This window comes from Acomys russatus, chromosome 9, assembly GCF_903995435.1.
Source record: "Acomys russatus chromosome 9, mAcoRus1.1, whole genome shotgun sequence".
Classification (NCBI taxonomy): Eukaryota; Metazoa; Chordata; class Mammalia; order Rodentia; family Muridae; genus Acomys; species Acomys russatus.
The window spans coordinates 44,640,441-44,928,798 of record NC_067145.1 but is presented as its reverse complement, the minus strand read 5'-3'; the positions used below and the strand labels follow the sequence as shown (position 1 = coordinate 44,928,798).

General features: G+C 44.8%; 1 protein-coding gene across 2 annotated transcripts; it reads right to left on the bottom strand.

Moving 5' to 3' along the window:
- Window positions 1-58,910: 58,910 nt before the first annotated feature.
- On the bottom strand, window positions 58,911-220,136 carry Pip4k2a (phosphatidylinositol-5-phosphate 4-kinase type 2 alpha). 2 transcript variants are annotated; one of them, XM_051151265.1, is made up of 10 exons: window positions 219,855-220,136; window positions 124,796-124,893; window positions 122,163-122,259; window positions 103,359-103,511; window positions 86,996-87,142; window positions 81,237-81,275; window positions 67,641-67,754; window positions 62,482-62,725; window positions 60,997-61,100; window positions 58,911-59,454 (listed from the first exon to the last, which is right to left on the bottom strand). In XM_051151265.1, exons 1-10 carry the CDS (start codon window positions 219,996-219,998, stop codon window positions 59,374-59,376), a joined length of 1,221 nt encoding a protein of 406 aa, XP_051007222.1. In that variant the 5' UTR covers window positions 219,999-220,136; the 3' UTR covers window positions 58,911-59,373. The 2 variants fall into 2 exon arrangements, with proteins under 2 accessions (XP_051007222.1, XP_051007223.1); XM_051151266.1 differs by lacking the exon at window positions 219,855-220,136 and adding an exon at window positions 202,120-202,140.
- Between the last annotated feature and the right edge of the window lie 68,222 nt (window positions 220,137-288,358).

Sequence of the window (288,358 nt, the reverse complement as noted above, 5' to 3'; positions counted from 1 at the left end):
ACAATTGGGAATCGCCTCTTTGCCTCCATCCGCCTTGCCATGTCTGGATTGTGTAGGACCTGCCAGCTCATTTATCCTGGTTCCAGCTTATGCACCCAGCCTGGCTGCCGGAGTGACTTCGCTGGAACACTGAGGTTCCTGTAAACTCTCAGGGGAAGGGCCTGGGCTCCTGATGGGATTCCAGTATGGGCTCTGCTAAGTACAAACTCATTGGTGGGTTCACGAGGAGTCACCATCTCTCATTGCGAGAACGTGATGATGCAATATCTATAGTCCTAGCACTCAGGAGGCTGACAAGGACACTGGGAGGTCCAGGGCAGCCTGGGCTACATTGCCCCTGTCTATTTAAAGAGAAAAGGCTTTAAAAATTACAAATCAGCTTGAAATTATTTTGTTACTAATAGAACTGAACTAAATTCTGGAATCTTAAAGCATGTGTAATTTACAAACCTATGCCTTATGTGTTCTTACCAATGAACATTTTTTTTTCTATAGGTTTTCTTTGAAAGATGTCTGCCTATTGGCATTTTGTAAGAAGCCCTTGTTAAGAAATCCTTGGAGTTTGAATTTACCTTTTTGATTGCATGCCTGTGTCCCTAAACCAAAACTGTTCTCCACTTTGTTAAGAAGAGTAAAGGTGCTTTCCAACAGCCAATGACTGTTCACTTATTTATCCATTTGTTAATAAAAAAAAAAAACATAGGTGCCTTGATTTGGCCTGCTATTACAGAATTGCATGTTAGATGCTTGTAAGTAATTGAAATTTATCTCTCGTAGTACTGGAGCCTGCAATTCCAAGGTCAGGATGCTGGCCCACTGAGTTCTGTCCAGGGTCCAGACTTGTAGAAGCAGAGAGCACCATCTCTCACCTGTCACGGGGCACTAATCCCACTCCCGAGGGCTCCACCTTTGTCATCTAATTACTTTCTCTTAAAATCATTACCTTGGAGGGGGAGGGAGGAGATGAGTCTTTCAATAAATTTCTGGGTACAATCTATCACAGCCACAGTGAGAAGCCAAAATATTCCTGACATCACAGAACTATTATTATTCAAAATGTCTTAAAACCACTAGAAAACAAAGCTCAGGGGTTTCCTGCCACAAGGGATTTAGGAAATAGAATGTCTACTCGGAGATGCATCCTGGATGAGGAGTGTCAAAGCTGCCTAAAGAGAGCTCTGGCCGGAATGTGACACCCATGCCTTTTGTCCATCCATCTGTCCGTGTCTGCGCAGTCAGTGGCTGTCTCATCACGTGAAGTGTTGCCTTAAGAACAGCTAGATGCTAATGGTAACTTAAAACACTGCAGACACCACCCAAGCTCAGCTTACTGAAATGTTCTCTTTCTCCTTTATCACCTTAGTAGTGAGCCTGTGCTTCATAGCTGATATGTGTGTGAAGTCAACTTAGACCTCACTCTCAAGCCAGCATTTCGGAAGGGCTCCCTGTTTAACACAGTGTCTTGAGACTCGCCCTTCACGTGTCCCTTCCTCCTAGTGCCCTCATGTGACAAGATTAGCAGGCATGGCAGTCATAGCAACAGATAACACTTATATAATAACTTTTAGGCATTAAGAACCGGTTTAGGTATTATCTATGTGTTAAACCATTTAATCCTTCCAACAACTCACCGAGTCAAGTGTTAAGCTGTCATTCTCATCATCTCATTACTGAGGAAATTGAGAGACAGGGCACTGTGAGGCTTTGCCTGAGACTATGTACCCAGTAGATGCTGAGTCCTGATTCTCAACTCTGTCCTCTTTGAATTAAATTCACCTTACACTCTGGTACCCAGGTCTCACCTATAGTGCTGGGACTGGGACCATCATGGGGAGTTTGATGTCTCAGCTTTTATGCCACAGACCTGTAAGCGGCTCTTAACGCCACACCTGGCTTTCTCTGACTTCTCCTCATGGGAACAATCTCATTAAAGGTACAAACAACAGAAGGAGAATTCTTGGGATGAAATGACAACAGCTGGGTAGACATTGAGCTGTCCACAGGCTCTTGGCAACTGACTCAGTTGCCATTTCTCCATCTGAAAAAAAAAAAAAAAAAAAAAAAAGGAAAGGGGGTAGGAAGGAGCTAAAGTAAAGATCTTTTGCACCTTTCTAGGCCAGTGAGTCTATGAAATTACTTATATCAAACTCTTGGTAACCTACAAGTGGACAACTCATCAAAAATGTTTAACTGTGGAAACCAGTTTCCTTTGGCCAACCTTATCAGCTTGTGTGTGCCCAAGGAACATAGATCAGTTTATTTTTGCTTTAGGTGGAACATAAAGAGAGAGGAAGAAACTGTGTACACACACACACACACACACACACACACACACACACACACACAGGTTCACCAATTTGGAGGGATTATCAGTGATTCCCCACATCACTGCCCCCTCCAGTAGCTGCCTGTAGTAATTGAAAGCTGCCAGCGTTCTGATTGCTGACAGCCCAAGGGTTCATGTTGCCAGGGAACCTCGGGCCAAGTGCCAAGTAACGACCTGATTAATTATCCCTCCCTTTGTGCTGCTCCTGCTCCATCGTCTCCCTCCTCCGAGCAGTGTCCAGCTTCAGAACAGAACCATAAGTCCCTCTAAATGAACAATCTCTGAGTCCTGAGGCAGAAAACATGTCATAAAGACCTTCTTGGCCCCTTCAGCCATTCTGCTCTGTGACATACTTGTTAAAACAAAAACAAAAAAAAAAAAATTTAAATTCAAAGTAGGTCTGTCTGTCTGATCCCATTGTGTTTCCATATAGTGGAGTCCAGTAAAATGTTAATTTTTTTCCCCCTTCAATCTGATGCATTTAGGGGTTGTCCAAAATATTATTCCAGAGATTCCAAGATAAAAACCCAACATGGTGCCATAGCTCAGAGGCTTCTGGTAACTCAGGGCCAACTGACTTGAACTACTAACTCTACTTGGGATTATAGTTTGGAGTGTCCCCTAAAACTGTGACAGCTTTCTGAAATCCAATTACCAAATGACCAGATTTTACAGTGGTATTAGACAGTCATTGAACTGGAGGCACCAGACTCTTAAGACTGCAAGAGGAGAGACACAGATAGACTCCTCAGAATGAATAGTCCCTAACAGCAGGGAACACACCACGTGGGCCCAGGAATCTTTCTGGCCATGGTAAATTGTGGCTTTCCCTGTGTGCAGCTCAGTCGGCAGTTTCCACAGAGTCTCTGAGTCTGGGAAAGTCTATATTCTAGCTTTAATGCATGTGCCCAACAGAATCGCCTCTGCAGTTGTTCACGGGGCCTTCCAACCACTCCACGGGACCCTCTGGAAAAGGTCCTATGAAGAAAGCAGGATTGCTCCACGACTGAACCACCCATGCAGCCATGTCAGTCATACCACAGGCGACCGCTCCACCTTAGGCTCGGCTTTCACTCAGTGATGGCGTTATTTCCCTGGGAAGCAGATGAATTTTACGTAAATTTCAAACAAATCTTTTAAGAGTAGGGTCCTATCCTGGAGGCAGCTGGAGGGAGTAAAATCCCCTCTTTAGAACCCAGCCTTTGAAGTGGAGCCTGACAGCCATCTTGCTCAGAGCTTTTCATGAATACAGTTGTAAATTGATTTGGGGGGGGGGGGGTGTCCATTCTAATGGGCTGGAAGACATGGCTTTTCCTGCGGGAAGCTGATCAGAGAAGTCGCTGTTTTAAAACCAGCGGAGCTCTGCCCCGAGCCACCCTCCAGGGGCATGCCACACTTTCCTGTGGTCAATACAACATGTGTGCTTGTGTTATTAGTATGGGAGTGGAATTAGAATGAAATACAAGGACAGTGACTTAGGCATAGATTTGTGCCTGACTCATATAAACAGGTAATGGTGGCGTCTAAATCACATAGGTACTTGGCCACTATCAGTACATGTCTGTAAAGTTTATTGGCTTCTCTTAATGCCTTCCTTCCAAAGAACAATTTACTTAGCCCTAGAAAACACATTGATTTTTAAATAATAAGATAGCTTTATAGAAGAACCCCTGCTGAGTCTATCATGGTTCTGTTAGTCTCCATAGGCCACAGATTTACTGCAGTATAAAATACCAATTGATATTCTTTTTTTTTTTTTTTGATCTATTCACTAAATTACTTTATGACTTTATCTGTTGTCCTAAGAATACTGGTTGGGTATTATGACAACATATTAAACTTTATAAGTCACTAGAAGGATATAAACTGGAAATAGGAGATAATGGGTTTTCATTCATCAGATGGTCAAGGGAACCAATATTGTCCCATAAAACTGATGTGACAGTTAAACATATGTTCTGACAAAGGTTTACTTTTATATAGACAAGGGGGGAAACCATGTATATACAAAATGGCCCCAATCTAATTTATTATAATAAAAAAGAACCCAAATATCTGATTATCAGGAAGTGATTGAGTGACACCATCCTGTAGGGATGCATTGCTAACAGTTAAGTGGGCTGTGACGTGGGTGTCAATCACCTAACACATAAGTCTGGGATGTCACTCAATAAGAGCACTTGCTCAGCACAAGCAAAGCCCTGGGTTTGAGCCCTAGCACTAACAAAAGAGAGACACAGGTAGGGGGATGGGCGGGGGGGAGAGTGAGGAGGAGGGAGAAGAAAGAGAGGGAGGGATTAACACTGTCTGGAAACAACCTGGGCTCCTCCTCCTCCGGTAGCTGTTCAGTGTCTTAAGACAGAGCCCTCAAACCTGAAGCAGTTTCAGGTAGGTCTGAGCTCCCCGTCTGGTCTTGCACTGCTGTGGTCTGAGCAGCCCAGTCACTAGTGCATCCTGCCCCTTGGCTTTTGACACGCTACTTCTTGCCAGGATAACTCTTCTGTCCATTTCTTCTGTGTGCACCTCCCAGGCCTCCCTGGCAATTTGTTGTTGTTGTTGTTTGTTTGTTTGTTTTGTTTTGTTTTCTGTGCCACACTGTTGTTATTTGAGGTCTTGCATCCTCCTTATCTGTGTCACATAGTTGTCATTTAAGGCCACACATCCTCTTTTAATTTTTCGTAACTCTTTATATCCCACTCACCTGCTGTAGACCCCTCATACTCAACAAGATGGAAATTCCTAGGAGATGTGATTGTTTGGTCAGATTTCTGACATGTATTATGTGAACAGCAGTGACCAGGATTCTTTGTTAGAGCAGCCAGGAAATCTCAAAATCAGCCTTCCCACCAAAAGAGACTCGCCCTTGTGTTTGTCCAGTGTTAGCCCACGCTGCATGTCAAACTAGTGAATTTGCAGGCCCTGGCAGCAGCAAAGCCAACAACCCACAAGAGAAAAACCTTGGAAGGGCTGAAGCTGCCTCCTGAGCCTACATTGGGATCACTGCCCAGTCTCCGCAGGCTCGGCCCAACCTTGGCACTCAGTGTCTATGCCCAGACTGGGCACCAGCTCATACTAAACACACGTCCAAGACAGCAGAGTGAGGCTCGGGGCTAGTGCCTCTCAGGCCATCAAGAGAGGACACAGTGAAAGCAAAAAAACTGCTGTACGCCACATCTGGGACTAAGGACACAGAAGATGGACAATGCTCATGGCAGAAAGAACAGAATGTCTCTCGGTATTATTTCTGACAATAGAAAATCAATTTTGAACATTTAAAAAATGGCTAAGCCATCCATATTATTTGGTATTACTAAGGAGAGTTAAGATAGAATCTTAATGTGGTTTATGGGCACATCCGAATAGTAGGGGACTATTATTTTTCCGTGTGCTTGAAGTTGCCAGGTTTTGTGATACAAATATATTAGGTTTGTAATTAAAACACTATTGTTCACTAATGCTGTTGCAGCTTTTTCCAAAGGTGGATGCTTAAAGACATCTTCACATTTCCAAGGATAAGTGAGCTCCAATCAAGGGTGATTGCTCCCTCACATGCTTTTTTTATAAGTATGGCCAGTCCAGGGAGGGTAAGGAGGTATGAGGACGAAGGACCCCAAGACCCTGAATTTTGCCCAGTGTGGAGGTGACTCTTGGCTCTCTAGATGACCACTCTTTCTGTGAGCTCAAGGCGCTATCGATTCCGACAGCTCATCAGAGGGTGCCAGAGGAATCATGAAACATGTAACAGATCAGGTCAGGGCGTGACTAAGGAGTAAACGGTTTCTCTTGCATACTCAACACCCTGGGTTTGAGTCGCAGAACCGGAAAAAATATAGGTGCATAATGAAGTTTTTCTTTAGCCTTCGCCCCTGGTACTATGGTGGTGTGAACAGGAATGGCTGCCACAGGTTTAGAGAGTTGAGTGCTTGCTTATGAGGGAATGGTTTGACCTTGCTAGAGGATGTGTGTCACTGGGCACGGGGTGGGGTGGGGGCAGTGGGGGTGGGGGTGTTGGGGTGGAGGGGGTGGGGGGGTTGGGGAGTGAGCTTTGGGCTTTTCACCGCTCAAGCCCAGGCTCGGTGCCTTTCTCTCTTCCTGCTGCCTGCTGTTGCAGATGTAGAACTTTCTGCTCCGTCTCCAGCACCATGTCTGCCTGAGTGCCGCCATAGTGATAACGAACTAAACCTCTGAAACCCTAGGCCAGCTCCTATTAAATGTTTTCCCTCATAAGAGTTGCCGTGGTCATGGTGTCTCTTCACAGCAACAGAGCACTGACTTAAAAAAAAGTGCACTTAGGGCTCTGGTTCCACCTCTAGCCTAACACAGGCCTCTAGCGTAAGACAGCATGGCTCCATGCTCGGCCCTGCTCTGGGGAAGAGAGAGGCCTGGGTCGGATTTCTATTCATGTGCTGTTAACTCACAAGGCACAGATAAGATGCACTTATTGGCAGCAATCAGGCTGGTGGAGGCAGGCTAGAGGAGTAACGGAGAAGAACCTGTGACCGTTCTCCCCAGTGAGCCTGTTCTATACCAAGCAGGGAGTGACACACCTGGGAGCCGGGATCCAGGAGGGCATGAGCGAGCCGGAGTCACTAACTTTGGGAAACAGACCCCAGAGAGCAGCGTTGAGTGCAGATCTGCTTTTACTGAGCAGCAGCAACCATTTTTATACAGCCTTTGGACCAATGCAGGGTTGATACGAGCTCTGGGGTTGCCAATCATCCCACTGTGACTATGGGGAGGTGCCAGGCCTGCCAGCACCCGAGGGAACTTCTATGCAGACGGAGAAAACCCCCAGGCCCGGTGCTGAGGTTGGGATCCTCTGTATCACGTGGTTTGCCAGTGGACATGCGCAGAACGGTCCACCTGCCCCACCCTTATAAAGAACATTTCAACAGGAACTGCGCCCTCCGCCCGCCACTCCCCACTCCCCCTCCCCCGTGTGCCAGACGTTGGGGCTTCAGACAAACCAGGCACTGGACTTGAAAGTGCACGTTAATTTCACAATTTGGTATGATAACTGTGAAATCCACATCAGGAAACGGACGAGATAATAGCAGCGGCGGCTACCAAGACCTCTTCATTATCTTTGATCCCCGTCATGGAAGAAGGTGCCATAGTTAATTGGCTTTCCACCCAGAACATCTGACCAGCAGGAAGGACTGTCCAGCTCCACGCGTTGACACGTTTCTAGGCCACTTCAGAAGTTCATAGCATTTCAGAGCTCACAACCCTTAGGGCAGACCCACCTACAGACGTTAGAGTCCCACCTACGGGTGGTGTTAAAGATTCACCTGCTGACGTTGTTAGACTTTTTTTTTTTTTAATTTACATTTATTTAATTGATTCTGTACATATGGGTGTGGGTGTGCACATGCCAGGGCACATGGGTGGAGGTCAGAGGACAATTTTCTATAGTCAGTTTTCTTTTTCTGCCATGTGGGTTCAGAGGAAAACCTCGGGTCATCAGGTTTAGCCACAAGCCACTTTGTCCTCTGAGACATCTTACCAGCCTTTGTTAGCCTTTTTGGAACATTTAGAATAGTCTGAGGGTGGCCTTCTTTGTCTCTCAGGTAGTCTCTTGATAAGCTTGAGGTTCTTCCATTGGGCAGAACAGAACGGGGAGAAGGGCGGCTGAAACAAACCAGCACAGCGCTATGACTCAAGTCCCCATGCTTCCCATGAGAGGTGGTGGGGCCGGAAGGTAAGAATCTCACACCTCATCTGGGTCCATGGGTAGAGGAATTTTTTTAGGTGGTGGCATGGGCATGAATTAGTCAAGCTAGGAGTTCCTGAGGACACTAAAGTCAAAACAGAACAAAATACAAAACAAAAATGAAACCAAGAACAATACATACTTAAAACAATTTCCAGAATGCTTTAAACACACACACACACACACACACACACACACACACACACATAAGAAATATACAGTCAAGTGTATCCTTCAAGTCACAGGGGGGCAGCTATTTAAAGAAGGGGAATGCCACGTCCAAGGGGGGAAATCAGAGTTACTAAGCAGGGCCTATTTATTGCCAGACATTGGGTACTTTCTGAGGTTGAGCTCCTCCCCTTGTCCTTTAGTTTTGTCCCCACGGCTTATCACTGACTCCCAGCATAAGATGGCCATCATAGAAACAACACCAGCGGGAGCAGCCCTATGAATCCCACAGGACCAGTGAAAGTTTGCTGAGGGTCAAGAGCAGGCTCTGTGAGAAAGTTTAGTCCTGTCACAGAGGTTAGCTTATGATGAACCCATTTTATAGCTGGAAAAACTGAGACCCAGAAGCTAGAGGAAGAGAAAAGAACGTCTGGGACTCAAATAGCAAGTTGGCCTGACTTCACAGCCTTTGGCTACAGTGTTTGAAGCAGACTGCTTTTCGTTCAATATGAAGGGCTAAAAACCAAGAGCCATTCCAATGGCGTGCCCAGCATGTGGGGTTTGAAGCAAGCATTATCAATGGCCATGGAGGAGACAACCTTAAAGCCATGCCTTGGTGAAGCTGTGTGGACTGAGGCAGCCCCTGCGGCACCCAGCTTCAATTTGCTATGGGTTGAGATAGGAGAGAAGAAAATTCCACAGTAGGGTGGCAGCCAAAGAAAACGGCTCCCATTCCCTGTACCAGTCCCCCACCACCAAGTCCCTGAAGCTTTCCAAAGAATCTGATATGCCAGGGGTTGGGAGTCCCAGCTTATCCTGAAAGGGCAAGATGAAAGTGTGACCACTGATAGACAGCCCTCATAGCCCTATTTGTGGGCCTGGGGAACAGTCTCTGTTTTTGCAGAGCACCAGGAGTCTGGCTACAGGGCTGGGCTAGTTTCTTTCCCAGGTAGATACAGGTATTCTCAAACTGGGTCTTCAAACATCTTTATGCAAATCTCTCATCTGCAGCCTCCTATGGAATTCTACAAAGTGATGCTGTAATTTTGGGTTTTGTTTTTTTTTTGGGGGGGTGGGGCTGGAATTTTGACTCTTAACCGTTTATCAAGTGATGACAAATATTACCAAGAGATAGTTTATATCACATTTCTTGAACTTCTAGTCAGCTCACCATAGCTAGTATTTGCTGTGTTTTTGGGAAAGGAGGAAGATGTTCCACTGAGTGAGTGTGTGTATGTGTCTGTAAATATGTACGTATGTGGGTGAGTGTGGGTGAGTATGTGGATATGAGTGAGTGTATGTGTGAGTGAGTGAGTGTGGGTGGATATGAATGTATACGTGTGTGCAAGTGAGAGTGTGTATATGTGTGAGTATGTGAATGCATTTGAGTGTGTGAGTGAGCATATGTGGGTGTGAGTGTGTGTGTGTAAGTGTGTGTGTGTGTGTGTGTGTGTGTGTGTGTGTGTGTGTGTGTGTTTGGGAGTGAACCCAAGGCCTTACATTTGCTAAGCAAGCATCCCACCTCTGAGCCACACCCCTGAGTTTTAATTTTAGTTTTTCCTGGTACTGGGATTTGAATCTAGAACCTCATAAATTTTGAGCAAGTGGTTTACTACTGAGAAACCTCCTTGACTTTTCACTTTCTATTTTTCGACAAGGTCCAAAACAGGAATGAGCCACTAGCCATCCCTAGCTGTAACTTTCAGTGTTTATTGGAGAGCTCACACTTACAGCCTGTTGGTTCCTTTGTTTAAAGCTAGCACAGTTTTAGTAGGCTTCAGCCTACGCAGGTCACTTGGGCGCACAATCTTCGAAGACATTGCTTCACATTCTGATGTGACTTTTTAAAATCACCTTTAAGCTTTTATTATCATCCTCATTATCATGGCAGCGGGTGGCACGGTGACCTGTGTGGGAATCAGAGGACAACTTGGTAGAATTGGTCCTTTCCAAACCCTGAAGGAAATCAAACTCAGTTCCAAGGATCAAACTCAGGCCATCAGCTGGAGCTCTGGTTCGGGCTGTGCGGAAAACGCGTTACCCAAAGAGCAACCTCACTGGGTCTGATGTTACTTTATAGGCCCACAGAATAATTAGAAATGAACCCTGAGCTAGAAAGGCCTGAAGTGCCCTCATTTCTCCGGAACTGACCATAGCTCCCTATTGCCCTTTGGACTCGAGGGCGATTCCACCCACTCACACCTGTGTTCTTCACACTGTGTGCTCATGCCTCAGCCCCAGGGTGCGCTAGTGGCTTCTGCTCTGAGAAGTTTAGGAGGAGAGCTGCATGACCTTCCAGAGCCAGCACACTACTGCGGGTGCCAGGGAAGCCATCCTCCATCACTAATATCTCATTCAACCTGACAAGCGTCGAACATCCTGAAAAACAAAGGCAAGATTTTGTTTGCATCACTATTTTCAAGTTTAATGCATATATGTATGTATACATATATATGCATTAAATAGGAGCTGTTTACACTTCTCAGCATTTCTACCTGAAGCCAAGAGCATAGAACAGAAGTGGTCTCATTTAAAAAAAAAAAAAAGTATTTCAAACCTTGGAGAGATATTAAAACACATGTCAGCTGACTTTCTGCCATGTTACAAATGTTTGGAGCCCCTGATGCTAAGCAGGATCCTGGAGGCTTCTTATAGCCAGCACTAAATGTCAGGAAAAACAAAAACAAAAACAAAAAAAGAAAGAAAGAAAGAAGGAAAAAATCAAACCGTACATTTGGATACAATCAAAATAAACATTTCATTCTTCCCATAGAGCCCCGGGAAGCAGCTCTCTACTTGGTGCTGTGTCCCTTGATATCTTTGGATTGTTTAATGATACTTTGCATCAAAAAGAATTGAATCTAATTGGGTGGGGAGAGGCTGAAAGGGAGAGACAGCTCAGAGAGTGGTGTAGGAGATGCTTTCAGGCTGTTGAAGAAGGCTTAAGCTGCAGTCAGTCTAGGGCACATGTGTCAGATGCTTGCTTAATGTCCAGAAACTGAAAAGAGTTAATCACTGGAAATTTGAGGAGACAGCTTCGTGGGACTCTCCAAAACCAAACCCTATAGGAGGGGTTAATGAAGGGAGAAAGAAACGGGTGGCAGTGAGAAAGACCTGAGGTAGCTCCGTAATGTCCCCTTATTCACAAGCAGTACAGTTATCCAGGCATACTCCTCAGGTCTTATCCTGCCTTCCATTTGTTAAGGAAACAGGTTTTTTTTTGTTTGTTTGTTTTTGTTTTTGTTTTTTAAGGAGAATAAACACACACAGGCAAATGACTTGCCTAGGATAACTCAGCAAGCAGATCAAGGAATGGGGTCCGCAGCCAAGCCCGCTGGAGAACAGGAATGGCCTGGTCAGCTGTGGGGCTAGCCCATAGGCCTTTTGCAGAGGGGCCTTCATTCGTCACGTTAGTCATCATATGGAATGCTTCATTCAAATCTCTCTGAAGGCAGGGAACAGACTTAATGATGCCCAGAGATTCCCCAGCCACACGACAGCTTTTTTTGTGTCTGTAAAATTGCTAGTGGCCTCTGGGGGAATAGAGTCCATGGGTAGAAAATGAGGCTTGGGCCGGGTTTCCTACCACACACATGTTGGGAAGTGACCTGAGAGGAGAGAGGCAGATATTTACCAAGGGTCTGTCTTCCTCACAAGAAGGTCTTATTGCCCATCTACCAACCACTAGCTACCCCGGCCATGAGGTCCAGCAAACAGCAAGGACTCTGAGCCAAGGTGATTCCTTCCAGCTGTCTACCCCTAAGGATCCTTAACATTATCTTGAAATTCTGGGCTTGCCTACACCTCTGTACCTCCTGGCAGGCAAGGGATGGAGGCTCTCCCAGAGGGCAGGAGTGCCTAGAAGGCTTCTTTGGGTTAATTCTCTCTCTCATGTACAGATCACCTCCTCGATAAGAAGCTGCCACCATTTAGACTCGACAACCATTTAGCGTAGCGGAGAGTTGCCGTAGCAACACGATTCTGTCTCAGGTTGACAGATACCCGAGCTTGCCAGCTCTGAAAAGAAAATTGGACATTCACACTCCGCCAGAGTGTGATATAGCTACGAAGTACAAGTTTATTATTGTTGTCTTTTAATTTTAACTTCTTAATACAAGTTCAAGCACGTATATAAAAACAGATATCACAGTATAACGAGACTTCATCTATCTGTAGCTTAGCTTCAATCTTGATTCTCATGAAGGCATTTATACACCTTCTTCTTCTCCAGTCCCCTCCCACATCGTCATTGTCGTCTTCGTCTTCGTCGTCTTCGTCGTCATCATCATCATCATCATCACTGCCTACTGTTACTGTGCTGCTAGACACTGAACTTCTGGCTTTGTGCATGCTAAGCACACACCCTACCGCTGATCTGCAGCAATGCACTGTTTTATTTATTTCTGTTTGGTTTTGTGGTGATGGGAACTGAGCCCAAGGCCTCGCCCGCGCTAGGCAAGCACTCTGCCACTGAACTACATCCCAGCCGCACTACATTATTTAAAACAGATTCTGGATATATCATATTATTTCACTAGCATACACTTCAATATGAATTTCTAAAAGGTCGGGCTTCTACTAAATGATTTACATGGAAAAAAAAATCTATAAAAGATTAAAAGAAAAAAAAAATCCAGAATACCAATTCTACCTTTCCACATTAAATTAAACCGCATCTACTCACTTTATTATTCCGTGACTTCAGACACTTTGCATTTTGGCCTAAGACCTACTAATACTATATGGCAGTTTCATTTACAAAAGTTATCTCATTTAACTTTCACAACAACCCTAATATCAGGTTTTCTAAATAAGGACAAAGAGGCTCAGCTGTGTCAATGGCATCAAATGTTTAAAGCCACATAAGTGGGGGCTGAAACTGGGAGTGGCAGTGTTTGCCCAGTATGTGTTCATGTTTGGCACCACACACACACACACACACACACACACACACACACATTTAGAGGCGAGTGGGGAAAATTAAAAAAGTAAAATAAGGAAAAGCCTGTACTGCTTGACATGACGCATACTGCAAGCTAAACATGCAGTGGTCAGGTAGGACTGATCTAAAAATAAATGTTTGCCTGTTCTCTCTCTCTCTCTCTCTCTCTCTCTCTCTCTCTCTCTCTCTCTCTCTCTCTTTCTCTCTCTCTCTCCTTTCCCCTTCCCTCCCCCCCTCCCTCCTTTCCTCTCCCCTCCCCCAGATCAAGCTGGCCTAAAACTTGTGATCTTTCTTAGCCACCCAAGTGTTAGAATTGTAGGAGCATCCACCATGCCTGGCTTAGGGCTTTGCACATGCTAGGCATGTGGCGCCACCACCATGCCAGAGCCACAGCCACTTTCTCCATCTATTCTGTTTGACCCTGAGCCATATTCTTTGATGGAAACATCTGCAAAGCTTGGCCCCTGTGAGTCAGTCAGTACTGTGACAACGAGAAGGGGCCCCGCTGGACGGTTGTCACTTACCATGCCTTTCTAGCCAACAAGGGTCAGCAGCTAGGTGTCCCCATGCAAGTTTTGCTGCACGGTGTCACCATTGTCTGCTTGAGTCTCTATTCCCTTAGCCAGCTCCCTGAGGCCAGAAGCCAGTCCCCTGCTTGCTGGTTTGCCCTTTGGCCCTTTCACTCGCTGAGCACTGAACCCAGCCCAGAAAAAGTACCAGGTAAATAGCTCTCTCCGATGTCAGTGCCTGGCTTCTTTTTATTTTTCTAATCATACAAATCGTGGTGGATCTGCCAGTGACCAACATGCAAAATAGATCAGAGCAGCCACTTAACTCAGAAAAACCACAGAATTTCCAGCTGAAAGATGAAATATGCTCTTGTTTTACTTTCCACTCTTTGGCCAGCTATGATTTTCTGTGAGTTTACAGACATCCTCTTTGAAGTTTATCTTCCAAAAAACCTGAAGTTTAGTATTTAATATTTTAGTCCTTAGGAGCCTCTACATTTTTTAAAGATTGATTTATTTTATTATTATATATGTGTGTGTTCAGCCTACATGTATGTAATGTGTACCACATATATGCCTGGTGAGCAATATGGTCAGAAGTGGACCTTTCTCTTTGAGTTTTCTCATTGACTGAAACCATGGATCTATTTCCAGAGGAAATTATCCTAGCCTAAAAGAATTCAAGTGGGGGAAAAAAAAAAAAAGGATAGAGTAGGCAATCCTAGACAAAGACTGCAGCAGGCTTTAATTGCGTTTCTCCTTTTGCTAAACTTTCATGTCTCCAGTCTCCTTAGCCTGTAGGGATTTCCCCCAGGGCATTGTTTGGCTCATAGAAAATTCTTGGTGTTCTCTATTGGATCACTTATCCTAGATCATGGAGCCTGTTGCCTGTGACCTCAGTGGACACCTGTGAGGACACATCTGCTGACCTCTGTCTTCGCATTTGTTGTCCCTCTTTCATATGGCCACAGAGAACATCCTCATCTGCTCCCGGCCCTTCTGTCTGTGCTCCAACCAGCCAGCCAGCATCCCAAATCAGAGGCCTGGGCCTTCAGCCCCTCTCCTCTCCCTTATTCTCCATTTACAGCGTCTTCTGGGATCAGATTCTCTTCAGCACTGTGGTTCCTCCACCACATCACACTAGGCATCTCCCCGGCAGGTTTTTCTGGTCACCTGTGTCCCTCCTGCACTCTAAATGCTATATGTGGTCAGACCCCAGCTTACCCAGCTTACCCTGCACACACTTACTGTACATTGGCTTTTGTATCTCCCCCTGACCCACTGTAACCTCTCAAGGGTCAGCTATGAAAAGCCAGCTTTGAAGAGGGCCCGACATGCGATGGATACACGGTGGAGCCCATCGAAATGATTTACAGTCTTGTGTTCTGTGCTCCTGGGGGAACCTTGCTCGCAGCCTGAGTGTAATGACAGCTTGGTCACGGGAGACTTTGGATAGGTATACCCAGCATGACATTCCCACGTAACACAGTCCTGTGAATGCTGCAAGCCAGAAATAAGAGCTGGTTAAAATGCACAGCTGAGTCAGCTCCAACCGAGGGCTCTCGTTCGTTCTCTCTCCAGTAACATGTATTACGGTACACTGCCGGGGTACAGGCAGGACTTAAAACAACCAAAGAGTGGTCATAGTTATCACTCGCTGACTGCTTCTTACCCGCCAGCTGCTTCCTTGTGTTCCAATGTCTATGTGACTGTTTTCTTTAATCATAAGGACTATATGAGATGTATTATTAACCCTGTTTCGAAGTTGGGGGTGCTGGCATCCAGAGCAGTTAAGAGATATGCTTAGGGGGCTGGAGAGACAGCTCGGTGGTCCAGGGCAATTGTTGCTCTTGCAGATGGGTTCAACTCCCATCGCAACCATCTGTGACTCCAGCGCCAAGGCCTCTGGCACCCTCTTCTAACCTCTGTGTGTCCTGGTAACAAATGCACATGCTGGCTAAACACTCATACACACAAAATAAATCCATTTTTGATTAAATGAAAAAGTCGTGCTTATAGTCTCCAGAATCATTTGAGGCTCCACACGTGGATCGGCTGCTTTTCTGCAGTTCCCACCCTTGCTCATCATGTCGTGGACCGGTGTGTGTGGGACCGAATCCATGTGTCAGCTGAACTCTCAGACCACAAGTAACAGCTGCTGAGATATATGATTTTTGGGTATGCAGGGCAGAACCATAATTTTGTTTCTGGTGTGTGTGTGTGTGTGTGTGTGTGTGTGTGTGTGTGTGTGTGTGTGTGTGTGTTTATACATATATACTTTATTTTTTTTCTGATAGTTACCCAATTCAGACAACCATCAGAGTGACACATGCTAGAGTGTTTAGCATTCTGCCTTTTCTCAGCCGTAATTCAATGGAAACTTCATTAGTAAAGCATTACTCCTCAAGATTTTATTTTCTCTTTTCCTTCCAAACTATCATTCTGGATGGTACTTACTCATGTTGTTGACTTGAGTAAGAACTGAAATTTGTGGTTTAGCTAGAATATGTCTACTCTAATGCTTAATTACAAAATTTTTTTTTTAAAAAGCTTCTATCATGGGAAAATACTAATATATTTTTTTTCTTCTTATAACCAATACAGTATAAACTTTGTAACTGATTCATTTTGCTTCTATTTGTGGGATAGGCCAGAAATGTGTTGTTATAAATATCACCTGACTTTAAAAGGCAGGAAAGGGCTGGAGAGATGGCTCAGAGGTTTAAGAGCACCGGCTGCTCTTCCAAAGGTCCCAAGTTCAATTCCCAGAAACAACATGGTAGCTTACGAGCACCTGTAATGAGATCTGGTGCCTTCTTGTGGTGGACAGCACACATGTGGGCAGAATACTGTATAAATAATAAATAAACCTTAAAAATAAAATAAAATAAAAGGCAGAGAAAAAACCCTCCACAAGGTAGTTTTTTAAGTCAACTGAGGAATGCCTCACTTGACCAGCTTCAACTAAATTTGGTCAGAGAGTCTGCATCTCCCTGGGCAAATTTGTGGGGTTTTCTTTTCTTTCCTTTTTCTTTTCTGTTGTTGCTGTTTTTCCAAACATCAAACTAAGATCAGCTGTTAGTAAATAGTTATATATAGTATTGTTGTCTTCTCTTTTCTGATAGACACTACCTTGTACTATTAACAAGAAAAGTGGAACCCACTGGGGACGCTTAGTGTGACTCCACAACCCTGAGGAGGAGTTAGAGTCTACTAAGGTAGGGTTGATTAATACCCATCTAAAGTGCCTCAAGCTCTGGACTCGAGCATGGATGTTCACAGTGGCTTTAAGACTATCGTTACCGCTCTCTCTTCCTTGTTAAATGGCAGTTCTGTTGGTTTGCATCACACAAAAAACACATCTTTGATGTTTATACCATGTGTCAAAGTGTCAAGATTTAAGGAAATGTGATTTTTTTTTCCCTTTAACAATTAGGAGAGCCAACAAGCTATGACAAAATTACAGGTGTGGTGCTTAAAAACACTTCTCCTAAGAGATGTATGTGAGTAAATATTAATTGTTGCTTCAATATTAAAAACTAAAAGCCAAGGAAGCTGTGGTTAAAAATGCCCAGCTATCCTGTGAGCGGCTCACACTGGCTGGCTGGCTTCTGGATTTTCCTGGTTTCAAGCTGCCTGCCTAGGCTCCCTATGAGGTGGAGGGTGGGGTGGGGTGGGGTGGGGGGAATGGAATAGAAGTCAGTAGCCTAAATTGTGTCCAAAGAAGATTATTCAAAGTAAATGATCAATTACTTACTAAGCTACCATTAGGTTAATGGCTTTTTAGCACCCTTGGAAATTGAGCAGTTTTTACATAATAGGCTGAACTTGAAAGATCCTGAAAAAATGAGTTATTAGATTGTGGTTGTGAATGGGGAAACTTTACAAATACAATTGGAAGTTTGTGAGACAGTATTTTAAACATTAGATTTTATGTTCTCTGTACAAGATTCAATTAGATGGATGCAATGGTTAAAAGTCATGCAACTGTGTTTTGATCTATTTGCATGTCACTATGTAAATTATATTTCAAACAAAATAAAAAATAATCCTGACTCTCAAGGTCATAAACAGCAAAGTTCTCTCAGCCTCTGGAAGGAGACAGGACTAACCATAGTGTGATGGAGCCTGGACGGGATCCAAGAACAGAAAAGGGAAGTTAATGAAATCCAAATGAAACACGAAGCTTAGTGAATAATGATGTGTTAACATCAGTTCGTTAGTTGTGACAAATGTCCCTCACTGACGTAGTTAATCATGACTAATGTCAATGATGGGGGAAAATTCGAGGGCACGGAGGGGAGAACTCTTAGCAACTTTTCTACAAGTCAACAACTATTCTATAATTTTTTTAAAAATTTGCTTTAAAAAAAATAGAAACACGAGTGATAAGAAAAATGACGGCGTGTCAGATACCAGAGATGAGGAAGAAAAAATTTTTAAAAATGAATATTAAAATACCAGAGTACATTATTTCTGGCAGCGTTAAGTAGCCACAGAAGGTATTTTTGTTTTTGTTTTTGTTTTTAAGCTGGCCTTGTCGCAGAATAGAAAGCTCCTCCATCAGGTTCACACTTCCTTTGTAACAAAGCTTAGATGATCGCTAGAGCTACCTTATTTTTGTATCCAAGCTAGTGTTAAAAGAGGTGTACATATGCAAACCACGATTACTAAAGAGATGGTATGGCTTTTTAAATTTTAGCACAGAATAATCATTATTGTCAATTAACACCACCATCTCCTGTTTAAATCTGTCATCCTTGAAATGCACACATTTTTTTTATATACAGAAAATTCAACCGCACCTACCAAAACGCTTTCTTTTTAGGTAAGTGTACACAGATGTGTAAAAATAACTCGCTTATCATGCCACGGACATCTCTTTGTTAAGCAAGCGTTTATGCTATAACCCACAATCATCATAATTAAATCCCGTTGATCTTCCCTTTGACACACAGGGATCCTTCCTCAGCGTTCACTGGTGTCAGTGCTAATCAGCCCTTTGCAGCTGCTTGGATGAGCTGAGCACAACTCTTGAAGTGTGTGTGCCTGGTGTGGTCACATCTGGCCTGGGTAGAGGCTGGGTCTTCCTTGGCAGGATCTTTTGTGGTGCGTGGCTCCATCGGGACCACGCCTCGAGACAACGACAAATCGCCACCCCTTTCTTTTCCTCTTCATTTAACAGTTCTGGGACAGAGGTTGTGGGCGAGGACCAGAGCTAACGTAGACCGAGATGAAGACCAGGAAAAGCAGGAGTAGGAAGAGGCTGGCTCCCACCGCGGTCACCGCGAACAGCTCCATCCTCATTCAGCTCAGCGCGTGACCAGGACTCCTGGACTGCAGTGAAGCACAGGGTTGCTATGGGAACCGCAGCGGCGCCCCCCGCGGAACCCCGCGTTTATTACGGAGAATCGATCTGCACCAGGCGTGGAGGTTGCTACCGCCAAGGTCGCTGGAGGCTAGCAGGGGGATGCTCCTGCCCCTCCCCCACCCGCCTCCCTACCCTCCCCCATCAGGGTTCAGGAACAGCAGAAATCCGAGAATGACGTGAGGTACAAATTGCTGACTCTCCCTACTCGGTTCTCAGTGTCGGGTGGCGGGAGCGGAGGCAGGCAAGGTCGGAGCACCTGCACCACGCAGCCCTTCGGTCCCCTCCGCAACCTGCCACCGAAGTGGTGCGGGAATCAAAGGCCTGTCGCGCTGTCTGCCCTTGAGACCATGAGGGCGCGTTGGGGGCGGAATATGCAGCCCTACTCCCGGTACACCGGGAGGAAGTTCCAGGCTAGACGGAGGGTTTGCAGGGCCACCCTTCTGCCAGGATTATGCTTAGTCACTTTGTCCCCTGCGGTGTGTGCTAAGGCTGGGGCGGAAAAGAAAATTCTACCGGAATCCCAGTTGCAAGATAATTTCCTTTGCCAATCCCGGGACTAGGGACATAGGAAGGCGCAGCTGGGGTCCTGAAGGAAGAGACTGGGTCCGGACTAGGATACCTATCTGGGCTCGCAGCCACTGAGACACACCGACAGTCACCCACCCACCCCACCCCCGACCCATCTCCGCTTCCGACAGACTTTCCTACTCCTGTAATTAAGACAAGCGCAGAGGCGGATTCACCCAATTTTGGTCATCAACCTTTCTCCTCCCCACTCATTGCGAAGCTCGTGGCCTGAGAGACTCGGGTCCCTCTCCTGGGCGGCGAAGGCCCTGTCTCCCCGGGCTATAAATATTAATAAGCTACACGGCTCCGGGCTTAATTATCTCCCCTTAATTGTAGCTCAACCAAAAATCCAGCCTCCTGCCACTCATGCCTCCCTAAATCGGGATTATTTGGTTTCCGTGTCTGGAGGCCCCCTCGGCTCAAAGCCGTCTTTTGTGTTGCGCCGCCCAACCTGGAAACCATATGCTGAGCCTCTGCGCGGGTTAAAACCATTCTTAGAGCAGTGATGCCTCCCCCACGCATTCGGTTGCCAGCGTTGCATTCCGGGCAGCCTAACCCTCCCTTCCCCTGAACCCGGTACTCCCCGCTACCTAAGGGTCGGGGTATTCCCTTCTGTCAAAGGATCTTTCTAAAGTCCCCAGGGTCCTAAAGCAGCAGCAGCAGCCTATGGGGGTTTGTCAGATAAGGGTGGCCCCTGTAGGGCACGGAATACACTCAGCAAATGACTCGATGGCACCTGACTCACAGGAAAGGGGACTCTTTATCCTTGCACCGCAGCAGCCCTAGATGCTCCGCTCCCATGTGGCACGGAAGCTCCCTCTTAGGTTGGCTTGATTTCGCTGGGGCATCATCCAGGCCCTGGCACCCTGGCATTTCGCTCCTTGCCCGAAGGCTCTTCCCAGTGCTTCTAGGGGCACTCGGCTGGAAAAAAAGAGGGGACCGGGCTATGAAGGGCTCTGTGCTGCTCTCTCCTCTGGGTCGCAGCTTGGAGAGGAGAGGGAGAGGTCCTCACGGCAGCCTGACGTTCACTGTCCTCTGAGCGCTCTGGATCCACTGGATGCCAGAGCTTAAGCCCAAGGTGTTTGCACTGCCCAGGGCCTTCTCTTGTTCAATCCCTGGGCTCTGGAGCGTGCCCCGCTTCTGCAGTGAAGACCACGCTCCTCCCAACACCTCCAGCTCTGTGGTTTTGAGTCCAGAAACTAAGGGAGAGCCCAGGCTCGCCATCACAGGGCCAGGCAGCCTTCCTAAGCTTGGCATACCGTAGGTGCAGAAGCCAGCCTTGCTAATTCAGGGGAGGTCAGCAAGCGGTGGAATGTGTTTCAGTATTTGAGAAGGTCTGCTTTCTCCTGGTGCTGATTGACGCTTAGATTTTTTTTTTTTCCCTTCCAGGCACTGCCAAAGTCTTTAAGAAGCATCTAAATTGAGCTTATTTTAGTTGGTGGTCCTGGGTACCCACAGCTGCCTAAGGCAGATAGATTCTGTCTGCGCTCAACATTACTATGATCCTTTACAAATGTAATGGTCAGGGGGGCATATTCATGTCATTGTAGCACTAGGGAGGCTGAGTGAGGCAGGAGGTGGAAACTACGAGGACACTCTGGGCTGTGTAGACCCTGTTTCAAAACATGAAGCAAAATATTATCTAGAATTGTTTATTTGTGTGGTACCCATTTAAGTTGCATCAAAAGGAAAGTTCAAAATACTAAGAATTTAGGTAACATTTCCACGGTAGATAAATTAGCAATGGATATATTTCAGTGTAAAATGCAGACCTGTCACAGAGGTCCAACTGAAAGAAACTTTCACAGTCTGAAAGATCAGTGGTCACAGTGGTGGTCACTGAAGTCCCCTAAAACTAACAATGTACTGAAATTACCAGAAACAAATCTACTTCAGATACCTCAAAACTAGCGGCAGTATGTAGGTAGTTTCTGGTGGGGGGTTTTAGAGGCAAGATCAGCTTTATTCTCCTGGCCAAACCGACGTTTCCTGTGTAACTCACATAGACCAGCGGTTGTCAATCTTCCTAATGCTGTGATCCTTTGATACAGTTCCTCCTGTTGTGGTGACCCCCAGCCATAAAATTATTCTCATTGCTACATCATAACTGTAATTTCGCTACTGGTATGAATCATAAGGTAAGCATTTGTGGGGCTAGAGGTTTGCCAAAGGGGTCAAAGCCCACAGGCTGAGAACCTCTGACACAAACTCTAGACCAGACCCAGACCCAGATCTGGGAGACCTGTCTCGGTGGTCAGACAGGAGGCCGGAAGAACTGCCACAGAACAGCCTTGCCTTTGCCACTCCCTAGCTGTGCCACCATCCAACCAGAGGCCACCAGAGTGGGAAGGAGGATGCAGGATGATCACAGGAGTGAAGGCTGAGAGCACGGGGCAAGACAAATGTGGCTGGCAGCAATGGGCGGTTGGCAGGCAGGCAGGCTTTAACCAAATTCCTATTCCTGCACCTTGCAGGGGCTCAGTCACGATGTCCTGTGACCCAGAGCAGCGATATGACAAAGTGAGGTTAGCCTTACTCTGAAGGGACGTGAAGCTGTGTTGCCTCTTTCAGAATTAGGACAGAGCCTGTGTGGGTAACTCTTGCTCCATCCCATGTCATCTGCTGCAGTAAGTGGCGGGTGCTGTAATGAGAGTGGGCAGTCAAAAAGGCCTCTTCTTCTTTAAAAACCACAGAGTCGCAGCTGGAAACCTAATGGGAGCTTTCTAGGCTTGATCATTGTCTTATTTCAATCAAGAATAGTTGCACAGAGCTAAGGGAAGTGTTAAAAATACAGTCTAGATCTCCCCCCCCCCTTCTCTTCTTTGTCTCTGTGTCTGTGTCTGTCCGTCTGTCTTTCTCTGTCTCTGTCTCTGTCTCTCTGTCTCTCTGTCTCTCTGTCTCTCTGTGTGTGTGTGTGTGTGTCTCTGTCTCTCTGTCTCTCCCTCTCTCCTTTTTTCTCTCTTATACTCGCCTACATAACACACTCACAAATCTGCCTGCCCTCTTTGTATTTTGTTTTACACTTCTTAGCTTGATAAAAACCAAAGTCAGGTACCAACTTGTACTCGTCTTTCAGAAACCCTACGCACAACCCAGCTATCTCCCCTGGCAGTAAAAGTCTCTGAAAGATGTTTTTGAATTCTGTTAGCCCAGCCTCACCCGAGGCCCTCCCAGGATTAGGCAATACGAGAACAGGGCCCAGAAAGCTGCTGTGCCTGTCACAGCCTGGCTGGCGCCTGCCATTGTGGTACTGTGACGAACTGGACCAAGCAAGAAGTCTTGCTGCCTCCTCCAGCCTCTGTGGCAGGAAATCACAACCCAACACCTCCATTGTTGTGGGACTTCACCTGGAGCCAACTTCTGCTAGATCTTGCAAATGCTGCTTGTTACCTGCACAGACAGTGGACGCAGGGGGGTTGGCTTCAGACATAAGTGGAGCACAGGCTGTGGCCCCACAGCTGTCATGGTCACCATAAAGCAAAGGACAGACACTGGAAACCTCTGTCGGTTTCGGGACTGATGCTTTTACTCTGGGATCTACACTTCCTCTCACTAGGGTAGCTGGCTGAATATAGCCCCACCCCCACCCCTGGCCCCGCCCCCTGAGGCAATTAGCCTTGCTTCACTGAGAAGCCTCAGGGTGTGTCACGTATTTACCTACACACTCAACTGTCTTGGACTTGTCTCATTCCTGCATTTTATGTAGTACAGATGACCAGGCACACCTTCCATTCACACTCTGTAAGCCAACACTCACCTACGCCCTGTCCCTGGTGTGGGCTTAAGATGACAAGACTTGGGAACTGAAAGGATTAAATACAGTCTCTCTTTTGATTAGACTTTCCTATATGCTTCCCTATAGTGTCTTGGGTCCTTAGCCTGCTGTCATGGAAAATACTGGAAAGAGATAGGAGACTTTATCAAAAGGAAGGTGGTATCCTTTGATAGATAGAGCTGGACCTTATAAAAAATTTGAACAATTTTGCAAACGACTTATATACACATGAAAACTAGTCATGGACCTCTGTTCATCAAAGTGAGCCTACTTGGTGACGGCAGTAGATGGGAGAACTTACTGTATACAAGGCACTACGCTAGCCACTCAGTTTAACCCTATGGAGTAACTATTATGGACAATCCTTTAAGTAGAGGGCTACCTAGGGATGACACCACCCACAGTGCGACAGGCCTCTCACACATCAATTGTTAATCAAGAAAATGACCATAGACTTGTCTACAGGCCGATCTGGTGGAGGCATTTTGTTTGCTTGTTTGGTTGTTGTTTTTTGAGGCAGGGTTTCTCTGTGTAGCCTTGGCTTTCCTGGACATGCTTTGTGGACAAGGCTGGTCTCGAACTCCCTGAGTGCTCTGCCTCCCTGAGTGCTGGACTAAAGGCATACGCTACCATGCTGGAGTAGGAGGCAGTTTCTTTTCTTTTCTTTTAATTTTTTATAATTTATATACATTATATCTCGACTGTAATCCCCCCTCTCTTATCTTCTTGTTCCCACTCTCCCTCCCTCTCCCACCCTATCCCCCTCCCCTCGACCTTTGATTGGTGGGGTCATCCTCCCCCAAGCGTGGTTTCCTATTGCCAGATGACCCAAGCTTGTTGATACTGACGAACAACAGCAAGAACAAAGCAACAACAACAACAAATAACAACATTGCTCCATTAATTCTTCTCATACCTAACAAGTTAGTATCTTTTCTCAGGAAGTGGATCCAGGAAAAAAAAACAAAAAATAAATACCAACAACACTTTTCCTGTACGCAGTTTATTTTATATAGGTGTAATAATATAAATGTATATCTGAAAAAATAATTAACAAAAAGAAAAGTTGTCTTTTGCATGCAGTGCACCAAGTACAGGATTTTAGGCACATTTCCCTATTTATTCCCCAAATAACCCTGAGTTATGGATGCGATCGGCTCATTTTGACACCTTAAACAGTAATCCAGGAGGGAAAGTGATTGATTATTTGAAACTTTTTTTGTTTGTTTTTTGTTTTCGAGACAGGGTTTCTCTGTGTAGCCTTGGCTATCCTGGACTCACTTTGTAGACCAGGCCGGCCTCGAACGAAACATTTCTCCTGTAATCTTTTCTAAAAGGTATGTCTATTTCCTTATTTCCTGCTTTCAATTGTTAAGAAGACTAGAAAAAGACCAATTTCACTAAGGCTGTTCATGAGGACCCCGTGTTTTACATCTCCACAGCTCTCGAGGCAGGACCAAGTTTCCTCTTTGCTTCTGTCCCGAGCATTGAGCCACTGGTCCAGAAAGAGTTGGTTTCTAAAATGCTACTGTGATAAGAGCGGAGGACTTTCTAAGAGAGAAACACCCTTAATTAAGTAGATGGAGATGAATAAGGAAGTGATTGAGTTGTTTTTTTTCCCCCTGCTTTATAAATGCATTCGGCTTACTTAATATGCTGAAGATGTGCCTGAGTGCGCCATCGTTTCTGCCTGGCCCGATTTTAGTGTACTACTTCATTAAATGGAAATATGACATTATTAAAATAATGTTCAATCAGCCACAATCCGTCTACTCTCATATAATTGCTTTTGTTTTCAAACAATGTACTTAACGTGAATCATTTTTATAAGAATAAGCACATTGTTTGCTATTTTATTTTATACCCTATTATATAAACATCTCATTATTTCTATAGATTATTAAGAAAATGACTGTGCAGACCCTTTTGATGATTTACCATAATATATTAAATAAACTATGCCTCTGAAAATGAAAAATTAAGTAGCTTCAAAAGCTAGTTTTTGCTCTTTAATGGGTAGTGATCATGTAGGCTGCCAGGCATTCAGTAATAACTCTGCAAAGGCATTTCACAAAGGCATTTAAAGAGCATATTTGATTTCACCCAAGGACAACAAAAGTGGCAGGAGACAGCTTTATTAATCTCACTTTAGAAATTCTGAAACTGAGGCATAGCGTGGTGGTGGCAGACCCAGGAAGATGGCACCTGCTCTCAGGCACTGCACCCTTTGGCCACTGAACCCGTTAAACCCACAGCTCTCACTGATAAACGCCCAGGCTAGAAACAAATTTCTCTGATTCTCCCTGTGCCAGCCACATTGCTCCGTGCTGGCATAGACACGGAGAATAGTTTCACCTTCTAGCAACACTGGATTGTCTTATTACTTTTAAAAGATGACATGTGGCTCTCTTCCTGCTGCCGCAGATCTGAAGTAGACTCTCTGCTATGTCTCTCTTGCATCTAGATATACAACCCTCAGGTAGCTTGTCTGCCCGCCATGCTCCTCGCCATGAGGATATAAGGAAGTAAACCTCTGAACTGTAAGCAGGTCCCAATTAAATGTTTTCTTTTATAAAAAAGAAAAAAGAAAAAAGATGACATGTGGTAAGCACAAAATTGCACTTTGGGCTTGTTCTACCTGAATTTATTTATTTGTCAAATGAAGACCAATATAATTTTTTCCAGATGTTTATGAATTTGCCTTACATGTGAATGTAGGGAATAGATTTTGACCATTTCTTCTGTTGATGCCAATGTTTTCTGAATGAATTTGAATGACCTCATTATATTTTATGTATAAGATTAAAAACAGTGGGGCTGGAGAGGTGGCTCAGAGGTTAAGAGTACTGGCTGCTCTTCCAGAGGTCCTGAGTTCAATTCCCAGCAACCACATGGTGGCTTGTAACCATCTATAATGAGATCTGGTGCCCTCTTCTAGTGTGCAGGCATAACACTGTATATGTAATAAATAAATACACAAATAGATCTTTAAAAAGGTTTAAAAAAAGATTAAAAACAGTTTCTTACACTGCAGTTGGCTGTGTGACATTTTGTAGGCTCCATTTTTTAAAGATTTATTTTTTATTACTTGTTAATACGTATAGATATGTGTGTCTGCATGAAGGATTGTGCACATGAATGGAGGACAGAGGCATCGGGCCCCCTGGAGCTGCAGTTTAAGATGCTTGTGAACTGCCTGGTGTGGGTGCTGGTAACTAGACTGAGGTCCTCTGGAAGAGCAGCAAGTGCTCTTAACCACTGAGCCATCTCTCTAGCCCCGTAGGCTCCACTTAAAAAAAAAAAATTCATGATTTAAAGGATCAATTTCATAGCACTGGTTGCCTACTTCACAGGAATTTGATTATGTGGTATTATTTTTCAAAGCTAATTAGAACTGATAATTATGAAATTAATTATAAAAGAATCTATCTCAATTTTAACAAGTGAGACTTGAACTTGCTTGAAACCAGGCATATGATTTTGTCATTTTTCTACCACTGGAGTTATGAATAAATAGGATCATGAAGCTAAAGTGAACCTGTGGTTTTTTTCCCTGTAGAAACAACAGTTTACATTTCATTTAATAGGAGACAGCATAGGCATGTCTACCTTTTTTCCCCATGTCTTTGGTTGTAAAAGCATTTTAAAGCAAAGCACAGAAATGAGGACATCAGATGAGTCCTGGATAAAAGGATACATTTTGTTGTCAACCCTGATGTATTTTTTCATGCCTATACTAACCCAAAATGGAAAGGAAAAAAAAAAAAAATATGTGAGGTAGTTTCCCTGACAGCCTCTTGGGGACTTTATGTGATATTTTCTGACCTACTTATTAAGGTTTCCTATGGTGAAAAAAATTTTTATGTCAGTCATTTCTTTTACAATTTTTAAAGTGCAACTTTCTGACTTGCACTTGTATATTTTATAGTACACACACACGTGTGCACACACACACACTGATTTTTTTGTGGAGACAGTCTTGCTATGTGATCCTCTTGCGGTGTGTGTGTGTGTGTGTGTGTGTGTGTGTGTGCGCGCGCGTGCGCGTGCGCGCGCGTGTTTATTCATGTGTTGTCCAGAGTTCAACCTGAGTGCCCTTCCTCAGAAGCCACACATCTTGGTTTTTGGGGACTTGGTGTATGCTTCAGTGATCCTCCTGCCTCTGTGCTCCAGGTGCAGAGGTTACAAGTACAAAACACTCCACTGGCTTTACATGGGTGTTAAGCTCAAACTCAGGTCCTCGTGCTTACAGGGCAAGCAGTGACCGACTGACTGACTCGTCAGTTCCCTCATCCAGTCCTAAAAACACTTTCCCAGAGGGGTTTGAGATGCTTTATCATAATCTGTCAGTCTTGTTTCAGTTACTATTGCTGTGATGAACTGCATGGCCGAAGTGACCCAGGGAGGAAAGGGTTTATTTGGCTTACACATCCACATCCATAATATATCCCTGAAGGAAATTAGCATGGGAACTCAAACAGGGCAGAGACTTGGAGGCAAGAGCTGATGAAGAGACTATGGAGGAGAGCTTCTTTCTAGCTTGCCCAATCAGCTTTCTCATAGTACCCAGTATCACCAAGCTAGTGGTGGCCTCACATCAATAAATAATTAAAATGCTCCTCAAACTTGCCTATAGCCAAATCTTAGGGAAGCCATTTCCTCAATTGGGGTCCCCTTCTCTGAGGTGATTCTAGCTTCTGTCAAGGAGACATAAAATTAGCCAGCACAGCATCCCTGGGTCGTTCCCAAGAAGTTAGAGAAGTGGCCTGGTGCGAAAGGTTTCTCACCTGGAAGTCCTGTCCCCTTCTTACTATGAATGCACTCACATCCCTAACAAGGATCCTTCCAGCTTTCCAGAGCTGGGAGTGACACCAGTTACTAGACATGCCATGATCTGGCAGTACTTTTCAGCATTCTGCACAAATAGTAGTTTCTTACCTTTCTTTTCCAGTGCTGGAGAAATGTATCTTTGGCCATATTGAAAGTTCCTACATATAAAGACACGTAGAGGAAAAGCAGATGTTTGCAGAGCAGTGCCTACTTGTGAGGCCCAGGAACCATGTCTGTGTCTTTATCTGTGTTCATTCTCCTCCCGCCTAGCAAAGAGATGGCCAGCAAAGCCTTCCCTACTACCAGAGACTGCCATTCTTTTCCAAAGCCTGAACCCCAGATTGGTTGTGTACTCACTGGGAACCACTGCCCTTACAGAAGCCCCAGGTTTTGTTCCCAGCGCACACATGGTGGATCACAACCATCTGAAACTCCAGTTCCAGGGGATCTGATGCCCTCTTCCAGCTGTCATGGGCATGTGCATATAGCGTGCCTACCAAAACACTCAAACACATAAAAGAAAAATAAACCTTAAAAAAATTACAAGTGAGTTAGAACAGGTTATATTTTATTCTTAGTTGGTTGGTGCCATCAGGGTGTTCAAAGCTGGTAGCTTCAGAAAACAGCAAACCCTCGAACCATAAAGTGAACAAAACCCTCATGGTGGCCAGAATCCTAAGAAATCAGTCTAGGAGTAGATTTACTGCCCATACCCCAAGTGTGTGTGTATGTGTGTGTGTGTGTGTGTGTGTGTGTGTGTGTGTGTGTGTGTGTGTGTGTGTGTGTTTGTGTTCTATAGTCTACCCTTGGCCTTTCAATATTGCTGTCTTCCCCAGACATTCCCTAAAATGTGCAAACAAGTTGCCATTACACCTGGGCCTCAAAATGTCTTTTAAACATCTCAACATTCACATATTAAACCAGCTTCCAAATTCCTTTTTTGGGAAAAGAGGAGGAGCTGGGAAGTGGTTTGCTTCTGGGTGGGAACCTTCCTTTCTAAGAAAGCAGATTCATCTTAAACAAACCTGTGGTTTCCATTTTTAAAGCTCTACCTGGCCACCTGCCAGCAGAAGCATTGGATGGGGTGTGGCGGGAGGCCGTTGCATGTGGCAAAGGCTAAGAAAAGCCCTGATTGGAGGAAAACCATCAAAATCTTAATTTTTCAAGCTGGAGCCCAGAGCAGCAATTGATTGTCTTCAAATAGCACTCGTAATCGCTTGATTATGGTTGAGTCTCTCACATACTGGAACCCACCAGCCGGTCTTTGCTATAAAACACCAGAACTATTTGCTCCTCCTTTGGAGGACAAGTAAACAAGAACACCCTGCACTATGGATTCTCCAGGCCCCATAAAGAACCCCCAGTGTCTCTAGGCTGTAAAAAACTACGCCGTATTGATTTCATAGACGGTAGCTTTTAAATGGAGTGAAAAGACCTTGTTTAATTAATCCAAGCATTCACTCTGTGAACATTTATCACACGCCTGTCGCTTGCTTCCACCGTAGGAAGCATCTGCCTGTCACTCGTGCTTGCTAAATCAGAGGAATCAGCCAGCCAAGCAGGAATGGCTGTCATTTAGTAGAGCAAACCCTACCCGTCAGACCTGTGCCAAGGGCTCGTCTCCTGAATAATCTGTTGTAGTGGGGGGTGTTATCTTGTTCTTTGTGTGTGCTTGAGCGTGTGTGTGTGTGTGTGTCTGTGTGTGTGTGTGTGTATTTGTCCATGGTCATGGAGATAGTAGAGGACAATACAGGACATCAGTGTCTGTCTTATTCCATTGAGACAAGGTCTCTCCTAAAACCTGAAGTTTATTGCTTCCACTAGGCTGACCAGAGGGGCCCCACAAACCATCAGTCTCTGCCCTACAGTGCTGGGGTGCAGGCACTTAGCCCCATGCTTTAAGTGGATGCCATCGTTCCAAACTCAGAACCCCGTGCTGGCACAGGAAATGCTGCATAAGCCTCCTTAGCTCCATTCTGTCAGGAAGCCAAGCCTTGCAGGTTCTGTCTCTTTTCTGTCGGGTGAGGGTGGAACCAAGACAAGTACGTAGCTGGCCCAGATCCAAGCTTGTTCCTGTTAGATGCCTGAAAAGTTCTATGTGGAAGTAACACTAAGATCGGAGTAAAGGGGAGAGAATTGGGGGAAAAAAGAAATCCAACGTAAAATGAAATAGGACGGGTGTGAACTAAAATATGGCATTTACTGTCACCTGGATTGTGGCTGCTGACCTATTACATAGATTTTATTATTGATATCTTCCCTCTCACCCCCCACCGCCCCCACCCTGTGCTGGGGATTAAACTCTGGCCCTTGCACATTCTAGAAAAGCACTCTACCATTGAGCTGCATCTCCAGACCCAAATTTACTATTGCTCTCTTGTTCTTATGTGTTTATCTATGAAGCCAGCACTCCTTAAAATGATAGTGAGTTGGCTGGCGCAGGCTCTAATCACCAACCTTTATGGGCCTTATCACATTCTATGTGGTGAGATAGTTACCATGGCTCAGCCTTATCTCACCCCCTCCTCCAGGCAGCACCTTTGGTTGCTCGGCTCGCTCCGTTCTCTGTGGACAAAGCACAGCCACCATCGCTTCTCCTGGCGTGCATCTTCTCCTCCTCCTCCTCCTGGAAACAGAAAGAACAAACATTTCTTGGGCACCAGCTGTTTGCCAGTGCCATGGTAGAAGCAGGGCATCCCTCTTGTACCTCTGCATCCTGCCTCCATACTTTTCTCATGGTATATCTCTGGTCAATTTTTGCAACTGCTTTGGAACAACCACGGAGATGAAAAGGGGCCCCTGTGGATTCTGGTCCTGTTCAGTCCTAGTGAGGCAGGTGGAAAAAGCTCTGCCAGAGATCGCTGTCAGTGTGGTAATCCCTGAAGAGTCCAGCCTGAGAGAACAGAGGCTCACAGTTCAGAAAACACCAGGCAAATGTTTCGAGAGGGAAGTACCAGAGCAAATTCACTGTCAAGTTCCAAATGTCCAAAGGAAGCATGGAAAGTCACAGTGTACCTCCCCCCACAGTCCCATCACCCACAGCCGAATGACAGAGCCTGTCAGATAAATCATGAGCCACCTCAGAAACAGCAGTTGAACACAGAATTCAGACCAGCACCAGTCCTCTGACACAAGAGAGGCAGCACTGTGAAATCTCCAAAAGCCATGTGTCGTTCCCTTGCTTAGGAGGCTGCTTTGAGTGTGAAAAGGGGCAGAGGTTGTGGGGGATCTTTCATGGAGTCCACCCTGCTACGTCATTCACGATATGAAGGGTTTTCCTCAAGGCGGATGCTTGTGAGTCAGAGAGGGAAGACTCAGCTGGCTCCTGCTGTCTAATCGCCCCAGTGCAGAAGTAGAAATGACCACGCTAGGAGAGGAGTGAGGAGGTGGAAAAAACAAAAAAACGAAACATGTTTGTGAAAAGGAAAGCTGAAGGGGATGAGTGCTGTAACTCACGGCCTATCCGTACAAGAACAAACATTTACTAGGTACGAGCTGCTTGCCAGGTACTGTGCGTGGGGCATGGAGAAGCAATACACATGGCTGTTGTCCCAAGGAGACTAGCAGATCTGTGTACAGGCTGTGTACAGAGGGTTGAGAACTCAGTTGAACCAACCGCCAACTCAAGACACATCATACAACTCAAACATGAGAAGGCTATCCTGTAGTGAGCATTTTGGAGTTTTGCTTACATTTAAAAAAAAACACAGAAATATTATAAGAATATGTTTTCATTTAATCCTAGATATGAGGATATGGGGCTGCTTTGAAGCAGCTGGCTGTGATTTGTCTCGTGCTCTGGCAGAGGCATGGTTTTGCCCGCTGCAGATAGTTTCTGCAATTGTATGACGTTTGGAATTTGGGGAACTTTTCAGAGGTTCTATAAATATTAGGGCCCGATAGGTGGGTTGCTTGAGGTTTGTTATGTAGTTGTGGGCAAAGTAGAAACAAGAAAGAGGAGAAATTAACAATCCTGACAGTGAAGATCAAACTTGTCCCAAGAAACTCGACACCCCTGACCAGCAGGAAGTGGTCTAACAATGAGGCTGCTCCCTTTCTGACCCCTGACTTTATTCAGGGATCTCTTTCCTTTCCTCTCTATCCCTTCTTCTCTCTTACCAAGGGTTGAAAGGGTGGAGAAGAATAGAAGAAAGAAGAATGAACTCACAAAGTAATGAAGACCTGTATACTATCCGTACTTCTGTTATTGATGTAATGACACTTAGTATCTCTGAATGGCCCTGGTTACTAAATGTGGCCCCAAACTATTACAAAAGATCCAACATAAAAATGAAACATTGCTGATACAAAACATAACGTGAGTCAGGTGCCAGAGATAGAAGACAAAGTTAACATAATTCAAAAGTACATTGAAGGCAGGTTTTGCATCTGTGGTCCCTGGCATGGTACCCGTCACGTGATGGGTGCTCATGAAGTATCAGTTGAATGATTAAATCTAGAATCTAAGCAATTGGCCAGGTCTCTAAACCATAGCAAACCCATCTCTGGCCAGAGAGCCATCATAGAAGCTTTCATGGCTTGGAGTTGGCACCTAGGCTTATCTGTCTCTGGGGTCCACTGTTGCCTTAGCTTCTTCCTTGGCTTTGACTCTCAGTTCAGAAGTTTGCTGAGCGGAGGAGAGACTAGTTGTCAATCATTGGCTTGGCCACATCAGTCATCACCTCTGACTTTGCATGTCATCAGACCCACCTTGTTTCTTGGGTTTGCCTGACAGTTTGCAGAGATTTTCTGTTTGTTGGCTCATTTTTCTGCTCACAGATTTCCTGATTCTCATGCACACTGAGTATAGCTACCAAATGGTGTCCAGCCTGGAGTTCTTAAAAAAATGTTTATTGAGTTTGGTGCTAGGTAATCAACTTATTTTAATCCACTATTCATAAAGTAACAGTTCATACCTTAAAAGTGTCTTAGTCTATTTTCAGTTGCTATCACAAAATACCTTACACATGGTAATTTATTTTAAAAATGGAGGTTTTTATTTTGCTTTGGTTTTTTTTTTTTTTTTTTTTTTAGTTTTTGAGACAGGGTTTCTCTGTGTAGCCTTGGCTATCCTGGATTCGCTTTGTAGACCAGGCTGGCCTTGAACTCACAGCGATCCGCCTGCCTCTGCCTCCCGAGTGCTGGGATTAAAGGCGTGTGCCACCACGCCTGGCTTATTTTGCTTTGTTATAATTTTTTTTCTCCTGGTTCTGACTGATGAAAAGTTTAAACTTTGGCATCTGGTGAGGAATTTCCTGCTACATTACAACATAACAGAAGGCACTGCAGGATGAGAAAGCAAGCATGCCAGCCCACTTTCTCTTCCTCTTTTGATAATGACGTCAACTAATGCTTCCTGGAGGACCCTGTCTTTGTGCCTCAGCCACTACTGATTACTACCCAAGGCACCCTACCTCTGGGAATTAAGTTTCCTGCACAGGAACTTCTGGGAGACAATTCAGACCATAGAAAATGAATCTTATGCAAATTGATTCTTTAAACCTTATTTTTATTATTTTATATGTATGAGTGCTTTACCTCCATGTATGTCTATGTATTACATGCATACCTGGTGCCTACCTACAGGCCAGAAGTATGTAGACAGGTGTCTACTTACCACATGGGCACTGGGAAACCTAACTCAGGTCCTCTGAAAGAGCAGCCAGTGCTCGGAACCACTGGGCTATCTTTCCAGGCCTGCAAATTTGTTCTTAAAGAAAGAACCATGTAAATCATGAAAAGCACCACTAGGAATGCCAGGTGTGACTGTTGCTGAATGTCAGAGGGCTTAGAGGACTTGCCTAGCACGTGAGGATCACCCCCCACAACAACAGCAGCAGCAGCAGCAGCAGCAGCAGCACCACCACCACCACCACCACTAGGGTCATTCAGACACAAAACGTCATCGGCAAAGTTAGAGAACCTCCGGAAACCACTCAGACAAGTAGAACACCCAAGGACTGTAGGCTGCCCAGTCTTCTCAAATAAGGAACATTGCAGAAATTAGCATATTAAGTACTTCCCCTTGTACAATACCCCTTGAGCAAAGTCCCTCTAACTGAGCTGTAGGCGTATATTCTGCAAAGTTTAGGGAGTTTGGGTAAACCTTTCTGAAAAGTGTGCTGGTCTTGGTTGTAAACTCCGGCAAGTCAACTTACTCTGTAAAAACTGTGGCAACAAATTAGTGTAGAAACCTTAGTGCGAGGTGACATTCCAGGGCACAATTAGCAAGGTTTTCAGGTGCCTGCCTTAGAGGAAGCAGTGGTCCAAAGGGTTATGCAAATGAATTCAGGAAGACTCACCCGAACAGTGGCTCCTCCTGCAGCACTGCACCCTGCTGGCATCCATTCAGAGGTGCCAAGATTTTCATCCCATCCTTGAGTCAGTACCGCTGAAAAACAAATCCAGCAAACATTTTCAATGCATGGATGCTGTGTTGCAAATAGAACCTAGGTCCTCACACCTTCACACTCAGCTACTGTTTTTGCCTCTCACAGACACTTATGCTGGGTACTTAGACAGAAACACAAGCAGGGACATGCTTCTGTCTCCCACCCTCACCCACTTAAGGATATATAAGTTTCAACTGTATCCAGTCTGGCTTGGATTGGTCTGTGAGATGTAGCATCTAGTTCTACTGCTAAAGAGGAAGGTGACGACGTAACTGGACCCGCTCAGGCCTTCTTGTTGACTGTAAGCCAATGAAGAAGGGACACTAGCCACAAGGTGTGGAGGGCAAGGGGAGGCCTTGAGTTATGGAAGTCCTGAGTGAACGTGTGTTGTTGACATGGGCACAGCCACATTAAAGACTTTAGTCTTCGACCCATGGGGAACTGTAAAGCCTTCTCTCACTCATCAGGGTGAGGCTCAGAGCCTTTCTCTGGTCCGTGTGTGGATGTTGGCAGTGTCTTCAGAAAATAGATGTCCACTGTAGTTTTCTTCCCCTGCGGCCATGCCATGCTGTCTTTCTCGGCACATAGTGAAGGACCTGAAAATGAAGGTGTCGCTGCAACCTGTCAGTCACTGGATGTTCAGAGGCAGGCAGCTGCTTTGGCTGTGTGCTCAGGATGCCTCATAAGCTGGGGAAAGAGTCAGTAGAGCGGTCTGGGTATGAACTGTCCTTTCACACTCTGAAAAAGTCAAGGCTGGGGTGGGGCTCTCAGAACTGCCTTCCCCTTTTTCCACTTCAGGAGATGAACTCAGGGCCTTGTGTATACTGTGATCCACGTGCCACTGAGCCATATATCCACGTGTGTGTGTGCATGCGCCTGTGCCTGCGTGTGCTTATTTTTTGATGGTCTCCTCATGTAGCCCAGATTGGCCTTGAACTCTCAGGCCCCATGCTACGCTGGGATTACAGGCCAGTGTTGTCACACTGGCTTGTCAGCTTAGTCTTCTAAAGCACAGACCTCTTGCCATATCCCCACTTGTGACCTTTTCCTCTGATTCCCTAAGTCTCCTGGATAAAGCGCATCCTCTTTGCAGACACACAAGACTTCCCTTAGTAATCTGATTGCTTGGAGTCTAAGTTCCATACAAAATCTGCTCTGATGTCCCATGTATGGGTTAGTGAGTCCTGACAGGCATTTTTCATCCATGGAACTTTCAGCCCATAATCAGGATGTAGGACATTTTGCTCATATTCCTTTGATTTCTCCTCTCTGCTCTTGATTCCAGCCCTGACTGACTACCGACCTGATTTGTGTCATTGCAATCATACCATTGTTTGGGCCAAGAATTTCATATAAATGGAACCATGGATGAAGCCAGGATTCTTTTGCCTTGCCCAAATCTTTTGATATTTATGCATGATGTGTCTAACGAGATGGTTTTGCTTGTTTGTTTTTCTTTGTTGACTGAGTAGTGCTCCATCATGTGGGCATAATGCCATTACCATTCTTCAGCTAGGCAGTGAGGTTATTTCCTGTGTCTTTGCTTTCCAACTAAGGCTGCAAAGAACACGTGTGTGCGTGTACATGCGTGCGCGCTCATGTGTCCCTTTGTGAGCATGTGCTTTACTACTAGGATCTGTATCATTGCAGGCAAACGTATAAGAATCCTGCAAAAGGTTTCCCAGGGTGACTGTGTTTCAACATTTCAGCCGTGCAATGTCGTCACCAACGTTTGCTATTTCCATAGGCCTGATTTTAGCTGCTCTGTGTATTGCACGAGACGTTTTGGAATTCCCTCAAAAAAACATGTAGGCTTTTGCTCCAGATGGCCCCTGTCCTGGCTGTGTGGATGCATGCTGCTCTCTCAAGGGGGCAGCCTTCCACTGAGAGGCCCTTGCTCTTCTCAAGGCCAAACTGGTACCCAGCATCCCTTTCTATCCCATCATTTTTGTGTAGTCTCCTCCATCCTCCTCCTCCTCCTCTCTCTTTTATTTCTCTGACTTCTTTCAACTCCAAGTGGGGGAGGGAGAGGAAAGACACAGTCACATGTCTGAATGCCAGTGCCCAGCACAGAGCATGGAACTGCTTGTTAGCATGATGAAGGCATGAATCTTAAGGCCTGGCTGTGGGTACCACTTGATGGGGCTCACTGTCTCCCATAACAGGCGTCAGTCTTTCTTCAAGGAATGGAGGATGGCATGGCTGGAAGAAAAATAAAGTGGCCCATGTTGCTATAGACTATAGAATGACAGAGCTATGGGGGCCGTAGGTGGGATGGAAGTTCTGACTTTATCTGTCTGTGTCTGCTAAGGCTGTTCATCCTTTCATTCACTCAAAAGTGCTTCAGAGCCTCACCATACGCAAGGGCTCTGGCTCAACTCTGAGATCACAGGCAGGGAAGGGTAATACTGGTGGAGCAGGCAACAGAGTCTTAGGAAGCAGGAGTAGCTTGAGGTGATGCTGGGACATGGCTTGAGTGGAGGAGAGAAGGGGGAAAGATGTCTTGGTGATAGAATTGACACCCACAAGACTGAGGAGGACATGAACGTGGCCTGTGGAGCTTGACCCTGGCTAGAGTTCTCATCTCTGGCAGAGCTCTCAGAGGGTCGTGACCAATGGGGGACCAGATGAGCTTAAGATGCCTTCATCTTGCTTCCAGTCCCCAAAGGCTGGCTGATTAAATAAACAGGCTTATCTCATACAGTTCTGAGGCGGGCAAGATGAGAGAGCCTACTTGCTGGGTCCTCGCCTGGCAGAGGGCATCAGGTGGTGACAGGGGCCAGAGAAAGGGGCTCAAAAGTCTATAACAAAGTCACTCTTGTGCTAATGAAATTACCCCCATGGGAGTGACATTAATCCTTTCCTGAGGGTGGAGCCCTCATTAGTCCAGGACTCCGTAATTATGTTTTCTTACATAGGAACTTTCTGAAGGACACATTCAAGCCAAAACAGCAAAGGGGACTCAATTCTGCCTCTTGGGACTCAGGGGTCGGGGCAGAGCCGTTTATTTATGTCTGTTTAATGAGGTAGTAAAAGTGATGAGGTCAGTATTTTAGGAAAAGATTCTGATAGACAAATGGGGGTGAGGACAGGTGAAGCAGGGCAGTGCTCGAGCTGCCGCCAGAGACATCTGCACTGCCATGGACACCTGCACACCTGCACTAGCTGAGTAGCAGTCTGTGCTCCCTCACCTCCAACAAGGCCCCCCTACCACCACCACCACCACCCCGTGGCGCCCTCACCCCTCCCCCACCCCTGCTCTAGCAGCTGATTGACTGCCGCTCACTAATAGCTTTTCCCCGGAGCGTCCACCCATACCTTGATTTTGATTCTGTTTCTGATGCTACGATGTCTTCTCAGGCTGTGGGATAGCCTTTCTGTCCTCGCTGGCGGTCATCAGTGGAGTGAGCAAGGCAGCTCTAGAACCAAGTCTAGCTTTGTGAAGAAGACTGGGAGGTGGCTCCGCGGCTACAGCCCTTGCCCGACAAGCGGGAGGAGCTGGGTTCAGATCCTCAGAACCATGAAAATATCGAGTGGGTTTGGTGGCCCATCTGTAACTTTATCCTCCTATAGATGAGGCAGGGGCTGCCCCCAGAGCAATCAGGCTAGCAAGACTAGCCATATCCAAGAGTCTACAGTTTGACTAAAGGACCCTGCTTCAATGACTAAAGTAGAAAAGCAAAAGCAATTGAGGGTGATTCTAGATTTTTTAACTTCAGGCCTCCACATCCAGGTGGACACATCTAAACATTCACCCACACAGGTGAGCCCACAAACATGCAAAGTATGCATATCTACAACACACACACACACACACACACACACACACGATAAGAAGTATCAATCAATACAATGATCCAGGTGACTCCTTGGGAGGGCTGAGTGGGCATCTTAGAAAACTACAGCTCTGCCCATTTAAGGCTACCTTTTGTGTGCAGAACTTCATGCGGAGGTTCACAGATTCCTGGAATGAAGTGATGGGAGCCCCTTGGGGTTCCAAAGTGGCATGAGATGAGGGGTGTCCTAACTGAGAAGGCAAATGCTGCCTTACGCATTGATGCCTTTTGGCACACCTCCACAAGACACATTCAGCCTTCCCCCTTAGCCTGCCATACCCACAGGGAATTACCACCTTCACACAGCACAGAAGGAAACCCCAATCTCAGGGTCCTTGGTCCAAAACCCATGGTGGACAAGGGCAAGCCTGCGCACACAGCACTTGCTGTGAGCAAGGAAGCGAAGGCCAGCCAGCCCCAAGTCTCTCTTACCTCAGTGCCATTTGCTTACAAATTGTTAGAACACACAGAAGCCGTGGACACAGACAACCTTGAAAGAAACCACAGTTCACACAGGAGTCCACAAGCCCTGGTCCCAGCCCTGCCCTGCCTCGCAGCCTGGGTCTGGTTCTTCTCAAGGGGCTGGTTATCCCCTGGTGAGGCTCCCCCTGTGGCCTCAGCCCCTCCCCCCACCCCCACCATGTTGTGGTAATTGGGAAGTTTTGCTTTTCCCTTGACTTCCTTACCTCAGTCTCTCTCTCTCTCTCTCTCTCTCTCCCTCCTCCTCTCTCCCCTCTCCTCTCTCCTCCTCCTCTCCGCTCTCTCTCTCTCTCTCTCTCTCTCTCTCTCTCTCTCTCTCTCTCTCTCCTGTCTTCACCTTGAATGGAAAACAGCTGGCTAGCCTCCTCATTCCTTGAAGGTGGTTATTGAGTTCTGCCCGTTTTCATTTTCCTTCCATATGCATCGTGCTTTGTCACTTGCTGGGCATCTGAGGTACCATGTCAGCACGAAAACTCATTACTGCCACTGTGTCTGCTGCCTCAGCGCCTTCCTGGAGGCAGGTGGCCTCTGGGCTGTAGGTGATGAATATGGTTTAAAAAAAAAAAAAGAGAGAGAGAAGAGAACGATGTGGAGCGCAGAGGAGGGAAGGGGGAGGACGATATGGAAATGATTTCTTTGTTCAGCAAATCTGATTGTTCTGACAGGAAGTGACTGAGAAAGTGGACAGCAGCAGGCTAATTAGCCACTTGGGGGAAATTTAAACAGCATTTTTTTGGTGCATGGCAAGTGGGCCTTCCTCTTTGGTGCTCAGGAGAAGTTCCAGACCTGGGGACTTGACTCCGGGGCAAGGCAGGCGCAGAGAGCAGCGTGGGCCTGGAAGGGAAGCTTGACCTGTGGAACAGGTGTCATGAGACATGAGAAGCGGCGAAGTCAGGCAGCTGGATGTCCAGGCAGGATCAGTGATGGTGTCAGGCCTGGCAGAAAGGTAGAAAGAAAACATGGAAGGAAGACATTTCCAAACACAGCCCATGAGTTAATTAAACAATTAATTTCGATGACTTTGGATTAACAAATATCACTGGGGGCTGGAGAGATGGCTCCGAGGTTAAGAGCACTGGCTGCTCTTCCAAAGGTCCTGAGTTCAAATTTTAGCAACCACATGGTGGCTCATAACCATCTGTACATGAGATCTGGTCCTCTTCTGACATTCAGGCAGAATACTGAATAAATAATAAATAAATATTTTAAAAAACCCACAAATATCCCTTCCCTAACATTCCTTGGGTGCAAGTTTAAGACAAATAGAATATAAGCTGTGGGTGAAAGGAGAAGTGGCGGGGGAGGAGATGGCATACTGCACTCAGACATCAGTAAAGTAAGACAAAAAATACAGGGAGAAATGACAACAGATCTGAAAGATCGTCAACTATTAGGACATGCCAGTTTGTACCGCTGTCGCTGGTCAGTAAAGAAGGAGTTGTTTGCATTTTGGCAGCTTGGTAGACTTTTTTTTTTTTTTTCTTCAAGCTCTTTTGCAAGGTTACTTTTGACATAAATCTCGAGCAAGCTTAACATGTAAAACACCACTCAGGGCCAGTGTAGTTAGGTTAGGGTTTTATTTTCCCTTGCAGGCAGGATTCCCCCCCCCCCCATTAGTATTGTATGTGCCTGCCAACACCATAAAAGAGCCATCACGGGGAACAGTTTCCAGCGCTGGGAGCCAATCCAGGCCTGCCCCAGAGACTGGTGGGAAGTAGATGTGAGGAGAGCAAGCTGAGTGAGGACAGCTTGAGGGGGAAGTGACTGCTCCCAGGCTTCTCAGGCCACCTGACAACACTTCCATTCACGGCAGCTACCACTGGAAAGAGAGAAGTTTGTGGTGTTTTGTGGTGACCGGTTAGCTCTGAAATCTGTTAGGAGTTGCTTTCTGCCAGCGGAGATAAGCTGTTACCAGTCCAAGGCCAAACTCAACCTTGCCCTTCGGAATGGGCAGGGGGGACATTTGCTCCTTTCTACACGCATTTATGACAGCACAAACCATCCTTTCACCCTCCCCCCTTTAAAAACAAAAATGGGGGTACAAGAAGGGGATCCAAAGCCATACTTTATAGTAAATAGTATCTTTGCTTCCTTACCTGTGCTGCCCCCTCCCCCCAGTACATACTCTTCCTGTAGCATTCGGAGTAACACCAACCTGTCCTGAGCTGACAGCTGCGGTTATGTCCTGTGATGTGGGCTGTATATTCAGGGTAGATAAGATAGGAAAGAGAGATAGGGATCCTGAAGTCCCTCAAGACCATTCCTCTCTGCTGCTCGGCAAATGCTTTTGTTTAGCTCCTGGCCCTGTTCAAAGGACAATAGAGGGAATCTATGCAAATGTGTCCTTTCCCCATTACAGAACGTGACCTTTAGGATTAGATTGGAATAGCTACATCAATTCCTGGGTTAATAAGACTCACTGGCCTAAAGGAAGGGCAGTTACTGCAACCTGTCCCTTGTAGGGGAAGGAAACCCTGGACTTTTGTCTGTTCCATTTGCTCTGCTTGTAAACCAGGGAGCTCACCTGTTCAAGAGAGCTATGCTGACCGTTTAGTATTAGTTTCACATGGAGCTGGGCATGTTGGTGCACGCCTTTAATGCCAGCACTTGGGAGATGGAGGCAGGTGGATCTCTGTGAGTTTGAGGCCAGCTTGGTCTACAAAGCAAGTTCCAGGACAGCCAGGACTACACAGAGAAACCATGTCTCAAACAAACAAACAAACAAACAAACAAACAAAACAGAAAACAAAAATAATGTCACATTAAAGTCATAGAGTTTGTTAAAGAAATTACAACAGAGGGCACAGATTAGTTTAAGCCGGAGGCTTGAGACATGCATATTGACAAAAATGAGCATTAAACACAGTTAATAGTTATTGCTCATTGGCAAGACCACCCTTGCTAGTGTTGCAGCCCACACAGAAAACAAGAAAATGAACGCCTTTCTTAGAGATGTGTTCTGGCCTTATCAATGAAATGCTTACCCCTGTGTGCATACTCCAAGCCACCACCATGAAGTCAAAGGCAATAGGTTTCATGTAGTGAGTGGAATTTTGTTGTCTTTAAAAAACATAGAAATATAAGAATGTGCTTTTCTTTTACTCCCAGGTGTGGGCATATGGGGCTGCTTTGCAGCAGCTGCCTATGATTTGCCTCGTGCTCTTGAAGAAGCATGGTTTTGCCAGCTGCAGATAATTTCCATAATTGTGTGATACTTGGAATTTTGGGAGCTTTTCAGAGAGTATATAAACTCTAAAGCCCCAAGAAGCGGGGTTGGTGGTCGTTGGTCATCAAGGGAGGTTGTTTGCGGATTGCTAGTAACCGTGGTCAAAGATGAAACAAAGGAAAGAAATTAGATTCAGAGATTTTCCTAACTCATCTCTCCCCTCTATCCTCGGTTTTCTCCTATCCAGCGTTAGGAGGTGAAAGGAGGGAATAAAAAGTGGGAAAAAGAAGACCCCTCAAAGTAGCAAAGACTGGTACAGTTTCTCTGTGATTAACTTATCCTCTCATATTCACCATGGTTATTTATTTGTCTGCTCATACCGCTTTGCATTTCCGAAGTGCCTTAAAGTACAACTTGAACAGTCAATATGAAAAGGAAGAGTCTGAGGGCTGAGGAAAGCTAGCACAGGAAGCTAGCACACACTGACATGCAACTTGAAATCACTGGCCAAGAGTGGAGAGGCATGTGGAGGGTTATATTTTTTTTTTAATGAAGATGGAATTTCCAATAGTAAGACAATTAAAAGTAGATAAAACTTTTAATGGAAGAAGGTTCCAGTTCCTGGAGCTAAGACAACATCCTAGAAGTTTCCAACCAAAGAGGGAAGGAGGAAGAAAGGGAGGAAGGGAAGAAAGGAGAAAAGAAGAGGAAAAAGCAAAGAAAAAGCACCAGGCATGATGGTTCGTGCACGTAATGTCAGCATTTCAAAGGCTGAGGCAGGAGAATTACCTCAATTTTGAGGCTAGCTTGAGCTACCCAATGAGACACTGCCATAAAAATCCTAAACAAGGCCCGGGAGATAGGTAGCTCAGTCAGTAAGTAAAAGTGCTAGCTGTGCAAGCCCAATAGCCTGAGTTTGATCCTAGTGTCTTGAATCCATAAGCCCAACGTTCCTGCAGGGAGACGGGAGGTGGAGACAGGAGCAGCTCCCAGAAGCTGGAGGGCCAGCCGGCCTGAAGCACACACAATGCAGCAACGAGAGAGAGACTCTGCCTTAACTGGGTGGAAGGAGAAAACCAACTTCTTAAAGGTGTGGTATTCTCAGACACCACACACACACACACACACACACACACACACACACACACACACACACCAAATAAATAAAAGTTAGAATGCCAAACCAAATTAATTATTTAATTGAAGATAAAACTAAATCAAGACAGACGGGAAGGAAGGGCCTGCAGCCACACATCTTTGAAGGCTGCTGTAATATTTGCAGATACAGAGCCATTTTGAACCTCCCCCAAACCAAACCTACCCAAAGAAGCCAAGACATCATTTTATTAATATATTGTTCTGTCTGAAAGCAGCATTTCCCTGGGATTCGTGTTTAATTGCTTAGGAAGTATTCCTATTGTTGCAGATTTCATGCATAATGAAGTCTTGCTCCTAACTTGAGGAATTACAAAAGGGAGGTGGCATTTTCTGGTAAGAACGGTTTGAAAGAGCGTGTGATAGGTGCTGGGAGATTGAAGAGACCTGTGCAGGAAGAGGTTTTCAGCTGAGGTATGCACACTAGGAAGTGTAAAACTCAGCTGGCAGTCAAGTGAGGCCACATCTGCCTTCAGTTCTGAGCATGAACCCTTGGTAAACACGTTCTACAGGGTGGGTATAAATGAACATGCTGCCGATATTTCTCCTAGAAAGCTGTGCACTGAGCAGCTGTGGCAGTGCGAAGCACCTAGTAATAAGTTTGTACACATGACAGACATGACTTAAGGTCTTTAGGAACTGGGAGGGAAGGTTGGGAGGGTGGCTCAGTCAGCAAAGTGCCTGCCACACACACACACACACACACGAGGATTGGACATCCAGCACCCACGAAAAAGACTGCTGTACATCTGGTGGAGTATGCGTGTAAGCCCGTGCTAGAGGGATGGAGACAGGTACCCCAGAAGCTCATGGCATGCAGCTTCCGCCTCAGGAAGGGACCCTGGCTCAAAAACTAAATGACTGAGAAGACATCAGATGTTGACTTCTAGCCTCCACCAGGCACTTGCACTTGCACACATACACACTAACAGGGGTGTACAACACACACACACACACACATGGTGGGGGGATGGCATGTGTGTCAAAGGAGGTGTTGGATGGAAGAGAAATTATAAGATTCTAGAAGGAGCTCCCCGTACGTAGGCAGGCATGGAGAATCGTGCTAGGTTTGGATGGCTGGATGGACAGAATGAGAAAAGGGCTTTGTGATCACACACATACACACACACACACACACACACACACACACACACACACCATTCACTGTTTTTTTCTTTTAGGAAGCCACCTCCCTAAGTGATTCCGAAGTGGAGACTTCTGGTTAAGTTGATGACAATATCCCCTAAAGGATCACTTCATTAAAAACAAAAATGAACAAACAAAAATAAAACCTTTCAAAGCCTTAATAACAGTCACACCCCACGGAGCAGGCAGGACACGGTTTATGGGATTCTTTGGTGAGCCACAAAGCCCATGAGGACACTGCAGAGCAGACTCACTTCTCACTGAGTCACAGTTCAGCCAAAGCCCCCCATAATCTCTTGTTTCCGGATAACCTCACATTCTCAGTGTCGGTCTTGCTTTTCTTTGCATCTTAACTCTTGTATTTAGGTTATAAAACATTGCTCTCACCTAATTTCCACTTGAAATTTTGACGAAGAGAATTTTGCTGTGGGGCCAGACAGCTGACCTTGGTTGATGGGTCTGGCCTTTGCTATTTGGGGTTCTTCACAGTGAGGAGGCTAGGCTCTGTGGAGGGGCACACCCTTGGAAGCTGAGGAGCACTGGCTGATTTATGCCACGAGCAAAAAAGAAAAGAAAAGAAAGAAAGAAAGAAATTTCTAAGACACTGAGTTTTCTCTTTTCAACGTTGACCCTACTCCCAATCCAACTAGACTGACATCTTTTTCCCTTCATATGCTATTTTTTCTTTTCCATTTAAAAACGTTTTCTTATTTAACTCTTACTAAGACTTCTAAGGATGACTTAGTCACAGCATCCAAGAAGCTGGGAATTCATCTAAGAACCCCCTCCCCATCATCCTGTATCTCCCTAAGACAGGGCTCAATAGTCATGGACTTTTCCTGGATTCCTATCAACTGCAGCTTATATTAATAATTTATGTTGTACAGCCACTGAGGAAAACTTTGGCAGAAGGTCTGTGTGCATTTTACCTTCATAGAAAAGTCACACTGGAGGCCATGAATGAGAAAGGGGCCATAGAAAGATGTCAGGTTGATGAGGCAACTTCAAGAGAAAGATTTTATGTATAGTGTGTGTGTGTGTGTGTGTGTGTGTGTGTGTGTGTGTGTGTGCCTGTGCGTGCATGCATGTGTGTGTGTGTGTGTGTCTTCAGGTAAAATTCTTATTCCATGAAAAAGTCCAGCAGGCTGATAAATAATTAAATATGTACCCAAGGCTTGCCTTCTGTCATGGTAGCTGGAAGTTTCTATGTCATCTACCTTCTAGAAACTTCCAATTCAAAGGCTGATGTGGGGCAAACATCTGTCTTTGCTTCCTCCCCCCACCCCTGCCCCCCAGCTCTGTTTGCTGACTTTGTTTCATTGGCTGCAAAATATCACTACACATGTCTGAAAAGACCTCTTTTCTAGAGCACAAACCAATTCTGCTTGGGACTCAGCTTGGTTCCTCTTGGGTCTCACCTGTAAACAAACTGGAGCACACAGCCCCCGCCCACCACGCGACACACAACACACACACCTGACAATGACACAGTGAATATTTCTCAGAGATACTCTGTGAATGTTATGGAAGTTTTGGTTTCTCTGTTATGCTATGTAAACATGTTTTTGTTTTAGTCCCAGGTGGGGGATATGGGATTGTCCACAGCATCAGACTATTTGCCTCCCGTGGCTCTGAGAAGTGCATGGTCTCTGCCAGCTGCAGTTAGCTTAATTCTGAGGACTCTGGAGAGGGATAAATATCAAAGCCCAGAGAGAGAAAGAGAGAGGGGGGAGGGGCTCCGAGAAAGAAGAACTCTGGTGTGCTCCCCTCTCCCAGGCCACCCAGCTGTTCCTGGCTGCTGTTGATACAGTGTGAAGAGAGGTCAGAGATATCCTGGAATGAAGATGGGACCTGCCCCCAAGGAAGTAGCAGGAAGTAGCTACAGAGACCTACGGCCCTTCTCCCCACTAACCTTCTTTTTCTCCTACCTGGTGTTGGGGTATTGGAAGGGACTGTGGTGGAGAAGGGAGAAAGAGGCACAAGAAACTAAATTAAACCAGATAATTAAAAAAAAAAAAAAAAAACCCTCACCTACATGTGAAGATAAAGAAAGATTCAACACAGTGCGCATGCCTGTAACCCCAGCCACTTGGAAACTGGCAGTGGGAGAGTTCAAGGTTATCCTGAGGCTCCAGGCTGGCCTAGCTATATAGTGAAACTTTGTCTTCACAAAGCAAAGAAAGAAAATATGAGGGAAGGACATTTTTTTTTTTCTGGTAATATAGTTTATAACAGGAAGGAATGGAAACTAAGAATGAAGACAGAACATTGACAGGTCTGGCAGAACCAGGTAGCATCTCTAGTCCCAGCCACCAGCAGTATCAGATGAGGGAGTGAAGGTGGAGACTGAGTCTTCCAGTCGCTAATAAAGAATTCTGGTGGAAACCCACATTCCTGGACAATTTTGGGGGCTGTGAGCACTTAACCATGTGCTAATGCTGAACACTCAGCAATCTTATTTCATCACCACCAGCATGGTTATGTGAGTTACATAATGGTCCCTTTCTAGAAGCTTGAAGCTCAGACCCTGAAGACCACCCACAGTCACAGAGCTGGCATTCAAGCTCAGATTTAAATGAACCTCAGTCTGTCCTCTTACGGTCGATAAATGCAGAAGAGGCTTGAGGCTTTCCACTTGGACAGCGGTCAGGAGGCTGAGCCCTATGATATGATGCTGGAGTTAGCTGGCACGCTGGCCTGGAAGCTCTTTCGGTTTGCTGACTTTCACATGGTCACTGATTCATACAAGGCTTCACACACAGTAGGGACTTAATGAAAGTTCGTTAAATGAAGTTATGATGTATATCCTGCACAATCAAGTACCGAGGTCTGCCTTTTCCATATATCTAGCGATATTCTGTCTTGGCAACATGTACCATGCTAGTTCTGGGTTTACAGGCATCTGGAACACCTGCCCGACAGCTTGGACACAGCCTCTGACACAGCCCCGTCCTTCTGTGACTTGTTACGGCAGCTGCCTACAGACTAGAAGCTGCTGTTGACATTTGATTCACACGTCTGGCTTGTCCCTGCCCCTGTGAGAATTATGGTTGGAGAATAACAAATAAACAGAAGATAAGTGAGAAATAAAAACAAAGAAGGAGAGCATGGTAGGGGAGGGGTAGGGGCTGTTTCACTATCCTATTCTCCCCCCCCCCCCCCCCCCGTTGTTAAGTGCTGAAGGGGACGCTCAGTTCAAGACTAATGAGGAGGTTAGGTAGGGTCCCGCCCCTGACTCCTATGATCCAGCCCAACTCTGAGACTGTCCAACCAGCGGCCAGCCAGTGTCTAGGTGTTGCCAGATTTATGACATCTGACTGGGGTGCTGAGAAGGTAGAGGGGAGACTTTCACTCTTGATGAACCTATAACATCCTCTATAAATATGAAGAGTTGGAAAGCTGACTCACTGCCCTCTGTGCTTCTCCACACACCTGCAGTGGTTTATATATAGAAAAAAAAATGCACTTGGACCTGGACCTTGGGTGGGCATCTTCGTGTCCTCTGTGTCCCTTGCATGCCCCTTGAATTGTCAGCACTGGGTGTCTCCCCTACTCCAGAGCAGGCTCGGAGAACTGGAACTCTCACTGTTTCTAAGGATACTTGGTTTTCTTTCTAAGACAGTGCACTGGCTGGTTTTATGTCAACTTGACACAATCTAGAGTCATCCGAGAGGAAGGAGTCTCCATTGAGGAAATGCCTCCATGAGACTCAGCTGTAAAGCCTTTTCTCAAATAGTGATCAATGGAGGAGGGCCCAGCCCATGGTAGGTGGTCCTGGGTTGAACAAGCCATGGAGAGCAAGGCAGTAAGCAGCGCCCCTCTATGGCCTCTGCATCAGCTTCTGCTTCCAGGATCAGGTCCTGCTTGTTCCTGTCTTGACTTCCTTTGGTGACAAACAGCAATGTGGAAGTGTAAGCCTACTAACCCTTTCCTCAACTTGCTTGTGGTCATGGTGTTTTGTTGCAGCAATAGGAACCCTAGCCAACACTGACAGGGTCTCACTTTGTCGCACAGGCTGGCCCAGAATTCACAATTCTCCTACCTCGGTTTCTGCAATGATAAGATTGTAAGTGGGCATGTGGTACCATTCTGGCTCATTCCCCAGTGTTATGTAGTTACAAATGAGCTGGGCAAACAAGTTCTGCTCCTGGATCTTGGAGCCTCATGCTGACTTTTTAACTTAATGGATGTAAGTTCCTAAAACAAGGGTGAGAGAGTGAATGCTCCAATGGCTGGCTTCATGGGCACACTAGAAATGTTCTTCAAGCATCTTCTACCATTTCTCCCTCCCAGTACCTCATTCAGCTCCTGAAATGGTCTCCAGAAAACAACTGTGAAACTAAGCACAACCATAACACTTTGAGCTTTGTTAAATGTTTTTAAATAGCATCTGGGGATTTGTTTAAACATCTGAAGCCATAAATAATAAGCTAAGAACAAACAAAAACAAAATTTAAGAACTATGCAAGGACTATTGGACTTGGGAAAACAATAGAAAATTCAAAATTGTATCAGCAATAGAGATGCAATTTTAGGATGTCCAAGGGATAACAGAGTCAAGCAAAAACATCTTTTTGGTTTTGAAACAGGCTTTCATTGTGTAGCCCTGCCTGGCCTTGTACTCAAGGGGGTTCACCTCTCTATGTCTCCCAAATACTATAGTTCAAGGTGTGGAAACTTTTTATGATTATTCTTTAGGATTTTGTACTCAATATCAAGCTATCTGCAATTCAGAAAATCATACCTTCCCCCTTCTAATCTGGATGTCCCATTTCCTTTCCTTGCCTGGTCCCCATGGCTGGGATCTCCAATCCAGTGCTGAGGTACGGTGGCTGTTCTAGACTTTATTTTTGTTTCTGTGATGGTGGGGCTGGAGCCCTGGGCACAGCATAGATGAGGGATCTGCCACTGAGCTATGCTCACAGATTAACTTTTCTACGCTCTGTCCTTGGTGTGTGCAGCTGCTGCTCTTACTCACCTAGCTTACCAGTCAGCTAAGGGCTGAACACATATGTCCGTACCTGCCTCGGATCTTTGCGGAAAGGCTTCGTGTTTTTTGACACATACCTTCAATGTTCCATCCACTTGTAACTTTATTTTATCCTCACTTCCTGCTTACGCAGATCCTCAAGGCCAGGGGTGAGGGATTAAAATCTCCAGACTTTGCTGAGTGTGAGAACAGACCTGCATGTGAGTACTGACAGTAAGTAGCCTTCTAGCTCTTCAGGATGATGGTGGAACTTTCCATAGCCTTCAATAAATGTCCCATCAATCCTGTCTATCTATCTATCTATCTATCTATCTATCTATCTATCTATCTATCTATCTATCTATCTACTTATGAGAGAGAGAGAGAGAGAGAGAGAGAGAGAGAGAGAGAGAGAGAGAGAGAGAGAGAGTGTGTGTGTGTGTGTGTAGGCCAGCAGTTGACCTGAGGTATCTTTCTCAATTTTTGGCTACTTTATTTGCTGAGGCAGGATCTCTTGCTGAGCCTAGAGTTCTCAGAGCTGACCAGCTTGCCTCAGGGATCACCTGTCCCGTCCTCTCAAGTGCAGGTATTGGTATGCAGAGCACCCTGGCTGGCAGCTTTAGTGTGGATTCTAGGATCCAAATTCAGTCCCTATCTCTCAAGAGGAGGGATTGCAGATGCATGCCACTTTATTTAGCTTTCTGTGTGGGCTCAAGGATCAAACTTATTAGGCTTCGACATGAGCACTTTCCGCTACCGAGCCATTTCCTGAGTCCTGATTGTATCTTCAATCCCCTTGTCCCAAGAATCAGGCAGAGACCACTGTTATGGATTGTCTGTGCCTGTGACTGCCCTCAGTGACTTCTTCCACCTCCTAGTGAGGTAAGATGTCCCCTGTACTCAACAAAGCAAAAGGGTATCACTGCTCTGTGTCCCTAGTGGCAAAGGCTATTCTACGTTGGTGCTTATACAAACAAAAGACAGAGGACTATCCCTGGTCACTAGAGACAGGACAGTGGTGGCAGCCATGGCAGTGGCATGTGGGGATGCTGGGAAGAGCTCATAGGTCTTTACTCTACCATCCAGCAGTGCTTCTTGCTTTAGACAGATGCACACAGCAGCTGGAGCAGTCTGGAAGAACACACACTTAGGGGATATCTTTCTGCTTGTTGCAAGGAAGCAGCATTCGTGGCTGTGGATGCTGAATACACTCATCCTGACTCCCAGGTTTAAAGCCAAGCGGGGAAATTGTTAAAAGAACAAACAAGTGGCTTCACCGACTATCCTGAGCTTGGCTGGACCTAGTGCCTGACAACAGGGATGCTGTCAACATTGCCAGCCCTCGACAGTGTCTGCACTCACTGTGGCAACATGCTCTGTCTGCCTGATGGCTACTTATTTTTAGAAACTTAGACACACTGATTCTCAGCAGATTATCTCCATAACTTAGAAAAAATGGGATGGAGCCCTCTGGGTGTGGTGGCACACACCTTTAATTTCAGCACTAGGGAGGCAGAGGTAGGTGGATTGCTGTGACCCATCATGTGGTTGCTGGGAACTGAACTCAGGATCTTTGGAAAAGCAGCCAGTGCTCTTAACCTCTGAGCCATTGCTCCAGCCCTGAAGTTCTTTTCAAACTCCGCTTTACGTCATGTCGTAGATAAGAAGTCAGTGAAGGAGGTAGTTGATGTCCCTGGCTTTAAAGAGATGACACTGGGATACCTCAAATGAGTTTTCCTCTTGGAGCTGAGCAAACGTCTCCTGTTTTAGGCACCGCACCTGTGAAGTCTCTGCCTCAGCTGTGAATTTTGCTGTTGCAGTCTGAGAGAAGCCACAGGAAATACTGCATGAATGGGCAGGGCTGTTTTGATAAAACTTTATTCAGGATTAAAAATAAATAAATAAATAAAAGGCAGTGGGTTGGTGTGGCCCTCTGCTAGGGGTTTTCTAGCTTCTGTTATAATTAATAAAAAGTTGCCTTGTTCTTAGATCAAGAGGAAGTAAGGGGGGAGGCTGTGGAAAGGGGAGAGAAAGATGCAGGTTAGAAAAAGTGTTTGAGATTTGTAATGAGTGGTCTGGGTAGATGGCTCAGTGGGAAAAGTTCTTGCCAGGAGTGGTGGTGGGTATGCTTGCAGCCCCAGACCTGGGTAAGCAGAGGCAGTTCTTGGGGTTTGCTGACCTAGGTAGTATAGCCTGAGGTCCCACGAACAGACCCTGCCTCAAAAAGTACAGCAATTAGCTCCAGCTCCCGTGGAACGATAACTAAGGTTGACCTCTGGCTCCACACACGCATGTGAACCCACATACACATGGACGTATGAATAGCACACATGCTATTAGTGATAAGTCAAGTAGCTTCCAAGGCCAACTACTTCCGGCACATCTAAGTTCTGCCTCCATAGATGGTCAACCAGTTGGCTTAGGATTATCTTCATATTCTTCAGAGAGATGGTTATTGTTGTTGGCTTTGGGGAGATGGCTAGTTATGTTGTCAGCTTGACAGGGTCCAGAATCACCTGGAGATGGGCCTCTGGGCACACCAGGGGGATAGCATCTTGGTTGAGTTCATCGAGGTAGGAAGACCTGCCTACTCTGTATCACCAACCCTTGGTTGGGATTTTGGATTGTATACGTGGAGAAAGGGCGCTGGTTAGCTGCGTGTGTTCATTCCTCATGGTCTGCATCCTGACTGTGGATATGATGTGACCAGCTGCTTCAAGCTCCTGCCACTATGATGAACTGTGATCCCGGGCAGACAGACCCTTTCTCCCCTAAGGTGCTTTGCCAGAGTGTTTTATCACAGCGACAGAAAAATAAGCTAGTAACAAAAGTCCCTGGTTAAAAAGAAAGAAACAAACAAACAACAACAAAAAAAAAAACCACCACCAACAACAAAAAAAACTAAGTCATTGACAACAAGACTCTTGGACTAAAGGCAAACATTAGGAAAATGCAATACTGTAAATAAACTCTCACGAGGGTGAAGGCAAGATCCCAGGCCATGAAAATCCCAAGTCTATCATATGTGCGATAGACATCCACTCTGCATGGAAACAGATGTTTTCACTTTGACCATGGCACTGTTGTGTGACCTTAAATAACTCACTTAGATTCTCCAGTCCAATGTTTTGTGAAAGAAGATAGAACAAAAACGGAGTAACTTCTGACAGACCCTAGCAAAACAGAGCAGGGTGACCACAAAGAAGGGGCTTTCACACACCACCCCTTTGTGAGAACTACTACAAGAAATCCCCCAAATAACCACAACACTGACAGTCCACTACAACTGTATACAAGCAACACGTTCACAGGGGCGCCTGCCTAGCAACCACCAAGGCACTCTCGGGCCAGGGATAGGTACCCAAGGATAATTACTTCAAAACAACATATACCATCTTTATCACTTTCAAAACCTCTTCTCATTTTTCACTTGGTCTCCCTGCAAAGCCCTGCTGTACGTCACTTGTAGCTAAATAAAATCATGTTAAATCTTAGCCAGTCCCTACTTTTATTCACCTTTCCCAGTGACAAGTGTGGGATTTTTATAAGACAGATTCACTGTAGCCCGTATTATGAAACCCTCTCATGACATTAAACTGAACAGTGTGTTTGTTTGTTTGTTTGTTTGTTTGAGACAGGGTTTCTCTGTGTAGCCTTGGCTGTCCTGGACTTACTTTGTAAACTAGGCTGGCTTTGAACTCACACCGATCTGCCTGCCTCTGCCTCCTGAACGCTGGGATTAAAGGCACGTGCCCCACCACACCCAGCCTGAACAGTGTTTAAGACAGAAAATTACAGATGGTAGCATTAACTGCTCCTTGGCAGGATTTCTGTGTGACTTTGAAACACATTTCTAGTGGACATTCAGTCCATCACAGAGGCTTTCTTTTAGAGAGGAATTTTGAGCATCACTCTAAGTTGAGTTACTGACTCCCTGGTTTCTCCCTGGTACACTTCCTCTCTGCCCACTTGACTGTAAATACTAACTCAGAAAAGCTCAAAGGGATCCGAAGGCAGGCTGGTGAGAGGCTGAGCAAAGTGCTGCTCGTGTGTTAGCCACTTTCCCATTTCTCTGACAGAACACCAGAGACTGTTGACTTAAGATGAGAAAACAGTTCAGCTCATGGTTTCATGGTCACTGGGCCTTGACACCTTGGGCCTTGGTGTCACTGACGCGTCATCATGGCGCAAAGGAAAGCCCGCTCAGCTCCTGATGGCTGGTAAACAGAGACCAGAAGGGCCTGAGGCACACACCCATTTCAAGGGCACCCCTTCTCAACCTGCCTTCTGTTTACTAGGCCTTGCCTTAAAACCTTTTTAAAATTATATTTGGGATGTGTGTGTGTGTGTGTACATCACAGTGTGTTTCATCAGATAAGAACGTGCAGGAGTCAGTTTTCTCATTCCACATGTGGGCTCCAGGCACTGAACTCAGCTCAACAGGCTTGGTGGCAAGTGCCTTGAGCCACTGAGCCATCTTGCCAACACTTACCTTCTTTTCTGTTAGCACATAGTCACTGACAAAATAATGGGAATCACTATGACATTTTCATGAAGATCGTGTATTTTGGTCATATTCACCCCCTCTCCAATCATCCTGTTAACCTCTCCCTTCCCATTAGCCTTCTTCCTCTTCCCAAATGGTACCTTTCCCATTTCAGTCTTAGAACAATATTGTGTTAAAAGCCCAAATTATGCATATGAGAAAATGTATTTGTCAGAGACTAACTTAATTCACTTAACATAGTCTACCCTTCCTCTCATTTTCTGTAAGTGACACAACTTCATTTTTATTATTATGGAATTAAAAAAAAATCCATTGTGTTCACACCACACATCTTTTTAACCATTAGCTAATTGCTGGACACTTAGGCTACTATGGGTATTTTGGCCATTATGAATAGTGTCACAATAAAAATGTGTGGGGTTTGGGGATAAGGTACTTGTGAAAGTGTGAAGGTTGGAAAGTGGACCCCCAGATCCAATATAAAAGATGGGCAGGTGTGGTGGTTGTCTGTAAACCCAGCATCCAAGAGGCAGAAACTAGGGGTTCCTAAGGCTGGCTGGCTGTCTAGGCTAGCCAGAATTGGTGAGCTCCAGGCTCACTGAGAAACCCTGAATCAATAAAGATTGATGGAAAAATTCAACTTTGAGTCTCCCACTCACATGGACACACATGTAAACACACATGCAGGCACACACACATCTATCTATCTACCTACCTACCTACCTACCTACCTATGGAGGTGGGTCTGTGGTAGTTATCCTTGGATCAATATCCAAGGATAATTATTTCAAAAGAACATATACCATTTTCATTACTTCACTTTCAAAAACTGTTCTCCTTCTTTCTTGGTCTCCTTGCAAAGCCCAGTTGTAAGTCTCCTGTAGCTAAATAAACTCATGTTAAATTTTAGCCTGGAGCATGAGAATGCACTCACTGTACATAAACACATAAAAAAAAAAAAAAAAAAAAAAGAGGAAATTCAGAGACCATGGCCAAGCACTCTTTAGAACACACCCTGGGGTGGCAAGCTGGGCTATTGGTAGTTCTGTTTTTAGGGTTTTTTGTTTTGTTTTGTTTTTGTTTTTTAACTTTTTTTAAAACTTTTTATACTGAGACCCATAGCTGTTGCACCAGCATCATGTAAGGGTCCATTTCGATCTTCACCAGTATTTGCGGCCATTTGTGTCCTTGATGATAACCATTCTAACTGGGGTGAGATGCAATTTAATGGCGCTTTTGTTGGTGTTTCTCAGATAAATTCCCACCTTCTACAGTTCTTACCACCTTCCAACAGTGCCATAGGCTGAGGAACAAGCGTTGAACACAGAGGCCTTAGTGGGAAATTCAAGGTCTAAAAGAATAGCACCAAGCAGACGACTCAAGCACAAGTGGTTGAAAAGGCACAGCAGTGTTTCTGCCCTGTGGAAAAAATCTTACGATTTAAATAAAACAGCCTTCGCATTATGCAACTAAGGCTGAAAAAATTGTTACTTTACATGCTGGTGAGGGTACTCACTGGATAAGAATGCCTGCTGAGCAAGCATGAGGACCTGAGTTCAAATCCTGAGTGCTCGTGTAGAAAGCCAGGCATGGCCATACCATCAAATCACTCATAAATAAAACTGAACCAAGCTCCTTGCTGACCAGCAGGAACTCAGCACTTATGTTCTTGGACAAATGCAGATCAAAGCTACTACTGGAAAAAAGTGGAAAACCATAGCGACCACTGAACTTCTGGGGAAACTGGAAGTGGGGGTTCGAAGCTCCAAACCTCACCAGTCTCTAACACACAAGGACGTCAGGGAAAGAAAAAGTGCTCCATAAAAACAGCTGTCCAGTTTCAAACATGCTAAATGGTTAAAAACAGGAATACCAAAGATCATAGCGAGTTATTTCTACAAAAGCTGAGTGCTACCTATGGCAGGGCCACTGGGAACCTCATAGCTCCTGGTCACTGCAAAGAAGCAGACAAAGATGGTGTGTGTGTGTGTGTGCGTGTGTGTGTGTGTGTGTGTGTTGACAGAGGTGTGAGAGGTAAGCTGTGTGGTTTTTGTTGTCCTATGTGGTTCAGGTCAGCAGGATGCAGTTTCTGTACTGGCCTAATGTTCCATGAGGTGGGGGGTGGGGGCAGCTCTGACACTAGTAAAAGGAAGTGTGCATTATGTTTAAATCACACCCTAACACTCAATCACATTAGAATATAGCTTCAGAACACCTGTTACGTTACTGCAGCGAACACCATGTTTGTGAGATACCAAATACCAGCTGGATACGCATGGCAGCAGAACACCATAAACAGCCCTCGCTCCTCAATAGTACCCAAGAAAGTTTCAAAAAATGCTGTGACTCCAAACTAACATTGGTTATTTGTAAATAATCATACAATCTTACACAGTATTCACTGAGGTTTTTGTTTATCTGAGTGTGGCATGCATGCATGTGTGCGCGCGCGCGCGCGCGTGTGTGTGTATGTGTGTGTGTGTGTGACCTGAGGTTTGATATCAGGGGCTTCAACAGCTCTCTACCTTATCCACTGAGTCAGAATTTACTTGCCAACAAGGCCAGTCTAGCTTGTCAGGCTGCCCCCGCTCCTCTGCCTTTGGAGTGCTGGAATTAGCGGTGGGCTGCTGTTGCTGGATATTTAATCACACTGAATCCTGAGATTGTGTTGTTTACTGGAAAAACAGGCTTTGAGTTTTGGGGTGGCACACACCTTTCATCTAAGAGCTTTCTGCCTGAATACTGGAAACAGGATTCAATGAAGTCAACCACAGGCCAAAAGGTGGAACAAGCAGCCAGTTGACAGAAAGTGAACACACAGGATAATTAAGAGAGGAAGAGGAGGAGAGGAGGACAGATAGAGAGGTTCACAGGATGCAGAAGGGAAGGACACTGAGTTTGAAGGAGATTGCTTGAGATGGCATAGAAGAAGCTGGATTCCTTCTGGGATGTGAGATGAGTAGGAAGGTCAGCTGGGCTGCTTTCTCTGCCTTTCTGAGCTAGCAGGCTTTCACCCCAGCATCTGGCTCCTGAGTCTTTATTGGTAAAAATCGAACAACTAAGGCGTTGTTAAAACAAAACAAAACACAGGCTGCTAAGCCCAGCTGGCATTTATGTTGATGCTAAAGCTCTTAACTCAGAGTCTGGTGTTGGGGCAGTAAGAGCTTTACCAGGTGAGCTATCCTCAACCCTGTGGCTGTTTTTTTACTTGTCTACTGGGCAAGAAGTCCATTAGTCATTTAAGTGTCTTATCAATCCTCGTAGGCTGAAGGTCAGGCCGTGGAGATTTAAAAGCTGCCACATCCCTTTACCTTGTCACAAGGTCGCTGAGGATAGCCCCAGTCGCATTCACAATTAGCCTCCAGCACAGAGAAGCGAAACTGTGAGAGTCATCAAAGTGCTTTATTCATAAAGCCAGGCTCACAGCCGGAGCGCAGTGAGCACACTCATCTTTGCTCTTGTCCAAACAGCTCATCTGGATGACAGAGATGGTTACAGACAAAAACAAAACAAAACAAAACAAAAACCGAAGCATTTTTGTAAACTTCTAAAAGCATACAGGTTGGCCACAGAGGATATGGTTACTAAGGTCATGTATGCGTACCTTCATTTTTTTTAGCTTAGGGTCTTGGGATGGTAAGTTTTGGGATCCATGGTTACAGTAGAGCTCAGAACGCTCGCACGTATTGGACACCACAATTAACAGTGCCCAGAAACCAAATCATACAGCAGTGATTATTTTAAATGCATCAAATACAGATTTGTACAACTATGTTACAGTGGAGTTAACATCATCAGCTAATGAATCTGTGGCAGGTCAGTACATAGGAGTCGAATGGTGCTGACGCAGGCGTCCAGGTGCTGTGAAGGCAGCCCACACATGTTGGGCACAGCTGTATCTGGAGAGGCCAAAAGTAAAGTAACTGGGAAGGCAGCATGGTAGGGGACTTGGTGACTTGTAATTACTGAAGGGTGGATTTTTTTTTTTTTCTTTCTAAAACTGCCTACAGAAACCATCTCACATATTAGACAGGGGCTTTTAAAGGCACAGCTGCAGCAAACATGTAGGGTGGTTACATATTCTAAGCAAATCTAGAATTCTATAACTTGAGGCCTTTTAGGAATGCCAGGAAGTTGGCAGATACATGATGGATGCTGGACAGTTTTTAAAACTCAGTTAAACACAATCAGCACAGTTTAGGGCAATGAACTTACATAACCAGATTTGGGGTTTAATCTTTTTATATATATAAAAAAATCCATTAGGTTGATAAATACACATCTTGAGGAACAAAATCCTTTTGCTTTTATGTGAAAGACTGTCTATTAAGTACTTTGAACAAAACACTCACTCAAAAGCACAACCGCAAGACACATCTCAGAACACAACCAACATTATGTTCCCTACACTGCAAAATGGCTTTACATGTAAACTTCAAAAATCACATGCTGTGTATTAAATTTTTAGATTCAAAAATATCCCTGTTTTTCTAACCATGTAAACAGTAAAACTGAGGGCTTCAGTTAAAGGGATAATTCATAACAAAATTCCACTCCTTAAGCAATGGTTGAACATAAACCTCAGAGGGGTAGGATTTGCCTTCGGTCACAGGAGGGTTTCAGCCCCTTGCTCATCTTCCTGCAGTGAGAGGTGTTGCTGCTATTGCCCCAAACTATGCACCTTTCAGGGAAGTTCTACGTCTGTCTTGCAGAGTAGATTTCTGCAGCTCAATGTACAGGTGTAACAATGGGAATCTCCAGGTGAGGAAAGAGAAGCGAGCGGTTTTTTCTGGAGGTGAAGCTGTAGACTGTGTCTTGGCATCAGAAGGTTGGAAGATGAAGGGCTTGGCCTGGAACAACTGGGGGGTGGTGTGAGAACTGGACCTTGAGCCAATAACCATGGGAACGCTAGCATTCTTTTGCTTGGGGGCTGGGGGCTTACGTGAACCACTATTTAGGAGTAGTCTTTCTGTGGGACGGGAGTGTAACATTTGAAGTAATATTTTCTTTCAATCACCACCACCACCACCATCATCATCATCATCATCATCACTTTCATCTTTCAACTCAGAAAACAAACTGACCTACAGTTCATCACGTGGTGCTGCCATGGTGCTGCGTGGACATGCAGTTTCGTCTCCTCTGCCCCGCGTGCTTGCCCCTCCATTTATCCCTTCAGTCACAGCTGGAATCAGAGGGGTTTGGTTGTTACACGGCTCTGATTCAAGCTGAGTGGCTTTAATTGATTAATAATTAATTATTTAAAAATGTGAGCAAGAGAGCATGTGTGCGTGCTCACACGCATACACAGAGTCAGAAATAGCTAGAACGATGCCGGGAAATATCAGGTAGCTGTTAAAGCAAGTAGGCCCCCACTGCAGTCATCTCGGCTTGAAGATGTAAACAAGGAAGCTTTGCTTCCTGCAAGGTGCGGGCGTCATCGAATTTGGTTTTCACTTTTCCTACACCGAAGCCACCACCAGCCTCCTGTGCTCATGTCCATCTGGGGCTTTGCAGGAGGTTACGTCAAGATGTGCCCAATAAAGTCTAAAAAGCGCTTTGAATACTGTTCTGGATTCACGGTTGAGATCTCAGCTCCAGCCTGGGTGGTTGGAAAGAAAAAGATACTGATAAAGTGCTCCTGATCACCCCCAGATCACCACTCAGAGTCTACAGCTATTTCCAAATGCAGCTGAATATTAAGCTAGTAATTTATTTTTTTGGGGCGGGGGAAGGGTACTGGGGATTGAACACACTTGGTGATCACCTCAGACTAGTCACATCCCGACTCTAAAGCTAAGCACATGGCTAAGTGGGCTCCATTCTTAACCTGCTCCTCACAAGCACCTCTGCTATTTGGCCAAGTAAATCTAAGGTCTTATCCGTGAGTGAAAATGAGGTGCTGGTGGGTGACACCCCGCAGACTTCTAACACAGACCCGCAGACTTCTAACACAGACCCGTGACTGCTGCAACGTTAAGGATGACAGCAACAATGACAAATGGGCTGGAGAGATGTCTCAGTAGTCAAGAGCACTGACGACTCTTCCAGAGGACCCAGGTTTTATTCCGAGCACCCATATGGCAGCTTACGCCTGTCTCTAACTATAGCTTCCTGGGATCCGACACTCTCTTCTGGTGTGTGTGGGTACCATGCATGCATGTGGTATGCACAGATACACCTGCAGGCAACACACCCACACACATCAAATAAAAAGGAATAGATCTTCAAACAGCACTGCCCCCTGCCCTCAACTAGCCACATTTGAGACATTACCTTGCCACTCAAAGACCCTACAATGTGCCCCATTTTTCTTAGCATTTCCCTGTGTGGCCTCGGGTACCCTTAAACCCTCAATCCTCCTGTGTCAGCCATCCAAGTGCTGGAATTACAGGCACGTATTACTATGTCAAGCTTCTGAAAGTTATTCCTGGGGCCAGCATCCTCAGTTTCTCCCAGGTTGGGGGGGCAATGGGGAGGGGGGAGTGGCGTACGCAGGAGGATATACTCCAATTGCACTATATGCTCACACACTAATGGCCTTATGCAGCCCTAGGTAGAAAAAAAGTTTTGGTATAAAAGCACACTGAGGTACTTTCTAAAGAAGAGCGAGGAGGGGGACACAATGGAATCTCCCTCAGGCTTTCCAGGGACTGGCATGAAATCCCTGGATCAGTGAGGATGTCGAGCAAGCACAGTAAGTGATGAGGGTAGATAGAGAACACTTAAATTACACTCACAAGATCTCTGAAACAGAGAAAGAAAAGATTATTGTGAGAAAGGAAATACAACCCTGCCTATTTTGGGGCACCCTGCTTCAGGTTGAGACATTTTATATGAAAACACAGAACTGCCTTCAGTATAGTCATCTTTGGGGTGTTTTCCAAGCATGGAAGAACCTACAGACACATGGGGCTATGAACCCCCACATGGAAGGCTGAGTCTAAGTGACTAGGAGAGGCGGTACTGGGGCTGGTGTTGCAGGCGTGTGCTGACACCTCACTCCCAAGAACAATCATCACTGGGGACCTGAGAAGAGCCAGGCAGAAGGGTGGCGAAGTGTCCACATGATGCGGCTGGACCCGGCGGGGGTGGGGGCGTGGGGGGGGGGTGAAACGGGTGGGGGAGGGGAGCTGGTACTTACGCCGTGTTTAACAGTTTTTGCAGCATGAGCAGCCTTCTTTTTCGCATCGTAATGAGTGAGGATGTCAATAATGGCCATGAAGTACACCTCTTTCCTAGGGGAGTCTGCAAAGGGAGGAGAGCAGAGGCTGAGGGACACGCGATGGCACGTGGGGAAACACAAGCTACTCGGGGAGAGAGGGAATGGAGGAACCACTTCCCCCGGTTGGCTCCCTGTACCAAAACAAAAGCACCAAGAAGCCAGAACACATGGAGGCTGTGATCTGACAGCCTCAATCCTGTTTCCTAATCTGCATTTCTTTAATGATAGTATACTGGTTTGTGTAAAGGGAAAAAAAAAATGCTATTTTTAGAATTCCTCTGTAAAACAAGTAGAATTAATTATGTCCATTAATTAGTCCCTTTCTTCCACCAGACACTGTGCATGCTCTCCTTGGAAAGAGTATCAAAACTGAATAGCGCATTTTTATGCTTCCATTGTCTTCTTTCTGCGTAATTTCAAAAGATACATTGTTTCAATTATCAATAGTAAGAAATGTACATTCAATTATAACTAATTTTCTTATGTTTAAGGAATGACTTTGGAGGGTGAAATTAAAAACATAGCAAGATACAATCCAAACCTGCTTGGCTGATAGGCCAAGTTTAAATAAAAATCAAGGGCTGAGGGGGCACAAATTACCTGTCACTGAAGTGGAAAGCAGACAAGCAAACACCTTATCCCGAGGGCTGAGAGTGACTCTGTGGGGATCCCAGATCCCATCACAGGGGACAACAGAGGGGGCAGTGACTCCCATTCCCTGCACTGGGGCCTGGCCTCTGCACCCTGAGAAGGCAGGCTATGTGAGGATATGTCAGCTGGACAAGAAAGCCACCTGAGGGCCACAGTGGGCTGCACACATTTGCTTCACTCGGGACAGATCTGTGACAGACTGGATTTATTTAAGAGAGCCAAGCTGGTATTTTCCGGCCTCTATACTGAGCCTTGAAACCGGGCCTCACTCATGTCAGACAAGGGTTCTACCACTGAGCGACAGCCACAGACCATCTTTCATTTGGAGACAGGCTCTTGTTAAATTGCTCAGGCAGGCTTTGAACTTGTGACCCTCCCCCCTCTGAGCCTTTTGACCTTGAGACATAACATTGTGATCTACAAATGCATTGGACTGCTGCACTGAAAGCTATCCTGGGGTGCAAGCTGGACACACCTGTCAGAACACACTGGACACATTTGTCATAATGCATTATCTATAAATATGCATGTGTTATATATAATAAACGGTTTGTAGTTTTCTTCCATCTTTTAACATGTGGAATTACCGTTCCCTTTAAACACACATCACTGTGTGATTATCAGTGCATTTGACTCAGTAGGAGGGGTCCTGCGCGGCAGCACTCTTGCAACTAAGGCCAGAATTACTGACAGAAAATGGTGCAAAAATCAAACCACTTTAAATGCAGAAAGAGTCAATAACACTAAGCTTACTTTCATGGCATTTAATTGCATAGACATCAATGTTTGGATCGAACTCGCCAGGAGCCAGAGGTGGGGAGCTGTTGAGGTTATTTCCAGGACTGTCAGGCGGAGTCCCGACTGGGTGGGCGCCATCACTTTCCCCCTCCTCTTCCCCGTAGTTTTCCTCACACTCCACCTCCTCTTGCTCTGCGCGCTCCACGTCGTGAATGCCCACCAGGAGGCTGTAGTCCATGAGTTTTAACTGTGCAAGGAACTGGAGGGGGAGGGGACAGGTCAGTTATACCTCAACAATGGCTAAGACTCAAAGAATTTAGGATCAGAAGAACACGCCCTGGGGAAGGCTCCAAGGGAGTGGGCAGCAAGGATGCTAGTGGGGACCCCTTAGCTTCCTTTATGGGGAGTCCCTTCCTTAGGTGGTTTCTCTGGTCCCTGGGTGGTTCGGAGCTAGGATTATTCCAACCCCCACCCGACAAATGCAGAGCTGGCATTTATTATGCAGACACTAAGGTACTCCCTAGAGCATAAGGGGCTGTCAGGGAAGAGCCCTGGGACTGAGGGTGCTCCCATCAATGAAGACAGGTTAATGAGGAAAACCTGGGAGTCCCCAAGTAGCCTCCTGGAAAGCGCTTGGAAATCCAGCATGCTCCTAGCACATAATTATCACACTGTCTGTCACCAATAAGGAAAAGGCCATAGACCCCTACCAACCAGTGAGTGAATGCTGTCAGTGTTCCCCTAAGTGACACATCCCCTTGGACTTCCTGCTGGTGATAGTGTTATGTTTCCCCTGAGGTCCCCACCCCACCCACTTTCCCTTCAGGCCAAGGCTACAGTGCTCAGCAAGTCAAGATCCAGCTGTGGGTGTGGCCTCTCCCATCTGTCAAGTTCTTTGACTTTTCACATTCTTTCTTTTCCCTTTTGTTTTCTTAATTAATTAGACATACACAGATACATGATATGCAGTGTTCTAATTGATCCCCTTAAGTGTGCACAGCTTAACTGAGCGCAGACTGAGGAGCCCGTTGACTGGCTGGTTGAGTCCAGTCTGCAAAAGGTGAATGGTCACAACTCCTTGAGGACTTGCCACCACTCCTGTGCTGTGCTGGAGAGCATCCACTAGCTTAGAGGAAAGGCAGTTGCACACACAACGGGCGCACCTGTGACATGGTAGGTCCCCATGAAGATGAAGCAGAACCAGGCTGCACAATTTAAGTGGGAGGACAGTATGAGTCACGAGGAGACATGGGGGCGGGGGAGGGGGGAGGCTCCTGACTCGCTTGCTAGCTCCTGTCTCTTACTAACTGTCCTGCAAATCACTTTGGTGGCAGAGTGAAACGAATAGACGTTCATTCAAGACGTTCAGGTAAACCAAAACTCCACAGAAAGAGGAGTCCCAACAAGAAATCACAGTACGAGTCCACAGGTAGAGAGAGGAGACGGGCTGGGGGCCAGGCCTCAGTAGTGGGGCTAGTGCCTGCGAACCCAGGAAACCAAAGACAGTATCTATTATTTTTTCCCCCTGTTCATCCCTTAAAGCTTCTTGTTTATTTATTTGATTGTCTGTTTATTTGAGGTAGGGTCTCACTATGTAGAGTTGGCTTGCCTAGAGCTCACTATGTAGACCAGGCTGGCCTCAAAACTATAGCCATCCACCTGCCCGTGCCTCTCGAATGTGGGGATTAAAGGGGTGTACCACCATGCCTGGCTTATTAACTCATGTATTTATTTTTTAAATCTGTAATATTTTAAAGTGCATAGTTTCAGAACTTCTTAGGACCCCTGCTTGCCCTTTTTACACTGGCAGCCACTAGTTTATCATAAGATCCAATCTAATCTGATTCCTTTATAATAAATTCTTCATTATGCCAAGTATGTACATTTTAATGTCCTTTTTTTGGTGCTAGGCACTGAAGTCAGGGCCTTGCACATGCTGAGTATATCATCACACCCTTAGCCTGTGTTAACTCCTGGAGCCAGCACCTTCCTCGTGATTTTTATGAGTGCTGGAACAAACTCTTCCATGTGGTCAAGGAGCAGGTTAAAGTCTTCTCTGCAGGTTTAAATGAAATTTCTTTACTTTCTTAAACCCTGCCTCCCAACTATAGAAGATGTAAATTAAAATTCTGATTGTATTATTCAACATTGGACCACATTGTTAAAAATTGCAATCCTCTGAAAGTTCTCAAAAAAATTAGATTAGAATTAAAAACTGTAATCATCTTTGGTCGGACTCTTTTCAGAACACGAAGTCTTGACTGTGAGTCCACATTTCATGTCGGTGTAGTCAGGGGTGGAGAGTCGAGTAGTTAAACTATGGTCTCAACTTTCTCATCAGCCAAAGAGAAATAGTGACAGCATCTGATCAGAAGAAGCTGTTTTAAGACCAAGAAAAAGACAATAACCTCACGGGTAGGACTACATACTCTGCAGGCACAGGCCACCCTGCCTCCCGAAGCCTTTACGCATGGCCACAGTTGTGAGGAGGCTCACTCTGGGATGCTCTGGTGAGAGAACAGATTTAAACAGTGTCTCTGTGACTCTCATCAGAGTCGACGAGAAGCAAGGAGAAAACAAAAGGGAATTTTATTCTAAGATTTTCTCTTTCTTTTTTTCTTTCTTTCTTTCTAAGATTTTCTTCCTTCCTTTCTTTCTTTTTTTCAGAAAAGGCTATATGTATATGTAAGGAATGTATACATGAAAGTTATCTGGGCTACAGGAGCCTGCCTGGCATATAAACCAAAAGAAGGTTTCTATTGCAGAGAGCTAAATATAAAACAAACAAAAACCAATTAGAACAGATTTTGAAATGACATTTATTTTTCCAAAGAAAAACATAGACCATTTGCTTAGTTACAGTAAACTCTAATAAGTTTCTTCTTTATTTTTTTCCTGTTGTGAGGCAAGATCTTACTGTGTTGACTTAGCTGACCTATAACTCACTATGTAGACCAGGCTGGCCTTGAACTTACGTCAACCCCACTGCCTCACCGTTCTGAGTGCTGAAGTGAAAGGAGTGCTGGTACCACCATGCCTTGCTTAAACTCTGAAAGAGTTTATGGAAAGAAGATTAAAAAATCAACACACACACACAAACACACACACACACACACAAGCACTCAAACACACACGCATGCATATATGCACACATAGTTGAAATTGTAGCAGTCAGGCTAGTCGTTGGAATCAGAAAGCATGGGACCCATGAAAAAATGAAACTAGGTTGAATGCTAGCCTCATTATCAGGGTCAGATGGCAAGTTGCTTCACCATAATCACCTGCTTAAAAATTTAATGATGCCTCGGCATGGGTTTCAAACATAAAGACACCGTTGCCAGCCGCCGAGGAACGCTTTAAACGAATGAACACTTTATGCTGTGCCTCCACTTCCACAAAACAGCTACGTGTGTGAGAGAACCATGTACGGGATTAACTACCGAATCTTTCAACCCACGGCACTATTAGATGCAATAAAATCGCTGACCGTCCTCACAGACTTCAATGCTAAGTCCTAACTGCCCGGGGCTACACTCTCCCTAGAGGTTTACTACCTCAGTGATAAGCAGCCAACAGAAAGGAAAAAGGAAACAAGATTTTGTGTAGGTCACAGATCACCCTTAGGGCTACTAACCATAATTGCTAAAATAATATTATCCTCAGCATCAAAGATTTCTTGATTAGTAAGTGAAAATCCAAAAGAGACTGTTTCCTCTATGCTACGGTTCTTACTTATCACGTAGGTCAAGTGGATTCTCAAGGGAAGAGGAAACATTTAACTACCAGGCGTGTTTATAATAAGCTCTGACAGCCAAGCAAGGTGAACTGTTTATTAGTAAAAGATGAGAAAAAGAAATGCTATGTGAAGAAAACAAGCAGGTCACTTAAACAAACAAACAAAGTAAAGCTACTCACATCCTTTGCAAGTAACTAATCTACATGTGAACACTATGGAGGTTAAAATGATGGGGGGGGGTGTAGGGGGGAAGCAAAGACCTGGAGATAACTCAGAACCAAGCAGGTCAGCCTGGGTGTCTTGTGAGGAAAAGAGCTGTTAGAAGATTAAGAAGCAGACTCAGCCACTGCTCTGCCTTCATGAGGGACCACGCGCATGAACCAAGCACATGGCATTCAGTCTTTGGCCCTAGTCCCTCGGGTTGTTTTCATTTAGTGACGTAAGAAAGAGAATCTGTCCACAAAGCCTTTCTCTAAGTATCAGATCTGGGGGACAGTATTTCAAAGGAAAAAGGGAAAGGGGACACAGAAAAGTAACAGCCAAGAGAAACAGAGCAAGTAAATTAAAATTCTTACTGTACTGTCCTGTAACTCAACAAATTACAGGAAAATAACTCCCTCCTGAATTTATTTCTAGAAGAATGAAATAAGAAAGTCCAACAGGAAAGCTAAGCAAACTGACAATAAGAGGTGTATTTTTCAATTCTTAAAGAAGACTATTGAAAACAAACTTCTTTCATTAATAGGCTCACTATTTTGTAAAAAGCTCACTAGACCACTGCGTCCTATTTCTGGCCACCCTCACTGAGGATCATGTACCCAAACTGCTCCATGCTGGTCCTTGAAATGGCACACACAGCTGGCTCTCTGGCCTCCTGGTGTCAGCGCAGCTGGTGGAAAACAGTGAACCAAGCTGAGGGTGTGTGTACCCACATGGGGATGGGCTACAGAGGGAAGAATGCCTCTGAGTCACTAGTGTTTTTGTTTACCATGTCTGGTATTGGAGCGAACCCAGCACTCCTGCCTTCCCACACAGGCTCCTGAGAGTGGGCCATCTTCACTACCAAAAGCAGGGCTTCTGAGAATGGGGACACACTCTAGGTGATAGCAGGGCTCTCTGGTTCTTTTTGGTTTGTTTGTTTTGGGTTTTCAAGACAGGGTTTCTCTGTGTAGCCTGGACTGTTCTGGAACTCACAGAGCTCCGCCTGCCCCTGCCTCTCTGCTCTCTGGTTCTTGTCATGTTAAATGGGCCCACTTCATCTTAAACCCACATCCTGTAACATGAGGCCTATCTGTTTATATGTGAGCCATGGCTAATATAGGGCATATGCATTTTTGCCTTCATTATAGATTTGAAAAGATGGGTTAAAATCCCCCTAACAGCCAACAGAGAGTTGATGGTGACACAGTAGCGTATCCTTCCTATTGGCTTTTCTTACCTCGACATCCTTTTTCAGTTTTTCCAGGAATATCTTTTTGTTGTTGTCATCAATATAAATCTTTTGGCCCTCATTAATGAAGTCATTATCCTTTAATGTTGGCAGCTCTTTGGCCTAGAACAAACGAGAAGAAGGAGACTGAATAAAGCCTAACAGCCATGTGTCCTCTCCAACCCAACAGGTGGGTGAAGTTTGGTTTGCTCACCTGGACAGGGGGCAATGAAGTGTAAGGTGGCTTGATACCAACAGGGGGAGGCAGTGAGCTGCCACCACAGGAAACACTCCAACTAGGCATGCTCCCCATCTGTGACATCATCAGGAAAGAACCTGATGGCTTTCTTTGGTTCACTTTCTTACAAGAAACTCTCCAGGCACAGAACATGTATTCTCAGAGTACTTTATCAGAAAACCCTCTATTGCACAGTCAAACACTACCTGTTGGGTACAAATATGTTCTTGTGTCTCACAAAGTTCCATCCGTCAGCTGTGTGCTGAGTCAGGGAGAATGTGCAACCAGAGGTTTCGCAGTTGTTCGCCAAAGCCTGGTTGCTCTCAGCTACACCAGGAGGGGAATTCCCCTTGGGTAACTCCAAAGAAACAACACTGTAACTGACGGTGGATTAAGATGAGAAATTTTACCCTTTACAAGCAACCATGAGAATGAGCGGGTGAGTAACTGCGCTTTGGTTCACCAATGCAAGAAGGCTGGAGAAACTCAAAGTGTGGGTTACAGCAGAGAAAAAAGCATCAGCCTGTGCTGTAGCATACAGAACACAGGCATCTGGGTTTAAGATCGTGTGGACTGTACTTTGTGTAATGTGCACTGGGGAAGGTCAAAGGCCAAACCACCTCCTCTACTCAAATTCCTTTCTGCTACAAGGCATCCAGTGTAACACTCTGCCCTTCTTGGCCCAAAACTGATCCTGGGACAGTCCTTTTTCTGCTAAAGGGGAAAAAAAAAAAAAAAAAAAAATACATGGAAACAATGTATCCTCCTTCTTGGTTCTCCACACTGTCTCCAACTAAAGACAATTCACTGGGAACATCTATTGAGTCTCCCTTCAAATGCCTAAATGGTTTGTATCTCCTCCCACTTTATAAAGAGTATATGTGTATACAGACATACGTGGGCCAATATACATCTATGTGTGTGTGTGTGTGTGTGTGTGTGTGTGTGTGTGTGACACAACTCTAACGGACTAGCTTTGCCGATATTTGCTTCATGTGGAGAACATTTCAGCCATTCTGTGACAGAAATTGTCACCAACATAATTATATTTATAAAAAAGGTTTGACAAGTCTCAGAAACTTAAGAGCTCTATTCAATAGGAAGTTCCCAAATTGCTGGTACAGACAGGGGTGCTACTATGAGCAAGTAAAACTGTCTACTGTGAAAGCATTTGTCATCTTTTATGGGAAGTAGGAAAGCAAGAACGTGGGAGATACCCAGGAGATAGCATCAGAGTGAGATGTGTTTTCAAATACTCCTATGATGAGTCAGTGTCCTCTTGGGTGTGAAAGTATTAATGAAGATATTTTAATACAGGCCAAAGCAGAAGTGTTATGAGAAAGAGGCACTCAGAGGTAAAACACACCCAAGAGCGTGGGTGTGGGTCTCTCAAAGCCGAATTTCAGAAAGTAAGATACATGTTAAGAATACTGTAATAAATGCTAAAGATTAAAAACCCTGGACATCTTCTTTCAGAAGACACAACACTGATATTAATGGTAGTGTCACTTGTATTGGACTTAGAACTGTAAACTCTGTGTGTGTGTGTGTGTGTGTGTGTGTGTGTCCTGACTCCCCCAGGTGCTCCCCCTCCCCAGTGCACAGGTGACAGAGGCACACCGCTGTGTCTGTCTTTTACACAGGTGCTAGGGATCTGAATCCAGGTTCTGACACTTGCTCAGCATTTTACCCACTGAGATACCATCCCAGCTCCCCAAATGGAATTTTTGAGGTGAATGAAAAACAAATGCTGAAGTTTTAGCAAGCTTTACTCTGAGAGCAGCAAGAGGAAGGCACCCTGCTCTGATGTTTAAAAAAATAAATAAATAAATAAATTAGGGCCCCTGAGAAGCAAGCAGACCTCCCCGCGAAGCTCAGGACCAGGATGAGAGTTTCCAGTCTCCATGTTCAGTTTGAGTGCTTTTGTGCAGTTATGCGTTGGGGTTGTGGGGTGTGGGGCTTGAGATAGTTAAGGATTAAAGAGCCCACTTTGATTCGATAGCTCCTTTAATCTATAGCTTCTATAATCTCCCAGTAAGAGATTACTTGGGTGGGGGTGGGGCGTGGGCATGGGGGTTGGGAGTCTTTGTTTTGTTGTTTTGCTTTTGTAGGAATTCAAGGGATTTGAGGAGCGAGATGACACTGCACACACTAGGCAGTAAATTATACGCTGCGGGCGTGTTTGTAAACACAAGTCACATTAGTGAAGATGAAGTCACGCTCACCCCAGCAGACTCCCCTCAGGTGACAAGGAGAAGTCTAATCCTACCTCATAAACCCTGCTCCCCTGGACTGTATTACTAGGCCCTGCTTGTGAATTTCACAGGCACGGGGGTGGGGGGGGGGGAGGATGTATTTAGATTGGATCAAGTTCAAAACAGGGCAACCAGATTGGTTAAACGACTTAAGGGCTTACTGCAAGGATCAAGAGGCAAAGGCAGGCCCTTACCAGGGCTGCTGTGGGCCAGGAGTCTTAACACTGGCGGGCAGATGTCCCTCTCCCAGACGCTCGCCCTAAAACACAGGTTAGGGACATACCCAAGTTCAGATCTACTCAGCGCAGGCAAGGGAAGGGCTGGACTCAAGGTGACAGGTCTCTTTCAGTGTGAAACACAAACACATAGGCACAGCTAAAGGCATACGCCAAAGGACCCCTCCTTCACCATCTAGCCCTCCTGTTGTCTCTATCTGACATCCAGACAACATGAGCGTGTGTGTGTGTGTTCAGTCCTTTCACTTGTGTGCCCTACCTAGTTTGATTCTGCACCTCCATCCAGGAGATACAGATTAAAACATGTGGCTCTGGCTAAAACCGGACCCAGACTGGTTGCTATGGTTTAATCTCAGCTCAGCTAATTATTATCTGTGTGTTTGGGCAAGCCACTCTTCCTGTGACTCGGTTTCTCGTCTGTGAGGAGGATTAGCAAGTAGAGGGTTACTGTGAGAATTCCCAGAGCCACTCATATCGAAGGGTGAGGGCAGTGTACACCACATGTCGTTGCTGTGACCTGCTTGTCATGTTTTCAGACACGGCCTCTTTAGATGAAGCTGTCACTGAGAAATCCTGAGCAAAGTTACCTTTTCTAAAATATGTCGCATTGAGAGTTACCTCACTGCCTGTGACTTGGGCCAGCTGCTTGGCTCAGCCCCAAACCACTTCTTCAGCTGAGTAATGGGGAAATAATTATAGCTACGCAATAGTGTGTGTGTGTGTGTGTGTGTGTGTGTGTGTGTGTGTGTGTGTGAGTGAACTGGAAGGTAACATACAGTGCTTACCCACAAGAGCTCTGAGTTTGTTTTCTCTCCACCCCCCTCTTTTTTCCTTCTTAATGTTTTAAAGGAATAGGCTTTTACCTTAGGCTATCAATAATATAAACCACGTTTAAGATTTCCTTTGTTTTCCGTTTTTATTCACTAGTCACATGCTGCGTGCTCACAGGTTTACGCTGCAGCTCTTTATGATAAAGGCCTGCTGGTAGGGCTGACAAACCCAGTGCGTGCAAGTGCTGCTGTCTCCAGCATACAGTGGCACAGGGAACACACTGTACAAATGCAGCAGTGGTGACACTGGCTGGTAACTCTCACTGTCCTGCCTCAGCAACTCCAGTTCCATACCTACTTGTCAACCTTAACTGCCTCCCCTGGCTAGAAAAGCTGCTGTCTGCAGCAGAGGTTATTGCAGTAGAAAAACTCTCACTGATAACTGGAGTTTTTTTTTTGCTTTTTTTTTTTTTAACCTGAAAACTCAAATAAAACTAGAATGTGGCTGCATAATAAAAATTAGCTAAGATAACTTCCTGGAGTAATTATTTAAAATTCTGTAATATGTGTTGAATTGATGGAATAAAATGTTATACAGCCAAAGGCAGGAATTTGCTGATTACTTTTCTGTGGTCCGGGTTTTCGTGGTCAGTGGATGGCTTGATAATTGCTATTTTGCTGATCTAAAACAAAAGTCCATGCTTAGTAGCCAGAAAATGTAACCAAAGTACAAGGGAGCTATAAATGGAGTTTTAGGAGGCAGCGGATTTACTGGGAACACTGAAGCTGCTATGAGCTCTGAAAGGACGCCCTTCATACAAACAGCAAAAGCATTGGGCTTTGGTTAAAGCTCGGTATTAAACTCTGTCAGTAGGTCGGTGTTCTCCTACAGCGCGGAACAGATATGAAGACGGGCTATGCAACAATATTGACCAAGGTCAGGATGGCACATGTAAGAGACAAATGAGGAGGAGCCGGACTCTGTATCACAGCCAGCACCGGGGTGGGGTGGGGGGTTGAGGGGCACGTTTCTAATTAGTCCTTATCCCCTATGGCTCAACAGGGAGGTAAAGGATCCTTTGGGACGGGGGGGGGGTGGGTGCTAGAATTAGCGAGGGGGTTGAGGCTTTAAAATGTTCAGAACAGCACTCTCCGTTTTAGAAGCGACCACAAGCCTCAGTGGATGGCTTTGGTAGATGAAGGTGAAAGTGAGTGGGGATGCTTCTGGAAAAGGTGGCAACCCCATGGAAAGAAGCTAGGAGGCCCCGTGGAGAGAAGCTAGGAGGCTCCCTGTGCGAGGCAAAAGGCGAGGCCTCAAAACACTTGGTTCATATTACTTACCTCCTTTATACTTAAAAATATCAAATTATTACGACTTCTTATTTTATAGTCTCTGAATATAAAACCAAAAATAACAAAAACTGTTTTTTTTTTCTCAATATGATTAATAGAATGTTTTCAAGTAAGGGCTAACTAATACATATGCACATGTGTATGCATGTGTGCATGCGCATAACTACTGTCATTTGTACAGGATTTAATAAACAGTCTATCTTAAGGCTTATAAGATTGGAAATTATTCAGACTTTTGTGAATTAAAAAAAAAATCAAGTGATCTTTCATATGACAATTTAAAAAAATACTACAAAAAATAGATTTGTGACCATAGTCACAAATATAACTCTAAACACACAGAATTCAAACTTAAACAAAATTGGGCTTTATTTTTGTTCTATATTTTAAACAAACAGTCAACTGTATTATAAGTGGCTATTAGCAATATAGAGTGAGAAATGCACATTTCTTAAAATTAAAATGCACAGAGCCCACAATTATGTAATGTGGAGCCATACTTTTGTTTCAGTCTGCATACAAATGTTACTGGGAAGATGGAGAGCCCCGTCACACTTGAGTGTTTAATGCAAACAGGATTTGGTACCAGAAGGCGTCAATGCAGAGGATTATATGTATCATTGTACCCCGCGATGAAAGTACTTGTATTTTAGAGTGAGATGAATTTTTGTTCAGTGTGCTCATTTAGTTACCTACTTAAATGTTTTGTTTTGTTTTGTTTCACTGTAGGCCTTAATGTCAAAGATTGCTACTTGGTGTGTCTCTGATGGCTGTTACTGTGACGCTTCAACTGGGACACAGAACTTAAAAGACTTGTAGCCACTGTTGTCTCCTGCCATGCACTGCTCGTGTTCCCAATTTGCTTGTTATTATAAGCTCACCTAAATGAAAATAAACTCATGAGACAGAAGGAAATTCTGTGCTTGTCATAGAAAATCAGTCCACAAAGTAGGAAATGCCCCAGAACTGTCCCTGTTAAGGGAAAGAACGTAGGTAATACCTGCAGTGGAGGCAGGATAAAAGCAGTTTGATGAAATAACATCACATGGATGGTATCAATTTTGGGTAACAAGAGATGCTAGGGATTTATAATAGAATCAGTTCCGCTTCCCCAAACAGCTAAGCCACAAATTTGATACATGAAAAGGCAAATTAGTGAGTGTGGGTAAAGTTCAGAGAAGCTGCAGCGGTAACAGGTGCTTTCCCACAGGGTGACATGTAATGGCCTCGCCCACCACAGGAGCGGAACACAGACGTAAGGCCCTCGCTTGGGAAGTGGCCTGGAAGACCCTGACTAGCTTCCAACTTCCACAACAAAAACAAGAGTGAAAACCAAAAAAACAAAAAAACCCAAGAGTGAACACATCTGTCACATCTGGATGTGACAGTGTCATAGTTTTAGGGATATCTGTTTATATGTAAAATGTGGGAAGATAATATGTCTCAACTGAGCTGTGAAATTGTGCTGTAACTAAAAGCACAAAACTGGGTAAGTTTAACTGTCTTTTTTTAAAAATTTTTTTAAAGAACTGTTGAGCTCTAGCTATGGATTACTTTCTTTACATATCTTAAGCTAGCATGTACAAAAGAATAATTTATTACTTAAAAATACTTTTACATTTTAATGAATATTAAGTAGCCATATAAAAGGTAATGGCTTGGTCCTCCTCCATAAGCAACAATGTAGCAGTTAAACACCCTCCAAGATCTGTAAAACAGGACTTTCAAAATGGCTCAGTGGTGAAGAGCATGCACTGCTCTTCAGAGGACCTGAGTTCAAATCCCAGCACCTACTCAAATGGATCATTTCGACCTGAACTCCAGTTCTAGGGGGATAGCACCTCTGCCGGCACCCACGTGCAAAGAAGCACACATATACAGGTGTACCTATATATACATATAATTAAAATGATAAAAATTAAAATGAAAAGAATAATATTTGTTTAAAAAAATAGGTTCGTTCCAATTTGGTCAAAAAATTCTATGACGTAAATAGTTATTGTTGGTGATAACACAAGAAATGTAAAATACTGAAAACTCAAGTGAAGTTTCTTAAGTCCTCTTGCTTCTGGTTTAACATGGACAAAGCATGAACTTAATGTTGTAAGAATTGCACATGTGCTGCAGGCTGGCTTAAATTCCGGCCACATACTACATATTAGACCTCTCCCTACCCTAATTTTAGCTAGAAACAACCACATAGGAGTTGCTGGCTTACAGGCCTCGCCACATCTAGTAGCCCAGCTTTGCATGTGCTTCTGATGCTCAGCTGCGTCCAGTGGAACACAAATGAACCTAAGGCCCCTTCACAGTCTGTGTCAACAAGGCTGAGTGACATCGATGCTGTCACATGTTCCAAGTCTGGAAGATGTTCATGAGACTCACTGCATGGGGTCCTCTGCTCTTCATATGCCTGGCTTACCAGTCAGGAAAAGTTACAAGTGAATTAGAAGTTGGAAATTCCTACTTGTTACGCAGGAGTCCAGTCTGGCGGTATAGCACCTGCCTAGCAGAGACCCCTGGGTTCCATCTCCGGCATCACAGGTAACACAAGCAAAACAGCTCCAGAATACCCTCAGGGTCGCCTCACAGCCTCCCAAGGGCATGCTTCCATGTGCTGATATAATGTCTCAGAACCTTTGTCTTCCAATAATATCACTCACTTTAAGAGTTTCATAGAACAAGTGTAATTTTCATGACTGTTAAGTGCAAGACTCTAAACGTGGTCTACTGTTGACCAGAATTACTGAGACGGCCCAGAAAGGTTTCATTTAAAACCAGAGGTTTTCACAAAACCCTGAAGCAAGTGAACTGATGTTCCAATCAAATTTTTTCATACACACACACACACACACACACACACACACACAATATATATATATGCACACACATACGTACATATGACCTATTGCTATATATATATATATATATATATATATATACACACACACACATATAATATATATATGCACACACACATACATATATATGACCTACACACACATACATATATATGACCTATCGCTAAGCCTCCCAATTTCCGTTCTTGGCATTCTCTGCCTGGGCTCAAATTCCCCAACTCTCTGATGCCTTTGGTCCCAAATTCCCTTTTAGAAAACATCTCTGGTCCATAGGGCTGAAGTCCCTACTGCTGTCTTTTAAGGTCTGGGGCAGGGGAAGGAACTCACTGAATGCTTGCTTTACATACATAGGCCTTGTGCTTGAATGTCAGTATTGCGGAACAATAATAAGAATAAGGTCTGTGAATCAATTCCTGCTTCCTCTCTGAAGGGGAAACATGCCCTGTCCTTTGGGCGTTCTTCATGCCACCTTCAGAAAACCAATTCCCTTCCATCTGGGGAGAAGAGGGAAGGTGCAGAATAAGTTGAAAGCATTAGCTGCTCAGAGAGCTGAAGTCCCAGCAATGTCCCTGAGTTGACCGTGTGCCCCGGGGGGGGGGGGACTGGCATGCTGGAGAAAGGTTTCCCCAAGGGTACAGTGTGTGCTTTTTTGTACCTTGCTCAGGGGCCTAGCACCCTGCTTATCTTGCCTATAACTGCAAGGACCGGATAGGAATTAATCATATTGGGGGATCTCAGAAGAAAGCTGAAAACTGGTTTGGGAGAGCAATTTTGGGTGGGAAGGTATTAATGATTAATTCTATGGAACCTTCATCCAGTAAGAGGCAAAACGTCAGAGCCAGTGGCAGCCTCAGAGTTGCCAGTGCATTTCAAGACGCATAAGAATCAACAAGGATGCTTTTTGTAGCCTGTTATCAAAGTGTCAACAACGATTTTTTTCCAATATAGCTCTGTAAATGACAATTGCAGGGCAGCTGCTTTCTTTCCAACAGGCCCAGGAAAAAGGTGGGGTGCTAAAAGCAATCTTATTCTGACCCTCTCACTCCCTCAAACAGGCTTCACTTTACCCAAGAAAACCAGACCTGAGTTTGGGGAACTGTGCAGAAAGATGAACAAAATGCATATTTGTGCAAATCCCCGGGACTCTCTCTCTCTCAAGAACACCAGCTTTTTAAAGAGTCAGGTCAAATCCCCCAGAGATCAAGTGAGTCCAGTTACGTTTTCTTTGACTCCCCCAGAGTCCCTGCTGTGGAGCTGGCTAGCTGGCGGCATGCTAAGACTGTCATTTGTAAAAAGCAGGTCCGCTCAGCTATAATTAGTAATTTGATGTCACACTGGGATTGGAGCGCAGCTGTGAAAAGATCGACCGCCAGGGAGATCCGCATTTCTCTGTCTCATTTAGAGGGGGCGAAACTGCTGGAGTCATGAATGGAAGACGCCCTTCCACTAAAAAGAAAAGAACTGGGGAATCAAACAAGTCGTAGCAGCTGTCAGTATTTGACAATGCATTTTTTTTTTTTAAGGACTGTTCCCATAAAAAAAAATTCTCGACATCTGTACATCCATGTTATGGTACTTGTTACCAAATAAGCCATTCCATTATTGTTAGAGCACAGGGACAAATCTCCTCCAGTTCCATCTCTATTATTATGCTAATGGAAATCACACTAATTATGTGTCAAGATGAAACACAAGGAATGGAATTTGTCTGCATCCTACATCACTAAACATTGAAAACGACAGTTTCAAAACTTGTCATCAACAAGTTGAAAGTCTGGGAGATTAAATGATGACTCCAGCGAACTGAAGACTGGGGAAGGGTGAGACCTGAGATCACTAATTAGGCCCTGCCAGCCTGAGGAGGGATGGTACTCTGCATAGCAGCCATAGCTCTGAGCAGGACAGCGACACACACACACACACACACACACACACACACACACACACCAATCACAGCCACAGTTACCAGCGTTCCTCTAAGAGGCTAAAACATAGGAAATAAGGCACTGCCAGCCGTCCCCGAGTTTTTCAAACCACAGGTACCAGCGATTATTCTGAAAGTGTTTAAGGTTTTATTCATGAACACACACACACACACACACACATGTGTGTGCGCGCGCACACACTTTTAAAGGAGAGTCAGAACCACTGATCATGGAAGGAAAACCAAGTGAAAGAACCAAAGAAAAAAGGAAAAGGTCAGAGTTCAACTATGGCAGTACATTCCACTAATTGTTTCTAACTGAGTACTTCTGGGTTATCAGAAAACTCCCAGAAAGCGGAGCCACCCTCCCTCTCCAGAAGCCATACTCTCCTGGGTAACTGCCAGGCTTTGATACCCTTGCATCCCATACTTGCAAGCGATAATAACATGAAATATTTATTGGCCCTTTAAGAAATGAGAGACAGAAGACAGGGTGAGACCCAGACATTGAGAAGGCAGTCATGCACAGTGGTTAGACACGTGAGCTTTGGAGCCCCTGGACCTCAACTTCTCACTGTCATGTCCTAACTGTCTGGCCTTGGACAAGGTATTGAACAAACTTGTGAAGTAACTCCATCGACTCAAAGGAAATAATTGCTGCATACCAACATAAAAAGGGTATGACCAAATGCATGTTTAACTTGAGATAGTCTCCCACATTGAGACATTGATATTAGCATAAAGGCAAGGTTCCTGCCTGAGCCAGCAACGAGAGCCTGGGTTTAAGGGCTGGAAGCTAAGAGGGTACAGACAGAGAGCTCCAGACTCTTCCGTCTAGGCCCTCCTCTAGGCCTCTTCAGGAAGTGGGGTTGGGAAGAGGGGCCTGAAGTGGGCTGGCCCTTGAAGGGGGTGGGGGATGGAGGAGGATGAGAGTGACATAGAATGTGCCAAGAGCTTGTGACTGTGCTCAGGGAGACAGCAGCTTGTCTCAGCTCTGTGCAGAGTTGCACTCTGACCTCCCATGCCCCCAAGTCTTGGCCGGTATCTAAAACCACAGCCAGGAGCAATGTTGAGCGGAGTGCTGGCCATCTACCCACCAGAGGTAAGAGAATGTCCTAGCACAGGGCTGAGAATCTCTATTCCAATGTCTACTTACAGAGAAGGGGCTGAGCCGCTCTAGGGAGGAGGGCAGGGCGATTGTGGCTGTTGTTGGCTCCGGGAAAGCATGTGGTCGGTCCTAGGGCACATCGGTGGAGACAGGGACAGATGTTCTACGTTGTCTAAGGAAATGTCACAGTTACAAAGCCTCAGAGGCTACTGGCTTTTCCAGCCACCATTAGCTGCAAATGTCTTTCTTAGGTTTGGTTATTGCTTTCTGGAGCAGCCCTTGTAGATCAAGCCTGAAGATGTTAAAAACCAATGCTGCCTGACGTAGTCTCCAGGGACTTGGCAGCAAAATGGGGTAGTGGTGTGGTGGTGGTGGTGTGGTGGAGAAACACAGCGACTGTCATGAAGTGCACATGTGACCTTGTCCAGGTGTTCTTACCTGGGCCACTCTGTGGCTAGGATGTAGGAATGTATGTGTGGCCCTTGAAATATTTACATATTTCCTCTCAATAACGTTAAAAGTCTTAATAGTATTCAGTCTCTGAAAGCTTCGAGTATACTACAAGTTAAATACTTTTTTAACGTGCTTGAAAGAAATGCTCACTCAGCAGGCTGGAACTTAACAGTCACTGTTGCTGGTTCTTAGCTTCTTCAAGGTAACTTGGAGGAGGTGTAAAAATACACACTCACTAGTGCTCAGTAAAACACACACACACACACACATACACTGAAAATGCAAAGGGATGGCCACCTTTTCCTGCCCTCTGTCACACTTCTTTACCACAGCAATGTGGCCTCTGCTGCTGCCCGTCCACCTTCTCCTCTGCAGGGTGGTAGTGTCTGCTGACCACAGATGCCCAGCAGAGATCTGAGGGCATGATCCAGACCCTTGACCATTTGGCCGTGGCCGGCGGTGGCAGGGCTTTCTTCCCTGGCAGCCAATGGATACGCTCCTTTCCTACCCAGCACACTTTCCTTGGGTGAGCCTACGCACCTGTCTGTGCTGCCCATCGTTTCTGCACAGGACCCCTGTGCAGCCTCACATGCCTGTGGGCATCTCTGTTCTGATGCTTGCACTTGCACTTTTCCAGCTGTCCCTGGGGGTTACTACCCGGGTCTCCCAGCTGGCCGGGATTCCCCCTGGAGCTTGTTTTCTCCCTCTAGCTGACCTACTAAGTGCCCCAGTGGCCTCTGCAGCACCTGCTTCTTCTCTTCCTCTGGATCCTTCTTATCTTTCAACGTCCCCCAAATCACCTCCTCCAGGAAACCTTTCCTTGTCTGCTCCCTGCTAGCCTGAGTAGCTTAGGTTCCTCAGCTACATATGCAAGGATGTGAGGGCGCCCTGTCAGCCTGTAACATTCCTCACGTGACAATACCATTTCCACCTGAACAGCATTAGTCCTGCTAGATGTGGCTGAGTGACCCATAATTCCACTACCTGAAGCTATGACAGTAATCATGAACACACACACACACACAAACACACACACTTCTGAATGAATATGGCAGAGTATATGTGCAAATTCATAAAATTAAAATGGAAACAAAATAATATTCTTTAAAAAATGTAGTAAGAACTTGAAAAAGTCTTGAGTCTAGCTTTCAATGGGTTAGTGGAAAAAAAAAAAAAAAGACCCTTTTGACATGTAGGACATATGCAAGAGAACAGGTGATTTTTCTACCATGTGTTAATCTGGGCTGATGTAGATCTACATGCAGGAAACTGTTTTTTTTTTTTTTTTAATTAATTAAAGTATTTTAATTTTGAAAAGGAATCACATATGAAACCATTTTTTAAAAAAATCTCGCCTAGAATGTCAGTTTTTTTTTTTTTTTTTTTTTTTTTTTTTAATTTAAAAGCCCAATTCTTAGTTCTAGTCTTTCACTGAATAAACACCCCACGTGTGACCATTCCCTGGTCCTTCACTGGTGCTCCGACCATTAGGTTTGTTCAGAATCTTTCCAGCACAGAGCTGCTTCCTCCTAATCTTCTACGTCTCTCTCAGTCCTTCGCCATCTACCAACTCAAGCTAACTATAGTCTCCAAACTGACTTAACACCTGCATCTCTCCAGAAGCCTTCTTCAGATAATCCCAACTATGAACTTAGTTGTTAATGACAAATTGTTTCCTGTCAGTATCCAGTGTATTTCCAGAGCATAAGCACGCATGCTCCGTTTACAGCTGATCCTTGGAGTGTTTTACTAACATAGAGCCTACTTTCTCTTTCTGCTTTATCAGTCCTACTTCAGCCCGGACCTTATTTATTTACCAATACTGAAGCATTGTATTTTCAACTTTTAACACTCTCAGGTCTCTTTATAATATTCTCTCCAGACTCACCTTTCAAATCTGTAATTTTGTAAAAGAAACCGAATGAGATTTAAGTATTATTTGATTTCAGTGAGGAGACACACTCCCTCACTTTAAAAAGCAAGACCAACTCCAATCTCATCTTAACCACTACTTAAAAAGGAATATGACATTCAACCAAGTCAGTATGTAGCAGCCATTAAAATGGACAAAGAGAAGCTAAGACCACAGTCAAGGTCACACGTATCTAACTGGGGTGAGGAAACCTTGGGAACCCTTTCCCCGACAGCTCCTCAACAGCCAGGGACCCACATTCTGAGCTGGAGCTCCCACTTCAGCTAAGTTGACAGTCCAGGCAGCACTGATCCATTTCTGTCAATCACACACAACTAGAAACTAGGAAACGGCAGCATCACGGAGCTGCAGGGGAGGAAGGCATGCATCATCAGGCTGTAGGGAAGAACCACAGCGGTGAGATACGGGAAGAACGAACTGAAACATTGTAGCAGCCATGCTCCTTGGACAGTGAGGCGGTGTCACTGTGCTTACCTTTTCTTTGTCGCTGGCTTCTCTAGCCACAGTAGAGCCCTGAAACACAAAGAAATGATAAGAATAGACGGGCATGAGATGTTGGCTTTCCCGTGTACATGGGACGTAAGTGGTCCTGGGCAGAGCAGAGAAGAAACAAACCTAGCTCTGAGCTAGGTGCACCCTCAGAATGTCGTTGTTGTCTCCACCCCCCTATCCCCCCACCCCCTCCTCCCACCCCCACCCGCGTGTCCCAACAGCCCTTGCCTAGTCTGTGGCTCCCTTGCAAGTGCTCTTCAGCCACCTCCCCGGCAGTTTTGTCCGACTTGTCATTCTCTGGATCTTACCCACCCACTTGGGAGTCAGAAAAGCTGGCATCGCTTGAGGACTAACTTGCTAAGCATGGATCAAAACATGCTGGAAATGGCTGGTTTCACTACCTTCAAAAGGGAGGTGGGCTATCAGCGGGCTGTGGCCACAGCAGCACTGTGTGCCCCTTTCCCCATATCTCGACCCCCGGATGTGGACCATCTTGCCTCTGACAGTCTTCTCTGTACCACGTGATGTTTTCTCCTCAGTGTTAGTTACTGCAGGCCAGTTCCAGGGAGCTCCCAGCTCATTCTCTGACTCCCTTTACTTTGGAGATCCCTTCAAAGCCACATGCTTCCTCGGGCCTTTTTTGTTCTAGGCCCTATGCTGAGCACAGGGGTACAAAGTGGAAGAAAACACAGCCCTTGATCTCTGCAGCACCTAGCCTACTGCACCAGTTTTCAAAAGCAGCCTCAGAGCCTCAGAGCCGAGCTGGCCAAATGCCTGCTGGGAGGTGGGAAGTCCCCTCTGAGATCCACAGGAGGCTTTGGAGGCTGCTTTCAAGCAACTTGCCCTTTTGTGGCAGGTTTCAATTCAAAAGAAAAGCTAAGGAACACATAGGTAAGTTGAATCTTACTTGGGATTCCTAAGTATGTGAATTCAGCAACTTACTTAATTCTTTGTGCCTCACTCATGACAGGAGTCTGTGTTTATGGATAAGTGGCCAGAGAAGGTCACAGAGTGTCTGATTTGTTTTGCCCCAGCCCCAGATGCCTGAACTGCTATAGTGCAGAGTCTTGTTAACGTGAGCACTACTCAAACCCACAACTATCAACGTGGGACATTAAAGTGGCCAAGCATGAAGGGAACCCATCCTTGATTTGAACAAGTATGATCTGAATACACCTGATTTGGTTAGATAAGGAGGGAAAACAAAATCTCCTCATAACCAACTCTCCAGAAGAGGAGTCACATACTGGGGAGGGAGGACCAAAGCAAGCCTGAACCCTCTGATGCCAGTTTTCCACTTCCTGGCATTTGGCATACCTAGGACTGGTGGGCATCAAGCCCCTGGTGAGAGGCCCAGGGAAAACAGTTTCTTGAGTGGAGAGGCAAGTCAGAGGAGCACCAGGTGGAGTTGCCAAATGAGGGTCCATTCCAGGAGGACAGCCGTGTTCAGACCTATGCTCAGGATTTGTCACTGGCAAGCCCCTCCCCCCACCTTTGTTTTTTTGAGACAGGGTTTCTCTGTCTGTAGCCCTGGTTGTCCTGGACTCACTTTGTAGACCAGGCTGGCCTTGAACTCACAGAGATCTGCCTGCCTCTGCCTCCTGAGGGCTGAGATTAAAGGTGTGGGACACCACTGCAGTCCAGATCCACTTTGACCAGAGATAGATATTCTTTTTCAAGACAGGGTTTCTCTGTGTAGCCCTGGCTGGCCTGGACTCACTTTGTAGACCAGGCTGGCCTTGAACTCACAGAGATCCACCAGCCTCTGCATCCCAAGTGCTGGGATTAAAGGCATGCACCTCCATGCCCGGCTTTATTTTATTTTACTTTTAATGGCATCTAGGGTTTACAGATCAAGCTAGGCTGACTGGCCAGGAAGCCCAGGGATCCTCCTGTCTCCGCCTCCCCAGCACAAGCTTAAGAGCAAGTGTCACCATGCAAGGCTTTTAAGGTATGTGATCTGGAAATCAAATTCAGGTCTCCCTAATCCCTACTTTTTGTATCCTTAGCTTTTTTTGTTGGTCTGTGTGTGTTTTCTCTCCTCCAATGAAATTCACTCTCCTCATTTTTTAAGATCCTTCAATTCTATGTAAAATTATGTTTGTTTGTTTGTTTTTTTTACCCAGGGGCAGGGGAGGGGGACTTCTCTAAAACTGAATTAATGCACAGTAAAAATTAAAAATGTAAGTAGTGAAAGCCTTGAATTGGAATCACGAAGTGATGCTAAGGGTATGGTTTCTGTGCACCTCAGGGCTCTGGCAAGAACAGTGTTTTTGTTCTATAAGGGAAAGAGAAAGATGATGCTGTGAGATGCTAGGCAAGTTACAAGCACAGTGAAGGCGGTGTTATCTTAGGCATTTCAAGGGGCTAAATCTTAATTAGGACGAAAGGCCTGCCCCTAAGGCACTCATAGACTAGCAGGACAGATGAGACGCCCAGATCCTCTATGCTGTGCCGTGCAGGACAGGGCTGTATATGCATCTTATTTAATGCACCCTCCAAAAGCAGATAAAACCAGCTCTGCTGCAGCAGACCAGGAAACTGAGGCTCAAAGGCCCAGCAAGTTGCACAGAGCTGCTAGCTTCAGGAGGCTTCCAAGGCCACAGTGGCTTTCTAAAGTGGGACTGTCATAGCACCACCCAGAGCCTTGAAGTTCCCAGTAGAGCTTGTGAGGTCTGCTCCACATTTCAGGAAAGGGCAGGTGCCAAATGAGAGAACTGGGTGTGGCCGGGACTCCCCAGAGGCAATTCCAAGGCAATAAAATGACTTGATTTGAGAGCTGGGTGTAGGACAGGCCAGGCATAGGTATGCAGGAAGTTCAACCTGTCTGGAATTTAGAGGGCAGAAACACAGACTGCATCACTTCCTTTCCTTGAACTAGCATTTCTCAGTGTGGCTCGGACTCCTGGGTACTCTCAGGGAACCTGCAAGGTCAAAATTGTGGCTTGCTTTTGTTTTTGAGACAGGACCCTCATCTGTATTTAAAGGTTGGCTTGAATCTTGTAGCTCAGGCTAGCCTTGAACTTGTGGTGCTGCTGCCTCAGCCCTTTGAGTGCTAAGGTTACAGGTGTGTAACACCACACCTGGCAAAGTTGTTTTTATACTACGAAGACAGTGGTTGCCTCTTCATTCTCCATATTCGTAAGAGTAGCGCTATAAACACAACAGTGGCCTTTGTCCTATCAAGTAGCTACCTGAATCTGTCATCGAGATAATCTCAAATCCCTAGCATCCTTTATCAAAGACCCTAATGAAGCAAGGAAGGGCCTTGTCCCTGCAGCACAGCCCTTCCGTATTCTGAACAGGAGGCATGCAAACAGCACGTCTGTTTAAGCAAAGGATGCTGCTCAGAGCCATTCTCCTGACGGTGTGGTTACAGCTGAACCGGACACCTTCTTTTCTATAAAACAACAGTTGTATTTGAAACAAACAAACAAACAAACAAACAAACGCCCCCAAAACACTACAAATGAGCTGTTTGTCCAGACCTGAGAAAGCTGACAAACACTGCAAGGCTCTGTGCCCTGGACCAGCTGTGTTCCGTCATTTCACAATGTGACTGATGTGATTTGATGATGCTATCAATTGAAAAGCAGACTTGAAAACCTGTATTCGCCCTCAGTTTCCCACACATGAAAGGCCTCAGTGTGACCAGCAGGGATGGCCGCACAGTTCAGTGTCAGCATAGGGAGAAACTATGCTAATTAAGGAGCCAATATGTCTCTATTAAGACACTATAACACAAAACCACGCTCTCGGACCAGTGCATGCAACCGTCAATAGATTTTAATGAACAGAGTACAATTTCCTCTGGGTAACTAAGACTGTAGATATTACTAACTGTTGGGTTTGGGGTGTTATTGAAGGACATCTTTAATTTCCTCCAAAACTCCACATCTCTCCTTTCCAACTACATATTTGTGGTTTTCCCCACCCTACTCAACCAAATCATTGTGCTGCCAGAAGGGTCGGATATGACATTCCAACTGTCCCAAATTAATTCAAACATTACAGAAATGTGAAATAAGGGGTGGGAGAGGAATGGGAAGGATGGTGAGTCAGGGTGGAGTGCACTATATACACACACGGAAGCCAAAGAATGAATTTAATGAAAGTTAAAGGCAGGCAGATCTCTGTGAGTTCGAGGCCAGCCTGGCCTACAAAGAGAGAGTCCAGGACAGCCAGAGCTGTTACACAGAAACCCAGTCTCGAAAAACAACAACAAAATGCAAAACCACGATGCTTGTCTCACTAATATTTTGCTTTTGAAAATACAGCTAATGTCATAAAAATCCATTAATACACAATGGTTTATCATTATTTATAATAATGATTAATAAATATTAATATCATGTCCAGTATTTCTCATAAATTTCTTTTAAGCAAAGATTCATTTTCATTTATGCGTAAGGGTATTCAGGGAGCCTGTAGGGACTGTAGGGGGTGTTAGATCCCCTGGAGGTGGAGCTACAGGTGGTCATGAGCTGCCTGATGTTGGGGATGTTTCTTCTGGAAGAGCAGCAACCACTCTTAGCCACAGAGCCATCTCTCCAGCCCCTGCATCCACTTCTAAAACTGTACAGATCCGCAGATAGAACCTACACAAGGCAAAACGTTTTAGGGTCCTCTTTTGTGCATGTGAATTAATTCTAAGATTACAAAGTCCACAGATCAGAGGAGGATACACTTTTTCAGGGGCCAGAGGGTACACATTTTAGCCCCATGGTCCATCAAGACTCTGAGGCCACTGTTCAACATGCCCATCACAGTGCAAAAGGACAGATAATACAGAACCTGTACACATGACGAGGTAGTAATAAAACTTTATTTATAAAAATGCAACCCCGCTTGGTTTCGGCATGCAAATACATCATAGTTGGCTGTCCAAAAGTCAGATCATGTCGCTGCACTCAGAATTTTTCAGTGGTCCCTGTCTCATTTCAAATCCATGAAATGTATGGTCTCTGGTATTTTACTGTCCCCTTTGTCATGAATTGTCCCTCATTTCTTTCGCTTTGGCTCCAATGCCACCTTTCCAGGTGTACCTTTTCTGACACTCAACTTAGAAATGTATTCCTTGCTAGCCTTGGTGGAACAGGCCTGTGATCCCAGCTACTTGGCAAGCAGAGGCGGGATATCATAATTCAAGGTCTGTTTGGGCAGCAGGATGAGTTTAATGCTAGCCTGGGCAACTTAGTAAAACCTTGTCTCAAAATAAGAAGAAAAAGGGCTGAGGCTGTGGCTCAGCAATAAAGTATCTGCTTACTGTCACTAAAAAATAGTGTGGCCCTCCCCCTCTTCAGTTCTACACAGCACCCATCATTTCCCCAAAATAATAAACAAACAGACAAACCCCTACTTAAAGATTTGTTCTTCAGTTATGTTATCACTGTATGTGTGTGTTCTCCACATGTGTGCGTGGAGGTCAGAGGCCAGCTTTTTGGAACCAGTTCTTCCTTCTGGTTCCCCGGGTCCAAGGGCTTATGGGGCAAGTGCTTTTACCTGCTGGGCCACCTTGCTGGTCTTGGTCTGCTTCACTCCCAAACCATTCCCGGCATGTGGCTGACAAGAAATGTCACGGACTGCTAACTTATGGTGCTGGCCGCCGCCTGCTAGATTCAAGCTCTTGAAGCAGCCCGGCCATTTCACTCACATGATTACTAACTGTAGCATACACAATATGGACGAGTAAGCTCCAGTGACGAAAATAAGCCAATGAAAATGACCAAAGTCAAGCTCACCTTCAAGTCGTATTTCCTATATACCGATAAACGGTGGCTGAACACGTTCCTTGTAACAATCACGTATATTTCCACTCCGTCGACATTAAGCCGGTACATTCCCAAGAACTGAGGAAGAAGGGTGACCCCGTGACATTCCACTATATACTATACAGGAGAGAGAGAGGGAGAGAGGGAGAGAGAGAAAGAAAAGGTGGTTATAAAGTAGAAAATTCCAATTCTGGAGGCTTTATTTTCAGACCTATATGCTGTTTGCCCATCAGATCTATGTCCTAGCTCTATATAAATTAAAACATTCAATCTTATCCTTAAAGATATTCTTTCTCCAGTAGCCCAAGCTACTGGTCAAAATCAGATGGTATCACAGGACAAGAAAAGAAATCCCTTTAAGGTGAAGGGACAGTCCACCTGTGCTCTCCCCCCGGCAATCCTGAGGATGACCTCCCCACTTGATCAGCATCCTGAGGGTGGGGAGGAGGGGGGTCAAGAAGTAGCTTCATGGAGTCTGGTGATGGAAGCCTGGGTGTCCTGTTTTTCCATCTAGACTTTAATGAGCATGGAGAGGAACATGGAGCTACAGAGACGTGGGTGTTCCTTGCCCAGGTCCTGGCTGCCACCAAGTCCCAGGGTTGCAAAACCCTAACATGACTTGGGTCATATGCCAACGAGCCGCAAGAGGGAGCTATTCCTCTTGGAAGTAGCTATTGGTAAATTATGGGTCCTACTAGAGGGGCCTTTAAAATGGGGGAGGAGTCTAAACAAGCCTTTTTATGTCTGTGACACTAGATTAAAACCCCAGGACAGCAGCAACACCACAATTCTAATGACATAAATGTCCTATCCATTGTGCTTACACCAGAAACCAGGAAGGATGATTACCCACAGTTATGGGTTGTGTATTGGATTGGTGTGTGTGTGTGTGTGTGTCTGTGCATGCGTCTGTTGCATACATGTATGCATGTGCTTGTGTGTGAGAATACAGAACAGGGTGTTGCGTCCCTTTGCCTTGAAACACAGTCTTTCACTGAATGTCTGGAAGCATAGCTTCATGGCTAAGCTGGCTAGCCAGTGAGCTCTCAAGATCTGCCTGCCTCCCCCCCCCCCCCCCCAGTGCTGGGGTTAAAGGTAGGCATCCATGCTCGGCTTTTGGCACAGGCATTGAGGATGCAAACTTAGGTCCTCATGTTCACAGACAAGTGCTCTTACCTGTGGAGTCATCTCCCTAATTCCTATTTTGAGTCTTTGTAAAAGGTTATACTGTTTGATTAAAAAAAAACAAACCAAAACAAAACATTAATAAAAATATTCTAATTGAACTTTTTACTGGTGTACATTAGTAATCAATTAATAATCAATCCTGGAATATTTAACTAACTAAAGAATAATAAGTTCTCAGTTCTTCTCCTTAGAGCCAAGCAGCATCTGTCACCGAAGCTACTTTTTACTATGCAGAGTTCTGACAAATTTGGAAGATGCTTTGGAGTTCCCTTCCCCTCCTAACAGATAGCAGCTGAGCTATATATTTGCAGTCAGTCTATTTTGTCTATTGAGTTTCATCTCAGCTTGCTACTTGAAACCAGATGAGTGGGGCATAATTTCAAACCAATAAACTGACTTGAGGTTTGCTAATGTACAACAGGTGGGTAATAGCTCTGGGTTGAAAAGGAAATTTCCCACCACGATTTAAGGGATTAAAAAGTGTGCTGTCTGCCAGTGGTAGGAGGTGGATGAGAGGGGCTTAGTGTAGTCCTGGGGCACCTGTACTGTGTGAGTGAGGTCAAGGCGAACAGGCCGATGAAGCACGCGTCCTTGGGTTGTCATTTACCAGCTGTGGGAGTTGAGGTGAGCTGTGTATTTTAGTTTTGTTTTCCAGAAGGTGAGTGCCCAAAATGCCCACCTACCACGCAGCTGTAAGAATGACAAGAGACAGAGTGTCAAAAGACCCCACACCACAGTCCGTCCTGAGCCCTGCTCTTTTTCAGCTGTCAACGATGCTGAGGCTTAGCTGTCACTCAGAACTCCGGTAAGAAACTGTAGCATCACACCAATCTGCCTCATGCTCCAGATCTCTCACAGCCATGTCCTTGAGTCTGCGCTGAGGGTCACTCTATGGCAAGGGTTATTTTGCATATCTGGACGGTTATTTGAGGACTGTAAGGTATGGACACTAACTGGCTGGTCAATTCCTTCACTCGCAATCTTTTTTTTTTTTTTTTTTTTTTTTTTCCGAGACAGGGTTTCTCTGTGTAGCCTTGACTGTCCTGGACTTATTTTGTAGACCAGGCTGGCCTCGAACTCACAGCGATCCAACTGCCTCTGCCTCCCAAGTGCTGGGATTAAAGGTGTGCGCCACCACCACCCAGCCTCCACTGGCCTTCTTATCCTGAAAAGATTGTAGCTCTGTGATAGAGTACTTACCTTACATGCATAAGGCCACAGGTTCAATCCCCAGTACTACAAAACAAAAAACAAAACAAAAAAACCAACAACAACAACAAAAAAACAAGGAATGCCAAGATGGAACTCCCTGCAGAGCCACAGAGAGCCTGGCTCACTACCCACAGTGACCAGCGCTGAAGTGTTACACAGCAAACGGACAGGCTTCTGTGTTTGGAAATACGCCCACACATGCCACACACTACACCTTCCTTGCCTCCAAGACGAGATATAGCTAGAAACAAGTGACTTTGATGCATTCTGTCAACAAGTGTCATGTGTACTTAGTTCCCCCGTGGGGCTCTTTGATGAACAATTTGAAAAACACAGATTAAATACACTTCAAATCCCTGAGTGTATAAGCATACAAAACCACAAATTACATCAAAACCTATCTTTTCCTTGTCAGTGCCACCAAACTGCATTTGATACTAACGGTTGAGAAAGAAGTTATGGATCAGGGAGCTTGATCTGCCCACTGGCAGGAGATCCGGGTGGGGACCTGGGAAGGAGCGACCAGCTGCTGAGCGCTCGTGTTGAAGCAAGGACAGTCCTTCTACTCCTCTCTGGATGACCCAGGCAACGCTGCACACACACTCAAAGTTTATGTGTACAGATTTATTTTATCTTATGCATATGAGTGTCCTGCCCATGTGTACCTCACGTATGCCTGGTGTCCCCAGAGCTCAGGAAAGGTTGTTGCATCCCCTGGCACCCGAGTTAATGATGGCTGTGAACCATAACGTGGGTGCTGGGAAAAGAACGTGGCTCCTCTGCAAGAACAAGCAATCTTAAGTGCTGAGCCATCTTTTCCAGTTCTTTCTGCTCACAAACTCCAAACCCCAGTGGGCAGGTTTACAAAGTTTCTTACAAGTACAGAAACTTCTAGAGGCAACCCCCAGGCCAGAGATTCTAACCTAATGCCCCACAGTTCTCACTGGAATACTACAGGACCTGATCACATTCTGCCAGGACCCTCTTGGTCTGGTTCCATTCATTAGCTGTGTGATGAACTGCTCAACTTATCTGAGTCCCTGCATCTGGAAAAGAGGTGAACAAAATGACTTAATGACAGGGTTTTATGAGAACACAGAGTATAGAAGTAGTGGGATTTGTAATCCGGATTTTTTTTTTTTAGTTCCCTCAAACCTTAATCCCCACCTTCCTTCACTCTAAATATTCATTCATAAAAATCTGTTACACGCCAAGCACTGTGTGTGACAGTGTGACACGGAATAGAGAGACCTCCTTCCACATACTCCAGGATCTACTCTGAGCTCTCGGGTCCCGCCATCTCCCTCGGTCCAGGGTTCCGTGACTACTGGCAGGACCCGGGCAATGCTTAACTGTACTGCACATTCCCTCATGAAACCGAACACTCCCTCCACCACAGATACCAACTGCAGCTAGCTGGGTACCTCTGCGTATGCCCTCACTAGATACTGGGCAGTCACGGGGGAGTGATTCATTGTTTATTATTTTTGTTAGAGTGAAAAGCCTGTTTCAGAGAAGCTAAATGGAGCATTTAGAGAGAAACACTATGCATGTGTCATTTACTTTCAAATAATTCAGCAAAGCCTCAGAAAGATGTAACCAGGGTAAGGTGGGTAATGTCACCAATTTACTTCACGTTTGAGACATTTGTCATAGAAAGTAAGCATAGGGATCTGAGGAGATGGGTTAGTGGGTCAAAGCGGGAGGAGCAGAATTTGAGCCTGGTCTACAAAGGGAGTCCAGGATAGCCAAGGCTACACAGAGAAACCGTGTCTCGTAAAACCAAAACCAACCAACCAACCAAACAACCAAACAAAAACTCAAAACCAAAAGAGAATTTACCTAAAAGAAAAAAGCTGTAGTGTACAAGTCTGTACCAACCTCAAAAGGAGAGACAGAGCCAGTAGAGTCCCTGGAGACCCTGCCTCAGACAAGGAGGAAGGCAGGACTGACAGCTGAGACTGTCCTCTGATCTCCACATACTCTCGGCAGTTCCTGTATATCCACAGCCACTGTGTGGGCATGCTTAAATGCATATACATATGCATGTGTGCACTTGTGTGTGCAAATGAATTAAGAAAATGACATGAACCCAACCCTTTTTGATCCACATCCTTTTTCACCTAAGATCTCTCGACCAACTTCCTGAAAGACCAGTCTACACTTGTGTTATGGCTTTGCCCTGTCTTCCACCCAATTCTGGAGCTTCTTTCCCCCTTAAATGTTGCGCTCCCCCTCTTCAGGACCCCCTCCCTCGCTAGGATCATCAGTGGCTTGTGGGTCGGTAGATATAACAGATGTTTCTCAGCCTTCCCATTGAGTATGTGACCTGCAAAGTCCTTGCTGCCAGATTTCAACTTGGCTTCTGAGGACCCTGTCCCACTTCTCTCGTTTGGTTCTCTCCTTAAGTTGTTGGACAGTTCTTCCTCCATCATGTGCCATTACATGTGCCCAGAGCCTTGTCAAAAATCACCCTTCTCATCTTCGCATCCCACACTGTCTGTAGGCACCTCATACGCGCCTCCCCCAGCCTTTGCTTTCATTCTTTCTGCATCCTAACAGCTTATTATTTGCAGCCAACAATCATCCTTCCGGTTTTATTCACAGAGGGGAAGGCCCAGGAGTTCTCATGATGTCATAATAAGCAAGGCACATCACACAGAAGGACGAAGTATCTCAGGTTCCCCTCGAGTTGCTGTGATAAATACCACGACAAGAGCAACTTAAGGGAGAAAGGGCTTACTTGGCTCACAGTTCCAGGTTCCAGGTCCATGGACTGCAGGGAAATGGGGGGGGGGGCAGCAGGAAGAGGAAGTGACTAGCCACATCACACCCAGTCTACAGCAGAGAGCACTGAATGAGTGCACGCATGCTGCCAGACCTTGGCTCACCTTCTCCACTTCACAATTCAGGACCCCCTGGCCAGAGGATGGCGCCACCCACACTGGGTGAGGCTTCCCACAGACATGCCCACAGGTCAACCTAACCCAGACAGTGTCTTATTGAGACTGGCTTCCCAGGGGATCCCAGTGTCAAGTTGACAACTGAAACGAACCATCACAGAAGTGTCACAAAATAATTATCGGGAAATATGAAAACTGCTACCACATGGTTAACCTGGGGGTGACTCTGGTAAGAGCCACAGTTTACACAGTGTAGAGCTGCTGTTGTTGAGGAAAACTGCCCAGTGTTCTCTCATTCTGCACATAGTAGGTACCGTGTGAAGGCCACAAGCATCACGGCCCGTTTGATGAGTTACATGGAATCCAGGCTGGAAATTCTCCCAACTTCCCCAAGTACATATGAACTTACAAAGAAGGTAAATGAGGACCGTCCAAGCCACAGAACGATGTTGGGGATCCATAGGTGCCTTCTCCCTCCATCCCTGCTATTTCACATGACTTGGAAGGAAACTGGTCCTCCATGGGGGCTAGGGAGGAACTTGGTGCTTTGGAGCCACCCTGTGCTAGCTAGGCGTGGTGGTACACACGTTTAATCTCTAGAGAGGAAGAGCAGCGAGTTCAAGGCCAGCTACATAGGGAGACCTTTCTTCACACATACACACACACACAGAAAAAAAACCCCACCAAAAACAAAAAACAAGCCCCCCCCCAAGAAAAACCAAAAAAACTATTGTGAAGACTGTGACTATAAGGAAGGAGGGCCTCAGATAACTAAGGAACAAAATGCACAGGGTGGGAAGACTCAGGAAGGAAGGAATAAGGGAGGAAAAGCAAGGAATAAAAATTTATTGCTGCGTTCTGCTACTTTTGGGTCACAACTCAGAGAAGTTCCCTTTTAAGATGATAAAGATCACAGGTGAATTGTGAAAATCCGTTTAAATACTTCAAGGACAACAAAAAAGCAAGTGTACTGGGGTACCACATATTCTGACTTTTCTTAATATTATTCATTGGTATTTTTTTAGAGAAAGAGTCAGGTCATCTTTAGCATCCAGTCATTTCTTCTGATAGGCACAGGGCAATATGAGGAAGCTTTGCTTTCATCCCTCTCCATGCTTAATTTCCAGATTATAAGAACAGAAAAGTAGGCATGGTGGTGCAAACCTGTAATCCCAACACTTGGGAGGTGGAACCATGGTGACTTTGAGTTTGAGGTTAGCTGGGGCTTTATCCTGATATCCTGCCTGACGGTAGGGCTGGCGGAGGGGGAGAACAGGAAGCGATTTAATCCTCAGAGCTAGTCTTTAAGACACAGGTACAAATGTTTATTTTACTTTCAAGCACTGTAGGCCCAACAAGCAACCTTCCCCAACTGGCCAAAGAGCACAATTAACTGGGGTGTTCCTGCATGCTTTACTGATGTATCAGTTTACCAAATCAATGTGTGCGGAGCCCTCACACAGCCTGGTAAATGTCCTTCTATAGGGCTTATGACTCCTGTCTGGGACCCTCTGAGTTCCTAATGGAAATTCAGTTGCAACCTGACCACCATTTACCATTGCTGGTTATCTCGCAGGACCCAGACGTTGAAAGCTCAGGGCACAGGAAACCACAGTTCACTCTCCCAGGCAGGACAAGTGTCCTCTATAGGAAGGTTGAGAGGTTGCTCCCAGTGGCTGCTCAAAGCTGGCATTTCTCTCTGGGGCCCAGTGCTAACCCTTATTTCTACCCTTCTGGGCTCCCAATGTCACCACGGTTTTCTGGAACACCAAAGACCACTGTGTGGGCCCTGTGGTGGTCAGTGCACACAATGCGCCATGACCGAAGCTTTCAACTGTACAGATGCTCAGTGGTGACTCCTAAATGTTAACACGTGAACCTGCGTTAAAATTATTTTTATTTATCACTGCTTCCTTGCTGTTGCCTGCCTGGATTATATATCATGTCATGGCTTCCGCTTTATTCCCGGAGCGTCCTCAGAAACTTTCTTATGTGCAGCCGGTATGTATATCTGGCTACAACTGGTGTTTCTAGCATAAGCAAGTGCTGCTTGCTGTGTCCTGCCTTCTGCTCAGAAGTCTATGGATACATGATGTCATAGCGTCATCAATAAAGGCAGCTCTCCACTCTTCCTTCATTTCCCAGAATTAGCTATGGGCTTACGAGAGCCTCGATGCTTTGAAGAAGTAACTTGCAAAATATACAGATGGAATAGCTCCACCATAACAGCCCCGCCTGCTCTTGGGCTCAATAACAAGGATTATGAATTTCTTATCTTCTGTTCCTCTCATGCAAAGTGGACATGATTCAAAGACCCTCAGCCTCTGGAAGGTTCTAGTGGGGAGGGCTGGAGGTGATGTGTGAACTGGGTTCTGCCTTTCTAAATTGTTATCATTATGTTTCACTTTTGTTTGTTTGTTCGTTTGTTTCGTTTTGCTTTTTGTTTTTCAGACAGGTGTTCTCTCTGTCTAATAGCCCTGGCAGTCGTGGACTCACTTTGTAAACCAGGCTAGCCTCGAACTCACGAAGACCCATTAACCTCTGCCTGTCTCCAAAGTGCTGGGATTTAAAGGTGTGAGCCACCAGGCCTGACTCACTTTTTTTTTTTTTTTAAAGAGGCGTGAAGTGAGAGTTTAACATAACATCAAATTAACACTGCACATGGTCTAGTCTCAGTTCACGTTTTTGAAGATGAAATGATCTGTAATCCTTACTGTACACCTCGGGGGTGATGGGAAGGAGAGGAGGAGGAGGAAGAGGAGGAGGAGGAGGGGAGGGAGAGAGAAGCCATGCATAGGTGCTCTCAGGAATGGCTCTGCCACTCTGCTGAGGTCAGGTGTTCTTGCCTCACAGCTCTCCCGGGTCTACCTCACCCAATAGGGCAACCAGCTCTGCTGGAACTTCAGGGGTCATCTCCATGGTGCCCCACCAGTTTGCTGAAACACAAGGCTGGATGGTGGTGTAATTTTTCTTTCTATCCAATCTGGTCTCTTTCCCCTGCCCCACACGGCACTGATCCCCAGTCAACACTTTGACCCCCAAATCTGGCCCTGCACCTGTTTTGTTAAGTCACTGCATTAAGTCAGCAGACGAGAGGGCCAGGGATTGCAAGGGTTGGTTGGCCTATGGAAAGTACCCTGTGAACATCTTAAGTATCGGATGTTTTAAAGAAACAAAGGGGTCTGGAGTGGTGGCACACTCCCAATCCCAGCACTCGGGAAGGTAAAGCAGCACTGGCACACACTCAAAGCCAGCCTGGGTTACATAGTGAGACTATGTTTCCAAGATCCAAGACATAAAGAATAAACCTGTAACAAAAAGCTGGTGAGTGGCCCTCCCCTGAGCTACAGGCCTAGCCTGATTCTTGCATGTTCTTCCAACACTGCTTTACAAAACAGCTGATAAATAACCATCGTTTGCAAGACCTCAGAGTGTTATAGCCAACAGAGAGTCGAAGAAAAGCATATTTACAAAGCATCATTTCCCCAAATATACAAAAGAGGAACTCAAATAGAAGATTCAGTTTGCTGTGTATAATATGACTTCCCCACTGGTCTGAGGCAGGAGGCTGTCCTTTCTTAGCACAGAGTGGACTCTAAGTAGGACAAGGACAGCACTGGAACTGAGAGGAGCACCACCCACTACTGGAACCACACATTTCGTCAATGACTAAATAGCACACAATTTCAAGGGAAGGTGTACGAAGTTAAGGATAAGAATGGTACTTAATTATCTTATTCAATCACTTATGTAGTACTTATTCACCAGACACAGTAATAAGCATGTCACAACTATGAATTCCTAACACAACTCTCAAAACTGCTCTATTACATTTATTTGTGTATGTGGGTGGGTGTATATGAGGATATCAGAAGACAACTTAGGGGAGCCAGTCCTGTCCTTTCATCATGTGGACCCCAGGAATCAAACTCAGGGTGTCAGGGTTGGTAGCATGGTAGCAAGTGCCTTTCCCTGCTGAGCCATGTCACTGGCCCTAGTGAGGCAAGTCTTGAACAAAAGGTACTACTATCCTAATTTAATAGACTAAGTAGGTGCCAAGGTAAGTAAGTTACCCAAGGTCTCATCATTGGTTAGAACAAAGCCAGCGTGTGGAGGCAGCTGGTTGATCCAAATTTTTGTTCTGCATGCTCTACTCCATCACAGGTTGTAAGAGGTGGCTGGTCAGGAGATAGCTAACACCAGGAAAAATTTAGTTGGGAAGCAATGTCTTCCAAGGCTGGCCTCTTAGCAGTTTCAGCCTCTAGAATATGGCTATGAGGACTGTGAATACACTTAATTAAAACAAGCATGCAAGCCAACCAACCAACCAACCAACCAACCAACCAACCAAGCAAGGAAAGAGCTAAGGAGTAACAGAGTAGCCAGAAGGTCCATCTAACGTGAGAGCCTGGCTCTTCTTCTGATATGAAATAATTTTTTTTTTTTAATCAAGAAGGAAGAACTGACAGTCTCCACTGAAGCAGGGACGGAAAACTCTGAATCCACACAAACTCTGAACAGATCACAGACCCACTTTAAGCAAGGACAGGATGAGTAAGAACAAAGTAAAATGGCACATGTTGGAAATGTGACAGCAAAACCCACCACTTTGCATGCTAGCTTAAAAATGTTCTTAAGTAGAGATAAACGTGTATGAGTTCTGAGCATCCCAGAACAGGATGACAATGACATCCTTTGTGTCCACCCTGGCTTTATGTCAACTTGACACAAGTTAGAGTCACCTGAAAGGAGGGAACCTCAATTGAGAAAAATATCTCCCTAAGACCTAGCTGTAAGGCATTTTCTTGGTAACTGATGGGAGTGGCCCCAGAGAATTGTGGTTGGTGCCATCTCTGGGCTGGTGATCTTGCGTTCTGTAAGAAAGCAGGCTAAGCAAGCAATGGGGAGCAAGCCAGTAACAGCACCCCTCCATGGCCTCTGCCTCAGCTCCTGCCTCCAGGTTCCTACCCTGAGTCAATTCTTGTTTTGACTTCCTTCAGTGATGAACAGAGCTCTGGAAGTGTAAGAAAAAAAAACTCTTCCCAAGTTTCTTTGGTCATGGTGTTTCGTCACAGCAACAGAAACCCTAACTAAGCCAAGTTGGGGCCAGGAGTGAGATACTGCTGTGACTGACTTGACCGTGTTTTGGAGAGGATTATGGAAAAACTTGGGTCTAGAAAATCTGTTGGATGTTGAGAGCTCAGCGAGCTGTTCTGTAGGAGCTGGGAAGATAAGAATGTTGAGAGCAGATATAAGTGAGTATATACCATTTGATTCTTTCTGCTTCTGGGTTACTCACTCATTATGATCATTTCTAGCTCAATCCATTTATCCACAAATTTCGGGAATTCCTTGTTTTTAATAGCTGAGTAGTATTCCATAGTGTATATGTACCACAGTTTCTTTATCCACTCTTCTACTGAGGGACACTTAGGCTGTTTCATACTAGCCCAAGGGGCATGTCCCACAAAAGCCTTCACTTACCAGGAAACTGGGACAGAGGGGAAGGCATCCTATTGGGACTCTAAATGAGAGACGCATGGGAGAACAGCAAAATAAAAGGATACAGAGGGCCCTAGAAATCTACAAGTAGAACAATATGATAGGCAGATTTGGGCCCAGGGGTCCCGCTCAAACTAAGACACCAGCCAAGGACAATACAGGAGGTAAACTTTAAACCCCTTCCCAGATCTAGCCAATGGTCAGAATATTCTCCACAGTTGAGTGGAGAGTGTGATACGACTTTCTCACGTACTCTGGTGCCTCACATTTGACCATGTCCCCTGGAGGGGAAGACCTGGTAGCACTCAGAGGAAGGACAGCAAGTAGCCAAGAAGAGACTTGATACCCTATGAGAATATATAGGGGGACGTAATCCCCCTCAGGAACAGTCATAGGGGAGGGGAATAATGGGAAAATTGGGGGGGGGGAGGAATGGGAGGATACAAGGGATGGAATAAACATTGAGATGTAACAAGAATAAATTAATAAAAAAAAATAATGTTAAAAAAAAAAAAAAGAATGTTGAGAGCAGTGCAGATGATGGAGGCCTGTCTTGAGACGTTCTTAGAGGGAAGTTTAAAGACTATCAGGGACAGTGGTTATTATGAATGGAGATGCTGTGGTTCTGGTGAGCTGTGGCGGAAGAATCAGCTGTGACTAACAAGATGCCAGCACCACTGAAATCTCCGCATTAGTGGGACAACTGATGCTGGTTAGCTGGAGCTAAAACTTTAGTGGTGAATAAGAAGAGACTAGCATCGCTGAGGTGAAATCTTCTGGGAAGTGTTTCCTGAGAGCACAGGAGAAGCTATGTTCCAGAGGCAGTCAAGGTTGTGCTTTGCAATGACAGCCGAACTTGACAGTGCGAGAGTCACCCAGGTGGTACTGGTTTTGAGGGTAAGTAGGGGTCATGGAGAGCAGCTGAGGCCTGGTACTATGAGAGGCCAAGAGAGGCCATTGGTGGAGGTGAAACCTCAGTGGCAACTGAAGGCCCAGGACTGAAGGGGTCACGCAAAGAATTTAAGGCTTGGAACTATGAAGAGAGCCTATGTTCCCTCTTGAAGTAAGAAAGTATTTATTTAATTTTTTATTTTACAGTCGCCCACAGTTGAGAGACCTAATTTTTTTAAAAGACATTCTTACATTTTAAGAGACTTTGGCATTTTGAAGTGTTTGAATTTGTGAAAACTATGAACCTTTTAAAGTTTGCAAAAATATTCTATGTTGTTGATGTTAACGTATGATCTTGGGGATGAGGAAGAAAGGAACGGTTATGGCTTAACAGTGATGTGTTTGTGTGTCAGGTTGACAAGGGGTCAATTTTCCTGGCTAGTTTAATGTCAGTTTGACACACGCTACAGTCATCTGAAAAGAGGAAACCTAAATTGAGAAAATGTCTCCATAAGATGCACCTGTAAGCTGTTTTTTTAAATTAGTGACTGATTGGGAAGGAGTCCAGTCCGTGGTGGATGGTACTATCCCTAGGCTGGTGGTCCTGGGCGTTGCACTACAGCAACAGAAACCCTAACTACACCTTTCAAGAACATCCCTAGGACTACAGATGGGAGGCTGGTCACATGGCATTGCACAAGGACATCAAGGTCTGGCTCCCATCACGTTATTGTCACCAAAGTCTTGTGATAGATATAAAAAGCAGCAAGACATTGATGGAAGGCAGCCTGGTAGAGCACAAGGCTGCTGACCAGCACACATAAGGCTGCTGACCAGCACACACAAGGCTGCTGACCAGCACACACAAGGCTGCTGACCAGCACACACAAGGCTGCTGACCAGCACACACAAGGCTGCTGACCAGCACACACAAGGCTGCTCACCAGCACACACAAGGCTGCTCACCAGCACACACAAGGCTGCTCACCAGCACACACAAGGATGCTCATCAGCACACACAAGGCTGCTCACCAGCACACACAAGGCTGCTCACTGAACGTAAAGCATATATTGTGCTTCCAATAGCTACATCAATTCTTTTATAGAAAGCTCTATGACATTCTGTGTGTAGCATGCACCCGTAAAGATGCTGTTGATAGGGTCAGGGGTCTTTACAAGACAACCCTGCCATATCCTACATCAAGGGAAGCTCTATGTCTTAGCAATAGACTTCAGTATGTTCACACATCTACACAGATGACTCTCTGGGGTGCCCTTTGGCTATCAGGTTGCTCAGCTCAAACTGGTGCCTTCTAGATAGCAAGTGTTCTCCTGAAATGCCTCAAAGACTGATCAAGAAGTTTTAGGCTTATGTAAAGTTGCAATTAGGTTTGTTCCTTTTTACCCACCCTTGCCTGTTTTTTTTTTTTTTTTTTTAAATGTCTAATCTTTATTTCTCTGAAGGAGAATTTCAATCTTTTCCGGAACGTGGCCATGGGTAAATGTCCAACTGAATGAGTTAATGAAATGGAATGTAGACGGGAGATCTGAGCTCACAGATCACATAAGCAGATAGTGCCTAACCAGCTGGAGTCTGTGCCATCTGACTCCAATTTAGTGTCCTTTAAGCTATATTAATAATGGCGGTTCTCAGTCATGAGACGCTTTAAATTATATCTAAGTTATTCCGTTTCTAAGATGAGAGAAAAAGCACGGATGTTGGCTAAATGTGACTTTTCTGAATAAAAGGCATACCAAAAATGACAGTTTTATGGTAGCAGAATAGCAGGGAATCTTAGTGCTGGGAGTATCCTGAAGTGTGTCAGCAACTGTCCTGATAGCCAACATGATTACGTAACATGGGGACCTGTCCAACTTATGTGTTAGGTCACAGCTAGTACCCACAAAAAAACACCTTGTGTTAGTTACTTCTATTGTCATTCAGCATGACCTACAGTCACCTGGGAAGAGAGAACTTCATAAGGAATGAGATTGATTGTGAGCTTCTCTGTGGGGGAGTGTCTGATTGTTAAGTAGCCTAGCCCACTGTGGGCAGGACCATTCCCTAGGCAGAAGGCCCTGAACTCCAGAAGAATGGAAGGAGCTGGCTGAGTGAGCCAGCAGCAAGGATGTACTTATTTCTCTCCAGTTTTGACTGTGGATGTTATGTGACTAACTTCTTTGACTCCCTGCCTTGACTTCTCCTTGAGGATGGACTGTGACCTGGAACTAGAAAACACACAAACCCTTTTCTTTCCTAAGTTGCTGCTGGTTAGGGTGTTTTATCACAGCAACAGATGTGAAACCAGAACACACCTCCAACTGTGCTGTCTGTGAAGTTACAGGATTCACTCTGAGCCCAGGCTCCTGAAGGAGTAAATATCTGAACTGTATGTCCCATTGTTATAGAGGGCATCTTCGCTACTTATCAGAAGAATATACTCTCAGCAGTCATGGATGCCACTTGGCTGTGAGTGGGTCTAAAACAAGCAAAGAATAAAGAGATTGCATGGGCATCACACTAGATTCCAGAAAGGAGAAACCTATGAAACCGTGAAGACCTCAAAGCCTGGGCTGGAATTCAGATGATTTAAAGCCAGTGTCTTCACCCTCACAGGGATTAGCTGGGCATTTCCAAAGTCCTTTTATAATAGGCAATAGTGTAAGCATGGGAGAACAAATTTTAAAAGCAATAGCTGTTATCAAAGATGTATTAGATGCTAAATGAATTTAAAGGCAGACTAATGCGTTCAGAAAGCACATTAGAGGCAGTCACAGGTTCCCAGAAACAGAGTGCAATGCGAAGGTTTTTACAGATCTCACATTTGCAAAGGCTAGAGGAACAGCAAATGCTAAGAAACAATCTGCCACATCAGGGTGCTTAACAAGTCACCTCAGAGCTCACAAACACAAGAGAGCTGCCTTCAAAGTGCACAGCAGGAGAGGCTGAGCCTTCACAAAGGTGACTAAACTCTTTGTGAAGCCTAGCAGCACTCAGGGAGCTTTACTTTGAACCCCCTCTCTGATGGCCAGTCTTTACTGCTGAGGGGAATTTAAAGCTACTTAGGTAAAAGCACAGGCACCCTCACGAACACATGCACGCACACAAACACACACACAAAGATAAACAAACCATATACACACAGACCACACACACATACACAAAGACCACTCATAGACACACACAGACATACAGACACAAACATACATACATACATACATACATACACACACACACACAGACACCCAGACAGACAGAGAGACAGATACACACACACACACACACACACACACACACACACACACACACACACGATTAACCCTAATCACCATTGTGTGGTAAATGGGTCTGTGGATGTGATGTGATCCTCCTGATGTGACTCATGCCCTGGGCAGGGGGCAGCAGAGGGTGTTCCTGCCCCCAGGTGACAGGACACTAACAACACTGGCAGAAGCACAGCCCTCTCTGGACTTCTACCATGTTGGTTCCCTGATCTCAAATTCCCAGACTCTAGAACTGCAAGAGAGAAACCTTTGCTAAGTCACTCAGTTTGTGTTTTGTAAATACAGGCAAGTACACTGAGAGAGACTCTTAACGTGACAAAATGTGTGTGTGTGTATGTGTGCATACGTGTGTTTTAAATACTACTATTGAGGACAATTACTGCAATGGTTGTGTAATTAGTGACATTTGTGCAACAAGACCACAATTTCTCAGGGTGACTAGTATTAGTTAGTATGACAAAACAAAGCACCGCTGCCACCACACTTCCATATGCTTGGAGCACGTGTCAGATACTCTGCCATGTACTTGATAGTGTTTTCTCGTTGAATTTTCGGGACTGGGGAGGTATTACTCTTTTTATCGAATAAGTGAAGAGATAGGCCTCCAAATCCAGAAGTGACATGGTCTGCAGGTGACTGGGCTGGGATGTAAGGATTGTCTTGCTTCTGCATTTGGCTTCCTATTTCATAGTCTTTTACTGACCCAGCTGGACTATGGATCTGTGTGCTCCTGAATGCAAAACTATGCTGACATTTATCTCAGGGAAGAGAGAAAGCAGCTCCCAAGGACATTTCTTTGTACGCCCAGGTGATTACAAAGTGACAATTTTGGGGGCAGAAAGTGACCAACACATCCCTAAAACCGGAGAATTTTCTACATGGTTCAACTGAGCAAAGAGTGAGTCGTGGACAGGCAGAGCCAGAGAGTGAGGACATCCAGGAGGCAGCAGTTTAAGCAGCTGCAGACTTGGGGGTTAACGTCTGCCCTTGGGCATGGGGTGGGGGGTGGGGTGGGGCAGGGGTGGGGTGGGGGGTGGGGCACGAGAATCTTCTGGAAGGCTGCCAGATCTTTAGCGAAGCGATTTTCACAACCAGAATGGCCATCACAGGAAGCACGATTAGATTAAATTTATTTGAAATAATTTAGATTACTACTGATGTAAATAGTGAGCATACTTACACATTCTCTTGGTAAGGGCCAGTAATCAGGCCACAGTCACTCCGGTATGGCTCACCTGGCTGGAGGACATTTTCATGCTAATGTGGTCTCCCTGCATTGCTCACGGAGTTTAGACCGTTAGCCCTGGCCACACGTCAGCATGCATGTGACAGTAAGGACAAGGGGGAGTTACCTGGTGGTACTTCTTCAGAATGTTGTGCATCTCTGCCACGTCCTCGCTGGTAATGGTCTTGATGACGTATCTTTTGTCATAGGATGTGTGAAACCGAGCCCCGCTGCGTGCCTGGGAGTCGTTGGGGAGGGGTGCACTTCTGGTCAAGGAATTCTTCCCGGTGGGATGAGGAAGGAGAAGGGAAGAGAACTGGTTAAAGTGTGGCTTTTGGGAGGTCTGGATCATTTGTCGTCCAAGCAAGAAAATCTGCATTTGGAATGAACTGGCAAGCGGCCAGCCAACAGTTCACAATTTTCTCGTAACTCAATCGCAAGCCTCCTAAATGAGATGACGACAGCTGCTTAAGTACTGTGAGTCTAGTTTCTTAAAGGAGAAATTAGCGGGCAGGGTGGTGTGGCAATCAGGACGGCAGCAAGTTCTAGGCTACCCTGGTTTGGTTTGTTTTTGATAAAGGTTCTCTCTGTGTAGTCCTAGCTGTCCTGGAACCCTATGGTAGACCAAGCTGGCCACAAAGATCCAGCTGCCTCAGCCTCAGCTGGGATTAAACCTAGAACAACCGTACCCTGCTTAAGGCTAGCCTAGAACTCTCTATATAGACCAGACCTACATAGGCTAACCTGGTCTACATAGCAAGTTTTAGGCTATCCATTGTTATGTGGTGAGATATTGTCTCCAAACAATCAAACAAGCAGATTCACATCTAGAATTGTAATACGTTATTTATTTGCTTTATTCTTCTTTTCAGAGTTGGACAAGAGCTCAAAAATGTCGTTAAGACCAGGTGTTAGTCACAAAAGGACACTGCAGTCACTGAGCATGCATTTACAGTGCAGGCCACCAGGATTCTCTGCATTCTGGTAAGATCCCATGTAATGTGCCCTCACTAGCACATCATTTTATAGACAGCAAAATGAGTTGAGAGAGGTTTAGTACCAGAATAAAGGCCATAGTCGGTAAATGAAGAACCAGAACTTCAGCTTGGATAGCTGGTCTAGAACCCAGGTTCTCACATACTAAACTAGCAAAGTACTTAAGGAGTCGGTCGTGGCCTGTGGAGGAAACAGGAGCTTGGACAAGTGTGTTACAACTCACTAGAAGACTCTGGCTTGTTCCATCTTCCACCAGTCTTCAGTAACCCTTGAACACTACTGCCAGGGGGCGAGGAGGGCGTCTCTGCAGACTCTTTGCAAAGCAATATACCGGGAGTGTGGTTCAGAGTATCAACACTACAGCTAGGGCCCTATGAGTCTTCTCTCACGTCAGACATCCATCAGTGTCTATCTTCTTCCTTACAGTGGCCAAGGAAGTTCCCTCTGCTTGCCTGGCTCTTTGTACCTGCTCAGGTGACTAATGGCATTAGTGAACCTGCTTCTGAGGAAATCTGGGCTTCATCATTGCTAATTGTACCCTTGAGAAATGACACCATCCCCTTCCAGGCCTTGCTTGCTGTACAACGTATATGGGGGTTCAAAGGGAAAGTCACTTTCCCCCTTCAAGTTCCTCTCTAAACAAGGCATCCATAGACCTGGTGGGCTGAACGCTGCTTCAGAGAACACAGGTGATTTTGGAGAGGCAAGCAATAGCAGAGTCCATGGATTTTCAGTTGAAGGGACTTTCCCCTTAGCATACGCAGGTCACTTTGTAATTTCCTCATTTCCAGGTGAAATACAGCAGAGCTGAGCCAAGGTAGAGTCAGACCACAGCAGGACAGAGGCTTGAGGAGGGAAACGGCCCACCAGCTTATCACGATTTCCCAGGATGCACCTGGCATCATGGCAGTAGACCATTACATCCTGAGATAGTGCACCCCAGCTCCAAAGTAAGCAAGCACACCCGCCAAGTGCAGAGGCAAGACTGCCAATTAAGCTAAGAAAAGCAGATGTAGCTAATAGAAAAGTCGAGATGAAATAGAAAATCAATGTAATTCCAGCAGGACATTAAGTGTCAAGATTTGGCAGTGTTAAAATTATTTTTTAAGACAACTGAAATCCATCAGGTAGGTAGAGCATATTAAAAGATTTTCAGGATAAAAATGGTGACATTAGCAAGAGTTTACTTCTCAATTATTTAATTATTTTATTAAAAAAAAAACTTCTTCTCTGATCTAGCCAATGGACAGGGCATTCTCCATAGTTATGTAGAGAGCAGGGACTGACTCTGACATGAACTCTGGTGCCCCATATTTGACCACCTCCCCTTGGTGGGGAGGCCTGGTGGCACTCAAAAAAAGAATAAGCAGGCTACCACGATGAGACTTGATAGCCTATGACCATATAGTGGGGGAGGAGGGCCCCCTCAGTCATAGACCTAGGAGAGGGGAATAGGGTGAGAGTGGGAGGGAGGGAGGAATGGGAGGATACAAGAAATGGGATAACAATTGAGTTGTAATCTGAATAAATTCATTAAATAATAAAAAAACACTTCTTTATACTTCTTCCTGCTTAGAATCAAAAGGAAGAAAATCAAAGTAAATGTCCTTTTTGTGGGTAAATGCCAGCAAAAAAAATTAATATATATTGCTAATAGTCTCCCAAACATTAACATGCAAAGGGTATTTACTGCAAATAAGTAAGTGCTGTAGATACTGCCAATACTGCAGCTTATCTTCAGACATAAAAATCAAAGCAAGAACCATCAAATTTGACAGACAGGAAGGAGGAAGAGGAAGTGACAACATAGTAGGATAACTGCAGGGGGCAGAAACAGTGAAGGACACTTGTACTCAGCCAGGAGGGGGTTACTCTGCAATACGCACAACTTGTAGATGGAAAGATTTATTATGGCTCATGGTTTCAGTAGGTTCAGCTCAGAGCTCTGTGGCTTGATGAACATTCCAAAACACCATGGCGGGAACACGTGGGTTACATGGCTGTTCATAGAACATCAGACCAGCGAGTGTGTGGGGGTATGTGGGCACACCACTGTTAAAATGTTTTTCCACCTGGGCTACTGGGCCATACAATGGGGCTGTTCATTCTCAAGATGGGTCTTTGCTCCCAAGCTACTGCCCCGTATATTAACCCTTTCAGGGAAATATCCCCTCATACTCACCCACAAGTGCTATCCACTAGCCCTGGGCATCTTTCAAGCCTATAAGCTGACAGAACCAGCCACCTCAAGTTTCATGGCTCAAGCAAAGTAATTCACCCTCCCTGGCCCCAGTGTGGGAGACAAAATCGAAAGCTGAGTAGTCAATGCTGCGTAAGCTCAACAAACAACTAATGTGGGAAAACCAAGTGGAAGTGCAGGTTCTGGCCTTACAGGTTGGTGCCAGGGCATTCTAGGAAGCCCTGGAGCTGGTATGGGACTGCCTGTGATATCTGGGAGTGTCCCCAGTGGTGGCTGTAATGTGTTTTGTTCGCAGTATGTGAAGGGCGTATTCGGTGTGCAGTCTTACACACTTGCACTAACACCCTGTTTATTCTACTCCCTCCAACTCTAAGCTCAGTTAAATAGGAGGCTGTATTCAAGCATTCACCACGGTAGCTAATTAATGGCACTGAGCATGGGTGTGTTAAAACTGCACTAATAAAACAGTGTAAGAACTCACCTCTGCTTCTGCCTCATGAGGAATCTCTCCCCTTCCCCCAAGTTTCAAAGCCTTAAGCATCCTTTCTTTCATACTTTGTGTTAGGGTATTGGCCATGTCTTACTCTTGGCATATTCAAAGGTGGTACATTCTAAGTCTCGGTTCTGCCTCAACTAACTTCATTAGCAGTGCCAGGAGCGTTCCCAGCTTGCAGGCTATAAAAAACACAGCTCCTTAACTCACTTTCGAAGCAATAGGTAGAGCTGGGGATACTTTGCCAAAATTTAGCCTGTGCCTGTCAAATTAACATAAAATGTATTCATCAAATTTACTGAAAGCCACATCTAATAGAGACAACTGGAAATTCAGAAGTTAATGCAACTGTACAGGGAATGCCTGCTCCTTCGGATGAGCGCAAGCCTCAGAGAAGGCCAGCTTATTACTCCCTATTTATTTACAGCATTCCCACGAGGTGCATTTTTCCCACTTGAAGGTAAAAAACAAAAAACAGATGGACAATAGAGTCAGGTAATCGGTTTTAGGCTCCTGCCTGTAACTTCCCCAGGGTAACCCAAACAGAGTAACTGACAGTTAAGAATAAGCTTTGGCCATTACAAGACATAGACATAACGATAGATTTTCCCCCACCCCCAGCCTTTGTAATGAGGTAAACATGGGCTGGAGAGATGGCTCAGCAATTAAGGTCACTGGCTGCTCTTCCAGAGGACCTGGTTCAATTCCCAGAACCTATATGGTGGCTCACGCCTATGTCTAACTCCAGTCCCAAGGGATCCCTCACCCTCTTCCGGCTCCACAGGCGTTGCGCACAACGGTGTTATGGAGATAAATTTAGACAAAACACCCATACAAATAAAAATTTATAAGAAATATAAATTTGTTTGAGTTTCTGGGCAATGCAGCATAAGACTGAAGGTGAGGGTCAGGTGTAAATGGTCTCTCATTCATACCTGACAGGAGGGCCGAGTTAGCTAAGACTTTTATAACTCGAAATATATTTCCTGGGCTCAGTGGATGAAACACTCCCTGCATAAACCTGTATATGGGAACTGGCCTGCCTGTAATCCCAGCCCGGAGGCAGGGAGGGGATTTCTGCAGGAAGCTGGCTAGACTAGCTGACTAACTGGCTTCAGCCAGAGACCTCGCCTCAGTGAGTAAAGTGGAAAGCGACTGAGGGAGACGGCACACCTCCCACTCAGCTTCCACTCATACGTGAACCCACCACACGTGTAGCCAAACACCTGTAAACATGCCTACACACAAGCACGCACACCACACATACAACAACAAAACAAAACAAAAACCCAACCCAACCCAAAATACATGTTCCTCCAAGATGCTTAAAGCAAAGACTGGGGGTCTTAGAACCGAGAGTAGGTTTTCCAAGGAGATTCTAGTCAGGAGACTGGAAGGCCACCGTAGGGCGTGATCATGGTTTACCACAGCAGGGCCAAGATTAAAGAGAAGATGACGATGATTCACAAGGGCACATCAATCTTACCCTTCATGGATTCCAGACGTGTTCAGGAGAGTATCAGCAGGACCCAAGCCCCGGCACTTAGGGACAAACTCTGGTCAAAGCCCTTGACCTAATGAGGTGGGATATGGGATATGAAGGATCTCAAGCCCTTGTTCTATCGCAAAGAAAAAATGAATCCCAGAACCCCAGGATTGTAGAGGATGCTCGCTCAGGAGGGAGGCCAGGCAGGCTTGTGGGAAACAGAGCCTAGGGCTGACCTATGGGTGCCCAAAGGGGCCCTTCTCACAATAAAAAGGCGTCAGGGTTGGAAGTAGCTTTAAAGATCATTCCAACAGCCCTGACTTAAAGATAAGAAAACAGACCTAGAGGATGCCAGTGAAGGCCTGCCTAAGTTCTTAGGAGCACACCCAGATGCCACAGCATCCGTAGGGCCTTAGGCTCTAGAGTGTGGCAGGCATTTCAATGGGATAGTTCGTATTGATTTTTCCATGGTGACAAACACCTTCTAATACCAATTTAGAGTGTGAGCCAGCTGGCACAAAATCAAACTTGTCCCTGTGTTTTCAATTTTGCCAAGTTAAGTGTGTGGAAAATATCAATAACAGCCATGGTGTTAAAGCAGTCAGTCTCTTTTATGTACATTTTTATTAACCTGTGTACAAAGCCTTGGTTCATTCCAAGGTAGCACCTGCAGGGGGCCGGAGCTGAGGCACTTGTGTGTCCAGGAAACAGACTATAGGAGGAGCAGGATATGAGGTGCTACACCTGGGAGTTAGTTTATGTAGCATGAAGAGGATGCTGGGGGATGCTCAGGTTTTAGTGTTTCCTGCGAGTCCCATGGGGTGCAGTGGCCATGCCAACCCTAGGACTTTTTCACATGTGGTCCACTTTATCATGTACCTTAATTGATTCACAGAGGCTGAGGAGCGTTGGAGAATTTTAATTCTCCTTCCAGCACTGACTTGTCCCACTTTCTTAGCTAAGAGGCACAAAGGCTTTGCTGGTAGAAAATGCCAAGAGAAGAATCTCTTTGCCTTGAGAATGCAACTTTTAGCTTATCCTCTGCAATACTAAGCTCAGAAACAGAGAGAAATGGAGGAAGATGGAGTGGGCAAGTCAGGAAGAGGTGGGCCAACAGAGAAGCTATTTTTAAAAATCGTATTTGAATTAACTGATAAAAAAGCAAGACCTGATCCAATCATGGCTGAAAAGTGCCACTTTTGGGATTGGTTTAATTTTCATGATCTCCATGTCTAAATTAAAACACGCATTTTTCAGGAATCTTATCCACTCATATGTCCTTAGGAAAAGTGTCAGAGGAGATTACCCAGAAGCCTGTTGTGGAAGTTTTGGTTTATATGTAAACATATTTTGTTTTAATCTCAGGTGTGGGATATGGGGGCGCTGCTCCAGTTTGTCCACAGCTAATAACTGCCTCCTGAAAGGGCACATGAGGTTTGTCAGCTGTGAACTACCTTTGTGCGGGAATGTGGTTTGTCAGTAGGGATAAAAGCCATACCCCAAAAGAAACTGGACGGGGAGGGGGTGTGGGGGGGTCATAGAAAAAAGAAGGCTGCTGGTGCCTCCCCACCCCCACCCCCACCCTGTTGCTTCTGGTTTCTAAGAAGTACCGAGGACTGGACTTGTCCCCAGGAACCAGACGACCATGAACAGCAGGAAGTAGCTAAGAAAAACTACATCTTTTCTCCCCACTAACCTTCTTTCTCCCCTACCTGGTGTTGGGGTGTTGGAAAGGATTGGGGTGGAGTAGGGAGAAAGAGATTTAAGGAACCCAAAATAGAAGTAGATTTTACAAGTATGCCTACAGAAACCCACCCCAGGTTTGAAGAGATCTGCTCCCCCAAAAACCCAAGCCCCTTTGCTTTGGACAAGCTTGGGCAGTTATTCAGTCTGAAATAAGGCTGACATTATTGAAATTCTAATCTAGCGCCATGCACATATCAGCTCACAAGTGGCAGGAGACGGTCTTCTCTAGCCCTTCCCACACGTTTTTATGGGAGAGTTCAAGCCGCTTTAAGGAGCAGTTTCAAGTTGAAAACCCCAGCTGCTGGGAGAGACACTTTGGGCACAGCATGCCAATTTCGGTCTACATCAGAGCAGCTGTGACTTCCAAACAAGACTTTGACAAGAAAGGCTTGTCGATGCTCCTGCACAGAAACAGAAATGGGGGTGACGGTCGTGGTGGGGGGCCCGTTAGACCCTCATCTGAGATTCTACCACTTGTTTCCTCCTGCACTCCTCTCCCAGCTGTCCCTAATCCTGCTTGGCTCTAAGGGGCCTTGGGAAGTCCCAGCCAGATCAGAGTGGAAGGCTGACAACAGGGGAGAGAGAAGAGGAACTCTGTCCATGTAGCTTTGGGCAATTGTCACCCAGCTGGGGAGGGACTTTGCAGTGGCAGCTGTGTCAGGATAATCTGCACTCCTCAAGTAGGTCTAATAAGCGCAGTGGTTTGCCACTGCTTCTCTGGTTGTTGGGAAATGATGTGTTCCCACCTCCCCAGGAAAGCTGACACAACACTCCATCACAAGGGTCTCCTCCTGTCTTTGGCCTCTGCCTACAGGTCAGCATCTTCTCCAACTGATGGACAAAGATGGGGCCCAGGGCAACATGGAGCAGGACAAAAGAGGTCTGCAGTGAAAATCCACGAGGTAAAAGTCACAGCCCAGCAGCAGTGGCCCCGACTCCCACGCCAGACCCACTCATCTCCAAGGAAGCACAGCTTCCTATTTCCTCTTGCAATTGTTAATCAGGATGAACTGGTGCTGTTACTTCCCAGAGATTTGGGAAATGGCCAACCACTTACTATTTATGAAAACAACAACAACAACAACAACAACAACTAATGATAAATGTACACAAACTACAGAACATGCTATATTCACTGGCTATAGCTTTCCTTCTGTGCATTTGATAATTTCATGTCATCCCTTCTTATCAGTCTTTAAAAGTTGTTTTTAAAGAGATACAGTGTTCTTCTAACTTGTCCCAAGGAAAAGCAGATGAAGTCAATATTGATAAACCGATTCATATTAAATATAAGCTCATTTCAAACACTGAATTTCTTTTCAAAAAAGAAAATTTGTAATACACATGCATACATGCATGTGTCTATGTGTATGTACATGTGTGCCCATGTATGTAGGCCTGAAGTTGACGCTGGGTGTCTTGATCTATGCCTCTTGTTTTTGGAAGACAGTCTTACACTGGACCTGGAGCTCACGAATTTGGCTAGGCTGTCCGGCTGCCTACCCCAGTGCCTGGTTGTGTCAGGATTCTCAAGTGTGTTGTTTTCATGTGGCTGTTTGGGATCTGGACTCAGGACTTTATGCTTTCATGGTACACACTACCCACATCTTCTGTGCCCCTAAACATGTTTAATTTTACAGTAAACGTATACTTATTTATTTGTGCGTGCATGTGTGTGCGTGCGTGCATGTGTGTGTGTGTGTTGCGTGCACGTGTGCAGCCCTGTGTAGGGATCAGAGGACCCCCTGCGGTTATCATTCTTTTCTATCACGTGGGTTTTAGAAACTGAACTTAGATCATCGGGCTTGGCACGGAGTGCCTATCCACTGAGCCATCCTGCCAGCTCCTAAACATTCCTTTTCAGTGGCTTTCCTTGGAAACAACTCACAGACCACACCAAGTCACCCGAAGTATACAACTCAGAAGACCTGGTGTGTTTACAAGGCCATGTAGCTGCTGACATATCCTTTTTGGAGCATTGTTAGCAGCTGAACCCCATTTCTGCTCCATTCCTTTCTCCATCCCCTCATCAGAGGACTTCTTGGTAGATCTGCCTGTTCTGGCATTTCACATAGTACAAAGGTGTTTTGATTGGCTTACAGGTTTGTTTGTTTGTTTGTTTCTTTCTTTTTTCCAAGACCTAGAAACACAGGTATCATTGTATGAGGTCACTGACTGACTACAAAGTTGTGCAAGCTGCAGACCCCAGGCTGACTCATGCTGAGCAATGGGACACTCCAAGTGAGCTCTGCTCACTTCAGTGGCCAGCCATGCGTGCAGGGGACATATCACAAGCAGCAGATGTTGCCCCTGAGATGCCCCTGAGCTTGCTGAGTAGCTGAGTGTAAAATGGGCGTTTGGACGGAAGTTGAAGCTCTAAGACAATTGCTGACAGGGATGGGTAGATGAAACTACTCAGCGACGTCGTCCCTTTTAAAACCAGCCCTACAGTTCGGTTTTTAAAGCTCATTCCTCCCCCCCCCCCCCCCCATAGCTCTGTCTTGTGAGATCTGATATCCTGTCTCAAACCTCAACCAACAGCTGTGTTTGAAGCTCTGGTGTTTGGTAGCCCTCGATAGGAGGAAATAAAGCAAGATGGTAAGAGGAGTCCCCCCTTCCATGGCTTTCTTGTATTTATAATTGGAAATTTACAATCCTCTTCCTCCAGAAAAGGATTAGCTGCCATGCTGCTCTTCCCACCCTCCTCCTCCAACAGTGGGCATTGAAGATGGTTACTTCCACAGTGGGGGGGGGGGTGTCCAGGATTAGTGGAGCCTCCAGAAGGGGGAGAAAATCATAAAGGTCGATTTAATTAGCTCATTGCAGGCACCAATCCTTTATAGTTCTCATAAAACATCCTGTTTTAGTAACTGTTACTTCCCTCAGTACCTTTTTTGGAAATACCAAGCATTTTTCACATTAAATTATCTTGACCTGATCTCATATTGACATTTATTTTTGTAGTTTTTCATGTTGTTTGTAGCTTGTATGTTCTGGCAAAAGTCACACATGGAGGGCCAGCAGTGGGTAAAGTGGCTCAGTGGGTTAAGGGGCCTGCCACCAAGCCTCACAGTGACCAGATGGCTCAGTGGGTTAAGGTGCTTGCCACCAAGCCTGACAGTGACCCAAGTTGGATCCCAGGGCCCATATGGTGGAAACAAGAATGGAGGTTGTCCTCTGACGCTTGCACATGTGTTGACAGTGACACCTCTGACACTTGCAGGCTTCTGTCTGTGTGCTGTGGCACTTCAGCCCACTCCTTATCATAACACACACACACAAAATAAATAAATATAGATTTTTCTTTAAAAATCATACATGAATATATGACTAATATTTTTAAAATATTAGTCAAAAAGGAAGAACACTTGAAAAATTACTTCCGGCAAGCTCAAATGTGGGGAAGTCACTAACTTCCTTTGGGACTCTATTAACATTTTATATAGAAGAACCTGTATTAGTTACTTTTTAGGTCACCATGACCAAAACACTTGACCAAAGCACAAAGAGTTTATCTGTGCTCATGACTTAGGAGTGCTTAGTCTGTGTTGCTTGGTCGCTTGGGCAGGACACCATGACTGCAGGAGAATGTGCTGGAAGGTAAGACAGACCGGAAGCAGAAGAGTGAAGATGGAACATACTGTACTTCAGTGATCTACTTCTGCCGGTGAGTCCCCACCTCATACATGTTCAGAAACATCCAGAACAGTACCGGCAGCTGGACAGAGCATTCAAAACCTGAGGCTGGGCGGGGGGCATTCCAGATTCAAATCCTACCAGAACTTAAGCTTAGCATGAGTTTAGCTGAGAGAATCTTGTCACAGATGAGGAAAACTGAGGCCCACCCCATGGGTGAACTTGGTCATAGCTTCAGCCACTAAGGACCCAAGGCTCATCCTGACCTACAAACTCCCAGGAATGTTCTCTCCCTAAGGCAGGCTACCTGGTTCATGGACCCAAAGCCTAGAAACCAATCTCAGGATTATGACTGCAAGCCTACCTCCAATCAGATAGCCCAGGAGAAACTCATGGCCAGGAAAGGCTGTATTCTGGATTTCCCTTGGACATATGGGAGCAAGAACAGGTGGTCTTTTGACATCACCAGGCCATTAAACACCAACATGGGAGCTTGAATGTCATCAGGAGTCATTAAATGCCTACTGTGTTCAAAGCCTCATGTTGAGCTCTTAGGGAATTTCAAAGGAAGTCGGAGCTGTGATCCTAAGCCCAGAATGGCTTTCGTTTTAAAGGGAAGCAAAGCACATTTAATGCTTTATCAATAATGAAACAACTATCTGAAAAGAGGAAGATGGTCAATGAAAGGAGCTAAGTGCAGGAGCCTCACAGAACAGTATGAGAACAGCATTTTAAACTCCCAGGGTGATGCTTGACCTCGGAGATAGGAACACCAGACACCAGTCTCCGAGGCTCATGAAAAGCAAACATTGTGTTTACCTCACACCCAGGGCTGAGGGCTGCTGACTAATAATTAGCCTTTGACTGCACACCGTTTAGGGCAGGAAACACAGGCCAGCAGGAAGCCTGGGCTAGAAGCCAGGGGTGGAGGCGGGGGTGGTGGGGGCCGTGGTGGGGAGAATCATCTCAGCTCTCAGAGAGGTGAGAAAAACACCCCAGAAATCAGATGCAAATTGGCTGTGGGGTGGCATCTCTCCCAGCGCCAACACCAGAGATGGAATCCTTGTGTGTTTTAGTCATAGTGCTTCCTCGACGCACAGGATGGAGTGACTGGCCAGGGCCCCTTGTGTGAGAACAAACTGCAGGAGCCAGCTGGGCACACCCAACCACCCAGTGAGGAAGAGACAAGAGCTGAAACAGTGCAAGGACCAAGCAAATGCAGGTGGGGACACTGTCAGTATGACTGTCAGGAGGGGTCCTGTGCCCACGTTTCCTGAAGCTGGGCCTCTCCTGGACTCCTACTGACTACCACCTAGGGCACCAACAGTCAACAGTCTCTTGTGGGCACTTCACAGTCTGCAAAGCCACGGGTCAGAAACTCAACTTTATTTTCCTTTCTCTTGCGTGAAGTGTGAAACTTCCCCGCAACCCATATGACCTGTTCTGTCAGCTGCTTAAGGAGCCATCTCCTCTTTGGTGCCCTTTCTTTGTGTTCACTGAGCACTGGCCTGGACTTTTCTGTTTGACTATGCAAGTTTTGTGAAACTTTCCTCTTGTCAGCTACAAATGACACGGTTCTCTTTTCCTCGACACAGGCTGGGCTGTTGTCTAGCCTCTGATTTTCTTATCTCTTGTAAACAGTCTCTATGTGAATATTCCTCTATCTTATAAAGGTGTTTATGGGATACGGGGAAGAAGCCTGGAGAGATGGCTCAGTGGTTCAAAGTGCTGCTGTTTCTCCTACTCACGTAGGGTGGATCACAAGTGCTTATCAAGCCCAGCATTAAGGCATCTGATGCCCCCCCTTCTGCCTTCTGTGGGTACCCACACTCATGTGGCATACATACATACATACATACATACATACATACATACATACACCTAAATAAAAATAGATCTTTTAAAAATTGTTTACCACCCCCACTCCCAGGTTTCAGGGTCTGGAAGACGGTTCAGCAGATAAAGTACTTGTCATCCACGTTAGGATCTACAGACATCCACACAAAGCCAGATGGGTACGATAGTCCACCTACGTTTCAGCATTCAAAAGACAGAGACAGGGGTTTTCGGGGCAACCAGTGGGCTCCAGATTCAGTGAGAGACCCTGTATAAATGCATAGCAATTAAGAAAGAAACCAAGCCTGGTGCTGTGGTGCACATCTTTAATCTCAGCACTCAGGAGGCAGAGGCAGACTGATCTCTAGGAGTTCAAGGCCAGCCTGGTCTACAAAGGGAGTCCATGATAGCCAGGGCTATTATACAGAGAAACCCTGTCTGGAAAAACAAAAAATAAATTAGATAGATAGATAGACAGATAATAAAGAAACCAGACATCAGTTTCTGGCTTATGCATGCATGCATACATACATGCACTCATATGAACACGCATGCACATGTAAACATGCATGCATATGTGAACACACATGTACACATGTGAACATACATGCACATATGCCGTTAAACCATATACACATGAAAAACAAAAGCAAACTTCATAACATCTCTCTTCCCCTGCACAAAATCCACAGAACTGCTTGTTGGCTACAGAATAAGGGTGAGGTGTTCTGACCTGCTGCCATACTCTCCCTGTGTGTCTGGTTATTTCCCTATCTGTGTCTCCCTCAGTTCTCTCTCTCTCTCTCTCTCTCTCTCTCTCTCTCTCCAGTTGTTTTGCACTGTATCAATGACCCTTCCTCCCCTTTTTTCTTCCAGAGCTCTCAGTGGTACCCTGGGAGAGTAGGCATTATATGCAAGACTATAGTTCCTTCTTTCATATAGCTTAAAGTTAGCTTGAGAAGCCTGCACTGAAAACATTTTCATCTGACAGAGGTGGCATCTGAGATGTACTGGCAGAATCCCCATATCCATAAAGTTTGGTGGGCTGGGAAGGTTTTCCACTTAGAACTTGAAACTTAAAACAAGAACATCAGAAGCTTAAAATGTTAGCCTTTAAAATAAATTATTTTTAAAATTAGAATTCGGTTGCAGATACAAAGAAGAAAGGGCATCAAACGTGAATAATGAGGGATTCTAATTTTGGAGGCGCAGTGGGGGAAAACAAAACCTGGTATTATCCGACACAATGAATAAGAGGGCTCAGTTTCAACTGTGCCTTGTATTTAGGCTGAACAGTGCAGGCTCCATCCTGTGCAACTTCCTAGTTTCGCTGGGCAATCCTCTCTGGATGATCACAAGCCAACGGAAGCCTCCACCTGACTTCCAGGGACCGTCTTCAGATGTCCTGACATTCTGCAAGGCCAGCAAGGGGCTGCAGATTTTCTCAGAGCTCATTAGCCATCCCCTTAGCATTGACTATAGAGTCTAGCATGTTTCAAAACAGCGACTGCTTTACTCTTCTTTAATTTATTTGTTCACTCTACATCCTGATTGTTGCTCCTTCCCTGCTTTACTCTTTTGTTTGTTTTTCCAAGAATGTCTAGACTTTGGCCATCAAATACAGGGCTGGGGCTCGGTTGGCCGAGTGCTTGCCTAACATGCACGAAGCTATGAGTTCTATCCTGAGCAGATAGAACCCGGCATGGCGGCACACAACTGCACTCCCAGCACTCAGAAGATACAGAAGCTATGTGGAGTATTTCCCATCGAATCAAATACGGTAGTGTGCGCGCGCGCGTACACACACATACACACACACACACACATACACACACACACGCACACACACACACACACACACACAGAGCAAATTATCTTGAGTGAAGTCAGAATGAAAAAGGCCAGGGCTTGAGCTACTAGAAATATAGAAATGGCTGTGGTGGAGCCTTCAATGGCAGCAGTCATCCTTAAAAGCGTCCAGAAAGAAAGCAGGGACAAGAGACCACATGGGCCAACAATAATCAGAAAAATCTAACTCAGTCTAGGCATGTCACATTTAAGAAGTATGAAGGCACTAAACACACACATACACACACACACACACACACACACACACACACACACGTCTGTATGTGTACATTAGGTGGGTGTGGGCTTTGGATGTGAAGTCTCCAGGAAGGCTCCCCCAGCCAGTGGAGCCCCTGGGAGGTGATGGGCCCCTGTGAACTCTAAACCAATGGGTAGATTAACCCACGGATGGATTCGTAATCTGATGGCATTATTGGGTGGCAACAGAAGCAAGGCGGTTGGAGCTGGCTAATGAAAAGGTCCTTAGGGCGTGCCCCTGAAGGAGCTCCTTCCCTCCCTCCCTTCTCTCTTCCTCCTCCAGCCTCCTCTCGGGCTCCCTGACCAGTCAGTAGCTTTCTCTCTCACATGCCTCTATAACCATGACACTCTGCTTTACCCCAGGCCCAAAGTATCATGGGTTTATAGCTTCTGAAACTGCGAGCCTAAAGAAATCCTTCTTCTTTGAAAATTATTTCTCTCAAGTATTCTATCACAGCAACAGAAAGTGGGTATCATGGGTGTTACTGATAATTAGTGATAAATACACCATAATGGAACTGTTGTTTTAATTTTTATTTAACAGCAAGCAAGCAAGCAAAAAAAAAAAAAAAAAAAAAAAAAAAAAAAAAAAAAAAAAAAAAGTTAAAGACACCTATGCACCCATGACATCAAAACCAGAGCAAAGACTCAAGTGTTTACTGGCTGTAAGGAGATTTTCAATCTCATTAGGGTGTTCAAGCTCACAGATAGAGCTCAGCGTGGCTGGCTAATTACCGCCTTCTACTTTATCAAAGTGGCCTCCAGTAAACAACAACGCTGAAGAAACAAGGTGAGACAGGTATCCATTTGAGTTAATGGAAAGGCACAAATGCAAGATTAATCAGATGATCCCCATCCTTATCACCACGTTGATTTAAGGTCACCTGTCTAAAATATAAGCACTTCAGAAAACAAACCTGGCCAGACAACAGCTGCTCCCCATTAGCAAGCCACTGCCTCTGAAAGGGTGACAGGAGGCTTGTTTGCTGGCCTGACTTCTCCTTTCACCCTGGAAAGGTACTCCAGGCTCACATGGATAGGCTCAGAGCAGAAAAAAGATCCATCCTATCTTTTTCTATTTTTCTCTTTGTTTTTGGTACAAGGGGCGGGGGGCAAGGCTTCACATGTGCTAAGTGTATACTCTAACCACAATTTAGATATCACACAGTGTTCATGAAGCTGCCTTCAGGAGGGGCAGGGTGCACAGCTATGTGGTGCCCATGTGCCAACTGGTGTCTTCCACTACCCAGGCAGGGTGGTGGCTGAGTTGAAGGGCTCCCCTGCTCCTAGACTACTTTGCACTTTCCATGGGAGCCCACCGGGTACAAGTAGGGAGCCAGGGGGTTACACTACTCTCCTTCATGACAGATGGTTTAGCCAACAAACCGGACTCAGCTTCCTTTTGAACATCTTGTCTTCGGTTCAGACTTGGGGTACTGTCTTGCTAAAAAAAAACCCTCTTTTCCAGTGTTGGGAACCTGTGCATGCTAGGCAAGACCTCTACCACTGAGCTACCCAGTCTGCTGACTAGGCTTTTGGACATAAGGGCTCTAAGAAAACAACGTAGGCGTGGAGAGAAGCGTCCACCTCTGAGGCACTCTGAACACCCACTGAAAAAGCATTTTAAATAGAAATACAGTTGTCAAAGAAAAAGCAACATTGTACACGCCAGAAGGAGCAGGTAGCTCAGGAGAAGAGGCACTCGGATGATTAATTACTCTCACACCAACTCTGGTCTCTCATGCCTGGTGTTCAACAGACTTGCCAATTAGTAACCCGCGAATCACCCCCCCTTACCTCGTTTCCTTTCAAAGTCTGTACGCAGTGATTTGCACATACTTAAATATCAACTTATATGGCGGTATTTTTAGGGGGACAGAGTGGTGCCATTAGTATTGCAGCAACAAAACTATCACTTTTAGGAAATGTTAAAAACCAACTTTTCTCTGCCACTACATAGAATTCGGAACATAATGGGACCATTTTCAATCTCTCCCGTAGAATGGACAGGGAGAAATAAAAAGACTTCAACTGTGTAGTGAGTCAGGGAACAGGTGAAGATTCTGTAGCGGAGCCCTCAAAATTCTGTGTCTGTAAGGCCGCTGCAACTATTTTCATAGCTATTATTGCTGCTCTTTGTGTGTTGTATGTGTGTGGTGTGTGCCTATGAGTGCATGTACAAATGTAGGTGCAGCGTGTTTGACGGTTACATAACTTCCTCTGCTGCCTTCCTCCTGTGTTTTGGGAGACAGTGTTTCTCGCTGACGTGACTACACTGGCTGGCCAGTGAGCTCCAGGGATCTGCCTGTCTCCTTCTACCTACCAGTGTCAGGCTTTTCCACGAGGATCTAGACTCAGATCCTCCTGCTTGCATAGCAGGTTCCTCGTTGACTGAGCCATCTCCCAGCCCTGAGCTATTTCCTAATTGAAACAGGGCTAGGTAGGAAACAGGAGGAACACACTCACGTATGGCTGTAGACTCAGGCAGAGATGGCTTTATTATGCCAAAGAATCCACGGCCTGCTTAAATGCAATGCCAGTTCTTGAGCCGTATGAAATTATCCCTTTTTATTCCACACAAACCTCCTTTGCTTCACTCCTGTAATTACTCTGTAGAAGTAACTCTTTCAGCCATGAACATCGTGCCCATAATTGTGACCTAACATTCTATCATGAAGTCCAAACCTAGCTGCTGATGTCAGAGTTATTTAAGGGAAGGAATACCCAGGTTCCACATGTGGCATCCTCTACCCCTCAGACGTGCTTTGGTACCCAGACCTTCAGCTCAGAACCTGAGAGTCTATGGAGCCTATGACCCTACTGGTCAGGTCTGCTTTTTCAAAGTGTAAGAAGGCCTCATGCCTGAAGCACAGTAGAAACTCTTGGAAACATTTAACAGAAGTGGGTGGGGAATGGGAGCCTTATCTTTAGGAAGGTAGACTAAGCAAGCACAGCTTGCCTGGGTGGGCCTATTCCTCAAGAGAGGAACCATAGAACAAGCTGTTCTTGTAAGGTCTCCTGGCGTGGCACTGTGGCACTTGATGCAGGCTTTACATTTAGGGCTAGTCAGAGACGGTGTTTATTCATTCTGAGAAGACTTAAAACAAGTTAATACTCAGGCCAGGCGTGGTGGCGCACGTCTTTGATCCCAGCACCTAGGAGACAGAGGCAGGCAGATCTTTGTGTTCAAAGCTAGCCTGGTCTATACAAGAGTGAGTTTGGAATAGCCAAGGCTACACAGAGAAACCCTGATTCGAAAAACAGAAACAAACAAAAAAAAAAAACCAAGCCAACCAAAAAACAAATAAAAGGTTACTATTCAGATTTCTGCTTTGAAACAAACAAAACACAAAACACAAAACACAAAACCTCTTAGTGCTTACTGATGTGCTGTCTATTTGACACCCAGGGGACCCATAACAGGTGTGGTGGCTTCAACAGAGAAGGCACAAACAAGCTCATATATTTGAATATTTGGTTGTCTGTTGGCGGAAGTGTTCGGGAAAGGTTGTGAGGTGTATCTTGAGGGGCAGGCTTCGAGGTCTCAGAAGCCCATAGCATTTCTAGTTAGCCCTCTCTATTTCACGCTTGTGTCTCAAGATGTGATCTCTCAGCTCCTACTCCAGCAACCGTGCCTGCAGGCCAGCACCCCTGCCCTGACGGCCACGGGTTCAACTTTCTGAAATTGTAAGTGCACATCAACATTTTCTTGTATATGCTACCTTGTGTCTTATCCCGGCCACATGGAAGTACTGAGAAAGCAGACCCGAAACTGACCAGGGAGCAGCGGACACTTGAAAAGTTCTATCATATTCCAAAGTCAAAAGCGAGACTGTACAAGTACAGGGAGGGAATCGAGAGCCCATTAGCACATGGTAAGTGAGAAGGAGGGCACACTCGGACTTGTGCAAGTCGGAAGGGTTCTGCTGGTGGAGAGAGTGCTGTGGCCACCCTACAATATAGCGCCATGAGACACAAAGCACCTCATGACGATCCTGAGGCAGGAGACAGATTTGGCTCACTTACAACCCAGGAAATTAGCAAGAACACAGTCCCTGAGGTTCTGAAAGAGAAAGGCACAGATTTAACACACACACACACACACACACACACACACACACACACACACACATGTTTGCATGGGTGCTGACACACCAATCCCCGAAGCCAGAAGGCAGTGTGACTGGCAGAAGCGTGCATGTAGAAGTAAGCATTCTCAGAGCACTCCTAAGTGTTCTGTCTCCTTCCATGGAAACCCACTTCGTTTCCTACAGACAGCACACTGAAGTCAGACCACACACAGAGAGCCCTTAACTCAGAGCGTGCCTGACTTCAGAATGAACAGTGCAACTGTGCGTGCAAAGCCCACGCATAAGGACAGAAATACAAGCCCTGCTGGATGGAGCACACCCATCTCCTAAGAGCAGCTCACCTGGAAATCCTGGTCGTCGATTCCGAACCTCTCCCGAAGATTCCGGAAGACCATTGGGCAGTACTCCTTAAATTTGAAATGGCTCGGCATGTTTTCCCTGCAAGAGTCACATTGTAAAATGAGGCCCAGACAGATACAACGTTAACCGGCTTCACTGTGCCCCCTCACATCTGTGTATAGCAGTGGACCGGTGAGCCTTCACTGCCCACAGAAAGCAGCACAGACGATTCCACAGAACCAGGTACGACCCGACCGTATCTGACAGACAGAAGGGACATATTAAAAATGCTGTATGTTCCACATGGGACTTTGTTACCCCTTAATCCTGGCTATACACACCAACCATTTTCTAAGAAAAGCGATGAGGCAGATGCTGGGACTTGTTATTGGGACTCCCAAGTGAGAGAGGTATAGGAGGATGGGGAAATAGAAGGACCCAAAGGGTCCAGGTACCCTATAAGAAGACCATCAAGGCTGGCGGATCTGGACTCAGGGGGACCTGCACAAACTGCTGTACCAACCAAGGACAATGCATGCAGTAAACCTAGACCCCCCTAATCAGATCTAACCATCAGATGGTGCATTCTCCACATTTGTGTGCAGAGCGGGGACTGCCTCTGACATGAACTCTGGTGCCCCCTATGTGACCACTTCCCCTCGGTGGGGAAGCCTGGTGACACTCAGAGGAAGAAGAAGCAGGCTACCCAGATGAGACCTGATAGGCTGTGATCATATAGTGGTGGGGGAGTAGGTCCCCTTCTGTCACAAGCCTAGGGGAGAGGAATAGAGTGAAAGAGGGAGGGAGGGGGGAATGGGAAGATACAAGTGAGGGGATAACAATCAGGATGTTGTCTGAAATAAAGAATAAAAAAATAAGAAAAGAAAAGGGGTGGGGAAGCACACAGTGAAGAGGGGAGAAGACGGCACTAAGAAGAAAGGGCGATCGCAACTGTGAGACCAACCTCAACTGAGGAAGCAGCTGTCAAACAAGGCTTGCCTCACACCCAAGGCTCCCAGCCCTGAATTCCCACGGAGAACATTTCCTCACTGGCAGGTCCAAAGGACACTCAGGCCAAATGGCTAACTGGGGTGCCTGTTAGCATGCCGAAGCCCATGCTGGCCTCCAGGCTCACGCAGTAAGGTGGCTCCTCTCAGCTCTTCTCTCCCCGACCCCTGCTCGAAATTTCTCCAGCTCATGGACTTCCACCCCCCACCCCCACCACACACACACACACACACACAGACACACACACACAGACACAGACACACACACAGACACACACACACGCGCACACGCACACACACACACACACAGACACACACAGACACACACACAGACACACACACACACACACAGACACACACACACACACACACACACACACACAGACACACACACACACACACACACGCACACACACACACACACACACACCAGAAGCTGGCCATTTTGGTCATTGTACTTACTTGGCCCCTTCACTCTTGCCTCTCTCTTGAACCTCTTCTGTCCAAACCCTTGGTGCTGTCCTTGCTTCTCTCTTTGCTCTTCCTCTCTCACTCTTTCCCCCGTCCCTCCCTCCCTCTCATGGCGCAGTTCAGTTTGCTGACCGTGTTCTGTGTACCATTTCTCTCCTTGCTCTGAACTCTCCCAATGCCTCTGGCTGTCCTCTTCTCTCATATCTACAATGAAAACCTTCCCCTTGGTCATACCTCGCTTTATACACTCACAAAGTCAACCTCGAAACAGTATTATGGGAACAGTATTATGGGCATCAGAACAAAAGCATGGTTAATACAGGGCATGGCAGGCTGGGGTGTGGCTCAGGGGTACAGCACTCGCCTAGCATACACAAGTCCCTAGGTTCCATCCCTAGTTCTAGAACAAAGAGAAAAGGAGGAAAGACATTCCATACTTATCTAGAAATGGGAGGTTACTCCAAGGCTCACTGCATTCACACTAAATTGCCCCTCCTTTGTGCTCTCGCAGAATGATGGATACAAGTTGTGCACACCTCCTATTACTATGTTTTGTACAGGAATGACAGTAATTTGTGTGTGTAGCAGTTTCTAGCTACCGCTCTGGCTGTGAACCCTTGGAAGGAAGAGCCATGCTCTATCTCTAGCTTTTGGATAAACTGACTACTACGTAATTGACTTTCTATCATAATAACATCAAAGATGCCCCATACATATGAAGAACATTACCGACACCCAAACATGACATCCAGTTATATTTTATGATAACACATCTTAATTATTTATAAAGTAGTTATTTCTATTTGTAAAGCCACTATTTGTAAAGCTTTGTGTACAAGAGCAGAAGTCCATAATCAACTGCTCAAACAATCCAAGTAGTTTACAGCTCTGAAAATTTGAATAGTAATGAGGATATCACTTTTAATGTATAAGATACTCATAGGAAACAGTATGCCACATGGCAAAGGGATAGTATCCCAGAGGACCCTACTGCTGCTTCTCTGAATATGACAGATGGCTGTGTTTATCACAGGATTAACTTCATCAGCAAAACTTTACTCCCACCCACCAAAAAAAAAAAAGTGATGACAGGAAGTCACAGAGCGTCCTATCTGCCCAGGCAAGGTAGTCTCCGGAGAGGCCGCAGCAGTACTCACTTGTTAAAAAGGTGGTTGTCCACCTTTATCTTTGAGTAGGCTTTGAAGTCATCAGGCATCAACATGACAGGGATTTGAACATGGCTCAGTTCATTGATCTGGAAAAACACAAAATAAACAGCCTCGGTTATTACCATCCTGGTGAGGATGACCCGACTTCGCCTGGTACCTGCAGAGAGGCCCGGTGAACACAGGAGCCCTGCCTACCCTCTGCCTCCCACTGTGAGCCCGCTCCTCCTGTCACCTTCACTCCTCCCAGCTCCCACCCAGGCTCTTCTCTCCCACACTGGGCCTGGGTGGCACCGGAGGAACGGAGGGAGCGGTCCTTAAGGCTATCTGTCCCTATAATGGCATAGCACGCCCATTCAGTCTCCATCTGTCTTCCAGACTCAACTCAGAATTCCATTGGTCTGCTTCTAGGACAACTTCCTCTGTGAATGAAGTATTTACCTAGAAAGAGGGATTTTACATCTGGGAGGTAAGTGTTCACTGAATTAACAGATGCAATTTCTATTTTGGGGCACCCAAAGGATGACAATGATACCCACGTGGTCCTTTCTTACGGGAATTGAGTTTAGACATAAATATTGCAACGGGGATTGAACACGACAGTTGAGACCTTCACTCAGGAAGGAAGAAGACAGCTTCGTGGGGTTAGGCAGGGCTCAGGAGCAAAAGCAGAGTCACTTGGAAGTCTGAAGAAGAAGATGACAAGTTTGAGGCCAGCCTGGGCTTCCCAGTGAAGATATCTCAAGAAAAGAACGAAAAGCAAAGTTGTGCTCCCGAGGACAAAGCATAGAGTCCAGTTTTCTTTATGTCTCAGGAAGGGGCAAGGGTGGACCCCACACATGATGGTGAAAACTTGATTTTTTTTTTCTTGGTTGTTTTTGCAGTTCATCCCCATGCTATTTTCTCCCCTTGCTGGTATCAATAAAAACCACTTTAAACATTTGTACTTCCTGTAGGATGGAAGGCACTCTGAAGGGTTCTTGGTTCCAAAACACAAAAACAAAACCAAGCAAACAAGCCAAGGAGCTTCTCCCTTGGGTGGAGATACTAAAGCATTAACTGGCTTAGAAAGTGACCATGATTTCAGGACACAGTCCTTACTGCAAGGCAGCCTGGAGGCTGATGCTAGTTCCAATGCATTTTCAGGCAAAGGTAACTGTAGTTGGTGGCTGGGGGGCGGGGCTTAATGAGAAAAGAAGGGCCTTGAAATTGTCGATGAAAAAGGGAGAAAATGAGGTTTGAAGAAACGGGGCTTGGCTTTGCCATAGAGAACTTAGAGTCCCTTGGCGTTGAGTTGAAGAGGTCAGAGGAAATATATTACGTATACGCTGGCACAGTCTGGTTCAGAGAACACGCATAGAAACAGATGGACAGATGGGGGGCCCTTCAGGTCTGAGACTCTGGTTGACCAAGTATGGTAGATAGCAGAGCAAGGAGACCATCACTCAGAAATGAGAAATCAGTGTCATACAATCCCTCATGTAGGAACTCATACTAGTGACGATGTGCAGGACACTTGAACTCAAGACTCAAGGCTGACGTGGCTAAAAGAAACGCCTGATTCTAGACCCTGAGCATTCGGAGGACTCAGAAGGGAGGGACGTTGAAGTCACGCTGCAGGGACAGTGGGCTGCGCATATGTCATGTCAGTGCATACATATTTATGCATTTAGGTATGTGCTGGGGCTGGGTTGGTGTGATATGTATCCTTGCTAGTGCAGGTATGTGGCTGATGAGGCCCAAGGCTGACACTCAGTGCCTTCCTCAAATACACCCACCTACTTTTTTGTTTGCTTTGAGACAGGGTCTCTCACTGACAAGAAGATCATCCATTTGGGTAGGCTGGCTGCAATGAACTTCATGGAACCTTCTAAACCCACTACCCCCACTGCTGGGGTTACAGGAGCGTATGCCACCCTTGACTTTACATGGGTGCTAGGGATCCAAACTCAGGTCCTGATGATTGTTATAGCTGGTGCTTTACGGACCAAGCCATAGCCCTAGCTCCCCCCCCCCCCCGCCCCCAGCCCCTATAACTCAGGGATAGCCTGATACAGAGTTAAATTAGATAATCTTGGGCCACTTTATCTTTCTTCTACATTGTCTTTCATTTACAGTAGCTTTGTATTTCCTTTCTCCCTCCCCTATCAAGTTATTCTTCAAACTTCTGGGTTAAGTGAATTAACCACCCATGAACACACAGTGAACCCAAGCATCATCTGCCACTGGGAAGCAGCTTCTAATTAATCGATAAGTTTCCAATGGCGCGTCTTGAGCCTCTATTTTTTTCTGTAGGAACGCTCCATTTTTTGTGTATAAGAAGGCCAGTTTTCGTTTATCAGCTTTACTGAAATGCATTAACTTCAGCATAGCTTGGAAAAGGAAAGTCCATTCAACTTCCCGGGCGACTTTACGCCCTTTAGCCATGACCCTACCATCCATACACACTCTGAAAGGTATGCTTGCTTATAGCTCAGAATCACAGCGCATCACAGGCAATGACGACCTGTTACCATCTCAGATGAGGAAACTAATCCTTTTTGCTAACTTCTGGAATTCATGTGGGGCTCCTAGCTTGGAGCTTACAGAGTAGGTGTTGAAGTTTAAAATTTTTAATTTTTTGAGGCAGGCATGGTGGTGGCAAGTCCAGGACAGCCAGGGCTACACAGAGAAACCCCGTCTCAAAAAAGAAAAACAAATTTTATTTCTTGATTTAGCATTTTACTCTAGTCCAGTTAGTCTATGTGGCCCATCCCCAAATTGGAAATAAAACTGACAGTGGGTAGTTGTTGCTGCTGCTGCTACTGGTTTTGCTGTTGTTGTTGTTATTGTTGTTATTATTATTATTTTGTGGGGCTGGGATGGAGCTCAGGGTCTTGTGAATATCAGACAAGTACTGTAGCTACCACTGAACTACACACTTAGTCCTTATCAGTATTTAAGAATGAATTTTTGTCTTTATAGATATTTACATTGAGAATACACACATATATAAATATATGTAGGCTATATAATATTCATGGAATGACACATAAAGATTTGTATTAACCCTTACTATATTGGAAGAACAGCCCCCATCCCTTAGGGATAAGCATATGTTATAAAATCCAGGTAGTTTTTCATTCACGGAAAGAGTGGAGCTGAATTATTAAGAGTGGAGCTAAACAAACTGAAAGCACTGGTTACTTATTCAGGGCACGTTCTACAGGATGGCAAATGTTTAATGAACTCTTACAACAGAAAGGCAGTAACGCTTTCATACTCGGGAGTACTGTGGTCGTCAAACCACTCCGGTAAAGCCACTTTTGTTCTGCTTGGATAGACTGTCATATTCCCTATCTTACACAGCTCAGTATGTCGCACATATATCCATGCAGAGGGGCCACCGGCTGGGTCTCCCCATACCCTGTGAACAACCTTGCAGTCCTGTTTATGCCGTGCCAGTCGCCCCCCTGAAACACAGGTGTTGCTCAGCACTGTCTCTCTGCTGAGCCATTGGGTAGGAGACTAACAGTGCCCAGACCTCACACGTGACAGGAGATGAAAGATCTCTGTTGTCAACATCAATAGAAGCAAGGCTACGGCAGGGTGGGGAGTGTTGGCACAAAGGTTTGTTAGTTCCAAATGACCAAATGACCAGACCGTATTATAGTAATTCAAGGGTTGGGGGGCAGGGCTGCATGGGTGGGGGTGGGGGAAACTGGCAAAGTATGGTTGGTGATGGAGGAAGAGGGTCAAAGAGATATCTTGTCTCAGCTCAGCTTTGTCGGAACTCGTTTTAATATTTGGCATTAACGTCACAGCTAGCGACTACGTACAGACATCTGGCAAATGCCACCCTGACCCCTCTGGACACAGTGTCTTATAACCCAGTGGTGTAGGTCCTGTCATTATTCCCACTTCCCACATAAGGAAATCCAGGCTTAGTGAGGTCAGCCTCTCCTACTAACTGGTCAAGCTGCATCTGGAATACAGCCCATGTAGTCAAGACAGCCACGGCAACTAGCTGTCTTTCCCAAACTCAGGATCTTTTTATGTTCCTGCCAGCCCAGAGGGTGAGAGTTCACAGCTAGGAGCCATAAAAAGCCCAACTAAAGTCCATGCCTCTGCTGTGTTAAAAAAAAAAAAAAGCTTCCAAAGAATTTCTTTAAAAAAAAAAAAAAAACCCAAAACGTAAATCAATAGTAAATGCGTGCTTAATTGAATATGTACTGAAGTCTATAATTAGACCAGCTGTGGTTTCACCCACACACTCTGAATTGGGACTTGTCACTCAACTGTTGCCATTGCTCAGACGGTGCTTGTCACTCAGTCACCCAGTCTGCATTCAAATCTGAACGGATCATAAACAGTTATCATTCAAAGATGCAAAATCCGTATCCACAGCAATTATTAATCACACACAGCTGCCTGAGTTTTCCTGTACCTCATGGGGGAACTGTGGTTAACTCAGTGCACTGTAGCATTGTGTGGACTTTTCCTGTTCCTAACAGAGGCCTCTGCTTAGAAAAGGTGGCCTGCCTTCTCGGCGAAATGCTCCAGGTTCTCTCCCGTGCAGGTTTGCTCTTTTCTGTGAGGTGAATGACTGGCCTGAGTGCTATTCTTGTATGCAAACTCACACTGCAAGCATGCAACTGAGCTGCAAATGGGACCAATACACAGATTCTGGACAAGAAATATGCCACAATTAAGGTACATAAAAATATCCCCATAAAGCTGTTTCATGCTGAGGCATTAAGAAAAATATACACCTAATATATACTTTAAAGTCAAACCAAGGATATGCTTATAAATTGTGAGGCATCATTAATTTGGATACATTTACTCTAAACATCCTGTTTTTAGACTAATAGATAATTAACAAATGTTTTTTGGCTTTTATTTTTGTTTTTGTTTGCTTGTTTTTAGGCAGGTTCTCACTACGTAGCTCCTGGTGGTCTAGAACTCACTACATAAACTTGGTTGTCTTTGAACTAACAGAGATTCACCTCCCTGTGGGATTACAGGGGTGTGCCACCTCACCTGTTTAGCAAATGGTTTTAATTCAACCCAAGAAACAAAAAAAGGATCAAAACCTCAAAATCCTTCATATGTAGAGGAGATACGGAGACATATAAATCAGGGTTCACCGAGTTAAAGCCGGCCTCTGGTGTGAGCAGCTGTAGGCTGCACTATCAAGAGTTTCCAGGGGAAGGGCGGGGGACACACAGGAAGTGTTAGGGGCAGCCAAGTCTACCTGAGATGGAGGGAGGGTGTGGGGTGGCAACAGGATGGGACAGTGGGAAGGACCTGGGGATGGCCATCTTTTCTCCTCCAAAGCTCAAGAGAATCAAACTGGATGGCTACTTTAAACACAGTTCAAGCAGGCACACCTTTAATCCCAGCACTTGGGAGGAAGAGGCAGGTGGATCGCTCAGTTCGAGGACAGACTGGTCTACAAAGCCAGTGCCAGGACAGCCTAGGCTACAAAGAGATAACCTGTCTCAGGAAAAACAAAAACAAAAACAAAAAAACCCCCACACAGTTCAATAGGTGGTACCTGGGACAAAATAAGCCCAGAGGATCCAAGCTGAGCAGAGAGCCAGCAGGGAGAATTGCCACGCGTAACTCGACACAGTTATTTGGAATGCTGGGTTACTAGTAACTGATTTTCATAAGTGTGCCACACCAGAGTTCCCACCCTGGGTTTTTTTTTATTGCTTCTGGCTTCCGTAGAAGGTTCCTGACTCCACAACAGACAGCGTGGTGAGTTCCCTGTTACGGTTAAATAACGAACGGGCCCTTCCATTACCACGGCTTGAAAAGAAATACTTTCTACTTACTGAACTCGCCCTAAAAGAAATCCCTTTGCAGCTCTTTGGTGAAGCATACAAAGATTTTCCTACCAAATCATTTACTTTAAGTGTTTTTCTGCCCTGAGGTTCATTTGCTTAAGAAATGACTGAAAACAGTATTTATAGGGTATAGCAGGGACTGGAACTTCCAGATTGTTCTACCCACTCATGCATACACAGATGGGTACTTTCACTGATTCTCCCCGAAATGACCCTGGGTGTGTTTCTAAGAAAACATTTCCCCTGGTGTGACATAGAAACACCATCAATATTCTCCACCCCCATGTTGTTTTTTGAGCCATCTACACTTTGTGTGTGTGTGTGTGTGTGTGTGTGTGTATGAGTGAGGCTGGGGGTGTGGGGTGATGAGAACAGACCAAAGAGACTTAAAGCTTTGAAGGTTCTGATGATTTTTCCAATCGACCCAACCCAGCAGTTTGAAACTAACTTGGGTAACACAGAAGAATTCTTGCTACAACAACAAAACCAAAACAAAGCAGAAGAGAGTAGGGCAAAACAAAACGAAATCAAAAGAAAAAGAACATGTTTTTCTCTTATATTTTTCCCACTACCTTAAGTTTGGGGAGAATTTTTAGTATCATTTTGATACCCATTTGTAACTGGTTAAGTTCCATGCAAGAAGAAAAAAAAAAAAGGCTTCAATAATTTGCACATTATTTGTAAATGTTTCTTAAAATCTTGTCATGGACATAGGTTGAAACAATTAAGAACTTTGAAAAACAAAACAAAACAAAACAACAACAACAAGAAAAAAAAGCCCTCGGACACAGGCATGTGGCCCACACTGGGGCTGGAGTGGCTCTCATTACAGCTGACACTGCAAACTGAAGAACAGCTTGAAAGTTCTGAGGTTTCCCTGCAGCGGGCATAGCAAATTAGAGCCAATTACAGAGGTAGAGAGGACGAGCAGTTGAAGATGTTTGCCAAGTGTAGTTTTGTTTGTCAGAGGGCAAGAGGTCAATTTTCTACAGCTGCTCCATCAATATTCATTTTCTGAAGCTGACGTTTCTGTGTTTGCAGACGCAACAGAAGACAGGATCCAAGCATGAGCTGCCTGCCAGTGTCTAGAAAACCGGGCTTCACTTTGACAGGTCTGGCGAAGTTATTCCGACAGCAAAGCTGCCGCATACGCAGAGACAAAAGGCTCTGTTCCTTCACCAGCCAACTCAAAATCCCAAAGTAATCACTTACAGGGTTATTTCTTCTTGATTAAGAACAACTAGGTCGATCTTTTTGAACAGTGGCCCTTGGTTAAAATGAAAACAAATACAGCAGCAGCAGTATTTAAACTCTGGATTAGAAGCTTACTCTTTCTCACGTACTCTGGTGCCTCACATTTGACCATGTCCCCTGGAGGAGGAGACCTGGTGGCACTCAGAGGAAGGACAGCAGGTTACCAAGAACAGACTTGATACCCTATGAGCATATACAGGGGGAGGTAATCCCCCTCAGGAACAGTCATAGGGGAGGGGAATAATGGGAAAATGGGGGGGGGGGAGGAATGGGAGGATACAAGGGATGGGATAAACATTGAGATGTAACAAGAATAAATTAATAAAAAAAAAAAAAGAATTTATAATACAAACACAAGTTCTGCGATCCGGCAACAAAGTACCCAGAACTCCTATCATCAAAGTTCTCTCTCCACCTGCTCCCTCCACACATGCGTGCATGCGTGTGTGGGTGTGTGCATGCATTCGTGCACTCGCTTGCCTGCTTGCACATTGTAGCTATACAATTCACATACAGAGTTCAACCTCTCGTGTCAGTTCTTAGGAGCCATCCAGTGTATTTTCTTGGAAAGGGTCTCTCTGGACCTTGTCAGGTAGGCTGGGTTAATTGGGAGTAAGCCCCAGGGCTCTTCCTGTGCCCAACTGCCCCAGCACAGAGATTATAACTGTGTGCTCCTTTTTTATGTAGGCTCTGGATGCAGGTCTTCACACTTGTTGAGACAAGCACTTTATCTGAGCCATCTCCCCAATCCAACCCCAGAGAGTTCTGATGGACAGGCCTCTCTGGCTGGCCCACTACCAACCCAAAGAATAAATCTGTGTTAAAATTTACCACTCATAAAACACAGAATCCAACATTAAGTTGCTGAACGAAGGCCAGAATTACAGGGGCATGTGCACAAAAACCAACCAACCAACCAACCAACCAACCAACCAAAAACCAAAAACCAAACCAAAACAACAACAACAACCAACAACAAAAAACCTAAGACTTTGCCAATTAAAACAAGTGTTATAAAGTGGCCCATTGAGAAGGACCCTAGCCTTCAAGTTTGGAGACCCATGACTGAAACTGGTCCTACCTGCTTTGTTCAGGATCTCATGCTATGCTTTTAAAAATGAGTGAGAGATGCTTTTAAAAATGGGCTGGAGAGATGGCTCAATGGTTAAGAGCACTGTTTGCTCTTCCAAAGGACCCGGGTTCAATTCCCAGCCACCACATGGCAGCTCACAACTGTCTGTAATCCTAGTTCCAATGGCTCTGACATCCTCACACTAAAATAAAATTAAGTAAATTATTTAAAAAAAAATGAGTGAGAAGAGATGTCATTCATGTGCTTTTTTGGGTGAGTGGGGGGCCTCAGTGATTTGAAAAGTGCTTGAATTAACTGCCTATCTTTATCAGACTTCAGAAAATTGAAACACAAATCTGGATTTGTGCCTTCTCTCAGGACAGGTAGGGATGACATGGCAAGACCCTGTGTCCTATCTCTGGTGTGAGTGGCTGCAGGGATGCACCCCCTTGTTGGGCAGTTTCCATCAGTCCCTAGTGTCCTGACTGGATGACTGCTCACCCTTTGAGGCAGTATAGACACCCAGTGTTTCTTTCACCTTGCTGAAACAGTCCCCCAAATTCAAATGAATCGAAAAGTGATTTTTCTCCCCACAGTTCTTTCCCTAATTCCTGAATGATCACTGTGAAGGTCATCCTGTGACGCTCACCCAGGTTTGTTAGGCAGCCAGATCACACACCTGCCGTTGCCTGTATTCGTATCTTCAGCCTCATTCAACAAGCCGCCTCTAGAAGGGCACTGGGTAGAACCAAGGAAATAACAAGAACCATGTGGCAATGATTCAAAAATTATTTAAATCCCTGGATGGCAGACCAGCTTTCCTTCACCATCCTACCAAATCATCAGTTCTCAAACTGAGATCAGGACACCTTTGGGAGTTGCCTGTCAGATGGCCTGCATATCAGATATTAACATTATGGTTCGTAACAGTGCCACAATTACAGTTATAAAGTAGCAACAAAACAGTTCTATGGTTGGGGGTTACCACAATACCAGGAACTGTATTAAAGGGCCGCAGCATTAGGAAGGTTGAGAAACCGCTGTTCTTGATAGAGAAGTTGAATCTGTAATGTCTCCTATAGGCTCACTTGTCTGTCTTGGTTCCTAGCTGGTGTCACTGTGATGAGACATTGTGGAACTTCCCTGGAATGTGGCACCTAAGCTGAAGGACAAAGGCCACTAGGCTGGGCCTTTGCAGGCTATAGCCACCTCTGTTCCCAGTCCTATTCTTCCAATGACAAACCAAACTTGGTGAAAACCTGAACCAAATCATAGTCACAGTGACCAGAAAAGTGAGGAACATAACTACCCTTTCAGCTAGGAGAAGGGAGGTTTTGGATACTTGCAACTGAAGTTGTCCAAATGCAGAGGTGAAACACTTGGTGGGTATCCCTGAACTAGAGCTCTCCATTCTAGGAGACATGAATGCTAGCAATTATCCAGACTCTAGGAGATGAAACTGGAAAGTTTCGAGAGAACGTATCTTTCCTTTTAGTCGGTATCTGATATACTCAAATAATTTATTAATTCATCTTGTAATGAGGACACACTCCCAAAAAGCCCTGTGAGGGTGGGTTCTGTCAGGGATTAGACAGTGGGGGTCATTTAGGCAGGGTTCCTAACTCTCACAAGCCCTCTGGGAACGGAGTGCCACTGGCCATGCAGAAGATGTCACACAGTGGTCCCATTGGCATCCTAGAGAGCCAAACATGTGCTAAAAAAAGTACACAATGCAAGATAGCCATGCATTTTAGCATGCCAATTACATGTGCATCAAACATGCAGGTGATGGGGAAGGACAGGTTTGAACAGTTTGGCCCTTTTTTTTTCTTCTAGGGAATAACTTTTAATAGATTTCACTGCTGGACTAGTGCTTAAGTTCCAGGGAGGAAGTTTGGATTCCAGGTCACTTAGGCCAGACTTCTGTTTTCCTTTCCAAGCACAGAGTGGAAGGAAGACAGACAGACAGCTTTGCAACCCAAGATTAGCCTCATAGAACAGCATGAGGAAAGCTACCATTGTGCTGCTAAGAGTGTTCTCCCTGCACTCCTGCTTACAGTTGATGAGTTGGCTGCATTTTCATTTCTTTCCCTTCCAGAAATCCTACTGGGATGACGAAAGACTAGGTGAAGGATGAAAAACAAAACAACAACAACAAAGCAAAACAAAAGCAACAAAAAACCCAACCCCATGACAAAGAAAATGGTAGGACAGCAGAAAATGAGACATCTCAGAGAAGTCTAAAAGACAGAAAGGCTCCTAAGCAGAGGATTTTTAACTGACCAAAGAGAGGCAACTGCCTCCTAAACACACAAGGGCTTGGGCACCTGCCCTGTCACAGCTGGCATCCCAGGGGCAGAGACAGGGTTGATTTCTTGAGACCAGGACCCAAGAGGCTCTGGGTTTGAGAACCAGGTACCAGCTGGGCCTAGGAGTAAACAAAACCTGAACTCCAGCCCCTGGGACTGCACCTTCACCCTCTACCCTGCAGTCCAGGCCACTCCCCTTGGGGACACTGGTGCACTCCTGGTCCTCTGGCTTGGGGGAATAGATTCCTCAAAGAAAAATGCCCATTGTGGGCAATATTGCAAAGGCTGCCTGGCCATCCACCCACCAGCCAATAAGCAACACCCTCCATCCACCCAGAACTGGTGTGAATATGAACTCATCAAGCTGACCTTTTTTTTCCCACAAGTGTGTGTGTGTGTGTGTGCGTGTGTGTGAAATGTACCAAGCCTTTGCTCATGTTTTGTGCAGTGTTTTCAACAGTTTTGGAGTACCTAGGTCCTCAGATTTACACTGGTGCTCATCTTTAGTTGACTGACACAAACCCCAACAAAGCAGGCAAGTGCTTAAAGGGATATCTACAAAGAAACCTCAGAGCCGAGCTACCACTAAACCTGAGTAAGCACTGACCTGTGCAGATGGGAGGAGCCCACCTGGGTGTGTCCCCTCCATCAACCAATCCAAACGCTAAGCGCTTTGTGGAGTACGGAAGGGCTGTTGTTCAGAACAACTCAATTGACTAGAAAGACTTCACTTAAACCATAGGCTGGTTTTCAACTACACTTGCTAACGATAACTCTCCCCGCAAGTGCACACTGTATCTTTCTTGAGGATTTGGAGAAAGTTTGGGCATGAGGGTCTAAAGACGGTGACTAGAGAATTGTCAATGACATGCTTCATGTAGCACTAAACCAACTTTACTCAATTTTGTGGTTAATGTCCATAGGCTTCATACAAGGTGGCATTAGCAGCAAAAGTCCAAACATTAACAAACCAACAAACACACAACAAACACCACAATCTTGGCACGACACTAGAGAAAAGCTCAACTCTTATCAGGGTAGAAATGGCTAAATGCACAAAATCCAGTGTGAGACCAAATTGCCATGAGTCCCTCTGCCAACCAATACCTCCTGCTGGCAGATGCCCTCCAGGCAGAGTCAGTATCGCAAGACTTAAAAACAGTGAAGCACACACCCTGGGGACGCTTGCTTGCTTCATAGTTGCACCAAAGTTAAGTTGACCTTAACAATTCCCTGGCCTGGCATTCCTAAGTGATTGCCACAGCTGAAGACTGGCTATGTGTGTAGTTCAGAGAAAAGCCGGAGTACAGCCCTTAACACTGTAGAATTTAGGGGATGAGTCAGGCGCTTCCTTTAGACACTGGTGACCTTGTCAGTCCCCACAGGTGCCACTCAGCAGAAAGCAATCTAGAAGCAAAACCCCATAAACACACCTTACACTTCCTTTCTGGGGAAGGGTGAGCCTCCACAGTGAGGCAGAAAGTAACACCTTCTCGAGAGAAACTAAAGCTTTGAAAAGAGAGTTACATGAAAAGCAGGCATTTGTAAGTTTGCACGTTTGCCAGCTGGCCAAAAACAAGCCCGCTTGGGCCACCTATGAAAACTCTTACGTCCGTAACTCCTTCAGAATGTCCTACCCAGCCCATGAGAAATGTGGCCAGAGAGTTCCGATCCGTTTGTTAGCTGGTTTAGAGCATATCTGTTGGACCTTTAAAGATACACAAACCTCCTGGCCAAATTTGAGGGTTTTCAGGAAAATAAAATTATATCATTTGAAAGTCAACAAAATAAAACTTCAGTACAGCTAGCATGGGTTGATACGGGAGGGGAGAGTGTTCTGTGATTATCTGGGTTTATGTATTTTCGTGATGTATAATTTTCAACAAGGAAGCTATTAAACTGCACAGAACTCAGAACTAAATTTCAATAAAATCATGATGAGGACACAATTTTGAAAAATATTAAACAAGTACAGTACTCACACTAAAAAAGAAGAAAAATGGTATAGCTTCTTTGTAGTGTCGTAATTATTTAAATATTTAGCTGGACTTCAAATGTTTGCAAATGTGCTATAAAGTATATATTAGCATTTGTATGTAAGTACAACTCAGCCTACGTGCCAGTATGCACAGATCACACACAAATCTTTCAGTCCGTTGTTCTGAGAATTTTCACACATCTTTACCCATCTGACCCTGGGTGGGAAACAGAAAGTGTGGTACCGGCTGCAGGGGACGAGAAGTTCCTGGATCTTTCTAACACACTCTTTTCCTGGGCATGGAGTCGGCACATGGGAGACAGAGAGCCCACAGTGTGACACTGCCAATGTGGTCAGGGCAACATAGCCTACCTAAACAGTGTCAAGCCCTTTCCCATGAGGCTCTTTTTCCCCCTGGTTAACATGAAGTGTGATGTTTCTCACCAAGCAGAGCGGTTGGGAACTGCAGAGGGAAAACAGCACTTCTCAGGCAGTGAGAAGGAGCAGGAGAATCAAACTCCCGAGAGGTCGATAGGCCGGTACCCAGGTCCGTGGTCTAGCAAGCCTACCGCATCCCTTCCAGCAAGACCAGAGTCCCCTGGCATTTTAATAAGAACCAAGAGTCCAGTGTGCTCGCCTCCTGTGGGCTTGTGGGAGCAGCCATTCACGGAGTTTCAAACCTTCAAAGGTGTGGGATACAAACTTACTTCAAGGGGGTGAAAGCTCAGTGGTAGTGCGCATTTAGCATGCATGATGTCCTTGGGGGTCTATCTCTGCAACACGCGCGTGGGCACGCTCACATCCAGACACGCAAACTAGCAGTTAGCTTTAGAAAGATATCCAATGATTATAGGGGTGAACTTTTAGTATATAAATCATGCTATTATACTATGAGGGTTTCTTTTCCCTCAATTTCTATTTAAAAACCTTAACTAAATTATGAATTTTCCTATGTAGTATGCTGAACTAGTTATTTTTTTTGGGGGGGGGGTTGGTCACATTTTTAAGCCTAAAATTATTTCAGCCATGTGCAAATGCACTGTAAGGAAAAAGCAAGCAAGCAAACTGAGAAGCAACTCAAATTTTATCTAAAAGAAGAAATAACTGTTTAGCAAACAATATCCTCACACTTCTGTATTCGATCGAGACAATGCTGTGTCTAAGGCAGGCATGCAGGGCACGTGTTTTCCATAGCTTTCCTTTGTGAAGGAATTTTCTGAATGTATTTATGAACACTGAAGCTATTCTATTCTTCTGAGCAATTCTAAAAATCCTTCAACTTAGATTTTACCATGCCTACACATAGTCACAGTGGACTACAGAAGATCGCTGATAGATAAAAACTTAATTAATTTACGTGAGACAGGGTCTCATGTCCCCCATAGGCAGCCAAGGGTGCCCTTGACCTTCTGCTCTTCCTCCTAGGGCTGGGATTTGGGACTTGCACCACGGCACTGTGCTTGTTGGGTTGTTCATTTTTGTTTTGTCAACTTGACAAAAGATAAGAGTCATCTGCGAAGAGGACACCTCACTTGAGGAAATACTTCCATCAGACTGGCCTACCGGCAAGTCTGTGGGGCATTTGGTTTTATTAATGATTGAGGTAGGCAGGTCCAGCCCACTGTGGGTGGGGCCACCTCTGAGCACATGGCTGTACAGGAAAGGCAGCTGAGCAAGTCAGTAAGCAGCATTCCTCCATGGCCTCCGCTTTAGTTCCTGCCCTGACTTCCTGTAATGATGGACTGTGATGTGGAAGCGTAAGCTAAACAAACCCTCCCGCCCCAGCCCTCCCCACCCCCACCCCCACTCCTCACGCCAACCCAGCCCCCTCTAGTTGCTATCGGTTCCAGTGTTTTATCATGGCAATAGAAAGCAAAGTTGGACACGTCAGTCACCATGCACGGTTTTACAAAGTGCTGGAGGCTGGACTTGAGCTTCATGCATGCTAGGCAAGTGCTCCAACACTGAACTACATCTCAAGCCCCTATTTTATATTTTGATGCAAAGTGTAGGTATGTGGTTAAGAACAGGATTTGCGCGCAGAGGTGTGGGTATGTGGCGTGGAGATCAAAGCCAAGACTCTATGCATGATCAGCAAGTGCTCTACAACTGAGCTACATCCCAGCCTAAAATTGGATACTTTAAAAGCTTTTCTCAGATGCCGGGATACTCACTAATAATGTGCTGGAGTGCTTTACAAATAACAATAGGCAACAAAATAACGTGGAAAAACCCAACTGCCGTACTTTAATGATTCATTAATTTTCAAAAGCATGCCACATATGTAGCTTCTCTCCTAGACACAAATACTATTTGCAAACTGTCCCAAGAACAAAAATGTGATTGTTTATATTAATTACTTTAGGGAAAAAAAAAAAGAGTACTTGCCTGCACATGAGTGTGGCATAAATATTTCTCTCCTCTCTTGCCAACACATCATTCTAGAGATTTTATCACTATAAATATAGATGGGCTGATCCACCAGAGCATTAGATGACAGAAAATCCGAATTCCCAGTTGATCAGCTGACAGTAACGCCTCGGTCCTCATTTGCTAGGAACCCGAATTAAGGCTGCAGTCTACCCAGATTTAATCCAGACAGTTCCCTGGGTTATAAACTTGGAAATCTCTAAGAGTTTGAACAAGAATCTGTACTCTTAGCTATTACAAAATATCCAAAACTTTCTCTTGTCAGGACAGATTAAGCACCTTTGGGGACTTTTTCTGAGACCTTCAGGACTAACCTCTTTTGTCAAGATAAAGAGCAAACTGCAAGCATTTAACCTAATCTTCCCCTGCCTCTGGCATTACAAATGAGCTCCTAGAACCAGTTAAACTTGTCCTAGGAGGTCTTTCAAGGTTTGTGCAGAGTTTGAACAGTCCTGGCTCCCCCCACACCCCCATTCCCCATCCCCCACCCCAGGGTTTTGTCAGGAGCACCTGTCCCTTCTGGATCAAGTCCAGGCAACCTAAAGAACACGACTATCCCCTGCTCACCAAGGACGGAAACCTAAGAAATCTTTACTTGAAATTTCTTGTACGTGTTAAGGCAAACTCTAGTACAGAAAGGAAGCTGCTTGCTGTGGCTCTGTGCAAACTTGTTATGACGCTTTTTTGCTAGAGCCATCAAACCATGCAAGGGCTCTGCCTGTGTGAGCTGGCAAAGCCCCACTGTGTTCAAGGACAGGAATTACCTGAGAACGCTTACAACTCCTAATGCTAAGACAGTCTGTGGCGGAGGGAAGACCAGAATCAAGCCTGGCTTAGCCGTGGAGGAAACAAAACATGATGACAGCAAAGCTGGCCTGGGGATGGCTTTCCTCTCTCCAAGATTACGAGCATCTATCTGTCTTTCTATATGGGGAGACAGAGTTGAGGGACAGTTCCAACTAAATCCTTTACTTGTAAACTGAAAACGTGACTTGACCACTGCATCTAGAAAAGTGAATTTAATATTCTTAGTAATCTTTCAGAAAGCTGCAAGGTCAATTCCTGTTTACCAGGCAAAATGTTTGATCTGATTAAATACAAGAATATTTACCCCAATTAAAGGTAATGTAAATGAAATAAAAGTGAGGAGGAGCACTCCTCACTCCATTGGCAGAGGAATTCTTAAGAAAGCTCATCTTTCTGTGTGTCTGCATCACATTTTGAAGACTGTCCATATCCAGTGTTAAAATCCTCTTTATACGTTTATGTCAGTATGTACCACCTTCCACGGGTCCAGGAAATCACGGAAAAGTGGTACCCTAAATACTCTGTGTATAAGGAAATAAAAGCTTTTCATATTAACCGAAATCAGTAAACAAATATCTTTCCTTTTGACTACAGTCTACTGACAGCCAACCAAACACTGCCTAAGGATGCATCCAACTTGAACGTATAAGCACCTCTATGTCTGTCATCTCAAGGCCTGCGGATGGTGCACAGTGCAGACCTTGCCTGGGCAAGAGTACTCGCCCAGCTTCTATCCCAAGCATTAGATGCACTGCCTTAATAAGGAGAAACAAACTCACCATCTCTAAGCACAGACTATTGAGACTTTGAAAACAAAAGCAACAGCTGCTGCCAGCAGCCTGTTTAACTCAGTGCCTCCCCGTGACGAGTTGTGCTTGCTTTTTTCCATGAATTTGGGTGTTTTAAAAGATGGATGTCTAGACCTGTGGGTATTCCCCACTACTGCAGATTGCTCAAGTGGGGCAATGGCATTAAGCAACATGGCTCGTTATAAACAGGCTATCCTTTCTCAAACACTCCATAATTCTATGTATTTTAAAACCTGAGAGTGAACTTTTGAGTTTTTACTTTAGCATATACTTATGTGCGCATGCGTGTGCACATCTGTCCTGGTGCACACATAGAGATCAGAAGACAGCCTCGCCTTCTAACTGGTTTGCGGCTGGGTCTCCGTCGTTTGCAGCTGGTGTACAGCAGGCAGGCTGGCCCTCATTTCGGGGAGTCCCTGCCTCTGCTTCCCATCTTACCACAGCAGCACTGGGGTTACAGATGAGGATGACTGTACCCAGCTTGACATGGGTTTGGGGAATTTAAAGTCAGCTCCTGGTTGGTGCCTGCACAGTACACCCTTGATTCACTGAGCCATCTCCCCAGGCAAGAGTGACATTCAAGCAATACATAAAGAATACCTGAAGATAAATTTAACACTCACATAACATAACCTACAACTTAGATTTCCACCAGGGGACACGAGCCCTCCAGCAAAGCTTTGGCAAGTGTGACTATCCTAGTCTGTGGACTGGTTAACTCATCAGTCTAATGTTCTTCTATCTATTCGAATCAGCAGGAGGCATATACATTAAAGCAAACCAAGTAAGAGCCTGCAGCTACTTAACACTAATACAGAGGATGGAGAAAGGAAAGATGTATGGATGCCTTTCAAATACCCCCCTCAGCTCACTAGACCACCTACACGATGCTCTCTCAGAGTGGTCAGCGGGCTCTATGTGACTGCCAATGCATGCCCACAGGAGCAAGTCTCCAGTGCCCACCCCCCCCCCCCGCTTGTGTTATGTGAAACTGTCAGGAGACACCATGCCATTTCCTCTTCCCAACTTCTAATTTCAATGATGACTTATTCTGCCCCAGTGATCACAGTATTCATTATGTGGCTGAGCCTGTTTCCTCTAACCCCTAGGGCACAGAACACCGTGAGCCCCGAGCCTGCTTATTATATACTTCAAGGTTATAAACTTCATGTCAAATACACTATTCTGCAGTTATCTGGAACATACCAAAGTAGTCAGTTAGTAAGAATCACCAGACCACGGTTAAAATATGACTGGACAGAATGACTCTTCTATGTGATGGAGATCTGGCAAGGAAACTGCTTTCCACTGTGGGTGACAGTCCGCGGAGTCAGCAGCTTCTAGAACTGTTGTGTTTGTTCCCTTTACACCAATGGCACTACTGTTCAGTTTTCAGACATTTGCAAACAAAACAGTATCAATAAAACACTAGAACGAGCCACAGAGAATAAAGAAAAAAAGCCTCCCTCATACCCCAAAAACCTTGGTTTCTGGACCTATGTTATCCTTAAGGCTCAGCAAGGCGATGCAGGTTGGAGGGGTAAGCCAGTGTCCATCAGTGCGCACTACTGCAGCCAGCACAGCACGGCACAGGCAGGGCTGGGCACATCAGTGCTCCTCTTTTTAAAAGAGTGACTGTTAGGCTGGAGCTCTGTGGCAGAGTGCTTGTGAAGCATGAACAAGGCCCTGGGTTTGAGCCACGGCATCATACGCACGAAGGAATAAACACTGACTGCTAATCATGTGCAGATGGGGACTGTGGAGGTGGGCAGGCACTGAAAACAGCTCCCCACAAAGCTAGCGCCATAGAAAACTGCTGCTCCGTGTTCCGAGTGCTTTGTATTGAAAGACAATAGTGTGTCTTTGCTTTAACGGTAATCCTTGCTCCTAGTTTTAAAAAATAGCTTCTTAGAAATGACAGTAATGGGTTACAGCTACTTCAGGTTTGGTTTAATATTTGCCTGTCTCCAGCCCCGAGGTGACTCCCTAACTCTTTTTTTTTTTTTTTTTTTTTTTTTTTTTTTGACTCCCTAACTCTTAATGTACCAACATTTGGAGATGGAGTAGCTACATTCAGGAGGCAATTAAGGTTAAATAAGGTCATAGAAGTGGGTGCAGGGAGAAGGGGAGCTGAGTCTGATGGGGCAAGTGTCTAATAAAGGGGATCAGAAGGTTCATTTGCCCCTCCCTCCTGCCTGTACTTCATGTTAAGTACACAGTCGGGTGAAAGGCTGCATGAGCAGAGCCAGAAGGTGGCCTGTGTAGGCGATCTCACCGGAAGCCAAGCCTCCCAGGAATGCCGAGCTTTTTGGCCCCTGTGCTATAAGGAATAAATACCAGTTGTCTACTAAGGCATCCAGGCTATGGTCTTCTGTTAGGGCGGCCCAAAGTGACTAGCATGGTAACCTTGCAAAACGGGAACCCACTAGTTTATTTTTCCAAGTGTAGGTAAGGAAATAAAGGGCAAGAAACAACCTATCTTCTTTACAGTGGAATTCCAACACTAAATGCAGAAGGAACCGCAAAATTGTGAAGATGCAGCAGTGTGCAAATATTTACTATTTCAGGTTAAGAATTAACAACGGGTGTTAAAATTAATAAACACATGTCCAATGAGAAGCAGGGCAGCTCTAGCAATCTCTCAAGACACTCATGAGCAAAGGGAAAAATAACTTCTCAATGGAGAATGCTGGTGTCACCCTAAGCAAGTACTGTTATGTAAGATGCGGACCTCTGTTTAAGAGGTGAGGGTGCTCTTTGCCTTTTTCTTACACATTTATATAACGCAACTTCTTTGAAAACATCAAAGCGAAAATAAAGATTCTCAGTGTTATTTTTAGCTTAATGTATTCTTTTTGCTTTTGGTTTTTTTGTTTGTTTTTTTGTTTGTTTGTTTTGTTTTGTTTTGTTTTGTTTTGTTTTTCAAGACAGGATCTCTCCGTGTTAGCCTTGACTGTCCTGGACTCGCTTTGTAGACCAGGCTGGCCTTAAACTCACAGCGACCCATCTGCCTCTGCCTCCTGAGTGCTGGGATTAAAGGCGTGCACCACCACACGTGGTTAGTTTAATGTATGTATCATTGATTCTCTCCCTCCTGACTCACACCATGCTTATGAGTTCGCTAGTTAGCTGGTCTGAAGGGTTTCTGTGTCACAGACTGCATCTTACAATTAAGTGGGATATTTCAGGTCCCACTGGGTAAGCAGTATCTGTCTGAGTCCATAAGCAGGAACCATGGGACTCACATAGGAAACGCATCTTGAGAACATCTGGCTGAAAGCTGAATGAATAAACAAACCTTTACAGCTTCTTTTTAAATAGAAATTATGAGGGGGGGGGGGAATAGCCAGACATTGTAGTAAGAATTTTGGTGTCTTTAAGAAACTAAGTTATGTTATGTAAACATGTTTTTGTTTTAATCTCAGGTGTGGGATATGGGGATGTCTCAGATCGTCCACATCAGCAGATTATTCCCGTGCTCCGGCAGGTGTGTCATTCTGTCAGCTGAAGATAGTTTAATTCTGGGGACCCTAGAGAGGGTATAAAAAGAGCCCCAAGAGAGAGGGCACAGCTACTCCTCCTGCTGGCTCCTGTTCCTGCCGTGGCTGGTTTGTCAAGTGGTGGAGAAAAAGGAAACAAGAAGAAGTCGGAGATATCCTGATGAGGCGAAGATTGGCCTTGCCCCAAGGAACCCAACGCCCCCAATCAGAAGGAAGTAGTCTAAAAAGAACTCAACGTGCTTTCCCCCTCTAACCTTCTGTCTTTCCTACCTAATATGAAGGGCTTGGGAGCGATTAGGGTGGGATAAGGGTTGGAAGGGTGGTAGAGATATAAAAACAGAAATAAAATATTTTAAAAAAAAATACACCTACAAAGCATGGTGGGACATGCCTGTAACCCCAACACAGGAGTCTGAGGAGGGAGGACTGTGAATCTGCAGTCAGCCTAGGCTGCATAGGAAGTATATGGCCAGAGCAAAAGAGTGAGGCATTGTTTTAAAAAACAAAGCAAAGAGAACGCCGAGGGGGTGAGAGAGGAGACACTTTCCACTGGGGAAACAGTTCAGCTTTATGCATTGTCTTGCACCCTTTGGTTTCCCATCTTTCATTTGTCATCTATAGCATCCACCTTTTCTGAAAACCAAATACAGCATCGCCAAGGCCAACATTCATCTAAGGCTCACTACACATCAGGTTATCTATCTGTTCATTGCTCCACAGTCTCTCCTGTGTGGTCATTTTAACAAGCTTAGGCTCAATTAGAGCACAATGCATCCCTGCACAGTGAGGAAACTGGGGAAGAAGTGGGAAAGCCAAGGTTAGAGTCATCATAGCTTCTGCGCTACTGCCTACCACCGTACTCCCAGAATCTGGGCTCTTAGCCATGGTGCTGAGAGGCCTCTTGTTCATATACACATAAGCAAGTGAAAAGGACATACATTTTACAAAGGAAACCTGCTAGGCTACTTTAGTAGCCAGAAGAAAGCTGCTTAGGGTTAGATGGCAACTCGATAAAACACACACAAAGTCTCCAGTGAAAGACTCACTTTTTGTAGGTTCAACCAGTCCTAGACTTTACCTGCTTCTGCTAAAAACCAAGACTTTTCCCCACTTGCAGATAAAGACAGGGGACACAGTGGTCATGGTTGAGAATAAGGTGGGACTTGTTGGAGGGTCCTGAAAGGGAGGCAAAGGCAGAGGGTGGTGTCAGTGTTTAGCCTTTTTAGCAGGGAGAAGGTACCACGCAGAAAGCAGAGGAGCAGGAGCAACCGGAGCAGGGAGCAGGTGAATATATTGGGGGTGTAGGTGTACTTTTTTGGACTACATTTATTGGTTTCTTATCTTATATATCTACCATCCTTCCAACCCTTATTCCACCCTAATCCTTTCCAAACCCCCCTAACTCTAGGTAGGAATAAAAGGTTAGAGGAAAAGGGGGCATAAACCTCTTCAGACTACTTCCTGCTGATTAGGGGCATCAGGTTCCTACAGGCAAGTACAATCTTTGTTGTTAGACTATCCAGCAATAGCAAACAAAGCAACAGCAACAGCAACAGCAGCAGCAACAGCAGCAGAAAGAGCAGCAGCTACCCCCAGGCCCTCTCAGGGATCTCCTATTTATACCCTCTCCAGAGTCCTCAAATTTAAACCATCTGCAGCTGACAAAAATCACACCCCTCCTAGAGCAAGAAACAAATCATAATCACCTGCTGTGAAGCAGCCTCTTATCCCACACCTGGGATTAAGACAAAAATATATTCACATAACATAACTGTGTTTTTAAAAAAAATCAAAATTCTCATTATAGGCAAGGGCCAAGTCATCTTTTTTCTAGTGCTGGAAATGTAACCCAGGATCCTGCACATGCTAGGCAAGTACATTACCACGCAACTCCAACCCCCAGCTCTACCTCTGCTGGGACCAGCTCTTACTATGTAGCCAAGTGGGTCTTGAACTCAGGATCCTCTTGCTTCTATCTCCTGAGCAGTAACATGACAGCTATGCACCACTATGCTCCACTTTGAACTGCCGCCCTCTTGTCTCTTTTGTGAGAGGTCTCTGACTATATAGCTCAGGCTGGCCTGGAACTCACTGTGTAGTCCAGGCTGGTTTTCAATTTATCACAGTCCTCCTGTCCCAGCCTCCCAAGTGTAAAGGTTACATGCAGGAGTCACCAGGCTTACTTTGAACTGTCCTTGTTTAATGCTCTACCCAAAAGCTGTTCACAGTATGCCCTAAAAGCATTTCCCAAACTGAGCACTAAATAGATGAGAAACTGTGACTACTTCAGGGTAGCCCTGTTTTCTGAAATCTCTACCCTAGTATGGCAGCACGTAGGTGATGCAGGTCAGGGGCCAAGGGCCCTGCACACACAGCAGTCACCATGTCTCTGAAAGGCATCACAGGTGAAGTCTCAGGAGCATGGAGCATCCAGCCTCAGTGCCCTCGGGGCTCCAGGCTGCCATGTGTACATGCTGCTTCTGGCAACAGAAACTGCACAGAAGCGCGCCTTACCGCCACTGTGGTCCACACTCCAAGCAGACACCGAGTATATCTTTGCTGATTTTTATTGAAAGAAAATGCTGTTAAATCAAACCCAAATCATAATCCTTTGACTTCCACTCATAAATCTGTGATGAGAGGAGGTGCAGCTGGTCATTGGCAGGGCAGCTGCAGATAGCTGAAACCGATACAGCCCACCTGCAAGATGCCTGTCGAGAAAAGACAGCCCAGATGCAGAGAGTTCCGAAGATGGGGAAGGGGAGGCAGGTGTGACCAGAATGGGAGATTGTTTTAGAACTGGCTTTGCCTGCTTCCCTTTGTATCATTTGTAACTCTGAAGGACTGTGTGTTTTATATTTTGTGCTGGGAAACTATGGGTGGCCCTGGGATGCCACCTGCCTTTCATACAGTGTATCCTGCTTACTCTGTTGCCTTGGTGGCTACAGATTTGGGGCAACACTGCAGTGCTTGCTGATAACGCTGGTCAAGCGACTTAGGGCCTCTCTATCTTGTTTGCTCTAGTTCTTTGCAGTACCATTCTGCTGTGTCCTGCGTAGGTCATTGTCACTATGTTTACTTGCTTATTATAATAAAATAACATCTTTCACAGATTTTATTTATTTGTATGTGTGTATGTATGGGTGTGTCTGTGCACACACATGCATGTGGGTGTAACAGGTTAGTGCAAGTGCCCACAGGGTTCCAAACTAAGGTCTTCTGCAGGAGCTGAGCATACGGGCACGGCTGAGCCATCTCTCCTGCTTCTGAAATAGCACCTTTAAAAGGCCAGATTTGTAAAGTTAACTAACGGCCAATTATTCAAAGGGTTAACAGAAATGCCCTGATCCCAAGGTATTCTTTCTCTTAAGCAGAAATGAAGTGTCTTATGAATTATTAACTTTTAAGTCTATACAGAAACCATTCAGAGCACACAAAAATTACAGAAAGCAAAAGTCATCTCTAGTTGTACCAAATATTTACTAATCTTATCGGAAAATGCTGGAAAAAAAAATGTCTGCCATAACTGTCAAGTTTTATTTAAAAGCAACCACAAAATTTGACAGGCTTGTATCCTCCCCCAAAATTCCAAATTTGAGTGCTTCCAGCCCTTCTGAGGAGAGAATCATGGCTCTGGTTGTTTATTTAGCTTGTGTTGGTTTCATAAAGAGCATTATCATGTAGTCCGGGCTGGCCTAGAACTTTCCTTACTCCCACTTCTGCCTCCTTTGTCCTGGGATTACAAACATGCCTTACCACACTCAACTTAATAACTGCTCTGTGACTGTGATTTTAAAGATATGATCTACGTATGCTTACAGAGGAAAACTTAAGCTGAAGGAAGGTCTTAACTAAGTGAAAGAAACAGATGAGCATCGGGCCTGGCATTGTTAACACGGAGTCCTATGGGTTCAAAAATGATCATGCTCACTACTGCGTTTGTCTGGGCAGAGGCTGTTAACGAGATACTGAGAAAGGGAAAGGACGGACTTGGGTTTGGATGAGAGAACCTATTACTGAGCACAGAAAGTATCAGTGAGTGATGTCACAGAGCACACAGATCACTGATGAGCTGCGGCACCTGGAGCTAGGGCTTAGAAGTGGTCACATGATGAGGACCTCCCCTGCCCCCGCCCCAGTCAGTGTATGCAACAGAGTGAGGCAGAGGGTTGAAGGCTGGATGCCAGGCAGTACTGAGCTGGCCTGAGCACCAGCTGGCACAGGGCAGGCTGGGAGGGGGGCAGATGGAAATGGGAGCATTGACTCAGAAGGTTTAAAGGTTTTACCTTGGACACTCAACGAGAAGCTTTGCTGAAACAGGGGAGAAATCAGTGTGGAGCATGCACGTGTCCTGTTACTTTTGAAGTGTGTATAGACAGGTCCTGAAGTGTCTAATCAGTTACAAACACTGACTCGGCAGCTAGAAATACTTGGAAGTTATCTGCAAACTAATGTCAGTTAAGGTCCGGGAAGAACCATGTGAGAGGAACCGATAAAGTCACAAAGGACAGAGTCAAACATGATGCTTGCCTGGAACGAGACAGCAGATGCTGTCAGGAACAAGGACAGGGCTTCTCTGAGAAAGAACCGGGAGGGAGTGGGGATGGTTTCCTTCCAGCCATGCTGTGGGACCATAGCTAACCCCCTTCTGCCGTCCAACTGTTTACGCTGGGTCCCTTATTTCATTGCTGGGACACAGATATTGTCACACAAGCAGCACACAGTTACTTCCTGCAGGGTCTTAAGCTAGAACAGAGCACAGACACTCTTGTCTTCACTTCAGACTCATACCTGAAGGACAGATTTCCAGAATGCAAGTTATTGGCCTAAATTTGGCCAACAGCACATACGTGGTTGCTGAGGAATGCCAGCGCCCTCCAACCTGGACCCCGCTCTTTGCTAAAGTTTGGCCCGGCCAGTGAGGCATCCGGCAGCTGAGGCCCAAGCACAAATGTGATAAACTCTGCCCGGACTGACTTCCGCAGTCTGTTTTTACGGCAGCCCCAGCTAAGTGCCCACCACACATGTGACAGGCATGTGGGAGGACAGTCATCTACACCCTAGAGTCAGTCCACAGATGACCACAACGTGGATGGGACCAGGAACACTGTCAGTCAACAGGGTGGCATTCTGAAGGAGAACTTAATCAACAGGGTGGCATTCTAAAGAGACGTTAGGGTAGTTCGGCGTGTAGCAATAATCAGTACAGAGCGTCTCAAAGATAGCAGCATAGTGTGTATCTGTAAGAAGGCATGGAAGATTAAAGAGTATGGGGGCTGGCGATAGGCAGGTATAGTGGTGGATGGAGAGATGGCTCTTTCACTAAGAGCTGCTCTTCCAGAGGATCTAGGTTTGATTCCCAGCACTCATAAGGCGGCTTACGACAGTGTGTAATTCCAGTTCTAGGGGATTCAATGCCCTCTTCTGTCTTATTGGGCACTGGGCATGCTGGTAGTATACAGATATGCTTAAAATAAAACTAAATTAAAAAATTTATAAGACACCACTGTAGCTGGTCTTTGCTACTTTGTGAGTTCTTCTTTTCCCCAGCCTTTGTCCCCCAGGTTTCACTAGGAGAGCAACAAGGACAGAGGGGAGAGAGGAAGTAGGAAAATCCCTGAATCTAATTCTTCCTTTTGCTCCTTCTTTGGCCATGGCTGTTAACAAACACCAACCTCCCTACCACAGATCTCCTATCAGGACTCTAGTATTTATAGACCCTCTGAAAAGTTCCCAAAATTCCAAATATCACACAATTGCAGAAACTATTTGCAGCTGGCAAAACCATGCCTCTACCAGAGCACAAGGCAAAACACAGTCAGCTAATGTGGACAGTCGGAAGCAGCCCCACATCCCTACACCTGGGGTTAAAATGAAAGCACATTTTTATAATAATTCTGGCCTTACAAAAATAATCAAAATTCCAAAAATGTCACTACACACCACAGAAAAGACTGAAAATGTCCCCAAGGGTTGATCCTCCCAGCTTTAAGCAACTTTCCTAGTGGGGCTTTTAAGGTTGCTATTTCCTTAGTTGCTGATTCCACCCATATGATTTGCAGCCAGGGAACAGCAAGAGAGAGAGGGCAGAAAGAATGTAAGAACTCAAGTGTGGGAGGGGTGATGTGAAGAGATATCTTCAGGACACGGCACACCTGTTGCACCGACACACCTGTTGCACTCATGAACTCGTAGCAGCAATTTGCACAAGACCAAGCAAGATGAGGATCATCAATATTCCATTATGAATGGAGGGACTCATGAGGCCACACCTGGCCCCAATGAAGAGCTAATTCAGCTAATGGTTATTGGGCAAGGGAGAGTCTTTTTCTTCAGTGGTGTAGTCACTTGTAAGTTGTTCGTGTATCAGTAAATAAGTCCTTACCCATGCTCATGAAAAGAGCCATAATTACACATAAACACACACACACACACACTCACGTTCAAACACATACTAAAATAAATGACATGAAAGTAGGAGGGGACTTGCTGGGAAGAAGACATACAGAAGTATGTAGGAAGAAAAGAAAAAGGGCTATGGGTTTGATTTTGTTTTTTAATGACCAGAATATCTTATAAACATGTATGAAACTGTCAAAGAATGAGGAAATACATAAGCCAGTAAGTAAATACAATAGGTCCAACTTAAGGGCAGCAAGAACCCTGAGATGGTGAAGGGATAAAAGTAAAACAGTGGCTCATTCTTAAGGTGGAAGACAACTTATTTTGGGTGTCCAAACCGGAACCCAGACCTGACTCCACAGTATGCTCTGAGACCGTGAAACCGTCTGTTCACTCTGCATCATTCACGGACTAAAGAAGGTGCCAGCCTTCCTCATGGCCTAGTACATAGGGGCTATCTGGCCTCCACAAGTCAGGCTCGATGGTCAGGCTCACTCAGCCAGGCAGTGGAGCAGCACAGAACACAGTGAGCTGGCTGAAATGACGCAGAACCACTCATGCTTGGCCCCACTGCTGCCAAGATGGCCTGGCTCAGAGGATGGCCCGCAGGAGGCCCAGGACTGCAGGATGGGCAAGGTACACAGACAGCTCTTATTGTCACGGTCAGGCTCCCAAAGGTATGCTTTCAAGCCCGTGTTTCCTGACCCACAGAATAAACCTGAATGGGTAAACTTGAAAATTGTTCTGTCCTAAATCTATAAATGGAAAGCATCTCTGCAAAGCCTGCCCCTTTGGAGATCCTGTGTTTTGCAATTCTGTCAGCACACTCCCATCATGCCCCAGCCTGGGCAGTCCCCTGGAAGCCAGACCATGGTGCGACCCACAGGAATGATCCCCAGTGGGGCTCTGGGAGGCTGTGTCTTGGAGAACAGCTCGTACTCCGAGGCACTTCTCATCTTCCTGGTTGGCTCTACTTGCTTCGGATGGATATAATTAAAACAGAAAGCATTTGCTTTAGATTTTAAAACATCCTATCTCATATAAAACTGGAGTTAGGGACATTAAAAGCACATGATACTAAATGAACTCCACCTATCTCTACCTACCCCACTGCCCCTTTGCTTTGAGCAAGTCTCTTTATTAAATCTCTCTACACATATGGTCATATGCTTTGGTTAATTGGAACGAATCTTACTGAAAGAATTTTTCTGGCAAACTTGTTTTCCAAGAACTATGTTCAACTTTGAAGTTTACTGAAGATGTTGAACTCAGTGTGCTAGAATATCTGTGATACCATTACCAAATTCTAAATGTATTATTCTTGTGTCAGACTCTTTCTAGTTCTTAGCTACATCTTTGAGTCCAGTACTCATTTAGAACTTTTAAAAAGTGTTATCTATATTGCCATCACCCCGAGGTGGGGGCATGTTTACTCCTTTGGCTGGAAGGCTTATTCTGGAGGTCACAGCCAGAAAACACCTGCATACACCTGCCAATTAGTTTGGTTACATGGAAAGGAAAAACAATTACAGGCAGAACTGTAGTCAGGAGGTGGGAAGAAAAAAGCAACTCAACAAAATATCCACCAAACAAAGGCATGAGAAAGCAAAACAGTTAGGCAGGTAGATCTGGTATAGCTCTAAGAAAGGCAAGCTGGGCGTGGTCGCACACACCTTTAACCCCAGCACTCCGGAGGCAGAGGCAGAGGTAGGTGAATCACTGTGAGTTCAAGGCCAGCCTACTCTATAAAACAAGTCCAGGACAGCCAAGGCTACACAGAGAGACCCTGTCTTGAAAAACCAAAAAAAAAAAAAAAAGAAAAGAGAAAAAAGCCAGGCAAGAGCATGGAGGAGGTGGTAATGTTGTCCTCCACCCAGGAGTGGAACAAACACAATACCGGGCACAAACACACTGCGCTGGGTTCCCCAAAGCATCCGCTCACTTTATCTAAACGCTGTCCAAAGGAAGTTTTAAAATTTTTTGAATTGATTTAGTGATGTAAAAATGTTATGTCTCCTAATTTCTCTACTCCAGAGTTTTGTAGACTTCCTCCTTTCTTCTTTTTCTATTTTCAAGGTATGTGTATCCCCAATCTTTCTCCCTGGGCCAAAAGTGATGAAGAAAAATGTGGCTAGTGCATAAATACCAAGTGGTAAGAACACAGCAGGCATAAGTCACAGGGTACTCAACTCTAAAATGGCCTTGAAATCCATGACACGGGGTTATCTAATTTTCCTAATGAAACCCCCCAGGAAGGATAGCCATTAGTGAGAACAAAGTCAGTTACAAAGAAAGGGTTGACACTGGAGACTCAACGGTGAGATTACACACTAGGGTAAATTATCTTTCAAACAAGCTGGAAGATTTTTAAGTGTTCTTCCTGCATAGAAACAACAAGACCAGCACTTGAGGAGGCAGACGCAGGCAGATCTCTGCGAAGCCAGCCTGGTCTACAAACAGAGTCCGGGACAGCCAAGGCTACACAGAGAAATCCTGTCTTGAAAAAAACCAACCAAGAAACCAAACAACAACAACAACAACAAAAAACCCAAGTATTTGAGGATATGGGCATACTAATTACCATAGAGTTAATCATTCTACAAAGTCATGTATCAAAATACGTGATATTCCATAAATATATAATTGTAATTTTCCAATTTTAAAAAATCCACAGAAATGCTTTGACTACTTATTACAGCAAATAGAAAGAACCACAGATTATAACTGAATGTGGTAGGTAGGGGTGTGTGTGTGTGTGTATTAAAGACAGGGTCTTATTATGTAGCCCTGGCTGGCCTGGAACTTTCTATGTAGACCAGGCTCACCTAAATTCTGAGATCCACCTGCTTCTGCTTCCCAAGTATTGGGATTAAATGTGTTTGCCACCTCGCCTGGCCTGGGTGTGGTTGGTTTTGTTGTTGTTGTTTAGTGTTGTCTCTCTTTCACTGAGCATACAAGCGTTTTTATAAGCACCAACAAAAGAAAGACATATTTAATTCAGAGAATCAGAAACAATTACAGCCATACAATGTCTTCACCACCACAAAGTCACAGTCCTCGCCTCAGGACACGTCAAGGAAATCATGGCAAATTTCATCCAGTATCCAGCCATACTTCCCTTTCCAGACTTAATTAAAACTGGCAGTTTTACTGAGAAGAATCAAGTTTCGACCAACCGGTTGTATTGTCTTTTTTTTTTTTTTAATAAACGGAAAGAATTGTCAAGCTATCCCAAGCAAAGGATTAAGAGCACTTTGATAAGAATTTAAGCAGGCGTTTTAAATCATCACGTTTATTAACACACAATCCTGTACCAGTTTTGCTGGATTTCTCAAAGTAATTATAGAATACCGAAAGAAAACATTTGCCTGACTTAATAGAGACTCATAAATCACGGAAGGATGACGACAGTGTTGCATCCAGAGAAATTCTCTCCCTCTGTTTCTCCGTTGGCAGCACCACAGCAGGTATTTTATTACCCACAAACCTTGGTGACAATCAAGTGCTCTCTCTATGGACATAAGGGTACCTCGCACCAAAGGGGTGGATCGCGCCTCCCTCTGTAGTGGGCTAGGCTCATTCACAGGTACCGGGTCTGGTTCTGGGTAAGGAGACATTAAAAGGGAGCAGAGCCGGTCTGCAGGGCAGCAGCTAAGGCAGAACGTGGGCTGGCTGAGACCCGCCGCCCCACAAAGGATTACGCTGATACTGTGTACTAGGGCGGCTTGCCCAGTGACCCGTGCAGAGTCTCAGCAACCTCTGGCCTCCTCCTGGAGTTCTGCTGAAAGAGACAATGACGGGCACATCCTAATATTCAACCTTTTCCCCAGATCCGATTTATTTACCTTCTCCTCGGCCTGGGAAAATGGATTCTAGACTCCATGACTGACACTAAGTTGCTTAAACATGCGTAGGTTTTGTATTCCCTAATGCAAAGGGGAAATGAAGGGCAGCTGCAACAGAGTTGGGCTGCTGCCCCTGGATGAAAGGAAGAGCCTTAATATTCTTTCGAAACGCGCAGCAAGAGCATAGGGCTAATTTTCTAGGGGAAAATGACCAACCCAAAAAGTAAGCAGCAGCAGTAAGAGGCAGGAGAAAGATTCAGAGGAAACCCAGCATTTTATTCACATTCCAGCCTCACCAGGAAGACAAAGCAACGTATGCTGTGTATGGCTGCAGGGTTCTTCCACGTACCATCATACATTGCACCGTACGTGCTAGTCTACCTTATGACATAAGATGCCGCGCACAGACACAGCAGCTGGACACGGAGGGGCCTCTGGAGATCATCTACCCTAACTCCTTACTTTACAAATGAAGAGACCTAGGCCTGAGGTCCCACATGGTAACAATGGAGGAGACTCAGGAGACTCCTCCAGCTAGAGGGCTTCGCTTTTACCCCACAGAAGGATGTGAGCTATGAAGGGATCTTGAGCTGACCAAGGCTACTGCCGTGACGAAGAATCTGCCTCCCCGAAAACAGATCCTTAGTGGCCATCCCAGTGATGGCTGACAGAATGTGCACGCTCTTTAAATGATTCTATGGTTACTTAACAATACACTGGACCTTCCCTTTGGGATGCTTAGCCTGCCACTTGTACCCTACTTCTCCCAATCTCCAAATCGACCTGGTTCTCACTGGAGCAGTCGCTCTACAGCCACGTCCCTACTCTGCAGCCAGCACAGTTTCTCATCCCTGAGCCACAGAAGGCCCGATGCATGGCTGGGCAAGACCCAGGCCGGTGGACTGAGTCCTTCTCAGCTTCAGTGCTGGAGATCATCCTACCAGCCTGTCCCCACCATGCAAAGCAGAGCGAGACATAAAGGCAGAAGCACGCAGTGTCCTGTCAGGTTTGAGTGACACAGGAGGCAGAGCGATGCAGAGCCACTGAGAGGCCCTGACCAGTGTCACCTACTTGCCTAGCTGCCCTGTAGCCCCAGGGATGGACTGCAGGACCATCCCCAGGTCCCACGAGACACTCCCCTTTCTGCCTCCGTGCACCCAAGTTTCTGTCACTCACTCTAGGTTCCATTGCATTTCGTTTTAAGGGAGTCTTAACATCTGGTGCATGGAATCGAAGCAAATAAAACTATACTAGTGAAAGGCATAGAACCTGACAAAAATCAGCCTCATAACTCAAAATATAACCAAACACACACTTTGACTACGGTAAACAGCACGGGACAATTTGACCATGTGTAACATGAGAAATTGTAAATGTGCAGTGTAACATTCTCAAAGGGCTGGATTTGCAACAGGCTTCAACAGATCTGCTTCTTAGAGAATTAAAAAGGTAACATATGCAGTGGGCACATTCCTGTCATCTCAGAAATGCTCGTGGGGCAGGAGCAATGATGGCGAGTTTGAAGCCAGTCTGGGCTACATAAAGAGCATTGAAATAAAGATAATAAATAGAAAATAGGAATTCAACCAAAGTACCTGGAACTTGGCTAGCCCAGTGAGGAGTCAATGGTCTCGCACACAAAAAAGAATAGGTCTTGTACTCTAAAACTCTTTAGAGCCTTCACATTTCCGGGCTAGCTTTGTAATTTTACAGTTATCACTGCCCAAAAGTTTTCTCTTGTGTGACTTCAATATTTCCTATTACATCTCCAGTCTGTCTCTTCTTGCATCACTGCTGGTCCCATGGTTACCTGCCTCTTTCACTAAGCTATATACTGTTGTCTCCCACCTTGGGGTGAAGGAATGGAAAAGCTTTCTTCTGCCAGAGGAGGCAGACACACCATTAGGACATCATTAGACACATCCAGAACAAAGGCTGGGGCGCCAGAGCTCTATTTTCCCACCTCAAGTCTCAGGCCACCACTTTCCAACTCCTCTTTGTCCCTCTCCCAACTACAAACAGCCTAACCCAGTGGTTGGCAACCTTTAGATAAACCAATAAAGCCATCAGCATCTGCTTCCATGTTGTCTTTGGCTATATTCAAGTGTACACACAGAGGGAAGTGACTGACAGACTGTGTGGGAGTTGTGACGAAAACATTTACTGTCCTTTGACAGAAGAGGTTTATTCATGAATCTATCTCAGGAAAGGGATCAATCAAAGACCTTTGTTTAGTTCATGTAAGAAGCTCAGTGCCTAATCCCTTAGGCAGCCTGGAAGAGGCCCTACAGCAGATGGCTAGGGCTATAAACCAACATCTGGAGACAAGACCAGCAGAGAGTGAAGCTGGCCTTCACAGTGAGCCCTAGGCTGAGCAGAGCTACACAGTGAGACCCTGAATCAAAGGAAGTGCGGGAGGAGGTGGGCCTGAACAAGTGCTATCAAGCCACTTCACTGACCAATCTAGTAATCGTGTGTGCCCATGTGCAAATCTCCCTGACTGCAGAATGAAAACAATTGCCTCTGTCAAATTTCCAATTATGCTTTGAGACTCTAAATCTACAGGACAGATGAGCCCCCCACAGCCTTGTTTACCTGGGTTTACTTAGGGACTCATTTTCCTGGGATACACAGCTGAAGATAACATCCTAAGTAGACAATGTCTTAAAACAGCCCATCTGCTGTAGCGTCAAGGAGCTAACCAACCCAGGCAGCTGAGGAGCCTGGAGGTGCACAGACACAAAGGGGCTCTCGCTTGAGCCAGCTCTGCTGAGGGAAGAGTAGGACTCAGCTCCGGGCAGGTGAGGCTTATCAGCACTAGTCCCCAAATGCGGCCAGAAACAAAGCAAAAGGACAGAAAGGGAAGGCCACTCCCCTCCATGACTTTTGTCTATATTTTTATCAGAGAGAATTCGGATAACTCCTTCATGGAGGTCTTGCTCCTTTCTCATTGAACCAAGAGCTCCAACACCACTTTTTTTTGCGTTGTACCTAGTTATTTCACTCTCTTCTTAAAGGTGGCAGATAGATTCCAGCCCATATACTCTGCCTCGCAGACAACCTTCCTGAGAGACAGGAAGCCAACTGGTCTGAATGGCACAAAACCAAGACCACCCTCGCCTTGGGGAATGTGCTCGGTTTATCAGTTAAAGCTACAGTGCCTGTGCCACACGAGAAGTGGTAGGAGGCTTTCCCGTCCCCTTTTGGCGCAGGCAGGGTGTCTCAGGAACATGGGGTGGGGGTGGGGGGGTGGGGGGGGTGTGGGGGGGTGGGGGGTCCTCCAAGGATGGACAGGGAACTCCTTGTAGTCCTACCTATAGTGTAGTATAGTGAGGTCTGACCCAGTTTTAACCACTTACTGAAGAGACACCGTGGGGCCTACCTAGGTCGTTCCTGAGGTGGCTGGGCTGAGACAGTCTCTCCTTTGATGACCGCCTTTGATCTTGGTAAAGAAAGCAAAGCTGGGCTTTTCTAACAGAAAAGAATCAGCAGAGAGAAAAGGTAGCAAGCTGACCAGGCTGTTACCTGGACGACGAAGGGACATTCTTCCTCAGAAAAACTAACCAAGTACTTACAATAGACACCACAAAGAATATCAAACAAGAAGCTGGCAGAGTAGGAAATATAATGCCTTCTGTAATAGTAGTAAATGTAAAAGCGTTGTTTTATTATATAAATATAGTTGTTGCTGTTGTGGTTACGGTTATCTCAGGGGCTCTGAGAAAGGGGGTGGGAAGGCGACCATGAGAGAGAAGGACTTTCAGGAACACAGCATGGGGCAGAAGAGTAAGACTGTACGTCTTTCAAAATCATTCCGTATCTAAATGGTAATGTGTGTTTCCTGCTCTGTCTTAAAGTAAACATGTTGTTCTTCCATGAAAAGCTACAGCGATGGAACGGAGGCACAGACGCAGATAAGAAAATGAAAGGCAAGGGAGGCCGTGGGAACTGGAGATAACGCGGCCTCCCCCCCTTAAGCTCCCATCCGAGATGCATCTGACTTAGACACAGAAGGGCAGCACCCCAAGGGGAAGCCAATGCTGCAGATGCAGCCCACATTCGACAAGAAGACAAGACGGCTGGGGTGACAATTGGCTTTGAACACTTATCCCCACGACCACGCAGCTCATTTTTGACTCAGCTATCAAGAGACACGCCCCCCAACAGATCACAGTGGGTTGTGGAGATGGTCTGCTCAGCGGGTCCATGAGGGAGCTTGACTGAACCAATCAGTAAGTGACCCGTGAACACGTGGACTCACGAGTGAACGTGAGGACCCTTTGCAGCGTTTGTTGTTGTGTCCCCCCCCCCCCCCCCCCCCCCCCGGCATCCAGCCTGGAGGCAGGGGGCTAAGGAAAGGTAAATAAATCCCACATGTGGAAAGAAAAGTAACGCTCCAGGAAAAACATGTAAGAAATAAGACAAAAGCAAGCATGTCAGGAGCCGCAAAGGTCCGCGCCCTCACCCACAGTCCTCCAGAATCCCGTCCTCAGTCACCCTTCAAGACTGTTGAGATTTGATTTCCTTCATCCTCAAAGCCTTCCTGGAAAATTGTGGCCCTGCCTCATCTTCCTGTTGGCCTTCCTCCATCATTGCATCACATGGTTCACGGGGCCTTATCTACAGATGTTTCCCCCCTCTTTTCTACAAAAACTCCATCTTATGATATACAAGTTTAAAAAAAAAAAAAAAAGCCTAACAATGAATGATAGTAAGCATAGAAAATACTTAGAAGGGGGAAAAGAAAACCTTAACAGTTAAAAACATAGGAGAGACGGTTAACTCCTTAGCTCGGGATGGGGTGAGCGCTCTGCTTGTACTTTTAGCTGGCATTACACAGGCCTTGGGTTATTCTCAAAGAAGAGCCCCCACAAAGGATGTTGTCCCCCACCACGGGACAGCTTCTTTTCATTATACCCCTTATTCCAGCTTTTATTAGTGTCTTTGAAAGTATTTACCACATGTTCTCGATAATGAGCATTTTATTTGTTCCCAATATTTTCACTCTGGATGAAAAATGGCCACAGTTATGTGACTTTTCCCCGGCTATTTCACACACATCTTTGATTTTTATGGAAGAAACCCCAACACATGTGATCTTTACTTAAGCAGCTTCTCTCCAGGAAACACAGCAAGCAGCATAACCACAATCCAACACAACCCTCCCCGCCTGCCCTTGTGGTCTGCGAGAGGCACATTTCCTTCACATGCTCCCAGGCAGCAAGTCTAATTGAATGTAGCTATTTAAGACATACTCCAAGCCTAATGAGCGAGAAGTGGCCTTGCCAGACCACAGTGTCTTTGAGAGATCAATTTGGCCAATAAAGGCTAGAGACTGTGCGCAGTCTTCAAACAGAAAGAAAATGATTCCAAGGGTCATCTGTGGCCATCAGAACACAGCCAAAGATGGGCTAGAGGCCCAGGGGCAGCCGCGCACACTCCTCATAGCAGCATCGCACCTTAGAGAATCAGTCTTCTGACTTCCCTCAAAATATTGCTTTTATAAGTCGAATGCACTAATAAGATAATCCATTAATTAGATCACCTTAATACGTTTATTTGCAGCTTTAATTAGACTTTATCTATCTGCCACCCAACTTACCAGAATAAAAAATTCACTAAGGCCTTTTTGTTGCTGCACAGCACATTTGTTTAATGGCTTCTCTGGAAGGCTGTGCCAAATTCTAAACGTTCCGTCATGCATTTATTTACCAGTTATCAGGCAAGTTATGAATAATTTAACATTTTCCGGTATTCCTTTATCAGATGGGTCTATAAATGCCTCTAAGATCCTTTCTCATTGGACTGTATTTTTTCCCCCCACTCCAAAAAAAAAAAAAGTTTCTTTATTGTTTAAAGTTTACTTTCTGCCTTCTTGTTTTGCTGAGGCTAGATCTCACTGTGAAGCTCAGGTAGCACTCAAAACTTTTGATCGTCTTACCTCAGCCTGCCCACTACACGGCTTGTGGATGTGTGCCACCATGGCTGGCTGGGCCTGCAGATGTGCACCACCACACATCTGGCTTGAAAGCTCACGCTCTCAAGCTATTAACTTGGACTGCCCCGTGAATTCTCTTCCACACGCCAAAGAACAGCAATTGGAGCCACTGCTGAATTGGTGGTAAAATACCTCGGGTTGCTCGGGTCACTGCTTTTCCATGCAAGTGCCACCCTTTAGTGGAGACAAAGCAGATGGCCAGGCTGCAGTCTGAGGGCACTTGAGTCCTGCCTGTCCTTCGGCTCCTAGTGAAGTAACCAGAGAGGGGATGCATCTGTGTATGAGGAGGCTGGAGATTGAGCAGGGGGAAATATGTAGGTTGCTAATGGCTTACGGGACAAAGTATAGCAAAATGGCTCACCCATGTCAGCTGCAGTGTCAGCCACAAAACCAACCCTGAGTGGGGACAGGCCATGGCCACAGCAGTCTCCTCAGTGAGTGAGGCAATCAGCGTCAATTCATTCCTCAGCCTACACCAGCCTTGCCCATTTTTTTTTTTTTTCTATTTTCCCTATGGCCATTCATGCCCCCGTCCCTTCTTCCCATCGTCACAGACGGTCCCTCCCTATACAGGGTGACACAGCTTAGTGTCCAGTCAAGACTTACTTGCGTATGCTTTACTCTCTCCCTCTGTCACTCCATAAACTCCTTGGGGACAAAAGTAAAGTTTGAGCCATTCGTGGTGATGGCTCAATAAACACTATATTAAACCCACCTGTGACCCAAACCCTTCTAGGCTAGCCCTGCAGCACAAATGGCACTCCCTGATTTCCAACCCCTTAGGAGCATCTTGGACACAGGTGACCTAACAATGGCCCACCACAGGAATTTACAGGTGGCCATAAATGCCTTATTGTCATACCACTCTCTTTCAGCCTGTTTCCTTAATTATGGCCTGCAAACAGGAATATCTGCCCTACACACTTTGCCATGGAACATCTGAGCACACTGAGGTAGGACTCTGTGAACAAGAGAGACTGCACCTCAGTTTCTTGCCTCAGATGTTCCCTCTCTCATTTAAGCATCATCTGTGCATTGTGCATTACAGTGCTGATCTTTCAAAGAATTGCCTTGTGTGTTCTGCGGTGCGTGTGTGTATGTGCTGTTCATGTGTGTGAGCACACATCTGTATGTGTGGGCAGGTGTGTACATATCCACCTGAGGCCTGAGGCGCAAGGCAGGAGTTTTCCTCCATCCATTCTGTTTTCTGTAACTAAACTCAGAGCGATACAGGGCTCAATGTGGCTCAGTATGCGTTTCACAACCAGTAATTAATATTCATGAATGTGTAAGTTACACATGATAGTTCTTATCTATTCCCTGCTATAACTGTTTTCTAGCACTGAGCTGTGGCATTCTGGGGGCTGACTACTTCTGCAAAGTATGTCTTCCTAGTGATAGACACCATGGCTATAGTAACTCTAAGAAATTAGTGAAACTAAAAGGTTTTGGTATCTGTAATTTTAAAAAAAATCATGAGGCATATCATTTCATGAGCTGATGGTAATAATTACTTTTATAACACCCAATGTGTATTAAAAACTAAGCATAGAAAAAGTCCATCTCCCTGCCCAATGATGTCAGCTACGACTCAGGTTAAAGCTACTGTGTGCAGCCCAGAGAAATGGGAAATAATATTTATCCAGTAAACATTATTTCAGAAGGAAAATCCCAACTGAAAAACATGTTCCAGCAAGGGCCATCCCTGGGGGTATGAATCATACTGTAAATCAAGCTCAGGGCTACTCAGCGGACTAGTCTGTTTGCCAGAACAGATAAGAAGGAATGTATGGAAAATAAGGAAAGTCTCAGACAGCGACGGAGGCTGGAAGATAAGGAAATGAAGGAGGTCAAAAGGTCAAATTTTCCATCCCGAGGAAAGCCATTTCCTCCAGATGCTTGCAGCCATCTTCTGAGGACACCTCGGTCCGCGGGCTACCGTGATGAGAATGTCGCTCTTGAATTTGTAACACTTCTTTCTTCTCTCCGAAAGACCCCAGCAAAAACATGCTGTGTGATGGCCTTCCTCATCTTTTTCTCTTGCACCCAATGACACAGATACAACTGTCCAGACTTACGGTAAGAAACAGGGCCACACCACGCCCTTCTGTCCAGTGGGTGACAGCACTGTGTGGTGATCTTATCCTAAGACTGTGTATTGGGACTTTTCACCTCACCTGGCTTTTTGTTGGTTTAGTGTTTGGTATTGGATTTGTGGCTCCAGAAATCTCCTTGTACCAGCTTCTCAAGTGTTTTGACTACAGGTAACTCGCCCCCCCCCCCATACACACCCCACACCCCGGCATCTTAGGGCTCACCTGCATTTTCAACATTAATGAAGCCTTCAGCAGAGATTGTGTTCTGAAAGACTGTCGGTCTGTGGGTCAGAATTCACACCAAGAGAAACAACTGCAGTACAGCGTTCCCGCCTGCTATCCAACCATAATGTAGGCAGGAAGGGAAACCCCACAGCAAGGGGTTCTGGGATGGAAAAATGATTTGCTGGGCACAGATGCCCAAGGCCATTAGTAATTCCAACTTAATTGTGAAAACAGATGTTAAGAGTAAATTTTTCAAGAAAACTAGATCACATAATTATTTCCAGAAGTGTTATGAAAATGTTCCTGGAGGATAAAATGGCTTTATTTCCTCAGGGTCAGTCACTCAACCCTTGTTGAGCTTCGCCCTAGGAGGAGATGAATTCTTACGAAAATGGAAAACATGGCTCTCACTTTCCAAGAATATTCTGGGAAAGGAGAAAGAGATGTGCCAACACGGCTCTGAGAGCGACCATGATCCAACTTACAAGGCTCCTTAACACTGCCTATGAAAGGCTTCTTAACATGGGCCAAGACTAGAGGGTTTTACTTATTTTATTATGCTATTTATTTTGTGTGAGACAAGGTCTCACTATGCAGCCCCGGCTGGCCTGGAACTCAGAGATCTTCCTGCTTCTGCATCCCTAATGTGCTACCATTTTAAAAGGGGGGAGGGGGAGGGGGCTGTGGGGAAAGGGATGGGGGGATGGTGAAAGTGGCTAAGAGGCTGAAGAGAACTAGTTAGTTATCTCTAAATAGCAAAGTCTTCAAAGTTTTAAAGCTTCCTTGGGGTGGTCAGCCATGTAATTTTCAGCAAAGATGCTGCCTTCTTATTTCCCTCTGGGGTTAGGTAGCCAGGGACATATTCCAGGGCAGACCTCTGTTTTTAAATTTTAGATGTTCAGGCACATTAAAATCCTGGCAGGGGGAGGGGGAGTGGCGCAGCACATCTTTTTATTTATTTTCATTTTTATTTTTTTGTAAGATAGTCCCACTAGGCAGCTATGCTGGCCTGGACCTCACTAGGTACCCCAGGCTGTCCTTGAACTTGTAACCTCCCTGTTGCAGTGTACTGAATCCTGGGAAGGCAGGTGTAAGCTAGTGCATGCTCAGTTCAGTCTTCCTGCTTTTAATTGGGAATTATAGTATCACAAGGTATTACAGGAGATCTGAAGAAAAGCTTCGCGAGGTGACACCTATCAAATTTCAAATAAAGAAATCTGTGGCAAAAGTGGGTCATACGGTTTGTCAGAGTAAAATACAGGCACAGAAAAAAGAGGTAGCTAGTGCCTCGGTGGAGAGGAGCAAGGATGACAGGCATGGGGCCTAGGGGAGGAAAAGGATGCTCCAAAGGGAGGCTGAAGGAGAGAGGGACCAGGGACCGAGTGGAAAGTAAAGACTGGATCAATACTGATAAGGGATGCTTCAGAGACTCTCAAGCTCCCTGTGTGTTCAAGATGTAGACAGTTTTCCAGGCTGGGGCCTCTACTGTGACAGTTGTGCCTTCTCGAGCTGTCCTGGCCGAAGCCTGATACTCCAATCATCTAATGCAGTCTTGTCCTTTCCCAGGTTCGCAGCTGTGCAGTCTTTGTTTTGTTTTGAAAATACAGGTAAAACGTACAGAACAGAAGTGACCGCTTATCTTTTGAACGTGCTCCCTTCTGTGCTTCGGCACTCCAGGCAGTCTGAAGATGGCTGAACTCATGTCATAAGCCGTTCTGTAGCTCAGTTTATCTCCTTGAAAACTTCTCCAAAACATGGTAATGAGTGGGTACTCAGCAACCATTGACTGAAATGTAAACAAGATTGTCTAGGTAGAAAACATCCCAGCATGCATCTGCACCTACCACTCTCCAGCCATTCAAATGATATTCTTATTTTAAGTAAAAAAATTCTGCTTCTTGGGTCCTCTGCTGGTCTTAAGGGCATGGCCTTTTATGTAGTGTTGTGTTGTTCCACTCCAAGGTCTCACGGGAGGGTCATGAAGGGGCTGCAACGGACACCATCAGTTCTGACACTAAACGTCCGTCCACACATTAAGCATCTTGGGAGAACCAACCCGAAAACTCCACCCGTCTGCTAGGGCCAAGTCCATACTCAACCTCTCTATGAACTGTTAATGCCTCAATAACTCCAGTCCTCTCTGCACATAACATCATAACATGTGCTATATAATGGCTTAGATGTTCTGTTTTGTTGCTGTGTTTCCCCTTGGATCCTAGCTGCTGGGCCCTGGCTGTTCTGTTCAGCTCCTCTGGAAAACAGCTTCCTGTGCTTGCACTTGGTGCACCTGCTGATTCCCGACCCAGCCTACCTCCAGAACTGGAACTTGACCTGTGCCCAGAAAATAAGCATTGCTGCCCACTGAGAACATGGCGGCTGCTTCCGGAACAGACATAAAGTCCCAACTGGCCCAGCTATCGTCATGCCTAAGACCTAGATTCCCACAGTGAGAGGAAGCAACTCTGCCCTGCTGCACTCCATGACAGTAAAGGATGCTGGGGCTTCTGCGTGATCTTGCTACCTCAAGGGGAAAGAGCACAAAAGGCAGCTTGTGGCCATCAGCAGCTACTCACGTGAGCCTCTGGCTGCAGCAACATCTGGACTTCCCTTTCCGATTAAAAGGGTTAATTTTTTTCTGCCACTTGCAAAGCTGATTTTAAAAGCAGCTCCAAATGACCTGCCAATGAGATGTTAAATTCCCTTAGCCTGATGAAATGTGCCCTGGTTCCCAAGGGCAGAAGTGTTCAGCATTTAATGTGCACTACAGGCCCAAGCTCGGGTTGTATCTTGCTCTGCATCTGTCCTGACACACACACCTCCGTGACTAACATGGCACACAGTAACTGTCGCTTTGCAGAGCTCAGGCCCTTCTCCCTGGGACACAACACTCTCTGAAGCATCAATAGTCCATGCCCAGTGGTGGAGACAACCCTCTTGGCAGTATAGCACTTCCTGCCTCTGTGACAGGAAGCATCACCTCCAGACATCCCCAGAGAAGGGCTGGGAACCATCCCAAAACATTTGGGCCAATGATGATTTTTAGGAACAGATCCACCAATCTTCTCTCCACCCTGCATACTTCAAAGGACTCATGCTGGACATTACAGGGAACTTGAAACATTTCATAGCTTTGCTTTCGTAAACTTCGAACAATTTCTCCAGAAGCAATTCTGGATTTTTCTCTTTGTCCACAGTATCTCTGAAAGGATGCCTTTTAATCTCTTTAGTCCACAGCAAAGACAAAAAGATAAAGCAGGAGGAATAAAAGCTAAAAACAACTTTGATGACGTGTTTATCAACACTGGTGTCTTTTTCTCCTTCCTTTTCCTGATGTAAGGTGTTAGTACTATTAATACTATCACTAAGATGAGTGCACCCATGCATGCTAAATTTTACATTCAGTATTTTGAGGTGAGTATGGATATATACATGAGTACTACTTAGCCAGGCATGGTGGCGCACTCCTTTAATCCCAGCACACAGGGAGTCAGAGGCAGGTGGATTGCTGTGAGTTCGAGGCCAGCCTGGTCTACAAAGTGAGTCCAGGATAACCAAGGGTACACAGAGAAACCCTGTCTTGAAAAACCAAAAAGTAAATAAATAAATAAATGAAAAATTAAATATAATAAATAATTTTTCAGGTGGTCTTAGAAAACAGGCTTACCTATTTTGGGAGACTACAACCACCACTGAGGTTACTACTGCAAAAACAATGTGGCGCCAGAAGTACAGACAAAAAAAGAAACACACAGTTTTTTCCAAAGCAACCTATGAATAAAACACACAAGTGCTTTGCTCCTCCCACAAGAGAACTGTTTCCTAAAACTTGCTTTGTTGATCTGAGAAATACACATTAGAAGGTTTGCTCTCTGAGATGTGGTGGCACTCTGGAAAAATACTGCCAACTAGAAAATGTTTATAAAAAGTGACCAAAAGTGTTGGAGGTGATTTAAGCTGGGCTAGGGAAAAAAAAGAAAGAAAGAAAGAAAGAAAGAAAGAAAGAAAGAAAGAAAGAAAGAAAGAAAGAAAGAAAAAAAGAAAGGAAAGAAAAAAAGCCCTTGGCCAGCAAGTTCACTCCTGGATCAAAATATTTTGCAAAATAATACCTTTGGCATCTGATGATAAAGCCAATCTTGGTATAATAATGTTTTATGTACATACAGGAATCTGTAAACTTTTTGAAAAAAGCTTGCAAGATTCCAAGCAACAGGAAGGTAATAAAAGATTTAATCTACCAAAGGACCAAAATATAAGGAGTTTAAAATCATCAGTTTGCATAAACATTCACATTTCTGATTTAAAACAAACAACAGTTAGCCCCATGTAGCCACGTCAGTCCCATGGCACTGCATAGCTGCTATGCAGCCACAGAGGCCAGCAGAGACCCCAGGCACCTCTTTAACTAAACAGCTGGCTACCGTGAGCCCAGCAGTTCCACCGGCTTTTTACATATGTTACCCTGACCAGCTGCAGAACAATTGCTTCACAGGTGGGTTTTTATCTCCATTTTATAGAAGTCAAAATTGAACTCAGAGAAGCTCAATAACTCGAGGAGGCCACAGTCAATCCTCTGCATATTGGACAGTCTAGCGCTGAGCTTTTCATATCCTCTCCATAAGGGCCCTATAATGCCCCAAAGTCTAGCCTTTTCCATGCTCCAAGGACAGCTCATGCCTAACTAGAGAACTCAAGAAATGTGGAGCCAGGACTCAGCCCTACCCTCCAATGCACAAAGGGCCCTGAAGAATTTACTTGGTTAGAGGCTGTTTGCAAGACTGGTCATAAGTTGACTTATGAAGCTCTCCCCAGTGACTTACATCCCCCGCCCCAGCAAAGTCCTCAGCCCTGTGGCTAGGTCTTAAGACCCTGTCCTTAAACCTGTGTCTAGGACATTATCTCTTAAGGAGACATGAATGCATCTCCTGTACCCCTGTGACTCTTGCACTTACTGCTTGCTATACAATGCCTGGTACATAACCAGGGTTCAAAATACATTTGGTGGATCCTGAACACTCTGGTCTGAAAGGCAGGCAGGAAATTACATGAGAACAAAGATCGTTGTCCTCTATGACTCATAGGATCCTTTTAAACAAATATCTGTACCCTGAATTTGTAAGCTGACTTGTGCTAATTCCCACTAACTTCACCTTCACCCCAACTGCACCCTCTTCATCGGGCGTTTCTTCCATAGTCTGTGTGCACGCTCCCTTTTCACATCAATACGCTATACATTTTAACTCCAGAGATATACAGGACGTTTGAAAGAAAAAAAAAAAAAAAGACAGTATAGTAGAGGTGATTATCTTGACTTAACACTTTCAATAGGTAGAGATGTCATTGTTTACATTTTTGAGTTTTTTTTTTTTCCCAAACCCCAGACTTTACAGCATTTAAGAGCGAACTGCAGTGTGAAATCTGAACTCGAGATGGCAGGTGCCAATGCCGGGTCATTGATCTGTAATAAACACATCACTGTGGTGTGGGAATCAAGGTGAAGGAAGCTGTGTGTGAGGATAGGAGGCAAAGAAACTCTCCATTTCTCTTATCAATTTCATTGTGACCCTAAAGTAGTCACTTTAGGACTCTCAGAAATAAGGCTTATTTTATTTTTAGAAGCTCATGGGACAGGAACCATCCCAGTTAGTTCACCTTACTGGGAGCTGAGTGTTGAACCTCAGACCTTAGTCATCCTTGCAAACCACATGCAACAGAGACTTGCTTATCTACAAACACCTACAAACCAATCCCATGGAGGTTCGATGCGCTGAATCAGTTTTTCCTGAAAAGTCATCTTGTTCTTCGTTAGGGCTGTGGATACTAAGTGCCATCTATCTGTCCAGATGCATTTTCTAAAGAACAAAGGCAGGAAGGGCCAAAGCCACAACCATGGGTTGCTAAGGACAGGAAAGAAACAGGTGGTGTGTGAGGGCCAGCAAAGGGAAGCACCCAGCTCTAGAAGAGATGACCATCTCTCCGGGATGACAAGAGAAGCACCGGACCGCAGCCACAGCTCACAGACGACCCTCCCCCAAAGGCTCCTTACAAACAAGTGATCCCACTGCCTCTCAAGCACAGCCACTCTGTCTTCATACTTCGTGCTAACACTGTGGTCTAAGCACGTGTGCACTTGAGGTGGACGCTTTGAAACTGGAAACTCTCTGAGGACAAGGGACTCCCTGGTTGCTGCTTTGCGTTCCTCTGACACAACTAGTGATGCTTAAACGGGCAACTGGCAAGTGAACAGACGCCTCTCACTGTGTGGGGGCCGGAAGTCACAGGTGATAGATGAGGGTTCCAATGTGGAGTAGAGAAAAGGGGCTCAGAAAATGGTGCCACCTTGAGAAATGAGGATAGAAGGAATCCTGAGGAACTCAGCCAGACACCAAAAAGGACTCCAAATTTGTAAGAACTAAAATTCCTCACCTATAAGACACAATAGCCTTGGCAGTTTATTACAAACTCTCATTTGAAAAGGTGGAGCAAGAAATGATGAGAGGAGCTGGGTGGTGGTGGTGCATGCCTTTAACCCCAGCACTTGGAAGGCAGAGGCAGGCGGATCGCTCTGAGTTCAAGGCCAGCCTGGTCTACAAAGTAAGTCCAGGACAGCCAAGGCTACACAGAGAAACCCTGTCTCAAAAAACCAAGAAAGAAAGAAAGAAAGAAAGAAAGAAAGAAAGAAAGAAAGAAAGAAAGAAAGAAAGGAAGGAAGAAAAGAAAGAGAGGAAGACCTTCAAGAAAACCCACAGTTCATGTCTCAGGGAGGAGGGAGTGGCACCCCACTACTGGGCGGGCACCACCAGCCTCTCGCCTGCCCCAGCCTCCACTAGCCTACAGGAGGCATCAACGTCCCTCCACTGGGCTACACTCTGCTATCAGCTGCGCCTATGGCTCCATACTCCAAAGCCTCTGTGAAAATCCTTTCCTAAACAATTCAAAGAAGCAAGTGCCTTCCACACACAGCAGAGTTTTCTCTCTGGCTTGGTTCAGCATTTCTGAAGGACTATGCCAATACTGGAGATGGTTTCTGAAGTGTGTGCTGTACGAGTTCCAAAGGGCAGCCTCCGTTTGTCATCTGTGTGCATGCCAACAGACTCAACTGAAAACAATTTGCACATAATCACAGGTTCTTGCCTCCATGTTCAGCCCTGCCCTTTAATATGCAGGGTACAGTATTGTTCAATTGGGAGAAATATATACTTTTTAGCTAGCTTAGAATCTCAGTTGACAGTGCAGTTGAGTAAATGAAAAAGGAGCCTTTAACATGATGTCCACTTGCATGACTTAAGAAACTCCCAGGCAGTGCCAGGAAATACAGAAAACATTACTGGCAAACACCAAGCCCGGGCCTAATGGGGAACACCAATCCGCTTGGCTTAGTGAGGAGCTCTGCAGCCAGGTTACGTCGACAGAAACCCCCAAATTCTGGAATCAGTTGGAATTAAGATAAACACTCTCTTGCTTCTGTTCTTCCCACTGACAGTCGGGGGACCCCTGGCACCAACCACCGCAGCCCCACGTCAGCAGTTCATGGGAGAATCCTGATGGCTCTGGCTGGATTTAACCTCAGCTTTCCACTTAACTAGCTGTGTGATTTCCAAAGGGTATATTTATTGAGACTATTTTCTTGCCTATAAAAAGGACTGTTTATTGGGTCTGTTACATAGCAACAGATGTCCAATATAAAATTGCTAAATTAGCAAATAAACAAACACTTAGCTAGAATAATGTATGTTGAAGGAAGGGCACACAGTTGAGTACCTATTAAATATTTAAAGTGTCGTAACTCTCCTCTTCACTATATAATTTCTATGTGTTTGGAGGTTAGCTTTTTCTTAATGTATCAAATGACGGTTTTTATTTAATTATGAGAGGGACATTCATACATTCAGAAATGTATTTATTTGAGTGTTAGCATAGTTACTAAGGGTTTGGAGTTTTCTCACAAAGATGAAACAACATTAAGAGGGGGGATCAGCCAGGAGCTGATTCAATACGTTTATTGTTGGTGTTACTCACAATTTTTTTTTTTTTTTTTTTTTTTTTTTGAGACAAGGTTTCTCTGTGTAGCCCTGGCTGTCCTGGACTCACTTTATAGACCAAGCTGGCTTCAAACTCACAGAGGTCCACCTGCTTCTACCTCCCAGAGTGCTGGGGATTACAGGCATGCGCTACTGCGCGTGGCTACTACTCACAATTATTAATCTCAATTATTACTACTGTGCTTTTGCACACACATGCCCGTGAGCCATGCCAAGTGTGTGGAAGTTGCTGGGCAACTTTCAGGACTGGTCCTCTACTTCCACATGGTTTCAAGGGTTGGACTCAAGTCATTTAGTCATTTTATCCTGAGTCGCAAACAATGTCCTGAGTCACAGCACTTTTGTTAAAGGCCGATTCAGTTTATTTGTGTCTATGTCTGTACTCCCAAGTAAGTTTGAGTGTGTCACATGTGTGCAGATGGCCAGTGAGGCCAGAGGGCTTGGATCCCCTAGAACTGGAGCTACAGGAAGTCGTAAGTTGGATCCCCTAGAACTGGAGCTACAGGAAGTCGTAAGAACTGGAGCTACAGGAAGTCGTAAGTTGGATCCCCTAGAACTGGAGCTACAGGAAGTCGTAAGTTGGATCCCCTAGAACTGGAGCTACAGGAAGTCATAAGTTAGATCCCCTAGAACTGGAGCTACAGGAAGTCGTAAGTTGGATCCCCTAGAACTGGAGCTACAGGAAGTCATAAGTTGGATCCCCTAGAACTGGAGCTACAGGAAGTCGTAAGTTGTCTGTATGTCTGCCGCCTCCCTAAGAGCAGTAAGTGCTTTTCCCAGCTTCCCAACACAGCTTACTAGTGGCCACCTAGACACTTTTCTGTACAATGTCCTCTAAGTAATCTTACCAAATAAAAATCATATTTGCAAATTAATAACTAATTGCTGGCTTTAATCATTTTTAAATATTAATTTCACTAAATTTTTATATGAATACACAATTATATTGTGTTTGTAATGGCACTGGGTGCAACTGGATAGCCCTTAACATAATGGCATCTTAGCTGGGCGTGGTGGAATACACCTTTAGTCCTAGTGCTCGGGAGGCAGAGGCAGGCAGATCTCTTGAGTTTGATAAAGGCCAGCCTGAAAAACAAAAACAAAACAAACAAACAATCCATAATGCCATTTTATTTTTACACATCATAAACAAGTTTCTAATTCGCTATGTTGTGATAGGTCCCTAGGAAAGGAACTCCTGGGATTGAGCTATGTGCGTGTGTGTAAGACACAGCTTGTGTTTGGTTATTATCAGTGCTGTGTAACTACTGTTCCGTTTGCACTGGCAGCACTGTGCTTACTGGTTATTTATAGTTCTTTATTGGTGTTTTTTCCCGTGTGTGTGTGTGTGTGTGTGTGTGTGTGTGTGTGTGTGTGTGGTTTTTTCCCACCCATTTTCTACAGAGGTACTTCTTCCTGTTAATTACACACAGTGATGTGCTTTTGTGCCATAGGCTTGTCTGCATCTTTCCTTCCTGAGTGGGGCTTTTATTTGGGTCAATCTACCAGTCTTCTCTCTATTCTTGGGTTGGTGTCTGTGCACTTTATAGACGAAAGCTCTGCAACACTAAGCTACCTCAAATTTTAGCACTACTGCTGATGGGAGATGCATCACAAAAGAAATATTTAGCTTTATGAGTTCAACACACGTTGCCACGGAAGGGCCACGGGTGTTCTCTGAGTCTCCGAACACTGTAGACACAGTGCTGGTTTTTACAGGCAGCACAGAACCAACAATCAGACACAATGGTCCTTTTCTCTCTTGACCAAAAAGCTTTGTTTTCCTTCAACATTACGTAACTATGAAGCTCTTCGAGTAGAAGAAAATGAGCAAAAACATAAACATCTTTCTGTAGTGCCAATATCTAAGATAATCACCCTTAATATTCTGATAATTCTTGGGTGCATACATTCATTTACATATTTAATACACTCAGATACAAATACACACAAAGTTACATAAACCAATAATTGTCTCTTGACTACCTACCTGCCTTTATCACTGCACTTCACAAGTACTGTTGCGATGATGACTTGAAGACATTTAAAAATACCTTATTGGGGTATTTTCTTTGGACCTTCCTGTTCCTGGGTGGAATTGTATAGACCCCTCCTGTGCATTGGTCTAAGTCAGCTAACTAGCTCAAAGGTTCCCACTGTGTGAATTCACCGCAGCCTAAGTGATACTTCAGTACTAACAGGTCATCCACTGTTTCCAATGCTCTAATACTGCAAACAACCACGCACGCACGCACGCACGCACGCACGCACGCACGCATTTTCTTACTCACCAGTGAACCACTTCTTCTATTTCTATGGAGTAGATTATCAAGCACAACTGTGGGATTAAAAGCTACATATTTTAAATTTTTAATAGTTTTTTCCAAATTTCTTTTCAGAAAGTTTAAATAAACATACAACACTCTTACAATGTTTGAGACAGGAGCCTAAAAAAAAAAAAAAAAAAAAAAAAAAAACTCACCAAAGACTGATCACGTATCTTAAGAAAAAAAAAAATTAGCCAATGAACATATTTTAATTTATTCTCTCCAAATTCCAATCCCAGTTTTGTTTTTCTTACTACTGCCTTCTTTCTCAGTCTTAATTTATATAATTATGAGTTTGCACGTGGAAGTGCAGAAGTGGAGTTTATCCACGCCACTAGAATGAATTTCAAAATAAACAGGTAGAAATGAACAGCCACAATGATGTTACCATAAACCTTTCTCACGTCAGCACATGCTCGTGTGGAACCTGGCACTAAACCTGTTTCTGGATCGGAGTTTCATACATAGCAGAGCAGCTCCCTCGCTGCCATCTATTGAAAGTCAGCCCTCAACACAACAGTTTGTAAAAATAAATAAATAAATATAAATAAATAAACAAACATAAACCTTCCTGACTACTAACCACAGTTTTCATGTTTGTCATCTAGCCATGGGGACAGGAACCTGAGATAAAAGGATGAGGTGAAACCACAGTCTTTCAAAGCTTCCCTCCCCAACTCATAAAACAAAACAAAAAAACCCAGCAGCTTTTTTTTTTTTTTTTTCAACCGGACAGTATTCATTTAGGAAGCTTGCTTTGGAAACTTATCAACCCCCAAAACCATAATCAAATACTGAAAGACAGCCGAGAAGAAAGAGGCTTCTAAAAGCATCTCAGAAGGATATTCTAGACCCAAGGAACGCAGCCATTCTTCAACGGTTGGCAGCTGGCTTGTCTTCAAACGCCACCCGCAGCCACACAGCCCTGCAGCGGTCTCAAGTCCTTAGCGCACTGTTTCCGGGACACCCACTCTTTTAAAACAGGCCCCACTGGGGAAAGAGAGTTTCAGATAGACTCTTGCATTTGATAAGCTTCCTTAACATCCGTCTTCCGGTTGCTTTTTAAAATGTTAATGAGGAAAAAGATAATACTCTTCCACTGTCAGGAATGACACAGACAAAACTTGCTCCTCTCTGAGAAGTGGATATATTTTTATGGAGCACACATGAAGAAGACAGATGGGGGTGAGGGGTTAGGAGTGTGGCCCAGTGGTGTGCTGCCTGCCTAACAGGTAGCAGAACCTGTGGGTGTTCGCTCACTCGTTCTTTCTTCCTTCCTTCCTTCCTTTTTTCTCTCTCTCTCATTCCCCTCACTCCCTCCACCTCTTCCCTTCCCTGAGATCAGGTGAATTCACTCACTATTCATTAGGATAAAACTTCTAAGTAATACATATTTTATATTTTATATGTTTCACTAACTCACAGATTATAACTGCACAAAGATAATAATGTATTGGCAAAACTAGTTTTAGATAAATGCATGTTTCCAACACACTATGCCTTTATAAAAATAAAAATGTAATGCCTGGCATAAAAATCCCTCACTGGAGTCAGAATGAAGCCTTCTACCATCATGCCAAACACACCAATTCACCTGTAAACGTGGGGTCCTAACTGTTTTTATGAGATGCTGAAAAGAGCCAGATCTTGACCAGCAGTAAGGAAATGAAAATAAATCGTTCCCGCGGCATTTCCATTAACCAGCTGCAAGTTAACCGTTCACAGGGTGAAAGTCAGCAGAAAGTTGTGACGCAGGTATAAGCCCAATACAATACTCAGTGACTTTGTGGACTATCAGACCAGACCAGGGCAGCAAATATCTTAGATTTCATTATTGGCCCTGTGGCCCCAAATGTGTTGGGCATCCAAAGTTAAAGGAAATAGAACAGCATATTTATTAAGTTTTACTATTTTGTTTTGTTTTTAACAAACTGAAGATTGTTACAAAATCAGCAGTCATTAAAAAAAAAAAAAAAAAATCAACAAGTAACAAATGGAACATTCCTCACAGGAGAACCCACAGGATGTACATTTTTCACACCCCAAATAATCAAAATTGTAAAACTGGACTCCCCTTAGGCAGGTCAATACTGGCCTTTACTTCTTACCCAGAAGCACTGTCCTCCCATCCCTGTCTTCGGAGACTAGCGCTTGTTCAAAGACCATGCAAAGCTTTGAACAGCAATAACACCCTTCCAAAGAACCTTCCAGAAGTAGCACATGCTTTTCAAAATTGACAGTGCCTCTTCTACGTGGGAAATTTCCAAGTTTTCTGGATTTCTGTGTTATGCCTCGAACTTTTCTTTCAAACCTCACTTTAAAACCCCGAGGCACATAGGGGGGATCGCACAGCCAACGTCTCAATCTTTCTGGGCTGGTTGGGAAAGCTGTGCTGGGTGAACTAGATGCTATTGGACCACGTTTGAGCAGGGCACCCAGCACATAGTGTTGGCTTGTAGAGTCAGCTCTGGTATACAACTGGGCTGCCTTTCAAAATGAATGTCTAAGCTCATTATTCAAAACTCAAGTGCAAGTGCCAGAATACTCAATGTCATACACAGAAGCCACTAATTAAACAAGTCCACAAAGATCACGGCCTGTAAAGTAAATAAAATCTGATGCATGTGTCGATGCAGAAATTGCTAATACATAATTTTCTTTTACATACGAATCCTATCAGCAATGTTTAGTCATTGAGCAAATTACTTAAAGGTATAAAAGAAACCTTTACTTCTCTCTATTGGAAAGCATACAGAAAAACAAAGATGAGTTGTGCCCAAAGCCATACAAGACAGTTTAATAGTAGGTGTTGAAGCTGTAGTCTTCATGACTTACTCTGTTGCGCTCTCCCTCTCTCTCTCTCTCTCTCTCTCTCTCTCTCATTTCATTTTCAATACAACACTCCTGGTTTGGATGGCCTACATCTTGCTGTTATCTTATAACAAAGCATTATCATTATGCAGCACATTTTCAGTCTAATTGACTGAGGCAGCCATTTGAACGTGTCACTGGAGACTTAACAGTGCATTTAACCCTTATACGTATGACTGCAAAGTTCGTGGCTGTGATTTCCCTCACAGGGAACTGCCATGGTTTTCCCTAACAGGCAGAAGAGAATGAGCAAAAAAGGAAAATAGGACAGGCTGAAGACAGAAAGGCCTGTATGCCGTACAAATGGAAGGAGGTTGATCTCCAGTAAAAAGCAAGCTACGTGTAGAGTGGAGAGGATTTCATCTGTATGGAGTGAGGAGGGTGGGCTCAAAGATGGGAGATGGATGCCACCTCACGCCTCACGTGCCTGCTGCAGAGTTTGTTCCTGCTCACGGAATGCTGGGGCCTTCAGCTTGCCACGTTTAGGGTACAGACAATGCAGCCCTGTAAGCTGTGACTAAGCAAGTCACTTGGTACAGAACGCTATTGAAACAGATTTGTAAATAATAATTGTTTCTTGACTTCTAATATGTATATATTTATATTTAATTACAGAGACGCCGTGAGGAGACAACTAAGAAGTACCTTGTATGAGCAGCCTCCCAAGGTCTGACTCACAGATGGTTCTCGGATGTCAAACTGTGTCCTGACTTCTTCAGGGCGTCTGCTACAAAGCCCATGGTTCCACACTTACCTATTCAGCAAAGGCTGACTGCAGATGCAGTGGCTTGACTCTACAGTATGCAGTTAACTGGAAAAAGGCTCAATAAAAGCCTTTTCGTAATAGGGATGTGGAGATGTATTGGTTTATGACTTAAAAGCTAAATTAGTAAAAGTCATTTTTCTATTTCTCTAACTTTATACATCTAAAAAGTCAATTTAAGGAAAAAAACAAATTGAGACAGGAGACTTACAGGGAATACAAGGTCAGCCTGAGCTATACATTATCAGTCACCAAAACGACATGGCACACTGGGCGTGATGGTGCACTTGGGAGGCAGAGGCAGGCGGAACTCTGTGAGTTCGAGGCTAGCCTGGTCTACAAAGTGAGTCCAAGACAGACAAGGCCACACAGAGAAACCCTGTCTCGAAAAACTAAAAACAACAACAAAAACTACATAACAAAAGACGCTATCATAAAGATGGGTGGGGAGAAGAGGGAGGGAGGGAGGGAGGAAGGGAGGGAGGGAGGGAGGGAGGGATCAACAAGCAACCCTTGTTTCTTGTCTCTGCTGAAGCAGATGTGACTGAAAACACAGCTTTAGGATGTCACTCATAATGAAAAGTCTAAGCTTCTGTGCCATGGACCCTTGGAGCAAGTACAGGAGTTTAAGAAATGGTTAAAAGTAGGCATTTGCATTTAACCCTAAAGTGGCGGAAGAAACGTTAACAGGGCACAGTGGTTAATTATGCAGTTTCGTCTTTCCAATTACTTATACCTTGTTTTATTCCTAAAATGGAAGTTTCTGTGGTTTTGCCAGCTAAATGTGTGGATTTTTGGTAGACATTTCTCATGGTGCTCTCAAAAGGCACCTGGCATCAATTTGTATTGACTTTTAAGTCCACACAATAAATGGCGCACTATCTAAAGCAAACAAACAAACAAACAAAAAGATGTTGTTAAAGGCTGAGGATGTGCCTCAGTCGATGGCAGAGCACTTACTTGGCATAGGCAAGGCCTTGTGTTCAGTTCCGAATATGTGTCTTTGTACACACACTAATGGGCTGGCAAGAGGACAAGATGGGTGCTTGCTGTCAAGCCTGATACCCTGAGTTCAAATCTTGGGACCCACATGGCAGAAACAGAATCAATTCCCTCAAGCAGTTCTCTGATGTCTGCACATGGGAATGGCATGTGCTACACACACACACACACACACACACACACACACACACACATACATATATATAATTTATATGTATTTATTTGACCCTAGAAAGAACCTTTATATTACAGTTATAGCTGTAGCTGCAGTGAGAAACAGGTTCCTGAAGTGAACTGAATTAACGTGAGACAGACAGCAAAGGAGAAGCCAGGCTGTTGGAATCGTCACACTGAGCCTTTCCCTCTACCGTCAGAGATGAATACTGGTGGGTGTAGTCACTTCCTTGTGAAGACCCAAGAAAACACACACACACACACACACACACACACACACTAAAAATATTAGTATAAAAGGTTGCCAAAATGGCTAAAAGACTACTGACCACTTTGGGCAAGAAGGAAATATAAAAAGAATTGTGAACTAAATTAACTACAAAGAGGAAGAATGATCTAAGGAACCTTAGCCACTGATCTGATTAATTGTTAACGAGAAGCTATGGAATGTGTTCACCGTGGCCAGGCACAGCACTGAGAGATCTACCTAAGTGTCTCAGGGTCATTGCACCCACCCAGTCAGGCCATGTGGCTGGGCCTGTACAGGCTTCCACGGGCCTTTAAGTGTGATAATAGCAAGAGAGCCCACACTCCACTATTATGAGTGGAGAAAAGATGCAATGGGTCCAGTGGTACAGCCTGAGCTAAAGGGACTTGACAGACCTTCTAACAAAAAGGCTACTGGAACGTGACAGTTCTCCATCTTAATTGGGGGTGATATCCAGATCTGTTTGGAAGCTAATACATATGTGCACACACATTTGGTGCGTGCACATCTGGGGGTGTAGGACTTACCCCTAAGAATGTTTTCCTCCAGAGAGAAACGGCTGCTCTTGATGAGGCAGCCAGCCCCATGCCACAAAGAAACTTTGTTTTTTAAAGTTTCAAAAACAAACAAACATAAGAAAATATATTATCATCTACAGGTAAGAGCAAGTTATCAAAAAAATAATAGTTTAACATTTGTTAATGTGTAGTACTTTCTTCTGACAGTCAATATTTTGACAAGCACTAAAACCATTATAAAATTTACAGCTACATTTTATCTGCACTTAGTTCCTGCTAATGAAATCTATGTGAGGCACATCTGAGCCTAAACTAAGGTATCTTTCTTCACAAAGACTCCCCAGTGGGTTTTCTGGTACTAAAGAGTAACTGACAATATGCAGTTACTATTTTGGTTTTTCCTATGTTCTTTTTTAAGCCTAATCACTTAAAAGGACACAACCCAGAGCAATACAGCAGAGCATCCCTCTGGGGACAGTTTCCTGGCTGCCCAGCAGCTTGCAGGGGAGGACAGGCCTAAGGGACAGCTGGACTGTAGCACACTGCCCTGAGCATCTCTACTTCTCTCCCCAGACTGTTATAAAATGCTAGGCAATTCCTCAGGTTTGCTGCTGTGGCTCTAAAACGGTGGTCTAGTTTCTTAGACATACATTTTTGTTGTTGTTGTTTTGTTTTGTTTTGGTAAATGCCAGCTTTTGAAAACATAGACTGTGTCTGCCAAACGTATACCTGAGAAGAGGTATCAGGATGGGGACCCAGCCAGCCATATCTGTAGGACATCTGGAGTAAGCTGGATGGAAATGGGGAAGGGGATGAGAAACTGGAAACGCTGCTAAGCCCTCAGGAGCTGCGAGCAGAGATAAGTTCCAGAAGGGCTGATTAAGAAGAGACAGAAAGACACAGAGGCCCAGACAAGGCAGGCAGGGAGATAAGGGCCAACAGATTAAAGGGGGTGGGGCTTTGTTAGTGTGATAAAATTCAAACCTGAGTTGTGCAGACTTTCACTGGATAAACAAAATTCTCTAAACTCTGCCGCTCTCTGAGATGCTACCGAACTGGAAGGAGAAAATGCCCATCCCTCGGCAATCTAAGTGGGTGGGCGACAGCTAAGGAGGCAGTTCACGGTCAGCGGAAGCCATGGGTGAAGGCTGTGAGAAGCCCTGAGGTCTTCTGAAGCTCGGCAGTATCAAGACTACGGCTTCGTGTTCAGGCACAGAACCAGGTCCCAGACACTTCCTGGGAGTGGCCTCACGTCCCACCTCTCCATGTGAGCACCCCATGACTTGTGGCTGAGCTGCCTCTAGCCTAAATGACCTGATAGACCCACGACCCCCAAAAATGGCCACTTTCCTAAGTTTACGTCTCTCCTCGGGGGAGTCTTTCCTTACACCAAGGATGGCTTGAATTCTATGCCTTCTGTCATGAAAACAGTCCTCTCCAACTGTGTGTGTGTGTGTGTGTGTGTGTGTGTGTGTGTGTGTTGCCTTACAGCATAGTTATCTCTATGGTCCTCCAAAGCAGACTCCTTGATGCCAGGAACTGGGGTTGACTCATTTTTTTTTGCATGTTCAGAACTTAATGCAGGGAAATAACCACAGTCATCAAAGGGAGGGGTTGAGTCAGATGTCTGCACTCCAATCTAAAGGTCTCGTTTCAAGCCCTCAGCAGAACTCAAATAAGCGGGTGATAACCAAAAATAACTTTTTAAAGCTGTATTAGATTTTTTTCAAATGCCTGTGTATGTGCACGTGTGTCTGTGTCTGGGCCAGGGGAGAGGAGGGGAGGGGACCGGTGCACGTGAATGCGGATACCCACAGAGGCCAGAGGCTTTGGATGGCCCTGGAGCTGGAGGTCCAGGTGGCTGTCAGCCTCCAGATGTGACTGCTAAGGAATCAAACTTGGGTCCTCTGCAGGAACAGTATTGTGCTCCTGGCTGCTGAGCTTTCTCATCAGCAAGAAAGGAATTTTAAGAGGTGTAAAAATTATTGTGACACATTAAATATATACTAAACGCAATCCCCAAGTGGCCGTAACCCCCTCTGAAAATGGGAGAAAGCCCCCCACCCCCACCCCACCCGGCCGCTCTGGTGTGGGAACCAGAAAGCACTGTTCCCGACCCAACCAATAACAACCCAGACACTTCTGCAGCATGACTGACAAGCCTTACAATCCATCCCGGGGAGAACAATATCAGAAACTATTTTTATTCATCCCAGCATTTAATCCTCTTTCCTTAGTAATTACTGGATGGCACTAATTTCTATGGGTTAATTATATATTCCCACCAACAGAATAGGTTCTTTCTTTAGTTTTGTTTTATTAAATTCATGCAGCCATCCCAGAGAAATATTATAGCCAAATGAAAAGTTTGTTTCCCCACTGAAAACCAGACTTATTTTCCTCAGAAATTTGCTGTGCGAGAACATGTCTTTGCCCCACCCTCGGGGCTGTACACATAGCCTCTGTCTTTCCGCTACTGCTCTTCCTGTTTCTAATTTGGTGGCATATCTACTGCAGCAGGCTAACAACCAAGCATCCAAGCATGGAGACACAGGCTTCCACTCTCCCTAACAGCCAGGGAACACTGCTATGTGCCTGTTGGGGGATTTAGGAAGCACGGACTGGCTTTGGCATAGGCGTTGACATTCTAGCCCTCTAATTATCCTTTGCAGCTTGCATCTCTTTTCTTTGGGTAGATAGTCCCTTTGAAAGCCCATTTTCCCCCCTCCAGGGCTGAGGAGCAGGGCTTAGTGAGGGAGGAGACTGCCTGCTGCACAAGCATAAAGACCTGAACTTGAATCCTAGGCATCTACAAAAACAGCCAAGTGTGCCCACACATGTCTACAACCCTACCGCTGGGAAGATGGAGACAGGAGGACCACTGGACCTAGCTAACCAGACACTCTAACCAATCTGTGAGCTCTGGGCTTAGTAAGAGATCCTGTGTCAAAAGATACACAGCTGCCTCAGAAGACGCCCAACATTAACCTACTCCCTCCCCTGCCCCCACACACCTCTCTTCCACACTTAGCACTCCCCTCCCCTCCTAAGAACCACATGTAATACAGAAAACCAAGAGCGAACACCTTGGGAGAGACTGAGTAGCCGTTCTCAGTACCCTGAGTCCATCCCATTAGCCATCCAGCTGCAAGCTCTGCGAGTGTGTACAGCACACCTGCTTTACCCCGAGTCCCCACGGCACGGACAGTTCTTCCTTCCTGCCCTCAGCTGACAATGTATGGAAATACTTTCTAAAGATGTAACTTCATAATTATAGCGTTAAAGGATCCATTTGGACTACTGAGCAGTTTGTACTAAGAAACAACGACCTTTCCAAGTAGAAGGCAGCCTGTGTAGTCAAAAAACACAAAACAAACGATGTTTAAATACCCCATGAGAATGTGACTCAGAGCTGATAGCCCTGGTGTATGGACGCTTTCCTGGACCCGCATTCCCGTGCTCAGCACTGTTTACTATCCACACAATGTTGACTAATGCAGGGGGCTGAGGACTAGAAACACTGCTGACGTAGCTGAAACTGCAGTGAGCAACTGACACACTCTAAGACGGGTGAGAGCACAGTGTGTCAGCTACGGTCACTACGGGCTCTTTCTTGGAACAATGTTGAGGAGAGCAGGCAGAGAAGAAGAGACGGCTGGGCGCAGTGGTGCATGAAACCCCAGCACAGGAAAGTCATGAGTTTGAGGTAGCCTGAGCTACAGAGTGAAACCTTTCCTCAGAAAATGAAGCGCTGTAAATGGGGATCGGTGGCCCGGCATGTGCAAGGCCTTAGGTTTGATCTTGGGCACTGAAAGGCATGACGTCCATCAACAGGCCATCTAAAGAAAACGGTTCTGTGGACATGAGGGTCTTTGGTGATCGGTATGTTTCTTAGCACCCAAGAAGAACAGCACATACAGGGACTGTCACGCTCCCTCCACCAAGAATCCAGGAGACAAAAGCAGTGCCAGCAGTGCCTCAGTGGCCTCGGGTTGTGATTTCTTAACTTGGAAAAAGGAGACTGGATGATCTTTTGATAAGATGCCATGCTACATGCTATCTGTTGTGGAAATATTGTGGCATCTTGCTGCTGACTAGCATTTTCCAACCACCAGTCACGAGGAAGTGGGCAAGCTCTTACCCGCTGGTGGCCTCCACCGCACTGCCTGCCGTGTTTCATGTGAGCTGTTTCCCTTCTTCCTCAAAGCACTTCTGTCTTCACCCCCTTCCATGTCCAGCATTTTAAAATGTGTTACTCTACTGCAACATGGGCCCCAACCCTGTGGACCAGCCTGGCCCTGCGGTGGGCACTGGTTGTCCCAGACACTCGGGAGGTTGAGGCAAGAGGACAGCTTGAGTGGATGACTTAAGAGAATCTGAGTCTCAGAAACAGAAACTGTGATGCCTCTTCAAGGATTGCTATTGGTTTGTTGGTTTTGTTTTTTTTTGGGGGGGGGGTTATTTGTTGTTGTTGTGTTTGTTTGTTTGTTTGTTTGTTTGTTTTGAGACTTTACACTAAGGAGTCATTTTGGCAAACAAGTTATAATGGCATCAACCAAAAATGTATTCCCTTCTTTTATGAATTAGTATCGATGAAAGCTTACGGTAAGGATACGTCTTCCCAGCCATCCATGGGACTCCCAGGAGACTTCAAATATCAGGGATTCCACACAGGAACCTCTCCTTCGGTCTTCAAGCTGACAGCCTCTGAGAGGCTTGCTTCAGTACTTAAATGAAGTAGCATTTAGTGTATGCATTGCCGGGTGAGACAGTCTGAAGCCTCAGGCGCTTCCTCATCTACATCATCTCACTTGGTACACAGGGCGTCAGGGAGATGGGTGTTTGGGAGACCAATCTTGGCAATCTCGCTGCTCACAAGCCCAGGTGGCTCATGCAAGGAGAGCAAGGAGAAACAGATTTGTTTATCTACTGAACCTCCTAGAGCTCCAGGCCCTGTTCTAGGCGCTAAGGCTGTAGTCAGGAACAGAAGACGAAAACATGCTTGGGCTCATGGACTGAGTGGAGCAGACAGACAGAGGGACGAAGGGCAGGCAGCGCTGGGTGCTCCAGGACAAAGCTTAGTCAGGAGGAGTGGGAGGAGCTTTGCCTATGGACTCTATCAGGAAGGGCCAGCCTGGTAACTTCTAAGAGGCCTGACGTGGCAGCGTCAACACTCCTCACACGCGCACATGTGTACACCTGCCTGTGTGTACAGCGGACTCCTTCTCCATCTGCTCACAGGCTAGTCGGATATAAATCTAACTCCTAGGACTGGAAACAGCAGGGGGCGGGGCACATTATTTTATCATGAGGTTATTTTCCTTATATTTCTTTTATGCTACTGTTAGGATAGTACATCTTTTTTTTTTTTTTTTTTTTTTTTTTAAAGAATGAGTACGGCATTAAGATAGTAAGTGAGGGCTGCGGTAGTATAGCGCAGGGGCAAAGCGCTCACCTGCTATGCACAAGGCCGTGGGTTCAGTCCTAGGCATCACAGAAAGAAAGACACAGCATGTGTGCTGGGAATTCATTCTTGCTGGGTCCTCCTAGTGGGGTGCTCCTTACTCACAGTAGATGCATGGAGGGGTATCAGACTGGAACTTAAGAAGCAACTAATTATTACAGCTGTGAGAGTACTGCAAAGGAAGGGACAAGGGACCCCCACAGACACAAACCCGGAAGGTTAAGACAAAAAGGCCAGGGAAGAGCTCCCAGGGAGCTCCAAGAAGGGGCAGCCTCAGAGGGGGTACTGACACTTCGCACAACCTACCTGAGTCCAGACCAGCTATTACACAAGCAGCAGTGGCCCCGTGGCAGCAAGCACCAGCCACATCAGGCCCTGCAGAAGATGGGCAGAGCGGGCTCTGAGAACACGCAGTCAGGATTCCGGGGGTGGGAGTGGGGGGTAGGGGGGTGGGAGGGGATGGAATACTCTACGGTTTTCTATTGCTGACGTGTTTTAGAGTTTCCATTAATAAAAAAGAACTTTTTGAAAATACCCTCAACCCTTCACTCTCAGATTCCTACAATACTTTGCCTGAGTTTAGCTAAAAACTAGCAATACCAGCCTCCCACAGCACTGGGACGTGTTCTTAAAATAAAGCTGAAACATAACTTAGCATCTCAAGCCAGTGCTGCGCCGCTAAAGTGGTCCTCACCCAATGGCAGCAGTTTCCAGGGTTATTAAAAGGATGCTAAGTAACCACAATGAAGAGTCGGAGTGAGAGGCCGCCAAGGGCTCTTAGCGGGGTCTAAAAACATGAAGCTCATGGCTACTCTGCTCTGTCTAAATGAACAGGTGGCCACGATTATATTTTCATAAGTTTTATAGGGCCAGGACATTAATTAGTTAAAGCGCCTGGAAGGCTTAAGACTTTTGGTTTATTTTTAAGAATCAATGGGAGTCAGGGGCTCACATACGTGCATACAGGTGTAGGCAGAGGCCAGAGGAAAACGATGCCAGGTACCTGTTCTGCTTTACGTCCTTCACTGCTACAGTCACGAATTCTTTTGAGTAGGTGTGAGAATCTGCAGTAGCCCCACAGTGGACAGTGTCTGTGAGGGCAGGAAGTGTTGGGCAATTGCAAGTCACAGCCACCCAAGGTTCCACTGCCAGTTACTGGGTTCTGCTGGGAGATTCCGATATGGTAAGTCTGAGGTGGATTTTGGGACTCAGTTTATCAGAGAGCTCCCTTGATTCAGATGCAAGACATGCTTTTCGAGTCTGATATGAACCCTAAGAAGCATCCTGTGCTTCAAAACACTGAGTAACTACCAAGATATATATATGAGGAATGCTGGACTATTTGAAAACATTACAGCAACTTCAAGAAAGCAGATTTTGCAGCAACTGTCTGTTTGCTCCTTAAGGTTGTATGAATTCACAGAAATTTACTACCACATTTCTTATCAAAAGATGCACTCACTCCATTGGCAGGTATGAGTTTTTCTAAGACAAACCTTGACTCCCAGTGCTGAAATCTATAGAAATCCAGAGCACCTACACAACCAATGGGTATTAAGTGCAAGCTTCCATAACTGCAAGGGACAGATTCTCTCACTAACGTTGGAGCTAAGATGGTGGGAGTCCAGCGAGCCTGAGTGGCCCTTCTGCCTCTGGCCTCCAGTTCCATTGCATTGCAGGCACAGTGGTACCCAGATCTTTGTGTGGGTTTTGGGATCTGAACTCAGGTCCTCAAGTTTATGCAGCCAGCATCCATCTTGCCAACCTCTTCACTCCGTTTGACCCACTTAATTTTTAAGTGACAAAGATTATATTCAGCCAGGCACAGTGGCATGCACTTATTGTCCTGGCTTCTTAAGACAATCAGGAGAACCATTTGAACCCGTGAGCTCAAACCTATATACCACAGAGAAAGGTGGGTGAGTGGGTGGTGGGGTCCCCAATTTTAATTGTTTAATTTCATTTAATGCTTGTATTCCTGGCAGAATTCAATGAGAAACATCAACCAAGTTTTAGCCTTTCCAACCTCCTGTTCAGTAAGTAATACACAATAAATTAAATATCCAAAAGCACAGCAAAGAAATAGTGCCCAATGCTGGCTTGACTTCCCTAGTGACCCCATGACCCTGACATCAACTGGCACGGCACCACACCTTTTGGTGGACCCTGAAGTGTTACAGAAGAACACAATCATGTGCACACACATGCACTGTCACACCAGTCTAGACGGAAGGCAGGGACACAAGGGCACTAGCTATTTATTTCATGCTAGTGAGCTGTGGGCAAACAATCTATTCTCCTACCTTAAGGAAAGAAGACAGAGCAGAGGATTCAAAAGGCAGCCTGGCTCCATGCAGTGAGTGTGGTGGGGTTAAAAACAAACCAAACAAAAACCCTTCAGCAGCAGATTCATACTCTAGAGCCAATCCAAAAGATTAATTCAAAGGCACAAGATAGCGCTGGGATCTGCAGGCCCATGTGCACCATGCACTATCCACTCCTCCCTTAACTAAAGGAAAATGCAAAATACATGTATAATATGGGCAGGATTCACATTATCTTTGGTGCTGGGGCGGGGGGCTGAAATAAGGTGGCTCATGTTAAGCGTTCCCTCTACCTCTTTTACCTCACGCCCCAGCACTAGGTACTTTTCTTGCTGCTGGACAAATGTCTGACAGAGGCATGGCTCAGTGGATACAGTCTTGTCTTATAAACATAGAAGGAATACGGCAGGCAGAGACTAGGCAGGGAGCCCTGTGGGTCTATAAGGCCTTCCCCAGTGACCCACGTCCTCCAACTACAGCCATCTCCTGAGGTTCCACAACCTCCCCAAACCAAACCACCACCTGGGACAACATGTTCCAACAAGTAACCTCGTGGGGATATCTCGCACCCCAACCTCCAACCTCCACGGACCTCAGCTGCTCTCCACCGCTCCTACCGAAGAACAGATTGTACCTCCAGTCAATTCTTCTGCTATTACTCTTAACCTGTTTAGCCACCGCTGACAGGCCTGCTCTCGAGCACAGCTGTGCGCACTTGGCTTTACTTAGCAAAAAGATCCCTCTGTTCTGATCGTTTCCTATTGTTTTGTAGAAAGCCAAAAAAAAAAGTGCTTGCTGATGGTTTGCCCTTCGTGGCTTGGCTAACAGCATGCAAAAGTAACAAACCTGACTGGTGGATGAGGCCAGGGAATTCGTCCACCTGTCTCTGGCTCCTGGAGTCTCTGGGTGGACGGGTCAGCTGTGATCTGCTGTAAGACGGGCCTAATGAGCTCTGTTAACCACTATCAGGACACCTGGAATTGCTACCAGGGCCTGAGAGATACAGACAGGCCTAATCCTTACCCAGGCACAAGCACATGAAGATTCTGGCACCAGCCACGACCGAGGATGCATGATTTTGGAGAGGTCTGGGTTACCATCTTCCGCAGGCTGAGCAGTTAGGAGAGCTGTGTGCCCAATCCCTTCTACATCACCTGTGGTCCTGTTTTCACAAGAAAGAACCATCTTTGGGGGTCATTTTGCTTTTTTGCCTGGCTGAGGCCATCTCTGTTATAAACAAGAGTCTGTTGTGCCATGCGGTATAGGATTCAGAAAAATGAAGAGATTTCGCATTGTATAAAACAGAGCAAGCTCCTCCCATCAGTCACCACTGGTGTCTAAAGGGGAATATGAGGTGATGCTTGGCCCTCCCAGACCCAACTTAACACCACAAAGGGGCAAAGCCAGTTAAGACCTTAGTGGTAGTCGAATTTTATAGTTTTCCTTCATCTCAGGAAGCCTGACAAAAGTGACAGATGTGACACGTGCTACCCCTGGATCCTGCGTGTGGCCCAGAAGACAGGCTCAGGGCCCAAGTCAGCTGACTGTGGTCCTGACCTTCCCACTTGTCGCAACTCTCCACCAGCCAACATCCCTTCTCTTCCTCTCACTGCTGTGGACACAGGAGCTGAGAAGTAAAACATGACCAACCAAGTTATCTTTCCCACAAGCCCTCTGTTCTGCAAAATCTTGTCTAGAAGTCATCAGCCTATTTGTTACTTAATACCAGGGTCACTGGGGAGATTTTTCTCTCCCTATGTCTTCTGCAGGACCTTTTTTTTTTTTTTAAACTGTAATTTCTTCTCGTGACCACGGTGCCCCTTCTGACTCCTCTCTGACCCTTCCCCAGCAGTCTTGCGGTTTACTTCCTTACCAGTGATGGAACACACACGATTGTGCACAGGGCACACAACTTTGAGAACAAGTGCCTGGAGCATCGCCTGCGTTTTGCCCTAGAACTGCTGGACCATCCTGACACTGGCTACAAGGCTATATGTAGAGCATAGCCTTTCCTACTCTTTAAATCAAAAGGTCACTGTACACATTTCACACACTGAATTCCCCAAGTTCAGTTTAAGGCTGGGAGCAAGTCAACAACTTTCAGTTTTACCACCTATAAATCTCAGAAATACTATGGGGTAGATTCACTTCCTTTTCTCTCTCATTTGTTTTGAAGCAGGGTCTTACTGTGTAGCCCAGGCAGACCTAGAATTCACAACCCTCCCGCTTTAGCAATCTGAGTGCTGGGATAAGACATTTGGCTGGATCTTCTTAGCAGGTCCTGACAGTGCGGCTAGTCAACAGTACTCTCCAACACCCTTTGTTTTTCCCTTGGGGCAGTCCCCTCTACTTCTGAGGAAAATTGTTTCATAAATCTTTCAGCTTATCCACCAACCCACCCCAAAGCTCACATACGATGCATCTAATCATTATTCTTTGGCTTATAACCGTTTCATTTTACTCTATTGTATATGTTTTTCATATAATTCAAAAAACTCTCTCAGGCTGGCAAGGTGGCTCAGTGGGCAGTGACATTTGCCACCAAGCTGAACCACTTGAGTTTAACCCTTGTAACCCCCATGGTGGAGAGAGGCCTCCATCCTCCACATGCCCATATATATATGATAAACTCGAAATGAATAGATAAATAAATGTAATACTCAATTTAAAAATATGTTCAACTGCTTTGCTCTGTCTCCTTAAAATTATTTCTAGCTCCATATAAACCAACAAAAATCTTTCCATTACAGGGACCCTTAGGTCTGCTGGCTCATGATTTCTCTTATCTAAAGGACAACCAGCCTACAGAACAGCACAATCTCCTGGGAGTCTTCCCTGAAAGCGGAGTCACCCCTAACAACTGTCTCAGACATAGGCACAGTGACTGATCATTTCCCAAGTTTCCTTGGAATTGTCGGAGGAGACACCCTGTCCTACTGCTGCCCGACATTCTGGTGACCAGCCGAGCCGTCTTCAGCGGTGCTCTGCTATGCACAGCCCCTCTCAGGCCATCTGCCTGAAAATGTCTACCCGAGTACACCACACACAGTTGCCTAATCTTCACATAGCCAGCTACTTCTTCAAGGGTCCAACTGGGTAAAACTGTGGGTCTACGGGATTACTGTTACCCATACGGAACAGATGCAATGAAAGAACTTCAGAATCCATGACAACCCCTTAATTTTGACCACTGCACCGCTGCCATATACACATGGGTTTTTTTTTTTTTCTCAAGAATTCAGATGTTTACATTTTCAATAGGACTTTAATATGAGAGAACGTAAAATCGTGAGGCAGCAATTAAAACTTGTAATTGCCTAGCATGAGAATATATGTATATCATTCTTCATGTAGTCTTCATTTGTTTAAACCGATGTTTTCAATAACTAGTACCAGCTCAAGGATTCACTGTGCAATAGACAGAGTAGGCTCACACCTAGGATTCAAGGTCTCTATCTCTTTGAACTGTCACATTGATGGGCAGCTGTCGTTGCTACTTTGTGGCTTCTTCTTTTTCCCACCCTTTACCTCCCAGCCCCAATGTCGGCACCTAACACTAGACAGGAGAGAAAGAAGGATAGAGGGGAGAAAGGAATTAGGAAAATCCCTGAATCTAGTTTCTTTCCTTCTTTGACCACAGCTACTAGCAAACTGCAACCAACCTCCCTAAAGGATCAATAACCACGGACCCCATCTATCAGAACTCCAGCATTTAAATACCCTCTGAAAAGTTCCCAGAATTCCAAGCACCACACAATCGCAGAAACTATCTGCAGCTGGCAAAACCATGATTTGGCCAAAGCACGAGGTAAATCATAGTCAGCGGCTGCAGAAGCAGCCCCATATCCCACACCTGGGATGAAAATGAGAAAATATTCTTGTTTGTTTGTTTTTTCAAGACAGGGTTTCTCTGTATAGCCCTGGCTGTCCTGGACTTGCTTTATACACCAGGGTGGCCTCAAACTCACAGAGCTCCAATTGCCTCTGCCTCCCTGAGTGCTGGGATTACAGGCATGCGCCACCACCAGCCAGCAAAAACATTCTTATAATATTTCTGTTTTAAAAGAAACCAATACTCCAGAATTCTCAATACAATTGACAGTACCAAATTTCAAAAGAAAGGTGAATCACTAAAATGAAGTTTTTCCTTATGAAATTTGGTCATGACAGAATCAAAGTCCTGGAAGTTTAAAAAAAAAAAAAAATTAGCCCAGATATGATAGCCTACACCAGTAATCCCCAGCACTTGGTTAAGAGGTAAAGCCACGCTATGTGATAAGACCTTATCTGATATATTTATTTTATTTGCATTGGTGTTTTGCCTACATGTATATATCTGTGAAAGGGTCTTGGATCCTCTAGAACTGGAGTTATAGACAGTTGTGAGCTGCCAAGTGGGTGCCAGGGGTTGAACTCAGGACCTCTGGAAGAACAACCAGTACTCTTAACCACTGACTGAGCCATCTCTCCAGCCCAAGACCCTCTCTGAAAATAAAATAAAACAAAACAACAAAACAAAAGCACTTGAATTTTCCACCCTCTAGTGCAGAGAACCTCAATACTAGCCGTCTTTTTTTTTTCTAAATTAATTTTATTAATTTATTCATATTACATCTCGATTGTTAGCCCTTCCCCTGTTTCCTCCCATTCTTCCCTCCCTCCCACTTCTCCCCTTCTCCCCTCCCCTATGTCTGTGATTGAGGGAGACCTCCTCCCCCTATAGCTATCTTTAAGAGTCAGAAAATGTCAAACCCACTGCACACATTGGTGACCATGTAATGCTCACTTATCTAACGGTGCCACTGGTGTAGAGCTGGGTACCCCTAATATGAAAACCCAAATTCAAAACACTCTAAAGTGTAACCTTCCAGGGTGCCGACAAGACACACAAACAGAATGTTCCAAACCTGATCATGTGTGACAGGTCACAGGCAAAAGCCGGGCACGCCAAAGACAGCCTAAAATGACTTTCAGCTTGTGTGCCTAAGATGAACATGAAACATGTATAGGCTTGGAACTCTCCCCAAGATCTCTTATATGTGTGTAAGAATTCTAAAACCACAAGAAAATAAATCCAAAATCCAAACCATTTCTGGTCCCAAGTATTTTAGAGAGAGGATAATCCTCATCCTGGGTCTTCAGACAAAAAATAATGTTTTCTTTGAGCCAGAGTCTTGTTGGGTAGCTCTGGCTGGCCTGAAACTGACTATGGAGACCAGGCTGGCCTGGAACTCACAGAGATCCACCTGCCTCTTGAGAGCTGAGATTAAAGGCATTTGCCGCCACTATACCCAGCTAATAGATTTCTAATCTTTTTGTTTGTTTATTTTCTGGAGGCAGGGTTTCTCTGTGTAGCCCTGGCTGTCCTGGACACAGTGATCCGCCTGCCTCTGCCATACCCCACCTTCACCCTTGAGTCCTGGAATTACAGGAATGTACCTGTGCCCTACTGTCATTTACTTTTTCTACATGAACTTAAATAGATTACTACGGTCACATCCCTTACACTGTAATTCCAATATCCAGCCCTAAGTAAAGGGGACATCATAGAACACAGCCAGTGTGCCAAGAACGCTGCCCCAACCTGACTCTGCCCATGGCATCTGCCCCAGTGGGAGTATTTATCCAGCTCGCCCATCGCTATAGAAAACAACTCTGAAATTCACTGAAGTAGCACATGCTTGCATCACTGCAGGGATAGGAAGCTCATTATTTCCAAGAGTAGCCAGCTGGCTACAGCCTTGGACAATATGAACTCTGAGAGAATGCTGTTCCTATCTGCCCAAGACTCTTGGACGTTCCCTTCAGTACTAGACTGAGTAGCCACTCACTAATCGCAGGGTGCAAGCTCCATTTTCTGCTTTAATCCAGTTTAAAAAAAAAAAAAAAAAGGCATGGTGTAACACGCCTTTAATCCCAGCACTCCGGAGGCAGAGGCAATCGGATCACTGTGAGTTCAAGGCCAGCCTGGTCTACAAAGCAAGTCCAGGACAGCCAAGATAACAGAGAAGCCCTGTCTCAACCCAACCCACTCCACCCCCCTGCCCCCAAAAAGCAGAGTATGGAAACAAAAGTTAGCAACATTTCAGTGTTTTAAGTTTCGTATGTCAATGCCCAGTTAGCCCATCTGAATTCTACCTCTGGAAACATCAAACAAACTACACTAAAGACCTTGGCTGTGAGGTGCTGCAGAAGCCGAGGCCGGCAGGCACACAGCCAGTAGTCTCCCAGCCTGCAGCTGTGGCACCCAGCTCATCCACAGTAAATTTTCATCAGCTAAATGTTAGTGTAGTGTGCTTAATCGGGTACTGTGCCCTGGGGCTACCAACTCACTGTCCACATAGCTAGAGGAGAAACTAGTTCCGAGATCCTGACCTTTGCCACAACAGGGGTCACGGAGGACACTTTCCTGAGTGAAATACAGCCGACACAGGAAGAACTGCGAAATCTCACTTATGTGTAGAATTCTACAGATGATTGAAAGATAAAGAGATGACAGGAAGTAAGACCATGCTGGGGGCAGAGAGACGGACTAACACAGGTCCCGAGGATCAACTTACAGAGCTGATTTAAGTTATGAGCTTTATGATGGTAATTTTTATCAAGGAAGTAGATTTTCTGCTGCCCTTGTCACAAAACGTAACTATGGAAGTAAATACATGTTCATTTGCTTTCCTGTAGAAACCACCTCACTATCTATGCATATCCCCAAATAGCATGATGTAAATCTCAGATAGAAAACACTAAAGCTTTGAAAGAAAAACAAAAAGCCGGAGAGAAAGCAAGGAGGTGGAGGATGGGGAGGGGGAGGGAGGAGGAAGAGGAGCCATTACAGGCAATTTACAAAGACAGGAGACATCCCAGCATGAACTGAAAGAAAGAAAGGAAAGAAAGAAAGAAAGAAAGAAAGGAAGGAAGGAAGAAAGAAAGACTCAATTTAACATGTACACGGTTATCATTTTATTAGCAATGCTAAATACTCCAACAATATGAAAGTGATTTACAACGTTTTTAAAAAGCAGAGTCTTCTAAAAGTAGTAGTAAAATAGAAAAACTTGACACTGGTGACAGAACACAGAGCCGTTAATATAAAGTGCCCAGGGAGGACAGGGTTCTAGGCACCCAGCGTGAGGGAGTCCACTAAGCCACCTGCACACATTCACAGGTAATCGAGCACAAGATGAAAACCCAGTAGCCAGTTCCTCATCTGTGCTCCAGCAGTAACGACAGCACATGGGGTAGGGGACCAGTCTGCAGGTGCACAGAATCCTGTGCTCAAGGTTGTGACATATGTCTTCAATGATGAGGTCTCTGAATCAGCTAATTCTAAACAGGTGCGCATGAACAAAACAGCGTGGTCTGTTTGGCATTAGTGTGGACGAAAAGATGCCCCTGTCCCCAGGAGCATCTCACAGGGGTACATACCCCGAAGTGAAGTATCTTGGCTTCTTATAATCTGTCACACACCCGAAAATAACCAAGTATCTAAAACAAATTTGGATTTGCAAAGGGAAGCACATATGGACTCATTTGTCTGTCTGCCTGTGACTTCATTTTTGTTGTTTTTGTATTTACTTATTTTCTGTGCATTGTGTTTTGCTTGCATACATCTCTGTGTGCACCACATGTGTGCCGGGTCCCTGTAGAGTCCAAAAGGATCCCCTGGAATGGAAGCTCCAGATGGTTGTGAGCTGTAGTATGGGTGCTGGGAATCGAACTCAGGTCCCTTGAACCCACAACGCATGATAAGCTGTTGTCCTGAGCTTGCAGTCACCTTCAATCCAGGACAAACAAAGCCTCTGGGACTGGGTCATGGAGGACAATCAAGAGTTCATTTTTCTCAGGAAGTTCTTGCTAATATTGCTAGTTCCTCTTTTTTTTTTTTAATTGCACCACTCCTTATAAAAATCTAAGGCCATATATCATTTTTTGCCTTTTGTTTTGTCAACAGAAACAGTTCCTACTTTCACCTCTTCTTTCCTCACAGCTGCCCTCCCTGGAGCCCCTGCAGGACTGCCACTGTCCGCTGCTATTGCTGTCATCTGTCTGTGGTTCCAATGATGTTCGTCCTAACAGGCGAAGCGCTGTTCTCAGTACAGTGCCAGCCTGGGGCGGCTTCAGCTAACAACTCTCAAGGACATACTCCAGAGCCCCCATGGTAACTCTGGAAGTTGGGACAAGAAGATCAAGAGGATTCAAGGTCAGCTTGGGCTATGGGGAGACCCCATCTCAAAGTGAGCGGGCAAACACACCCTGAAACAGTACAAGTCTAATTTCTCAACAGTAAGGTTTGTGGAGAATGTATTCCTAATGGCAGAAGAGCTACTCACTCACATCATCTCTGAACTACTCTTGAGACCCTCTCTTCCTTGGCACTGGCAGTCTGGACCACACATCAGAAAACTGCCAATGCCTCACAGGATGGAAACTGTCTAAAAGTCACAGCAGACCCTCTGGGATGAGAGCAGCGGAGAATACTCCTGATAAACACTATGCAGGGCTCGGATGGAGGGTGTACTAACGGTGAGCACTTGATCCCTCTCCCTCTAAACCGATCTTGTCTGATATATTGCTGTGAACTTGGGGGCTCCCACTAAGAGTCACATTGGACTTTTCCTAAGGCTGATTCCAGATCCTACGACAGCGTGTCAGCCCCTTAGACAGCTACCTCTCGGGACATGAGGGTCAGTCCTAGCTACATCTCTGACAAGAAGGAAGCAAAAAGAGAACCAGATAGGTGACGTCAAGGCCACATGGCTGGATGCAAAGACACTGAGGCAGGAAACATGAGAAGGAAGCTAGTGTTCAGGAAGGCAGACTCCAGCAGAGACTCACGGGTTAGCAGCTGGAGAGCCACCAGGCAGCTACACCACCCACAGAGGAACCCAGAACCCAGTGCACACCAGCATGGCCCAGAGTTGGCATGCAATCCAGCTCCTGCTTCCACAGTCAAGCACTGGTCCAGGATTTCGAGTCATTATTTCATCTGTAGACTGACAGGATGGGGGCAGCAGTCCACAAGAACCATCCTATTAGAACATTTGAAGACTTTAGAAACAGATCCAGAACCTGGAAAGTCTGGCACATATGGAATCGCTCCTCCTTCCTTCACACCCTGAGTCTGAAAGTCCCCCAAGGCATGTTTAGGGGAGAGGGGTAAACAAGGTGAGCTACCTGATGTAAGAGGAAGCTAGCAGAACACCTCCTTCTAGCTAAATTAACCGTAAAAGGTAAGAAATGAGCCTATGCAACAGCTCAGTGGTGGGAGTGCTGCCTGCAATCCTGACGGCCTGATTCAGTCTCCCAAGTCTGCGGAGTAGAAAGAGGCAATTGCTGCAAGTTGACGTCTGACCCCCACATATGCATGAAGGCACATGTGCCTCCCCCACCTCATGCACATACTAAATAAATAATTGGTTCTCAGCCTGTGGGTTGAGACCTCTTTGGGGACTGCATACCAGATACCCTGAATATCAGATATTTACATTACAATCCATAACAGTAGCAAAATTATAGTTGAAGTAGCAAGGAAATAATTTTATGGCTGGGGGTCACCACAGCATGAGCAACTATATTAGAAGGTCGCATCATTAGGAAGGTTGGAAACCACTGAAATAAAAAGAGAAAGAAACACAGCATTCATAATGCACCGGCAGCCCACATTTAGGTGACATGTCACAGAGCTCCGCACTTTTAGCCGCCCATCTGCCATCTCTTTGGTTCACTTTGGTTAAGAATCTGTTACAGTTTGACTGTAGAATGTCCTCCATGGGCTGACCATTTGGTACAGGATAACCAATTGCTGTGTTCGTTCCTGGAGAGACTGTTTCTCCCATTCGCATCTTTCCTTATTTGCCTGTAGTTCTTTGTCTACAACTGAGACTTTTAGACTTCCCCTTCCGTATCAGTAAGTCTGCTGGTGTCGTCATCTTTGTCTTGTCTGAGTCATGATACATATGCATATACATACATGTATGTATGAGCTATATATGTATATATATATCCTGCATATAGACACACACACACACACACACACACACACACACACACATTCTCAATTGCTGGGTATAAAGTTCTAAGGAAAGCTTTCTAATACTCAACACACCATGACAATGTCTTTTCTTTATCTATCAGCCCAATCAATTGCGCTCTTCAATGGTATCTTGCTTTAAAGATCCAAAAAATGAGAATATATCTACTTTAAAGCATTTTGTCATTCCAGCTAAAGAGAAAATGATCCATCCAAAATATCCTTCTACTATGAGACTCCCTGGAGTCTTGCGGGCGGAGACAACGTGCACACTTGTTTCCACTTCTCAAACATAGAAAGGGCACAGGAGATTTAGACCCATAATCTTTTTTAAAGACACGGCTTTAAAGTTAATGAAAAAGTACCCAGGTCACTCACACTGGAAAGTACCCTGCTTTCCGGAGCCTATTGAGAATGGTCTATTTTTGTGCCAACATTTGTATTTAGAAGTGATAATAGAATAAAGTATAATTCTTTATTAGAACCATCCAAGTTAAATACATACTATCATCTTTTACAGAGGACCTTTAATTTGTTTTTATTTAATTTTAAACTTTAAAGACTAAGAATCACGGGGATGGAGAGATGTTTCAGTTGGTAAGTGCTCCTACTGCCAAAACCCACGCAGCAGCCCACAGCCATCTACAACTCCAGCTCCAAGGGATCATATTCCCTATTCTGACCTGCACAGGCACCAGGCACACACAATACACAGATATACATGCAAGCAAATCACTCATGCATGTAAAATTTTAAAATGTTTAATTAATTTAAATTAAAAATAAAAGAGAGAATCAATTAAGTTCCTGATTTTAAAAGTTAGTTTTCCAAGGTCTGTATTTAAAGCCAACATGAGATTCTTGAACGTGGCAGTGCCAGTCACCAGGTCAGGATAAGACATCCTCACACTGCAGACACCAGACACCCAGGAGCTTTGGTCTGTAAGCATGAACTTGCTGTTCTCACAGCTTCCCCTTCCTCTATCTGGCCATGCCAGGCTTCAGGGGCGCTGGGGTGTCAGATGACGACCATGGCAACATCCAACACAACAGGCACACAGTGAATCAAACAGCCAAGGTTGACAGGACCACAGAGAGACCTCTGAAAGCAAGCGTGCACTCCAATTATGGACCCAAAGGGACGCCATGTTCAATGTCTTGAACAGTTTCATCCGAATCATCCAAAGGTCAGATGTAAAGGTGAGTGGGCAGGCTGGATTACCAGCTAACTCCAGCCATCAAATGCTCTGGCCTGAGTACAATAAACATCACATAGCCTTAGGCCACTTAACGTAAGCCAACTGTAAATGGTGCTAACTCCCTTCTGGAGTTCAGGCACCACTGGGACTGGGAAATCACAACCTCAAGCTAAGGTTTTACCACCAGCAGCGGTGGCACTCCCACCCCCACACCTCCCCACTTCCTCTCCAACCAAATGCCAGGCTCTGGGCTTCTACGAAGGAAAGCGTATGTTTAGTCTTGTTGCTTCTGTGTACTCAACCAAACTTAAGGAGCAAAGGAGAAAAGAAAGGAAGGAAGGAAGGAAAGGAAGGAAGGAAGGAAGGAAGGAAACCAAGTGAGGGAGGGAGAGAAGGAGAAGGGGGGGGGGGGGAGAAGGTGCTATACATTTCTAAGAACCTGAAAGTCTGCAGAAGGGCCCAGAGCCAACTCCTGTGCAGCTTCCCTTTGCAGTCTGCCTGCAGGCCCTGATGCTCCTGTAGCACACGCACATGCACACGCACACGCACACACACACACACGTATGTTCCAATTTTGTTGAGCTGGAGAAAATCCCTAGAAACAGGGATCTCAGAGTATATGAGTCAGCTTTCCATCACTGACAAAATATGGGAAATAATCAACTTAAATTAAGGAGGGTTTACTAGCTCATGGTTATTTGGCCTGCTACTCTGGGCCTATGGCAGCAGGTCCGTTATCACGGACCACTGCTACCTGACATCAGGTAGAGAAGACCCGTCCCCTCCGTAGGGGAAGAGAGGGAACTAAAGAGGAGAGACTAAGAGAGGAGGACCCAGGGCCACAAAGTCTTTTTTAGGCCATGTACTTCACAGACCAAACTTCCTTGCACTTTCTAGATTCGTCTTTCTCACCCACACAGTGCAACAGCTGGTAACACTGGGCCTTCAGAGGCCATTATAGATAGAAAACTATAGCAAAAGATATGCCATATATAACCAAAAGGTATTCTTCTACTGGAAGTCCTGAGGTTCAACTTTGAAATACTCAAAACAGGACACAGGGTGAAGACGTTAACCCCAATTTATTCTGATTAGAACTGGAGAAACCCATCTGGCAACGCGTGTCCAGACGTTATAGTACCCTCACACTTCCCATGGAGTACTTCCCTAGAAGGGTACTTACTGTGTTCTGGTAGAATCAGGCAACACAAGATTCAATGTTACCCAGACAGCAGCAAGACTTTCAAGTTTCTTGGAAAGTATCTCATATAAAGGTACCTAGTGAAACTTATATCCTATTGAAACTATGGATCGGAACCATCCTCTGCCACCAAAAAAAAAAAAAAAAAAAAAAAAAAAATCCTATTGAAACTATGTGAATGCCGCACCTAAAGACACATAACAATGTTTTGTAAGCCAGGCACGGTGGCACACACCTTTAATCCCAGCATCGGGAAGGCAGAGACAGGCAGATCACTGTGAGTTCAAGTTCAGGACAGCCAAGGCTACACAGAGAAACCGTGTCTCAAAACAAAACAAAACAAAACAAAACAAAAAAAATGTTCTGTATGACTCACTAAATAATATTCCCATAACACATACTAAAAATATTCCCCATTAGCTAGAGACTAGATCAAATATTCAGTAAGATCTTTTAAGCCTAAAGGAGAAAAACATGACAGAGGAATGCATTAGCTTCTCCTAAACTTTTTCTTTTAAATGTTACATAAGTTTACTGTGCTCTTCCTGTTTGGCTTGATATGGGGGGTGGCGCCTCATTGGTTTATTGTAATTATTGCTGAAGAAACGTTTCTACATCATAGCATATGGACTGGCTGCAGGACCGAATGTATAACTGAGCTCTACTCCAAATCTACACTTGCAAGCTGAAGAAGGCGGCGGCTGGACAGCACAGAGAGGCCGGGACAGGTAAGTGAGAGATCTGGATATATGTGGGAATGTGAGAAGGTGGAAGAACAGGAACTGGCAGGCAGGAAACTTCCCAGGGAAAGTCAAAGGCCCTTAAGGAACACTGTCTGCAGGTTGGAGGTGGAGCTTAGGGGTAGAGCACTTGTCCAGCAGGCACATGGCTATGGTCCCAGCCTTGGGGATGGAGAACCTTTAAGAACCCACTCGTATTTACAGTGTGTCTCTGCACTTTCCAACATTCATGTTTCACTGTCTCCATCCTTTTACTCATTCATGTTTAGACTGTACCTCTGCACTTTTATCCCTTTAGAAAGCAAGGCCTCCAGTCTGTGGACCGACCAACCAACCAACCAACCAACCAACCAACCATGTCTGTGTGTGTTTCCAGGGATGTCAGCTGACACAATAACCGGTAAATGAAAACCCTTCTGCTGTGATGGATGTGTATATTCCCCAAAGGTAAACACACACACACACACACACACACACACACACACACACACACACACACACCACCATCACCATCACCAAGTTGGGGTGGGGGACCCGCTAAAAACCTATTCCAAGATGAGAGTGCCTGGCCCATGAGCAGGAGGAAAGCCATGGCCAACTGAGCAAGGTGCACACTCTAGTCTGCCAAGCTCCCTCCTGCCCTCACTGTGGATGCACTCTGCATTCAGCTTCTACTACTCAGAGGCACTGAACAGTGATGGAGCCAAGGGAGACTGTGCAAGGATGGATTCCTGCATCACAGGCTACATCCTTTCCTTACTTATCTTCTACACATTAACTTGGACGCATAGCAGCACAGGCCAGAGAGAACCACATAACCCTTTTAAAACAGAATCAAATATGCCAAGGGAACTCTCTGTGTCTTACTTTCTCCTCTTCTTTCCAGCAAAAGTGCCTGTCAGAATCTGCCGTGAAGACAGACACCTGGTGTGAGGGCTAATACCGTCAGCTTGAACGAATCTAGATTCAGCGAAGAGGCCAGGCATGTCTGAGAGAAGGCTTCTAGACCGGGTTAGCTGCAAGTGGGAAGACCTACCCTAAACGTGGGTGGAGTACTGGACTGTGCACAAAGGAGAAAGTAAACTGAGCACCAGCATTCACTCTGCCTCCCAAACACAGATGTAAATGTGACCAGCGGGCTCATGTTCCCGCAGACTCAGCTTCCCTACCTCAATGGAAGGACCCCAAAACTATGAGCCAAAAATAAAGCCCCTCTTCCTTAAATTGCTTTACTTGGGCATTTTGTCGGAGTAATAAAAATTACTACATCTGGGAATCTGAATGGAGGAATGCCCAATACTTGACCCAAAGAAAGGCAGGGCAAAGCAGGGCACTGCCAGCACGTTGGCATCTCTGAATACGTGAGAAAGCCAGCTCCCTGTGAGCAGGTGAGTTAGGGAGAGGGTGCCTGTCTGGCTAAGGCAGCTCTCTCTCAATACGATGTGCGTGAGGCAATGCCTGAATCAGCTGCCACCTGTTCCCACAGCCGGGCCTTTAAGTGGCACCGTAGATAGCTCGTCCTTATGGTTCACTGCTACTGAACACCTGCAAGCGAACAAGCAACCCAACCATGCTTGTTACAAATGATGCTCTGTCTAACCACAAATGACATGGAACTCTGAAAGGAAAAGTGTTCGGCAGCTTCCAAGCAGGATTCAAGTCATAAATGGGCAAGCCTGAGGAAAATAAGCACAGATAGAAACCATTTAAACAGCAGTATGTTCTTTAAAAATGCAACCAACTAAAATTATAAAAGTAGAAGAAGCGGCCCTGGGAGATGGCTCAGTGGCTGAGTGCAATGGCCGCTCGGTTTCCCAGGCCCCACGTGGTGGCTCACCATTGTCTGTAACTCCAGTTCCAGGAAATCTGACACTCTCTTCTGGCTTTTGAGGACAACAGGCATTCATACAGTGTGCGTACATTACATATATGCAGGCAAAGTACTCATGCCATATACAAAAAAATTTTTTAGATTAAAGGAGCAGATTTGTACATGAAGGCCCAGCAGCCCCCAGGGCCTTCTTGCTTCTTGCTTCCGTGTTTGCTAATTGCTATACTTATACCCCACTTTCTCTAGCTCATCTTCCACATGAGTTCCAAGCCAATTCCCAAGGAATTTCAAGATCCCACTCAAATACCACAAACTCTCCCCAGACAGTGTATAAACCCTCTGCTGCCCTGGGGCATCTTTGCATCCCAGTGTCTGAGTGGCTGGGAGTACCCCACCTGGGATGACTCAAAGACCTGAGGAGGGCCACACCCGACGGCTACCCAGCTCCAGAGCCACAGTGGGTTTGTCCTTGGATGCACATCAAGGCTTCCTCTCATTCTTAATGTATGAAACTAGGATTCAGAGTGGCTGATTATAATGTAAATGCACCCAGGTCTAGGACACGTAAGCAAGGTAATGTGTTGGTTCTAGTCCATAAACACTCCAGGAAGATTAATCTATTTAGAGAAAAGGCTCAGAAAAATTGATGGGTCTGGCTGGGGAGATGATGGCTCTGTGGCTAAGAGTGTTAGCTATGAAAGTGAAAGCCCAAACCCAAACCCCCAACTCCCACTCTAGCTGAAATGCTGCTTCATGATCAAAGACAGACAGACAGATGGATGGATAGATGGATGGACACACACACACACACACACACACACACACACACACACACACACACCACAAAGTGTGTGCAAAGATTAGAGACTATAGTACCCCAAGAGAAAGTGAACTTGCTTTGGGTTGGGGGTGCCAGTCAGGCTCCTGCCCTTCAGTATCAGAGTTACTCACCAACAACTACACATTCTCCCCATTTTCCTTTAGCTACTCTGATTAATAACTGTTACATGTAACAGTCATAGGGGAGGGGAATAATGGGAAAATGGGAGGGAGGGAAGAATGGGAGGATACAAGGGATGGGATAAACATTGAGATGTAACAAGAATAAATTAATTAAAAAAAATAACTGTTACACGTTACCAAATACACAAAGAATGAGGCACTTCTGCAACTCCACCTATTTCCTGCCTAATAACCCCACGCCTGTCTTTCCACTCAGAATGTGGACTCCTTCCTTATAGACAAAGACTTTGCCACTCTTCTTAAGGCCTTGATCAGCATCTAATATTTAAAAAATGGATAATAAGTTAGTGTGGAATAAATAGAAAGAATTTATCTTTTAAAAATCGGTTAAGAGTATTTGTTGTGACTCATAGAACGTGGAGAGAGTCGAGCTGGTGCCTACACAGAGCCCTTACCCTGAGTGTTTAACATCTTTGGTACAAGAAGGTGCTCTGCATACTACCAAAAGAGAAACATAAACATCTGCTAGCAGAAGAAAAAGAAGAAAGAAGAAGGAGGAGGAGGAGAAGAAGGAGGAGGAAGAAGAAAGAAGAAAGAAAGAAAGAAAGAAAGAAAGAAAGAAAGAAAGAAAGAAAGAGGAGGAGGAATGCTAGCGCAATAGTGGCACAAAGCTTATAGCAGTAACCAACCAGTATCTGATATGACTTAAGGTCCACTCCATGAGATAGAACCCATACCTGACACTGCTTGGGTCCACGACCCTAAGATTAGATAGCCCAAGGACCTTGGAGAAAACCAAATACTTCTAATAAAAGAAGGTAACAATAAAATGACTCCTAATGGCATTTTGCCATAGTCATAGATCAGTGCCTTGCTCAGCCATCAGAGAAACATCCTCCTGCAGCAGATCAGAACATCTATAGAGACCCAGAGCCGGACAATATGCAGAGAATGAGAGATCTTGGAACACTCAGCCCTAAATGGGATATTTCCATCAAACCCTGCAGAAGCGGAAGTGCAGAGTAAAGGAACCAGAGGGGATGGAGGGCACCAAGGAAGCAAGGTCCTCTAAATCAACAGGACCAATGCACATATGAACTCACAGAGACTGAGGCAGCATGCACAGGTCTGCACTGGTCTGCATGAGACTGGGTCCTAGAGCTGAAAGGAGACATGGACACATGCCTTCATCCTTAACCCAGAAGCTATCTCCAATTGATAACTACTTGCAGATGAAAATTTAGTTTTCTCCGAGAGAGTCTGACTGTGGAGACAATCTTAAGGGTAGACTGGTGCCCAGCAGTAGATGGACAACAGAAAAAGAACTCAACCGCATCTTTGGAAGTTCCTTTTCTCATAATGTCATTATCAGGGCCATCTTCTTTTTATTTATTTATTTTTAATCTTAGGTTTTATCTTCATTGTATTTTATTTTGTTTACATCCTCACATTCTCGCTCTCTCCCTCCCTCCCTCCCTCCATCCCTCCCTCCCTCCCCTCCTTTCCTCCCTCCTTTCCCCTCTCCCTGCAAAAGGTCCTTTGGGCACAGTGTTTTTATGGGATCCCTGAGTGTCAAAATAAGTGGGTCTCTGTCTATATCTCTTTCTTGTACCTTCTCTTGAGCTCTTTTCCTTCTGTTTGTTAATTTGTTGTATCTTATTATTTATTATTATTATTATTATTATTATTATTATTATTATTATTATTATTATTATTATTATTATTATCCCTTAAAAGTCAGTATGTTTTCTAATGAAAGACAGAAAGGGTGTGGATAGGGATGGGAGAGTATTTGGTCTCGGGCACACAAAAGCCAGCTACCACCTTTGAAAAGGTAATAAAAATATCCTCAGGCCCTGATATAATCAGTAGGAATCTTGGGCTAGTTTTAAGAGCCTAAGCTCCCTGCCCAATACTAGGAGTAGGCAAAATAAATAAATAAATAATATAAATAAATAAATAAAAATACTAGGGGTAGGCTTAGCCAACCACATATTCTTGACGGCCCCCTTTAACAACCTACCCATAAGGCAGTTAGTTGGCTTGAATTGGAAATGAGGGAAAGTGAATCAGGATGCACTGAAGTAAACTGAAATATACACAGCTTAAAGAAACCAAGATTAATTTCCTCCAACAACAATGAAGCTAAGAGGGAACCTTGACGGACTTCTTAATAGACGAAGGGTCACTAACCAGTGGAGGAAGGGCTGGAGCCCAGTCAGTAAAGTGCCTGCTAGGCATTCATTCATCAAGGCCTGAGTTCCCAGCAGCCATGAAGAAGACAGCTCAAGCTGTGTCAGGGTGACTGTGTCAGGGTGACAAAGCTTACATCACCCTGACATCTCACCCTGACATGGCTAGGGCTGTCTGAGCGGACAAACCTCGATTGAGAACATGCCTGTGGGCAGTCGGTTTCCTGATTAATCACTGACGTGGATCAGCACACTGTTTGTGGTGCTGTCCCTGGACAAGTGGTCATGGGGTAGATAAGAAAGCAAACTGGGTGGGCCATGAGGAACAAGGCAGTGAGCAGCACTCCTCCATGGCCTCTGTTTCAGTTCCTGCCTCCAGCTTCCGGATCTGACTTCCCTCAGCAATGGACTATAAACTAGAAGTTTAAAAAAAAAAAAAACCCTCCCTCTCCATGTTGCTTTCGGTCATGTTGTTCGATCACAGAAACAGAAAGCAAACCAAGACACTAAATAGGATGGCTGACCAAGCTTGTATGTAACCCCAGCCTGCAGCTAGAGGGGAAAGAATGGGAGTGGAGTGGAGCGGGCAGCGCAGAGATTAGCCAGAGAGATCTTAATTTTGCTCTCAGAAACATCCAGAGTAACAGGTTTTCAAAATGCATTCTGAAAGGCACCAAAGAATCAAGGTAGCGGGAGAGCGGCCCTGCCAAAGTCACAGTCAAAGTGGAACATGTTAGTGACTGTCCCTGACATACACTGTAGATGGAAACTCAGGGCAGAGCCTAGCGCCAAACCAAGGAGTGCAGTTCTCAGGAAACCCCTTCTCTATGTGGCTGTGCTAAAGACAGACACTGTCCAGGTCAAGTGAATGAAGCCATTCCTCTCTCAAGAGACTGCATCCCAAATTCATATTGCCAAGAGGTCCAAGATATGGCAAGCTGTGCGTTTACGTGGGTGTGTTCAAAGTCCAGAGTACCCACAGACACCAGACAAAAACAAGGCTCTTCCATCAGTCACACGTCCACCCTAAGATTCAAGAAATCCTCCCTCAATAACTATCAGGGAAATGGGACAAATCACAGGCAAGATGGATCAAGTGGGTGTGGTAATAAGGACCCATGGGAAGAACCAGCAGAAACAGCACATTGGAGAAAACACGCACAAAGACCTGAGACAGTGGACTGGCACCACGCCTAACACACTTACGGAATTTAACTTACGGCACACTTTTGAGGACTGGACATTTTAGAGCTATGTCTAGAGGCCTCCAAAGATTCCAACTACATGGAGTCAGTCATGACACACTGCAGTGTGACCCCGCCACACAATAACGTTCACACGTTTAAAAACAGCTTCGATCTTCAAGCAATTCACTTGGTGGACCTTTCGCTTCCGCCGGCATTTGAGGAAGCTGCTTCTCTGAAATTTCTCTGCTCTGTGCCCAAGGCAAAGTTCCTGCCTGCTCTGTGAACATTGCAGCCCTGCGGTTCCGCACGCCTCTTATCACCACCTTCCAGCATGTTCCCCCACTCTCGGGATGCTGCACAACCATCTCAGCAGAATGTGTTAATATCGTGCCCAATCATAGCCCAACCTCCACACAGCGATGAGGTCTGAATGTGGATAGGGTCCCGGGATACCAGCTAAATACCAATGGACCACTCACTCAACAGTATTTTTCAAGTGCCAACTATCTCTAAAAGCACTGTGTCAGTGTTGGGGGTATAGCTAAGCAGACAAGATTTCCATTGCTCTGCAAATTACCATTTTGTTTGAGAGGGAGTAAAACACATGTAAGCAACTGTTCCAGACACTGTCTGTCACAGAGGGAAAAAAACGAAAGAGTGTGTGATGTTGGAGGGACTCTCCTGTGTGAGGTTAGAGAGGCCGTCTGCATGGGAACCACTCCAGAATCTGAAGGAAGAATACTGTAATGGGACCAAGAAGAAATAAACATAGAAGTTCTACGGTTGTTTAAGGAAAACACCAGTGTGGCTATTCCCACGTGACTATGGAGCAGGAGAAGTGGAGGGAGGGAACAAATAAGGAGAAGGAGGGGACTGGGGCCAGGCCAGCGAAGCCTTGAGAGATGACATGGCTTGACAGTTTGAAAACTGGTGGTATTGCTGTTTTGGAGAGGTTGTGGAACCTTTAGGTCCTAACTGTAGCAAGTGGGTCACAGGTGGTGATCAGAGGTGGGTGACAGCGGGGGGGGGGGGGGGGGGGGGGTTGAGTAAAGACTTGGTCCTGAGAGTTACCCAGCCAAGCTCCACTTCTGGTCTTGGGTCTCAGTCTCAGACTCACTTTCTCTCTCTGTCTCTGTCTCTCTCTGTCTCTGTTTCTCTCTCTGTCTCTGTCTCTCTCTCTCTCTCTGATGTGTGCAAGCAGCCTAGCCCCACTGCCAACACAGCCATAGCCACTCTCTCTGCAGTATTTTCCTTGTGCCTTCTCTGGCAAACCGTGAGCTAAAATACATCCTTTCCTTAAATTGCTCTTTGTCTGACATTTCACTTGGTCACAACAATGAGGAAAGTAAACAATAGAAGAGCCATGGGGGGCTGGGGGAAGAGTCCAAGGTGTAATGGGTTCTAGGTGGAGTGGGAAGAGACCTCTGAGAGGCTTAACTGAGGAAGTGACAAGCTATCATGCACGTGTCCCAACTTCATTCTGCCACTGCTACAGAGGGTCCGGATTCAAGCAGGGTGTGGGAGAACGCAGGGAGGCTGTTCAGTACAGCGCATAACAAGAAAAGTATGCAGACTGGAGCCTGGGAAGAGGATAAGCAAGGAGCAGTGAAGAAAAGGAGCCTGGAGCTTAGCGCCTGGACATTTGGCTTGGATTCTTGTGTAGACAGTGGTCTGTTTACAGAGGGGACGAGACTGGAGTGGAGGAGAGGAAGGACTGGGATGCCTGTCAGGGGTTCACAGGAAGGAAGGAACAAGTCAGCAACTGAGCAAAGCGCTCAGTCGCTCAATACAGAGAGCGCATGCTGCCACACCACTCCCTCTCTTTGTTCCTACTGTCTAGAATGCCAGGCACTGGGCAAGGCTTCTTGCAGCAATTAACCTGGGCCAGATAAAGCACCACAGGCAGGCCCAGAGGCTAACGTGGGTAACAGAGGTTACCCAGTAAAGTCACTCACAGGTGTGACCAGTGGCTCCAGGGGATTGTAGCTCTCACCAGGTAGGACACACTAGGACAAAAGTAGCTTATGGAACAGGATGGAGTGAGTTCAGAGTGCACTACAGCCACAGGGGACATGAGGCAACAGTGACTGCTTGGGCTATTACCTCTTATGGAAATTTCTAGACTAGCAAGCATCACCCAATGGCTGAAGGGAGTAGGCCTCAGCCACAATGTCCAGTCAGTAGCTACTAGCTGTGCATGGCTACAGGGAAACCGATTTTAAGGTATTAACTGAAATCAGAACAGCACTGTGTGGCTGATACCTACCAAAGTAGGCAGTCCCCGGCATATATGCAGACCACACTGGGCAGTCGAAAGAACAACCCTGACAGTTTCTGGATGCGCAGTACTACTTAATAAAAGATATCCTCTATAGGAGAACAAAGAAACTCAGTGTAAGTCTATGGAGAAAGAAAAAAATCATTTCAAACTGTACAAAAATGTACTATGGAAGGTGAGTGCCGCTGTAGAGATTCACACAAATTACCAAGTGACCTTGTCAGTACTTTGAAAATTTCTAACATCAATTGCTCAGCTCTTTCATTTGGAGCCCAAACTGTTTTTCCATCCATCTCCTAACAACTCTCACAACTTACCCCTTGGCTTTCAATCTTCTTGGCAAAGAACCCTTTCTTTGCCTGTATATTTTATACCCAGTGCCTCAAAGAAAGAAAGAAAAGAAAGCAGCAACACACTCTGGGTGAGGAAAGTATATGGCAGGACTTTTTCCACAGGCAATCTAGCCTTCCCATCAGCCTCTGGGGCACACCAAGGAGCCCAGAGGATTTGTAAGCAGATTGCCCTAGCTGGTGCTTTTCCAAACTGTTCACAAAGTGCCTACTAGTTAAAATGCCCATTGTGCTCCAGGGGGCTCACAACCCAACAGTTTCTTGGGTAATGGCTAGTGTCACCCCCAGTGTGGCAATCACACAGACCACAGCCAGAGCCAACTATTCACTCCACTCCTGTTGTCTTTGCCAACCGCTGACTCCTTGGCCTCACAGACCCTTTTCCATCTTCTGTAACTGGGAGCGTCTACTTAATCTTCAAGATCCACTTCAATGTCACCTCTCCTGGAGTGTGTGTCAAGCGCCCTCAACCCTCCAAACAGAAGAAGTCACATCCAGCCATCAGCTGCTTAATTTCCTATCGTGTCCTCCCTTCCTCTTTCTGCTACAGCCTTCTGTGCAAGTGTGAACCTCTGGGCCGCTCTCTGCACCAGGCGGTCCCTCAGGCCACGGCGCTCTTGCCCCCTTCATGACTTTGCTCAGTGTGGTCTTCTTAACAAAACATGCCCTGTCCATACTGCTCAACAACCTCTCTCCCAGCCATCTCCTATCCTACAGCTATTTTCCCTGAGGTTATGAGCAATTTGAAGGTTGGGACCATAGCACGTTCAATTTGCAGGTGAAGCACCTTACGGTGGTTTCTTATGTCTTAAGGAAAAAAAGATGAGATATCAATTTAATAGCTCATATAATTTATAATTAATGAATGTGAATTCAATTTTGATACCTCTAACTACCTAGTCACTAGTGGAGGCAATTAAAGATACAAAGATGAATACGATAACAAACTAGATAAAGCCAAGCTAGGGCAAACGGAAAATTCTAAAATAACAATTCATAACTCACAGATACATAATGCCAAACACAATAACAATCTGATACTACATGCCAGGATGAAGTAACAATAAATTTAACTTATGTCCTAATAACTTACTGTGTCTTAGTGTTTTTAAAATAGTAATGGGAACTACCATTTAATTAGAACCTAATATGTACCAACAACTATAAGGCAATTTAAAAGCACAGTCCAAAGCACTGACAATGGCATATATTTATTCAACCTCCAATGGTATGAGGCATACTTATATGCCTATTTTAGGTTTTACTTTCAGACTGTATTCAATAAATCAGATGATAGTTGAGACTTTATTTCAACAATATACGTTCTGTCCTAGATTATGGGATGCTTCATCTCAAAGTCTACTTGATGAAATCTACAAACACTTTTGAGAAAGGTCTCTGGGCATGCTTGTGTGGGATTATCTTGACTGGGTTGAGGCAGGAAGACACACCCACGGTGAGTGGTACCATTCCCTGGGTTGGGATCCTAGCCTGTAGAAAAAGGAGGAGATGAACTGGGTTCAAGCATTCATCCCACTTTGCTTCTTGGATACAATGTGACCAACAACTACCTCAAGCTCTTGCTTGACTTCCCTGCAGTGGTGGTCTGCAGCCTGGAGTGGCAAGCAGCTGAAAGAAATACTATTCAAGTTGCTTTTGTCAGGGTATGTTACCACAGCAACAGGAAACGTAACTGACACAGTCTTGCCTAAATGTAGGCTAGTGTATGTGTTCTGAGCACACTTAAAATAGCCAACCTAGGCTGCGCTACGATGTCTAAAAAGTTTACAATATTAAATGCACTCAGGATATTTCCAATTATTCTACATTTATGGGGCAGTTGAAGAACACCTAGCCTAACCGAGTCCCCATCACAGTTCTACAATAAGCACTAATATCACAAGAGGCTCCAGGACACAACCCATCTCCTAATTACTTCCATTTGAAGAACAATTAAGACTTAGAATTGAAATATTTAGCACAGGGCTGGCAAGATAGCTCAGAGACTGAAAAGTGCTTCACGAGCAACCCTGACAAACCGATATTGATCCCTGCAGCCCATGTAAGGGGGAAGGAGAAAACTCACTCCACAACACCACTCTCTGACCTCCACACATGCCACATCCACAAAGTAATAAATATGTAAATCTACTTTAAAGCTCCCTCTGAAACTGTGAGGGGAAACAAACCTTTAAAAATTAAAGCAAGAAGGAGGCTGTAAATCCCAGCACTCGGGAGGCAGAGGCAGGCGGATCTTTGTGAGTCTGAGGCCTGCCTGGTCTACAAAGAGAGTCTAGGACTGCCAAGATAACAGAGAGAAACCCTGTCTTGAAAAACAAAAACAGAAACAAACAAACAAAAACAAAAAAAGTAAAGAAAGACTGACAGATGTATCATTAGCTAAGTGCAAGGGTTAATTCTGACCAGTCTAGAAATGAGTGAGTCTATGAGGTTGTTTCCAGAGAGAGTTAAGCCAAAAGGGCTCTGGCATATTCAACAATCCAACCTTTAGTGATTCAATTTGCAAAAGACTTTTGGGGGATGGTAATCTGTGGAAGGTAGGGCCTAGTTTTTAAAAGTGGGTTGCTTTGAAAAGAGGAGTTTGGCCTTTGCCACTTCCTGTTCTACTTTGCTTCCAGAAGACCATGAGGCACCAGTATCTATCTGCCTGGTGCTCTCAGTACTGCCTCCCCTCAGGCCCGAAGCAACAACGGGAGACAGAATGACCCTTTCTTCCTTGTCCATTGTTTCTCTGTTTAGGTTGTTTGTTGCTTATTGCAAATGACAAAAAGTCCGACCAACACAGTAAGTTTTCAAACTCTCAACAACATTTTCCATGAATAGAGTGTACATTTATTCTCTGCCTACATGCTTTCTACATAGCAATGATTTTCTTTCTGTCATGGGAAAAGGATGTTTTCAGACAGTTTTACCCGGCATCAGTAGCTCATGATTTGTCCACCCAAGAACAGCTTCTAACACTTGAGAGCTGGGTAGGAAAGAGCTAGAAGAAACAATAACTGACTTCTGGGCTTATGGTTGGGGTACAAATCGTGTACCCTAACCCATCCCACATGTACTTGGCATTCTGCCCACGGCCATCTGCATCATTTCCCAACCTTTATCCGCCTCATCTTATCCTTGTAAGTGTTCTTCACTATGCTCCTTGTATCCCCCATGGTCCATGGACAGGATTCAGGGGAAGGTGAACTCCACAGGACTCATTTAAGAGCATTATTTTGAGAATGGAATAGGGATTTTTATTGCACTAGCATAGGTCTCCGTGGAAAGGAATATGGTAATAGAAATACATACTGAGTGAGAACTTACCTAAAGGGTTAGCAATAGTCTAGGAAAAAGGGAAATAAGGCTGACTAGGATGAATCAAGGAAAAAACAGTTAAGAAAGAAATCAAACAGCCAGGGGCGGTGGTGAAATGCCTGTAATCTCAGCACTTGGGAGGCAGAGGCAGGCAGATCCCTGCAAGTTCAAGGCCAACCTGGTCTACAAATTGCGTCTAGGACTGCCAAGATAACACAGAGAAACCCTGTCTCAAAAAACTTAAAATCAGTAACAAAAAACAAAAAAACTAAAAAGGAAAGGGAGAAAGAAAAAGAAAGCATACTACTAAATTGGCTGGCATTTCTCACCTTCCATTCCTAATCTTCCAAAAAGAAAACCAATTTCACTCATGCATACCTTTGACTATTAACCTTACTATCTCTCTCCCTCCCTCTGCCCCTGGGAGCATCCTCACTCAGTTTGTTTCTTGTTTCCTCTTTCTTCTTCCTCTGTCCTCTCAAAGGCAAAGCCCCACCATTCTACCTTCCCCTTTTGAGACCTAATTTACCCTTTGGTGGTTCATCGTCACTGTCTACAAGACAAGGCTGCGATTCCCTTTGGGGTGCATCTGCAAAGGTGTTTCCAGGAAGAGTTAACTGAGCAGGGATCTACCCTGAATGTAGACAGCACTTGGGGTTCCAGACTCAGTCAAAATGGAGAAAGTGGGCTGATCACCGACATCCATTTCTCCCTACATCTTGATTGCAAGCTGATTGATGTGACTGTCTCCTTCACGTTCCTGCCACCATGAGATCCCTGCTGTGCTGTACTGTTGTCTCAAACTGTGAGCCAAAGCACGCAATCCCTTAAGTTGCATTTGTCTGGTATTTTATCACAGCAATGAGAATAGTAAATAATCCATTCCTTCATGCCTATGTTAGTTACTTCTCTGTTGCTATGAAAACACCATGACCAAGCGAACTTAGAAAAACAAGTATTTAATTAGGGGCTTCCTTGTAGTGTCGGAAGGTATGATCATGAACATCCTGACAGGGAGCATGGCAGCAGGAAAGCATGGTGGGTGCTACAGTAATAGCCGAGATCTTCCACCTAATCCACTGTTTTCTGGGGAGACGAAGCATGCCCACTAGTCACCCCAGACTGAGAACCCATCACAGACCAAAGTATGGATACCACCAAAGTCCAACTTAGTGAACCAATCAACTTCATTGGGGTTGCATACAGGGAAAGGAGTGACAGGTTATTTAGAGGAGCTAAGGTGACCCAAAGACAACTGCAGCATCAGAGCCCACACCCACATGGGTGACAACTAACAAATCGGGAAACCTAGAACACACTGCACAGCCTGCAGTTCAACAGGTTAGAGGGTGTCCTCTCCAGATGCCTCAGTTGGTCTAAACCTCTTCCCCGTAACTCAGGTTGTTCCAGGCAGAGATGGTCTTGGCAGCTTAGATATTTTTTTTCGGGGCGGGGTGGGGGGAGGGATTCTCAGCTTTTACTGTTTCCTCTAGCCCAGAGGCTGGTGAATCTGGTCAGTTTTAGGGACTTCCTACAGCCATTTTGAGTTGTGAGCCTTCCTGCTTAAAAGGGCTTCCCTGCAGGATGGAATGTTTCAATCAAGGAGGGAACTGTGACACAACGCCCACAAGCAGGAAGCAGAGAGGAAAATGAGATGCCGGATCTGATGTGGGCTTTTGAACTCAAAGCCCATCCCCAGTGACAGACACCTCCTCCAAAAAGGCATGCCTCCTAATCCTTCCCAAACAGTTCCATGAACTATGAACCAAGCATTGGAACATATAAGCCTATGGGGGCCATTCTTATTGAAACCATTCCAACGACAATTAGCAACTGTGCGTGGAGGAGTCTCGACTCCTGCTGTAGAGTTCTAATCCCACAGGGTGATACCAGACTATCCACAGTCAATAGCAAGCCAATATTTCATAAACTTTAAACTCTCTTTCCACTATACTATTCCCTCTCTCATAGCTTTTCTATCTCTATTACAGGGACACCATGTTAAGGCAGTGCTTCTCAGTCTGTGGGTCGAGACCCTTCCACAGGAGCCACATCTCAGATATTTGCATCACAACTCATAACAGTAACAAAATTACAGTCATGAGGTAGCAACAAAATAATTCTACAATGGGGGTGGAGGGGTGGGCGGTTGCCACAAGATGAGGAACTAACTGTAATGAAGGGTAGCAGAGGTAGGATGGTTGAGAGCCACTGTGCACAGAGCCAGGGCACAAATTGCAAATATTTGTTTAAAGCTGTCATTCCTTCTGCCACCTTGCTCCCCAGTGTGCCACCCAGAAGCTCAAACCATCATCACCTGAAGTCATCCTAGAGGAGGACAGCCTCAGACTTCATCCTTACCGAACCTGCTGCATCCGTGTCTGAAAAGTCCCCAAGCAATCCTTGTGATTTATATGCACAATAAATCTGGGAAAACTATTGATCTGGTGCTTATTAATGGTACCAACTTAACTGCATCCAAATTTGGTCGTTTTTTGGAATCATTGACTGAATCCTTATTATGTCCCGTTTAACCCACACAACAGCTCCTTGAGGCAGTCGCCATTATCTGCGTGTTAGGACTGCATACACTAAGGCTCAAGTGGGTAAACCTGCTGCTCAGAGACCCATAGGCTATGAAGCATAGGAAGTGAACATAACCAATCTGACCATAAACCATCTGCCAAACTGCACCCACTCCTGTCAATGTCCATTTATGTATTTCAAGTGCACGCTGGCAGAATGAACTACTCAGGATGACCGAATGCTCTACCAACTTAGATTTTGTTGGTTCATTACAATTCTTGTTGGCTGTCTTTCTAAAGGCATAGCAGATCATCCCGCCTTGGGACAGCATTCTGTCTGATTATTGGAGAAGGAAATAATCATCATCATCATCAGATCTTTGATGGAAACACTAAACTGCTGCCTTAGTAGTAAACTCCATGTGTGGCTGGTTCTTTCTTCTGAAAAGAAAAAAAAAAAGTGTAGCCAGGCAGGATGGAGCACACCTGTGATCTCAGCACTCAGGGAGGCAGAGGCAGGTGGATCTCTGTGAGTTCAAGGCCAGCCTGGTCTACAAAGCGAGTCTAGGACAGTCAAGGCTACACAGAGAAACCCTACCTCGAAACTCAAAACAAACAAACAAAAACAAACAAACAAACAAAAATTAGTGTGGGACTAGCTCTGGATTGCATGAGGCTCATCTAATACCTAGCTTCTTTATATTTTAACTGCCTCATTATGTTAGTTTTTTTTTTTTCAGTCTTTATCATTCCATAGCAATCCACCATCGTTCTTAAATCTAGCCACCTCCTTCTTCTGTCTATATCCTAATATAAACCCATGGAACCCAGCTAGAACACAGCCTTATCTATCTTCAGCCCCTACCTTGCTGAGGGTAGCATGCCCGTTACAGATGTTCCACACGGAAAACTACACGTTCACTAATCCAGACACAACAAGGCATGTTGTTGTAAGGCTAGCCTGAGCACAGGCATCAAGATCAACAGCAGCTCTATTCCTAAGGTAGAAGTTGGCCTCACACTGCCCACCCCACTCTTGGGAACTCTCTCTAGGAGGGGAATCTTAACCTGACACACTTTAGAACTACTTCGTCTAAGGGGAAACTCCAATTGATTGGATCCAGACAAGCCAAGATCTTTGCTGGTATTTGAGGGCCTGAACTGGAGACAGAACATCCATTTGGAGAGCCGGAACGACAGGCTGAAATTAAGCAGTCATCGGTTCCCAGTCCCGTGGAGTTTCTTAGCTAGCCATGAACAAGGAAAGGTAAATGAAACCAGATTGGACTGGGAATTCAGACTGTACCAAAATTCCTGGTTCTTACCACGCTCTGGCTCCTGCTCTTCCTGCTACTGTGACTCTCTGAGATTCTCGCAATCCGTAAGAGTTTTCCTGTAACCTACTTGTGTTCCTATGGCTTGAAGCCACAATGCTTCAACATCAATAAAGTGCTATTTCTAAAAACAGTATTTGTTTTGCATGCATTTATATAGATAGCACTGCCTTCCTTCATATATCTAAACAAAGTTTGAAATACTAATTTCCAAATAGCTCACATTTCACAGTGTATAAAAATCTTTCACAATATCTATTTAAAACAAGTTTTGGCTCATAGCATTCAACATGCTCCCCACAGTATTAAAATACCACTTTAAGAAGCTAACTGCCTGATCATTTTTAGTTTAATTTCTAACGTAACAAGATAAAACTGCCATCTTAAGTCATCTTTTCCTTTATGTATTCAATTATATTCTCTCCTTTAAATGCTTAAAATAAAAATTGGCACAGATCCACTCACTGATGGAGATTTTAAGTTAGAAAGCAGTAACATATCAAATTAAGCGCACAATGGCAAGCTTATTCTCCACAGTGAGCATTGGCCAAATCAAGATTTTCATTACCACTACAATGGACTTGAAAGTTTTCACCTTAATTGCAAGTTTCTACATTTCAATCAAATAGACTTTGACTTAATAGATGGCAGTGAAGCTCAGCTCCAATCAATCTGGCAAACTCCTTTCAGTGTCCTAAAATCACCACAGATTTCCTCCTCCTCCAGTCTATTCTTTGAAAAGTCCAAGACTGCTGCTGCATATTCTGCGAGTCCTGATATGATGTTATTCAACCATTAAACAGTGAACAGTTAATTAAAACAAAAACAAAAATTTGCAACTCATCTAGTCCACCAACCCCATTTCCCAGTACAAACACTCACCCCCGAAGCTGGTTACTATGTCAAGGTGAACAGTCACAGTTAAAGAACTCAAACACAAACTCAGTGGGTGTTTTGCTAAGGCACAAGGAGGAGACCCAATTCTACTATAACGTGCTCCCAAGATTAAAGCGTATGGTGTCCCTTCAGCACCCCAACTTATGCTTGTTTTAAATAAAAAGTCCACCAATAAAAAGTCTGGTGGAATTTTAAAAGCAAAAAATTGCTATATCCATGATAAAATTGTCCCTGTTAACCCAGCTAACATTAGCTTTGCAGGAGAAAGCCTTGAATTATCTGCCTCTCTGCTGAGCTTTCTCAAATGTCCCCATTCAAATGCATGTCCCTTATTGAGAATGTGGGTTTACTAACACTATACTATAAACTTTGGTGCACAAAAAAGCATGACAAAACATCTTTATGGCACCAATAATGATTTCCTAAAATAAAACAAACCAGAAATACATGTCTTCCAAGAGTGTGTATGGGGCGGGAGGAGTTAATTATTTTTTTAATACATTGTTAGAAAATGAAGAAACATAACTTCCTTATGTGAATCCACATTCCTCAAAATAAAGACACATGGCCCCTGATCAGAGGCATTTTAGCAACCCTCCCCACTGTGGCAGGCTCTGTGTGTGCTGGTAGGTGTTGAATTAATAACATGCTTACATGAAACACTATTCTGGAAGTCTATATACTTAGAATTAATTAGTAACTGTTCTGGAGGGCAATAGAAAGTAACACTAACGGGTCCTGGTCCTGCCACCATTCATTCGCTACTTTCCAGGTACAACACCTGGGAAACAAATGTAGCAACTCAAAAATAAACACAAGTAGCAACCCAAATGTTATAGTGCAGCAGGCCCAATGACAACTTTTTCTAAAGTGGACTGAAATTCAGACTAATTCTCAAACAGCCACCCTTCCCCACCCCCCGCCCCCAGCAGCATATTATTGGCACAACTTTACTATATTAAACCTGGACACATACATACAGAACTCCTGACGGAGAACTCCAAAAGGAGATAAAAGGGGGGCCATAAACATGGGCCCACAGACTACACCCTACTTGTATTTATAGTGCCCTGTTGCAGTAATTAAGGAGTGTAAATAGCAACATAAACAAAAAGAACTTTACAAAATCATACATAAATAAATTATAGGCGTATTACAGTGGAAAGCTGTCACTTCCCTTTCTGTAATAAAATTTGAGGTGGGGTGCTTGGTACATTGTTGTCTGCTCTGAACAGCTGACATTCCTAATAGCTAAAAATGTCAGTAAGTTCAAAGTGAACCTCGGTAGATTAAGTGGCAAACTAATACAAAGTAACCATTTCTCAACTTTTTAAACCATGGCAGGCAAATACAGTCATCTTGTTTTACTTTTCCCCAACTCCGCTTAGGGGGGAAAAAGTACAAACAAACAAATAAGCAAACAAAAAGATACAGAGCCATTTTAAACAACTCCGTGGCTTTCTGTCACTTCCACTACACTGAAAAGGACACCGGGGCATCCGCTGAAATCAAAAGCAGGGCAGCAGGCTCACGCTCTGCCTCCGAAGCTGCCTGACTGCAGTGGGTAAGGTCATGGTCAAAATTCACAAGCTCATTGAAACTTTCATGGCTCAGCCAACAGCGCCTATCATGTTTCCTGATCCCATCTAAGTAGATTAAAGCTGCAGGAGTTTTCTCGCTCTCAGATAGATCAGCAGGAGGCTATTTCAGCCCCTCACACCGCAGTCCGCAGAGTCCGCAGCCGCGCGCCTTCTTCCATCCCTGGCTGTGCGGTAGGCTAACTCACCAATGTGCTCCCCGCCACCCTTTTAACAACCTCCCAAATGGATGTAATTAACTCTAGACCACCTCGAACCCGCGCCCGCCGGGACCACCTCCGGTTGTCACCACGCTAGCTGCCCTTCCGCAATCGGCGACTTCTGCCTAAGCTCCCCAAGGAGGGGGTAGGGGGAGGGGGAGAAAGACTCCCCGCCAGGAGGTCTGGAGAGGGCAAAGCAGCTGGGCGATGCGGGAACGGATGAAGAGAAGACGTTCGGCATCAGGGCCATATTTACGCTGCCTTTTTCCTTTGCCAATAAGAAAAAAGAAAGAAAGAAAGAAAGAAAATCCTCCTAGAGTCCAATAATGCTGCCTTTAAAGGAAAAAAGAAAGCTAAAGCTCTCAAGCTGCCGCCCAAAAATGTTCTGGTTCACTCTAGTCCTTCCGCGGGAAGCTGCGGACGCTCCCTGACAGGCGCAGGTACACCTGCCCAAGGGCCCAGGACACACGGGCCCATCCGTCCCAGAGAAAAGGAGTGACCGCTCGGACTGGGCCTAGATCAGTCCCTAGCCGGGACTGACAGCTGAGGTGGAGTTGGTCCCCTCACAAACTTCCCACTTCCCAGGCAGCGGGCACCGACCGGCGGGAGGACGGCTACGGGCAGCACAGGCGCGGGGAGGCTCAGAAGCACAGAGAATGCTTCTCATCCCGCACCCTCCCTGGGTTCCAAAGGGGGCGCAAGCGGCGCCAGAGGAACCCAGGGGGGCGGACGCACGTCGTGGGGCTAGAGGCACCCCGAGAGGCGAGCAGCCGGAGGGCCCGGGACCCGCCAAGCCGGTGGGCCAGAGGTCCCCGCCCTGCCCGCTGCAGCAGGAGGAGCAGAGCGGGGAGGCAGAACCCAAGGAGCAAGAGGAGCGCGCCGCAAAGAAGCCTTACCGAGTGGTTGACCCCCCACATGAGCACGCTGAGCAGCGGGTCGCTAGCCCGGAACAGCTTCACTTTCTGAGCCACGAAGTGCTTCTTCTTGGTCTTGGTCTTGCTCGCTAGGACGGAGGACCCCAGGTTGCCGGGGGTCGCCATGGCCTCAGTCTAGGTCCCCTCCACCGCTGTGCTGCCGAGGCCGGGGACCCGCCCTCCCTACACGCCGGCCGGGGCTGGCAGCCGCATCCCCCGGGGCAGCCGCTGCTGCGCGCCTGCTCCAGCCCCGCTCCGCCCGCGCTCGGTCCTGGACGCTCGCTCCGCCCGCTCCGCGCGCTCGGCCGCCTAGGCTGCAGCTGCGCTCGCCTCGCGCCCCCGCCCGGCTCCCGCCCGCCGCGGCTCCGCGCACAGCCCGCGGCTGGTCCAGGCAGCCGGCGGCTTCCGCGTTGAGCGCTGGCGTCATGACGCAGAGGCGGGCGGGGCAGTGGCGCCGACAGGCGGGGCGGGTGCTGATGCGGATGCGGGACCGTTAGGCTGTTCTCTGCGATCGGCCAAGGGCCCCAGGCGAGTTCCCCTGCCACCCCGCAACCTCCTCCTCTGGAGGCCGCGACCAACCCTCTGCGGGAACTGCTGGAGAGTGTGGAGACTCGAGCGAGCATCCTTTTCTTGCTCCCTGGGAGGAGCAAGGAAAGGGTACGGAGTGAAGGGAGCTCCACGCACGGAGCCCCTAGATGCCTGGGGCAAGGGCAGACAGGAACGTCCCCGGAGCTTCTGCTTCTCGTGCCAAGGGTCGGGAGAGTTCGTGAGACCACGAGTGCCTCACCGATACCGGGGCTTCCCCAGCATCTAGAGAAAGGACCTTGGCTCCTCTTTATCAACTGTCTGCTAGAGAGACCCTGCCTTGAACTTCTAACCTTATGCCTTTTGGATTCTTGTTGGGCCTTCCCATGCTGCTCAAACACAAGACTGTCATTCCCAACCTACCTTGGGATTCCTCCCTGAACGCCCTTGTAGCCATGCCACTAAACTGCACCGTTTGCTTGGAATTCATCACCGCTTTACAGACCAGCTCTTCCTTCACCTTCGAACTTCAAACTGTTTTCCCTTTTCACCACCACCACCACCCTTCATTGAAATTTAGTGCCTGTAAATCCCAGCACTCAGGGAGGCAGAGGGAGGCCAATCTGAGTTTGAAGGCAGCCTGGGCTACAATATGAGTCCAGGACAAGCCAGGGCTACACAGAGAAACCCTGTCTCGAAAAAACCAAAAAGAAAAGAAATTTAGCCCTTTTTATGCTGGCATTTGTCACATCAAGTGAGGCTAAAATCCTGCTTAGGCCTTTCAGGAAGACAAAGTATGATAGATAGATAGATAGATAGATAGACAGACAGATGGATAGTGGGAACAAAGGGACGTGGCAGATCCTGTGGTGCCTTTCTTTACTCTTCTCCATTTAGCTTTCTAACTCTGAAGCTGACACTCCCCTCCCCAAATCCTTTTGGTCGTTCTAACTTGTCATACTATCCTCCAAAATTATACCTTGCTTCTGGTACCACCCAACACACTGTTAATGGCTAAGGAGATGAGGATAGTAACAAAACCAACTTAAGTTAGTGCTGGGAAGTCACGGGCTCGACCTACAGTTCCTCTGGTTGAGGTTGTTTGTGTTAATAATCTGATGCAAATGTCACTTTAGGGGCTTTTGTGTACAAGGGCTGTTCTATAGCGACTCAAGACCAGCAGGAGAGAAAGCTACATCATGCCTTTGCAAACCCGGGGTCCTGACACTGATGACGCAAAAGCTCAAGATTATCTTCGGTTGGAGGCCAGCTGGGTATACATGAGACCCTATCTCAAAACAACAAAACAAAAAAAATGTACAGTCCTTACCTTGCTAATAGTCCATAAACTCTCCCTTGACCTCACAAAGAAGCCTGTCTGAACCAGTCGGCATGGCTTGTCCACCAGCGCCCTGACAAATTCAACCTGCTACACAGCCCACAAGCTGTGTCGTTTCCCTACCTTTACTGGAGATAACATTCGCATTGCTGTTAACCCAGTCTGGAGTTCATCTGTGTAACAGATCTTCATTGACTGGACTCGAGAGCTTTGCATCGTCATTGAGTATCGCTCTTCAGCACCACTCCACAGAAACCCGTACCAGCCCTTGTGCTTGAAAACAATTACCTCTCTCCTCCTGACTGAAATGAACCCTTCCACTTCAGTGCCCCTGCAGCTCTTTATTCATCCACAATAGCTGTAATGTACTTAATTGTATATTAATAATGCAAGACAATGGGCTTGCTGAAAAACTGAACTCGGTGACGTCAAAGAGCTAGGTGAGCCTACAAGAACAGGAAGTGGACACCTTTGGGCATTGTTAAGCAAGCCCTCACAGAGAGCCATGGGCACGGATGGGGCAGAGGTCAACATCTTTCCTGGGAGGGGCATGGACAAGGACAGGAAAACACACATAATAATGAAGCATTGAAACATCCTACTGAATCCTGACCCAGCACCTTCACTACAGAGGAATTTTACAAAGGCCTTCTAGGTCTGTGTGATCCAGCTAGAATTCAGATACACCTTTAATCCCAGAAGACAGAGGCAAGCAGATCTCTGAGTTCAAGGTCAGCCTGGTATAGAGCAAGTTTCAGGTAAAGAAAAGCTTAGGTCCAGGCATGGTGGTGACCCGCCTTTGATCCCAGCACTCAGGAGACAGAGGCATGTAGATCTCGGAGTTCTAGTCGGTTCGGTCATGCAGGTTGGTTGAGTTGGTGAATTGAAAGCATTGAAAAGGGAAAAGGGAAGGAGGCAGTTTTCCCAGGACAATTTCACAGAGGCAGGTTGCAGAGAGAACAAGCTGGACACAGGTGAAGACAGAACGAGCCAGAGAATGAGAAGGAGGCAGAAGATTAAACCATTGCCAAAGTTAGTATTCTGCCAAGCGGAACAATTCAGTCAGAAGCCAGTTTGAATCAGTCAGCTTGGAGAGGAGTTTGAGCCAGACCAGTCAAGTTGAACCAGTTAGCCAGAGTTCAGAAAGAACTAGAAAGGGTGAGCTTAACAGTAAGTCGCAAAAGCTGAAAACATTCTAGGCCTAGATGAGATTGCAAAGACTCTAGAAGCTTCCAGGACTAGGCCTAGGTTAGCAGATGGAGGAAGTAAGCCTCTGGGATGACAATTGCATCAAGAGAATAAAAGTTACTTTAAGAGTTGGCAGGTTGCTTCCAGAATCAAGAAAGTCACATCTATTTGCATTTCAGCGATTTTGTTGTTCATTTTGGGGTAGAGGTCATTCTCTAAGCAAGGAATGTTCCAGAAGCCAAGTACTAAGACAGAGGGAAAGATATGATATTGAAAGGTTCCTAGCCGGGTGTGGTGACACATGCCTTTAATCCCAACAGAGACAGGCAGATCGCTGTGAGTTCAAGGCCAGCCTGGTCTATAAAGTGAGTCCAGGACAGCCAGGGCTACACAGAGAAACCTTGTCTCAAAAAACCAAAAAAACAAAAGCAAAAACAAAACACACAAAAAAAGAAAGGTTCCTGATACTATTTTTGCATCTTGCAGCTGTTACTTTACTAATTCTCCTACTATAGCCAACCTGATTCACTGCCGTAAAGCAGCATGAAGCCCTTCATCCAATCAACAATGCTGAAGGTGTTATGAAGGCTAAGGCATCCAGCCAGAAATGGAGGTGGAAATAGCCTGGATGCTCTGACACCCCCCGGCCCCCAGCCCTCCTCTCCTGGCTGCTTGGAACTTGATATATAGACCAGACAGGCCTTGAAGTCACAGATCCATCTGCTTCTGCCTGCTGAGTGGTGGGGTTAAAGGTATGCATCGCCACACATGGTTTGATTTTGTTTAGTTATACTACAGTTTTGGATACACACACACACACACACACACACACACACACACACACACACATCCATATGGAACAATTGTAACCAGGATTCTCCAATGAGAGGAGAAATCAGCAGCTTTCTTGGTTTAATGTTATCTGGTTGTATTTGTGTGCCTTCTTTTATTTGAAATAGTATCTTATGTAACTCAGTCCAGTCTCAAACTTGCTATGTAGCTAAGGATGGCCTTGAACTCCTGGCCTTCCTGCCTCTCTACCTCCTCAGTGTAGGTCTGTTTATTTGGTGTGTGGTAGGCTAGTGCTCTACTAACTGAGTTACACCCCTCAGGCTCTCTTTCCTGCTTTATGTAGAAATCACAGCAAACCGTAGTCATTCTACATTGGGTATGTTCTAGAATACTGCCATTCCAAACACTTGGAAGACCATTATTAAAGTAAATGTACTGTCACACCTAGCTACAAGACAATGAATGGAGTCCAAATACAATTAAGCAAGCTCTGGCAACTCAATTAATTCCTACAATTACTACTACAGGAAGGGAGTTACTTTTGTTAGGAAGACACTGTTATGATGAGGCGATGCAACTTGCTGTGAGTCCCTTCTAGCTGAGGTTATACACCAGATAGTTGGAAATGTTTTTATTTAAATGTCTATGGCTAGCTTTCCGGCTTCCATAGCTGTCTGAGAGTTCCTGGATAATGGGTTCAGATCCAAGAATCTACAATTGAGTTGGCATCAATATGGTTGGTCTGGCTTGGAGGGCAATCAGAGTCGGAGAAGGTGGGGCTCAAAAGATATGACACAATATCTAGTTCTTCCCTGGACTGTTTTCTATTACCTAGTTTCTAATCAGAGAGTAAGAATTTAAAGCAGCTGGGTGGCGGTGGCGCACACCTTTATCCCAGCGCTCCGGAGGCAGAGGCAGGAAGATTTCTGTGAGTTCAAGGCTAGCCTGGTCTACAGAGTGAGTCCCAGGACAGCCAAGGCTACACAGAGAAATCTCTCTCTCTCTCTCTCTCTCTCTCTCACACACACACACACACACACACACACACACACCCCAAACAAACAAAAACCAACAAACAAAAAAGAATTTAAACCAAAGCCATGAAATACAGGTGGTGGACAGGAGTCAGTTCACCAGGTGTTAGGTCTTTATCATATAGATCTCTATAGCAATGCAGAAATTTCAAATGTAGGAAGAGCAATCAGTTAATTACATCAGATTCATGTTGGGACATGTGATGCACCCATAAAACCAATGTCAGATTGGGGACGTAGCTCACGTAGGGTATAAGGCTGCAAGCTCAATCTACTGCTCCTAAACTATCAATTGACCAAACAGCCAGATCCTCCCCCCTCAAGATTTTCCTAGTATGTTCACAGAAATTATAATAGTATAGTCATTAATCATTAATTAATGATCACTAATATTAATATAAGAAAAATACAAATTACATACATGGTATGATTTTGATGTGCGTATGCATCTAAAACAAAATATATATATATATAATGTTGGTAGTGTTCTCAGGGGGTACGGTTTGGATTATAGATGATGTTTACAAAACATTTTTGCATTTTCCAAGTTCTGTGAGGTAAATGCTATTTTTATAACTTTCAAATACAACCATCTTCCCTAGTTGAATGGGTAACAGAGGAATGGCACTTAACATTAACAACCTAGTTTCTGTAAAAGAAACTTTTATATGTGAAGCCACTGTAAAAGATCTTTTGGGGGAGCTAAGGCGATGGCTAAAGTGCTTGCTGTGCAAGTGTGAGGACGTGGGTCCAACAGCCCTCCTCCCCGAACCCATGTGAAAGCCAGGCCGTGTAGCACAAGTCTATAATCCCGTCGCTCCTACTGCTTGAAGACAGAAAGACTGCCTGGAGCTCAAACATCAGTTGAGCTGACATATGCAAAAGCAAGGCAGAAAGTGAGGCAGCTGAGATTGTCTGACCTCTTCCGGACACAGGCCATAGCACATAGCACGGCACGCATACTCCTCAAAGACGCATGCGCACGCCCATACGCCAGGGAGGAGGCTTTTTAGGTGCCCATTGGCACTTGTCACCGTTACTGTAAGGTTTAGGCAATGGTAAGCTAAGTCCATTGTGGAATATCCCCAGGCGTAGAAAGGAGGGGAACTCTCCTCAGCTTGCAAAATGTTTTTCAGAAAAACACAGTTGTAGATTGAAAATAAATGAACAGTGTCTGCCCAATGCCTAGGACCTTCGAGTTTTTCATGGACGTAGAAAAACGTTCGTTTGGATTTTGGTTTTTTGAGACAGGGTCTCGCTACCTAGTCCTGGCTGTCCTGAAACTCATTTTGTAGACCAGGCTGGCTTAGAGATGGAGATTTACATGCATCTGCCTCCCGTGCGCTGAAATTAGAGATGTGCGCCACCACACTCAGCCGAAAGAAGCAATAGTAAACACGATGAAATACCTGCAAAACGCTGCACTGTTGAGTGGGGGGGGGGGTGCTTAATAAATGTAAATTTAGGAATATTCACAAGCAACTTGTGAATTAGCTTTTCATACCGTACAAGTCTATATAATGGTTGATGAAACTGTTCTAACACAACAACAATGTTCCGTTAACTGTAGACTGTGAATGCATGCTCGTATGTTACTGTGAATGGGTAAACCAGGCTTGGCCAAATAGGTCTTTAATCCAGGCAGGTTTGGGAGGCAGAAGCAGGCACATTTGTAAATTCTCAGCCAGCCAGGCTAGCCAGTGAGACTTTGTCTCACAACAAGGACAAAAGACTGCCTTATAATTAACAAGTGTGATGCTGTTGTCATGCTACAGATGGAACGTGAGGCTTCTTGGATAAGCATGCTAGGGAAGTTCTAGGTCACTGAGCTAAGTCAGGGAGAATTCTTTTTGTTTCTTTAATTTTGTGTTTGCGTATGCAATCGTCTGTGTACATGGTGTGTGCTCACCTCTATGTGACCGTTCAGAGGACTGGGCAAAAGCCCCGCCCCCAGATCCTGCTATCCCCATTTTGTCCACAGTTTGAGGTTACAGATGTTTATTCCAGGCCACACCCAGCTTTTTATTTGTGAGCCAGGGATTTGAACTCAGCTCCTCATGTTTGGCCAGCAAGCAGTCTTTCCCACTAAGCCATCTTTCTGTCTCTAGCCACTACACCAGGTTTTTGTTTTGTTCATTTCTTTGTTTGTTTGCTTTATGTCGGGGAGGAAAGAAGGAGTTGCCATTATGTGAACGTGTCCCCAAATTTCACATGTTGGAACTTAGCCCTTGAAATTATATGTCAAAATTATTTGACGGGTAGGACCTTGGAAAGGTGATTGGATCAAGTATAGAGCAGTCTGTTCATGTTCCAGGAGTGGCTTGTGGTAAAAATGTCCTTCCTCCAGCATGTTTGCCTGTCTGGCCACTGATGCCCTTCATCCTATTGCACAGCATGAGGCCCTCACCAGATGTGGGGCAGGTGTGGTATCAGATGATGACGTTCTCAGCTTCCAGAGCCTCCAAGCACACTTCTATTCTTTATAAATTTCCTCTCTTGTGTATTTTGTTTATAGCCTGTAGACTGACTGGTCTGATCTTTATCAGTGAATAAGAAAATCAGATGAATTCGGTTCTGGCTAAAGGGAAAACCTGTGGTGCCCACAAAGCAAGGTGGGCTCATCTTATAGATGCTGGAGATCCTACTGGGAAAGGCAGTCCCACAAGATGCCTGTGGGGCTGTCCTTATTCACTGTGACTGTGGCTGCAATCAAGTCCACTTATTCTTACGGAGCTTGGTGTTTTCCTCGCTGTTTTAAATTTACATTCAGGAAAAATGGATGTGTGCAACTAGTATTTGTTGACTGTGCCTACTATGTGTGAGATAACATGCCAGGTACTGCCTGCAGTTTCTTCCCTCACAGTTTACAGTCTGAAAAGGTGTGGACTAAACTAGGTAAACAATCACACAATTAAATCTGGGATGGTGGCTCTGGAGGTGGTAAGCTGAAGGAGGCAGGGAGGCGTGGGAAAAAGTAAACAGAGCCCAGCGGTGGTGTGGTGAGTGTTTGTAACCCAGCACTCAGGAGGTGCAGACAAAAGGACCACAAGTTCAAAGCCAGCCTGGGATCCAGAAAAAGATACTGAGAGAGTGGGGGAGGAGGAGATTCATAGACAATCTTCTCCAAGGGGAAAACATGTAAGTCTAAAAGACAAGGAGTCAGTGCTAGGTGGACTGTGTCTAAGAATAGCCTGGACAGAAGGGCCAGCCATCTTGGGGGCCTTCTGCCAGGACACAAAAGAGGGGAGGCCGTCAAAGCACAGGGTGGGAGGAACGAGGCAGGAGCTTGGGAGTTTGAGGGTTTGTTTATTAATAAATCCCAGTGGCAAATAGATTAAAGAGACCTAAATGTCAAATGAGGGAATCAAATAAGGAAACTGTTAGAGAAACCTGGCATCTTAGCAATGACAGTCATGGGAAGAGGCAAATTTGTTTACAAAGGGCAGAGTGCTGTGAAGTGGGGGTGGGGTGAAACTGACCTCCCTGACTAAGGCAGGTTTAAAAAAAGAGTAGTAACCAAGCAACCTCATGGAGCACCTCCACTGGGAGGTAACTAAAGTGAAATCCACCACCCTTAAAAGTCTACCTAATAGAGTTGGGTCTTTTTTTTCTTTTCTTAAAAAAAAAAAAAAAAAAAAAAGATATAAAAAAAAGTATATTATCACATAGATTTTTCACTAAAGAAAATCTAAAGCGGCACACACCTATCATGTGAGCCCTTGGGAGACTGGGACGAGGCAGTTATGAGTTTGAGGCCAGCAAAAAAAAAAAAAAAAAAAAAGAAAAAAAAAAAAAAAAAAAAGAAAGAAAGAAAAGAAAAGAAAAAAGAAAAAGAAGAAAGGAAGGAAGGGGAAAGAGGAAAAGTGAAAAGAAAAGGAAAGAGAAAAGAAAAGGAAAGGAGGAAATCTAGAAAAAATAATTGATGTATATATTTAGAATACTCCTAAAGCAATGTGACTCGAGATTGGCTTGAGGAGCAGCTCCAGACCATCTTCAGGGTGCTATGTGCAGTCGTCAGGGGTGGGCGGGGTTCCCCAGTGGTCTCCATGCCTCTGAGAACTGAGTGGAAGGGTCAAAGCAATAGCTGGCAAGTCAGCAAAGAACAACGGCCTGCCCTTCAGTGCTGTTCAGACCAAGGCTCTGAGTTGGCTGATGTCAGACAGTTCCCACCCACCAAGAGGAACCAGGGCTCCCAGAGCGGGGTCCGGTTGCTCCCCAAGCTGTTTCCACTTCCTCCTCTGGTGGTTCTCAGTTCCTGAAAGCTTCTGAGGCCTCCTGTGGAAGCAGAAGTAATCCCAGAGCCGCCAGTCAGAGGCACAGCTGTCCCTGCACCCCACGCTCTCCTGTGTGCCTCGCTCCCACACTTGCAAACCTTGAGCATCCACCGTCTTCACTCCCAAGAGGTGTATCATAGACCAGAAACTCAGCAAGACTTCTCTGAAGGAGGACCTCGGAACCCTGCCTCTGAGTGTCTTCCACTTGGGATTTGGGTGTCAAGGGTTGGTACCTTCTGCTGATAACCCAGTGTCTCATACATGCCCTGGTTGCTTTGCAAGTCCTGTGAAATTTTTCAAGGATGAGCTTCAGTGGTTTGGCAGACTCAGAAAAACACCTTCTCATTAAAAAAAAAAAAAAAAAAATTAGGGCTAGCTAACAGTCTGTATTACACAGAAGCTGCAGAAGACGTCACGGTTTCATAACCCTTAGGTCTAGATTTTAAGGATAGGGATTGCTGGCTGTTGGTTTTATTCATGTCCCACCAGCACCATCTCTGTGAGTTGGTACTTGTCACAACTAACTCTCAACGGGAGGCTTTAGTTTCTCCTCTCTTCACTGAGGCTTGTTCTGTTTTAGCTTTCAAAATCAAATTTTAAGTAGGTCATTGAACTGGTATTTTAGAAGCCTGGTAAAATAGAACTCAGACTTATCTGCAGACAGAAATAGGCTTGCTATCTCTTTTCCTCGTGTGTTCATTGCCTATGCATTGAGAGTTGAGAAGATTCTCGGCGTGGAGATGTATGAGACACATTCCTGGCTCTGCTCTAAGCGTGGTGAAGAGGATAAATGTGGCGGCCCACTGTTCTTAGTGCTGTTTGGTACATGCCATAGTGGGACTCCAGGGGTGCCACTCTGATTGCAAAGAAAGGAAGGAACAAACAGTGTGGGCAGGGACAGGAAGGACAGTGCGATCCACAGAGCCAAAGAAGGGAGCCCTGAGGTAATGGCGCTTGCAGTGTGCCAGACTGACTGCCTTTTCCGTTGTTGCCTTGGTACTAAACGGGTCAAATACATCCCCGGGAAAGAAAGAAAGCAGTGTCAAAGTGAACGGACTAAAAAGAGAAAGGTCCCCCCTACCTTCCTGCCTTTCTGACTGCCCACTTCCCCTTTACTTCCCTGCCCTTTGCTTAGCATCCCCGCACCCTCCTCTGACGTCATTTCTATGCACAGATATGCCCAGGCACTCACATACATTGAATTTACGTAAATAAGAACATACTGCACACACCGTTCCAAGCCCCGCTTCCCTAACACCATGCTTGGAGCGCTTTGCATAAGGGAGGAACAGGGACTGGTTTCATGATCACAGTTGTCATGTATACAAAGTTCTCATAATCCTTCACCCATCCAAAAGTTCATCCAGCTGTTTACTCAACAGCAGAGAGCTTGCTGGGTAGGCCTTGCAAGATTCAACTGGCGTTCTCTGTCTCCGTTAGGGACCGCTCAGTGAAACTTCCTTCCCCTTCCTCCAGGAGTGACAAAGATGGAGACAGAGGCTTAAGCTCTCTGGCTTTGGAATGGAGACCACAGGCAGCTAGCTGTTAGCTCAGTTTCTGCTATATATTAAATGACCCCCATCTCCACCACTCAGGCCCAGGGTGCTGGTACCGGCTTATGTCGATTCTAATTCCGCTTAGAGAGACCCTTCCCTGCAGTCATCGCTGGAATCGTGATTCGCCCAGGCCCTTCCCTTTACTCTTAGCCTATCTGCTGGCCTATTGCAAATGGGCTTCTGCTCACATCTTCCTATCCCCAAGCCATCAGACTAGGTAGGTCTCCTGCTCTACACTGTTTCCCCAGCCCCTAATTTCACCTTTTACCCACTTCTGGGGTCCCTAGAACAGCCTGTGCCCAGTTTTCGTTTTTTTGTTTTTTGTTTTTTTGTAAATAAAGTGGGAACTGGCCACATTCATCTGTTTAGGTATTACGTATGGCTGTTTCCAGGCCGCCAGAGTGCAGTTACACAAGCCGGGGCACGGGCAGATAACCTGCGCAGCCATTCCCGACAAAAGTGTGCCAACTTCCGGTGCATGGGGCACGACTGTTTATTTAGGTCATCATGTATTGCTCAACAAATCATTAATATTCGTGTGGTGGAAAAGTGTGTCGGGGGGGGCAGGGGGAGGATCATTTTATAATGCTGGGGTGGAATCCAGGGCCTCCTGCTGCATGAAGTAACCACACCACCGTTGAACTACATCTTTCAGATTGGAGTTGCTTTTGAGTTTTATTCTGTTGATTAAATGTCTGGATTATTTGTCTCAATCTTAGTTCCACAATAAAACAGATTTTAAAAAGTACAATGTGTCATATTTTAAATTAGTAAAAAGCAAATAGCAAAACTTACTGAAGACATAAAAAAACCAAGTTTTTCTCTTCCCTTCCAGAGTAAATTTTGAATATTTCTTTTAAAACTTTACCCTTGCCTGGATGAAAAGATTAGCATGCCTGTACTTAGGAATGAATTTCTTCTCTTTAAAAAAAAAAAAAAAAAAATCTGTTCATTTATTCATTCATTTAAATTAGTTTACAATATGGTATTTTTTGTTTGTTTGTTTTTTCAAAATAGTATTTTTCTGTGTGTAGCCCTGGCTGTCCTGGAACTTGCTTTGTAGACCAGGCTAGCCTTGGACTCAGAGATCTACTTGCCTCTGTCTCCCCAGGGCTGGGATTAAAGGTGTGCACCCCAACGCCTGGCTCTTCCTTATGGTATTTTAATCCATTACCTTTCCTTCCACTTTCTCGGTGTACACTCTCCCCACCACCCACTTCCCCTTTCATGTTGATGCGTCCTGAGCCCCTCCCCACTTTGCAGAAGCCTCTTTCTCCTGCCTCATGAGCTCCTTTCTAGTTTTGTGTCTTTTACTTGTATTTATTCCCACCTAAATACATATTTAATAATTAGAAACCAGGACCTGCATATGAGAGAAAACATGATATTTGTCATTCTTAGCCAGGGTTACCTTTGTTTAATCAAACATTTCTCAGTTCCACCCATTCTCCTGCCAGTTTCTTCATTTCATTTTTTGTTACAGCTGATTATAATTCTATTGTGTGCATGTTACCGCCTTTTATTACCCACTTACTGACTGATGGCCATCTAGGGTGGTTCCATTTCCTGGCTATTGTAAAAAGAGCAGAAATGGACGTGAGTATGCAAGTGTCTCTAGGTAGAGAGACATCTGCCCAGCAGAGGTATAGCCGGCTCATATGATAGTTCTAGTTTTACTTTTTCTAAGTAGTTTCCACGCTGATTGCCATAGTGATCACACTAGTTCACAATCCCACCAACAATAGATAAGAATTCATTTCTCTTCCCCCACACACATCCTCTCCAGCATTTGTTTTCCTCCTGGTAGTCATATCTCCAATGGCTGGCAATGTTGAGCACTTTAATATACATTTATTGGCCGTTTCTATTTATTCTTTTGAGAACTGTTTATTCAGTTACTCATTTATTGATTGGCAGAGTTGGCTTTTGTTGCTGTCATTCGTTTTTGGTGTGTGTGTGTGTGTGTGTGTGTGTGTGTGTGTGTGTGTTTGATCTTTGCAGTTAGTTATATATTCTAGAGATCAACCCCTTGTCTGACCTATAGCTGGCAAAGATTTTCTCCTCTTCTGTAGGCTGTCCATTCACCCTGTTGAGAGTGATTTTATTATTATTCAGGAGCCTTTTAATTTCAGGTAAACTCATTTGTCATTTCTTGAGGTCAATTTCTTATGCTATAGAGGTTCTATTCAGAAGCAGCTGGTTTTATTGCAACTGGTGAAACCGTTTGCTTGGTGAAGTAGACTTGCCGGGCAGAGCCCATTAGAGACTGGAAGAATGCTTTCCAGACCAATGCTGCCAGCCCCACCTGAACCCTGCATTTGTGTGTGTTGGGTTTAGTCTACAGACATGTTTTCTTTGTGTGCGAGTGAAGATGGCCACTGGGTGTCCTTGACCTACCAAACACTGGGCACTGATCGTCTCTTCACTCAGTGTTCCTGTCAGTTCTAGGACAGGCCTGAGACTTCATGCTCTTTGTGAGGAGAGGCTTTTCCATAGACTGAAGTTTCCAAGGAGGCCCGACACCCGGCTGCTATCAGAAAAGGAAATCAATCCTTCAGCCCCACATCACAGCACATGCGGTGCAGGGTGTTCATTAATTTGTGACTGGTTTGTTCAGGATCTCTGCTTCTTTATTGTTTGGTAGAAGGACTTTATCCTAGACACTAATCTCCGTATGCTGTACATGTTGAAAATATTTTACCTCAGTCTGTCACTGGTCTTTTCTTTCTTTGCTTGTTTTGGCTTTTTGAGACAGAGTTTTCTCTGTGTAGCCTTGGAGGTCCAGGTCTTGTATTGTAGATCAGGTTGGCCTTGAACTCATGAGATCTGTCTGCCTCTGCCACCCAGAATGTTGGGATTACCACACCTGGCCTGGTCTTTTTCTTAAAGTTCTACTTATTTTAAAGATACGTTACATTTCGAAATAGTCAAGTTTATGTACCTCCATTCTCTTAGCTTATACAAAGGTTTCATGTGTTTGTTGAATACTTTTATGATTTTAAAAAATGTCTATTTAATTCCTCTGGAGTTTTTTGTTCATGGCATGTGGTGATATGTCAGAGCAGTATCTTTAATAGGCTCTCCCCTGCAGACTGATATAAAATACCACTTTCTAAATACATTTCTATTTAGATGGCAACGCGCTACGTCTCTCCATCTCCAGCAGCCTACTGTCTGTTTTTCCATAATCGGTCATTTTAAAAGCCACTGTATTTTCATATTTTTGCTAACTTGTTGGTCAAATCCTCCACCATTATTTTCCCATTTCCAAAAAAGTTTGGTTATATATAAACTTTTTCCCCCTTTATGAACCTGAGCGTGAACTTCTCTTATTGAAATTGCTTTAAGGTTACAGACAAAATTGAACGAAACGATCATGCAACATCTATGAATATCTGCTTTATTTGCTGTAAAGTTTTATTTTATTGTCTTCAGCAAATCCTACCATTTCCTTCATGTAGACCTCACATGTTTCTTGTTAGGTTTGGCTCTAAGTATTTTCGTTCTCTGGCCATTTTGTCAATGCAATCTTCTCATTCTCTTCTGTCAACATTATACGTTATATATTTAACAGTTTGCTAAGTGTGGTTGCTGGCTGCTAGCATTTTATTGTGCCTCTTTCCCTCCCTTCCTTTCAGTCTTTTTGTTTGTTTGTTTGTTTGTTTGTTTGAGACAGGGTCTCACTGTATAACCCCAGCTGTCCTGGAACTCACTCTGTAGACCAGGCTGGCTTCAAATTCATGAAGATCCACTTGCCTCTGCTTCTTGACAAGCAGGAATTAAAGGTGTGTGCCACCACATCTGACTCCAGTTTTAGTTTTAAAATCTCTTCATTTGGGGGGAGGGGTTTACTTTATTCTTTTTCCACTTTGTTGATCTCAGTGATTCAGTGTCTTATGCATTTATTTCTTTTTAATCTTTTTTTTTTTTAATATAATAGATGCCTTTCAATACAGACAGAAATATGTTTCCTCAAGTATACCTTTGGCTACATCTCATTTTGTGTTTCATATTTGCCCTTTACTAAATACTTTGTCATGTCATTTTGAATCATTTTTTTTAACCTAGCAGTTGTTTGGAAATGAAGGAGAAACAGAAAATATTTTCAGTAAATGATTCAGTTTAAATGACCAAAAAAATTCTAACATTTCTAAAAGCCCCTCCCCCAAAAGGAGGTAAATCAGGGGGAAGGATGCCGCACTTGCCTTAGGGGTGAGCTGGAGGCATGGTGAGCTAAGGATGTAATTTCTAGGAGTCACAGCTTTGAGAGCAGAACTGAGCAGGAGCTTAAATGGTGCCTTGCCCACAGAAGGGCAGTGGATAGGAACCCTGCCCATCCACCTGGCGATAAGACCTCGCCAACCAGATGGCAAGTGGTCGGATAGACTACTCTCTGCAAACTTTCTAAGGCCTTCCCATGTCAGCAGTAACCAGATGCAGTAAATTCAGGAAACACTTTGGCACGTGAGGGGCGCGCCACTTTCTCAGAGTCACCCACGCAGAAGGTCCCGTCTAGAGACCTTGTCATAGGAAGTGAGAGGAGCAACAAATTACTTTAACTTAGCTTAAAACATCCCAAGTTAATTCTTTCCTGGCTCGGGAACTCAGAGGTCTGAGATGGGTTAAATTCATTCTAACCCTGTTGCATTCCTTCTGGCTCTGAGGGAAAACCGTTTCCTTGTGTAGCAGCCATTAGACACTGCTGCATTTCTTGACCCAAGACTCCACCCTCCGCGTTCACAGCCAGCAGCTCAGCATTTTGGCGTCTCCCTGACTCTGATCTGTACTTTCATCTTCGCGAGCCCTTATCTTTCCGCCCCAGCTGTCACAGGATCTTCTCAGACGATGACTTTCCTATTCTCTAAAGTCCGAGTGATAACACGGGTCACATGGACAACCCAGGCTCCATTTAAGGACACTAAATGTTCAGGGGTGGGCTGGGTGGGTGGGATGGGGGTGAGTGGGTGGGGGAATCCTTACTCTAATCATATCTGCAAGCTCTTTTTCAGATTTGTTGACCATTTTTAAATTGGGATGTTCATTTTCTTACGGTTGAGTTTTTAAGGATTTTTGTTTATTTAAGATACAGACTCTTATTAAGACTATCTTCTGCCATTTTTCCCTTGTCTGAGGTGTGTCTTTTTATCCTTTTAGCAACGTCATTTTGATATAGACTTTTTAAAAAGTTTATTTTGAAGCCTTACCATCAAAACCAAGGGCCGCATGTTTTCTTCCTGCTGCTTTAGTTTTCTGTTCTAGGTTTAGTCTATGTTCTTTCTGAGTTCAGTTTTCTTGTGAAAGGTGTGTAGTGCCTGCATTCTTTATTTTTTCTTTTTTAAAATTAGTTAAATATTTTTATTTTTATATATACATTTGTATTACACATATATACAACAAACTACCTTTAGCAAAAAGAACCATGATGCAATCAGGAATTATATAAATGTTACATTCTTAGTGCTTTGGCTATTTGTATTTGACAGCCTTGAAGAAAACATCTTTCCTATCTTGGTACATCTAAAATTCTGAATGTAAATCAATATGTATCATATCTCCTCATTATTAACTTAAAACATCTATCTAGACCTAAAAACATCTTAACCCCTAAACAACTAAGCTTTATTATAAAACTAAGCTACCTCGTTTTCAACTCCATCAGAGACTTGAGAAAGAATAAACTTGATTACCTGAGTGTACCAGGCCTCGAACTCACAGAGATATGACTGTCTTTGCCTCCCAAATGCTGAGATTAAAGCCACTAAACCTGGCTATTTTAATTTTTATTCAGTGGAATTTTCTACATGGACAGAAATCACCTGTTAACAAAGCCATTTCCACTTCTTCCTTGTATACCTTCTTTGTTTGTTTTGTTTTGTTTTTTGTTGTTTTTGAGACAGGATTCCTCTGTGTAGCCCTGGCTATCCTGTACTCAATTTGGAGACTAGTCTGGCCTTAAACTCACAGAGATCTGCCTGCCTCTGCCTCCCTGAGTGCTCGGATTACAGGTGTGCACCACTGAGCCTACATTAGACTTGAGTTTTTAAATGAGAAACATTGGTCTAGGTATTTTCTGATGTATCATATAGTAATGTAATCTTGTTATTGAGTCTTGCTGACCTCACAGAATGAGTTGGGAGATGCTTCCTCTGTTCCTGTCTGGTAAATTGTTGTTGAAAACTAATACCATTCCTTTCTTAAGTGTGGGTTAAGGTTTTGTTGGTGGTTGTTTGGTTTGGTTTCTCTCTTTAGCCTTGGCTGTTCTAGACTCACTTTATAGACCAGGCTGGCCTTGAACTCACAGTGATCCACCTGCCTCTGCCTCCCTGAGTGCTGAATTAGAGGCATGTGCCACCACGTCCCATTGTGGGTTGAGTTTATCATGCCAACCTGGTGCTTTCTTTTATGATAGGATATTTACTACTTGTGGGAAGCGGGAAGCTATCGCCCTCGCTAAGATGGCACCTGGCAACCTGCCAGGCAGGATGACTTGCAATTCTGCTCCTGGTAAACAAGTCCTTATTTGGGTTGTGGGCCGTGCTTTGCTCTGACGTATTCATCCCGCCTTGTCGGGAACCAATTGGCGCTACCGACGTAAGGGCTGCTGATTGGTTGAGGCAGAGGATATAAAGGGGCGCAGAGGCGTTGGCGGAGAAGAAGCGAGCGAGCGGGAGAAGAAGAAGCTTGCTGAAAAGGTTCCTGAATAAACCGCCTGGAGAAGAACGCTCGGGTCGTGTCCTTATTTTCAGCTGGTCAGAAGGGACGTGACAAGTGGTGGCCCGTACGGGGACGGCTTGTCATTTATGAGCGCTCAGAACTCCTGGCGGTCAGGGCAGTCGACTGGAAAGTTCCCTGGTAAGCAAGGGACGAATAAAGTTCTCAGATACAGAGACTATAAGGTTCCGGTTAGGACTATAAAGACTCGGTACGAGCGATAAGGTTCCCTGGTAAACAAGGGACGAATAAAGTTCTCGGATACAGAGACTATAAGGTTCTGGTTAGGACTATAAAGACTCGGTACGAGCAATAAGGTTTCCGGTAGCGGACAAAAGCGAAAGTAAAATGAGAAATTTACCATTCAGCCCTGTGTTTATCGCACTTAAGGACTTGTTAGGTGCAAAATCTGTAACATCATCAGATTCAGAGGGGGAGGACTCAAAAGAGGAAGTAGAAAAGCTGATCTGGAAAATGGAGAAGCTGGAATCCAGGATGGAGCCTTTGGCTCCTGGGCCGCCTCTATCTGAGTTGCCTCGGCCTCCTCCCTACGTTTGAGAGAATGGCTTGGGGACAGGACGGTGGACAAGGCCTCTGGGCCCGTGGCGCGTGGCGGGCTGCCAGCGTGAGCGGCTGAGCGGCGGCGGAGGTGCCTCCGCTGAGAAGATGCTCCCCTTGTCGCTGCTGAAGACAACACAGGAGCTGAAAAATGGGGAGACGTACAACGGGAGCCTGGCGAGCTGCAACAACTGGATGAACATCAACTTGCGGGAGGTCATTTGCACGTCCCGGGATGGCGACAAGTTCTGGCGGATGCCTGAGTGCTACATCCGCGACAGTACCATCAAGTACCCATGCCCCCGAAGAGGCTGGAGATCAGACCTCTACTACTCCTGCCTGTTGTGTTTTAAAACAGAGAAGGGGGAACTGTGGGAAGCGGGAAGCTATCGCCCTCGCTAAGATGGCGCCTGGCAACCTGCCAGGCAGGATGACTTGCAATTCTGCTCCTGGTAAACAAGTCCTTATTTGGGTTGTGGGCCGTGCTTTGCTCTGACGTATGCATCCCGCCTTGTCGGGAACCAATTGGAGCTACCGACGTAAGGGCTGCTGATTGGTTGAGGCAGAGGATATAGAGGGGCCGGAGGTGTTGGCGGAGAAGAAGCGAGCGAGCAGGAGAAGAAGAAGCTTGCTGAAAAGGTTCCTGAATAAACCGCCTGGAGAAGAATGCTCGAGTCGTGTCCTTATTTTCCGCTGGTAAGCAAGAGACGCGACAACTACTGATTACTTTAATAATAATTACCTAGCAAGAATATATGAATTTATTTATATGACAACTTCTTCAGTTTTAAAGTCTGCCTTGTCTAAGATTAATTTAATTATTTCAGTGTTCTCTGCCTAATATTAGCAAGGTGTCTTTCTACATTGCTTTGTTTTTAACTTATGCATATCTTTATATTTAAGCCATAGACACCATAAAGTTGCGCCTTAAAAAATTTCACTTTGAGCCAGGTATAGTGGTGCACGCCTTTAATCCCAGCCCTTTGGAGGCAGAGGCAGGCAGATCTTTATGAGTTCAGGCCAGCCTGGTCTACAAAGGGAGTCCAGGAGAACCAAGGCTACACAAAGAAACCCTGTGTCAAAAATTTTTTTTAAAAAAATTCACTTTGACAGTCTTTTCCTTTTAATTTTTGTTTAGTTTTTAATTTAATTAGCTATTTTTTCCATTCTTGTAATAAAATTGACAAAAATTATATATATATACTTGTTTAAAAGCATACATGATGCTTTGATGCATGTGTGCACTGTGAAATGATTACAGCAACAAGCTAATTAGCACAACTGTCACCTCACATAGCTCCCGTGTGCATGTGTGTGCTCTTTTACTGGATTCAAGTCAGCCAGATGATGTTGCTGCTGCTGTTGGGCTGCCCAGCACAGCACTAACTGTGGTTGCCCTACTGTGTGGCAGCGCTCTAGTGTCTCCATTCCACCACCTGAGGATCTGCACTGTTTGACCAACACTACTCCTTTCCCAACCCTCTCTCCTTCTGCCCTCGGGAGCCACCACTCCTGCGTTTTCTGGGAGTTGACTTCTTTGTGTTTCAAATATGAGCTTATGTACTGTCTGTTGCTCTGTGCCTGACTTTTCATGTAGATGTCCTCTGGCTTCATCCAGCTTCGTGCTAGTGACCGAATTTTCTTTTCTGTTTTAAGACGAGTTGAAATTTATTTCCGCCGCTCCATCCCATCCAGGCCTGAAAGTTGCTGTGTATCCCAGGCAACTTCCTAAGAACAGAGATTCCAGGCATTGCTATGGTGAACAGTTCGCTGTACTCTCCCCCCCTGCCCCGCCCTCTCGTTCTCAACTCTCCTAACGCTACAGCTCTTTAATCCAGTTCTTCAGGTAGTAATGACCCTCGACCACAACATTATTTTCGTTGCTACTTTATAACTGTAATTTTGCTCCCGGTATGAATCATAACGTAAACATCTGTGTTTTCCAATAGTCTTAGGCGACCCTGGAGGGGTCGTTTGACCCACAAAGGGGTCGTGATCCACAAGTTGAGAACCGCTGCCCTAGATTAAGATTTGTCAATTTTGTTTATTTTTTCAGAAGAAAGCAAGTAGCTGCACTTGGTTTCAGCTGTCCCTGCCCGGCTCTTCAGATACCGGGCTCATCATTTCTTTGTCCTGTGGCAGCAATTTTTAGTCATTGACTTTTCATTTCTTTGGCTTTTCTCTACTGTGAAGGATCGACTGACAGACAGGACCATTATGTCCCGTTTATATCCATCCTGGATCCAAAATCTTAGTTTCTGTTTTTCACATCTTCCAGTGGTGCCTTGGGGTTCTTCGCTGTGAGGATGTTCGAGAACCCGCTTCACCGTCTTATCAGGCCCCAGGTGATCTGTAGCTCAGACTCTTCGGTGAAGTCCGTGGTCATGTGCCCAACTGTGGACCTAGTTTCTGCACACTGAGGAACCACTGCTGGTTCTTTAGCACAGTTCGGTAGTGACTGGACAAAATGATGTGATGCATTTCAGAATGATTGGAAGAGTGTGAAATCCCCAACACAAGAAAGTGATGGTTGGGAGTTGGAGAGATGGCTCAGATGTCTCGAATTCAATTCCCATTCATAATGAGATCTGGTGCCCTATTCTGGCCTGTAGGTGTATGTGCAGGCAGAGTGCTGTATACATAATAAATAAATAAATAAATAAAATCTTGAGTAATTTAAGTCTATTCTTAACCCTCTATATTATTTTGACTTACTCCCAGCAAACATCCCAGCAATACTTGCACTTCCATAAATAAATAAATCTTAAAAGAAAGAAAGAAAGAAAAAAGTGATGGCTGTTTGAAGAGATGGGGTACCTATTACCTGTCTTGATTAGCGTGTACTGAATTACCACAATATAGCCCATGAAGATGCTAAAATTAAAAGTTAATTTTTTTAAAAAAAGGAAAAAAAAAAGCAAGATGAGGAGAAACTAGGGGATTCAAAATTTCATTTATATGTTTCAACATATTTATACATGCTTTTAGGATATATGATATATTGTTAACATATGTAAATGTAGGGTATTATAGTAATATACATTTTGCTTTAATTAAAATATTAATTCTCACAGATATATACACAGGCAAAACACTCATATACGTAAAATAAATCAGGTCTTAAAAACAGAAACAGCAACAACAAGAAAAAAACAATACCTAGCCAGGTGTAGTGGTATATTCCTGTAATCTCAGCAGTCAGAAGGCTGAGGTTTGAGGGTCAGGGAGTCGAAACCAGTGTGGTCTGTCTAAAAGAGAAGGTTTTAGCAAACCATGTCAATAGTCATGACAGTCAGGCAGTGGTGGTGCACACCTTTAACACTAGCACTTGGGAGGCAGAGGCAGGCAGATCTCTTTGAGTTTGAGGCCATCCTGGTCTACAGAGCAAGTTCTAGGCCAGCTAAGGCTACACAGAGAAACCCTCTCTTGAAAAACCAAAAAAAAAACCAAAAAAAAAAAAAAAAAAAAAAAAAAAAAAAAGAATATGTCACTAGAAAAGCATGGTAGTTGAACTGATGGTAGATCTCTTATTTGCAAAACTGAATGCCAGACAGTCACCAGAGAGCAACTGCCCACTTAGGATAACTTTCTTTTTCTTTTCTTTCTTTTTTTAGACAGGATTTAAAAATATATATATTACGTTTTTAATATATACATTTATATTATTACACATATATACAATAAACTACCTACAGCAAGAAGAACCATGAAACAATTAGGAATTATATAAATGTTACATTCATAGTGTTTTGGCTATTTGTATTTGGCAGACTTGAAGAAAATATCTTTCCTATCTTAGTGTGTCTAAAATCCTGAATGTAAATCAATATCTATCATATCTTATCATTATCAACTTAAAACATCTATCTAGACGTAAAAACATCATAACCCCCAAACAACTAAGCTTAATTATGAAACTAAAACATCTTGTTATTCTTTACACACATTACATATATTTCTACTCTAATATGAGGTATTGTACCCATAGAACTCGTTTATAATACAAGGTTTACTTCCAATACTTTGTAAGTGCTATTGCAGACTATTTAGGATAAGTACATTATACAAGTTAATTGTTAGTTTGTCAAGTCATGGTCATATCAATCACTAGTCTATTGTTATGACAAGAACATACATCCTAGGTGTAACAGATAAGTTATGATTCTATAGAAAGATTAGGATACCTTTCTAAAGTAATACTACCACACTTCTAGGTGATTAGCCCCGATTTTCAGTGTCTACTGATACAAACCCACAGCCCTGACGGAGATGCAGCAGTCAATACCACATCCTAAAGCACTGCCTGTCTAGTATAGGCATAAGATCATTGTGTAGTTTAATTTCTGATTTCCTGATTAAATGTTGTATAAACTCTGCTCCCCAATTGCCCCCATGAGTGTCAATAAAGCAGCTAACAGCCAATCAATGAGCAGGGTAGAGAACAGGGCTGGACTTCCTGCCACCCAGGGGAGGAGGAGTTAGGAGATGAAGTAGGGGATTGAGCCACAGAATTCAGCCGTGGGTAGAGGTCCAAGAAAGAAAGATCAGGAGGAAGACACTGGAGCTGAGGAAAGCTATGAAGTGTAAGTATTGCTGGGATGTTTGCTGGGAGTAAGTCAAAATAACATGGTTAAGAATAGACTTAAATTGCTCAAGATTGTGTTATAAAGCTACTTTTTAAACAAATACAAAAGTTGTATTATTTGTGTGATACCTGGTCATAAGCTGAGAGAAACAACCACTGTTTTATAAAAATAACGTCAACAATCTAGTGCAAGTGAAAGTACGTGTTACCCAGAAGCCTGTATCCTTTTTTCCTGAGAAATACTGTAACATCCATTCATAAAAGTACAAAAAAGGGCAGGGTTATCATAATACCCCCGAAACCTAACTGTTCCTTCAGTCATTAGAAAGAGAAAGGATTACTAAATCAAACACATCAAAGTTGCTAAAGGAATGTACTGGATCCCACATGTTTAAATGGACATGGTGTGGCTCTTAAAGATTGTATCAAAAATACTGAAGGGTGATTTGTGTCCATTTTAAAACTTTTATGTTGTAGCCAATCAGAGTACGCTGACTGGTGTGTTGGAATAAGAACTGTTTTGAGCTGGAGGCAATCACTGCTCTCCTCACCTCTGGCTAAATGGAGGCTGTCAATTCCCATTGCCTGCCAAGTTTCCCATCTGTAGTCACCCACCCTGCCTCAGCCCAGAGAGGAGTCTGCACAACAAGCCATAGAGTCCCCTTACTGTCTTAGCTTGCAGCCACAAAGGACCTAAACCTCCTTCCCTTCATCGTCTCCTGCACAAATTGATTCTTTGTGAAGAGACTAAGTGAGTCCAAGACCTGAACAATCCCTTGGATTACCTATCTCTGGGTTTCTTCTGTCTGTGTACATTGCTCATATCAACAGAGGGATATACACACATACACGCATATACACACACCTACTACTTATAAAACATCTGTGTGAAATAAAAGTATTAAAACAAGGTATGAAAGTTGCATGTGTGTGTGCATGTGTGTGTGCATATGTGTGTGCATGTGAGTATGTGTGTGTATGTAGTGCTGAGGACTGAACTTAGGCCCTTCTGGAGGTAGGTAAGTACTCTACTGCTAGGCCACACCCCCAGCCCTAATTGGCTGTTTTAATAAGAAGGGCTATGCTCTCCAGAAATCTCTCCAGAAATAAGAAACAGTTTTTATAGCAATAGCATTTTGTTGTTTAAAAAGGAATGATCTAAACACTGGTGCAAAGCAGTTAACCTTTAGAAGATCTTAGTGGCAGGTATATGCTATTACATTATACTCAAGGCTCATATTGGAAATAAAAGACTAAGCCTAGGAAGGATATTTAATTCAGTTCCCATATGTTTAATAGAGGTTTGATGGAGATATAATCTCTTCAAATTGGGTTTATTCATTACTTAGGGTTTTGTTTTAGATTAGGAGAGTGTAGAAGAAGTGCTAGTTGAATATATAATTTTTTATTTTTGGTGGTACTAGGGTTTGGTACTAGGCCTCCCTCCCATGTGCTAATAAACAAAGACTACCATTGAGCTCCACTCTCTTTGTGTTCCCTTGCCCCTAGTTTGGTGCATTCAGGAGCCACACCCTGCAGATACAATGTATCCTCTCACCTCCCTAGGTCTGACTTCCTGTGCAACCCACACTAACATTGTTTCCTTTCCTGATTCTCTTGGATCTTATGGAAGACTTAATCTTAACAAAGTGTTCATGTACACCAATACGTTTTCTTGCTAAGTTGGATATTTTAGAAACTGTGTAAGACTGCCACACCTTAAATATTTAATACTTATTAAATATTTTATTACAAATGTGGATTTTTTTTTTTTTTTTATCAAATTGGAGAGTATATTACCATGAAAACTACTTGCTGAGACAATTGCGGCTGGCTTAGTGCGTTGAGACATCTGCTGCCAGGTGGCTGATAGTCTGAGTTCGATTCTTAGGGCTCTCCTGGTAGAAGGAAAGAACTGACTTTTGTAAGCTGTCCTCTGATCTACATAAACACATTGTGGCAATCCCCACACCCGAGGACATAAAAGTCTTCTAATAATACAAAGGAAAAAAGAAAAGGAGAAAGAGAAAAAAGAAAAAGAAAGAAAAGAAAGGAAAAGAATCATACAATTGTTCAGCTAAATAGCGGAGATAGCCAGGAATCTGGCTTTATTTCTCAATACACGTGGCTCTCTGTAACAAACAAAGGGGGAGCGTTAAATATGCAAATCGTTCCAAACAGAAGGCTGATTGCTACAGATTTCCCGCTCTTGCCACTTCCCATTGTCCGTTGTCTTACTGGTGTTTACTCTATTTCAAGCCAGTAAGAACATCTAGACTGATGGCTTCCTCGCTGCAAAACTCCGAGAAGATAACAGAACAGCCTATGGACCCTGATTTATAACAGCAGTCGGTCACATCAGAAATTGAAAACAATGAAGTAGAAAAATGCCATCAGTGCACTATATAGTTCAGCCAGGAGTAGCTGAAGAGCACGGCTGGCGCTCTTTCTCTCCTGGTCTGCAAGGGTTGTAGTGGAAGTTAAGTTATGTAAACATGTTTTCGTTTTAATCCCAGGTATGGGATTTTAAGTTTGTCCACAGCTGATAATTACCTCGTGTAGGACCATGGTCTTTGCTAGCTGGAGTTGGTTGAATTCTGAGGACTCTGAGGGGGTATAAAAAAAAAATAGAGCTTAAAGGGAGCTGAGGTTTGGATGAAACTGATGAAGGCTTACCTGCTGCATTTGCTGCCGACAACTGAGACTGGCACTGTTCCCAAAAGAACCTGATGACCCTACTGAACCGGAAGAAGTAAAGAGATCTTCCTCCTCTGTTTTCCTCTTTCTAACCTTCTTTCCCTCCTACCTAGGGTTGGGAGCATTGGAAGGGAGGTAAAGGTGTTTAAGAACCCTAAATGAAGTAGGTTTGTGAAAAATCCAAGCCTACAATGGGTTGTGACTTTGGTGTCCCCAGTGACATGATAAAGAGTCTTGTGTCACATATGGCTGGCCTAGGAAAGGCTCAGATGCAAACCTGGAAGAATGATTTCTACTCAAAGCATATCATTTTTACACCATTGTAACATAAAACAACAACAATAACAAAACCCCTGAGTCTAACTATGAAAGTCTGGGAACATCTGTATGGAGATTCTAGAACACTCAAATGTACATAAACAAAGGCTTCCATATTTCTCACAATTTTAGAACAATAAAAAAGCAACATTAACACTCTTAAATGTGAAACACATCCTCTCCCGTCTCCTTTAAACTGGTTCCCAGCCCAACCAGATGTAGCCTAGATTATTTAGAAACTGTAGTTATAATGGAATTAGTGTACCACAGCCAAAATCAGATTGTAACAATGTGCCAAAAACAAAACAAAACAAACAAACAAAAGTCTTTCAGTTTCTCTAGGGCAGTTAAAAACAGCAATTAAGCATACTAACTACTTTAGTTATTTAGATTTTTTTTTTTATCCAAAATCTTTACTAAACTTTACTATGAAACTTCTATGAAACTTTTTCAAGAAAGAAAAAAAGAAGGAAAGTATGAAAAATTTTGCCATGCTTTAGTTTCATATATTAGATCAAGTAATGCTCTTGTGTTTCTTTTTTCTTTTTTTTAATCGAACACTAAAACCGCATCTGAGAGGCTTTTGTTCTTACTTCCTGTGTCAGCTAGCTTTCGCTGTGTAACAAACCATCTTCCAGCTTAGTGTCCTCAAAACCCAAGCATTTCTATAACACATGAGCTCAACACTTGGGACTGATCTCAGCTGGGGACTTCTCCTGGTGGCAGTTGAGTCCACTCAGGGCTCAGTGGCTAGCTTCTTAGACACACTGGGAGCTTATAGGTGTTGGGGGCGCCATTAGAATAGCTCACCCCTCAGCTGCAACCACACTCCCTAGTCTCTCAGCTTCTAGCAGACAGTTCTAGGATCTCCCACTGGGAAGAGTTTTCAGGAGCTCAAGAGAGCAGGCACTTATGTACAAATGGCTTTCCCAGATCTACTTGTGTGGCATTTGCTAACGCTCTGTTGAAAAGTCAACTCGAATGGCTAAATTCAGATTATTGGTGAAGAAGTAAGCCTATTTTCCTGTGGCTAAGCCAAAAGGCATTTAACAAGGTAGCAGCTGCAGGGAGGCAAAGAATGTATGGCCATTTTCCCCATCTATTCATTCTCTAGAAGATTTATGTCAGAGGGCAGGTGAGGTGGCTCAGAAGGTAAAGGTACTGGCCACCAGCCTGGCAGCCTGAGCTCTGTCTCTGGCACCCACATGGTGTAAGGAGAGAGCCAACCCCTGCTTGTTGTCTTCTGGCCTCCACTGACACACCTTGGCATGTGTGCCCACAGATAGACACACAGACGCAGAACAAACAGACCTCCACTGACACACCGTGGCATGCATGCCTACACACAGACACAGAACAAACAATACCTAACTAAAACTTTCAGTAAGATTACCGTTGCATTGAGATGGATGGAATATTTCTTGCCACAGTGCACCACCAAGCTCTCATCCGTGTTGGTTGTTTCGTTGCTGTTTGTTTGTTTTTAAATTGTGCTAGCAGAACTCTGGGTGAGAACAATTACCGAGTTGTCTTCCCAAAACCCCTCAGAAATGTGAATCCAACATAACTTCTTAGAGCTGTGCCGACTTAAACAGCGTGACATCTCAGAGGTGACACAAAAAAAATTTTTAATATTACGAACTATTTTTTTTTGGCAAATAGTGTATCTTCTTAGGTGATAAGATTTCCTGTTGGGTTAAAAAACATTCAGTGTATTGGACTACAACTGTACTCATGGAAGAATGAGGAAATAGGAGGGAAACTTAAGGAGTCTTCTTAGTCAGTTTAGACAAATTATTTAGCCTTCTGAATGCTGTTTCTTTGTATCACAGATAATGTTGAGGGAAAAAAACCCTCCATATGTCTTTCAGTAGTAAAATTATGGATTCTCTTTATAGGGATATATCTGTGGCCAAAATGCAAATGTAATGAATGGAAACACCAAATTTGTAGGTAGAATCTTAATTATTAGAAAAACCCATTATGTATCTGATTGGCTGTGGCAAAAGTCAGCTGCTTCTCTTTGATGACACATCCTGTATTGATGTAGTTCAGTTCTATTTAAAATTTAGAAAGAATAGATCTGAAATAGTTTTAATAAAAATATTTTTAAAGACTTTATATTAAACAACAATGACAACAACAACAGCCAAGCCAAGCCATCCTGGCTGTGGCGCTGACTCTCTCTCTCCCTCTCTCTACTTCTCCCTCTCCCTCTCTGTCTCTTTCCATAGCCCTGGCTGTCCTGGAGCTCTCTGTGTACACCAGGCTGTCTGTGAATCCACAGAGATCCACCTGCCTCTGCCTCTCAAGTGGTGGGATTGAAGGGGGTGTGCACCCAGCCCAGCTATGTCTATCTCAATGCCAGAAAACTACCTACAAAGGAGCAGATGTGCCAGGATGCTGAAGTCTGGGCACGTTCTTAGCACCTTGACACCCCCACCTCATTTTGTTTTTATGTGTTGTCATCATCTGGAGAGACAGAATGCAGAGGAGGTATCATATATGTTTGAGGCGAGCCACTCACTAGTGAGCATTTATTTAACAAATGAGAGTATTGGTGCCAGGCTTGGCAGCTATGTTCTCGCTTGGGGATCTAGCATGTTCTGTTTGCTTCACTAGATTTTCTTGCTTAAAAAAATAAAGTGCTCTTAGAAGAATGCTGACAAATGGATATTTTATTAAGATCCAGTGGAATATGGGAATAAATTATACTCGAGCTTATCTTTTGTTCTGGATGGTGCTGGAAGTGGCTTGGTTTGTGTTTTACCACTGAGCAACAGTCCCAGCTCTTGACTATTTTTGAGACAGGGTCTTGTTACATAGCCAAGTCTGGAATTGAATTTGTCACTCTCCTGCCTTGATTGGGGGGGGGGGGGTAGATTATGAGGTATATATCACCATGCCCAGCTATACTAGTAGTTTCTACTGTCACGAGTGGCAGTGACAACTATTGAAAAGAAATCTCACATATGCATATAAACGAGAGGCCATGCAGCACACTGGTAAGGGGACAGGACTCTGAATAGGTCATCCTTAATCATTTCATGCTGTAAGTTCATCTACAGAGTAACGGAGTATAAGTTACAGAGCCTGTGCTTTATCATCTTGCAGCCAAGAAATTCTGAATTTTTTTTTGAGAGAATAGTGCTCCATCCAGCATGGTTCCAGGGACAGTCCTGACTACAGTGCCTAGGGAATAAGGAAAATATAAATGCATACAGACAGATGGACAGACAAAAAGCTTCGGTCAAGTGGACAGGGTGCTGGTGAGACTACAGCCTCTTCTGCAAGCTCAGTGTACTATTGTACACTGTTCGTTTGTTGTTACTTTAAGGCAGGGTTTTCTTGTGTAGCCGTAGCTGTCCTGGAACTCTCTAGCAGACCAGGCTGGCCTCAAATTCACAGAGATCCACTTGCCTCTGCCTCCTGAGTGCTGGGATTAAAGGCGTGTTCCACCACTGCCTCGATGGCTGTGCTTATTATATAGATTGTATAGGAAAGTGGAGTTATTACACACAGATGAACAAGGAGGGTTTACGGTGTACAGCTGGGTCAAGGAGATAGGCTTAGCTAATCTCAAAGTCGGAACAGTCTGTGTGGAACAGATACTCTAGGTGGTGGGTATGTGAGGCAGAAGGCTCTGCTGGACATTCGTTTTTACACTGTCAACATCCACACACAGACCGGAAGGCAGGGCTCTGCCATTTGCCTCTGAGCCTTACCATCAGGAGAAAGGGTTGCCATTCCTCCATGACTTTGAGGCTCTGGGGTCCTCACATGGCTGTGCCCGTGTCAGTAATACATTTGCTTGGGGCATGCCTGTTCTCCATAGCCCTGGTCATTCTGAGGCCTTTCCCTTATCTCTCTGATCTCCTAGCTGCTCATAGTGCCATCGGCCACTTCTTCCTTCCTGAAGCCATCTATTTCTTCTTCTTACATCCAGCACTGGGCTTTACTGACTTCTGTTTTCACTTCTTGGATCCTTTTCTGATGCCCCACCTTCACTTACTCGCAAGCGTCACGTTTCCTCTGTTGCTGTGATACAACACCGTGCCCAAGAGCAGCTGGAGGAAAGAAAGTGTTTGTTTGGCTTCCAGGTCACAGTCCATCACTGAGGGAAGCCAAGGCAGGAGCTCAGGGAAGCTGCTTGGAGCAGCAACCACAGAGGAGTGTTGCTTACCAGACCAGCTTGCTTCTGGGCCCACTCACTTTCAGCTACCTTTCTTATACAGCCCAGGCCCACTTGTCTTAAGGATGATGCCACACAGAGTGGACTGGGCCCTCCTGTGCCAAATAGCAATAAAGAAAATGCTCCACCGGCCAATCTGATAGAGGCAACGTTCCACTGGCCAGTCTGATGGAGGCAATGCTCCACAGGCCAGTCTGATGGAGGCAATGCTCCACAGGCCACTCTGATGGAGGCAATGCTCCACTGGCCAGTCTAGTGGAGGCAATGCTCCACAGGCCAGTCTGATGGAGGCAATGCTCCACTGGCCAGTCTAGTGGAGGCAATGCTCCACAGGCCACTCTGATGGAGGCAATGCTCCACTGGCCAGTCTAGTGGAGGCAATGCTCCACAGGCCAGTCTGATGGAGGCAATGCTCCACAGGCCAATCTGATGGAAGCGAATCCTCAGCCAAGTCCCCTTTTCCCAGCCACGTCAAACTGAAAACCAAGATTAGCCACCATTCCTGGTCTCAGTTAATAAGCCCAACATGAGATTCCTTTTATTTGACTTTATTATTTCATTTTGAGACAGGGTTTCTCTGTGTAACCCTTGCTGGCCTGGAACTTGCTCTGTAGACGAGGCTTAACTCAAATTCAGAGATCTGCCTGTTCCTCCAGCGTGCCGTTCAAGGTGTGTGCCACGATGCCTAGCCAAAAAATCAATGGGGTCTATTTTTTAAATACTAAATTACTGTCCTTCCTCTGTTCCAGATCACAAAAGGTATTAACAGTCCTTTTATAATCTGGAATCTCTGTTCTGCATAGGTACAATGTCCTCTTATTGCTTTTCCCTCAAGTAAGTGACTTGGGGTGGGGGAGCTTTGCAGACACCGAGGAAAATTTATACCACTGAGCTATATCCCTATCCTCAAAGGTGACTTTTTTTTCCCCATCATGGAATGAAAGTATATTAACCATAGGAGGGAGGGCTTTTTTTTTTTTTTTAAATAAAAGTACAGGAGACAGAGCATCTTCTGAAAATAACAAAATGGGAAGTGTGATCACTCATCAAATAAATATTTACCAAGGAGCTGCTTTGTGCCAGGAGCTAGAAATACCACGGTGAGCACGGATGGAGGTCGGCTTTCCCTCTGCTTCTATCTTTAGGGCAGTCAGTGTACGGACAGGGAGAAAACAATCGTAGGTAACGGATCACACAAATACACTGGCAATTCCAGCTGTGACACATGCTGGGAAGGAGTTCCCGGGGCAAGCCTGTAGCAGTGTGATTTTTCTCCAGGCAGGAAACTTGCAAGAAGGTTCTCCTGAAGAGTCTTATCTCCAGCCGAAATCTAAAAGACGATGTAGCCGACCGAGGGCAAAAATTGTTTCAGTTATTTCTGCCTTTTTATAAAGTCGTGCGGCAGCTCCTCCCCTCAGAAATATCTAATCACGCCCCTTTCCATCGATCCCTCTCCCCGCCCCCACTGCCCAGAAGCATGTGTTCCATACCTCTTTCCGTCGGCGCTGACTCTAGCACGTATTTTAGTCAATAGGCTGTGGAAGATGTAACACCGAGTCCATTGCTGAACTACGGCTATAATAAACGCTGATGAGTCACTCCCCGACATTTGCCTGTGTTATATATAAAAGCTGGGCTAGGCTGCAGAAAGATGAGACCCACAGGCGGCTTGCCCCCACCCTGACACCTAACTAACAGCCACGTAACTAACCACCAGACATCAGCCAGGCCACAGCTGCTCTGCTAAGTGAACAAGCCCACCCCTCAGAGCAGCCCAGCCTGGCTTGGAGCATCCACGCCACCCCCACTGACCATAGGCCTGTGAGCTGTAATCAATGTCTATTGATTTTACGAGACAAAGGTTTGCAGTTGGTTGGCTGATAACAAACGAGAGGGGATTAACTAGGCATGTGCAAACCCACAGGTCAGGAAGAGGCTGTGGTGGGTCCCTATGCAGATGGATCTTCAAAGATGCTTGTGGAAACTCTGTAAGCAGAGTCTGAGTAAGGCAAACCTTGTAGGGCACTTTTCGTTTTGTTTTGTTTTTGTTTTTGTTTTGTTTTGTTTTTGTTTTTTCTTTTTGTTTTGGCTTTGGATTTGGTTTTTTTAAGACAGAGTTTCCCTGTGTAGCCTTGGCTGTCCTGGACTCACTTTGTAGACTGGGCTGTCCTCAAACTCACAGCAATCTACCTGTCTCTGCCTCCCAAGTGCTGGGATTAAAGGCGTGCCGTCACCACCCCCTTAAATGTATGTGGTGCTGAGAATTGAACTTAGGGTTTCGTATTCACTATTCCCGGACCTGGAACATGTTACATACTTAAGTCTTATTATTATTAATTTTTTTTTACTGTTGTGGTTCTGGGAGGCAAACCTAGGCTCTCACCCTAAGCAAGCATCTACTACAGACCCACATGTACCAGCCGAGCCCTGAAGTACCAGCCTTTACTTTAAAAGCAGTGGGAGTCCAAGCAAGAATCTCAGGAAGGAAGGATGCAGAATTAGATTTAGATTTTAAACTTTTTCGGAGATACGAAACACAAATCCAGTGGGGCCAGAAGAGAAGGCGTGGCACAGGGTTGGTCGGAGAGGGGTGGGGACATTACAGTGCTCAGGAAGAGAGAAGACTCAAGACACCAACTAGGGTAATCACAGCAGAGATCACTGTCCAACTCCAGGGAGCTTCTCTATCGGTTCACTCGATGGCTTATAACAGTGGAAAGCCCGGAGTGCCCAGGATCCATGCTAGGCAGCGGGAATGGAGCGATCTGACAAATTTTTAAAAGGCAGATTGGATGTATCCATGCTTAATAGGATCCTGGGAAAGATATGGTCAAGGATCATAACAAAGGTTGCTGCCAGCCAGTTTGCAAAAAACCACATAAATAAACACATTTTGAAATCTTTTAAAAAACATGATTGAGTGCTATTCATAAATATTTTAGGGTAATTTGGACCATATTTTTTGTACTTTTCCATACAATAGCATGAGTAATTTAAATCACCAGTCCAGTATCTAACAGACCCAAGTGTTTCACTGTAGTTGGGCTTTGCTGCTTTGTGGGTTCTTCTTTTTCCCACTCGTTATTCCCCCATACCCCAGCTTCACCCCCTAATACCAGATAGGACAGAAACAAGTATAGAGGGGAGGGAGGAATTAGAAAAGTCCCTGAATCCAATTTCTTTCCTTTTGTTTCTTCTTTGACCATGACTACTAGCAAACTGCAACCAACCTCCCTAAACTACCAATAACCACTGACCCCTCCTATTGGGGGACTCCAGCATTTACAGACTCTCTGAAAAGTCCCCAGAATTCCAGATGTTACACAATCACAGAAACTATCTGCAGCTGGAAAAACCATGCCTCTGCTAGAGCACGAGGCAAGTCAGCTGCTCTGGTCAGTTTGAAGCAGCCCCATATCCTCACACCTAGGATTAAAATGAAAGCATATTCTTATAATATTTCTGTACTTTTAAAATGAATCAAAATTCTAGAATTCTTAAAAATGTCACTACAACCCACTTTTTTTTTTTTTTTTTTTTTTTTTTTTTGTCTTTTTGAGACAGAGTTTCTCTGTGTGGAGCCTTGCCTGTCATGGACTCACTTTGTAGACCAGGCTGGCCTTGAACTCACTGTGTGATCTGCCTGCCTCTGCCTCCTGAGTGCTGGGATTAAAGGCATGCACCATTACCACCAGCCCCACCTCTTCTAAGCATAGCCCATTTTCTTACTATCTTTTTCTTAGTCTGTTTCTGAAGTTTCTTCATTTGCCCCTGGTTTTAATTTCTTGTAATCCATTTACTGGACAGTCAATGCAGTGCTTCCTCTAAAACACCAACGCAAGGTCTCATGATGAAGTAGAAGCCTTGGGGGGCAGCTTTCAAACACTTTCTGGCCCAGCCTGTGGACTTTCTCCTCCTGTTGGCCACTGAGTGTGTTCCCCAAATATAAAAGTTATTGTTATGCCCAAATTTTGAGAGACTCCCCAAACAGACCACCGAAGAGCCGAATCCAATGCAATGGCAAGGAAGTCTTTATTGCAAGTTCAAACATGGGCCACCCCTCCGATGCACTCACACAGCAGATGCAGGGAAGCAGCAATTGAGAGGGGTTTTTATAGGTTTTAGACAAAGAAATGGGTTTTACAGGATATGATTGGATGGCATGTGGGCAGAAAAGCTGTAAGCAGGGAGTTACAAGCCTTGGCATTTCAGGGTTGGGTAATAGGTGTAGGGGCAAGTTAAATAGAAAATATTGGTTGAAGCAGTCAAGGGACTGTTAGGAACTTTGGCCTGGCTTCTCCTAATTGGTTGTTGCTATGTGCCAGACCACTTGCTGGTCAGCTTGACCAGCAGAGAGTATGTCTGGTCTTTCCCAAGGTGAGTTGGTTGTGTTGCTAGAGGAATTTTTCTGTTTAGACTACTTTGTGATTTTTTCCCCCCCTGGAATCTGGGTATAGCCCTTGGCCGGGATTAACACAAAATGGAGTTTCTTTTTCAAAATGGACTTTGTCTGGTCCTTACAGTATTGTATACTCAGGCCCACTTTAGAGAGATGTTTTTAGTTCCTTGGCATACGAGGAGGTTTTTAAATGAGTTCTTAGTCAGAAAAGCATCCAAACAGCTTGCATTTGTTTTTATGATTGGGTAAATCAAAGCAACACCTAATGGCTTTGAGCCAGCATGAAAGCACTGCTTGGAAGGTCATGCTTAATGGTGTCCTGGGTCATTTGGGCTCATGTGGGAGTAAATGGAGCTGATGGTAGATGATTGTTTTTTGTAGCTGGATACAACTGAAGTTAGTTCCAGGATCACTTCTGCCTTGTGCTTATAAAATTAGCACATTTGATTGATGCTGCTTTGAAAGGCTTTTCTCATTTCCTGTGGAAGTCACCTTTCAGTTACTGTGAGAAAGACCTGAAGAGGTCAACCTAAAACAGGGAATAGTTTGGGTCAAGGTTTCAGCCTGCGGTCTCTTGGCATCATGGTTGCAGGAAACTATGGTGAGACAGAATATTGTGGTGAAGCTCATGTGGACATGGTGGGAGGGAGAGATTAAGGGAGAGAGACAGAGAGAGGAGAGAGGATGTGTCCTCAGTCCTCACTGATCTGTGTCACTTAGTTAATCCCACCCCTTAAAGTTTCCACTACCTCCCAACGTCCCCCTAAAATATGCCAGTCAATGAGGTCATCCACAGATAAGGTTAGAGCCCTGGTGGAGACCAAGGCTTTTGGGAGCCAAGGCTGTAATGCAAGAGTCTAAGGGCGATTAAAAAAAAAAAAATCTAGACTACAATAAATCATAAACTGAATCCATTCCATGGTGCTATAATTGCACTGCAAGAATAGTTAACTTCCATACTGTAGTACTCAGCTCTTGGTTGTTACCAGGAATATTATCCCACTAATTTTAGAAAGTAGAGAAAGTATTTACATGAATGGCCATTATCTATTTAAACTTTTTCTTTTTTCAATTAAAATTTTTTTCTTTCTTTTTCTCTGAGAGGAAGTATTTATTTTTACTTTGAAAACTTTCCAGATTATTTATCATTATTAGGATTTAAAAGTAATTTTTGCATGATAAACCACAAAATTCTGCTTTAGTTTTAAAACATAGGGAATAGCATTTGTTTCATTTTGAAGACCTTTAGAATTTTCATAGCACTTAACATATAATAAAAATCTAGAATAAGTCCAATAAAAAAAGACTAAATCCAAATTGTTTTGTTTTGTTTTGTTTTGGCTTTTTGAGTCGGGGTTTCTCTGTATAGCCTTAGCTGTCCTGGACTTGCTATGTAGACCAGGTTGTCCTTGAACTCACAGAGATCTGCCTGTCTCTGCCTCCCCAAGTGCTTGGATTACAGGTGTGCGCCACTGCACCCAGCACATAAGTCCAAATTTTAAAGGCAGTTCTTAGAAAACGTCCTGATGAAATTCTGACTTTCACCTTTAATGTTCATTCATTCATTCATTCATTTGTTTATTTATTGTGTGCATCTGGTATGTGTGTGTGGAATGTGTGTGTGTGTGTGTGTGTGTGTGTGTGTGTGTGAATCTATGTGTGTGAATGTGGGGCTTGCTCACGCTACAGCAAGTATTCGGCGTTATAGGAGAATACTGCTGAAGCCCAGGCCTTTTTGTTGTTTTCCAGGCCGTGTATGCCAGGCTAGCTGTCCCCCAACATTCCTAGAGCAGGACATGATGGCACAAGCCTTTAATCTTAGCGCTTGGGAGGCAGAAGCAGGCCGACCTCTGTGAGTTCAAGGCCAGCCTGGTCTACAAAGTGAGTCTAGGACAGCCAAGGCTATCACACAGAGAAACTTTGTCTTGAAAAAAAAAAAACCAACCAAACAAAAAAAGACTCCTGGGATTTTCCTGTCTCTACCTTTCTTCTTGTGCAGGAGTGCTTGTATTCCATATGCTGGCATGAACGTAGCTGGCACTTTAAAGTTGGGACAGGAGATTTGAACTCAGGCTCATCGAGTGTGCTTTTTTTTTGAGTCAGCATTTCTGGCTAAACCTGGGGCTCTTTTGACTGGTTAGACTAGCTCTCCAGCCTAGCCCCAGGGACTCTTTAGTCTCTACCTTCCAGCTTTGAGGTTACAGGTGCCAGTAAGCAGCCATGCCCAGCTTTTTATGTGAGCGGGTGCTAGGAATGTGAACTTGGGTCTTCCTGCTTCTACAGCAGTCACTTTGCACACTGAGCTGCCTCTCCAGTTCCATTCTCAAGTTTTTAATACTCTCCAGAAACTTCAGCCGAAGCTAATAAAACATAACAACACAGCACCCGGTGTGATCTCACTGAAGTATGTCTGATTTCTTTAAATGCAGATTTTTACATTCATTTAAATCACATCTTTGCAGATGGGTCAGTGTTGTTTGTATGGAGTTGGTACCATGAAGAACATTTTAAAAAATTTAAAGTGCCTTTACAAGCCCGTGGCATTATGGGATCCAAGTATGTGCTTGACAATGATTATTTAAGATCTTCTTCCTTACACTTAACTCTTGCACTGGTCCTTCCCTCTTGCCTCTGCATTCATTAGGCAGCCATCTGTTGTAATTCAAATCTTGCCCTGTTAACTGAGCCGCAGAAGCCAGCTGCACTGTGATGAGCCTAATGGCCACACTTTATTAGTAGCCTGGGATGTTCTGGCATGCACAATATTGACCAGCAGCTGCTTCTCCACCCTCTAACTTGACCTCACCTCATATCTTTGAATAAACTCGGAGACTGCGAGTTCATTGACAGTCCTGTCTTCCTTGCTCATAACATATTATTTCCAAACTTTGTACAGTTAAAAAGTACATTTGTTTTTGTGGGTGTGTGTGTGTGTGCATGCCACCACATCAGCGTGGAGGTCGGAGGACTATTTGCAGGAGTCAGTTCTTTTCTTCTACCGTGTGGGGCTCAGGGAATCAAACTCAGGTCATCAGGCTCTGCTCTATCCCTAACTATGTGGACACAGACGGTCTTGGACTTCTGAAGACTTGTCCTATGATCTTTTTTCAAGGTTAACATGCTGTGAAAGTGATGTGTGTTAGGAAGATAGTGCACTGTGAGTTTAAAATTTTGAGCTTTGAGGATAGTGATAGACATAAACCCTCTCTTGGGATGTTGGCTGTGATTTGGACCACAGTATTCCATACGCCATGCAGTCTTACACAGAAACACCTGCTTTGACTTCGGTTTTAAACCTCTATTTTATTGAGGTATTGAAGCCTCTACCTCCCTTCCAGCAACTCCTTAACCCTGGGTATGAGAAAGAAGGTTAGTGAGAGACAGGGCACAGACCCCTTTACTTCTCCCAGCTGTTTAGGGTCAATGGGTTCTTTTGGGCAATACCAATCTCCATCAACAGCAAATGCAGCAAGCAGTCTCCTCTGAGCTTCTGCGCTGAAATGTTTCTCTTGTCTATCTCAAAGCCTCCACACTGCCAGTCTCTGGTGTCTCCAAACTGCTACATGCCACACACCACCACCACATGCCACACTTTCTCTTTCTGGGCTCTCCTCCTTATCTCCCTCAGAGTCCTAGGCCATTACCAGCTGGCAAAGCCCATGCCCCGCAGGAGGCAATCATCAGCTGTGACCATACTAAAGCCCAAACTAAAATCCCACACTTGGGATTAAAACAAAAACATATTTATATAACATAACTGAATTTACAAAGACACCAACACTTCCATTACACAACTCTCTTTGTGGTATAGTTTGTTGCTAGTGCTTTCATGAACAGGTCTCAATATCATGTGGCCAAAATGTTTCTGAGCGTTAAGGTTTTGCTTCATGATTCTTCCCAACTATAGGCTAATGTGTCCTGGCCAGGTTAAAGATTGACTAGGCTAAGCTATAATGTCCCATAGATTAGTTGATTTAAATGCATTTCTACCTCATGAGATTTTCAGTTAATGGCGGATGTTGTGGTTTGAATAAGAATAGCCCCCAGAGGCTCAATTGTTTGAATGCTTCCTTACTAGGGAGTGGCGTTATTTGAAAGGATTAGAAGGATTAGAAGGTGTGGCCTATTTGGAGGAGGTGTGTTACTAGAGGTGGGCTTTTTGAGGTTTAAAAAGCTCATGCCAAGGCAAAGGTCCCTCCGCCTACGGATCAGGATGGAGTTCTTAGCTACTGCTCCAGTGCCTGCCTGCCTGCCACCACGCCCCCTGCCATGATGCAATAGACTGAACCTCTGAAAACAGAAGAAAGCCCCCTATTATAAATACTTTCTCTTATAATAGTTACCCTGGTCATGGTGTCTCCTCATAGCAATAGAACAGTGACTAAGGGCTAACAGTGGGTTTATCAGGTTGTGACACCCAATAAACAGTGGGCTTATCAAGTTGTGACTTGAAGGGCATCTGTTTGTCCCTACACTTTGTTGATTTCTTATTAATCTGTACTTTTATTCACAGTGTTATAGTTTGACTGTGTCTCTTCTAAACTCTAGGCATTGAAACTTCAAGGCCAGTGTGAGAGCATTAAGAGATGGGACCTTGAAGGGGCGATTGGGTCCTGAGGGCCCCCTTCTTCTCAATAAGTTCTTTCTGTAATATAGGAGCTTCCTGTGGCTTTCGTATACTTACACTCTCATCTCCCACCATGTTGTTTCCTCCTGTAGGTGTGGAAACAAGATGCCTGGTGTGGCTGGGATGTTGAACAACAACCCAAACCTTTGTGATAAAGGTTCAACTCCTCAGCTTAGCACGTTAAGAGTCTGAGCCCAATCAAAGGCATTCGGATCATTGGGAGGGTGCCCTTGAATGGGATTGTAAGATGTTGCCATTTCTTGTCCTTTTATTTCCCAGTCAGGAGTTCAGTAGCTCTGTTCTGCCCAGCTCCATGCTTCTGCCACGCTGAGCTGCCTCATCAAAGGGCCAATTGATGACTGACGAAAGCCTTTTCTTCATAAATGAATTTCAGATAGTTATTGGGACGGAAAGTTTACTTACATTGCAACTGTCTTGGAAGCAAAAAGCAGTTGTCACCAGACAACCAAATTTGCTACTAAAAGTTCTCTCTTCTTTGTAAGATACCCAGTCTTTGGTGTTATGCTATAGAAGTGCTGAACAGACTAAGACAGTTTTCATAGCAGATAAAATGTGTCCAGTTCTGAGCTGTGGGCACTTCCGTATGGGTCAGTCAATACTCTGAAACAAGATTTACCACCTTTATGGTCTCTGAATTTAAAGCCACATCCAGTGTTCAGTGTAATGATGCTTGCCTTGATGGTAAAGTCTAGCTGCCTGGTTCTATGCTTCCTAGCTGTGGGCCTACAGACAGATGGCTTAATTTCTCTGTGCTTCTGCTTTCTAGTTCATCAACTGAGGGATAATAGTAACACATCTTAGGATTCATCTTGAAGATCAAGTTTGAGAAGTCCGGGCACATGATAAGAACTATCTAACATTGACTTTATGTATAGTATTGTACTTCAAACATAGAAAATCAAAACACCAAAGTTTTGTGAAACTTTTTAAATTGTTGGAACTCCCTTGCACCGAAGGTAATTTTTGTTCAACATTATCTCACCTGTTTTAGTGAATTTCAAACTATGGCTAGGACATATGTGTAAGTTACACAATTAAAATCACATAATTTTCTAATCTATGTTGACAGTAGATGTATAATCATTGGAAAAAGTGCTTGATATTTTATGATGTTTCTTTTAGTACTTGTGATGGCTGGTCTTAACTGTCAACCTAACTGGGTCTAGGGTCACCTGGGAGATGGGCCTATAGGCGTGCCTGTGGGGAATTGCTTGATTGAATTGAGTTGTGAAGATCCACTCACTGAGCGAGGCGCTATTTCCTGCATGGGATACTGTGCTGTATAAATGGAGAAGAGGAACCAAGTGGCAGGCAGCATGCGTTCACCTCTCCCTGCTTCCTGATTGCCGGTGCACTGTGACAGCTGCTTCAGGCTTCTGCCACCTGGACTCTCCTGCCATGGGAGACTGTACCCCGGAACTGCTGGGCAGAATGACCTTTGTCCCTTGTGCTGCTTTTGCCATCATGTTTTATCACAGCAACAGAGGAAAAAAGAACTGAAGGCATCTGACAAGCAGTGAGCTGAGGAGACAGAAAAAAAAATGTAGAATAGAAATTATTAGAAATGGCCAGAATGACTAATGTGGTGATGACTTTAAACATTAAAGTTACTAGAAATTAAAAGAAGGCTGCAAGCCAAGTAACAGCAAGCCCTGTGTGCCAGCATAGGCCAGCACATGCCAGCACACGCCAGCACAGTGAGTCTTTGGGTCAAGAGGACAACCGTGGACAGTGTGAACAAAGCCAACATGCCACCCACAGCTCTGACACAATGGAGGAACAACATGAAAATGAGTGGGGTCAGTAAGCCTAGAAACTTTAGAAAATTTCATCATTTTCTACACAGAGACAAATTTTCTCAAGTGGAAATCCTTTTTATCTGACTGGTATCGTTTTTAACTCTAGTGAACTTGGAGTACCCCCGTGCCCTGTTCCTGATTCTATGTTTGGGTAAAGTGGATATGTGAGTTTTTAACTATTAAGAGAAAGGAAGTAGAAGCAATATTTGTTTAAATGTTAAACATATAAAAGTGATGCTAGGAAATGCTATATTTTACTTATTGAATATTATAAGCAATGAGTGGTGATTAGATATTAATTCTTATATTCATGCAGCCTTGAAATGTGTGTGTGTCTGTGTGTGTGTGTGTGTGTGTGTCTGTGTGTATGTCTGTGTCTGTGTGTCTGTGTGTGTGTGTGTGTCTGTATGTGTCTGTGCATATGTGCCTGTGTGTGTCTCTGTGTGTCTGTGTATATGTGCCTGTGTGTGTGTGTCTGTGTGTGTGTGTCTGTGTATATGTGCCTGTGTGTGTGTCTGTGTCTGTGTGTGTATATCTGTGTCTGTGTGTGTCTGTGTATATGTTGCCTGTGTGTGTGTGTATCTGTGTGTGTGTGTGTCTGTGTGTGTCTGCGTATATGTGCCTGTGTGTGTGTGTGTCTCTGTGTGTCTGTGTGTATGTATACACACACTTGTATACATGGAGGCCAATCAGAGTTTAGGTATACTGTCATGATATGTTAAAAACGAACAAACAAACAGTGAAAACAGCTAGTGTTTTGGTAATTTTAGTATTTTTTAAAAGCAAATAAAATTTCTCAGTCAGGAGTAGGAAAAATTTCTAATGAAGCCAAAGTAATTTGTTCAGTGTGCTATGGGAGGGCTGCTAGCCAGAGAGCTGGATGGGATAGAACCCAACTATGTAAAAGCCAGGAGCAGAGAGACTTTTCCATCAAGCATAGAAAGATAATTAAAAAAACAAAAACCAAAAAACAAACAAACAAACAAACAAAAAAAACACAAACCAATGTCTTGTGAAAATTAGTTAGCTGTTTAGGAAAAAAAAAAAAAAAGATCGTTGGCCTCATATTAGATGTCAAATTGATTCCAGGTGGGAGGAGGAGTCGGGGAGGGAGGTAGGGTTGGGGCAGGGTGGGGGGGGGGGGGGGGGGAGAAGCCCTGTCGGAGCCAACATAGCAGGACAAGGGTCAGAAAGCAGAAATCTGAGCGGTGGAGATGAGTGAGCCACGCACCAGACCGCAGTGTGAACGAGATGCAGAGCATGAACATGCAGGTGGGTTTGGTTTGACTCCCAGCACCCAATGCACAGAAACGATCATCAGACCACAAGGAAATACTTGCAATGTGTAGCTCAGAAAATAACTTTTCAAAAACTGGTAAGGTTGGTACACCAAAGTGCTAAAACAAAAGTGCACAATAAAACACAACATGACATTTTGCAGACATCATGAAGATGCACATCAAAGTGTTGATGATTAATCTCATTAATCAGGTGGAACTTGGGCTCTTTCTGTGTTTTAAGACACTCTATTAAAATTATTTTACATGCATGCATGCATGGGCATTTTGCCTGGTACCATGTGCTTGCTAGCCTGGTGCCCTCAGAAGCCAGACAAGGGTGTCAGATGCCCTGGAACTGGAGTTACAGGTGGTTGTGAGCCACCATGTGGTTGCTGGGAACTGAACTGGGTCTTCTGGAAGAGCAGCCAGTGCTCTTCACTGTTGAGCCATCGCTCCAGCCATTAAAACCTTCTTTAATAAACATGTAACAATAAAACCCTGCAGGATCAATATAAACAAGAGTAGAAAATAACTACTCTAATAAGCACCAGCTGGCATACTGGTGGGAGGAGGCTCAGCCAGCATTTCCCCCAGCTTGGTTACTTCATGTGGCCCTTGAGGGATGTGCCACTTGTTCTGAGCCAATGGTGTAGCGACAAGAATGCTCTTCACATTGTCCAGGATAGAAAGAAACGGGACAGACAAAGTAGCTGACCGCCCAGGATAGACAAGTAAGAAGCTGTAGGTGTCTTCAATGTAATATTACAAAGTCATTAAATTACTGCTGTTGTGGTGGCATGAAAGCATCTGAGATATGTTATTGAGCCAAAAGGTGGACTATGAAACACGCAATCCGGAGAGCTTCTCGGTAACCTCTGTAGTTAATACCTATGCCTCTTTATTTCTAGGCATATATTGACATAGTTTTACTTATTGCTTTTATTGTTTCTGTATGTGTTGTGTGTGTGACTGTGGTTCTATGTGCATATGTGCATGTAGATGCAAGAAGCCAATGTTAGGTACCTTCCTTTATCACTTCCCACCTGATACTGACTTATTTACTTACTTGCTTACTTACTTATTTTGGTTTTTCAAGACAGAGTTTCTCTGTGTAATAGCCCTGGCTGTCCTGGAACTCACATTGTAGACCAGGCTGGCCTTCAACTCACATCATCTGCCTGACTCTGCTCCTGAGTGCTGGGATTAAAGGCCTGCACCACCATGCCCAATTCCCACCTGGTTTTTTGAGACAGGGTCTCTCACTGAACACAGAGAACAGCACTCAACTAGGCTGCTTGGCCCTCTTTTGGGGGATCTGCCTCTCTCTGCCTGCCTAGTATTTGGGTCACAGATACACACCCCTGTGCTGGTGACCTAAGTTCTGACCCTCATGTTTCCAGAACAGAGACTTTGTCTGCTAAGTCATCTCCTTAAGCTCATGTTGACATATTTTTAAAAATCAGGAAAATCAGCCTGGAAAAACAGTGCACACCTGTAATCCAAGCACTCGGGGAGGCAGAGGCAAGCAGATCTCTGTGTGTTTGAGGCTAGCTTGATTTATAAAGCAAGTCTAGGATAGCCAAGGCTACACAGAAAAACCTTGTCATGCAAAACAAAACAAACAAACAAACAAAGGAAAATCCTAAAACATGGATAACAGTTCCCTCTGAGAAGCAAGAGTCACTCAGACCTGCATGTGTTTTGATAAGAAAAGAAAAGAATTGTTAAAAGGCAACCATTTTATTTATTTATTTATTTATTTATTTATTTATTTATTTATTTATTTATTTTTTGGTTTTTCAAGACAGGGTTTTTCTCTGTGTAGCCTTGGCCATCCTGGACTCACTTTGTAGACCAGGCTGGCCTCGAACTCACAGCGATCCGCCTGCCTCTGCCTCCCGAGTGCTGGGATTAAAGGCATACACCACCACGCCCGGCTTAAGGCAACCATTTTAATTGTCCTGTCTTGTGAGCTCCTTGTTGGAACTGTAGGATGCATTGAGATTTAACCATGAAAAATCCTCCTGTCTGGCAGGACAAAGCCAATAATGAGCCTTATCCACGGTCCACATTCCCTTAAAATGACATTACAGAGGTATTCCATTAGGTAAATGATCTTTGATGAGCTCTGAGAAAGATCTGCTTCGTATTAAATTTGATGACAGGGAATCAATTTTACAGCAAGGTTTGAGCATCATTGTTGAAGAACTTTATTTTTTTATAATAGATATAGTCATATTTATTTAGAATGTACAGTTTACAAAGCTCTTTTATACGTGCTATCTTATGTCAGTGTTCATGGTAGCCCTGAAATATGAGCATGGCATTAATGTATAAGGAAAATGGAGGTTTCAAAATGTAAGTGAATTTGTTTTTAAGCAAATGGCATTATCATCGTGGGCTTTTAGGCAAGTAGGGTTCTAAATAGACATGGGTCATTTTGGATTATAACTCAGTAATCAAAATCCTACGTACATGTGGGTTCAGCCCTGCCCAGTGTGTGCATGTGTGTGTGTGTGTATGTGTGTGTGTATGTGTGTTCATTTTATATTACTGTAACAGAATGCCATAGGTTAGATAATTTACGAAGAGAAGAAACTTATTTCTGATAGCTTTAGAGGATAGGAGTCCAATACCAAGGTGCTGGAATCCAGTGCAGGAGGCCTAGTGGCCTATGGCAGAGCATTTTGATGAGTCAAGGCAGGAAGAAGGAAGAGAAGGAAGAAAGGGCTGGGGGAGGATGGAGAGAGGAGACAGTGATAGTTCAACCAGTTCTGTGGTACCTGATCCACCACCATGTGGGTGACATCAACCTGCTCATGAGGCCCTTGTGACCTCTGCAGCTCTTGAAGGCCACGTCCCTCATGTCAGGATGACAAGCTTCAGCCAGAGTCTAGGAGGAGATAGTGGAACCACTTTGGTCATTAATCTAGTCACTGGAGAAACTAAACTTAAACTTGACTCTACAAAGGGAGTTACTTAAGAGGAACCAAATTCCATTTTGCTTACCAAGTTGTTTTGCTCAAATTATGTATGTTAGCATGTTAGGTAAACGTTCAAGCTTTGTTCCTCATTACCTCATTAATACACACACACACACACACACACACACACACACACACACACACACACACACACACACACACACTGGGCAGCGCTAAACCCATATATACCCTGAGTTATAAGAACCCTACTTGTCTAAAAGCCCATGATGAAAATGCTATTTATTCCATCGTATGACAGTTTTCCCAGAAGAACGGTCCCATGCATAAAAAGTTCAAAAACAAAATATATTAAAAAAAAAAAGTTCAAAATCCCCACAGACTGGAGAAGATAGGCCAGGGTGCATGGGAGGTGTTCTTTCACAGCATGGCCATCTAGAGAAATCTACAGCTACTCTTGCCACTATGGCGGAGACAGAGCACGTAAGTGCTCATAGGCCACCTGGAGGTGGGGTGGGGCAGGGCTCTGTTACATTCAGTATGCACATGAGGAAACAGGCCAGAACCATATCCTTGATCCTTCAACTAGAGAGTGGCAAATGCAGACCTGGGAGTCTGCAGTATTGACTCTAGAGTCTTTCCATTGGCTCAATCTGTGCTTGGGTTTTACAGGCCTTTGATCCCCCTTTCTCGTGTCTATATTTTCCCTACCAGTCACTTCCCCATCCTCCTTAATGCCACTTCCATCACTGAGGATGAGAGTCGCTTCCCCCAAGAAATACTAGCAGGAAAAAGACTCTGTAGTTTTCTGTTCTGGCATCTCTCTCACTCTTACCACCTCTGGTCTACAGACCTGGCCTTCCCCCATTCCCTGGGACTCATTCACAGTTTCAATTAGGATGACTGTAGATATCTAGAATAATGTGGGTTGTACATGTAGTCATTGCTGCTAAGCCTGTAGTCAAAACAAGGTTTGTCAAGTCACTGATTGACTCAGGCCGTGAGAAGTAGTGACCGAATACATTCTTTCTTTGGAAAGTTGACGTGGTGCTTAAGGTGGTAGGTCTGTGGAGCTGAACGTCCCACATGAATGTTCTCGCCTTCGGGTTCTGCAGAGCTAAGCATATTTGCTGTTTTTCATCACCTGCGTCCAGCAGCAAAATGTTAATATTCTAATGTGGGAAAGCACAAAGCAGTGTTCTTGGGTGGTGGGATGGCTCAGTGGTTAAAGGCCCTTACTGCCAACCCAGATGACCAGTGTTCGAATCCCGGAACCCACATGGTGGAAGAAGAGGAATGATTCCCACGAGTTGTCCTCTGATGTCTACATAAACATCACGGCATTCACACACACACACACAATAAAATGTAACAGAAATTTAAAAGTCTTAACATAAGTGTATCAATTGAATGATAAAGTGAATAGATTTAGTACAAAATCCAACTACCTAAATATGTGTATATATGTATTTATGTTCATACATGCCTCTGTGTTTGTGTTTATAGTCACCTGCTCAGTTATATACACATTCACATATGTACGTGCACAAACTTCCATAGATACTGGATGGCTTTAGACCTTGCTTTCATTATTTCTAAATCACCTTTATAAAGATCAAAGGACATAGAGACATCACAGTATCTGGCTTCCCGAATGACGCACTTGTAAACCTTTAAGGAAGCAATCATTATGACTTTCTTTCAGGCTGGGTGTGGCGGCACAAGCCTTTAATCCCAGCACTCAAGAGGCAGAAGCAGGTAGGTGCCTGAGAGTTTGTCTACAACAGAGAGTTGCAGGCCACCAGTGCTGTGCAGTGAGTGAGCGCTGTCTCAAAAATAAAATAAAAGGAAAAGGAAAGGAGCTACTCCTTTCAGGACTGGTGGTGTAGTTCAGTGGTAGAGTGCTTGCCCGCCTACCCCAAACCCTGGCTGTCATCCTCTGTTTCATCCAAAATATTTAGCTTCCTATGTCACCTTCCCTGATGTTTTCTGAACAGTGAAAACAGGCAGAGAGTAAAATAGCTTAAAAAGGGATGTGCTCCAGTTTTTTAAAATTTGATCTTAGGCATTAACTTGGTGCCTGTGTTATTACTCATCACAAATGTAGTGGTGGAATTTTAGAAATCTTCCCAACATAAACAACCTCTGCCTTATAAATAACAGACAGTTACAAATGTTTATCCCTTATCTCAGCCACCAGAGTCTTAGCCGGTCCCCTGGGATCTGTCCCGCCAGAGGGGAGGGCCCGGAAGAACATTCCAAGTTTCTCTTTGGATTCTAGAACCAAGGAATGGAAGGAATTGTGTAAAACAGGTGTAGGGGATCACGAGTCACAAATCTGACCTGCCTGTGTACTCAGATATCCATCAAACTAAAAGCTTGCTAGAAACTTGATTTTTGGCTGGGCACGGTGGCGCATGCCTGTGATCCCAGCACTCAAGGGGGCAGAGGCAGGAAGATCTCTGTGAGTTCCAGGCCAGTCTGGTCCACAAAGCAAGTCCAGGACAGCATAGCAGCATAGGCTATACAGAGAAACCCTGTCTAAAAAACACAAACCAAACCTGTACCCGTTTCCCCTTCATATCAGTTCATCAAATATGACATCTCTCTCTCTCTCTTTCTCTCTCTCTCTTTTTCTCTCTCTTTCTCTGTCCTTCCCTTCCCCTCCCTCCTTCCTGCCTCCCCATCTCTGAAAGAGTTAATTAAAATGCAAAAGTGATTAGTCACTCACATTTTAGAGTAAACAGGCCCAATAAGGTTAATCTCCTTAAAAGCACCAAACCGAAGAGACCTAAGTTTAACACGGTGGCCATAGAACAGTATTGTACATATGTACGCATTGGTGCTTGCCTCGTCTCCGCTGAGCCTGGCTTCTACCACCGGGCCTTCTTCCACCCCCAGTGCAGTCAGATTTCTGAGGCAAGGGGCAATTCAGAAAATTGGCCTGCGGATCAGCAGCCAAGCTTTCCGCAGGTGGCAGACAGCAGAGAAAAGGACAGACCTCCGTGGTGCCAAAGCTGAAACAGATGTCAGGCTTTCAGTTTTAGTTAGAAGAAAAAAAATAAATCAGTTCCATTTAAGTTTTCAACCCTCTTCCCTAATGCCGGAAGAAGTGGAGAGCAACGTCATTGGCTTCAGTGCTGAAGTTTCCACTTTCCCGATTCTGTTGTTCCACTGGATAATTTTTCATGCGTGTCTGCTGTGTGCGCTTTATAGTCTTCCAGACTATTAGAAATACTGATGAAGACTCATTAAGTCCCAGAGAGATGTTCTTGAATTTTCAGAACAAATTGGTGGCAGATCCCAAGACAGAAATTACCTTGCTGAGTCTGTAATATTAACTAATAAACACTGCATATGAAAAAACAGAAAGGAAGTAATAACAATGGACAAAGTAAGCTAATTTATCATGAGTGCCAGTGTCCTAAAAAGTCCTGTCTATACCACTATACCAACTCCCCTCCCCTCCCCTCCCCTCCGTCTCTTATTTCTAACCTCAGACTCTGCATAATGCCTGTTTAGCTGGCTGAGCAGGCACCCCCTCTCATACAGAAGTATTCCTTTACATTCTCATGGTGGCTATATTGTGTCATCTATGGCTTCACTCATTTTTTTTTTTTTTTCTGGGCTTTTCTTGAAGCTTCTTGTTTTGGAGGGAAGAGAGTGGTGGGCACTGAGGTTCCTATTTTTTTTTAATACATTTATTTTATTACACATGTATAAAACAAACTACATACAGCAGGGAGAACCATGTGACAATCATGAGTTCTATACATGTTACATGCATAGTGGTTTGGATATTTGTATTTGTCCTGCTTGAGAGGTTCCTATTCTTACCACCTCTTCTCCTTTAGTAGGAGGCTGCCTGGTGTATGAAGGCTTCAGTTCTGTCAGGCTTTGGGTCCCAGAGTCGCCAGTTCAGTCCGGTCTGGAACCACTTTACATGCAATTAAACTAAGACATGATTTCATCGGACAGGTGAAAATAAAGTAAATGCTAATTCCTCGTGCATTATCCAGTGCTCCAAGGCATGGGCTAATGCAGTAGGTTTTACTCGTCAACATGATGTTGTGATGGATTTGCTTGAAATAAGTGAATTCACTATGCAGGAGCCCAAAGGGCTTAAGGACTCCCAGAGCATCAGCTTGTGTGTGAGTCCTTCAGCTCTCTCTAGGATCGAGTGAATATTCAACTTCTTAGCTGTTGTCACAGACTCAGAGGCTCCTAAGAGTCACGCAGAGATGGCGAATGGTGGGTTCAGAGGAGTGTGTGGTTGGCGCCCCCACCCCCCACCCCCCCACCACCCCCCACCCCCCCACCACCCCCCTCCCCCCCACCCCAAGCTCCCAACTTCTGTGTCTGTGCCGTTTGGATACATTTCCTCATTGGTTTTCATTAGTTTATGGCTTACAAGTCTTCCATCGCCAGAATCTTTCCACAAGCTCTTTAGCTGCCTTTGATCAAGTAGGGAGCCACAGAGAGTACAGAACCTCGCTGCTGCTGCTGCTGCTGCAAACCAACTTCTGCTGTGGAAAAGTCACAAGCTTCAGGATGAACACGCTGGGGACTTCGGCTCTACCTGAGAGGTCGAGCTTACGATGGATTCCTTTAAGTCTGCTTCCTGATCTATGCTCTGGGAAAGAGCCACTGCCTCGTGCAGCATCTGATGCAAAGGATCTGCCCGCTGTACTTCACGCCACCAAGGAAACGCCTGCTATGACTTCTTCCTTGGTATGCTGCTTTGGGACTTAGCGAAGTTGTGAAGTTCATGCCCCTACTGATATTTGTAGTTAGCCATGAACTCACATCCTGATTCTGTGTTCAGAACACAGAATCCTCCAGGGTACAGATTTCAAACCAGCAAGATGTACTCTCTACAACACTCCCTGGCTGCCACAAGCACTCACATTAACCTCTTGTTTCCCTAAATCCTGCCGCCTTTCTATTCTCCACAGCAAAAGTCAATTCACACTCATCTCACTTCCCAGAAACGGAGGAGGGGAAAAAACAGCCCAAAACTATTGGAGAGTAGAGTCCTATAATGCATTTAAAGGATGACAATAAATTACATATTGCATCTCAAATCTCACTGTGGGGAAAGGTTGACACGGAGCTTTTGAAGAAACATGAAACAGAGCCTAAAGATGGATGATTTCTTACAGAGAATTTTTTTTCTCCCAAGCTTCAAAGCTGGAGTTCCTTTTGTCATCTGCTTGCTAGGTTATTTTTGACAGGATTTAACGTATTAAGTCGTTCCTCTGCCCTTTAAAACGTTCTGGGCACAGGTTTGTGCTAGCAAAAATGATGGATGTTCATTCTTAATTGAAAATTCAAGCTATTCATGTGGTCCAGAATTGGTTGTTTTGTAGATGCTTCAATAGCAAATGTCTCCTGAAGCTCCATGGTCAGTCTCCACAAGCAGCGGTGGGCGACCTGAGAGGCAAGCTAGTGAAGAGACGCCTGGCTTGCTATTCTCCACAGAATGACCCTCACAGCCAAGAGTCATCAAACTTCAAAGACTGTCTGGCTTAGACATAATTCTTTGTTATTTCATTAGTAATCCTCAGCGTTACACAAATAAAAAGAGTGTGTCTGGCTATGAAAGTTGTTATTTATATTAATATAGAAATACAGTATTCTGGCTGCAAAGTTGCTGAAGTTGTTGTTTTGTTTTTGTTTTTTTGCATCAGTTTTGATTTCCATAAAATTATATTAACTAGAAATTTAAGCAGTGTATCTGCGATGCAGACTGAAACATTCTGATAGTGCTGGGCAAGTGGTATTTGCACAAACATTAGTTAATGAAATATAATTACAGTCAAAAAATCCAATATAATTACAGTTAAAACAATCCAGTAAAACTTTAAAATGATGCAAAATTTTAAAAAATTAATTACTGAGCAGCATTTTAAGAGCCACTTTCAAATGACCATAACTTCCTATTTTAGCTGTATCTTCTTTTTGTTATTTATTCATTTATTTATTTATTTATTTATTTATTTATTTATTTTTATACAGGGTTTCTCTGTGTAGCTGTGGCTGTCCTGGACTCACTTTGTAGACTAGGCTGGCTTCAAGCTCACAGGATCCACCTGTCTCTGCCTCCCAGGTTGCTGGGATCACAGGCATGCGCCACCACCCCTGGCTTCAGCTGTATCTTACTCGATGCAAATGATGTCTGTGAACATCTTTCTGTGTGTTTTATTGCTCTAACTGGAGTCATACAGTCACACTACAGAGATTTGTTTCTTTTAAGATTCCATCGAAGCACATTTGATAGAATGTGATTTGTTACCAAGCCAATGCCATTTTACCATTCACCTTGGATATGACACACATAAAAAGGGAGAAAAGTTGCAGGGAAAGGTGTTGACAGCGACTGGACACCTCCTGAAGGCCAAGAATCTCATGCATTTCACCAAAACAAACAAACAAACAACCCCACCAAAAACCAACAAAAAACCCAAACAAACCCCCAAACCCACAAACTAGATGTTCTTTTCTGATTTTACAGAAGAACAACTTGTTCAAAGCTCACACAGAGAAAACATACTGGCATATGGTGGCAGGACGTTAACATTATATCTGCATGTTTTCATTATGAGAAACTCCAAACCCATCCGTTTCTCTCCATTGCCCAGATTTAAAAATCCAAATATTCTCCTCATCTCTCTTTTGTTGTCCCTAGAGCCAGTGCAAGGCCTATTATTTAACTCCTGCTCACACTAGTGTCGACCACTAAAACATAGAGTGTTTGAATTAAATACTGACAATGCCATCCTCACATCTACTAAGTTAGCCATTGTTACTGGGCGTGGTGGCACATGCTTTTAATCCCAGCACTTGGGAGACAGAGGCAGAGGTGGATTGCTGCGAGTTCGAGGCCAGCCTGGTCTACAAAGCGAGTCCAGGACAGCCAAGGCTACACAGAGAAGCCCTGTCTTGAAAAACAAGCAAAACCCCCAGTTATTCCATGGCATCATATGATTCAGTTATAATTTCAAGCGCTTTAGAATTTTTCTTTTCTTTTTCTTTCTTCTTCTTCTTCTTTTTAATCAGCTTATGGCTGAGCAAGATGGCAGAGCACATCCCTGCAGCTCCAGGAGATGCAGCAAAGGTGCTGATGAAAACCTCGGCCATAACATCCAGCAGAGATTGCTCTGAGCATGATGGTGTCTGCTTCCTTATGTGCTTGAATTCTAGACTTCATCAATGCAAAGAGAAGCCGGCAACAGCCCTTGGAAGTTTGTTGTTTGTTTTGTTTTGTTTTTGCTTCTTGAAAAGAACGAACACGTACCATTTACCAATACTATGATTCTGGTTTTCTTTAAGAAGGTTATTTTCCTACCCAAAGTTGGGGGAAAATGCCATTTTATAATGGCAGGCTTTCCCAGGAAGGATAGTTACTACTATTTTTACAATATAGATTTAACAATTAAAAACCATCCCCGCCATTCTGAGGTCACTGCTGCGGCTGGGGGCCAAGTGGATGTCTGCAGCTGGAGTTACCTCTGAAAGTCCTGTGGATGTTTGTGCTCTGTGATGCTGCCTGAATCCATGTTGATGTCCGTGGCCAAACACCATGATCTGTGTAGCCACTGACTATAAAGGGCATGGAAGCTCCTTTTGCAGTGAAATTGGTGACTGCAGACTCACAATTGAGAATGGAAGACATAGAAGGCCTCTGTAAAAGCCTCCTCTCCACCCCACCCCACCCCCCAAAACATTAAAGAGAACTCTTAAAATTTGTGCTAGGGATGCTGAGGTGTAGCTCTTCACAGTTGATTAGTTACCAACCATATGCCTGAGGCCAGCTGGGGTGGGGAAGGAGTCAGTTTCTTTTAGGGGCTATGAGAATTTGATCATATTTCAGTGAGTATATGGGCAACACTAATTAGACTTGATATTTCTTTTCCTCTTTTTCTTCTTTTTGTTTTTGTTTTTCTCATGTTTTGGGGGAGGTCACAAGGGCCCAGAGTGGATCTGGAAGGACTGGGAAGTGCATGTGATCAGGGCCCGCCGAAATTTCCAAATAACCTATACAAATATGGTGATACTTTTGCTTTTAAAAAAAACAAAACAAAACAAAAAAAAAACTATTTTATTTTGGGTATGATGCCTCTACCTCCCTTCCACCAACTCTTTAACCCTGGGTGAGAGAAAGAACGTTTGTGGGGAGACTGGGTGCAGACTCCTTTACTTCTTCCTGCTGTTTGGGTTAGTTGGGTTCTTCGGGGCAATACCAATCTCTGTCAACAGCAAATGAAGCAAGTAGTCTCTTCTGAGCTTCTGCATTGAAATGTTTTTCTCTGTCCACCACACTGGTCTCTGGACTCTCCAAATACCAACACACCTCATCCCACCACCACATGCCGTGTCACGCCCCTTCTCTCTCTGAGCTCTCCTGTGTAATCCTCAGAGTAGTCATAGACCATGCCCATCTCCAGGCCAGTATAGCTGGCAAAGATCATGCCTCACACGAGACAATTATCTATCTGCTGTGGACAAACTGAAGCCCAAACTAAAATCCTTCCTCTGGGATTAAAACAAAAACATATTTACATAACATGACTGAGTTTACAAAGAAACTAAAACTTCCATTACAGAAACATTAAGTTAAAAATAATAATAATAATAAAAAGAATTGTGACTACATACTGACTGATAATATCATCGTTCCTTGGATGCAAATAATAACACAAAGTAGTTGTTGAATCAACAAAATCTAGGATCAGACAGACCCAGCTGTTTCTCCAACCCTTCCCAGTTTTGCCTTCCTTGTGAAATGGGGTGATAATAGTTCCTGCTCACCAGGGTCCTGTCAAGAGGCATGGACGTATCTAGTACATAAGCTGGTATAGAGTATACATTTAGACTTTTTGAATTAATTGCTAAATTTAAATTTTTCAGGCAGTTAACCAAAACAACATTAATAAACTCAGGCTCTCTCCTGGACTTGGTTTTCTTGGGAATTTGGAAGGATAGGGAAAGCATTTTCCCCTCCTTTCTCAACCTGCCAATGTAAAGAGTACTCAGAGCTGCTGACGATGCTTCTAGAAAGACATGTTGGAGAGCCATGTGGACAAGGAGACTTTCTGTTTGCCTGATGCTTTAATGGTGCGTTTTTTGAAATAGCTCTCCCAATTGACTTGCTGTTCATGTTAAATTTATTTTCTAAACTTCACCATCACATCCTCTTATCTTTTCTAAAAACTATGTAGTCAGTTCAATGTTTTTGTTTTTATAGATTAATAATCCAAGTCATAAAATAAGTAATTTGCATAGCATGGTAGTAGCTAACATTTATTGAGACTTAATCTTCCAAGTGCTTGATCATACATAAATCAAATGACCCTTGAAGTGGTTCTGAAAGATTGGCTGATTTTGCCTTCATTTGAAAGACAAGGAAACTGAGGCACAGAAATTTCTAGAATCACAAAACTGGCAGGAGGAAAGGAGGTATTAAGATCAGTAATGGGCAGCCTGGCTCCAGTGTTTTGTGCATGTGGGTGTATGTATATTCGTATGTGCTTATGTGTGTTATATATGGTATCTTTCTGTGATTTATAGAGTGTTTATCCACTTGCATTTCTTTCTTACACCTATTTTTTGTTTATAATTTTTACTTAGTTAAAATATTACATTATTTTTCCTTCAATCTCTCCCCTCTCTTTTTCTTTAATTATTGTTATACATATTTATGAACAAATACATAAGCGCAACCTACTGAGCCCATTTAGTATTGCTGGTATGGGTAGGTTTTTAGGGCTCATCACTTGGTCGTGAATAAATATTAAGGGAGCTTGTCTCTGGGGAAGACTGTTTTCCCTCTTAGGAGAGAGAGACAGAGAGAGAGAGAGAGAGAGAGAGAGAGAGAGAGAGAGAGAGAGAGAGAGAGAGAGGGAGAGAGAGGGGAGAGAGCGCTAAAAAGACAGACAGAATATCCTGGAAAGATGTTACAAGTCTCATTCATATAATTCAGTTGAGCAGGAAGAATATTTTTAAGACTAGAATTGCAGTCAAAGGTCCCTGCTCTTTGAAGTATTTGCTTTAATCTGGAGTGGTGGTGACACATCTCGCTTATGGTTTTTGCAGTGACACCAGCTATGCACTATTTTGAGTCTGACCAAGTTTTCACTGCTCCACATGCCTGCCTGCTCAGGGAGCTGTGTGTCAGGGATGTCTGGTGACCTGAAAAGCTGACCCTCGGAGGAGTATCCCATGGCACAAGGAGTGTTGTGTGCAAAAGAGGCCTACGGAAAGCAGAGAGTTCAGAGACATGTGGGTTGGTGGCTGGGACATGACACAAGGGGACAAGCAGGAAAGGGGTTGGTTACCGGAAAGAGGCTGAACAGGGTAAGTAAGGCCTTGTAGGCACAGCAAGATGTTTTGACTTCACTATGAATGCCATGGGGAGCCAAGGAAGGTTCTATGTTCTGTCCAGGTGTGAAAACTAGGCCAGTTGCTTCAATACACCTCCCCCCCCACACACACAGAGAGACAGAGAGACAGAGAGACAGAGACAGAGACACAGAGAGACAGAGACAGAGACATACACACACACACACACACACACACAGAGAGAGAGAGAGAGAGAGAGAGAGAGAGAGAGAGAGAGAGAGAGAGAGAGAGAGAGAGAGAATGTGTGTGCTGGGTTTAGCGCTGGTGAGTCCAGAGGCCAGATTCTATACACACTAAGTAGAATTAAGAGGAGATGGTGATGAACCGGATATGACGGGCAGGCGAAGTTCGTCAATAATGACTTAGTCTGCTGTTCTTAACTCATTAAGCCAAAATCATGATACAGGCAGTTCTAAAGATGTAAAAGGTGATGGATTCAATCAGCGTGCTGATTAGATTTTTTTTTTTTTGTCAGCTTGACACAAGCTAAGGTCATCTAGGAAGAGAGAACCTCAAATGAAAAAATGCCTCCATCAAATTAGCCCACAGGTATGTCTGTTGGCATTTTCTTGACTAATGCTTGACAGGGGAGGTCTAAGCTGTGTGTGGGTGATGCCATCTTTGAGCAGGTGGGTTATGTAAGAAAGCAGGCTGAGCGGGTCATAGAGAACAAGCTACAAGCAGCATTTCTTTATGACTTCTGCCTTAGTTTCCGCCTCCAGGTTCCTGCTTTGAGGTATTGTCCTGACTTCCCTTCATGATGGACTGTGATTGGGACATGTAATCCAAGTAAACCCCTTCCTTTCCCAGGTTTCTTTCCTTATGGTCTTTATCACAGCAACAAAAAACAAAGAGTCAGTGATCTAAGAGTCTGGTTCTAAGGAGAGGGAATCAAGCAAATCATCCCCATGTGCGCACGTGTGCACGCACGCGCACACACACACACACACACACACACACACACACACACACGTACACATACACACACTCTCGAACATACACACACACATATGCACACATGCACAGACACACATACACACATGAGGGGATACATGTACATACTCACAAATGTACACACATGCACAGTGAAAGAGTGTCTGCACCTGAAATCCACTACCAGAACCCAAAATGTGTGTGTCAGTTGGTGCTTGAAGCTGGAACACACATTAGGTACCTAGGTATCTTCGCCTCTGTGGCATGTGTGTATGTCACCTTTAACATGTTTGCCTCCTAGTCTACATAGGAGGGCAAGTCCGAGACTTTTTTTTTTTTTTACCAGGAGAGAAAACATTCAAGATAACGTTTCTTCTGAGGTCTGTTTTGCTGCTGGCTTAGGTTAGTGGAGGCGGGAAATAAGACTCAGCGTTTCCCAGAAACGATCACGCTCTCACTGCAAAGCACCAAATACTTGGATAATATCAGTCAATAAGGATGTGATCTAGTTCTGCTACGCCGCTTCGTAGAAGAAATAACTGGAAAGCCAGGCTTGGTGACTCACATGTATAGTCCCAGCACTTAGGAGGTTGAGGCATGAGGATTATGAGTTGGAGGCTAGCCTGAGTTATATAGTGAAACAGAATTAGAATTGCTACCAAAAGATGACCAAACAAGTTTGTTACTAAAAGGGGTCACGACTGATGTTTCACAGTATGTCTTAAATGCAAATGTCTTCCAGACCCAAGTCACTTGTGTCTCTAGGGCAATCAATGGTGCTTGCTTTTCAACTTATAAGAGAGATGACAAGAATAATGAGTTTTTAATAGTTCTATAAATACTGTGTCTGAAAATAGTATGAATATTTGGGGTTCCTTTAGGAAATGCTTCCATGTAGTTTCAGCAAAAAATTTTGTCACCTTAGTGACTTATGAAATGTACTATCTTAGGGATTTTATTGCTGTGAAGAGACACCATGATCATAGCAATGTCTTATAAAGGACAACATTTAATTAAGGCTGGCTTGCAGTTTAGAGGGTTAGCCCACTGTTGTCATGGTAGAAAGTATGGTGGTACCTGGCCAGACATCGGGCTAAAGGAGGAGCTGAGTGTTCTTTATTGGACAAACAGGCAGCAGGCAGAGGGAGGGAGGGCGCCACTGGTCCTGGCTTGAACTTCTGAAACCTCAAAGCCCGCCTCCAGTGACACACCTACGTCAACAAAGCCACACCTTCTAATCCTTTCAAATGATGCCACTCCCTGTGAGCCTATGGGGACCATTTTCATTCAAATCACCACATGAACAAAATAGACCAAGGAGAAGCATACAGTTTGCATGGGCATAAACTCAGGCACTGAGAGAATTCTCAATTCTAACATGTCTGTCATGCTGACTATTCTGATGTCATATATTTGCCTAAATGGAAGGAGGGATGAAAACAACAACAACAACAACAACAAAAACAACAACAACAACAAGCCCCCCTCCAGACCCCAACCAATTCAAGGGTGTTATTTTGTGCCCCACGCTAAAGCCTCTCAGGTTCTCATTTTGGTGATGTGCAGTTCCTGGCTGCATCTGGAGATAAAGTTGTCCCTGTTGGCCTTCTTGCTTGGATGGAAAGGGATCCTGGGACTCAGGAGCCCAGAAACCACACAGCTCTGAGAAGAAGCCTCCTCAGTAGATGCGTTGCAGCTCCCAGGGGGACGGTATCCTCAGCTGAGCTGAGGAACCTCAGCCCAGCTCCATTTCTTCACTTTATTACTTCTTGGTTTCTTCTGATCAGAGAGTCACACCAGGCAGCAAATCTCATAAAAAAGAGATTAGGAGGGAGAAATCCAGAGGTTGGAGGGATGAACCCTGGGGTGATGGTTGCCTCTGCTCCTGGGAGAAGACAGCGGGGAACTGACTGGATATATGCTCATGTGCTATATAGGGTTTTGGGGGTTGGAGTTGGGGCTTTCGAGGGTGAGGATTGATGGGACTTCAAATTCTAAGCTTAGAGGAGCTCTGAGGGAATTGGTGGGCTTTCCTGGTTAGGGATTGTGGGTTTTTATGCTCAGGGATTGGTGGCTTTTTGTTCTGATTTTTCACCTAAATTTAACATAATCTGGGAAGGGTCTTATTGAGGGGCTGGAGAGATGACAGGTACAAAGTCTGGAAATGACAGAGGTTACGGGGGTTATGACAGAGAGGTCTGGGGGAGAGGCCTGGCTCTTGAGCTCCTCAAACATGGGCATGGCCACTTTCCTGCCTTGAGAGTTTACAAAGCATACAAAGTTTATAAGGGAGATAACTATAGGGAAAGCTTTTCTGAATGGCCAGTGGCTCCCCATCCACTTCCTTTTCTATTCTTTGAAGACATGCTGAATGCACCACACGAAGAGGAAGATTGCCTTGGCAGCCCTGGCCATAGCAGTGGATGTTAAACACTTCCTTTGCATGGCCCAGTGGTGCTGGCTTTGAGTCATGTGTTCCATGTGGAGAGTCAAGGAGGAGGCCACATTATCTTTCAGTATTTTCACTCTTGTTTGAAGTTAGCGTCTGAGAAGGTCAAGGTGCTTTATGGCTTTAGCATCTCTCAGTATGTCTGTCGCAACATTCTCTTTTTAGCTCCTGTGAGAACCCATCTGTTTTCTTAGTTATTTTATTGTTCTCAATTCATATTTTAAGCAGCTGTTGTTTTTCTAAAAGAAGAAGCATCAATGTTTAAATTATGTTTTGGTTGTATATGTAGTAGGCTGGCTGTTTGAAATTAGTTCAAAATTTTCATTACTAGGACATCTGAACTTTTAGACTAACTTAGTACTTCTCTGGAAAGGTCTGCCAAAATCTGGAAGGAGGCTCGGCCGTTTGATGCGAAGGTGTGCTGGGAGTGGGGGAATGATTTTTTTCTTCTTGTTCAAGAAGAGCATGTGAAGAGTAATGTCTATTCTGGGGTGTCCTCGTTAGAAATGGATAACTCAGACAGCTAGTGTCCTTGGTGGAGGGTTAGTGATGCCAACCAGCTGACTCAGGGATCCTCTGTTCAGGTCCTCAGAGATCTGCCCCCATGCTCAGACTGCTGGCTTCAAGGTAGGCAGCACCTCAGTGCTTGTGAGGCATGTTTTCTTCACAGCATAGAGGTCCTCCCAGGAGGCTGGCTCCTCCTCTTTGGTCCGCATGGAAGGCATCTTCTTTCTGTGGTCCCTACACTCTTCCTTTCACTGATTTCACTCATGTTACATGTCTACATGTCTGTAGACTCCTGCTCTGCCTTGTAGACTCAGAGCCCGGTGGTTAAGAGCATTGATTACAGTCCCACCACCTAGATGGACATTGGACCTTTTCTTCCGCTAAGTACATAGCAGCAGTATTTAACATCACCAAGATTCTGCCTGGCCATCTGTCGATTGTGTGTCATTATAATCCTTTCTTGAAGCATCACGGCCAAGATTGGATGAGAGTATGAAGGCTAGCTGCTCTGAAGCTGGGCTGTTGACTACGGAGGAACATGCGGGCAGGATGCCATTTCTGATCACCCCCTTCACACAGTCAGGCACAGCCACACCCCTTCCTCAGAGACCCACTCCTCACACCCTTTGTTGTTGGTTTTCAGTGCTGGAGGCTGAATCCAGAGCCTTCACAGCCCAGGCAAGTGCTCTTCCACTACAGGGTTTGTCAAGAAGACAGCACAGCTTTCTAGCTCCACCTCGTCCTGCCTGCCCCTGATGTCAGTATTGCGGTCTCTTATTTTCCACATCACACACGGCATACTGTTCTTGCATCACTGTCTCCACCTTCACCTCCATCACCATCTTTTTCTCCTCCTTCTCCTCCTTTATTCTTTTTAGTGTTAGGAATCTATTTCAAGGCCTTGTGCATGCTTAGCCAGCTCCACTACTGAGCTACAAGCTGAATCAGCTGCGTCACTTAGCTTGCCATTTTGATAAGGAAGGTGTTTGTTTGTTTGTTTGTTTTTTCTTTACTTTAACCAAGGACAGAACACCTGTAGTCACTTTCAGTCATAAACCAGGCCATGTTCTTTTTAGTAACTCAAGTTGCCAGAGCATTGAGGAGCTGGGAGCCCTGTGAGTCTGGCAAGCTGATTTCTCTCACCTATCTACCTGTTCGGGGACGGAACCTCTATATATTGCCCAGATTGGCCTCAAACTTGGTCTCCCCAGAGCTGGGATTACAGGCATGGGAGATGCTTTATCCAGTGGGATGGGCAGCATGTGGGGATGAAACAAAGCAAAACAGGTCAAGCACTGTTTCTCACTTAGACACTCTGTACTCCTGCGTATCACGGTCCCAGAATTCCTCCTCGACAGCCCCCTTAGTTAATAGGCAAGGAGGATTTTCTCGGGCAAGGCTAACCCTGACTTGCTGTGGGAGAGAAAGCCAAACCATTCCTATTTTTGGCTTTGTGTTTAGAAAAAGGAACAAACTGCTTGTTTTAAGAAACTAACATAGACATTAAATGCTCTCCTTCTCTGTCTTTGTGTCTCCTTTTTTTTTTTTTTGTCTGTCTGTCTGTCTGTCTGTCTGTCTGTCTGTCTGTCTATCTGTCTGTCTGTCTAAGAGAGGAAGCCATTTAACAGAGACACAGCCCAGGATGCCCTCTGGCTCACTCCATTTAGGCTCCAAACTTCTCCTGTCACTCTTCGTTCTTGGGCATTACTGTCTTGCTCCCTCTACTTTATCACCCAGGATCTATAAGAAAAAGCAGGTAGCGACAGGAAGCTGCTGGATGTTCCCCATTCCCCTTTCTGTTCTCGTCTGGGGCCCACATGACTACTGTGGCCGAGGTTCCCCACAGCAGTGCACCAGACAGAGCGTGGGTCCGTGTGGGTGGGTGCTGGCTGGCTGAGCTGAAGCTGGGCTATTGACTGAGGAGAAACATGCTGGCAGGATGCCATTTTTGATCCCCTTCACACAGTTGGACACAGCCACACCTCTTCCTCAGAGGTCCTCTCCTCACACCCTGTTGTTGTTGGTTTTTAGTGCCACCCCCTGAGGTCAGTATTCTGGTCTCTTATCTTCCATATCACACCCTGCAAACTGTTCTTGCCCCTAAATTTCTTTCCCAGTCCCTTGAGGGGCATTTCTGAATCGACTCCTAAGAATCTGTCTTCATCTCTCTTCTGCAGTTGTGGAAGGCCCCCCTGCAAACTCTCCCTAGGCCGCGCCTTGGAGATGCGCCCCAAGAGAGAAGTGGTGGTTTTAGTCAAAATAGACAAACTCTCTCCCTTAGAAGGAAGTGAAGGACAACAACAAAAATAGGCATCCACACAGCATCGTGAAGAACCAGCTCCGTCTATGTGTTCCTAACGTCAAACAGCATCCTACAGTGTGGGCTGAGCCCTGGGCTTGGACATGACAGTGTTCCTGTTTTTAATGGTCACATATAAGAGTTCATAAGGAAAAAAAAAAATCTTCCACTCAAACCCTGAGGTAATATTCCTCAAGGAAGATAGACTCGAACCCTTTCATTCTACTGCCTGATTTACCTAACACTCATTTATTTTCCTGGAAAATCTCTGTGTTAGAAATCCACATAGCATCTTATTAAAGGGCAGCCTTAGGGATCAGACTAATTAAGGTTTAATTTTTTTGCCTTAGCTACTGCTGCTGTACAAACCTGAGCTCTCGAACAAGCATGATTTGGGGCAAATGTTAAGGGAAAAGAGTATGTAGCAAGCACATAGTACTGTGGACAGACTCAATAAAAGATGATCCATGTGTGCTGTTACAATGTGTGCCTATGATAGTCATGCTTCCGAACTGATGGGAGTGCATGGCTGGCTCAGGAGTGGCACATGGCTCAGGAGTGGCGTGGTAGCTTAGGGGTAGCATGGTGGCTCAGAAGTGACATGGTGGCTTCGAAGTGGCATAGTGGCTCAGGAGTGGCATGGTAGCTCAGGAGTGGCATGGTGGTCCACGAGTGGCATGGTAGCTCAGGAGTGGCATGGTGGCTCAGGAGTGGCATGGTGGCTCAGGAGTGGCATGGTGGTCCAGGAGTGGCATGGTAGTTCAGGAGTGACATGGTGGCTCAGGAGTGGCATGGTGGCTCAGGAGTGGCATGGTGGTCCAGGAGTGGCATGGTAGTTCAGGAGTAGCATGGTGGTTCAGGAGTGGCATGGTGGTCCAGGAGTGGCATGGTGGCCCAGGAGTGGCATGGTGGCCTAGGAGTGGCATGGTGGCTCATGATTCTCTTGGGGGAAAATGTCACCCTTTCTGATATCTGTCTTGAGCAAAGTAATTTCTTGAGCTTGCTGGTTCATGGGGTTGGGGCAGTTAACTTGGTTTAGGAAGAATATCTTCTTTCTTGGTGTCCATCTGACACAGAGGATTGTATGTGAACACAACAGATGGACTGACCTATTATAGTTACCTGGTTAAATTGATCAAGGGAAAATACCACCCCTCCCCTTACACATATCATACCTGTTAGGTATCTTTGAAACCTAGTGGCTAACTGAGGTGCCTACTGAACGCAGAAGAAGCCACCAGTCTCTCTCTCAGCATTGCCAGCATCTGGTTCAGAGATCTGATTCCTCTCAGCATTTCTCACCCCGCTTCTTCTTCTCAAATCATACTGGAGGGAACAGTCATGCCCTCGTTTTTTTTTTTTTTTTTTTTTTTTCCATTCAATACCAAGTGGCCTTTGACCAGATATTACACCCACGTGCCTGGGGATGACATTTGACTTGTTGTCTGCCCCATGTTTAATCAGTCCCCAGTGCCAACAGACTCAGTCTTTTGAAGTCTTTCTTTCACACAGTATCATGTTTGCCCTGAAGGACCAAGATATCTTCCATTCTGGCTTACTCTAGTACATTTTCTTAGAAACAAAAGTATTTATTTTGTGTCTACCTTGTGTCAGGTGCTAAGGAGAAAAATGAGGATGTGCTAAGCAAGGTGACGCTGGGGAGCAAGAGCGCACCTGCCATACAGGTGCTGTTCTCAGGACAAAGGTCTGTGATGGAATGCAGGGGAGGGTAGGAGGAGCATGCTGGCCACTGGACTGGGGAAGGAAAAAGGACAGAGTGACACTTTCAGACAGGCACAAAAAAAAGCAAAAAGATTGAAAACAACAGACTGTGGTAGAGAAAGAAAGAGAAATCAGGCGTGGGCAAGATCCAGGGGAGGGCAGGGATGTTTACACAGGGAGAGAGGAGTCAGGCCACTTCGAGGCCATCTGGTTACTATGCCTGTGCATCTGTGATGCTATGGTTACAGAAGCTGGTCCCAGTGAGAAAACAACTGTATTTGTTACTTCTCTGTTAGTGTGATCAAATACCACAGCTAAAAGCAACTTAAGAAAGAGTTTATTCTGGCTTACAGTTCCAGAGAGTCCGAGTCCCCCATGTCAGGGAAGGCATGACATGACAGCAGGTGCAGGAAGTTGCATGATTTCATTTTTATTATACACAGGAAGCAGAGCACAGAACAGGAAGGAGGGCAAGGCAATAAACTCCCATAACTCATCCCCAATGGCGTACTTCCTCTAGCAAGGCTCCACCTCCTAAAAGTTCCATATACTCCCCAAACAACACCACTAACCAGGGACCAAGTGTTCAAACACATGAGCCTATGGGGGACACTTCTCATTCAAATCATCACAATAAATGAGTAGGTGATGAAGAGACAGCAAGGCTAGAGGGCGACTGCCTGTTGTTAGCAGGAGACAGATAAGAATATAAACAACTCAATACCATAGGCCACATGATAACCAGTGGAGTATACTGTTGAGAGCACCAACTGACAGCCAGCCCTCTGCAGCCAGGCTGCCCGTCTATGACAACTGACTTTGCCACGCGACATTGGACACATTATTTTACCTTGAGAATCCTAATCCTTTCATTCGTAAAATGGAAACACTGCAAGTATCTTCTCTATACTCAGGAGTCATAAAGAGTCCAGCGAAGGTGCTCACGAGTAGTGCATGTTCAGGGGACGCTAACCTGCGCCACTCTGTTTCCAAGTGCCGTGGAAACACACAGAAGACTTCATGTATTCCACGAGGTGGGTGGGGCTTAGCACACCGAGCAGGGATCATGGAACTGGACCAAAGCAGGTGGAGGCAGTGAGGGGAAGAAAAGCCTCATCGAAAAGTGAGCACGAATAATACAAAGAAAAGTAAATGTGAAATCAGAAAGTGCATTTGGTTAACACCTGCCGACCATTTGAAAAGACCCGACACTTCGACAGACTTTTAAGGTGCAAATCTGTATTTCATTACTTTTACTTCTTGAAAAATATTGTGACCCAGGTCATGACTGCAGACAAAAGTCAGTTATTGTCTTCAGTGGGAGGAAGCTCTATGTGAATTTATGATGTGTTTTTGGCTTAGCTTCCTATTTCCCAAGCAATTTGCCTGGCCTCTCTAATACCTTCATTCTTTCTTATGGCCCTTGTATATCTGGAGTGTCATTGCGGCCTCCTGGACAATTGCTTTAACTGCATTGTGACTTAACTAAATTGGACCATTTGCCCATGTCAGCAGATCAGTAAGAAACAGCCCAGTGTAATTCATCATCCATTTACTGTAAGGATGCTGTTGGAAATGGCCTTCATTATATGGCACCGTGTTCTGTTTATGAAGATCCTTATGAGGCTGTCTTCATAGTCCTAATTTATATGAAGAATATTATCGCACTTCACCTGGCCAAATGGCTCTGTTTTGCAATATAGCTACCGTGTTCTCACTGGGCCCTTGAAATGATTGCTGGAAAGCTTAGAATAAATTCAGAGCTCATCCTAGGAAGGCACAGCGCGTTTCAGGCAGTGGGGTGATTCCAGGCCTCATTTAAACTCCCACCCCTGTTGCTTTTCTTATGCATCGTAACTCATGCACTTCTAACATATGACATGTCTTTCCAAGCCACCTTCAATTCTTTTTTAAAAAATGTGTATGTTGTGTGTAGGACATGTGCAGGTACGCTCTCTCTCTCTCTCTCTCTCTCTCTCTCTCTCTCTCTCTCTCTGTATGTGTGAGTCATGTGTGCACGTGCTATGGTGCACACATCTATCCTCACCCACCATCTTGTTCCCTTTGTTGTTAGCTACTGAACACTTTAGCCTTGCTGGCCTGAGAGTTTCTGGAGTCTCCTGTCTCCACTGCCCACTCACCTTATGACACTGCTATCACTGCCATGCCATATGCTACCATGCCAACTTTTATGTGGATTCTGTGGACTCAAACTCAGGTTGCCACACTTACACAGAGACCGCTTTCTCTGCTGAGATGTCACGCTGGCCCCTTGATACACTTTGATGTAGAATGGTAGCATCGCATATGAGGCCCCGAAGAGCAGCATTTCCTTTGCCTGTTGGTTCTGTGGTTTGGAACAGGAAAGTCCCCTAAGACCCATGTATTGAAAGCTTGGTTCCTGGGCCCTTGCAGTGTTTGCAGGTGGTAGACGCTTCAGAAGGTAGGACTTAGTGGAAGAAAATTAGGTCATTAAAGGCATGACCTTGAAGGGGATGCTGAAACTCCAGTTTTGTTTTGTTTTTTCTTTCCCTTTGATTCCTGGATGCCAAGGCTTTCCTCTACCTTGCCACAGGCCTAAAGGCAACAGGGCCAAGCAACCAATGACAGGACCTCTGAAACCGTGAGCAAAATACCTCTTTTTTTCTTTCTCATAACATGACTTGTCTAGGTATTTGTTATAGCAATGGAAAACTGACTAACATCTTAATTAACAGTGCCGAGCCTCAGTTTTCTCATTTGCAAAATGGGTATAATAAATGTTAGCTCATAGAGTTTTATAAGGCTCAAAGGAGGCAAGTTTTGTAATGTCTGAGTAGGGTGACTGACACAAAGAGAGCATGTACAGATGCCACCATCAAAACCAGTACTGTTTTTATGTTCATAGTAGAAAATTCAATATAAAACACATATGGAGAAAATGTGATTTTTTTTATTCTTATGAAATTAAAATAGTCGATGGGTATGCTGATACATACCCCTGTTTTCAACACTCAGGAGGCACAGGCAGGAAGCTTGATGCCAGCCTGAGTTACATAGATGATCCCAGGCCAATCTGGGTACATAGTAAACTCTGTCTCCAAAACAAAAGACATCAAAAGGGGAAAGCGAAGTAAATCAAAGCAAAACAAAACAAACAAAAAAACAAAACAAAACAAAACAAAACAAAAAAACCCAGGACAACAGAGCCCAATAGCTATTCCTTGCAGGCTTATTTGAAATTCAAATGCCTTAATATTCATGACTAGGAGCCAATTTCAGAAAATATATTTTCAGATGTTAGCAAGCTCTTATTGCGCAAAAAAAAACTGATCTTGAAATTGGCATCAGGAAGAGACGGCTGGGCAGATCTGTGGCGTTTTCTCATCTGCATATCTGTTACCGTACATAGAAATTTGTGTTCGGTCCTAAGTCTGCCTATTTACATAGCAGTTCTAGATGTGTTAGTGAGATGTGGAAGATCATCTTGTCTTGCAATTTAAATGAAACGGTGCATAGAAAATTTCAGAAAGGAAATTTCCAGGCAACAAAATGTAGTTCTTAGTGACATGGAAAAAAAAAAAAAAAAAAAAAAAAAACCCAGAGGCCCTGTTAGATTTGATTCCATAAGAACACAGGGGAGCGTGGAGCACACCGTTTCATTTCTAAGGACACAGATTTAATTTCATGTGACAATCTGGCATCGAAGTGTTCCCCTGGTCTTCCCTCCCCCCACCTTCATAGCCCAGTAAATATGAAAATACAATCTAGTATTAAAAGATTCAATTTGTGAGACTCCACTTGCAGGGCACTATGACCATTATAAAAGCAGCAAATGAACAAACTGGATTAGGGAACACGCCGGCGATCACTGTAAGGTACAAACACAGCTAACACATAACTGATGAGAACGCAGTGAGCACCAGGGAAAAATCACCCTGCATATCGTTTGCATCCAGCAATGCTATCAAAGAAGTGAAATAGCCCTTCAGGTATTATTGTAATTTATGCTCTTTATCAAGGGAAAAATGGGAAATCATTTTGTAACCGTTAGTAAAAGAGTTTTAGGTTCTTCAATACTGTCTAATAAACCCTTTGGAATGTTCCTTTATTTTAAATCATTCAAGTTAGCATATAATAGCTACACTGTTAATAACATAACTAAATACTTAAATCTCTTTTTCCTGGTATAAGAAAAGAATGGCAAATTTTGATTTATAAAAGAAAATTTAAATATTAATTTAATTCATTTACAGTTATAATACATTCAACTTTTATATTGCATAGATTTTAAGTGCTTATTGTGCTTTAAGAATAGAATAAATATTTATGTACTTTAATAGTATCTAAGAAGTGAGTTTCCATTTATATTTCACATTGCAATGTTTTTTTAAAAAGCTGTGAATTTAGTTACAATGGCATATTCTCCTTTCTTTCCTTCAGTCTTTCTGCTCAGTAAATTAAAAAAAAATACAAAAACTCAGGAGTCTTTTGTCAGATGTGAGTCTAACACTAGCTTGCTAACTTTATAGACAAGGTGCTAATCTGTGACGAGTGGTTGTACAGATGCTGACGTTCTCTTCTTGTCCAGCTCAGAAGTTGCCATGTCATCTTGTCTACTCTTTCTTACCTGTTCCAAGAGATGATGAATTCCATCCTATCAGAACAGAATTCATCAAATTTCTCAAAGGGACTTAGAAAACTCATGGTCGAAAAACTGCTCAGCACCATATGGTTTTGTTTGTTTTAAATGAGTCTCACTTTCCATACAAGTCAGCACTGTTGTTGTAACTTTTGGCTTGAAAGGCCACAACTTAGCAATAATAATTCATTATTTTCTAGGGAATGAAGGGATGGCCCAGTGAGTAAAGGTACTTGCTGTGCAAATGTGAGGACTTGAGTTCAAATAACCAGAAACACATAAAGCCAGGTGTGGTAACTCATGTCTGTAACCCCAGTGCTCTTCGGTGAGATGGAAGGCAGATGGGAGAATATCTGAAAGCTTGAAGGGCAGCTAGATTGACATATGCGGTGGTGAACAGCAAAGAGACTGTCTCAAACAAGGTGGAAGGTTAGGATCCATGCTTGAGGCTGTCTTCCATGACACAGGTGCACCTGCGTTCTCACACACAGCCCCCCTTGACAGTCTGCCCCCATTAATGGTTTTCTAACATCAGCACAAAGTTGCCAACAGAAGATGAAGCGCTAGACTTCTAAGTACTTACTTCAAACTAACTATTTTGATCTTGCTTTTCAAGTCCTGGGGTTTGAACCCACAACTTTCTGCATGTGAGGCCAGTACTCTACTATTGAGCTATGGCCTCATCAGCTGCACCGTCCCTGTCCCCATCCCTTACAC

Excerpts from the sequence above, each read along its gene's own strand:
- Pip4k2a (XM_051151265.1), bottom strand. The coding sequence starts at position 219,998 with ATGGCGACCCCCGGCAACCTGGGGTCCTCCGTCCTAGCGAGCAAGACC. Across the intron at positions 81,276-86,995 it reads ATAGGAAATACGACTTGAAG|GGCTCTACTGTGGCTAGAGA; the intron begins GTGAGCTTGACT and ends TTTGTGTTTCAG. Across the intron at positions 61,101-62,481 it reads TGCAATTAAATGCCATGAAA|ACTCCCCTAGGAAAGAGGTG; the intron begins GTAAGCTTAGTG and ends CTCCCTTTGCAG.